The sequence below is a fragment of the Hyperolius riggenbachi genome, chromosome 1, assembly GCF_040937935.1.
Source record: "Hyperolius riggenbachi isolate aHypRig1 chromosome 1, aHypRig1.pri, whole genome shotgun sequence".
Lineage (NCBI taxonomy): Eukaryota > Metazoa > Chordata > Amphibia > Anura > Hyperoliidae > Hyperolius > Hyperolius riggenbachi.
Window position 1 is genome coordinate 469,495,557 of NC_090646.1, and position 273,331 is coordinate 469,768,887.

The following is a 273,331-nucleotide window of genomic DNA, read 5'->3' on the forward strand; positions in this document are numbered from 1 at the left end:
CTGCTGCAAGATTGTTTGATTGCTTGAAATTTGCAGCCCTTGCCAAGTCTTTAGAGGTAATTTGGGTGTCTCTCTAGCCACCCAATCACCCCTATGGACTGCAGCATCTACTGTCCTCTCACCCATGATCACCACTGCTCATGTAACTGAAGTACATAAAGAAAAAAAATAATGATTAGTAAGGATTCATGTGTATTTTTTATTTTTAAAAAATCTGAAACTGACTTGGCCACTTAGCCAACAAGAGCTTGGCAGCTAGAATCTGCACAATCATGTGTCATGGAAGTACCAATGACACAATCATATGTTGTTCAAGAATAAGTCAAACTTTCTTGTTGCTCCTATTCATCCACTGAGCCAGCGCCGATGAAACATGTATGCCATAAATTACTGATAAGTCCTCCCTGCCAAGATGGGCTAACACAACTTGGAATGGGATAGGTTTCATGGAAATGTCACCTGTGAAAGAAAGCTACCGTATCTGCCACTGTTTAATGCTACTGAGTAAGCCTGCCAATTACAAGACGTACTGGGTTTAAGACAGTGGTAAGTTTAAACAAACTATAAAACAGGGGGAAAGGGTTACAATAAGACAATCTGGTGTAGTATATCTGAAAATCTGAATCTAGAAATAAATGTATTAAAGGTGTACTTACAAAACTGTATTACTACATGAATAACCACCAGATGAGCATACAGAGAATTTGATCTTTCTCCTTATGAGCTTCTGAGGGTTCCTGCAGAAGGTCACACAGGGTAACAAAATATTCACTCACAATCTGACATACACCTAAATTTAGATTTATTACAATAACAAGAAAAGTTTTCCCAAAAAATGAAATAATTTAAAATGAAAAGAGAGAGCAAGTCTAACTACTTAAAGAGACTCTGTAACAAATTTTTCAGCCTTAGTTCTTCTATCCTATAAGTTCCTTTGCCTGTTCTTATGTGCTCTGGCTTACTGCAGCCTTTCCTAATTGCACTGTCTCTGTAATAAATCTTATCTCCTTTCCTCTGTCGTGTCTGTCGGGCTAAGGCTTGAATGTGTGGAATGTGCAGGGCTGCTTGTGATTGGATAGAAGCGATACACACCCTCTGCAGGCCCCCTGCACACTCTGTATGACTCACTGTGATGAAACGCGGAAAAGCCGCTGCCTCTCAAGGTGAGGTGGCTGTTTCCGGGTCCAGCATGGCGTCACAACGCGGAAAAAACGCTGCATGCCGCATAGGCAGAGCAATTGGGAACGGCGGAATCCGCATTGGGAACGCCGGAATCCGCATTGGAGGCGGCTCCCGCACTCGGTTCACTGGATACATTGCAAAACAGTACTGGTGTGGCTGGGACTGATAGTCCACCTAGATTCAGAGTGACAAGCGCGCGCGCACAGAGGCAGAGCTTAAATAACAGCCAGAAGGGAGTCAGCTGACGTTTTCCACTACTCTCATTGGTCCAGCAATTAGGGAGGTCCTGGAGAGGTCCTTGTGTATATATACTGCTGGCTGTTCACTTGCTCTTTGTCTGGCGTTGCGAACACATACGTGGGAGCACTCAGACCCGTAGTCAGATCCTTAAGTGAGCCGGGACCAGCTGGAGCTGTAATCCTACACTTAGCTAGATTCTGTTGATAGCTTAAAGTACTAGTCTGATTGTGATTATCTGTTATGACCTTCTGCCTGCCTGACCATCCTCTTGTATTCTGATCTTGTACCTCGATATTTCTGATACTCTGTTGCCGAACCCCAGCTTGTCCTTAGACTCTGCTTCTGCCTCCTGATCTTGTACCTCGATATTTCTGATACCCTGTTGCCGAACCTTGCCTGTACCTAGACTCCGCCTCTGCCTTCTGAATCTGTACTTTATCTGTCCGTGTGTTTACGACCTGGCTTGTCCGACCTCGAGAACCGACCTCACTATTGGAGGCGGTTCCCCGTCCTGTTAGTGACACTTCCTTCTGAGTGTCACTTTCAGACTACCTTCCTATTCGTAGCCTGACTCCTCCCGCCTTGGAGAGTTCAGGTCTTCGGAAGGAAGCCGTGCAGTACTCCTCACTGCACGGAGGCTCAGTCCTCTAAGTGTTACTGTTACACCAAACACTACACTCTACTCAGGTGTACAGAGGTTAGCTGGTATATCGGATTATCGGTGATGCTGCAGATCACTTATAATCTGGTATACATCTGTATTCCCAGTGATACTGCAGATCACCGGTAATCAGATCCTCTCTGTGCTCCACCGTTCGTTACACTCACACACTCTGTTTCTAACAAGCTGGTTAGTTTGTTTGTAAACACTGCCTAAAACTGTTAATTACAAGCCAGGATTGCAGCAGAGAGTGGCAGAAACAGCACAGAGGGGCACAGGAGAAAATAAGGAATAGAATGGTATGCTTTTTAGTGTAAGAATATTAGAGTACAGATTCTCTTTAAAGTGAACCTGGGGCAATATACAATTAAGTTTTTCTCCTGCATTTTCTCCTAGGAGATAATTTTTCATCTTCGATTTAGAATAAGTTTTACGCAATTTGCAATGGAAAAGTACCAAAACATAAGAGAAAAAGTACTATCAAAATTATTTTGAGTATTTTTTTGCTTGCTAGTGGTTTAAAAGGCATTTTATTGACAAGTTTGAAAATATCACCTTAGAGAAAACTCAGGAGAACAAGTGAACTATATGGGCCCTGGACTCTAACACAGAACACAATGAAATGTCTTCATTCCACATAGTTGTTGAAGAAATTCCCTGCTCTGTGTAGCCAGATCAAAGTGACCAATTAGCTCTATCAGCAGCTGTGAATCAGAGATGTGAGCCATGCAGCAGCAGCTCTCTCCTCTACAGTAAACACGGAGGCTTAACCCTTTCAGTGCTTCTAGTAAAGTGAAAAGAAGTTAAAATGTCAGTTTTTTTTTTTTTAGGATTTCCATAAACTGTAATGCAGAATGTTTTTCCCCTAAAGGTTATCATGCTGTTACTAATCTTTTAGAGTAGAGAGGAAGTTTGGAGTTTACTTCCACCTCAATCTCATACAAGGTTCACAATAAACTGATATATAAAAATAAGGTTCTCCTTATTCCTCCTCTTCTTGTAAACACAGATACTGACATTACTGCCATCATAGAAATATGTTGCTTGTTATCAAAGAAGTTTAATCATCAGTGTAAATCAATGCTACTTTAGAAAGACTTTGTTAATTCCAATCAGAGACAGGTATTCTTTCTGACAGATATTCTTGCTGTGACAGAAGCAGAAATTTGCATTATGTTGTCCATTTATCACTATGGTGGAAGACACCTGCTCCTTCCATAAGGTGTTTTTCTTAAAGCGGACCCAAACCAAACATTTTTTTAATTCAAATATTTAGTCGCACCACTCTGACACATACAAAGATAAACAAACACTCCTTCAAGCCTATGAGCATTTCAGTGCATGCTTAGTTTAAACCCTTCTCTTTTCATAACTAGGGTTATACAGGTGGCAGCCATTACTTCGGGGCTTAGTAGGAGGTTTTAGATCATGGGTGTGTTTGTCATCAGCTACCCTCCCTCACAGGGGCATCCTCTATATGAAATCTCACACAAGCTGAGATCACCTCCCCTGTGACATCATCAGTAGCAGCCTGTGTTTTGTATTTGTTTTTTATCTCCTCCACCAGTCTGCCGGTTTCTGTCCCGGCAATATGAAAGGAAGGGAGGGGTTCCTTTAATAAATGTAAAATATCTTATATTTGTCATCATGCAGCTGAAAAAAGGCTGCTATTTATTATTATAAGTTACAAAATAGATTTTATTTCTGAAATCTTGTATTTTTAACCACTTGAGGACCCAGCCTTTACCCCCCCCTTAAGGACCAGCGCTGATTACTGAGATCTGTGCTGGGTGGGCTCTACAGCCCCCAGCACAGATCAAACATTAGGCAGAGCGACAAGATCGCCCCCCTTTTTTCCCCACTAGGGGGATGATGTGCTGCGGGGGTCTGATCGCTCCTGCCTGCGTGTGGCTGGCAGGGGGGGGGGGGCACCTCAAAGCCCCCTGCACCGCAGGATTCCCCCTCTCCCTCTCCTCCCTCCCTGCCCTGGAGATCGGAGGCTGCACAGGAACGGATCTGTCCTGTGCAGCCTCTAACAGGCTCCTGCCTGTCATGTGACAGCGATGCCCGGCCGCTGATTGGCCGGGGATCTCTGATCTAGTACAACGCTGCTACTGTTAGCAGCGTTGTACAAATGTAAACAAAGCGGATTATTTCCGCTTGTGTTTACATTTAGCCTGCGACCCGCAGGCTATTCACGGAGCCCCCCGCCGTGAATTGACAGGAAGCAGCCGCTCGCGCGAGCGGCTGTTTCCTGATTAATTAGCCTGCAGCCGGCGACGCAGATGTGCGTCGCTGGTCCTGAAGCTACCACTTTGCCGACGTGCGTTATGAGTGCGCGGTCGGCAAGTGGTTAATTTGGGTCCACTTTAACTGCTTCCAGACTGAAGCAGTACGAATCTGCGTCCAGCAGGTGGAGCTGCAGCTCTGACTGGATGTTGATTCTACTGCTTCGGTATTCCATGTCCCCGCCAATACGCCGATCTCGACGCTCTTTCCACGCTGCAATTCACTCTCTCTGCCGTCTATAAGATGGCAGAGCTCTGTGAGCAGGTCAGGAGCCACTTTTATTGGCGCCTGAACGCGTGATCACAGAGCACCAATCGCATTGGCTCACATTGATAGACAGCGTCAGGAACCAATGAAAGCATCTCCTGACCAGCTGACAGCACTCTGCCATCATAGAGACGGCGGAGAGAGGAGCCTGCAGTGATGGCCCACAGCATTGTGACCAGCGAGAGTGGCGGGTATGTGCGTGATTCGTCGGGAGGCGGCATTTTACGGTATTAGCAGTCTCTGGTCCTTAAGGGGCCAGAGACTGCTGGTACGGAAATGGTTAATCATAAAGGAAGCATGTCACATTAGGAGATTTCCTGCATTTTATACATTCATTTTATGTAATTTTTTTTCATTAATAACAAATACCAAAACACCAGGTAGACTTTCATTGCAGAATCACTTCATAACAGCACAATTATGACTTGAAAAAAAAAAAAGATTAAATATGATTAATAAAATGAGTAAAGCCTACAGCGATGTATAATAAAATTCTTATTTCAATAAAAATGTTATTGGTAGCACTGACTTGTATTAGGAATTGCAGGTTTACAACCTTTGCCTGTGTGAAACTGAACCAAAGCAAGGCTTGCCATATGGTGCGCAAATTAGCAGCTATGCATTTGCTGGCATACACTGGCATGCGCAGGGCTAGGGTCTGTCTTATTCACTGTTAGTTATTCAGATCTCATGTTTACTAATCTATATTTATTTTTTTCTTTATGTGCTTGAAATTGCTAAGACTTATGGAAATCATTTTTAAATGTTTCTCTCAACCTGTTATATCTTAACTTTTCAGATGAGTTGCTAAGGATACTACCTAACATACCATAAGCCACTAGATGGGGCATCTAAAAATCTGAATTATAAAATCACATCGTAAAATAAGCAACCACATGCTGGCATAGTGTGAAAGCCACAAGAAAGTATGAATCCTCATCAAAACATTATTAAGAAATAGGGACAAACCTTGAACAAGTCAACAGGATTTATTTCCATTGCTGTTGACAGAAAAGATGGTTAAATAGAAGCTTTGTATACCCCAACTATGTTAAAAAAAAGTCAGCATTGGCATATCTAGGGAAAAAAACATTCATACGTAACAAGCAATACTAATATCTAACATTTCTGGTGGCAACTCTTCTTGAGATAGAAAAAGTCTACAGCAAAGCATGTCTTGAATTTGATGTTCTCCTTCTCAAAAGCTTAACGTTTTATTGCACTTATTTTAAGTGTCTCTAAAATATTTTACAAGAGGATCTGTTATTATTAATATTTACATGTACACTCACCTAAAGGATTATTAGGAACACCTGTTCAATTTCTCATTAATGCAATTATGTAATCAACCAATCACATGGCAGTTGCTTCAATGCATTTAGGGGTGTGGTCCTGGTCAAGACTATCTCCTGACCTCCAAACTGAATGTCAGAATGGGAAAGAAAGGCGATTTAAGCAATTTTGAGCATGGCATGGTTGTTGGTGCCAGATGGGCCGGTCTGAGTATTTCACAATCTGCTCAGTTACTGGGATTTTCACGCACAACCATTTCTAGGGTTTACAAAGAATGTTGTGAAAAGGGAAAAACATCCAGTATGCGGCAGTCCTGTGGGCGACAATGCCTTATTGATGCTAGAGGTCAGAGGAGAATGGGCCAACTGATTCAAGCTGATAGAAGAGCAATGTTGACTAAAAAACCACTCGTTACAACAGAGGTATGCAGCAAAGCATTTGTGAAGCCACAACACGCACAACCTTGAGGCAGATGGGCTACAACAGCAGAAGACGCCACCGGGTACCACTCATCTCCACTACAAATAGGAAAAAGAGGCTACAATTTGCACGAGCTCACCAAAATTGCACAGTTGAAGACTGGAAAAATATTGCCTGGTCTGATGAGTCTCAATTTCTGTTGAGACATTCAAATGGTAGAGTCAGAATTTGGCGTAAACAGAATAAGAACCTGGATCCATCATGCCTTGTTACTACTGTGCAGGCTGGTGGTGGTGGTGTAATAGTGTGGGGGATGTTTTCTTGGCACACTTTATGCCCCTTAGTGCCAATTGGGCATCGTTTAAATGCCACGGGCTACCTGAGCATTGTTTCTGACCATGTCCATCCCTTTATGACTACCATGTACCCATCCTCTGATGGCTACTTCCAGCAGGATAATGCACCATGTCACAAAGCTCAAATCATTTCAAATTGGTTTCTTAAACATGACAATGAGTTCACTGCACTAAAATGGCCCCCACAGTCACCAGATCTCAACCCAATAGAGCCTCTTTGGGATGTGGTGGAACGGGAGCTTCATGCCCTGGATGTGCATCCCACAAATCTCCATCAACTGCAAGATGCTATCAATATGGGCCAACATTTCTAAAGAATGCTTTCAGCACCTTGTTGAATGAAAGCCACATAGAGTTAAGGCAGTTCTGAAGGCGAAAGGGGGTCAAACACCATATTAGTATAGTGTTCCTAATAATCCTTTAAGTGCGTGTATATAGTGCTGACATCTTCCATGGTGCTTCATATATAGCATAGAACAATGCATATCATCAACTGGTCCTCAGAGGAGTTCACAATCCATTCCTTATGTTCAGGGTTTTATGTCGTTACCATAATCTAATGCCACTGTTGGGAGAAACCAGTTAACAGACACCAGTATGTTTTAGTACAGCAATTTCTGAGTAGAGAATCTGGGCACCAGACCAGCTCTAAAAGCAATCCCCATGTTATTACATACCCAGCACCAGACGAGCTCCAAAAGCAATTCAGCACCAGACGAGCTCCAAAAGAAGTTCAGCACCAGACGAGCTCCAAAAGAAGTTCAGCACCAGACCAGCTCCAAAAGCAATTCAGCACCAGACCAGCTCCAAATGAAATTCAGCACCAGAGCAGCTCCAAAAATAGTTCAGCACCAGACCAGCTCCAAAAGCAGTTCAGCACCAGACCAGCTCCAAAAGAAGTTCAGCACCAGACGAGCTCCAAAAGAAGTTCAGCACCCACCAGACCAGCTCCAAAAGCAATTGAGCACCAGACCAGCTCCAAATGAAATTCAGCACCAGAGCAGCTCCAAAAATAGTTCAGCACCAGACCAGCTCCAAAAGCAGTTCAGCACCAGACCAGCTCCAAAAGCAGTTCAGCACCAGACCAGCTCCAAAAGCAATCCAACACCAGACCAGCTCCAAAAGCAATCCAGCACCAGACCAGCTCCAAAAGCAATCCAGCACCAGATCAGCCCCAAAAGCAATTCAGCACCAGACCAGCTCCAAAAGCCATTCCCCATTTTATTACATCCCCAGCACCAGACCAGCTTCAAAAGCAATTCCCCACTTTATTACATCCCCGGTACAGACAGGCAAACAGAAAGGTGTGGATGGCTTGACAGCCATTTCATGAGTTACCCCTGCTTTTTCAGAGCCTTCTTTATAACTATAACTTTATAACTTCTTTATAACTATAATTATAACTCATGAAACTGCTGTCAGTCCATCCACACCATTTTGTCTGTCTGTACCGGGGATGTAATAAAGTGGGGAATTGCTTTTGGAGCTGGTCTAGTGCCCAGATTCTCTACTCTGAGATTGCTATACTAATTGGCTTGACTTTCTGGAGGCACAGCCATACACCTGTTTCCTTTGGTTACTGCTCAGTCTTGCATCTAGTGCCACCCAACAGCTTTTCTTGTTTTGGTGATGTTTTTGGCAAGCATGAGGAATCAAGAGTGCCTGGAGGAAACACCTGTGAATCTGAAAAATGTAAGGATGGCAGAATGAGGGCTTTTGGTGCTATATGGTCCCCCTTTTTATAAGGTATGTAAATAACCACCCAGGTGAATAGGTAGAAGGGAGAATTTTATGACCCCTTACCCATGTTCCACAAACCCATTACGTGTAGAAAAAAAATATGATGAGATAATTATTTCAAATAAATAAAACAAGTGTTTTACAAGTGTTTTATTAAAATCCAGTGTTGCAATCCATGCCTATTTTCTTTAAATTCTTCACTTTTTTTTTCTCTTTCTGTGTTCCTATGTTCTTCTTCTGCAATATTCTGTCCTGAATGCAGAACTTGAATTACATTTGAATTTCTCACTGGGGCTAATATGAAAATATGAATTTGATTATATTACATTAGATAGAACCAAAAACGTATCCTCCAATTCCCATTATATCATCCTCATGTTCTATATGGAGAGCATGGATATGGGGGAGGACTCCTTGAGTCTCACCACTGGAAAAAAAAGTGACTTTTCTGCTCTCCTTGTAGGTATGCCCTCAAATATTGAATGGCGGGCAAACTAGCAATGGCTCAAGGGGCAGAGCCACTCACTCATTGGCTTATGCATACAGGCCATGCAAGCTGCATGGTTGATTAAGAGGACAATGCCACCCAGGGGGTCTATGCTGGGGTGATTGGTTATTCATTGTCAGAAATGACATCATAGCAGATTACCCATATACAACTATTTTAGCACACTACAGGTACATTAGGGGCTTGATTCACAAAGCGGTGCAAACACTTTGCACGCCTGTGAAAACCCCTTTATCACGCCTAAACTCAGTTTAGTCATGATAAGAAGAAACTCGCGCGAATTTTCCGCGCGCACGCGCGCGCGCAGCGCCTCCCGCTTCGCGCGAAGCTCCCATTAAGCCCTATGGGACTTTGCGCGCGCACGTCCGCGCGTACGCGCGGAAACTTCGCGCGAGTTAGAGCACTAAGCGGTGATAACTTTGCTGGTGCAAAGGTTATCACGCCTAAAGTCTTTTAGGCGTGATAACTGAGTTATCACCGCTTTGTGAATCAAGCCCTAGGTGTCACTACATCTCCCATATCTGCTGATATCGCTGTTCAAAATGACCATTTCCAACTTAGCTGCACTTATTATATGACTACAAGGGTCACCACAACATGGGGGTCTAAAATAGAAAGGTAACCCCCCCCCCCCTAAAGTTTGAGTGTGGGCCCCTATGATTTGTAGTTTGCCCCATGAACCATACCATCATGCAGCTTTAAAGAGAACCTGAACTGAAAATAAAAAGTCAAAATAACCATACACAGGTCATACTTACCTCCTGTGTAGTCTACTCCTCAATCCTTTTCTTCTCTCCTGTGCCCATTTGTCCACTGTGATCAATGGAATTCTCCATCCTCCATTTTAAAAATTGCCATTACACCATAACAGCTTCCTGGCCAGCACACTGTTAAACTGTAATATCACCCACTTGAGACATAAGGAAACATGGACATTACCTTGCACATTCTGTTGTAACTGACAGCTGCTAATATATAACTGACAGCAACTGGTATATTTCAGTTCTGACAAAATATTGTTGTCCCATCCCCCCTGCATTCTCTGTTTACAAAGCCCTATACAGTACATAGAGTGATTACTGTAAGCAGGCTCTAAAGCTAACTGTACAAAAAACAATTTAAGTTTGATCAATTCTTAGTTTGATAAAGGTTTACAATAAAATAGTGCCCTGCCTGCTTAAGGACTTATTACACTCACAGCTGATGAAGAGTCCAGAGGAAACAAAAAATAACACAGGCAGTTTACTCTAGTGATGCATCCCCCCCCCACACACACACACACCCACACACCCACACACACAGGCCTTTCCTATGGACTATATATCTCATCCCCCCATACCATCCATTACATCCTCCACACTCCTATGGACTGTATACCTATATCCTTCCCTTATTCCCACAATCCCCCCCCCCCCCCCCCCCCCCCCCCATGTTAATGTTTTGTTTTGCTTTGGCAATGCTAAATGTATTTGGTCCTGCCAATAAAGCTTTTTTTGGATTTGGATTTGGCTAAGGAAGTAATCAAGGCTAGGAAGCAGATTTCAAGGTCAGGCAGCAGGGTTCAAGCTTAGGCTAAGGGGAACTCACACTCCTGTAATAATAAAATATTGAGAAACCGAGAGCCCAATATAGTGTAGTATGTTAAAACATAAACGAAGTAAGGCAAATCAGTGAGAAGATATACTCACAAACGGGGGTTACCACACAGGCAACCACTGTATAAGCAGGTGAGGAGATTAGAACTGTCCTCACTCAGGATTAAGAAGTCGCTCTCTGTAGATGAGAAAAAGGGGTAGATCACCCCTCCACCAGGGGTGGACACGATTTTGCAGTAGGAGAACAGAGGCGCCAGCAGAATAAAAGTGGATAAAACCTTTAAAATTTGCTTGGAGGAAGCGGTGGACTTACCTCCATAAAGCAGACACGAAAGACTGTCTGAAAAGTAGCAATCACATTTATTATATGGTACCCCAATATGTAATAATAATATTAGGTCATTAGATCTTAGTCTGATCAGATGGAAAATTATATTGTTGTCCTTGCCAATGTACATTCTTCCATCTATTGTATGAGAGCAGTCATAAAGGGAGGCACAAACAATACTATCAACAAAAACCCTGAATTTTGTATAGAAATACAATTCCCTTTACTTATTGTTTAATTTGTAATTTTAACATTTTGCCCTTACTACAAAGCACATTTTAATGAAGGTGAAAACATTCTTTTCTTGAATCGCAAGGGACATCTTCATATGCAAATGAGTGTGTAATTTGCATAGCATCTCAAACAATGAGTCTAAAAATGAGATTGTTTTATATTCTCTTTGAAGGATTTAAAACAACAGCATCTATCATTTTCTAGTGTTACAAGTTCTATTCATACATGCCTCCTAGCATTGCCTCAAAGGACTACTTCATCCATGATATGATACAAGTCTTGTCTGTGGCGCAAGTCTGGAGTATAATAATTGTACACTATAAGGACAAGATGCATTCTGTGCCAGCAATAGAGCTGCGGGCTCTGCCTGAAAACAAACCCCACTAAGGCATATTTAAAGTGACACTAAATCGGAAAAAACCTTGTAATATAATGAATTGTATGTGTCGTACGGATAATTAATAGAACATTAGTAGCAAAGAAAAGAGTCTCATTTTTATTTTCAGTCACAGTGCTGCCCATAATTATTCATACCCTTGGCAAATTTTGACTTAAAGAGAACCTTTAACAAAAAAAAAGTTCCCCTGGGGGTACTCACCTCGGGAGGGAGAAATCTCAGGGTCCCAATGAGGTTTCCCCCACCCCTGTAGCTGCAGGCAGTCCAGCGCTGGCTCCCTCGAAGTGTCCCGGAATCCTTCCTTGACAAGGCTGTCAAGTGCTGATAAGTGCTGATTCATTTACCTTCCCCGGCTCCAGCAGGGGTGCTGTTGCGGCTCTCCGCACGGAGATAAGCAAAAATAGCCAATCTCCGTTGGGGCCACTCTACTGCGCAGGTGAGGTGCAGGAGACTTGCGTCTGAGCAGTAGAGAGGCCCGATGGAGATCGGCTATTTTCGCCTATCTCCTTGCGGAGAGCTAAGACTGTGCCTGCACTGGAGCCGGGGAGGTAAATATTTACATCGCTGCCGCCGCGGGACCGGGGAGGACGGGGAAGCCTCAATAGGATCCGGAGGCTTCCCCCACCCAAGGTGAGTTCCCCCCAGGGGAGGTTGTTTTCTTTACAGGTTTTGTTTAAAGTTACTTTTATTCAACCAGCAAGTCATTTTTGACATAGGTGCCTCCCAGAAGAAAATTAGATGATGTACAAGAGGCATTATTGTGGGGAAAAACCTTTCTCAGCTTTTATTTACATTTGAGCAAAAAGTGTCCAGTCCAAAAGTATTCATACCCTTCTCAATAATCAATAGAAAAGCCTTAATTGGCTATTACAGCAATCAAACACTTCTTATAATTGCAGACCAGCTTTTGCACGTCTCCACAGGTATTTTTTAGCCCATTTATCTTTAGCATTTGAGCTTCAAATCTTTCAGGTCGGAGGGTCTTCTTGCCATCACCCTGATCTTTAGCTCCCTCCACAGATTCTCAATTGGATTCAAGTCAGGACTCTTACTGGGCCACTCCAAAACGTTAATGTTGTTGTCTGCTAACCATTTCTTCACCACTTTTACTGTGTGTTTTGGGTCGTTGTCATGCTGAAATGTCCACTGGTGCCCAAGGCCAAGTTTCTCTGCAGACTGTCGGATTTTTTTTTCATTGAGAATACTCATGTATTGCTCTTTTTTATGGTGCCATTTACTGTGATTAGGTTCCCTGAGAACCCCCCCCCCCCCCCCAAAGCATTATGTTCCCACCATGTTTGACAGTGGGGGTGGTGTTCTTTGGGATGAAGGCTTCTCCTTTTTTACGCCAAATGAAAGAAACATCATTGTGACCAAACAATTGAATTTTTGTTTCATCTGCTCATAACACAGAAAACCAGCAGTCTTCTTCTTTGTCCAGATGAGCATTTGCAAAGGCCAAGCACGCTTTTGTGTGTCTTATTTGGAGAAGTGGCGTCCTCCTTGGTCTGCAACCATAGAACCCAGCAGTGTGCAGTGTCCGTTGGATTGCCTGCTTTGAGACATTGCCACCAGCAGAGCCAGCAGATTCACCAGGATGGCCTTGGTGGTGATCCTTGGATAATTTTTCACCTCTCTCACTATCCTCCTGGCCAGCACAGGTGTCACCTTGGGCTTCTGACCATGTCCTCTGAGATTTTCCACAGTGCAGAACATCTTGTATTTTTTAATAATACTTTGCACTGTAGCCAGTAGAATGTGAAAACATTTGGAAATGGCCTTGTAGCCCTTTCCTGACTTTTGAGCAGCCACAATGCGCAGCCACAGGTCCTCACTGAGCTCCTTTGTTTAAGCCATGACTGTCCACAAACCAGCTGCAGAGAGCTGCTGTTTTTCACCTGTTGCATTGATTAAAACAGATGTTTCCAATTAATCAGGGTAGTGAGGATGCTTTAGAACAGCTTGGACTATTTGGAATGGTATAAAACTTTGGATTTTCCCACAGACTGTGACAGTTTGTGAAGGATATGAATAATTTGGACTGGACACTTTTTGCTCAAATGTAAATAAAACCTGATTTTTTTCCCCCACAATAATGCCTCTTGTACATTGTCTTGTTATCTTTTGGTAGACACCTATGTTATTTCCTGTCAAGAAATTACTTGCTGGCTGAATAAAAGTAACTTTAAGCCAAAATTTGCCAGGGGTATGAATAATTATGGGCAGCACAGTATATAGCTTTTTTTTTTATAACATTGCAGCATTCTGTCATATTTGCAGTTTACAAACTACACTCTATTTTAAACTATAAAAGAAAGCAGAGCTAATGACCCTTTAAACATCCCTACAGTAAAACCTTATCTTAAAGTGAACCTAAAGTCACTTAAAAAAAACGAGATTAACTCACCTGGGGCTTCCCTCAGCCCCCTGCAGACGATCGGTGCCCTCGCAGCTCCGCTCCGATGTCCCAGGACCAGCCGGCGAGCACTTCCGGTTTGGCCGTCACCGGCCGACAGGGATGGGAACGCGAGTGATTGTTCGCGTTCCCAGCCTGTATATCGCCCCCTATGCTGCTATTGCGGCCAGGAGGTCGCAATAGCAGCATAGGGGGCGATATACAGGCTGGGAACGCGAACAATCACTCGCGTTCCCATCCCTGTCGGCCGGTGACGGCCAAACCGGAAGTGCTCGCCGGCGGGTCCTGGGACATCGGAGCGGAGCTGCGAGGGCACCGATCGTCTGCAGGGGGCTGAGGGAAGCCCCAGGTGAGTTAATCTCGTTTTTTTTTAGTGACTTTAGGTTCACTTTAAGCTGTCTCTCACTGTTTCTTTGATGTATAAGTTGTAGGGGACATCGGGGTTGGGTGCTGGATGGGAGGTATGTTTCCCCATTATTTGGACTGTAGTTCCTTTAAAAACTATATGTGTACCCAGAAAGGAGTCTGGATATTGTTTGGCAGCAAGCCAGTTGCTGTCTAGGTTGGGTTGTTTTTTTCAGGGCTGGACTCCTGAAATGGGAGGGACCGAAGGGTGGGCCTTCCCATTCCACCCAGGTACACACCTGGTTTTCTATGAAGCAGGAGGAAATTTGCATACAAGAAGCAGCTCACATGCAGTCTGAGAGGAGTTTATGTGGAAGGAGCATGTGTGCTGCTGAACTCCTGATAAGTGTGTTTGGAGACATTGTTGGGAACCAAACCATACTTTGGACTGCTGTTTGTATGGCTTTGGCTTAAAGAGAGTCTGAAGCGAGAATAAATCTCGCTTCAGACCTCATAGATAGCAGGGACATGTGTGCCCCTGCTAAACCGCCGCTATCCCGCGGCTTAACGGGGGTCCCTTCACCCCCAAATCCCCTCGGTGCAGCGAGGGAGCGCTTCCTGGTTGGGGCAGGGCTAACCACCGCAGCCTTGCCCCACGCGCGTCTGTCAGCGCGTATCTCCGCCTCTCCCCCGCCCCTCTCAGTCTTCCTTCACTGAGAGGGGCGGGGGAGAGGCGGCGATGCGCCGCTGATAGACACGACTGGAGACAGGGCTGCAGCCGTTAGCCCTGCCTCCAGGAGCAACCAAGTCCACGACCAAGTGTTGCGGGGGTGGGTTTGGGGGTGAAGGGACCCCCGTTTAGCGGCGCGATAGTGGCGGTTTAGCAGGCGCACACATGCCCCTGCTAACTATGAGCTCTGAAGCGAGATTTATTCTCGCTTCAGAGTCTCTTTAACCACTTGCCGACCGCGCACTCATAACGCGCGTCGGCAAAGTGGAAGCTGCAGGACCAGCGACGCAGTATTGCGTCGCCAGCTGCAGGCTAATTAATCAGGAAGCAGCCGCTCGCGCGAGCGGCTGCTTCCTGTCAATTCACGGCGGGGGGCTCCGTGAATAGCCTGCGGGCCGCCGATGGCGGCTCGCAGGCTAAATGTAAACACAAGCGGAAATAATCCGCTTTGTTTACATTGTACGGCGCTGCTGCGCAGCAGCGCCGTAAGGCAGATCGGCGATCCCCGGCCAATCAGCGGCCGGGGATCGCCGCCATGTGACAGGGGACGTCCTGTCACTGGCTGCACAGGACGGATAGCGTCCTGTGCAGCCCCGATCACCGGGGATGACAGGTAGGAGAGGGAGGGGGGGAATTTCGCCGCGGAGGGAGGCTTTGAGGTGCCCCCCCCGCAACATGCCAGCCAAGAGGAGCGATCAGACCCTCCCTGCACACCATCCCCATAGGGGGGAAAAAAGGGGGGCGATCTGATCGCTCTGCATGCTGCCTGATCTGTGCTGGGGGCTGCAGAGCCCACCCAGCACAGATCACAGAATACTGCGCTGGTCCTTAAGGGGGGGTAAAGGGTGGGTCCTCAAGTGGTTAAGGAAATGAACTATATTTGAATAAGCTGGACTTTACTACTGCTATGGACTACAAAGCTAAAGTAAGCTTTCCATTCATTTTCCAATTTATGCTGGAGTAAAGCTGTTTATGTGCTGCTGCAAATAAACAGACTTTTGTTTTATACAACTGTGTACTGCGTGCTGGCTACAACCCCTCTAAACTTCACAAAGTGCTTCAGCAAACAGGACTGTCTTTGATCCAAGTTGGGTCGGAGAGTTCAGAGAAGCTCTCTTGCGTAGATAACAACTGAAGATTGTGAACTCTTCCTGTGCTGGAAAACAATGTAAAACTATTTTCTTTGCTACTAATGTTCTATTTCTTGGCTGTTCCACACATAAAATTTGATATATCATACGTTTTTATGTTTCACTTCAGTGGCTCTGTCTGTAGGTACAACCATGATTACTTAGTGTCCAGAACATTTCTTGGTCTCTTGCTTAACAATGTTTAATCATTGTAAAGTGTTCTGTAAAACAGATGGTACATGTGTACAGGTGACAAAAGAATCACAAATAAAAATCTACTATGTAATGAACGAGCTGGGATGCAGAAAACAATGATATGGCCATTTATTAATTTTTCCATAAAGATGTAAAGCGCACAACACAGCCTACTTCTGGTAAAATATAATAGGGGTTGTCCAGCATACAGGCCCAACCATGCTGAGTGACTAAAAGAGATAAAGTTCTCAGCAGCAAATGAGCATCAAGGGAAATTAGACTGTCAGCATGAGAGTATGAACAACCAGAAAAGCTATCACTACATCACTACTAGAGAGGCAAGGATTAGATGAAATATCATAAAGATAAGTATGTGAAGCAGTAACAGTAGTTCTAGAAGTATTTTAATGCCATCATCCTAGCACAAGGGGACAAAAAATCCTGCTTCTCATTGCAACAGCAGCAGGACAGATGCTGCAAGCATGCCCTTAGCAGGATAAAGCCAGCAATGGCAGTAGCATGGGTAGTTAATGTACATAATCATGAGCACAAGAGTATTTGTAAAGGATGTGCAGGGGCGTATCTGGGTAATATAGCACCTATGGCAAACACTGAAATTGTGAGCCCCCCCCCTCCCCAGGTAGAGCCCCCTTCCCCCCAAAAAATGTTCTTTTGCGCCATAGGTGTGTTATGGTTGCCTGTGTTTTTTGGCTCAAGATATTGCTGAAATTACTTTTTTGGAAATGGCTCTTAATCACTCTCTATACTCTATGCCAGTGGTTCCCAACCTAGGGGCCATCGCCCCCAGGTGGGCGATTTGGGTTCTAAGGGGGGGTGGTAAATTTGTGGGGGGCGACAGGGGGGCGATCAGTATGAAAAGGCAGAAAAAATAAAGTGTCGCAGTGTCACTCGTTTTTAAGAAAATTATGGGCAAAAAAAATGATCTGTATAAAATATGCAAGTGTGCATGATAGAGTTGCGTAATTCCTCAGGGCTCGTTGGTCACGCGCCGGTGTAATGTCAGATATTGCAGCCCGGAAGCAGCCTTCCTCACTGAGTATCGCGCATGCTCAGTGGGAAGTTAGATATTATTTACCTGAAATATCTCCGCTTCCGCACCACGTACACTCCCGAAATTTTCAGGGGAGGGAGGGGACCCCCAGATCTAGCTCTGTGTCAAATTGCAGCCCCCGAGCCCCGCTAGTTCCCGAGATAGGTTTGCTGCAATCAGTCTCGGGAACCAGCGGGGCTCCGGGGCTGCAATTCGGCACAGAGCTAGATCTGGGGGTCCCCTCCCTCCCCTGAAAATTTCGGGAGAGTACGTGGTGCGGAAGCGGAGATATTTAGGACGTTTTACGTGGCTGCACAATTTAATGGGACGCAGGCTCCTACTGCGCATGCGGGGCTACACAACGCGCGGGGCTGCAATAGCTGACATTACACCGGTAAGGTAATTGGCGCAAAGTAGTTGGGTCACCGGCTATTTTTAGCTGGCAAGGTCACAGCGCTACCCCCTCCACTGGCACCACCACCTGGCGTAAGGGTATACCGTACTAAGAGAAGGGGGGCGACAGGGGTGAGTCGTCTTAAGGGGCGATACCTCATAAAAGGTTGGGAACCACTGCTCTATGCCAACACTAAGTCAAGTGCGCCCTACATACATAAGTAGCCATGTTCCCCAGATAACAGCATTAATCTGATCTGAGGTCTGAGTGGCAGGGAGGCACAGGGGAAGGCATGGCGCCCACATGGTGCTGTGGCGCCCATGGCAAAGCCATGCCTGCACCCCTCCAGATACGCCTCTGAGGATGTGAATAGCTATAAAGCTATATGATTATATGAACAATCTCACCCAGCCACTGAGTCCTCATAGAAAGGTCTGACCTTCTCTTCTGTGCATACCAAGGCACTCCCAAATCCAGAGTGTTGGATAGTAACATACTGTAAATCCTGTTGTTAAAGGAGTCATCAATTAAATTATTGCTACCCCCAGTACTACTTCCCCGGGGCTTCCTCCAGCCCCTGGCAGCCGCTATGTTCCATTTCCACAGCTCAGCTGGCCCCCTTTCCCCGACGGTGCACAGGACGACCTCCGGGTCATACTCTACTGCGCCTGCACGAGCGCCGCTGTCAATCATCTCCACGTGGTCCATCGGGGAACGGGGGCCAGTGGAGCTGCAGCGATGGAGACATAGCGGCTGCCAGGGGCTGAAGGAAGCCCCGGGTAAGTAGTACTGGGGGTAGCAATAATTTAATTGATGACTCCTTTAACTTAACGACCGCCTAACGCCGATAGGTGGCGGCAGGTTGTAAGTGGTATTACATGCAAACGGCCGCTCGTACGAGCGGCCTTTCCATTTCAGTTCACAGAGGGTGTCTCTGTGAACAGCCTGCGAGCCTCCGATCACGGCTCGCAGGCTAATTGTAAACATGCAGGGAAGAAATCCCCGGTGTTTACATCATACGGCGCTGCCTTTGATAGGCCGGGGATCACCGGCATCTGATAGGCCGCCCAGGGGAAGGAGGGGAGGGAGGGAGAGAGAGGGAGGCCCCATATTGCTGCGGAGGGGGGCTTTGAGGAGCCCCCCCTGCAACACGCAGGTAGCCGGCGGCGATCAGACCCCCCCAGCAGGACCCTAGTGGGGAAAAAAAGGGGGAAGTCTGGTCACCCTGCTGCAATATGATCTGTGCTGTGGGCTGGAGAGCCCACCCAGCACAGATCGTTCCAAAATAGCCCGGTCCTTAAGTGGTTAACCTTGCAGCACATCCATTATCTGCTCCAGTAATGTTTTTAACAGTAATGTTAAAAATAAGGAATTTTATTAATTGTTATTTTCACTACAGTTCACTACAGTATAAAGAGATGCAGCAGACTAATTCTCAATAACCAAAAAACAGACAATTAATGAAATAAATGTAGTTACATGAACTATCCTGGAGTGATGAGCATTATCCACCAGCTCCATTCAATGTAACATACAGTGGCCCATATGCAATTAACTTTTTCTCCTAGGTGATAATTTCACATCTTGTTAATTAAATTCATTTAAACCCCCAGCAAGCAAGGAGATTTTCAAAATAAATTCTATTTCTATAGTACTTTTTCACCTATTTTTTTTAGTACTTTTTCAGTTGCAAAGTGCTGAAAAAATATTTTAAAGAGAAAATGAAAATTATCTCCTAGGACAGTGGTTCCCAACCCATGTGCCGCGACACATACATGTGTCGCGGCAGCTTTGGGTATGTGTCGCGGCTCTCTCGGAGGGGAGCAGCGCAATGGAGGTAGAGCTGTGGGCAGCGGCGGAGAAGGGGGCCATCTCCCCCCCTTCTCTCACCTTAGGGTGCTCTGCCTCCCTCACTCTCCCCTCCGATACTAAGTGTGGCGGCGCTTGGCAGCGGGCGGGACTTACTTTCCGTGCCACTCCAAGCGCCGGACGTAAGTTCTGGTTCTGCAGCCACTGCTCTGGTCTGGATCAGGCCAGAGTAGTGGCAAATCATCCCGCGCCGGCAGCGAGACCAGACGGAGACACGGAAGGTAGGTTCCGCCCCTCTGCCAGCCACCGCACTTTGTTCCGGAGTAGAGAGCGAGGGAGGGAGAGCACCCTGAGATGCCGCTCTCCTTCCCTCGCTCTCTCCTCCTGGAGGAGGGGGCACCTGGCTACATATACTGGGCACATATATCCCTGGCTACATATGCTGGGCACATATACCTCTGGCTACATATACTGGGGACATATACCAGGGACATATCCACCTGCCTACATATACTGAGGACATATACCCCTGCCTACATATACTGGGGACATATACTCCTGATTACATATACTGGGCACATATACACCCTGGCTACATATACTGGGGACATATACCTCTGCCTACATATACTGGGCACATATACCCCTGCCTACATATACTGGGCACATATACCCCTGGCTACATATACTGGGCACATATATCCCTGGCTACATATACTAGGCACATATACCTCTGGCTACATATACTGGGGACATATACCGGGGACATATACACCTGCCTACATATACTGGGGACATATACCCCTGGCTACATATAGTGGGCACATATATCCCTGGCTACATATACTGGGCACATATACCTCTGGCTACATATACTGGGCACATATACCTCTGGCTACATATACTGGGGACATATACCCCTGGCTACATATACTGGACATATATACCTCTGGCTACATATACTGGGCACATATACCCCTGGCTACATATACTGGGCACATATACCCCTGGCTACATATACTGGGCACATATACCTCTGGCTAAATATACTGGGCACATATACCCCTGGCTACATATACTGGGGACATATACCCCTGGCTACATATACTGGGCACATATACCTCTGGCTACATATACTGGGGACATATACCCCTGCCTTCATATACTGGGGACATATACCTCTGGCTACATATACTGGGCACATATATCCCTGGCTACATATACTGGGCACATATACCCCTGGCTACATATACTGGGCACATATACCTCTGGCTACATATACTGGGAACATATACCTCTGCCTACATATACTGGGCACATATACCCCTGGCTACATATACTGGGCACATACCCCTGGCTACATATACTGGGCACATATATCCCTGGCTACATATACTGGGCACATATATCCCTGGCTACATATACTGGGGACAACTGGCTGTTTGTCATTATGTGCATTTACTCGTGAAAAGTTGTCTCTTATTATGTGCATTTACTGGTGAAAAGAGGTCCTGACTACATATACTGGGCACATATACACCCTGGCTACATATACTGGGGACATATACCTCTGCCTACATATACTGGGCACATATACCCCTGCCTACATATACTGGGCACATATACCCCTGGCTACATATACTGGGGACATATACCCCTGGCTACATATACTGGGCACATATATCCCTGGCTACATATACTGGGCACATATACCTCTGGCTACATATACTGGGGACATATACCGGGGACATATACACTTGTCTACATATACTGGGAACATATACCCCTGGCTACATATACTGGGCACATATATCCCTGGCTACATATACTGGGCACATATACCCCTAGCTACATATACTGGGCACATATACCTCTGGCTACATATACTGGGCACATATACACCTGCCTACATATACTGGGCACATATACCCCTGGCTCCCTGTCCTCCATGCCTGTGTTTTTTATTCACAGCAGCGCGTCTCCTGGCTGCTGTGAACAAGCAGGAAGCAGGGCAGCGGTTCTCCTGGTAACGGTGATATACATCGCCGCTACAGGAAGCCGCTTCCTGCTTGTTCACAGCAGCCGGGAGACGCACTGCTGTGAATAAAAAGACAAGCATGGAGCAACTATACTCATTCTCATTGGCCAGCACTTCCAAGTAGGAGACTGGCTAAGCATGTGTAGGCAGTGTATATTGGTGAGCTTGGTATCACATGGATCATTTCATCACATCAGCTGAACAGCTTGAAGAAGGGTACTTCTTCTGAAACAGCCTGCTGTCGTTAACTTTTCAGCTGTAGTTACCTTGCCTTCATATTTTTAAATAACTATAAATGGCCTATAATTACATAGTGTGCCAACCCATCTTGTGATTATTATGCACAGGGTCAAAGCACACACATTTTCTCTTATCCTAGTGCAGATTTTTGATTATAGAATCGTTTTAACACCTCACAAATTTTAGCAACTTTAGCACTGATTCGACAGTGATATAAAACAAGCATTCCCTTCCATAAGTTTCTTAAATCCATCTCCAGCATTCACATTTAGTGGAATTTTGATATTTTTAGCACGTTAATAGGCTTTTTAAAGGATAAACCTTCATTTATTATCAGTTATCCTTTTTTAAAAATGCCTTTTGCCAATCCAAGCATGTATTTATATTTATGAACGTGGATAGTTGCAAATTGTTTAGGATTTCATTTTTGAAACGCCACTGTTTTATGTTCAAATATTAAGGCTGGATATTATCATCATGCAGAGTGAATTTTTAACACGTTATTGCTTTGCTTCCCTGCGGGTGCTCAGTGTTCTTCGCGATCACATTTCCCAAAAACATCCTGCTGGGTTAATTGGCTTGAAGCAAAAAGTGTCAATTAGAATGAGGTCTGACCCCCTCAGCTGCGATTTTAGCAAAGGTGTATTGAAGGAAGTAAACGCTGTTAAGCTCTATTTAAAGTTCTGTTTTTCTATTTTGTAATGCCAGTACGGAAATATTTAATGTCAATGGAAAACTGTATGAAGTGATTTTTTTTCTCTTTTAACTCCCACAGGCTGTGATCTGGAGGAGATTCAGAAGACTGCTCTACTGAGCTGATAAGCTAGAAGTGGCTGAGTGGCTATGCTACAGCACCAGTTTTTCATACAACATTGCATCCTTCAGATCCAAATTCGAAGGTGCAACCTGAAGAGGTGGAATGGGATTTTGTGATCCTCATAATGGTTTATATTAATTCTGTCTTATGTTTTATATAGACCTTTGACTAATGGAAGTAAAGCTAAAGTTTAAAGTGGGTCAAAACTCTAAACTTTCTTTCTGCTCTAAAAGATTAGGCACAGCATGATAACCCTTAGGGGAAATAAATTATTTGTTACAATTTTATGGAAATCCTAAAAAAAACAAAAAAAACCCTGAAGTTTTAACTAGATTAACTTTCAGTCAGCACAGAAAAGGGTTAAAGCCTCTGTCTTTTCCGGTACAGACAGAGCAGTGGTGCTGTGTGTCATATCTACTGATAAGGCTAATTACCCTCTGATGTAACTAAACAAACACATACAGCTCACAGCAGTGTCATTCTACAGCATTTATACTGTATGTGTAATGAAAACTTTTCATTGTGTGCTGTGTAAGAGTAGAATATTTCTAAATACTCCTTTATAAATCATGAAGATTAGCACTCAGTTCCTTCTTTTGTTAACAACTTGCACATTTCTAGACATAATTTATATTTATCCAATAATTGCTTTCAGGCAGAAACTTTGGGTTTTATTTATGTTTTTTTTCTACCTGCAGCAGAGAGAAGCTAATGTCATCAATGCCAGTTACAATTTACTTCTACTTTGACTTTGGCAAGACAAGACAAGACAAATAACATTTATATCGTGCTTTTCTCCTGGCGGACTCAAAGCACCAGAGCAGCAGCCACTAGGGCGTGCTCTATAGGCAGTAGCAGTGTTAGGGAGACTTGCCAAAGGTCTCCTACTGAATAGGTGCTGGCTTACTGAACAGGCAGATTCGAACCCTGGTCTCCTGTGTCAGAGGCAGAGCCGTTACCCATTACACCATCCAGCCACCACTAATGCCATTACCACCAACTCCTGGGGAGTCTCCTAGTAAATAACATATAATTGCATTATAATAATAACTTATTTTGCTTATTCATCTGTATTCTCTGTTCCAGAAGTAACCTATTATGCCTTGAGTTCATACTTTCAAATTTGTTGTACTGTTTTCAATAGTAAGTATTATCTACCTTTCAAAACCTTGTTTTTTTTCTTCCAGCAAAAGAGCAGCATTGTTTCACTCTATGAAATGAATTATACCAATCAGTATATTTAAATACTTGGCTCATAAGCTCTTTTTTTCATTGAATACCATCGATGAGCTAATGTTGTAGTCATATAAAATGGATCTCAGCCTTACTTGAAAAAAATGAATCAACTATCAGCATAGTCATAAACAATTGAGATTAATGTAGCACTTATAGAGATTTATTTATGTTGTCTTTTAACAAATTATGCAAGTAACTGCTTTATTTTGATTTATTAGATATTTTATAATCAATATGTCAATTGACCTTTAATAGTATATATATATATATATATATATATATATATATATATATAAATACAGGGCCGGATTTGTACTCTTTGCCGCCCAAGGCCACTGTCATTAGCCGCCCCCCTTCAGTATAGGTAGCTAGATGACCCTACCCCTTACCTCTAGTATAAATAGCCTGATGACCCCCCACCCCTCAAGTATAGATAGCCAGGTGACCACTTCCCCCTTTCCCTCCAATATAGGTAGCTAGATGACCCCTACCCTTTCCCTCCAGTATAGGTAGCCAGATGACACCCTTAATCCCTCCTCTCCGTCCCCCCTCTCAGTATAGGTAGTCAGCTCGCCTTCACACTGCAGCAGCCATCAGTATCACTCATTTCTCAGCTCATCTCCAGTGCAGAAGCTTCCCATTCCCTTCTGTCTCCAATGCTGCCCAAGTCCATAACCGCCAGCCACAATGCAAACGTGCACAGAGAGCATGGTGGCTGCTGCACAGGCATGTAGCAGCAGAGTACTGCGGTCAGGTGCTTGCCTCATCTCCCTGCATTGCAGCATTTGCAAGCTTGCAAATGCTGCAAAAGTTTATCCTGCTGCTTTGGTGCCCTTGCTCCTGTGGTGCCCTAGGCCATGGCCTTGGGGGCCTTGGCCTAAATCCGGCCCTATATATATATATATATATATATATAGAGAGAGAGAGAGAGAGAGAGAGAGAGAGAGAGAGAGAGAGAAATAGATATATATATATACAGTATATCACTGTGACTGATTGTACTATGTTACATTTTGTCATTCTTTTTTGTCTTTATCTCTAGGATAGTTCTTAGCTATTATCTACCAGTCCCAGTACCAAAAGGGACAATCCATATTATGTTTTTCTATTATTTGTATATATTTTTTAACATTCATGATAAACATTTAAATAAATATGCTCGTTGAAACAAAACATTAATATGCAACCATGTATTTAACCCTTATAACACATATTTAGTTGCCATGCCACTGTAATAAATTCATCTGTTACAGACTGTGGATATTTTAATTGATAGTAGCGCTAGCAAAAGTTATCATTTTGTGTTGTTTACATTCAACTGCTAATAACTTTTTAACCACTTTGTATATTACCATATGAGTTGTTTGCACTGCTTTATTGGGGGACAGGTAGGGCGTTTGTTTGGTTTTACATTTTTTAAATTACCCTTTTAATTCATGCTTATTATTCAGGAAGCTTGGGTTACTGCTGTGTCCTTCCCATAACCCTCCTCAACCCAACACATAGTCCCGTACTTGGCCCAATCCTTCCTTTTTTCTAGCAGTGTATCCCTCTGTCCCACCATCGAAGTGACACTTCAAAAATGCAAACATAATACATGTCAGGTGATTGGCAGGCAGGGAAATCTCTACACACCACTGTGACCATGTTTCTGTTTACCTAGAATTTGACAAGCTGCAGCAAATGCTAGAAAAAATAATACATAAAAAAAAACACTCATTCAAATGCCAAGAAAACAATGATCACATTTTCATGCATTTAAACGTAACACATACTTGAACATGCCCTTAACTCATGTCTTCAGTTTTTCAGGATCCTAGTAATGTCCTTGAACCAGACCACTCTTCTTCAATGTCCTCCATGATAGAGATAAGCAGACCATATTTTCCAATCACTTAATGTGTTAGTGCCACTCTGTGAATGTTACACTGTATCCCATCAATTTTACTTCTACTTTGACTTTGGCAGTGCCAACAATGCCATTACCACCAACTCCTGGGGAGTCTCCTAGTAAATAATATATAATTTCATTATAATAATAACTTATTTTGCTTATTCATCTGTATTCTCTGTTCCAGAAGTAACCTATTATGCCTTGAATCCATACTTTCAAATTTGTTGTACTGTTTTCAATAGTTAGTATTATCTACCTTTCAAAACCTTTTTTTTTTCTTTCAGCAAAAGAGCAGCATTGTTTCACTCTATGAAATGAATTATACCAATCAGTATATTTAAATACTTGGCTTATAAGCTCTTTTTTTCATTGAATACCATCGATGAGCTAATGATGTAGTCATATAAAATAGATCTCAGCCTTACTTGAAAAAAATGAATCAACTATCAGCATAGTCATAAACAATTGAGATTAATGTAGCACTTATAGAGATATATTTGTGTTGTCTTTTAACAAATGATGCAAGTAACTGCTTTATTTTGATTTATTAATAAATAATCAGTAGGCCTAAAGGATGAAATTTTGTATTTGTGTTTTATCCCCCTATACATTCCTAGTAGTTTGAGTCACCCTGAGCTGCTTGGTTACTCTGTTGTTCTCGTCCAAGCCCTATCAATCCCTGTCATGTACTGATGAGGACCAAAAGTCCGAAACAGGCTGTCTACATGTGGGTTTGATATGGCTGTGTAAAACTTAAAGCTATAGGCTTGCTATAAACCAGCGGTTCTGGATGCTTGCTTGGCTTCACAAGGGCGAAAAGGGATAATTTGCATATTCAGTAGGGCATTGTGGGTAACCACAAATGTTCACTTATAACTGAATTATTGCAAATTTCCTTCTGTTTTAAGAAGGCAAATATACCAAGCTTTGATTTTTTAGTAGGAGGGCTTTTTGGTTCCTTTTATCCCCCTATACATTCCTAGTAGTTTGGGTCACCCTGAGCTGCTTGGTTACTCTATAGTATATAGCAATCTCCTCAGTACCTGCCCTGTAATTGGACCTGAACTCTTGCACAGGATAGAAGGAAAACTGGGAGAAAAATGCACCATGCATTTAGAGAGTTTAGCCTGTCTAATTCTCCCCTCATCTGTGACTAATCCCAAGTGGAACTTTATCTCTCAGCTGTGTCAGCTCAGGAATCTCGGCAGTCTTCGTCGGAGCAGCTAACTTGTAAACACGGGATGTTAACTCTATGTCTGCTTCCATGAAAGCAGGAAATAGACATTCTGCAGAATTATTGCAGGCTGTAACAAAGAATGTTTTTCTTTAAAGGTTATTATGCTGTTGCTTAACTTTTAGAGCAGAGAGGAAGTTATGAGTTCAGGTCCACTTTAAAAGACAACTACTGTGTAAAGGGGCCCATACACTGGTCGATTTCAGCCATCGATCGGAAATTAATTCTATCAAATCTATCGATCGATCGATTTGTGGCCGATTTCGGTCGATTTCGATCAATTTGATCTATCTGATAGAATGGAAAATCTGGAAGATCGATGGCCCATAGAGTTGCATTGGATCTAATGCTCCAATGCATTTAGATAGATTTCCAATAGATTTCATTCTGAAATCTACTGGAAATCTGTTCCTAGAGTGTGGCACACATCAGATAGATTCCTGTCAGATTCTACTTGACAGGCATCTGATAGAAATCTATGTATGGCCACCTTAAGTGAAATGTATGCAGCAAGAGAGGAATACTTTGTTAATCATTACCACTATCTAAAACACATGTAGGCAATCCTTATCACTATAGCATCAGTGAATGAAGAGCTACCATAATTGTTTGGCTAAAGGAGGTCCCTCATGGTCGTCTGCTCCTGGTTCCCAGGTGCAGTCACAACCTCTGCATCCAGTATTGCTACACTGCTGTGTGTTGGGTTAGAAGGGAGTTTATCTTACCTGCAATAAGGACAAGGAAATTGTTCTAATAGTCTGCTCAGTAACTGGAACAGAAAATCTGTGAGATGTATTTAATAAATAGGGCAAGATCTATAAAGCCAAAGTCTTTATGCCTACAGGGTCCAATTATATAAATCTAGGACGGTTTACAACCTATTTACTGCATGCAAGTATTTGTTTTGAAAACCTGATGACAGTTTGTTTTTTAGGAAAAGAAACTAAAACTTGCTCTTTGCTGCTCGTAGCTGTGGACATTTCAGAACTTTTCTCCTACTAATTCAATTAGGATGGGATGTAAACAGACTCAAGCGTGCAGCCCAGTAAGTCAACTTGTCCGATACATTACACAGGGCTCATTAGGCATAAGCAGGAGATGTAGGAAGTAAATATAGAACAATCTGCACTGTGCACTTTGCATTCTGGGGAGGTAAAAAAAATACTTGTTTTGTAAATTACAGTCACTGTATACATTGTAATATATTTTTCATAGCAGAATAGTCCATTGTCACGTCTAAAAAGAGAGCAAAAACAGACATTACTATACGCTAATAATAATGGCATTGTGTTTTTCTTTCCTTTTTCAGCAAATTCTGCAACATTTACAAGTTTAGAAAACATTAAAGTGAACATTTCACTTTCATGCACAAACTCAGAACTTTGAAACAAGATATTTTCATTTTGCTTTGCATTTTGCATAAGCATTCCAGAATTAAAACAAGTGGTAGTCTACAAACAGGGTCATGCTAATAGGCTGGTGCCTCGATAAAATATTAAACGTTTCTCCTTAGTTTTCTGAGATTTTTTGTTATCTTAGTAATAACATATCTTTTCAGTAAACATATAATCAAAAAAAAAATAATAATAATTAAAACAAGCTGTCCCAAATTGACTTAAGTTAGTCATGATATTTCTTATAAAGTCTGACACAACTGTATGCATGTTGGATTGGTGTGGCTCTGTACAATGTATAAGCTATAGGCTCACTATACACCAGCAATTGTGGATGTGTGCCTGGCTTTCAAGGGCATAAAGAGATTATTTGCATATTCAGGAGTGGAGAATCATGGGAAACCATACTTGCTCACTTAAAGGTGAATTCATGCAAATACCTTCTGTTTTAAGAAGACAACATTATTTTTAGTCAGGTATTTTTAGTAAGGGGTCTTTTTGGTCTCTTTTAGCCCCTTAAACTGTCCTAATGGTTCTGGGTCACCATGACCTTTCTTGGTATTCTGTACTAGTGGTTGAAGCCCTACCCCATAGAGCCAGGTTAATTCATGACATGCACTAATCAGGACCATAAAGTCTGAAATAGCTCTATGCATGTTGGGTTGGTGTGGTTCTGTAAAATATATAAGCTATAGGCTCACTATACACCAGTGATTCTGACTGTGTCCCTGCCTTTAAGGAGCATAAAGTGATTATTTGCATATTTGGGAGTTAGGCATCACAGAAGTCTTACCCGCTCAGGAGGTTTTGCCAGTTTGTGTTAAAAATGTAATTATGGCGATCGAATGGCTGTAAACTCTCTAGCTAGCACTAGACTAGCTAGTAGAAGTGCCCAGCACCCCCCGATCCCCGCCGCTCCCCCATTCATACATTACCCAGCCTGGATCCAGCGATCCGCGCAGCCTCCCCGGACAGTCTGTACATGGCTTACAGCATATAAAATGGTCATCTTAGCCACTTTGTTTATTGTATTAAATTGTTCTTTAACATACCACATTAAAGAGACATTTTTAAATGATTGCCTTCCAGCTACAAGACATACAAAAATCACCCTGCACACTCACACACATACTTCCCTCTCTCTAGACTCCTGACTGCATACATAATTACCAGTACTAATGCTGCTAATAGCATGAAAAATCAAATAAACTCTCAGGACATAATCTGGTCATTTCCACTCAATTCCAATCATGAGCTCTAGCTAATCTCAAACTCACAAGCACTAGATCTTCATGTAAACACAGTCTTTTAAAGAAAAGTGGCATCATTTGTTATTATAATGACACTTAGCATCTTTGGTGCTTAACTTTCTTTCCATGTTAATAGAAAAGCTTTTCAAGGAAGAGATCAGAGGAATGTTGAAATTTCTGCGCTCTCATCTTATCCTGAAAACAGGCAGTAAAGGAGGGCAACTTGAGGTTATTTTGGTGCCCGAGGCAAGAAACGCAACAACAATCCTGGCTCCACTACATATAAGGTGAATATGGAGATCATACCTTGCATAAATTAGTTTTACAGGCACAAAAGAGCTGCTTGCTAGGCTATCCACAGAAGTGTAAATGCTCTTTTTCTAAGTTGTGACAATTATCAACTGGCAAATTTTACAGACCTAGACAAGCTCACAACACAACCTCCCACTCTAATGCGGCAAACTATCCATTTATGTTGTCTGGGTCTCTACGACTGACTATTGTCCTCAATACAATTTTCTTGTTATTACTACCTGCCTGCCAAGTCATTGTTGTATTGATCTAATCACCATTGTTATGCTAATTGTGGTTACTTTTCAGTCATCCTGCTTGCTTTGTTTCTAACCAGAAATTCTAGAAAAGAATTTCATAGAACAGTATGCTGTGTATGGATCTGTGGGGCCAACTCCAGCAGGTTGCACCCTAGATGCTTGCCTTGTTTGTCTACAATTAACCACTTCACATCCAGACCTTGTTTACCCATTATGGACCAGAGTAGTTTTGACAGTTTAGCTATGTCCCTATTTAATCAGCAATAACTTTATCCATACTTATGACACCTAAATTAAATATTTATTTATTTATTTATTTATTTTTTACAACAAATTAGACTTTCATTGTATGACATTTTTCCTTCAAACAATTTTGTTTTCTATGCATTTTCAAGTGAAAAAGAGGAAAAATATAAAAAACACAATTATTTCTCAGTTTAGCAATTCCAGGTTAAAAATAAAAAGCACTACCGTAGATAAAAAAAAAACACAAATTTTGTTTCACTGTTTCTACCGTTTATCACCAAACAAGATAATGTTCCTGTCCCAATTTATGGTGAGGATTTTTGATTCTGAAATAATGCTACAGTGTGTATTGTTCACTATGACTTGAGAAAATAAACTCATTTTTAATGGTAAAAATGTATCTTATAGGCTCAGGGAACATATATTCCCTTTTCACCAATTAGCAGATAGTACCAGAGGTGTGCACAGGAGCATTGTTCAACCATGCGCAGCTTTGCTTTAGTTACAAGACGTATATCTATGTCCTTGTGGCTTAGATGAAGTCACAGAGGATGTAGATATACTGTATTGGTGGATAAAGTGGTTAAGAAAAGACCTATAATAGTGTTGTTGCTCCTTGAACAGGGACACCGCCAGCATACAAGTGAGCCATGCCCCCGCTTGGGGCCTCACACTAAGGGGGGCCTCGGTCTGCTGCTGGCGGCTCCCCCCAAGCCCAGTTTTACGGGCGTGCAAGTGGTGCTGCCACACGGGGCGCCAGGCGGAGCGGCAGGAGGGTGGGTGCAGCGGCGGGGGAGCGGGCAGAGCGAAGTTTCAACTCACCTTCCTTGATCCCCACATGCAGCCTTTATCTTCACCCTGTCCAGGCGTCTGTCGCGATGGTAACAGCGCCCCCTGTGATGACGTAGCCGCATGTCATCACAGGGGGAGCTCTTACCGATTCGATGGACGCCAATCTAATCTATACTGGGGGCATCGACCTATCTAACCTATACTGGGGTCATCTACCTATCTAACCTATACTGAGGGGTACCTTCCTATTTAATCTATACTGCATGCACCTACCTATCTAACCTATACTGCTAGTATTTGGCTCCACCCACATCATGTCTTGGCCACGCCAGTTTTTCACTGCGGCGCTTTTGTGGTGTGGCTACACATTTTTTTGGCATGGAGGGGGGCCTCAAGTTATGTACTGCTTGGTGCCACCAAAATCTTAGCTGCACCCCTGTGTGTTCTAAAACACCTTTTATCAAAACATTACTGTGTAAATTAATCTGCAGAGCCACAAAGTTGGCCCCACCCTGCCTGAGGTCTCTGCTGATGATTTTGCTTTTTGTTTCTATACTATTTAGAGTAGTGATGCCATCGTACATTTTAAGTAATGAAGGGCCTGAACTGTAACCAAATCACAATTGTAGAGATTAAAATAATAAGTAAGGCTACTCAGTAGAGTTGAGCCGAAATGTTCGTAATTTCGCATTACTATAATTACGCATGCGAAATTTGCGATTACGATGCGAAATTACGGTAGCGTAATTGCCATTAAAATCGCAATTGAAAATACCGTAAGCGTAATTTTCAACGCGTAATTTCGCGTTTCGTTCATGCCGTAATTTCGCATTAAACGCTACCGTAATTTCGCGTTAAACCGTAACGCTCCGTATAGTATAAAAAAGCCGCCGACTTTAAGGGTTAATAGCAAAGCCCCCTTAAATGCTAAGAGCCTCAAATTTGAAGAATATATTAAGAAGATCAGGAGGAATAAGAGGAAATTTTTTTTTTTCAAAAAGACCTTATAGTTTTTGAGAAAATCGATGTTAAAGTTTCAAAGTAAAAATGTATACATTTAAAAACCCGCCGACTTTAACGGTTAATAGCAAAGCCTGCTTAAAGTTTAGGAACACCAAATTCCTAGGGTATATTAAGGGGATCAGTGGGAATAAGAGGAAAACATTTTTTTTTCAAAAAGACCTTATAGTTTTTGAGAAAATCGATTTTTAAGTTTCAAGGGCAAAAATGTCTTTTAAATGCGGAAAATGTCAGTTTTTTTTGCACAGGTAACAATAGTGTATTATTTTCATAGATTCCCCCAAGTGGGAAGAGTTTTACTTACTTCATTCTGAGTGTGGGAAATATAAAAAAAAAACGACGTGGGGTCCCCCCTCCCAGACCTCTTTAACCCCTTGTCCCCCATGCAGGCTGGGATAGCCAGAATGCGGAGCACCGGCCGCGTGGGGCTCCGCACCCTGACTATACCAGCCCGCATGGTCCATGGATTGGGGGGTCTCAGAAGGGGAGGGGCAGCCAAGCTTTCCCCTCCCCCTCCGAGTCCTTGTCCAATCCAAGGACAAGGGGCTCTTCTCCACCTCGATGGGCGGTGGCGGTGGAGGCCGCGATTTCCTGGGGGGGGGTTCATGGTGGAATCTGGGAGTCCCCTTTAAAAAGGGGTCCCCCAGATGCCCACCCCCCCTCCCAGGAGAAATGAGTATAGAGGTACTTGTACCCCTTACCCATTTCCTTTAAGAGTTAAAAGTAAATAAACACACAAACACTTAGAAAAAGTATTTTAATTGAACAAAACACATAACCACGAAAAAAGTCCTTTAATATTCTTAATTAACCATTAATACTTACCTGTCCCTTTAAATAAATGATCCCACGCAATATCCTCGGAAATGTTCTATCAGTTACAATGTAACAAAATTATTACAATGTAACAACTTTGTTACATTGTAACTACACCGCACCCGACGTCACTCGCCACTCAGCCGCCGCACGGACCCGACAGAGCTCTGAGCTATATAGCTCAGAGCTCTCTAAGCATCTTTGTATTTGGGCTCCAAGGAGCCCCATTGGTCCTTAGCAGACCAATGGGGTTCCTTCTGATTTGAAGGAACCCCATTGGTCTGCTAAGGACCAATGGGGCTCCTTGGAGCCCAAATACAAAGATGCTTAGAGAGCTCTGAGCTATATAGCTCAGAGCTCTGTCGGGTCCGGACTCCGTGCAGGCCTCCCCGCCTCTCCCACATGTCACCCACATGTCACCCACATGTGGGTGACATGTGGGTGACAGATGTGGGCGGGGTGGAAGCGGGAGCTGCGGGGACTTAGCGTCCTGCACGGACGCGTAATTGCTGCGGCGGCTGAGCGGCGAGTGACGTCGGGTGTGGCGTAGTTACAATGTAACAAAGTTGTTACATTGTAATAACTTTGTTACATTGTAACTGATAGAACATTTCCGAGGATATTGCGTGGGATCATTTATTTAAAGGGACAGGTAAATATTATTGGACCCCACGTCGTTTTTTTTTATAATTTCCCACACTCAGAACGAAGTAAGTAAAACTCTTCCCACTTGGGGGAATCTATGAAAATAATACACTATTGTTACCTGTGCAAAAAAAACCTGACATTTTCCGCATTTAAAAGACATTTTTGCCCTTGAAACTTAAAAATCAATTTTCTCAAAAACTATAAGGTCTTTTTGAAAAAAAATTTTTCCTCTTATTCCCACTGATCCCCTTAATATACCCTAGGAATTTGGTGTTCCTAAACTTTAAGCAGGCTTTGCTATTAACCGTTAAAGTCGGCGGGTTTTTAAATGTATACATTTTTACTTTGAAACTTTAACATCGATTTTCTCAAAAACTATAATGTCTTTTTGAAAAAAAAATTTTCCTCTTATTCCTCCTGATCTCCTTAATATATTCTCCAAATTTGAGGCTCTTAGCATTTAAGGGGGCTTTGCTATTAACCCTTAAAGTCGGCGGCTACCTAACATTGATCCATGCGTCAACTTTTCCGCTTGGGAGCATAGCCATAAGCATTAGTTTCGTAATACCCACTGTAATGCGAAAATTCGCGAAAAATTACGCTTACGCGAAATTTCGCGAAATCCTTCTTCATTACGATTATGTACTTACGGCCATAATCGTAATTACACTAATTACGTGAAATTTCGCGAAATCGTAATTACGTCATTACGCTCATCTCTACTACTCAGGAAGTAGCTCTGCTCCATTATTATAGTTCACCATACCTAAGAAGCCTATTACACCCCATTTGTCTATGCACAGTAAAAGCTTATTTTTTATTACTATTGTATTCAGTTAAAACAGTAACTTGTTGGGAGCGAGAGCTGCAATGGACATTTCTGATTTCCTTCTCAGGGTTACACACAATTTTAAAGACAAGAGTGTAAGTCAGTCATTTCAACAGCAGTTTTCATAAAAGAGTAATTGGCATGTCAGACCTTTGCACTGATTTATATTTTGATTAAAAATTTTGAAAAAATGTTTGTGAAATTAATTTTATATGAAATGTCATTTCTTCCCTATGTTAGAAAATAGGTATTTTGCAAAAAAAATAAAATAAAAAAAAATACTGTAGATTTGTGGAATATAGGGTTTCCTGAAAACTTAGCTTAGGAGCAAAGCCACTTGTTTGAATCCAATATTTTAGTATAATCAGATGATCCCAAAAGACATGGAAAAATGTTGCTGTACTCAGTCCACAAAGCATTAGTCACTGGACACATCTTGCAGAGTTTATCAGGGGGTGTAATGCATATAATAGTCATATTTCACCAGTGATAGGCTGTCACCTGTACTGATAATGCCACAGAATACAGCTTCTTCCACCTCTTCTTAAGATTTAACACTAAAGAATTCAGAATGTACAGCGCACTTCCCTAAAGGTGTACTAAACATTGCCACAGGAAGTAGTTATGGCAAATTCTATATCTGCATTTAAATGGGGCTTAGATACTTTCCTTGCGATGATAGGAATCCATGGCTATAATTACTAGGTAATGCCCAGCAGTGTTGATCCAGGGATTTTATCTGATTGCCACCTGGAGTCGGGAACAAACTTTTTCCCTTTTGGGGCTAATTGGACCATGCCATGTAAGGTTTTTTTTTTGCCTTCCTCTGGATCAACAGGGATATGTGAGGGAGCAGGCTGGTGTTGTACTTTATTTTCTGGTTGAACTCGATGGATGGATGTCTTCTTTCAACCCAAATAGCTATGTAACTATATGTAACAATTCTAGAAAGCAGTTCTGTAACTGGGCATCAAGGTTGATGTATTTATTTATTCCTGTACTTATAATAAATACTTTGTGTAAATCTTTAGTACTGTAAGTTTATTTCAGTAACAAAATATGAAGATGTTTATTCAAGAATTTAAAAGTGTTCTTAAAGAGACTCTGAAACGAGAATAAATCTCGCTTCAGAGCTCATAGTTAGCAGGGGCATGTGTGCCCCTGCTAAAACGCAGATATCGCGCGGCTAAACGGGGGTCCCTTCACCCCCAAACCCACCCCCGCAAAACTTGGTCGTAAACTTGGTCGTAAATTTTCTCTTCCTGGAGGCAGGGCTAACGGCTGCAGCACTGCCTCTAGTCGCATCTATCAGACGCGCATCGCCGCCTCTCCCCCGCCCCTCTCAGTGAAGGAAGACTGAGAGGGGCGGGGGAGAGGCGGAGGTACGCGTGTGATAGACGCGCATGAGGCAGGGCTGCGGCGGTTAGCCCTGCCCCAATGCGGAAGCTCTCCCCGGCTGCACGGAGGGGATTTGGGGGTGAAGGGACCCCCGTTAAGCCGCGGGATAGCGGCGTTTTAGCAGGGGCACACATGCCCCTCCTATCTATGAGATCTGAAGCGAGATTTATTCTCGCTTCAGACTCTCTTTAAAGAACACCTTAACAGAGAACTGAGAGGGATAAGAAGGCTTCCATATATATTTATTTTTAAACAATGCCAGTTGCCTGGTTTTCTGCTGCTCTTTGGCTGCAATAGTGTCTGGATCACATACCGGAAAAAAGCATGCAGCTAATCCAGTCAGACTCCAGTCACTGGCAGCACCTGATTGGCATGCTTGTTCAGAGTCCATGGATAAATGTATTAGCGGCAGAGGATCAGCAGGACAGCCAGGCAACTGCTATTGTTTAAGAGGAAATAAATATAGCAGCCTCCATATCCCTTTCAGATGTCCTATAAAAGTATACTTATTTTGCCAGCTGTGCAGAGCACCTGACATCATTTGCCAAAGGCCCACAGTTCCTGCTCTCATTTAACCACACTGCACCTGCGGGTACTATTGGCCTGGTATTCAAATTTAGTTTACTGCTTTGCCCCTCCCCTAGTGTCTCTATGTTTTGCACTGTAGAAGGCAGGCAGCCAATGAAGAAACCATGTGCAACCTACTACACAACACTACCTAGTGGCAGCAGACAACAGCAGGGTATCCAAGTGAGGGATGTTCCGCTCAATGATCCAGCAAAAATAATCTTTATTATGGCAGTAAAATACGGCACAACATGTCTGCTAACACGTTTCGAACACACAATGGTCCTTAGTCATAGCATAAATCCACACTGTGAAAGTGATCCTACCTAAAACCACACCTCCAAACTTGGAATGCCCCCAAAAAGGCAGGAGCGGTTACACGGTATGAGGGAAATAAAGTGCACACTAAAAACATAGACATATGAATACAAATGGCAATCTAAAAGATGTTCATATAAGGATACAGCAACATACTTCTGAAAATAGCCAAAGTTACAAGGACAAATATATATCAAAAGCACAAAAATGCAAATATTACAAAGATTAAAGTTAAAAGAAAATACAAAAAGACGTAAACCTTCCATGTATTATATAAGAATATGGAAACTAAGGTGAGTAGGCGGGAGTATAATAAACACCTGCATATAGCAAAAGCTCTGGAGAGCATTAGAGGACAGCTGAAGTGGAAAAATAATACTAGTAATTGTTAGATAATAATTAGATAATACGGCTCAAATCCCATTTGGAATTTAATCATTACTGCTCTGACCCTGCTGGGTGGCTGGTTGAGCGGACCCCACTTCACGTGTCTTCTAGACCAGTGTTTCTCAACATTTTATTGGTTCGTACCCCTTTTAAAACCCTGTACTCACAAAGTACCCCCTAGCATAGTAAACATTATCACAAGTACCCCTTGACAAATATATATTTAATCTTAGTACATGATGATTAGTTCTAAACAATTTCCAAGCATGTACTGTTGCTTTTAATTAACCAAAATACTAATTTGGTGTTGTTTAAATAAGATTTATAATTTTCTAAAACTCAAAGTTTGTTATTCTTGGTTAAGTATATCAAGTCCGAGTACCCCCTGGAACCATCAGAAGTACCCTCTGGGGTACGCGTACCACACGTTGAGAACCTAGGTTCTAGACAACAGCAGGGTGTAGTATGTTAATATTGAACATGAAAGTTGGTGCCAGCTAGGCAGGAGAGGCTTGTTATGTGCAGATGCTAGTGTCCCTTACTAGGGCAATTGGGAGGGGAGTTTATGACAGAAGATCACATTTTCTATTTCACCCCCTGTTAACTTAAAAACAATACCCGGACCATCTGGTTTATATACACAGAAGATCATATTTTGATGTGAAATGACTATATCAGCTGGAATTCAGGTAGTTTTTCTCCAGATAAAAAGCTATACATTTTTCCAGAAAAGTGTTCACTTTACCCATCAGGATGGACATTTTTGGCAGATAGGGGACCACACACACACACACACACACACACACGCGTGCGGCTGAGCAAACACTAATGGAGCTCTTATTATATGATAATCCTTTCTGTTGATCAGTTTGATGGACCAATAGGAAAGCCTGGCAGGAGATTTAATGATGACTTTACAGGAGTTCCCATAGTGTGCTCTATGGCAGGGGCATGTAGAGAGAAGGGAGCCCCAGCGTGAAGCATCTTTAAATTTGACACAGAGGCTTCTTATTGGTCAACTGATCTAAGCAATTAGAATTCTCATTCCAGATTAATGGACCAAATGGGAGCCCCAGTGGAAAATGTAATGATGTTTTTGCCATGACTCCTTTTTCAGTACTTATGTGGTAGTGCTGCAGAGTGCATGGACACTGGAGTAGAGTTGCTTTTAATCAAGATTACTATTACTGGAAGACTGCTGAGGATCAGAGCATAATGGATGACAATGATTATTGCATACAATTCATTTTTTTTTTCATTTTTTTCTTTGAGAAATGTAATTTCTTTATTGAAATATTTTAAGTGTCAGGTGTTTTACTGTTTGGGTGATGAATAAGTTACTCTGGGGTCCATTGCCACAGTTGTGTCCTGAGCACCAAAGTTGAGGCTTGGCAAGGAAGGGGTGGCAGAGGGGCAGAGACCTAAACTGTCTGGCTCAGGCATTCTTGCAATACCAGCCAGCAAGGTGGGGGGAGAGGGGGTAAAAAGGTTAAAAGAGGACTGAAGGGTATGGTGATTTAAAAATAAATAAATGAATACAAACATTCCAAAACCTAAACAAAACCGGAAATAGAGATAATAAACAGTAAGTGATAAGTAATGGATGGTGCTAAAGTAAGCCTGTCAAAAGCAAAATAAATCACCCACCACTATGCCTAAAAACAGCTTCTAGAGACTTTGCTCGGCTAGCCAAGCATTCATTTGACGATTGAATTAGCCATTAAACTGTGTGTGATGCCAGGGCAATGTTCTACTCACTTAAAACAAGTTCTTTTTAACACCTGTAAAATCCACCACAGAACACCTTGTAACTGGATGCATGGTGCACAAAGCAGAAAGAACAAAAATCTAAATGTATAAAAAAAAGACTTTATTTATCAAATGTCAAACAAAATATCTCTAACCACATTCCTACATACCATTCTTAAAAAAAAAACCCATTCTGAGCCCATCTACCAGCATGTATCCCTGATTATTGCACAAATCCCATACTTTGCATGCAAAAACACCTCCAGCATCTGAACAAATTGGTGGAACAGTTAACACCTGCATTTGAATTAGGGATGGTGTCTGATAAAGATCAAATCCTGCAAGAATGACTATATTGCTGTGCAAACTATGGATTCTGAAGTCTGAGCTAGTTGTCTCTACCTTATCAACCTAAGCCCCCCAAACCTTATCAAATGTTGTGGGATGACCCCACACTTGATGCGTCAGTTTAAACTGTGGTCAATTTCGATTCACTAGAGATTTGATGTATTCTACTGTAGAAACACTGCTTAGTTTCCATTTAAATAATACTTTTCCTGGCATATAATAAAATTATCCTTGAAAGAAGTTTCTTACGAGCCCCACATGTCACATTGTCTATAATTCCCAAAGTTTCAAATTCCATCCAGTCTGACTCATCTAAGTCTGAGTCATTCAAATATTCTTAAGTTGTGATGTGATAAAGAAATATAAATTGGTTTGTGCCAGACCCCCAGCCTCCTTAGACATTTGTAGGAATGTTTGCTTATTTTAGGAGTTTGTTCCTTACAAAGAATACTAGATTCTATCTAATGAACAACAATTTGTTTATAAAACAAATGTTCTTTTGGGACTAACTGAATGTTTAATCGTACCCACGAATGATACAATCTGGATTGTCCAACTTTACCAAATCTTTGTAGCAGAAGGATACATTGAGTGACTATACATTGAATGGATATATTAGGTAGTCTCACATATTACACAGAAATGGTAAGAATGAACAAAAAAGATTGTATCATTAGTAGATGAAAAAAAATGCTATCATTAGTGGGCACATTTAGGCATATCAAGGTAAAAAGAAAGAAAAGGTCTCCCCATATGAACAGCACCACTCCAGCGTATATTCAGAAATCTATAACAAGTTTATTGGTATCAAAAAACACACAACAGCTGTATGGACACACAATTAAAAACATTTAAAACCATCCACACTCCCTTGGGATCATAGGTATTACATATATATTATCAGTATCACCTGGCAGGACTTTAGTAGACACACCCGAGGGTCTCGTCCTTGATGAAGCAGGGTTACGTCCTGAGAAGCAGATATCGTCCGAGCCACCGTTGAGCTTACAGTAAATTCAGGTTTGTGAACATTAGTGAGATCATTACTCACTTCCAGCCCAGTAGGAGAGCACTGTACTACCATCACTTGAAGCAGAAGTTTTAAAAAAGATGATACCGTTTATTGGCCAACTCAACAGAATACAAGATCAAGACTTCAAAATATTATAAAACATTTCATTTTTGTTCTGTATATTTACATATGCCTTCATACTTTTAGCTATATAGCTCTCGCTTTATGATACACAGTAATAGTTGCTCATCGATGTTTGCCAGCCAATTAGTGTACCATACAATACCTCCTCACTCCTATAAACTACAAGATAGAACGGTGCGAGAATTTTATGAAAAATAGTTTCAAGCTGCTGAAGAACCAAGCCCACAAAACTGGCTTGACACTTTACATCTTTCAAAACTTGGCCCCAGACCAATCCTCATTGTTGAATGTCCCTTTCACCACTATGGCAGTCCAAAACGCTATAAATCAGCTGAAAACAGCTAAACCGCCTGGCCCAGATGGGTACTCCAACCTATATCATAAAACGTTCAGTCACATTCTAACTCCTTACTTAGTTAACGCTGTTCTAAATGGTGCTGCATTCCCTAATGAAATGCTTTTGGCCAAACCTCTCTGATCCCCAAACCAGATAAAGATGCTACCCTCCCACAGAATTACAGACTATTCTCCATTATTATCTAAACATTTTTTACAAAAAGCCTTTCCTCTATATTAGCCCAAAATATCCCCACAATTATCTCCCGTGAACAAACAGGATTTAATTTCAGTCACCAGGGCAACTTATAACATAAGATTAGCTACTAACATACTATAGGACAATACCAATCGCCTTATGCTTTTAAGCCTGGACCTTCACAAGGCTTTTGTTTTGGTATTCTGGACCTACTTGAACTCAGTATTCCAACATATGGGCTTTAGTGGCCCCTTTATGGCGGCCATGTCAGCACTATTTAGCCACTTATAAAACAGAATGAGAATACCTGAAGGTAGCTCTGATTTTTTTTTCTGGTTTATAGGGGAACCCAGCAGTGGTGTCCATTATCCCCTTTGTTCTTCGTTATGGTTATGGACCCCCTAGCCCTTGATATAAAGCAGATTCTAATATCAATGGCTAGAAATTAGAGAACTCAACTTATAAAATCACTTTTTTATTTTGCAGCTCTTGACCTTGCTACCCAATCTCCTTCGCATCCTAGAGGAATTCCAAAAAAGCTCTGGCCTCAAAATTAATATGTTGAATCAGTTGCGATGCCAGTAAACATACCAGCAGGCTCTTAGAATCTGATTGAAGCTAACTTCCCAGTCACTTGAAGCATTAATATAAATACCTTGGAGTTATTTTCACCCCATCCTTCTCTTCTATCCTTGAGCACAACCTAAACCCACTTCTTAACAATTCCAAAGCCCTCAAGAAGGAATGATCTTCAATCAGGATTTGCTTTGTTGGGCAGAGTGATTGCTGCAAAAATTATATTACTCCCTAAATTATCATTTATCTTTAGAGCACTCCCCTTATTTATAGTTTAAATGAAACTCCTCAACTTTCAGGTCTTAATAAATTAATTTATATGGAATTATAATGAACCCAGAGTAAGAAACTGCTTCAATGTGTCCTCCTTTGTGGGTGCAGTTTGAACTATCTACCATTTCCCACTACTCGTTTAATGGTCTCCTATGGAATCCAACTATACACTGTATCTTGCAGTTAAATAAAATGGTTTGGCAGCATCTGTGAATGTGGAAAAATGTGCGTTTCACTTTGTTTTAGCCTCCAAAAAGCCACTTATTCTCTCTTACTTAGTTAACCCTAACTTTCAGCCAGCCTTGGGCAATACAGAAGCTTTTAGCCGGTGGGTAGAAAATAAGTTTATCTTAGCCAGAAAGTTCTGGCTAGAAGAAAAATTCATCCCATTTTCTCTTTTTTCTTTTAAAGAGAACCCGAGGTGGATTGTATGTATCCTATTAGCACACAGAGGCTGGGTCTGCATATAATGCCCAGCATCTGTTGCTATACTGTTTCCCGCTAGGCCCCCCCTGCGCTCTGCTGTTCCCCATAAATCAGACAGCCGTGCTAGCGACATCTCTAGAAAGCTGTTTACATCTGCCCTGCCATTCAGCGCCGCTCCCCCGCCTCTTCTCTGTTGCCACTCCCTGCCTGCGTCCCTTCCCTCCCCACTGATTGGAAGGAAGGGACGCAGGCAGGGAGCGGAGATATAGAGGAGGCGGGGGAGCGGCGAGGGTGACTGTGCATATGTAAACAGCTGCGTGTCGCTAGCACGGCTGTGTGATTTATGGGGGACAGCAGACGACGGGGGGGGGGGGGGGGGGGGGCTGGGGGGAAACAGTATAGCAACAGAGGCTGGGCATTATATGCAGACCTAGCCTCTGTGTTCTAATAGGATTATTAAAACCCACCTCTTTAACAGATCTATTCCACAAACCAAACTTTTTAGATACACTCAGATTAGGCACTAGGTAGACATACAGTGGAGAGGCATAGAGCAGTGAGGGGATGAGTAAAAGAACTATGCCTTCAGCTAGTGCTAGTTGATCCGCCAGGCAGCAGCTGCACTGCCTGAAATACACACACTAGATTCCTACCCAAGTCGTTCTTTGACAGCTGCCTTGGACAATTTTAAACTAGCGTGTGTATATAGCTTTAGAGTTTTGACAATTTGTTCAAGAGGACTGGTTCTGATCATTATCAGGCGGTTGTGAAAGATTAATCAACACTGTACACGCTATTAGCAAAATTATCTTCTTGTGTCTTTCTGGTATACAAAATTATTTAAGCTGTGTTTTTCGAAAATTATAGCAGGATACAGGATGAGAGCCTGTAAGAGAAATATATTATACTTTGAAAGCTTGCTCATATAATCCACAGCCCTAGCCTGTAAATGGTATCATTTGTATTCAGAATTTTCAGCTTTCAGTGGTGCATTCAAATATTTAAACTCATTATTTACCTTAAACAGGAATATTATTCAAGGGAGGCAGATGAGTAAAGCCCCTGGGAAAGGCAACTAGTATTTAAATGTAGGATATGGGATACCGGTATTTAAGATGTGTATCTGTCATTAGTAACTAACCTTTCGGACTAACTTATATTCACTTAGTATGCACCTTAGTATGTCTGGAGACCTTCCTGGCACTTCTTGGCATCATTTAATATATTTAAATTGAATTAAGTTTTATAGGGAAGTGAACATTTGGCATGTAACCGATTAAAGTTACATACATTCATAATACTGATGGACAAAATAATAATTTGTGATGATTTTGCCCAACTGTCTGACGTTTGTATAAGCATCTATACCCAACAACGAACAGACCACAAGCAAATAGCCAGGATGCTTATGTTGTCTATAGCATCATATCTATAGCCATGCCTCTGTCAGGTGGCACATCCATCAATGGACAGCTCACACAATTATACGCTACATCCCCAGTACTAAACAGAAGTTTGCCTTCTTAAAACAGAAGGTATTTGTGATTATTCAGGTTGGAGTGAGCTCTGAGGTGTCCCACAATGCATCACTGCCGAATATGCAAATCATCTCTTTGTTGTCGCTGATAGCTAAATACACCTCCAGAACCGCTGAAATGCAACTAGCCAACTAATCCAACATGCATGCAGACTGTTTCTGATTGGTTGATGTGCATGGCATTGATTAATATGGCTCTATGGGGTAGAACTTTAAACACCCAGGGTTACAGATTGCCCAGCGAGGTCATGATGAACCAGAACTCCTAGGAGTGTGTAAGGGGCATCACTGCTGAATATAAAAATTATCTCTGAAACTCTGGGTGTGTCAAGTCCTACCCCATATTACTCCATGCCATGCACTGATGATCATCAACCAATCCAAAACTGTCTGTAGGCATGTTGGATTAGTTTGGCTCTGTAACAAGCTGACACATCATTGAATTACAGCGGTTCTGAAGGTGTGTTTAGCTATCAGGGCCTACAAAACAGTGATTTGCACATTCCGCAGTGATGCACTGTGGGACACCCCAAATGCTCTCTCCAACCTGAATAATCGCAAATACCTTCTGTTCTAAGAAGGCAAAACTCTACTTTACATAGCTTTTTAGTAAGGGGGCTTTTTGGTCTCTTTCAGCCCCTTACACACTTCTAGGAGTACAGATACTCAATACTGTTTATTTAAGCCGCCACTGTAGTTGACAAATATTGACTTCTTTACCCCGACCATGTCAATCTATCATTCCCTATACAGTATTCATTTTTTTATGTGTGAAAAATCTCTACCTTATTTAATAAAAACTGTATGCTTTGTGGTCTGAATGCATTCAAGAATTCTATTTTTAATTTTGAGGCTCGTACACACATGCAATGGTTATTGGCTGGATCCTTGTACACTAGCTTCAGTTGCCTAAATGATTGCTTCAGATGATGGTTTACAGACAATCCCTGTACCTGCACGCTCATTTCCCTGCAGAGCAGCCCGTCCTGTGAGGAAGAGAACACAAAGCAGTTGGTCAAAGATTTTCCAACACAGCCACCCGCAAAAGAGGAAGGGGTCATTGTCAAATGACATGGAGACTGTCACTTGAAATTATCATGAATTGTATGTTGGCCAACAAAAATCTACTGAATGTGTACATAGCCTAAGTACAGCTAATCAGACAACCATTAGGACAAATGAGCAAAAGATCATCACACACATCTTTCTCTCTGTACAATGTGAATAGGAAAATATAGGTCAGGGAAATGAGGAAATACACAGTGATAATCAACCAGCGAAATCTGATTGCTAATCATCCCAGTAAGGCGGCGACCAGAAGAACCAGAAGAAGAGCAGAGGATTAGACAGACAGGACTTGGGGCCCGAACATACCAAATATCATGATCGTTAACAATGATCAATTGTGATTTGCTCTATATGCAAAAGGCACATTTTGAAACAATTTGATGTGATTATGCAGATATTCGCCTTGCAATTACAATGCAAATACAAATTCTGCCAAAAGAATAATAAAATGGGAGATTGCTAAAATAATTGAAGAGCACAGAGTTTGCTATGCAATTCTCTTGCGCACCCATTCATTTAAAGTGTACCTGCAAGTAAAAAGTTTTATACATACCTGGGGCTTCCTCCAGCCCCATAAGCTCAGATCCCTCCTATGCCGCCGCTCCCCGCGCTCTGAAGTTCCAGTACCGGGTCCCGCCACTTCAGCCAGTCGTGCAAGTCTACGCAGGAGAAGTGCGCCCTGTATGTATCTCTCCAGCGGCTGCTGGAGTGATATGCAAAGAGGCACTTCTCTTACATCAGACTCGATACCGGAGCTGCAGACAGCAAAGGATGGCGGCGTGGGAGCGATCCGAGCTTATGGGGTTGGAGGAAGCCCCAGGTATGTATAAATCTTTTTACTTGCAGGACCTCTGGTTTCCTTTAACCCAAAGGCACATTCAGGAAAATGCTGCATGTAATACAACTGCGTTTGGGTGAAGATTGGATCTCAGCAGTGTAAAGAGGCCACTGCAATTACTATATTAAACATGGCACCCCAGCGCTCAACAAAATGCATGTTCTTCCATAATCTGATTGAAGAGCATGCAGTGTGACCTGACCCTTATGCCAGATCAGTCACAGGGCAACAATCACCAAATGTCTTTCCATACATTTATTATCCATTACTTTGTCAGGAAAGGGAGGAATTGTGAATGGGAACTAAATATATGATATTTTTCTCCCCATTTTTCTAAGAGGAAAAAGGTTGAAGAGGAACTCCAGGCTGCCAGAAAATCCCCTGTATGCATTTCAGACTAGGTACACTTTAAAGCTCCTAAAACCCCCCAAACTTGTTCATCCCTTCAGGTAGTTTTGAATATCCTGCAGACATCATCAGTCTAGTCCCTGTCCTAGCAGAAGTACTATTGGAAGGGATGGGTCCTGCTTATTGCACTAGCTGCTTGTTGGACACAAAACTACTCTTCTCTGGATCCAAAAGACTGACAGTTAACTACTAATATTCATCTGGCGGTGTTGAATAAAGATGGCTAATGTAAATTTTTAGTCGCATGAAAACTGAAGGTGTAGATTTACAATAATAACTAATTCTTACTGTCATCTCAGCGCAGGAAATGCAGCCATATTGATTTTTTTTCTGCAAATTCTGAAAGAGAATACAAGAGACAATAGACACACAAAGGTTAAACAAATATCTTCATGTAACATGCATTGTATCCAAAGTGCTTTGTTAGAGCCTCTTTATGTTTGTGAGAGCCCATAGAGGGAAAATTTCTGTTTCAATAATTTTATTGAATGCAAATATAACAAGTAACATCGTAAACATGTCATGAAACATTATACAATCATCATTATACAGGTGGCCATACATGGTACAATTTTAATTTTTTTTTTGATTAGATAACTTAGTTTGATTATTCTGTTAGATCGAATATAAAGATTTTTCCAGCATGTCCGATCAGATTTTTCTCGAAAAAACAGGATAATCGTTCAAATTTCTTGATCGAAATAAAAAATATTTTCAACTTTCATTTGATTCGATCATTTAGATCGAATAAACGGGAAAACCGAACGTTTTTATTGTATCGTGTATAGGCACCATAAGAGTAAACAGTTTATCAGCGCCAAGGAAATAAAACATATGATCGCTGCTGAGAATGAACAACGTCTAAAGTCCACAAAATTAGTATTATGAAGTCAGCGCAGATCAAAGAGTAATAAATACAGTCAATAAAACTTAACCACGGTGAAATTCCAACCTCACATGGTCTCATGGCCAACCATCACCAGAAAAGAGTAAGAGGGCTTACCAGCTGCCAACAACCCACATTATAAGGTTGTATGTCTCGCATTCAGTGGTAACGAACCTCGAGCAGCTATGGATCCAAACTTCCACCACTCCCTCACTCCGATATATGGTATGGTATCCAGGAAGGCCAATATATAAACAGAACAAAAAACGGCAACTCTAAGTGTAAATCATTTATTGTAAAAACAATTGGTATAGACCGTAAAACACAAGATAAAAACAAAGACTTACATACAGGGCCCAGGAACTGGAAACCCCTAATAAAAACTTGCGCACGATCTCACAAAGCATATTTGACACTGATTCACATATACAATATATAATTGATCTCTACACCACCCCAGAGCCCAAGGCCTCAACCATCAAGGATTAAAAACTAGTGAAGTTGTCATCACCCTCCATGTGTCATGTATTAATATGTGATATAAGCCCTCCTTCCCCTTGGGATTTGCCCTGCTTCTTGTGTGGGGTTGGTGGGTTCTCTCAACAATAAATTGGTAGAGGAGTTCCTCTTACATTTTTAAATGTAATTTGGTGGGAGATTACAGGTTAGTTGGTTTAACCCCAGTGCATCCAGAGAGGTACAGAGGACAAGAATACGGATTAGTTACGCTCTTACAAGGTCTTCTAAGTAATAGTCATAATAGTAATAGAGGGGAAAGTTCACCTCTGACAGCACATTATCACAGTGCAGACTGCAGTGTGGGGATGAATGGTCTATAGTATGGATGAAAGAAAACCCAAACTATGACAAAAAATAAAAAGTTGTACTTACCTATGAAGAGGTTTGTCAACAGGCTTCCCACATCCTCCACCATACCGCTCCCCTTTGTGACTGAGTGTGGTCATGCTACACCTGCTTGAGTACAGCCACACGGAGCTCTATTTTGATATGTGCAGAGGATCAGTGCACGGCAACGGTGGGGTTGAGGAAGAGATGGTAAGCCTCTGGATGGTACCCTCAACCTAGGTAAGTATCTAACACCCCCCCCCCCCCCCCAGTTAGGGTTCACTTTAAGCCTCGGCTTTTACATTATGGCTACATATGCAAAGTCTCACCAGATTGTAAGAAGAGCCCTCTTCCCTGTGTGCTCTTCTCCGCCACCATATGGACTCAGTGACTTGTCTGCTATAGTTGTTCCTACATGGCAATCTGTGCACCATTGTTTATTGTTACATCACTATTTTGTGTACCATTGTTTAAAGTAGACCTGAATTCAGAACGTCTTCTCTGCTCTAAAAGATACACAGCAGCATAATAACCTTTAAACAAAAACATTTCTTTGTTACAGCTGATACAAATCCTAAAATAAATCTGCACTGTTTCAACTTCCTGATTCATGGAAGCCGCCTGTGCTTTTGAATGAACTTATCTGCCATCTCTGCCGTGGCAGTCATCTGACATGGGAGAGATCAAATTACAACTTGTGATTAGACACAAATGAGGGGAATTAAACAGCCTAAACTCTCTAAATACATACAGGGTGCATTTATCTGTGTTTTCCTTCTGTTCTGTGCAAGAGGTCAGATCCACTTTAATGCTGTAATGTACCTTTTTCACATTGTTTTTTTTTACAGGGATCCTTCTGGCAATGCCTGTGATTACGGCAGAACCCAATGCACTGCTGAGCTAATGTAAATTAAAGGCTACATTCACGGTGCTGCTATTTGGTGCAACAAATGGTCACAATGGAAAACTTCACCACCTATGCGACGTTCACAGCAAGGCCAGTGCGGTTTAACGGCATGCGGCATAACAACGCACTGCATGCACTGCATTACCATAAAATGTGCGCATTAACAGTGATAGTGAAGCATACTTTTCATTGGCTGTATGCTTCAGTGTATGCTGCATGAGTGGATAATGGATAACATGAGGCGAGAATTTCCCGTTCCGTTGCATTCCTGCTGTTACAGGGAACACAATGCAATTGCTGATTCCTTTTGACTGCAGTACTGTCTAAATCAAACACCTGAAATAAGCATGCAGCTAATATGGCCAGACTTTAATCCCAGCACCTGATGTTCTGGATCATGGCTGAAAATATTGGTTAGACACCAGGGGCGTAACTGCAAATCGTTTTCCCCCCTAGCAAAACTTTGTTCATACCACTTCCCTTGTCTCCCCTTGGTCACCCTCACAGCCAGGGGACCACTTTGCAAGGCTTGTAAAACAAGTGTAGCCATCGCAATCTTTACACTTATAACAAGTGTAGCCACAAAAACACCTGAGGATGGGCCCCTTTATTGGAGGGAGAAAATTAGTAGTTGGGGACCCCTTACAGCTCTGGTCCCCTCTGCGGTGGCAGGGTCTGCTGCCCTGGGACACAGGAACAGGATTAGCAGGTCAGCCAACAACTGGCATAGTTTAAAAGGAAATAAAGACAGCCTTCACATTACGCTCACAACTGGGTGATTCTAGAATGTGTGTTCACCTTTGATTGTGCACTGTAATATAGGAAATGGAATAAGATAATGAGCCTCATACACTATTTCTGGTGGTGAGTACTTGCCTGCATTACAATATAAAATCTTTCATTCGTACATAACAACTATGTGGTGTTCCAGGTACATTTATCTGGGTTTTACCATTAAACCGATGTGTAGTTGTATTTTGGCCACCCATGGAATTTTTTCTGTCTATCGCTTATTTTAGCAGCTCTGTGTCTTAAACAATAGACATTTTCCTATGTAATTTTTTTTTCAAAGCAACACTGGAGATTTTCAATACTTAGGAATACCCATTCCTAAAAATGCTTTATGTATTGCTATGTAAAGGCAGCCATAGTTAAATCTACAGCAGATATGCTTATCAATGATAAGATTACTGAGGGTTTATAATAAGAAAAAAGAAAAAGTGAATTAATATGAATTTGTATCTGACCTGGTAATAATTTCTTTATCATATTTTAACCTATATCCTATAATTGTAAAACATTAGACATTGCAGCAATCAACTCAGGCCAACCCTAACTACAGCCTGATAGGTGGTCACTGAGCTGAGGGCAGCCCCCAGCAACACAGGTGGGGGTGGCCACAGAGTCCGGACTTCATCAGAGAGTCTTCGGGCAAAACTGCCATGATGGTTTTGCCGAGAGGGGGTTGAAAGGGTTTAACAATAATACCAATTTTCTTGCAAATTGGTGAGTTATATACCTGTTCCATCACTGAAGCTACTATCACGTGCAATAAGGATTACATGAATTGTATTTAGAATTTCACTGCAGGTACAATTTAATAGAACTAGCATTTGTGTATAAGATTTCTATTTTGCAGCATACTAAGAATAGTTTTGTGGTGCCCCTTCCTGTAGGTGTCACTCCAGGCAAGTGCCTTGTTTGTCTATACCTTAAAACGGCCCTGATCAGGTAACTCACACAAACACACACTCACATGCCCATAGATCAGAACACCACATTAACAACAAATGACTTGTAATTGCATAAATTTCAAATTGGGCACTAAATATCAAATAAAATGTTTGTGCAGTTTAATTTAAACAATATGTTAAAAGATGTAAAAACTTCACATCACAAATGACAACCTGGCCTGTAGAAGTGAGGTAGGTGGCAGCTGCTTTGCCCTCAAGGGCTTTCTTAAGTCTGGTTACTGTTGACTACCGGTAGTAGCTATGATTCAAGTGTGCTTGGAAGGAGGAAATGGTGCAATGTACTCTCTAAAATGATGCAGGTGTTGGATGATCACACTTACAAAGGGGGGAATCATGACGTACGAGTGTGTGTATTTGTGTGTGTGTGTGTGTGTGTGTGTACACCTAGAAATGATGCAGATTAAATATTTTAAGCACAAAACTGAAATGCACATGTACTGCATTTATAGTGATGCTTTCTGTTGACAGATTTTTTTGAAGGCAATGCAATCAAACTATGTACATACATTCTCAAATGTTTGATGCACATAAACTAAATTGTAAGAAAAATAAATCTTATGTCAAGAAGCAGGGCTGCTTGTGAAGATGTCAAACACTGAAAACAGCATGGCTGCAACTGGCAGGTTTAATGCATGCATTATCTATTACTATGATTTATTTTTTTAATCTGACTGAAGCAGCTCCCGAGGCTAAGTGATGAATACCACTTTTTGCACATGAGAGGCATGATAGGTGTTATTAGTAAAGATTGCCAAATAATGGCCTCTGGTAAAACACAGGTTGGCACTAAACACACTAATCTTTTCCTATTTACATGCAGATTGTGTAGTGATGTGCAAGGAATTACCATGTAGTGTGAGGCTGTGGACAATGTAGTGTGGACTGATGTGCAGGTCCGTGTAGGAAAGCTTCAGGTACAGTAGGTCCTCCTCAGTCATGATGTATCTCTTTATTCAATCTCTTCTTCCCATATCTGCACTTTTGTATCCCTTATTATCCCTCTCTCCTTCTCCAAGCTGCTTTTCCCATTCCTTCCAATTTTCTTTTCCTCCTCTCTCCATCACCCCCCCCCCCCCCTTTTCCCCCTCTCTCTCTCCTATCTCTTTTTCATTCTGCCTTCCTTCTTCCTTTTCTCTGGTTCCCTCTCTCAGCTTTCCCTGCATTTCTCCTTGCCTCCTTCCCATATTCACACTCTCTTTCCTTATCTCCCTGTCACTGTCACACACAGAGTCTGTTTCTCTCTCTCTTTCACCGGCTGAAATTCTCCTTTTCCCCTCTTTCTCTCTCTTCTTTTCTCCATCAGCAGCAGTGAGTGTATAGCGGCATTCTCCCCTTCCCTCTCTACCTGAGTGCTGCTGTCTCTCCTGTCCTGTGCTGTCTCTCCTGTGCCGTCTCTCTGCTGTTCCCGCTCTCTGGCCGTGCCATTCCCTGTCTCTGATTGACATTCCCCCTGTGTGTGTGCAACAAGAGCCGCTCCATGAGTCCGCATGCAGCTCACCTGTAACACTCGCCCAGTGACAGTGAGCGGGCTGCTGCTGCTGCTGTTGCTGCCTGAGGAGCATCTATTGGTGACAGTCTCTCGGTGACAGTCACTCCGTATGCTGCCCCTGCGAGTCTTCTCTGCCCCCGGGTGTCCCTTCGCCCGCAAAGATGCCTTTTCACCCGGTAACGGCGGCTTTGATGTACCGGGGGGTGTACACCATCCCCGAATTACTGAGAGAGCACGCACCGACTCAGCTCCCCGAAGACGAGATAGAGGGTAAGTCAGCCGGTCTGCGGGGGCATGGGGCTGGCATTGGGCTAAGGTGATCTGTTCTGGATGGGAGGTTAGCCTGCCTATATGCCAGGATGGGAGGGGGTAGGCTTCAACAGGTGATGCAGGTGTGCTATCCAGGTACAGGGGCCATCCTACAAGTGAGCAAGGGGCAAATACCTTACATGTACCTTATAGAGTAGACAATGCTCTTTCTCAAGCCAGTACCTGATAAGACTTGTGTAGTACAAGGTAATTAGGTGTGTACATATGTGCATGGAAATAGATGAGTATATATATATATATATATATATATGTATATATATATATATAATACATATATATATATATATAATATATATATAGATATCATTACTTGCTCTTTGGTCTACCTCCCTCCTCATTGAGCACCAGGGTGACCCCATCACAGATATGTCAATAGCACTGTTACAAAGCCCTTGAAAGCGTTTGCCTCAGTCAGTGATGATGATGAAGGTTGCAATGTGGCTGATGGAGTGTTTGGCATGTAAGGAGGCTGTTCCCATGTGTCGTTCCAGTATTTCATTCATAGACTCGTGGAGTGATGGTGGTGTACTGAGTAGCTAGTAATTGGTGTAAAGCAGGTGTCACATTGTGTGATGAGAGCAGGCACTCTCATTCTAGCATGGAAAGATCTGACCACAAATAGAATTCACTTGCCCTGTATAGTCCTTTTTTCTGTGCCAGTGGGGAAACTGTAGATCCTGGGTGTTGTTTAGCTTATGGATGTAGTTTACAGTGCAGCAGTTGAATTTGTTTTACTGGCATCACTATAAGCCATGGCTGGAAGCTTTTTCAATAAACATCCCCTATTTTAAGTAAACTTTGTTTGCTAGTGGCTTTTTTCAGGTCTCTCCTTCTGAGTAAACGACACTTGTTATTACTGTATTCCAGTTATCTAAGCTGATGGTACAGTGCATTCTATAGCGGTGCTTTAGTGTGTATGTGTAGTGTTCTAATTCACTGGTTTGGATGGAAAACAATTAAAGACCAACAACAAACACTGGTAGCAGAATTCTGAATTGACGCTGATAATATTGGCGATGGCATATCCAATAAATATTTTCGTAAACACTTGGCCGCAACACAAAAACAATCATTTCTTTAGGTGGAACATTGTGCACAGCAGTTGTTCTCATTATCATTGCACCATGTATCCCTTTATGAAAGATAGTGCTTATCAGTGACGTAACTTCAGAGCCATGGGCCCCTGTGCAAATTGAACAATGGCCCCCCCAGCACTGCACGTGAAATTATCACATGATAAAGATGACCAAAACTGTCTCTCCAAGGACAACCTCTTTGAAAAAGGAGTAGTTTGTTAGTGATTAGCACTATTTAAAGCACATATTAAGGTGATCATTACCAATAAAGAGCTAATGCAGAGACTACAGGAGGGCCTTGTGTGAGCCCCTCATATCCAGGGGCCCTGGTGCAGTCACAGCATCTGCAACCCCTATCACTACACCACTGGGGCTTGCCAAGTAACTACCTGTGGAAACATATTGCCTCATACTTTATCAAACTAAAACATTCTTATTCAGGTACATTTAAATTAGTTATTGTTTGACCCAAATGTTACTATAATGACTGTGATAAGTCCAAGTACACCCTGAGTCCAACAGAAGTACCCCCTAAAATATGCATACCTGGGGTATATAGTACAAGGAATAAGTCTCAACATCCGTGTGATTGGGCTTTTTTGGAAGCAACCATACCTCAGCTTGTGCTGCATGCATGCTTCGGGGCAGTGTAGTGTGGCCTAAGTCACTGCTCTAGAATATGTATGTGGTACTTCAGTGACACAGTGGTTGCTTCTATAACAGTCTAACTACCACTGGTGTTGTTTTGCATACTGACAGAATCCCTTCTGGTCAACTAAAGAGACATGTTCTTCTTTATAAAGTGCTGTAAAATACAGTCTTGTGACCATTTAGCCACTTCCCTGTCTAGTCCGGAAGTGGATCACTGCATCTCATGCTGAGTACACAATGACTCATTCATCTCCACCTCTCCAGCCTGGCCCTGGCATATACAGCTCATGTGAGGTATGAGATAAAATGGTCATGTGACTGTTCCTTCACCACCTGGTAAACAATTGGCTGTTTATATGGGAAGGTGTAATTCTGCTTGTGGGGGACAGAGGTGAGGGTGCTAGGACTGCATCAGTTTACCTTCATATCATGTGCCTGAGGTTGACCTATAAAGCCTGGCATGCTGGGTGTAGGCTTCCTGCCCTATTTCAGACTTGGTTTCATCCAGTTTGACTTCTAAAGATTCAACTTTTGAGCTCAACTGTCAAATAAACTACCATTCACAAACATGGTCTTACAGTGACCTTGAGTATCAAAATGGGTCTACCTATCAAGGTAGATGGTGGATTTATATACAACTCTTTCACTAGGGAAGAGTAATTCTGCTTCAGTCATTATACGTCTTGTTTATTACAATTGGATAAGACCCCTTTAGATCTCTTTTGAATGATCTGCAGTATATGGACATTGGACTCGCCAAATTCAGCTTATAGTGACCTTGAACAGCCAATAATTACTACGTATACTGGGCTCCAGTTCTTAGCATTGTTTACATAGGCATTCTAAGTCACGGTTCAAATGACTTTTGTAAAGGTCTTTTAAGGACTCCTATCATAGGATTCTCGTGCCACGGTAATGTGCAATGAGTGTCTGAAAACATGCTTTTTACAATCTCAAAAACAAATGCTACTGAAGGCCAAGTTACATCTCTTTAAAGAGCACACTGTGATATACATGCATAGTTTATGACTAGTGTTTGCTTTGGAAGCTAAGGCCCATTCACATTAGTAACCCAGTTCACAGTGCATTGCATTGAGCTGCCACATCTGTGGCTATGTGGTGTCATTCTGACCTTTATTCACCTCATAAAACGGACTCAGTGTCCTGATGCGCTAAAATCCATGAAGCAGTGTAATATCACAGTACACCATAATGCAGTGTACTAAGTTGATTTCTATTTAATGCAGGATGTGCAGTTATTGCGTCATGGACACTATGTGCAGTGTGTTGTACTGTTTCACAATGCTTGTAATGTGACTGTAGAGTGACCATACAAGGTCAGAACTCTCCACACGTCAGTGAATTACGTGCCCACGCTTCTTCCTACTGATACAGTGCTGTGACACATAGTCATCTTGTAATGCTGTGCCATGTCCACATTGGTGCCTTGTCTCTAAATAACAAATCCTTAATCACAATGATTCTCCAACAGGCTGAAATATGGCCCTGGGCTGTAATTCTGGTAATTGCAGATCGCCACTTACTTGCTAGTCCCTGCAGGAAACAGCGGGCAAAAGATGCTTGAAACAGTTGTGCAGCTTCCAAATATAGCAAGCTGTGTATAGTCACCCTTTAATTTGTCATTTCAGTAATTAACCAACTGTCAAACCTCTAGTGGCACTGCCCCTTTTACACTCCTCTACTACATACTAGTCCTGGGGGCAACAAACCATCTGTTCAACTTCCCTGCAACTAACTCGACTACCGTGGGAACTAGTAAAAGGCCAAGGGTCAGACAGGGCCACTGTGAAAGTAATGCCTCCCAGGCAAGATGATAAATTACATTCCATTGAATTAAAAGAATAAAAATAGACTAGCCCTGTTTAACATTAAATAGAATATTTTCTATATTTGTAACTTGATCAGGAATCATTCTATAGTATGAAATTCATCCAAATCCTTATTGAGTGTAATACAGTGCATGCTTGCTTTCAAATGGAAGCTTGTCACTCGTACATCTAGGTAGAATTTGGCAAAACTAACACATACAACAAAGTGATGTGAGCAAGAACTCTTGTAGCATTCCTAACCTGATCACAAGATCATTTGTGTGTCTTATTGATTCTTTTGTGGCATGAGGATTAGTCACCTTATCTTGTGTGGTGACATCTCCCTCATCCATGAAGCAACGTATGAATGACTTTGACCAGAGCAACACCCAGTGCAAAGTGATGCTCCCCATAATAATCAATCAGATTACAGGGTTCTTAAGTTATTAAATAATGAGTTTTGATTGGTTACTGCTCGTTGCACATTTTACGCTTCACGTTAATAAATAATAATTCTTTTGCGGTTGCTATGAATCATTCTGTGACTTTCTGGTCAGAAAAAAAACTGATAGCTTTATTGAGGAGGCTTTGAGGAGACTGGAACAGTGAGTCATGCGAAGAAGAGGAGGTCTTTTCCTTCACAGATAGTGGATGTCACTTTAGTACAACACAGAGTGATGTGAAAATGCATGTGTCCCTTCCTGATTTCCCTTATCATTAGATATTTCTCCATTTGAAAAGTTACTGATCTCTAACAAGCTATAATTAAAGGAAGATTCCACTTTTGCTGAAAAGAGCTTGATGTTTTTAGTTCATCTCTCTATGTTGCAAAGATTAAAGGCAAAACTTATGTCAGCTACTCTATCTCTTCATGTGCCTATAAAACGCAGTCATTCCACAGAGTTTCTAATGGACAATGACAGATTAGAGAGAAACGGGAAAAAAGTATGCTATGGCAAGAAGGGTGCCACCTTAGGCGGCAATGAAAAAAGCTGCAATTAGTGGCATTAAGTGGAAATTTCCGTGCCTGATAAAATAGCAAGTTTCCACCACAGCATTCTGGCGGGGGAGGGGGGGGGGTGTTGGTGCGGGTTATGGGTTAGGCACCACCAGGGAGGGTTAAGGACTTGGCACCACTGGGGGGGGTTAAGGGCCAGGCATTGTTAGAGAGAGGGTTAATGAGTAGGCCTCAGCAGAGGGTAGGGTTAGGCATCGGGAGGGCAAAGGTCCCGTTTGAGAGTAGGGTTAGGTTAGATCATAGTAAAATATTGGTAAGGATGACTCACTTTTTCTCCCCAAAAGTGTGTGGGGGGGGGGGAAATTCACTGCGTCTTATAGTCCAAATGAAGGGAGTTCCTGACTTGTGAATGCCTGCCAATACGAACCGCCAACCCGCCGCAATGTCCAGGACTCCCTGTACTATGGCCCTATGGGGGACACAAAGGGGCCTAGAGAAGGACGCAAGGGAGACACAAAGGTGCATAGAGGAAGAAACAAGGAGGACAGTGGCAGATACCTGGGGACACAGGAGGACACAAGGGGGACAGAGAAGGACACAGGGAGACACAGAGAGACACAAGAGGTACAAGGGGGCATGAGGTACAAAAGGGGCATAATCCACAAGATGTCCCTTTACCATGGCTGCACCAGGTTTAGTATATATTATTTTTTCCCCTGGTTTTTGTCCTCTGAAGCTAGGTGCGTCTTATGGTCAGGAGCATCTTATAGTCCGAAAAATACGGAAAGTAGTAGAATATTTTGGTAATTTTGCCGTTATTCTACTAGCGGCAATATTTGGTGCCCTTTTTTCAGGCGCTTTTATTGCATGTACGCAGAGCCGAATCATCCACAAGGCAGCCCTAGGCAGCTGCCTAGAGCCTGGAAAGAGTCTAAAGGCCAGGTCGATGCTGCTTTCCAGCAAATCTAACTAAAAAAATCAGATGACTATCAATGGTAGGCAAAAAAAATGTGTTTTTCCTAGGGCCCCATTTCATCTTAATAATTTTCTACATGTATGTGATTAAAAAGTCACCGAATGCTGCAAGCCAGTGGTTTAGTGCAGGTGTTGGAAATGAGTAACAAAGGCTTCTGCACTGTGCAGCTATTAACTTATGCAATAAGCTGACAATTTCTGGTCTAGATTGGTGGCTATACTCCAGAGTTGCTAAGAAGAGCAATTTGAGTTTACTGTTAGTGCTAAAAATTGTTAGCTGCCTGAAAACTGAAATGGAAAATCACTTTTAAATAATATTAAATTACGCAAAGACTTGTGCAGCACAGGACTATGTTTATAGCAATTTTATAATGAAATTTGAATTTCCCTTTAATTAGTGAGAGCAAACGTAAGTAAACATTTTTCCTATGTCTCCCATGTGAAAAAATAATTGCTTCCTTAAACTTAATGATTGCTTGCAACACCTTCTGCAACGGTAATTGCAGCTAAATGCTTCCTGTAATTTGTTCAGTTCCGTTTTTTCTTTATCAGTGTGAGGGAATTTTGGACCACTCTTCATAGCAGAGCTTGTTTAATTTACACACTTTGGTGAGGTTTCTTGAGGTAATTACTTGTTTCTGATCCTGCCGCAGTATGTCTGATGAAGTCAAGTCAGGACTTTCAGGGCAGTCCAAAACTTTGTTCCTAAATGTACTCAAACATTCGTAAGTTGTAAGGCAGCAAAGCTTCCTCACAGTAAGGCCTCTTTCACACATGAGGCGAAAGGTGGTAATACTGCTTCTGTGCACCAGCTGGACACTTGCTAGAGCTCACCATGGGGGTAGAGAAGGCCCCCCCTATGGAACCACATCTGACCATGGCCGTGCTCAAATGCGACATGTTGTGTTTTTTTTGCTGACATATAACACCACGGTGATACGCCTGGGGTTACAAACACTGCCATTCTGCTGCATGTAATTGCAGCCAAAAGGTGCTTGTGGCTGGCAGCCGGGAGACTGAACTTCCTGGCAAGTTCAGCCTCCCATGTGAAGGGGGGCTCCCACCACTTCCATCAAGGTTGACTGGTGGTATGATGTTTTTAGAATGGAATGTTTTGTTTGGTGGAAGGCCATGTCTTATTGTGACTTTGTTACAGCACGGTGGCATAGTGGATAGCATTCCCACCTTGCAGTGCTCGGTCCCTGGTTTGAATCCTAACCAGGGCACTATCTGCACTGAGTTTGTATGTTGAACCAGTGTCTGCATGGGTTTTCTCTGGGCATGCTGGTTTCCTTGCACATCTCCAAAAGATAAGTGAATTGGCTTACCCCAAAGTTGGCCCTAGACTGTGAAGAACACATGACTATGGTAGGATTAGATTGTGAGCCCCCCTGAGGGACAGTTAAATGGGAAGACTATACACTCTGTACAGTGCCACGGAAGATGTCGGCGATAAATACTAAATAATAATAATTACGTGATCACATGACAGTGTGGACTGAAACATGTCAGCCAATTCCGCTGCCTATCCATGATCTAATAAAGGAGTGAACCTTTGGTATGCTGCAATGTATCTTCCTGTGTATATTGGTATTGGAGAACTGACCTGCTTTCTAGAGGTGCATGTATGCATCCAATTTAGGATAGTCAGTGGATGGACCGTTTTGTATGAGAACCAACAGTATGAATAGATTATGTAGGTAAGATACTACATGGAAGTGTTAAAATTGGCCAATCAGTGGCCAATCAGTGGCCAATCAGAATTAGATGTGTGTGAATCCACATTCCCATGTTTGTCCCCTCTGGGTTACATAGCCGCATCGCACCGTGGCCGAACTGTAACCAATGCACGGCAATAGAACAGTTTCCATTGCATGCTGGGTATGCAGAGCGGTGCAATCCGAGAATGCGATCCAAGAATCTGCTGCATCTGCGTCCCATCTCGTCCAGTCAATCAGGAGAAGCGGAAGTAACGCGACTGCAAGCGGAAGTTATACAATGCAGCTAGGTAGCCACACTCGCATCACTTCAAAGTGGAAACGGGCCCTAAGTGGAAATAGGCCCTTACAGGCGTACGAGCGGTATCGGCGCAGGAGACTTGGGCGCAGGATACAGCCGGTATTTGGCTGATCCTGCTGCTGCACAAGTTCCCGGCTGTGTTAAATACTATTCCCCCTCCAGGCCGCCATGGATGGTAGGGAATGAATTGATTCGGCTTCCAGTAGTTGCTGGAAGCCGAATTATTGTGTTTTAAAAGTAACTTCAGCTTTGTCTTCTGATGGCGCCGAAGTTACTCCCTGTGCACTGCTATAGCCTTAATTCCTATTATGGCCTATGGTGGCGCCGGCTGCGCCCAAGTCTCCTGGATTAACAGTGTTCGCCTTACAGCTAGTTGCTGTAACTAGTTGCCATCTGTTTGCTATAACTTTCCTACAGTGACTGGACAATGTATAAAACTAGTACTTATTACATGTTTTGCTTGCAGCTGCTGATGATAAATTCTTGGATACACGTTTTTCTTGCATACGTTTTAAAGAAGCATTTGTTAATTAGGGCAGCAGGTGATGCCAATAGTTTGGAATTATCTCTTTACAACCTCACTCCTTTTTATCAAAGTAAACTTATTTCCAGATACCATCCTACACGCAATCTCTGCTCTACTAATAATATTCTCTGGTTTACTCTCTGGTCACCTCTTCTCAATCCCGCCTACAAGACTTCTCTCGATCCTCTTCCCTCCTCTGGAACACCCTCCCTCAACACATCTAACATTCACCTACACTTACCCTTTTTAAGCACAACCTGAAAACTCACCTCTTCAGCCAAGCATACATACCTAAGACTCTTCGACCACCATTTTTACCATCTTATGCACAGCTTCCCTTCACCCACTGTCCTATCCCTTATACTTTTAGACTGTTAGGCCTGGAACCCACTACAAATCACGAATCGCTATCGCAATCGCTAATGTTTTTAATGAGCGTTTTGTAAGCGATTTCTTGAGCGTTTTCTGGCAATTTTGTTAGCAATTTTAAAAAGTGTAAGCTTTTTGCCAGCGATTGTGTAGCGATTTGCTATTAGCGATTTTAATTTTGATTGGTCTTTTCAATGTATCATAATTTTATTTAGTTTGCATTAATTTAAAATCACACTGAAATCGCTATTTGCAGCGATTCATGATTGATTTCACCAGCGTTTATATACTTTACATTGCAGAAACGCAAACGCTAATGCCACCAAAATGTTGCATTTACTATGATAGCGATTTTGCTAATCGCAATCACTCCAGTGGAATTTGGCCCATCTATTAACATTAGCTGAGCGTTTAGGGAAATTACTAGCGCTTTGAATCGCTCCCTAAATGCTCAAAAAAATTGCTCTAGTGGGTTCCATCCCTCAGGCCTGTTGGCCAGGGCTCTCATTCCCTTTTGTCTCACAATGCTGTGTAATGTGTGTACATATCTTCCACCCCTGTGTAAAAAAATCTGTAATTCATTTGTTCACTGCATCAGCTACAATCCACCATTGTCTTGTACTTCATTGGCTCCTAACCCTGTGATCACTGTGAGCCAATCATATTAGCTCACAGGGTGAGAGCGCTTTAGTGGCAGGAGAGGAGAGCAGTGTTAACAGCGAGAACGACGGTTCTGTGCGGTGAGACATTGGTAAGCCGCATTTTCAGGTTATGCACTCAGGGCCGGCCCGCTCATGAGGCGGGGTGAAACTTTTGCCTCAGGCGGCAAATTTCCAGGGGCGGCAGTGCGGCACCCGCCCGTCCGTGGGTGCGGGGAGCCGGCCCGCCGAGCTGGAGGGGTAGCTGGCAGGACGGGGGTATTGGGCCAGCGGCAGGGAGGGGGGTCGGACCCCCCCCTCCCTCGCCTGGGTCCCCGTCCTCCGCTCCCTTCCAGCCTAAATAGACGCAGCCGAAGTGTAAGAGGCATGGGCGGGGAGGACACTCACCTCCTCCTCGCTCCAGCGTGCGCTCCACTGACATCACTTCCTGCAGGACGCTGCAGGAAGTGACGTCAGTGGAGCGCACGCTAGGAAGAGGTGAGTGTCTTCCCCGCCCGTGCCTCTTACACTTCGGCTGCGTCTATTTAGGCTGGAAGGGAGCGGAGGACGGGGACCCAGGCGAGGGAGGGGGGGGTCCGACCCCCCTCCCCGCCGCTGGCCCAATACCCCCGTCCTGCCAGCTACCCCTCCAGTTCGGCGGCCCCCCAGAGCGCGCCCCCCCCTCTCGGGGGGGGGGGGGGGGGGGGAAGGGGCGGCGGTGGCAATTTTTTTAAAATTTGCCTCAGGCGGCAATAAGTCTAGGGCCGGCCCTGTATGCACTGTATTTTGTTGTACAGAGCCATTGAAGAAGCTGACACTATATAAATCAATAATAATAAAATGATTATTAATGTGCGGTTAGCAATATTTTACCAGCAGCTTTATAACTCCCCCTACCCTATCCAGTAATACTAACCTTCCTAAGGCAACACCTAACCCTAATCTCAAACCCTAGCCTTATAGAAAAACTAATAGCTGATTGCCAGTGGCCAAACTAAGGCCCCTGCACCCTTGAAACCAATAACAGATCCTCAACTATACAATAACTAAGTGCTGGCACCTGTGAAACCAGTAGTCAGTGCTTGGCTACTGGCACCCAATGTAAACCTGAAATCAAATCCTAAATTACCTGCTTTGGCCAATAGAGGCTATTGCTCAAGAACATGTTAAAATCTTAGACACTCAGTGATGAAGGGAGAAGCCACTGGAAGTAACTTCTCCCCTGCGGCAATTCCTTTAAACATATTCTGAGTATAGAATGCAGTTGCAGCTTCTAGCTGTGTGACCATCTGCAGCTGAGTTGCCTGTGTGCAATGGCCCTTGTATTCCAGACATAATACAGTCTGTATTGTGCATAACCACACAAGATTATTACAAATTCCAGTGCTCAGAAGAGCACTGATCTGGATCTTGGATATCATTGGTTTGAGTCTTGCTACTTCCCATTGAAATTATTTTTTCGCCAGTTTCTTTATATAATATTAGCAACCATGACCTTAGCTAAAGTTAATCAGGAAAGTAGTACTTTAGGGGCTTGATTTACTAAGAGGTGCTAACCTACTTAGCACGTCTAAAGTCTTAAGGTGCGCTAACCAGGGTGCTAAGTAGGTTAGCACCAGTTTTCTCAATCAGATCGTGCGCTAAGTACCGCACGCAAAGTTTTGCGCGCGCAAAGTCCTATGCGCGCGCTAAGTCCCATAGGCTTTAGTGGGCACTTCGCGCGGAGCGCCCTGTGCTCTGTGCACTGCGCGCGCAAAACTTTGCGCGCGGTACTTTGCGCACGATCACTACTTCTCACATTTCAACTGAGTTTAGACGTGCTAAGGGCCAGTGCTAAAGTTAGTACCGTTTTGTAAATCAAGCCCTAGATGTGTTCCTGAAATGTTTTGCTTCTTGTTACACGAATTAAGCTTCGTACACATGTACAACGGTTCTCAACTGACCGCCCCCCTCGATGCATTGACGGTCAATCTGCCTTAGCAGATTGACTTGGCCGAGTACTGTACTTGCCAAGGACATTGTCCTGGCCCTGCCTGCTCCGTCATGCACCGCTCCATCAGTCCTTCTTCCCTCTCCATAGCAACAGAATGGGTCGCCATCCTGCAGGCTAGTTATAGGTCTGTACATCCTGAACTGTCACCTGAGGAATTAACCCTCTGGGCGATAATCCCGAGCTGAGCTCGGGGTAAGCCGCCACAGAGGATTTCTCAGGCCCCGGTGGGCCGATTTGCATAAATTGTTTTTGTTGCACGCAGCTAGCACTTTGCTAGCTGTGTGTATATACCGATCGCTGCCGCTCCACGCTGATTCGCCGCTACCCGCTGTGCCGCGCTGCCCCTCCCCCAGACCCCGTGCTCAGCCTGGCCAATCAGTGCCAGGCAGCGCTGAGGGGTGGATCGGGTCTCCCTCTGACGTCAGGACGTCGTTGACGTCGATGATCCCGATCGTCGCCATGGCGACGGGGGAAGCCAAACAGGAAATCCCGTTCTGAACGGGATTTCTTGTTTGCTTTGATTGCCGGAGGAGATCGGAGGGGGTGGGGGGATGTAGCTAGCGCTAGGCTAGCTACATGATTAAAAAAATTAATAATAAAAAAAAGAGTCTTACTATGATTCAAGGGAATCCTAGACAAAGCTTTACAAATGGCTGTGCAAACCTATTCGGCAACCTTTTCCCTGTCTTTATGGAATGCCCTTTGGTTGTGGCAATCAGTTCCTGCAGGGTTCTGTGGTTGCTACTTGACTATCATGGTAAGGTTCCCTATAAAGCGAGGTTGAGGCCACATTCACAGTGGTGCATTGCGGTGCAGTGTAATGGCAGCTTTTTTTTTTAGTTCAGTGAGTTAAGCAGTTCTTCTGCTTAACTCACTGAACTCAAAACTCCCCCCCCCCTTTCCCGGCCTACATCACGGGGTCACCACAGCCCCAAGGCATCCCTCCCTCTCAGCTGTAAACTCTGACTGAAACATGGACTCCCACAGTAGCGATCACTCCCCCCCGCCCCCCCCCCCAGGACTCCATTTAATACTGAGATGCTCTAAATGTATGTATGTATGCATGTATGTATGTACGTCCTGCTTGCCTTTGCTATCTCTACCATGCGTTGTTATGTGTTGTTATATGTATATGCCATGTGAACCACAAGCAATTCCAGGCACACCACTCGGTGTGTTTGGCGATAATAAAGATGATTCTGATTCTGATTCTAATGCGGCTTACTGCACTACCATTACCACTAAACGCTCGAGTTAACTGTAAAAGAGAGGCATACTTTTCATTGATTGTGTGCATCTCTGTGCCCAGTGCAATGCGCAGGTAACATGCAGCGCTGCTTTCCCAATCTGTTCTGTTCCTGATGTCACAGGAAATGCAATGGCCACTGTGAATGTGGCCTTAGACTCTCTGCAATCACACCTGGCTGTGTTCAGTCCACTGAATCTAATATGACCAATTTGTTCATTAAATGTGAGAGACGGTTATTTTCTCACATGGAACATATATTTTTGAAATCAAATTTAAAAATCAAATTTTGAAAAATGTGTTTATTCACATTCCCGGTTTTATAATGGATTTTATTTAAAGATTAAAAACCTTTCAGTCTAAAATTATGCAGTAATAAAGGGGAAATTAGGAAGAGGACAAGTACTTTTCAACAAATAATTTTTATTGAGAAACTTAAAGAACAAATTGAAGCTGGTCCAACATCAGTGATACATAACATCAGACGTGTGCATAACAAATGTATTGCCACATTACCAGCATAAAACAGAAGTCTGATCTGTAATTAAGTCCTGAAAGAGTGACCCATTTAACAGCCATGCCAAAGTATTAGAGTATGAGGATGTACATCAGTATTACCATCCCAAAATAGAGAAGAACATGAGGTCCATGGATGTGAGGATCTTAATGGAGAGCACAGTAGTATACCAATCACTTGTGGTGTCACATCCTACATCACAGGCTTCAATGCCACTGATGTATTGGTTACCCTAGCAAGATAGGACTATATGAGAGAGTGAAGATGTGGCTCTGTAAAATGTATAAGCTATAGGCTCACTATACATCACGGGTTCTGGATGTGAGCCTGGCTTCAGGGGCATAAAGAAATAATTTTCATTTTCAGGAGTGATGCATAATGGGAAACCATAGTTGCTCACTAAAAGCTAAATTATTGCAAATACTTTCCATTTTAAAAATGCAAATTACACCCAGTGTTGCTTTTTTTGGTAGAAGGTTTTTTTTAGTCTCTTTTAGCTTCCTATATTTCTTAGTGGATCAGTGTCACCATGAGCTGCCTGGGTATTCTCTAGTACTGGTCCAAGCCCTAGCTCATAGAGCCATAGCAATCCCTGCCATGCTCGGACCAGAAAGTCTGAAACAGGCTGTCTATATATTGGCTTGATGTGGCTCTATTAGACACTTATACTTTCCTAGTGGTTCTGGGTCACCATGAACTGTCTGGGTATTATTCTGAGGAAACAAAGAGAAACACATAATACAACATTTGTACATTTCTGTTCGGCCATTGATGAGTGTGTTCATGGTATAAGCCCTGTCTTCTTAGGTGGCTCAGGTGTAGCTTCTGCCCTTGTATCCATTATTCTTGTGTTGGCATCTGGAGAAGCCATTTTCAGGGTCTGAGAAACCATAAACACCTTCATTTATTATAAATTATGTCATTGTGAAAAATATGGAAACAGATTGCTAGTCCAACTATCCCGGTTTATAGTACAAGCTTCAGTACTGCTGAAGACACATGAGTTGGTACTACAACCTGCATTTGAGCTCTGCAAAAAACAGCAACAGGGTGCCCCCTAGAAAGGATTGGCAGAGCCCATCCAACCATTATGTAGTAATACTATGTCATTATGCTGAATGGTTGTCTTCCAAGGGTGCCACACACAGCTTTATGAGAGCTTACCAGAGAGGAGGCGTACAGACTGATGCAGTAGTAATATATAGTAAACAGTAATATATGCTGCATGTATAGGTAATGGGCTCCTCAAGTGAAAGTGTGAGTTGTAATGGTAGATGCTTAAATATATCTTATAAATTATAATTCATCAGCTTGCAGGAGAAGAGCTGTAGAAGGCAATAGTGATCACGGAAAGCAGAGGGAATAACTTTTACGTGACAAATTAAATTAAGGGCCGAGGCATTACAAACAATACGGGAAGGATTGTATTTCTCCTCATTTCTTCCTCCTAGGCAGGATTTATTATAGCTTATGGTAGTACCTGGTTTAATATTTAGATCATGCACAGTTCAGACAGTCTCTCATTTATTTGTGTCTCTCTGTATATGAGTGTCTGAGAATAATGTATCACTAAGTGTAATACGTTTCCCTTGCAGTACAAATTAGCAGAAGTCTATTTGTAACTGGTGATGAAAATGCATGGGCTATTAATTACAAAAAAATGTGTAAAGCTGCCTGAATTTAGGCACCATTGTTTTCCTAGATCTGAGCAAGTACTTAGCGGCAAGGCTTGTTTATGTGGGGGTATGGATGCTCTGTGATTACTGGAGGTCAAATAAATCACTTTTTCAAAAATTGGTCAGGAGCCACGACACCGGCCACTGCCAAGGTGCTGATTTTGATAGCTGAAGACTGCAATTTTTTAATAGAATTTCAGCCTATGTCCCACCTATTTGTAGTCTTAACAGCCTGATGATGTTAAGACAAACAGCTTCGGAGGCTACACCTAAAGGGCCTGCTATTAAACCATTCGGCTCACTGCCTCAGGTTATGTGATTACATATTTAAAACAAGATTTGTAGCTGCAAAAGGATATACACACACAAAAAAGATAACATACAACTGAGTATTAAAGTTTTTTTTGAAGCAAGACCGGGGCAATGTCCTTGAGCACACAAAGCAGAAATTCTAAAGTGCACCTCCCAACCACCCATCAGATCTTGATTGCTTTCGCAGGCCTTAGGTGTTGCCCCTCCCCACAATCGCTTGCTCAGGCTAAGGTGCTTCCGGAGATGCCCACCCCCTCTTTACAGTGTACCTGTAGTGAAAAAAGTGCCCCAAAAGGGTACATACCTGGTTAGAGGAAAGCCGCTGGATAATCCAGAGGCATTTCCTGTCCATCTCCTTCTCGCTATTGCAGAGCTAAGACCCTCCCGAAGCTCACCAACAAGGGATTGTAAATGGAGCTTGGCCACACTGCACAGGCGCAGAGAGCTTGCGCTGCCATTCTGATGGTACCACTTGTACCACAGAGGGGATAGTGGCGACCCTCTTGTACAGTATTTAGCGTGCTCAGGATAAGTAGATAAAACTTTTTCATATGGTTCATCAGCAAGAGAGGAATATCCAGCACTGCATGTTTCAGTGTTAAAAAAAAAGCTTTATTCTGTCTGGCTTAACATGTAACTGTATTGCACATGATACAAGGTTTTTGTGAAATACCCGATCCCTGGTGAGGCTTTGGGGCAGCTTGAGAGCAGCAGCCTGCTTAAAATCCATTTCACAGTATCAGTATCTTCAAATGCTCCATGGCAAAGTTCACCATGGTCTGGGATTTATGGTAAATAATCAGAGGACATTCCTTTTCTTTTACACTTCACCGTATCAGCATTTCCTCTTGACATCTACTGCCCAACCAGGAAGTTAACTGCCCTGTACTGTTCGCCAGCAGTTGTATCATTGTGTAGTGGACCTTGCATAAACTATATTCATTGCATGCCTGAAGTTGCATTTAAAACTATTCATATATGGGCAACAAATACTTCTCTCATATTATTTTAAAAACAAGGAAAAGGTAATGTATTTTTACACAGTAAAATTACACTATGTGTACAAAAGCATATTGAGCTGGTAACTTACTACATACCAAGAACTACACTGTATGTCATTATTGCATTTACACCTCGAGGACCCAGAAAGCACAACATGTCTACATAATAATTTAGATCTAGTGGTCTCATCGCATTACTTTTAATAATCCATGCTTCTTTTCTTAGTAGCAAGTGCTCCCTATCCCCCCCCCCCCCCCCCAGATGGTAACGGTACCTGTTCCAATCCTGCAAAAGACATTCATCTAGGGTTCCTCCCATGTTCTGTCTTAAAATGTTCCATTAACCTGTGTTTTGAAGTTTGCAGTTTTGTTTGCTGGCCTTGGATGTCTGGACATTCAATGTCAATAGCATTCGAAGGCTGGAAATAATGCAATACGTCATACCTCAGTTAATGTGCCAATGGCCCTGTTTACAAAAGAGCATTACAATGCAAACTATCAGTGTTAGCGCCACATTTTTCAGGTTTTTTGGGTCTCAGAGGAGTTTGTGAGCAAGTCTGTCCATTCAGGTAAATCCACCAAAATATATGTTTCGCGGCACATCGTTATCAAAATAGATTAGGAGAATAGATCACTAAATTCCACCCCATCACCAGACCATTGCTTGAGCTTATTTTTCAATGTACTTACTGTATTTATGCTTTCTCAGCTGAATTAGTTTTCCTGGTGTTAAAAGTAATGAAAAAAATAGATGGGAACTATTGAGACTAAACCTGCGGCATAAAACAAGATTTTTATAGCCCATGTAATCTTGGTGCTTCATATTAATTGCTATGTATGGACTGCTTGAGGGGCCAAATATAAAACCCACACTGTGGCCCATAGTTCCCTAACAATGCCACTGGGGAAAAGGGTTGTATTTTATATTGGTGGCGGGATAGTGTACTGGGTAAGGGCTCTGACTTTGACATGGGAGACCAGGGTTCGAATCCTGGCTAGGTCAAGTACTTATTCAGTAAGGAGTTCAAGGCAAGACTCCCTAACACTGCAGGGTGGCCTCTTGAGCACGTCCCAGAGGCTGCAGCTCTTGAGATTTGTGATTATTCAGGTTGGAGTGAGCATTTGAGGTGTCCCACAGTGCACCACTGCTGAATATGCAAATTGTCCCTTTGTTGTCCCTGAAAGATAAACACACCTCCAGAACCGCTGGAATGCAATGATGTGTCAGCTTGTTACTGTATATACTCGCATATAAGCCGATCCGCTTATAAGCTGAGGTACCCACTTTTCCTTCAGAAACCAGGAAAGAGTGATTGACTCACGTATACGCCCCCTCCCCAGTATAGCCCCCTCCACAGTAGCCAGATGTGCCCCCAGTACAAGTCATCCCCTCTCCCCATAGCCATATGTGCCAGAAGGATGATACAGCTGTGTCTCAAAATGCCACCAGATGGCGTCACAGATATGAGATACAGCGATTTCCGCACAGGAAGAATCCCCGATCATTGCACCGCTGACATGTTGCTTGCACGCTCTGCTCCACTAGCCAGAGGACACAGGTAGTCTTGAGCAGTGCCCTCTGCACACCATATTGCAGGGGATGGGGGCGCAGACACAGCAGGGTGCCAGCTGGCAAGAGCAGGTTCACTAGTGTGCGATCCTTATGATCCTCTGAAAGTAACAAAACCTTCTTCACCATCCATTCTGCTCCACTGACTCGCATATAAGCCGAGCGAGTAACTTTTCAGCACATTTTTTTGGTGAAAAATTAGACTTATATGCGAGTATATAAGGTAATTGTACAGAGCCACACTAATCCAACTTGCATTTTTAGTAAGAGGGCTTTTTTGTAACTTTTTAGCTCCCTACACACTCCTAGGGGTCCTGGTTCACCATGAGCTTGCTGGGTAATTTGTAACTTCCTGTCTAGGTCATTGAGTTTTGGCTTGACTTATAATTTAATAGTTAAAACATCTCAACTCTATATTTGCCACTGTTATTTTAATAAACGTTTTAAACACATTTTACATGGATGATCTGTTGAGAGTCGGCAAGGAAAGTTTGATGTTATTTTCCATATCTCTCCTGCTGAGTACCACGTCACAAAATTCCAGTACTGTACTCCAAACCATATCATTGTAATCATAATGGATGAATCATCCTCAGCCTCTAAAATAAAATTTTTGCTATAAAGGGAAAAGGACGCAAATACAGAATATAAATAATAATAAGCTTTCCATGCAGCTTACCAGCACATAGCGCCGGGCTCTCCAAAGAATACATCTTCTTCTCTCTGTGTAATAGTAGGCTTCCTGCTCTCTGTGAAGCACCGGAAACCTCAGAACAATTACAGGCCATGCCATGAATTCAGTTCCATGCTCACACCTTCATAGAATTGTCTGCAGAGCATTTCTATTTCTGGTGACTTTCAGTGTCTGCCAGTTCTATAACGGCAGAACCAGGGGCCCCAGTACAAATTTTACACTACGCTCTTCCCCAGCACTGTGTATATAATAATCAATTCAACCCAATTGTCAAAACTTGCTTCCCAAGGATAAAGGCTTAAAGAGGCACTGTTGTGACATATAGTAGAATGTAAAAGTAAATTATACAGGATACCCACTCATGAATTTTCATAGTTTCAGCATCAGAAACACTTCCTATATCTATATATTGCTGTGTAGCCTTGGCCTCCCAGTGATGCTTACCCTAAGCTGATTAGATATTCAGAAATCTCCTGAAAAAACATATGGGGAACCATATAAATTTTCAACTGGCTTTAGAACTCTCAGTAAACAAACATTCCGCAGAGATGCACCTGCCAGCCGTTAAGATGGCACCACCTGTAACAATTTGCAGAATGTAGATCGGAGAGAGGAAATATTTTTTACAGTAGGCAAACACTTACTAAATAATTTAAAAATGAATATTGTAAAAAAATAAGTACTTTATTCATTATGTTATTTTCACTACAGTTCCTACCCTAACCCTACAGTTCCTACCCTAACCCTACAGTTCCTACCCTTACCCTAAGCTGATTAGATATTCAGAAATCTCCTGAAAAAACATATGGGGAACCATATAAATTTTCAACTGGCTTTAGAACTCTCAGTAAACAAACATTCCGCAGAGATGCACCTGCCAGCCGTTAAGATGGCACCACCTGTAACAATTTGCAGAATGTAGATCGGAGAGAGGAAATATTTTTTACAGTAGGCAAACACTTACTAAATAATTTAAAAATGAATATTGTAAAAAAATAAGTACTTTATTCATTATGTTATTTTCACTACAGTTCCTCTTTAAGCAGAAGGAGGGTAACAGATTGATAATAATTATAATAATTAGCACTATGCAAAGCACATATAGAGGTAATCATTACTTCTATAGCCCCAGTAAAGAGCTAGAAGGGCCCTCTGGTCCAGGGTACCAGGCTATGGTTGCAAAGTCTGCATCCCCGCTGTCTGCTGCAGCCCATTTACAGATTACCATATAACCAGTGGCGTAGCAGTAGGGGGTGCAGAGGTAGCAACTGTATTGGGACCCTTGTGTCAGAGGGACCCACTGGGGCCATCCTTCATCCATCTTATTAGCTTTTTATTGGTGCTATGCTGATAATGAACACCTCTATATGTGCATTGCATAGTGGTTACGGTATTTTTCGCACCATAAGGCGCTCCGGACCATAAGACGCACCCAGGTTTAGAGGGCAAAAAACGGGGGAAAAAAATATACTAAACCTGGTGAGTCTATGGTGCAGGGGTGTCTTGTGGAGATTTCTCACCAAGCTACCCAAGCTTTGCTGCCCTCCAGCTACAATAACCGCCACTGCCTCCCAGCTATAATGACCCCTGCTCCCTGGGTTAGAAAATAATACACACCCCTGTGGCACCCCCTCCCCAGGCTCCTGTATATCACACAACTGCAAGGCAAAGTCTTTCTGCAGTAGCCCTTTTACCTCCCTGTATCCCCTAGCAACTGCACAAATTAAAAAAAAAAAAAGCTGCTCCCTGGTATATCCCCCCACCCCCTCCTGTCTCACTCTCTTCCAGCACCTGCTGACTGCAGCATAATAAACATTTTCGAAGGCATCCCCTCCCCCGCCAAGCCTTTTGCAAGTACAGAATAAAAAACATTTCCCAGGTGACCGCTACCCCCCTCCAAGCCTCCTGTTTCCCCGGCAAGTGTATAGAGTTATAAACAAACCTTTTCCCACATGGCCGCTCCCCCCTGCTAAGCCGCCTGTATCCCGAAAAGTGTAGGATCAGCAAAGAGTTTCCCCGCAGCAGCTCAATGTCTGTTAAGCCACCACTGTCCCTCCGGGCAATTGCAGAGTTAAGCGCAACAGCGGAAGCCATTCCTGATCCAGCCGGCGCGATCCTCCTCCTGTGTGTTCTCATGGTGACAGCCTCCCGCGATCCTCCTCGTGTTTCTTCTCATGGCGACAGCCTCCCGCGATCCTCCTCGTGTGTCCTCTCATGCCGACAGCCTCGCTGGCGCCCTCTAACAGTGTGACCCCTGCGTTGCGTCACGTCACGTGACCCCTGCATCAGGTCACGCTGTTAGAGGGCGCCAGCGAGGCTGTCAGCATGAGAGGACACACGAGGAGGATCGCGGGAGGCTGGCGGCATGAGAAGACACACGAGGAGGATCGCGGGAGGCTGTCGCCATGAGAACACACAGGAGGAGGATCGCGCCGGCTGGATCAGGTATGGCTTCTGCTGCTGCGCTTAACTCTGCAATTGCCTGGAGGGACAGTGGTGGCTTAACAGACATCGAGCTGCTGCGGGGAAACTCTTTGCTGATCCTACACTTGCCGGGATACAGGCGGCTTAGCAGTGGGGAGCGGCCATGTGGGAAAAGGTTTGTTTATAACTATACACTTGCCGGGGAAACAGGAGGCTTGGTGGAGGGGCTGCTGGCGTGTGTACGGGTCGGGAGAGGGACGTCTGGTACTTCCAAAAATTTACTATTCGGACCATAAGACGCATGCATTTTTTCCGCCTACTTTTGGGGAAGAAAAAGTGCATCTTATGGTCCGAAAAATACAGTATCTTTAATAAGCTAATTACTTTTCTGACACTGCAGCTGTCCTTGGCAAGTTATGGGGCTCCATATTAATAGAGGGCTTGGAGCCCCATATAAAACTCGCATCGAAGGCCCGAGTTTCATAGTTACGCCACTGCGTATAACAGTCGAAAGAAGAATCAAAAGCATCCCAATTCTTCACTTTGCAGAAGGAAAGTCTGACACAAGTCTGCAGTCAGAGAAGTATGGAGGCAATACATGGCAAGGAAAATAAGAAACATTACATCTCTATGTTCAAAATGGCTCGGAGAATGCGCTGCCAACATTTCTGTGCCTAAAACATATTCTAAGGTGAGGATTTTTTAAAGGGACTCTGAGCATCTCTCATGGGCATGCCTTTAACTAGTTCCCCGCCCACGTACAGTATATCTACGCTCCTTTGGACTTCACTTCCCCGCCCGGAGCGTAGATATACGTACCCCCGCCGCTGTCCGCTCTCCCGCTCGCACTCCCGCGATCGTGCATGCCGCTGCCCGCTCGCTCGGAGATCAATGAACGGGAAAATACATTCCCGTTCGTTGATCTCTGCCCCCGCAATGATCTGCTGCTTTCGCTAAGCAGCGCGATCACTGTGAAAAAGAAAAAAAAATCCCAGCCTCTTTGTACTTCCTCCAAGCTTCCGGAAGGACGCTTGGAGGTCGCATTAAACTGTTGCCAACTTGTGGCCAAATAGTAAACTACACCCTAAACTATTTTTCACACACACATACATTACTTATACACAAAAAATTAACTCTTTACCTCCCACACTCCCCATTTTTTTTTTTTTTTTGTAATTAAAAAAAAATTAAAAATTTACAATTAAAAAAAATACATAAATAGTTACCTTAGGGACTGAACTTTTTAAATATTTATATCAGGAGGGTACAACACTGTTACTTTATAAACTATGGGCTTGTAATTAGGGATGGACGCAAAACTGAAAAAAATGCACCTTTATTTCCAAATAAAATATTGGCGCCAAACATTGTGATAGGGACATAATTTAAATGGTTTTATAACCGGGACAAAATGGCAAATACATTTCATGGGTTTTAATTACAGTAGCATGCATTATTTAAAAACTATAATGGCCGAAAACTGAAAAATAATGTTTTCCTATTTTCCCATATGTTTTCCTATTTTCCCATTAAAACACATTTAGAATAAAATTATTCTTGGCATAATGTCCCACCTAAAGAAAGCCTAATTGGTGGCGAAAAAAACAAGATATAGTTCATTTCATTGCGATAAGTAATGATAAAGTTATAGGCGAATGAATGTAAGGAGCGCTGAAAGGAGAAAATTGCTCGGATGCTGAAGGGGTAAAACCCCTCAGTTGGGAAGTGGTTAAGACTCCGACCAGTACTGCAAAGTACTAAACCACTTTGCCGCCCGGGAACAGTATATCTACGCTCCTTTGGACTTCAGTTCCCCGCCCGGAGCGTAGATATACGCACCCCCCCACCGCTACCGCCGATGCCGCCGGTGTCCGCGCTCCCGCTCGCACTCCCACTCGTAATCACGCCGCCGGCCGCTCACCCGGAGATCAATGAACGGGAAATTGCATTCCCATTCGTTGATCTAAGCCCCACAATGATCCGCTGCTTTTCCGCTAAGCAGCGCGATCATTGTGAGAAAAAAAAAACTCTCTCAGCCTCCTAATACTTCCTGCAAGCGTCCGGAAGGACGCTTGCAGGTTGCATTAAACAAAAAGTTACTGTTGCCATCTTGTGGCCAAATAGTAAAACTACACCCTAAAGCATTTTTCACATACAAATACACTACTTTTACACAAAAAATTTACTCATTACCTCCCACACTTCACAATTATTTTTTTTTCTAATTAAAAAAAAAATAAAAAAATTTACAAAAAAAAAAATACATAAATAGTTACCTTAGAGACTGGACTTTTTAAATATTTATGTCAGGAGGGTACAACACTGTTACTTTATAAACTATGGGCTTGTAAATAGTGATGGACGCAAAACTGAAAAAAATGCACCTTTATTTCCAAATAAAATATTGGCGCCAAACATTGTGATAGGGACATAATTTAAACGGTTTTATAACCGGTACAAATGGGCAAATACATTTCATGGATTTTAATTATAGTAGCATGCATTATTTAAAAACTATAATGGCGGAAAACTGAAAAACAATGGTTTTTTTTCCAAATGTTTTCCTATTTTCCCATTAAAACACATTTAGATTAAAATAATTCTTGGTATAGTGTCCCACCTAAAGAAAGCCTAATTGGTGGTGAAAAAAACAAGATATAGTTCATTTTTGTAAAGATCGGTGTAACACAGAGAGGATCTGATTACCGGTGATCTGCAGTATCACCGAGAATACAGATATATACCCGATTATTGATGATCTGCAGTATCACCGATAATCAGATATATTTCTAACCTCTGGACACCTGAGTAATATGAGTGTTTGGTGCAACAGTAATACTTTGAGGAGGGTCCCCGTAAAGGGGATACAAGGCAGTATGGGATACTGCCTGAAGGACAGGCTCCTTCCTCGGCCTGAGGCTCCCAAAGGGGGGGAGTCAGGCTGAGTGAAGGAAGGACCAGAGTGTGAGTGACACCAAGGGTGGAGTGTCACTGACAGATCTGTGAACTATCTCTAAACAAAGGAGATAGTTCTCAAGGTCGGACTAGCCAGGTCGGCAACAGACAGACAGATAAGGTACAAAGACAGAAGGCTGATTCGGTATCCAAGACAGGCAGGGTTTGGCAACGTGATATCAGATATGCGTGGTACCGAATCAGAAAGCAGAGGGATGGTCAGGAAAGCAGAAGGTCATAACAGATAATATACAATGCCTAGTCTCGGTGTGAGCTCCGTGATCATCAACACCCTGGAACTAGTCTGAAGAATAACAGAATGATAATACAAGTCCCTAATCTGGGTGTGAGGTCCGTGATCATCAACACCCTGGAACTAGTCTGACGTATAACAGGTTGGTAACACAAGTCCCTAATCTGGGTGTGAGCTCCTTGACTATCAACACCCTGGAACTAGTCTGAAGTATAACAGAGATATAACACAAGTCCCTAATCTGGGTGTGAGGTCCGTGATCATCAACCCCCTGGGACTAGTCTGAAGTATAACAGAGATATAACACAGAATCTGACAAAAGGTCTGAGTGCTTCCACGTAGTGATCGCAACGGCAGACAACCAGAGAATGACCAGCACCCAGTATATACTGTATAGCAAAGCGCTCTCCAGCGCCTCCCCTAAGTGCTGGACCAATGGGAACTGGTTGAATCGTCAGCTGACCGGCTTGGTCAGCTGACTCCCTTCTGGCTGTCATAAAAGTTCTGCCTCTCTGCGTGCGCGTGCGTCTTTCTGAACCTGTGTGGACTATCAGTCCCAGCCACACCAGACATGTGTTGCAAATCACCTGCCGTGCTGGACGCGGAATCCGCCACACCGCTATCACGGCATGCCGCGGTTCCTCCGCGTTCGGCCATCTTACTTGATGTAGGCCTATGCGTACAAACCGCCGCGTTGGACGCGGAATCAGCCTCCCCGTTCTGAGCACACGCGGCGGCTTTTACCGCGTTTCCTCACAATTTTATTGCGATAAGTAATTATAAAGTTATAGGCGAATGAATGTAAGGAGCGCTGAAAGTTGAAAATTGCTCGGATGCTGAAAGGGTAAAACCCCTCAGTTGGGAAGTGGTTAAAGACACCGTTCTACACCAAATAGTTTTCGTTCAATTTCAATTTGAAAATCACGGCTGCCATTTTGGCTATGTTATAACTTCCGGGTCAGCCCCATCTTCTCTGTTAGAGAAGTGTATCACTGAATGAAGCAGGAAGAGGAAGTGCCATGCATGGCCATTGCAAGAGGCTCCTCCAGAGGGGTCATAGCACGACTTTGTTGGAAGACGTCTGTCTTAAAGGCATGCCCATAAGAGGTGCTCAGAGTCCCTTTAAGAAGGTCTGAAGTCAGCTTTTTTTCCTTGGTGAGGCTACTTTAGGAATATATCTGTTGTGTTGCGCATCCAGAAAAATAGGATCACAACGATGATGGAAAGAAGAATTGCACATTTTCAATGCAGTGCTGCATACAAACCATAGACTTATGCTTGCACCATACCTAGAACCGCATTCATCCCTAGTAGCGCATTGCAGTGCATTATCCCGATGGAATGCGTCACACTGCAAACATGCCAGTGTGAAAGCCCCATTGAAATATAACTACATTGTGTTTCAATGCGATTATATTGTCCCTTGTGTGTGCAACGCAATGGACATTGGCCCTTATCCAATCACATTTTCTCCCAGGAGATAATTTTTCATCGCACATAAAAAAAGTTTTCCGAACCTAGCAATTGTAAATGTACTAAAAAATAAGTAAAAATGTTATCAAACGTATTTTCAGTAATATAATCCTTGTTGGGAGCTTTACCTTACTTTATTTACAAGGTTTGAAAATATTGCCTTGGAGAAAACGCAGGAGAAAATGTAACTGGATATAGGCTATACTGTGAAAGGCTCCTTAAAGGGACTCCGAGGAGTGCCCAAATTTAAAAGAATACACTTACCTGGGGCTTCTTCCAGCTCACCGTAGGCGGTGAGGTCCCGCGGCATCCTCCTGGCTCGTCTCCTTCAGCCTCCCCAGGCCCCCTATTATCGGCGTCACCCGGCGAGGTGTCGAGGTGGCCTGGTGTCGGCAGGGTCTTCCAGGTTAATGACGCGGAAAACCCACGCATGCGCAGACCTGTCACGCCGGCCGCCGTGATGACGCAAAGCAGCCGGCGTGATGACGTATTGCGTCATTAACCAGGAAGACCCGGCCGACACCAGGCCCGAGTGACGCCGATAACGGGGGCCGGCGGAGGCTGAAGGAGACGAGCCAGGAGGACGCTGCCGGACCGCGCCACCTATGGTGAGCTGGAAGAAGCCCCAGGTAAGTGTATTCTTTTAAATTTAGGCACTCCTCTGAGTCCCTTTAAGCATACCAGAACTAACATGTGGCTAGCGTTTGCCTCTGAACTGAAAAGGCTTGGTGTTTCTTTAACAGCTTCGCAGCATCAGAACTTTGTTTTTGTTACCCAAGCCTCATTTTTAGCTGCACAGAAGAAAACTGCCTGGGCATTTTCCCCCTGATGCCGTGCAAAGCATGATGGGATTTCTAAAGTTTTTGTTTTCATTCTGCTGTTTTGGTGCCATTTTTTATTTTACATTTTGAATTTGAGATTTGAAGCCTAATGCATGCAGCTGGGAGGGGTGATTAGGACAGAGGAGAGTTGGAACTGTGTCTCATGCTTCCTGTCACCTCCTTTTAACCAAAAAGATGGCTGCCCCATAACAAAGATGGCTGCCCCCATGAAATCACATACATTTACCTAACAGGGTGGGTAAGAGATTATATTACCGATCTATTTTAATTAACATAACTAATGTAACTTAATGACAGTATGTTTGTTTAGGCTGAAGTGCTCCTTTAACTTTTTTTTCCCATTTGCAAGTGATTCACGTTTGCAAGTGAGACAGTTGAACTGCAGTCAAATTTAGACAGCAGTTTTCCTGACAAGTAAATAAAAACAAAACATTGTAATTTTTCAGCCCACACAGTCTTGATTGCAAAAGAGTGGTGAAAACCATATACGCTAGTGAATCAAGAGACCAAACAAGACAAATAGCATTCATATCGCGATTTTCTCCTGGCAGACTCAACGCCCTTGATCTGCAGCCACTAGGACGTGCTCAGTAGGCAGTAGCCGTGTTAGGGAGTCTAGCCCAAGGACTCCTTGCTGGCTTACTGAACAGGAAGGGCCAAGATTGAAACCCAGGTCTCCTGTGTCAGAGGCAGAGCCCTTATCCATTCCATTATCCAGGCACAATACCACAAAACTAGCTATTATATCACACTGATATGGCTGCTGTGCCCGATTCAGAGACATCATTTAAATCCTTACAATAAAATTAAGAATATGATACCCCAGGAAAGTTCTATATGTCATTGCTAATACATGCACAATTATCTCTTGGGTTTATTTTCAGTTCAGTTTTACTTTAATGCTAATTTATGGATCAAGATGTAATGGGGCCTTAGGCAAGGCAGTATATTTGAGGCCCCCTTGTGGTCTTTTTGGTAAGTGGAGAGAGATCAGAGAAGGTGGCTGGTGGACACCTTCACACCCACTAGGTCCCAGGCACCTGCCTAGGTTGCCTGGTGGATGATCCTGCTCTGCTGTACATGGCCATTGTGTGAAGAAGATAGCAACACAGACATTTTTTACACAGACCTAGAGACAGACATAAGTACTGCAATTAGACTGTGTTTGACATGCGCTTGTTCTTAGCCTACAGCTCAGGCTACATTTGGAATAATGCAACACAAGTCAAATGCAATTCTCAGCACATTTTACACAAAGTTTAACACTGCTCGTTAAGCGTTCATTCAACATTTAAACCCTGTGTTTAATGTGCATTCAGAGGGCTTCAGCTCAAACACTAAAATGAAAATCTCTATGGAAAAGTCCAATGCTGGATAACCAGGGAGGTCCTAAGTGCTGCAGCAACTCTGGTATACATTTATTAAAATGATATGCGGCTCAGTGTCAAAACATTGCTATGCCCACCTGGGTCAAAGATACTATAGCACAGATTGCTGAAAGTAATAAACCCAGGCCATCCCAAATCTCATACAATTATTTCTCATTGCAGATGCATGCACATAACTGCAGACACATGACCACCATTTTACCCACCTCTTATTTGTACAGGATACCCAAATACGTTTTGGTGACACAGAAAGAATAGGATTCTATCTAGTGGGCTAATAGGAACCTGAAAGAGCTCCACTAAAACAGAGAAAAATTGAATATTATAATAAAAACTAGCTGATGGCCCGGCATTGCCCGGGTATGTATTTGGCTTGTGTTGGCTCCGCCCACATTTCCTAACTCTAACACAGAGTTACTCAATTACTCAATGACCTAGTTTGTAAGCTTTGCAGTCTTTGGCATCAATCATTTGCATTGAAATGAAACAAAATCTGATTACCTGTTTGTGGCTCCACCCCCTTTTCTGAATTTAAACCTCAATCACCCAATGACCAACTGTACCAGGTTTGACGCTTGTGCCATTAACAGTGCAAGAAGGGCAGAAATTCAATATTCCTCATGAAAATCAATAAGTTAATTTTAATTGGCTTTTGTAGGCTCCACCCACTTTTCTGAATATTAATCCCAGTCACACAGTGACCAGCTGTGCAAAGTTTGATAACCCTACCATTAACAGTGTAAGAATGGCTGCTGTTTACATTTTCCCAATGAAATTTGTATTTGTCTCCGCCCACTTTTTGGTTATGGGATAAAAAGTGTCCTATATGTTATTGCAGGTAATGTATGGTTAAAATCTGTTTAGCCATTGTTGCGTGATTGAGTAACAAACATCCAAACTTTTGCATTTATAATATTAGTAAGATTATATTCTTATAACACGTTATAAATGCATAAGTTAGCTTCCCCTTCTCGAAAGAGGAACACCCATAATGCATCACTTATGAGGCAGAGCCATGAGAATAATTCCTTTCTGTCTCTGGGAGCAAGGAAATGCATCCAGGGAGGGACCCTGATGTATAGAACACCTGTAGCCCTTAATGAAATCATAGAACCAACTTACATGCAGATATTTCAGGTTATTTGTCATTTCTCAATGCAATGCATGGATTTTAATGTTTCTTTATGGGGAGGCTCAAAGAAGTTACGAGGTTGCCTAAAAATGTTTTTAGTTATTTTGTATGAATCCAGGTCAGGGTTTCTGGATAGCAGTCTTGAGAAACCTTAGCAAATCAAACGTTTCCATTTGCATGCCCAGAGATGTAATTACATGGAGCCTATCTGTGGCAAAGCCCCTATGTAGCATAAACACTAGGCCTCATTTTAGCAACACACCAATAGATTTCCTCAGAAACAGGTTTACTGAAAACACAAATTGTTTTATACCTACATAGCAATAGCGTACTGTATATGCAAATAGATGACATTTAACATGTAAGAACAGAATAATGAAAAAAACAGAAGAAATGCCAAGTGTAGTGTTAACAAAAATCAACTGACACACAATAAATAATAGCTTATTGTTAGAGTAAAGCACAAATCAGTGAGTTCAGTCCTTGTGTACTAAAACAAAAAGAGTGCAATTCAAAACAACAAAAAGCCTTGGTTTTGGAACCAGAATTGTATATATATATATATATATATATATATATATATATATATATATATATATTTTTTTTTTTTTAATTGTTTTTTTTAGACAATGTAACTGAGCTGTGACTATGCAAACCAAGTTAGCTGAGTTCATCATGTGTCACTTAGTTGCTAAATGACTCTTGTAACTTATGTTGCATAAAATGACTGATCACTGCAGACTGTTCCATGCATTTTTTCCAGGTGTGTACAGAATTCCCCCGAATTCTTCTCACAACTTGCTGTCTAGATCAATGCTGGCAAACATTACCACACAGATCCATATTATTATGCACAACTAATGTTTTAAAATCATTTTACTGTAATAATTTTAGAATAACATTAAATAAGAGTCGTTGTTACTGCTTTAGCATGAGTATCCTGTTTATGGTTTACCTTATCTGCCCTTTTTACTGTTATGAAAGCACACAATTTTCAAACCTATATTCTTTATTAACTGAATACAGTCTCATATTTTGTATTTACTGAGGATATAGGAGATTGTGTTCTTTTTGTAAGACCAGTAATGATTCTAGCTTACACTAAATTAAAATATTATTTTGATACACATTGACGCTATGATAATCGGTTCTACTAAGCTGACAGTTATATATTTAAATTCTAGTGTCTCTCTTTTTTCTGAAAATATGTATTTCTGTGGGGCTTTATTGTCATTTTAGACAATAGTGTTTTGTCTTGGCACTGGCGAAAAAAGGAGAAACTGGCTTGGCCATCTGAGTGACACTTTGGGAGCAAAATGGTTAAAGGATACCGAAATAACACTGAAATTCTGAGATCTCCCTACCCCCTCCCCCCCCCCCCCCACCCCCAATGCGATCTCTCACTGCAGTACCTAGAAACCTTTCTGTGTTCACTGTGCTGACAGCTCTGAAAATACTTGTCACTGATCTGAGCACAAAATATGGCTGGACAAGCAACACCTGCTTTGCAGGCAGATAAATTGGAGTAAGTTCTTGGTCATTTTTAAAACCCCATGGCAATAAGCTTTTTTTGCCAGAAATGCAGGGTGGGGGTAATCTTACAGAAAATAGTTATAAAGGACACTGGATATTCTTAGCTGTAGCTTTTCTGTAAAAATCAGTTAAAGGGAAAATAGGCGTCCTGGTATGAATAAAATGGATTATACAGTAGAGTGCCAATTAGACGAATAGCCAATAGCAAAGGGAGGCTCCCTTTACTATTGGCTATTTGTCTAGTTGGCACTGTGATTAGCCTGAGGGGGCAGGCTGAGACTCACGAGCCACATTGCCTGAGCTAAATAAAAATTCTTCGTTCATACAAGAATTTAATTTTGAGGTAAGCCACCTCACTCTTTTCATTTTTAGATTGGTTTTAATCCATTTTATACATACCAGGGCGCTTCTTTTCCCTTTGGCGGTATGGACGACTATATACGTCCATCACCGCCGGAGGTCGCCGCTCAGGCCCTGCTGGGCCGATTTTCGTGAAATAAAAAGCAGCACACGCAGCCGGCACTTTGCCAGCCGTGTGTGCTGCCTGATCGCCGCCGCTCTGCAGCGATCCGCCGCGAGCAGCGGCGAAAGAGGGTCCCCCCCAGCCGCCCGAGCCCTGCGCTAAGGGCTGGATCGGAGGCAGCTGACGTCAGGACGTCGGCAGACGTCCATGACGTCACTCCGCTCGTCGCTATGGCGACGATGTAAGCAAAACAAGGAAGGCTGCTCATTGCGGCCTTCCTTGTTTATTCTGGGCGCCGGAGGCGATCGGAAGAACGCCTCCGGAGCGCCCTCTAGTGGGCTTTCATGCAGCCAACTTTCAGTTGGCTGCATGAAACAGTTTTTTTTTTATTTAAAAAAAACCCTCCCGCAGCCGCCCTGGCGATTTTAATAGAACGCCAGGGAGGTTAATGTACCCCCCAACGTCCCTTGTTATAGGGGTTGTGACAGAACACCGGTGGTCTCTACCACAGAGGGTTACTGTCATGTTTCCCAAGAAAAGCGTCAATACCGAGGTCCAGTCTCCACCTGCTTCCTGCGGTTGGTTGCCCCCTTGCAAACCGCTTTTGTGAGTAGTATTTTGATTTCCATTTTTCATGCCTTTTCATCCTAACTTACTGCACCATTGGGCTCCCGTTTTTTGTCTCCTGTACTTTTTTTTTCCTAGGATGTTGCAACACCCCTCCAACTTTGTGAGCTTTTTGTAAAATACATTTTAGTAATGTGACTGAACATTGAAAATGCATGGCTAACAGGCAGAGCCATATTTAACTTGACATAGAGATACACTGACAGATAACCTTAGAGTTCCACCTAACTCAGACTAGATTTGCAGGAGAAGAGGAAACAGTTATCTTGCTATTGCCAAAGGTTTGTCCTTTTACCAGTGAGCAGAGACCTGGAGTGGAGAACAATGAGTTCCTTAAAGTTCATGGCAGTACCAATGTACATCCTAGCAAACTGGATGATGTCTAAGATTACACTGATTCTTCAATGAAATCTGTCCTGTGATTAGTCTAGGGTCCATAAAATGTATGCAGTTTTACATTGTGATGTCCATATCTTGAATTCCAGGCTAGCCATGTGCAAACATGTTTACACAGGGTGAAAAAACTAGCTGGTGGCCTTTTATTAATAAGGTGTGAAAATGTATCCTACGAGAAAACGTAGGAGAAAAAGTTAATTGCATAAGGGCCTAGGAGTCTTTAAAGAGACTCCGTAACAAAAATGTCATCCTGTTTTCTACCATCCTACAAGTTCCAAAACCTATTCTAAGGTGCTCTGGTTTACTGCAGCACTTTCTACTATCACCATCTCTGTAATAAATCAGCTTATCTTTCCCCTGTCGGACTTGTCGCCCTGTGTCTGGAAGGCTGCCAAGCTCTTCAGTGTTGTGGTTCTGTGATGCCTTCCCCCTACAGGCCCCTCTATGCACACTGCCTGTGTGTTATTTAGATTAGGGCAGCTTCTCTCTGTTCTCTTATCTTTTACACGCTGGATAAATAGTCCTCTGAGCTGGCTGGGCTTTCACAAACTGAGGAATTACAGACAGGCAGAGTTGTCTGCACAATACAGGAAGAAACAGCCTGACACTTCAGTGGATGAGAGCTGCAGGGGGAAAGAAACATACAAATGATCTCTTGAGATTCAAAAGGAAAGCTGTATACAGCCTGCTTGTGTATGGATGTATTTTCTATGTGTGGACATACTGTACATCAACCTACTTCCTGTTTTGGTGCCATTTTGTTTGTTTATAAACAAACTTTTTAAAACTGTTTTTAACCACTTTTATTGTGGCGGGGAGTGGCGAAATGACAGAGGGGAATAGGAGATGTCCTCTGACGCACTGGTATGTTTACTTTTGTGCGATTTTAACAATACAGATTCTCTTTAAAGTGGATCCGTCATCCGAGATAAACTTTACTTATTGGATAATTGTGTTCCTTTCCTATTGTTTATAGGGCATTCCTCAAGCCAAATACTTTTTTGTTTCTGTTTTAATACTCTAATTCCCTATAAACTAAACAAGCCTCGCCCACAGCATTTCAGAGAGCCTTGGCAGTAGCAAGGGCTCATGGGAGCTCAGTCTGGGCAGGAGGAGGGGGGGGGGGGGGTATTACTAGCCAGAGATTTCAGAGGCAGAGGGGAGGAGGTAGGAGGAGGGGGATTAGGTTTTTTTGCTCAAGATGCAGATAAGCCTGCCTCTGTGTAATGTTTACAAACAACATGGCTGCTGTCATTGTATCACAGGAAGAAATATTCATATTCTATTAAAGCTGTTTTCAGTTAGATTTGCTGTGTAAACTATCTAAACTTTAGATAAGATATATAGACAAGTTAATTGTTATAGTAAATTTTTTATCTCGGATCCGCTTTAACATCTCAAAACCAAGTTGTCACAGGAGCCCTCGTGGCTGACCGCACTTAGCCTTCTAAACGGTGCCAGCGCACAGATCGTGCGAACTCTGGTCGCAGTCAATGCGCAGGAACCGTTAAGAATTAGCCGCAGACAACTCAGAAGGGAGCCTGTGAGACACGGGTGATTACAACGTCACCTACTGGTTCAGAGTAAACTGCCACCACCGCGGTTACTATGGGACCGTGGGGCCCACTAACTGACTGACTAATCCTGCGAATAAAACGGTTAAACACACGATATTCTGTCTAGCCAACAACAAACAAACAGTAGCGTATCTTCAGAGACCCGGGATCATTTCTGTGTGTGCTGATAAGCAGGGTAGCGGAAAGTGAATGACTTGGAGAAAGTCGTTTATTCACGCAATATAAATAATTAATATATACAGACAATTATGAAAATCAACAATTATGAAAACAGTAATAGCCAGTATGAAAAATAAAAGAAGGGAGAAAATTACTTAGTTCCTGGAAAGATGTCCTTATTGTGGGAAGAATCATAAAGTCCTTGGTTTCAAAGTCCAGAGTTCAGACCAGGGGGATACCAGCATATCCTCAAGCTGGCATCTGATGAGTGCAAGATGGTTCAGTGTGGAGGACCCTGAGTTTTGGCTCCTCTCCCATTCTTATGCCCCTGATTCAGTAGGAGGAAGTGAGGGCGGGCCCACACACCCCCTTAGAACATGAGATGAGTCCTGCCCTTGTCCTGGAGACCAGAAATCATGCCTTAACCATATATGGGCTCTATCTCACAGAACCGTACAGGTCAGGGCAGATTTACTAATATTTTCAGATCTGCCTCGATGTACCCAGCAGTCTGATACCAAACATGAGGGGTGGGACCCCTGTGGTACCATTAGGGCACTGTTGGACTGCCTAACGGGCAGTCTTCACCTCAGAAGGTTCTGAAATGTTCTCAGACCCAACGCCAGGCAGGGCCCTACCTGCTCTGTTAGTTTGAAGGGTCTGCCAGCCTGGCAACACAGAAAATATGATACATATAGCCATTTATGGAATATGAGAGACCCCTGGGATTTATACCAGGTCATTCCCAGGCAAAGGTTCTTTGAAGTTGGCAGCAGCAAGCCACATGTCGGCTCCCTGCTGGGAAAAGGAGTCGGAGTGTCTGAGTTCCCTCACTCTAAATTTGGTTCTGTCATGGTGTTTGTCACCTTATACCTGATGGATGGGCCATCAGCACAGCTTGAAGCCAGGGACTCTCTGGGCCCAGGCTCATTAGCATATCAAAAGAGCCATCCTGCAGTTAAGGTGATGCTATTCCTCTGCTAAGAAAGGACTGCAGACCTCCTACACAATAAATCCAGATTCTATCGATTTGAAGCGCAATCGACGCAGAGAATCGAGTGCGATCGCTTTTCTTCACGGGCGGTTCCAGGACGCGCCTGCGTCCCCGCAATCGTCCGTGACAGCCCCCCCCCTTGTCCGTGGCTTAGCCACTCATCCGCAAGATGTGTGGCGGCGCCGCTAACCTGGCTGACAGGCCTCGAGTTGCCGGTACGGCGGGAAAACCTATTGGAGCCTGTGGCTTGGTTCCCCTGGACCGGTCGCGGTCTGCTACCCGCAGGGTTGACCCAACATGGACCGTTCTGGACAGGGCGTTTGCGCCACTGCAGTCGGACGTGGTGCCTGCCGGGACTGCTGACAACGGGCAGTGGGTTGGTTAGGTCAACAGCCAGCCCACGCAGGGTTCTCCTGCTGAGTGGCTGTGGACCTAAGGGAACCCCGCGGGAATCCCTGGACCTTCCCAGCTCCTGACAGACGGCACATGCCCTGCAGTAGTTTGCTACATCCCTGTTCATCCGGGGCCAATAAAACTGTTTCCGAATACCGGCGAGTGTCTTGCGGACACCCGAGTGCCCGGTCAGAGGATTACCATGTGCGGATTTCAGCACATGTCCCCTAAACGCACTCGGGACCACAAGCCACTTGGTATCCGCGTGGGATCTACCTGTAGGGGGCTGTACAGACTCACTGTACAGTCTCCCACCTTCCCAGTACACCTTGAAAGCGGCCCCGTCTGCGAGGGGCTCAGCGGCTTGCTGCCTGAGCACCTCCAGGCTTGGGTCACTTTGTAGTGCGGCTGAGAATATGGCGCTGTCAGTTTCAGCCAACTGGCTCATGTCACACGAGGCCAGCGGCTGAAAGGTCTCATCCCTGTGGTCAGAGGAGGGGGAGGAGGCCGGAACCCCCTTCACCTGTCCTGAGCTCGGGTTCTGAGCAGTGCAGCTGCGCGGTACTGCTAGCACCGGTACACTGTCAGAATGGCACAGACGGACATTACTCAAATCATCATTGCATGCAGTAATGACATTGACAGGTATAGACATTTTTTCATTACAGACAGGTTGTACAGTAAACTCAGGTACAGTTACAGCATCATCACAACAGACAGTCTGTACATCAAACTCAGGTGCCTTTGAAGCAGGCACTATTGAACCTGGTACCCTTGAACTGGGCACATTCAACCCACCTCCCCCTGGTGCTCCCCCAAGTGTATAAAGTACCTGGTGGTGGGTGGAGAGTCCGTCTCCTTCCGTGAGCGACAAGGCGGTCGTGGCAGGTTCATAGTAGGACACAAGCTTGCCCAAATCAGTCCCTAGCAACACAGGGACTGGGAGATCCTTCATAACCCCAACAACCCTTTCTTGGACCCCTCCCACTCCCCAATCCAGCTTCACTCTGGCGTGGGCTATGTGAAAAAGGGTGCCTTCTACTCCAGTAAGGGCAAGGGATCGGCTGGAGCTGATGCTCTCCTTTGGCACAAGGTGTGAGTGAACTAACGTGATGTCAGCTCCGGTGTCTCGGAATCCGGTGACAACTTTGCCGTTCACTCTAACAAGTTGCTGCTGGTCGGTTCGGTCGCGGATTTCCTTTCCGCGGGCAAACATGACAAAATCGGATGATCCAGGCTGTGGTTCACTGGCGGGCTGCCTCTGCTGTGGGTGAGGTGCAGGTGATGCAGATGATCCAGGTGCTGGTGGTGTCTGTCTCCGCTCCGGACAGTCGAATTTCATGTGTCCGGGCTGGCGGCAGTAGTGACAGGTGACCTCTCCAGGCGCTGCAGGCCTGGGTGCAGAAGCTGTGCTGGCTGGCCTCTGTGGCGGACGGCTCACAGGGGCAAGAGGGTCTGCCGAGGTATTGGGCTGACCTCCTCTCCAGCTGGATGGGACAGTTCTGCGGGTATCAGCCACCCGGGTAGTTGCAAAAGTCTCAGCAAGGTCTGCAGCGACAGTTGCTGAAGTCGGCTTGCGTTCTAACACAAATTGTCGTACATCAGCAGGGCAAATGTTCAGAAATTGCTCGAGGACTATCAAGTCCTCCAGGACGCCATAAGACCCTTTGGTGAGGCCTAGAGTCCACTGACGGAGTGTGGTGAGCAAGCTGCTGACCACATCTCGGTACGAATCAGAAGACTTTTTCTGCCAGGCCCTGAACTTTTTGCGATAGGCTTCTGGCGTCAGCTGGTACTTAGTAATGATAGCGTCTTTTATAGCAGCATAATCATTATCCTTCTCCGCAGGCAATTCTGCGAAGGCATCAAGCGCTTTGTAGCGCAGCAAAGGTGTCAGATGTCTGGCCCACTGGTCTTGGGACAGACGATACTGACGGCATGCTTTTTCAAAAGACCGCAAAAACAAGTCAATGTCTGTGTCTTTTTCAATATTAGCAAATTTAAACTTTGCACTTACGGGTGCTGCAGCTCCTTCAGCAGGGAGGCTGGGCGGTGAACTCCGGCTGGCCTGTTGCACTTTTGCCATGTTTAGCTCATGCTGTCGTTGGCGTTCCCGCTCAGCGGCATCCCTCTCCGCGTGGCGTTCTGCAGCAGCAGCAGCAGCCTTGCGTTCTGCAGATTGGCGTTCCCGTTCCTCTCGTGCTTCCATGTACTGCATGTACTTTTCCAGGTCAGTCTCCATCAGCTTTTGTAATGCCTGCTGCATTACCGGGTCAGCACCCATGGACAGTCCAGTACTGGCCGGTTCCAGGCGAGTACTTTCAGAAACTCTGGGGTTGGGGTCCACACTGACATTCTCTGGCGTAACTGTTGCAACAGGGCCCGCAGGATGCTCAACCTCTGTACGCCTAAGATCTTCAGCCTCTGGTTCCCCTTGATTGTCAGATGGGCTGGTATCCACCTCAGCGGACACTCCCAGCTCCCGCAGTTGCTGGGCATCCCATCTGGACAAGTCTGCCATCAGGTCCCGTTTTGTCTTGCGGAGGATGCCAATGCCCCTCTCTTCGCAAAGATTTTCCAGGTCTGCTAGGCACATGTTCTGGTAGTTCCCGGACATTTCCATGCCAAATAAAATAAAACTTTTGGGGAGGGGTACTGGCTACACAGTCTCTCTGTATATATAAAAAATATATTGCCTTCCAGCTACACCAACGAATTAGTTTGTTTCTCGATAGCGCTAGCGCTATCGTAGATACTTTCAGCACAACACAGGTCCCAACCGCTGCCTAACACTGTCACAGGAGCCCTCGTGGCTGACCGCACTTAGCCTTCTAAACGGTGCCAGCGCACAGATCGTGCGAACTCTGGTCGCAGTCAATGCGCAGGAACCGTTAAGAATTAGCCGCAGACAACTCAGAAGGGAGCCTGTGAGACACGGGTGATTACAACGTCACCTACTGGTTCAAAGTAAACTGCCACCACCGCGGTTACTATGGGACCGTGGGGCCCACTAACTGACTGACTAATCCTGCGAATAAAACGGTTAAACACACGATATTCTGTCTAGCCAACAACAAACAAACAGTAGCGTATCTTCAGAGACCCGGGATCATTTCTGTGTGTGCTGATAAGCAGGGTAGCGGAAAGTGAATGACTTGGAGAAAGTCGTTTATTCACGCAATATAAATAATTAATATATACAGACAATTATGAAAATCAACAATTATGAAAACAGTAATAGCCAGTATGAAAAATAAAAGAAGGGAGAAAATTACTTAGTTCCTGGAAAGATGTCCTTATTGTGGGAAGAATCATAAAGTCCTTGGTTTCAAAGTCCAGAGTTCAGACCAGGTGGATACCAGCATATCCTCAAGCTGGCATCTGATGAGTGCAAGATGGTTCAGTGTGGAGGACCCTGAGTTTTGGCTCCTCTCCCATTCTTATGCCCCTGATTCAGTAGGAGGAAGTGAGGGCGGGCCCACACACCCCCTTAGAACATGAGATGAGTCCTGCCCTTGTCCTGGAGACCAGAAATCATGCCTTAACCATATATGGGCTCTATCTCACAGAACCGTACAGGTCAGGGCAGATTTACTAATATTTTCAGATCTGCCTCGATGTACCCAGCAGTCTGATACCAAACATGAGGGGTGGGACCCCTGTGGTACCATTAGGGCACTGTTGGACTGCCTAACGGGCAGTCTTCACCTCAGAAGGTTCTGAAATGTTCTCAGACCCAACGCCAGGCAGGGCCCTACCTGCTCTGTTAGTTTGGAGGGTCTGCCAGCCTGGCAACACAGAAAATATGATACATATAGCCATTTATGGAATATGAGAGACCCCTGGGATTTATACCAGGTCATTCCCAGGCAAAGGTTCTTTGAAGTTGGCAGCAGCAAGCCACATGTCGGCTCCCTGCTGGGAAAAGGAGTCGGAGTGTCTGAGTTCCCTCACTCTAAATTTGGTTCTGTCATGGTGTTTGTCACCTTATACCTGATGGATGGGCCATCAGCACAGCTTGAAGCCAGGGACTCTCTGGGCCCAGGCTCATTAGCATATCAAAAGAGCCATCCTGCAGTTAAGGTGATGCTATTCCTCTGCTAAGAAAGGACTGCAGACCTCCTACACAATAAATCCAGATTCTATCGATTTGAAGCGCAATCGACGCAGAGAATCGAGTGCGATCGCTTTTCTTCACGGGCGGTTCCAGGACGCGCCTGCGTCCCCGCAATCGTCCGTGACACAAGTAAATTATATTAAAGGGCTGGAAACCCATACCTCAAGCTGTTTCACAAATCCTACAAGGAAATATGGAGATAAAATAATAATTAACAACTTATTGAGATATTGTATATGTTAAACCATGGATACTCAAGCATATAAACACGTCCCAGACTCACCTCACACATTGCAGTGACTGGAAAATAGGGACCCTCCTTGTTTTCCTGGCTCTCAAAAAGTCATGTCTGAAACCTGACAGACAATTCTACACAGACTATATTGTTGCTAAAGGCTACAATTAGAGTTACCTCAGTAGACTCTATGCATCAAAAATACAGGATAGAGTTTTTACCAGTGCCCCTTCCCCACCACTTTTGTGCTTACAAAGGCCCCCAGATCGAACACTTCTATTACAGCCCAGGAGATTTGGGCACAACCGGCGCCAGCATAGACCGTAATAGGATTTATATATATAAATAGCAGCACACTGAGTAACTTTGGCACCATCAGAAGACGGACCTGAGGTTACTTTTTAAACACTGTAATTCGGCCTCCAGCAATTGCTGGAAGCCGAATTATTTCATTCCCCACTATCCACGTGGACCTAGAGGGGCAATAGTATTTAACGTCGCTGGGAACTTGTGGAACTTGATAAGCCATAGCGGCTGTATCCTGCGCCCAAGTCTCCCGGGGGCGATTTCTCTTGTACGCCCCCAAATGTCCATTCTTATGTATTATATGGGCCAGAACAAAGGTCATAGTAAAGGAGAGGGTGGTGGCTCAGGTTTCCAACAGGGACAAATAGACAGGCTTTTACTTAACAATCTTCCTGTGACAAAACCATCTGGGAAGTTAAAAAAAATCAGTATGGAATCAGTTTTTCTCAAGGAGAGCACTTCTGTTTCAAATGCATGTATGGTTATGCTGGAATAAGGAATGCCTATTGGCATATACCAATCCACTTTCTTTCCCAAAGAGTATTAAGATTTTATGCCAGGCTCAGGGATCACATTCTCATCTTCCATTTTTTCTGTCTGCCTTTTGGGCTAAACTTGGATCCCAGAATTTTTACTTTTACAAAGGTTTTGGGTAGTGCTGGCCCACCTATATACACACTTTAGACAGGTTCCTCACAGGGAACCTGTCCCAGTGTTATCCCTTCAACAAGCGTCTGTTTCCAAAGCTGTTATATCGTGATTTCTTAAATTAAGGCAATCAGTTTCTCACTTACAGTTCCGCAGTATCTATACTGTGTCTCTCTCCTATCGGTCTCACCACTGCAAACCCGGGGTCCGTCTGATAGTGAGCCGTCTCCTCGCTGCTCTCCACGCCGGATAGTTGGAATGCGGCATACGTCACTTCCGCATGTTAAACACACGGGTCCGCTCGTCGCACTTCCTTCCAGCCGTTTGCAGTCTGTAGTTTGGCTGTTATGGGTGACATCACCGCTAAAGATCCATTGAACCTTTGTTTACAGGCAGCCGCTGAGCGCTACCACGGCTCGCCTTTTGTCCACGATCTAAGCCAGTAATTACAATAAAAATTGAAACCTCTACGCGTTTCTGCCAATTAGCGTTGGCCTTCTTCAGGAGGATTTTCTTTAGGTGGAGAGCAGCGAGGAGACGGCTCGCTATCAGACAAACCTCGGATTTGCGGTGGTGAGACCGATAGGAGAGAGAATATCTCTGAGCTATGTAGATTTGTTCTGACACAGTATAGATACTGCGGAACTGTACGTGAGAAACTCCTTGCCTTAATTTGAGAAATCACCATATAACAGCTTTGGAAACAGACGCTTGTTGAAGGGATAACACTGGGACAGGTTCCCTGTGAGGAAACTTTTTATTCATTTTTTATTCATTTTTTAATCTCCTTTTTTATCCACTTTTTATTCATTACCCCCACAGTGTATTTACTAATCCCCTTTGTGTATACACATATGAGCAGGGTTGAGGTAGAAGGGCCCTTCTATCATGAATGTGTGTGAGTAAATGGGTTTGGATGATTTGGTTTTAATATTGTTTTGCCTGACTATTTTATTGGTCTTTTTTATGGAATTTTAAATAAAAGGAATTTGAAATAAAAGGAAATTGAGAGAGAAAAGATACGCTTTTGTAGCGCGTGTTAGATTTAATATATATTTTTGGTCTATCACTTTGAGGGTTTTAGGGATCCCTCAACTAACAACGCAGCTTATTTGACATAAAAACCTCCAGCAATTGGTAGTAATATACACCACTTTAGATTTCCTGCCAAAATTATCATGAATGATGGTTTTGGCTGAGGAAAAGGGCTTAACTACAGTACAAATGGACCATACATAGCTTAACACATACTACTGCAGCAAACAAATAGAAAAAAGTGCAGCTAAAAGCAAAACAGCCATTTCAAATATGAAACATTTCCAAGGACAAAATAAGAAAAACTCCAGCTCGTCTCCAATATAACGTATATACTTATACTTCTTTATGCCATTTATTGGTGGTTCGCTGTAGAAAAATATCAGCACCTGGTTGCAGAAGAAGGAAACAACAGGGCAGAAATTTAGAGAAAAGCTGGTGCAAAACAAGTGCAGAAATGGAGCAACCAATGAGAACCCTTCCTTGGGCCACCTGCTCCAATTTTGTACCTATTTTGTTCCAGTTGTTTTAATAAATCTGCTCCAATGTATCACAAATTTCACATATCAAGTCAAATGTATCAAACTAGTGGTTAAGAGCCATACCTCTGACATTAAGGACCTGGGTTAAAATCCTGGCTGAAGCGAGAACCCTATTCAGTAAGGAGTGCTTAGGCAAGACTCCCTAACATTCCAGGGTGGCCTACTGAGCATCCCCATAGTGACTGCAACTCTCAAACCTTTTTTTAGTCTGACAGAAAAAAAAGCTACACAAATGTTATCATTATTATTATTTTATTAAACCTTAAAACAAAGTTATATTTACCCCAGAAGCCTTGTCTCGCAATGCCGTCCCGAAGTCCCTGCATCACCCAACTTCCTGCACCTGGCCCCGCCTCCTCTCTCTTCTCTGAGAAAAACGCCAAGCTATTTTGTGGCTCCACCTCCTCTCTCTCCTTGGAGAAAAACACCAAGCTATTTACTACAGTAAATTCAGGAGGTCCTCTTTAAGCAATACAGTAGAATTTAGTTATAGTAAACTCTGACATAGTAAACCTCTGGATATACTAAACTCAGTCCTCAGGTCCCAGCAATTGTGTCTGTATAAATATACAATGTATGACCAATTCTGATATGGTAAACTTCTGCTACAATAAACTACTTTTCCTGGTCTTTTGGAGTTCACTATGAATGAATTGTACTGTATTTAACACTTACACAAAGGGACCTACTCACATTCTTTTCTAATACAGACAAGGCAAAGTCCTTCAGTGAATGATCAGATTTTACACTACTCATTGTGATTGGTTGCATCAAAAGCAAAAACTGCGTAATGATTTGGGAATAGCAAAGGCAACATTTCACTTAACTAGGAGGGAGTAGTCATAATCAAGGTGGTTTATCCTTGTGCCTCTGAAGGTGTTAGATAATGCATTTTGTCCCGAATAATCAATCTTCATTTGCGGATGTCACATAATATAAAAGAGCTGTCATTGCTTCTTAATTAAAAGTCTCATAGACCAAGTACAATAGACCACACCGTGTAAAATGGTAGCTAGTAGAGTTAATATGAATGTTATAATATAGGTATCAGTTTGAAATTCCTCACATGAGAAATAGTTTCTTTTCTGGGTCATCACTTGGCTCTTCTAGGCAGAAAAGTATATTTAGGTCTTATACCAGCGAATGTAAAAGTAGGAATGTGAAAATGTATTATAAGCGAACATGCATAATGTATAGTCTGTATGTATGCACATTATTGTATACGTTTAGATTACTAAAACTCAAGCATCCCTCTGCTGCCTACAGAGATGGTCTGCAATCAGGCCTCCAGAAACCTGCTATTTTATATTTTACCTCATCACATCATGAAAAATCATCTCCACATCCATTCCATGGATTTCTTGGGGGTGATTTAATAAAGGTTAAAGGTTTTCCACAAACTCACCGAGCCTGTATGTGCTTCAAAGTCCCAGCCAATTTACTGAATGCCGGGAAAAAATAGAAACCTTCGTTGACGATACCTTTTTCTTATTAGCTTGTACAGGACCAATAATTTGCTGTAAAACTGAACACATACGGCCCATCACAATAAAATTACTATTTGTAAAAGAGGACTAAAAATATTGCCCTGAGGTTAAAGTGACACTGAACCTTATGATATAATGAATTGTATGTGTAGTACGGATAAGGAATAGAACATTAGTAGCAAAGAAATTAGTCTCATTTTTTTTTAGTTATATAGCATTTTTTATAGCATTGCATCATATTGTCATATTTGCAGTTTGCTCCGTCTTATAGTTAAAAATACACAGTGGTGTGCAGAGCTAATGACCCTTTGAACTTCTCTTCTCACTGAACCTTATAGGAAGCTGTCTTTCACTGTTTCTTTGATTATAGTGCTCCAGAAATCAGCGACCAATTTGGTTGTGGAGCTCCGAGAAACTCTTTTGCATAGATAGCAACGTGAGTTTCTTAACTCTTCCTGTACTGGAAACAATATATGACTTGTTTCTTTGCTATTAATGCTGTATTTCTTAGCTGTACTACACATACAATTCATTATATCATAAGTTTATGTTCACTTCAGATTCCTTTTAAAGGACCTCTATTGGGAAAAACTGTAACATTTAAAATACACATTTGTAAGAAGTGCATTTCTCCCTGAGTAAAATGCACTATACTGTACATTACTTTTCTCCTATGTTTCTTTCAATTGCAGTAGGTAGTAATTAACTGACAGATCTGACAGATTTTGGAGTAGTCCATTGCCTTATGGAAGATTGCCAATATTTCCTTTTTTATTTACAAAAACACTCCATGCAAAGGATTTATACAAACACCTGGACCCTAAGATTCCCATATGAGGAGATGGACTAGTCCAAAACCTGTCAGATCTGCCAGATTTTTACTGCCTACTATAAGTGACAGCGACATAGGAAAAAAGTTATATAGTGCATTTTACTCTGGAACAAATGAACATTTTACACATAGGCATAATCATGTATATTGAATTGTACAATTTTTCGTGAAGTGGTCCTTCAATCTAACTCCTCAATTCAGATCAGTACATGACTATGATTTGGAAAATTGTACTTTTAGATTTTTTTTTTTATCTTGGTCTTATATGTAGAGACAAACATAACCATTTCCAGTGTCCTCCCCAGAATTTTTTCTCCAGCCGGGTGGCATGAAAAAGTAGCCGGGTGGGAAGAGATGAAAGAATGCAGGGCCGGTGCTTCTCTGCACATTTCTGCTTACAGCAGAGGTGGAGTTGAGCCGATGACAGCCGGGTGGTCACCAAAACTAGCTGGGTGGAGCACCCGGCTAAAAGAGCCTGGGGAGAACACTGCATTTCATAGAGTTCATAATAGCAAAATTTCTCCTGAGTTGGTCAGAATTTGCTTATTACTCAAGGATTGTAAGAAGAGTTGCAAAGCTTTATCCTCTGTGTAGCTAATTGCCCTACAGTAATATTAGTTACTGAAACATGACTATCCATCCAGTTTCTGAGGCAGTTCTAGACATTCATATTTGGCTGTAAATGGAAATGGAATGGTCATTTTTAATAGCTTTGAATTACAATACTACTTTGGTGGAGTAGGACAGGACAAAGAAAGGAGGAGATGCATTGTTGAGAAGACTGCTGCACATCAGCTACCAAGCATGTGTGATATCTTTCGCTATGGCTCTCAGCCTGAAGGGATCCGGGGTAAGGCGGGGCAGGTACTAGAAATCTCTCCAGCACTCTGGCGCCTGTAGGCACATGCCTACCATGCCTAGTTATAAATCCAGCCCTGCTCATGACACAAAAATAGTAGATTCTGCAGATCTGATCTAAAAGGTGAGATGCAATAATCAATTATTGTTATGTAGAAAATGTAGACTAAGGCAGACATGCTCAGGTGGAATAAGGATTAGTAAAAGCTCCAAGTTCCATTTTTTATTTAGTTTTAAAAACATGGAAAAAATGAACCTTTTGATGATTTTTATTGCCATCTGTGTTCCTAGGAGAAAACTCTTCCCCCCCTCACTTCTTCTTTCTAGGAGCATGGCTTGAATATAAAAGCTATATGGCTTGAATATAAAAGCTGAGATTCTTGGGGGCAGGAAATGAGGGACAGCAATAAACACTAGTATGAGATTCTATCTCTTCCTCACTCTAAAAAAAGTTGGATTGTTTATTGCTGTCTCTGTCACTCTTGAATACATTTCCCCACATCCTACCTGGTCAGAAAGTTAAAACTATTCTCACTTATGGTGCACAGGATAGCAACAAAATATGCTCTAACCCCTTAATATGGAAGCAGGCAATTTGGGCAGATGGAAACCTGAGCCAGAGGCATCAGGGGTTCAGTCCTGGTGCACAGAGTTCGGTGGAGGCAGCGGGGATAAGTAATTGGTCATTTGGGGTTCGGCTGTTATGTTGCCAAACCCCACATCAGCTATAGGTTACTGTTAGGCATAAGTGTGTGTGATAGTGGAATATCAGTAACATTCAGGGGCGTAACAATAGACCCTGCAAGGGATGCTGCCACAGGGGGGCCCCATCCTGAGAGACTGACAACTAGGAGCAAGGAGAGAAAGAACTTTCTGCTCTCTGCACAATTGTTCTAATGACTGCATCTGGTCAGCCACTGATAACGAACTGTACAAAGCGTTGCAGACATAGATTTGTAGATTGTTCCTTATTCAGTGTGCAGCAGGCTCTTCTGTACAGGGCCCGGCCCCCAACCTCTTTACCCCTCCCGAAGTGCTCTGTACTGTAGTGATGCTGGGCAAGTCTGCAGAGCCAGTTCTGCTCCATCAGGGATGGACAGAGTTAGTGTAATAAGCTGGGAGCACACTCGTGTGTCGGTTTCAGTTTTCTGCACACTGTGTGTCTGTATGTGTGAAAACATGCACGTTTTATCACAGAAGCTAATGTAATTGATAGAGAAAATGCTTGCAGTGCTTAACTGCTGTCTGTTTTTATCTGCATAGGGAAAACACATTCAAGCGTGCACTAGCCAGTTGAATAACACTGGTTCTCAGTTTCCCTGTGCAGAAAGCGAGGGGAGCAGGGGTTGGCAGGAGGGGGCCCCATCCAAAGTTTTGTAGGGGGGCCCAGTGATTTCTAGTTACGCCCCTAGTAACATTTATGATATTTTACTATCTGCAATTTAGAACAGTAGAATATAGGTAATATTACCAATATTCCACTATCAATATTACCTGGTGCCCAAATTTCTTGACGCCTTTTTTGTATGTATGTGTTACCACAACATTCAAAACTATAATAATATATTTTTCTTGGAGCAGAGATTTCAGGTTTACTTTAACTTGTTTGTTCTGTCAATTTAGTATGTAAGCGTTCCTGGAGTAGTTTAAAGAAGATTTGTATTAAGAAAAAACGCCCCTGGGGGTACTCACCTCGGTACTCACATGTTCCTCCGGCCCACGGCGGGAACATGTTTTCAGAAACATGTCTTCCCATAGCTCTTATACACAGGGTTTACTTGCAGTTAAGGATATACAGTACTTACCACAGTATGTTTTCACTGTTGCCTATTTCCCATATCTGACTTTTGTTGCCAGTATGGGAGCTGCCATATTGCTGTAAGCACAGAGCAGAGAAAACTCCATTCCGTTTAACAGTGAACCGTTTTAACAGTTATTTATATTATTAATATTTGAAAAACTAATTTTTTAATCATTTTTTTGTACTAGGGAAACTGCCCTTACAGATTTTGGGGAAACAAGAAGTGGCCTTAACATGTAAATAATAACTACTCACAATATTGTAAATATGGACTTGTATAGACTCTTCTCTTATGTGAAAACTTATTTTCGTCATCAACGTATAATTTAAATATTCCTTTTTATTATCCGTTTAACAGCATGGCCAAAAATTAACACTATAGATGATTACTGATTGTGTTAAAATCATAAATTATATTGATTTAAATAGTACTATAAAAGAAAAAAAAATCACAAAATGAATAGTAGTAATATTTTGTTATTTTGCAGTTTGCATGATGAGAGTACCGAGTTATCACCTTTAGGCCTCTTTTCCACGAACTGTTTCTAGGCAGTGAAATGCCTCTCAAACTCTCACAACTGCTCACTGCTGCCTGGTAACTGCTTGTCGCTGCCTGGTAACTGCTCACTGCTGCCTGGCAACTGCTTACTGAGCACTCAGCTCAACAGTTCGTGGAAAAGAGGCCTTAAAGTGAACCTCCAGACTAAAACTCGACTCAGCAGCACTGAAACGCCTTGGTGTTTCTTTAACAGTTTCACAGCATCAGAACTTTGTTTCTCTTATACAAGCCTCATTTTTAGCTGCACAGAAGAAAACTGCCCGGGCAGTTTTCCCCTTATGCTGTGCAAAGCATGATGGGATTTCTGATGTTGTTGTTCTTGTTCTGCTGTATTGGTGCAATTTTTTTTTTTTTTTTTACATTTTGAATTTGACATTTGAAGCCTAGCGCATGCAGCTGGGAGGGGTTATCAGGACACAGGACAGTTGTAACTGTGTCTCATGCTCCCTGTCACCTCCTTTCAAACAAAAATATGGCTGCCCCCATGACAAAGATAACAGCCCCCATGAATCACAAACATTTGCATATTCTTTTAACCACTTTGAAACCCTTGCTACGCTTATCTACTCCCCACAAAACTTCACCTGAAGCTCAGGGGAGTAGATAGGCGTACTTGTGGTTAACAGTGTGCTGTATGCCCAATAAGCTATCTGATTATGTATATAGGGTATCATTTTAACCGTGACAAGTGAGAGAATAGATTTTGTGTTGTTTGACAACTGAGGGCTAAGTCGTGTGATTTTTTTACCGTAAAACTGAATGAAAAGCAATAAAACTGTTATTTTCATATACTCTGTACCCCCAAATAAATACTTGTAAAAAACAAAACAAAAGTGACAGCATTGAAAAGAGAATACATAGTTACCCTAGGGACTTAGCTTTTAAAATATGTATGCCATGAGAGTGTATTACTGTTAATCATGAAGATAAGGGCTTTTAATTACTGATAGAGTACAATGAGAAAACAAAAAGCACAAACCAGAAACTAATATATTATCGCCATACATTGTACTAGGAACATTATTTAAATGTTGAGATAACCAGGACAAATTAGCAAATACAATGTGTGGGTTTTACCTATGGTAACATTGTTTATTTGAAAACTATAGTGGATGGAAATGGAGAAATAGGCCTGGTGCACACCAAAAACCGCTAGCAGATCCGCAAAATGCTAGCAGATTTTGAAACGCTTTTTCTTATTTTTCTGCAGCGTTTCAGCTAGCGTTTTGCGGTTTTGTGTAGCGGTTTTGGTATAGTAGATTTCATGTATTGTTACAGTAAAGCTGTTACTGAACAGCTACTGTAACAAAAAACGCCTGGCAAACCGCTCTGAAGTGCCGTTTTTCAGAGCGGTTTGCGGTTTTCCTATACTTAACATTGAGGCAGAAACGCATCCGCAATCCAAAATCTGCAGCAGCCCGGGAGTATGCGTTTCTGCAAAACGCCTCCCGCTCTGGTGTGCACCAGCCCATTGAAATACATTACCCTAGCGGATCCGCACACGCAAGCAGATCGCAAACAGCAGCGGAAACGCTCCGGTGTGCACTAGGCCATAGTGTATTTTTTCTTTTTTTCCTCATTTTTTCCCTTTAAAATGCACAGATAATAACATAATTACTAAAAGCAAATATCACCCTCACAAAGCATAATTTGTGGCAAAAAAACAAGGTATATATCATTTACATCTGATGAGTAGCAATAAAGTTATTGGTGAATGAATGGGAGGAGTGCTGAAATGTGAAAATTGCTCTGGTTTTTAAGCAAAAAATCCTGTGGTGCTGAAGTGGTTAAAACAGGGTGGGTAAAAGATTATATTACCTATCTATTCTAATTAATATAACTAATGTAACTTAATAACAGTATGTTTCTTTAGGCTGAAGTTCCCTTTAAAGGACAGCTAAACTTAGAAGAATATGGAGGCTGCCATTATTTATTTCCTTTTGAAGAGACACCGAAGCGAAAAAAAAATTATGATATATGTGTAGTACAGCTAAGAAATAAAACATTGGGAGCAGAGACATAAGTCTAATATTGTTTCCAGTACAGGAAGAGATAAGAAACTCTAGTTGTTATCTATGCAAACTAGCCATTCAGCTCCACGACTTTCAAAGTGGCAGAGAGCTCTGTTATCTGAAGTTTATTATCTCAGCTGTCAGGCTTTTTCTTCTGCAGAGAACAGTTCAGGACAGGTCAAAAGTTCACAGCCTGCTCTGTAAAAATCATTTAAAATGCTAAGTAGAGGGAAAAGTGCAAATATTAGAGAATCATGCAATGTTATAAAAAACACTATATAACTGAAAATAAAAATATGAGGATATTTTCTTTGCTTGTAATATTATAGTAATTATCCATACTACACAACCAATTCATTATATCATATTTTTTTTCGCTTCAGTGTCTCTTTAAACAATAACAGTTGGCTCCAGTAGTGTCTGAATAACACCAGAAACAAGCATGCAGCTAATCTTGTCAGATCTGACAATAATGTCAGAAACATCTGATCTGCTGCATGCTTGTTCAGGGTCTATAGCTTAAAACATTAGAGGCAGAGCATCAGCAGGACTGCCAGGCAACTGGTATTGCTTAAAAGGAAATAAGTATGTCAGCCTCCATATCCCTTTTGCTTAAGTTGTCATTCAAATTAAGTGTTGGTCATTAGCCTGATCAACAATAACAAGCTACAACACAATTAAGGCAGGTGCCCTGGTACTACTATTATCTGTTTAATTGACTATTTAATACTTGTAGTCTGCAAAAATCTGCTGGTTACGACTGCTGTACAAAATGTCCCTGTAATGACACTGGTGACATTGGCCCCTGAACTTTGTAAGCTCAAACTGATAGAGGCTGGTATTCTCTTATACATTTTGCATTTACTGTTAGCAAAGTCTTCTTACTGCCATCTCCAAAAAGTCTTTAAATTATAAACCCATTCACACATGATGCTATTAAGGAATTAATCTATTTTTCTTTCTTTCTCTCACTTCCTGCTAATTGGCGTTCCTCTCAGAAGACTCTTGCCCTCAGACTTTATGTGGGAGTGTGCACACTGTAACCAGGCTCAGCCACTGCACAAATCACCAAGGAGCCGCTGCTCTCAGTGACTCTCTTTGTCCTTCAAAATAAAATCTGAGATTCTAACTTTAACCTAATAAATATTTCAGGACTTTGCTCACCCCTGCATCCTGAATTTTATCTGTAATTACTTTTCTAATACCATTATAGATGTCATCTTAGAAAACAGTTTTATTTTTATTTATTTTTTTCCCTTACTTAGCATATACCTTTGTTAGGTTTAGATTTTAGACAGCAGTTGGAAATATTTAATAATATAATCATGGAACAATATTTTATCCTCTCATTGTTTTGGCACCCATGACCCAGCACTTTATAACCTTGACTAGACTATTAGGGTAACAGATTAAGCCCAATACCCTGTTACAGGTATCTCTCAAATCCCCTGCTCGACCACTGAGCCACTAACTAAACTATCCTTGTTACTTGTTGTTCTCTTTAAAAAGTAACACCCATGCTAACATATAAATAAAAATCAGTTCTACTTACATAATAGATGTATTGCACTGCCCATGTTATGATTCCTGTGAATTTTATAAAGGAAAAGCAGAGAATCCTATTCTAGACAGTTTCCATCGTGGTTACCTTTGAATGAAGCCAATCCTGACATAATTTCCTCCCTCACTCTTTTTTCTCCTCTTGCTAATTGTGTATTCGTTACCTGCCTTCCTCCAAGAGTCTCCAGACACTCCCACTGAGGTCTATACTAGGAAATGCATTGTCCTATGTCATTAGAAGGAGGGGGAAATAAAGAGAAGAGGAAGAATATATTATAGATTAAAAAAAAACCCATGTGCAACTGTTGTGCCAACCGATGGCAATGGCAATTAAAGGGCTAGTACTCCTAAGTTTGTGATAACTCCAAACCATAACAGCAGAAAAAGTTTTGAAAGTTTTGAATAAGGGATTAGCATCTTTATAACGTAACCTCCTTAGTGTCGTACTGTGTCGGGCATACAGCCTACTGTCCCCAGGAGTCCCCCATTAGAATTTTAAGCGATCGTGTAGTTGTAATATGTTCAGCTCGCACTAGGCTAGCTCGCAATGGTGGTCGGCATCTCCCTGATTACTTCTGATCCCCCGATCGCCACTAAATACATTACCTTCCCTGGATCCAGCGATGGCGCAGCCACCTTGCAGCCGCCTTCCTCTCTATGGGGAGGATCGGGTCTGCGCATGACGTAATGATGTCGCCGACGTCAAGACGTCATGTTCGATCCTCCCCATAGAGAAAAGCGGAGCTGTCCGGGGAGGCTGCGCCGATCGCTGGATCCAGAAGGGGTAATGCATTTAGCGGCGATCTGGGGGATCAAAAGTAATCAGGGGGATGCTGGCCACCATTGCTAGCTAGCCTAGTGCTAGCTGAACATATTACAACTACACAATCACTTAAAATTCTAATGCGGGACTGTCGGCTGCAAACCCTCCGGCGTGCGTAACGCCCAGGAGGTTAATACACTCAGACCAGTTGCTGTTGAAATTTGAATTTTATGGTGACAATCCCGCTTTAAGCAGTAAATCCCCCCCCCCCCCCCTCCCTTTCTCACCATCAACAACAGCAGCTCCACACATTACAGAGAAACAGCGATCAAGAATTGAACTTCATCCCAGTCAGTAGCTGATACCCCCTTTCCCACGAGAAATCTTTTCCTTTTTAAACAATCATCAGGGTGCTCTGTATGACTGATATTGTGTTGAAACCCCTCCCACAGTGGGATGTTAGGACCATGGTCCTGACAGTTTCCTGTCTGTGAACCTCATTTCATTGTGGGAAATAACAGCTGTTTACAGCTGGGTCCAACTGCTAAAAAAGCAAGCAGCATCTCTTTCCAATGACATCACCTGCCAACAATAAAAAAATGTTGCCATGTGGTAAATGTCAGAATGTAAATCAGGGAGAGGAAAGATTTTACAATGGGAAATCACTGACTAAATCATTTATACATAATTATTATAAAAATGAAGCACTGTTTTTTTATTACATTATTTTCACTGGAGTTCCTCTCTAAATTAAACCTTTCAATAACCTCTAACCCCAAGTAGCCCTAACCCCTCTACTAATGGTCCCCTAGCTCCAACTGCCACCTTTCACCTTTACCAATGAACACTAAGGTCTTGTTTCCACTTGTGCGTCTGATGTCCCTATCCATGCATTGCAATTCACAGCAGAATTGTAATTCATTTGTGCATTTGTGCATGCATTTCTGCCCATTTGCACTGTGATTATGACAAATGACTGGGATCACAATAGCATTAGGGGAAATTACAGAGCAATGCAGTGCCGCTTGTAGCGACCGCCACCCGCGTTGGCCACAGTATGGACATGGAAACAAGGCCTAAGGAGCTGAACACGCTAGCACTTCTGTCCAGTTTTCATCAACTCATCAATGTCACAGACTGATGATACACAGTACAGGTAGTCCCCGGTTAACGAACGAGATAGGGACTGTAGGTTCGTTCTTAACCTGAATCTGTTCTTACGTCGGAACACAGTGCCATCTCTGTCGACTGTACATCCTCTGTGCCCCCCAGGGCCTCCAGTGTCCCCCTCTGTGTCACCTCTGCCCCCTTTACCTGCTTATATAAGTGAACACAGTAAGGAAAACCAACATATAAAATATCCTCACTAAATGGACCTTGTTACATTGTCCTCTGTAAACAGTTACTGGGCTACTCCAGTGTGCACCAATGTGACACTGTGGTTATAGTAAACTGGACAGATGCACACAGTGCCACTCCACCACTACATCCAGCACATAAAAATAAAGAACGCACCACATGTATAACCAGCACTGTAATACATAATTGATAATGGCCAGCAATTCAGCGCATAGTTTTAACCACAACTACTTCCAGTACATAAAAATAAAGCACTACGCATTTAGTCAGCACTGTAATAAATAATTGAAAATAGCCAGCACTCCAGCACATAGTAATGTAATAACCACAACTACATCTAGTACATACAAATTAAGAAATCACCACACATATTGTCAGCACTATAATAACACAATAATGACACTGTATTTTTAGTAAACCGCACAGAAGTACAGAGATGCAACAATAAACCATTCACTACACATATCATTAACACAACAGGCTGCAGTATTCAGTGGTCAATAAAATATAAATAACCCAACTCTCATCCATAAATCACCACATCAGCCTTAACCCCGTGCATGTGTATTAAACACCATGTCACGTTGCAATAACATACAGTATACCCCCCCCCCCCCACACACACACACACACACACACACACACACAGCCCAGTCTTTGTAACTTTATTGATATGGACAAAGAACAGATGAATAATATTAATTCCACACAGTCAGCAATATACTACCAATGATGGATTAAGATCAAATGGGGCCCAGAGGCAAGGTACTAGCTTTGGCTCATCCTAATGGTCATTTTGGCAATCTGAGGTGGGAGATGGGACAGAGAAAGTGACAGTTGGGCCCCTGACACCCACCTTGTGGATGCTCTTGCTCTGCTTAGTACTTATAAACAGGGGCAGCTCCAGCTTTACATTTTTGGGGGGGACACAAAGGGGGCACGATTGCTGGCTGGTGGGGTCCATTTTGGTGATCAAAATCAATGTTTGTTTGGAGAACTTTAGATATTTCTTGCCTAAATCAGGGGATACAACTAAGGCTAACTAGTTCAGCAATGATAGGAACTAGTGTTGGGCGAACAGTGTTCGCCACTGTTCGGGTTCTGCAGAACATCACCCTGTTCGGGTGATGTTCGAGTTCGACCGAACACCTGATGGTGTTCGGCCAAACCGTTCGGCCACATGGCCGAACTAAGAGCGCATGGCCGAACGTTCCCCGAACGTTCGGCTAGCGCTGTGATTGGCCGAACGGGTCACGTGGTTCGGACCCGAACGCGCTCTGATTGGCCGAACTGTCACGTGGTTCGGGTAAATAAATACCCGAACCACGTCATATCTCCGCCATTTGTCTGTGGGTTTAGCTTTGGGTAGGCAGGCAGGGTAGTTCGCGCTCCAGCCACGCTAGCCAGGGTCCCCCCAGTCATTGTGTGTCGCTGCTGGGAACAGTAGTACACCGCTCGCTCAGCCACACTATATAGCATTGTGTTTACTGCCACTCTGTGTACCTCGCTCAGCCACACTATATAGCATTGTGTTTACTGCCACTCTGTGTCTGCTGGGAACAGTAGTACACTGCTCGCTCAGCCACACTATATAGCATTGTGTTTACTGCCACTCTGTGTACCTCGCTCAGCCACACTATATAGCATTGTGTTTACTGCCACTCTGTGTCTGCTGGGAACAGTAGTACACTGCTCGCTCAGCAACACTATATAGCATTGTGTTTACTGCCACTCTGTGTACCTTGCTCAGCCACACTATATAGCATTGTGTTTACTGCCACTCTGTGTACCTCGCTCAGCCACACTATATAACATTGTGTTTACTGCCACTCTGTGTCTGCTGGGAACAGTAGTACACCGCTCGCTCAGCCACACTATATAGCATTGTGTTTACTGCCACTCTGTGTACCTCGCTCAGCCACACTATATAGCATTGTGTTTACTGCCACTCTGCGTCTCCTGGGAACAGTAGTACACCGCTCGCTCAGCCACACTATATAGCATTGTGTTTACTGCCACTCTGTGTACCTCGCTCAGCCACACTATATAACATTGTGTTTACTGCCACTCTGTGTCTGCTGGGAACAGTAGTACACCGCTCGCTCAGCCCCACTATATAGCATTGTGTTTACTGCCACTCTGTGTACCTCGCTCAGCCACACTATATAACATTGTGTTTACTGCCACTCTGTGTCTGCTGGGAACAGTAGTACACCGCTCGCTCAGCCACACTATATAGCATTGTGTTTACTGCCACTCTGTGTACCTCGCTCAGCCTCACTATATAGCATTGTGTTTACTGCCACTCTGTGTCTGCTGGGAACAGTAGTACACTGCTCGCTCAGCCACACTATATAGCATTGTGTTTACTGCCACTCTGTGTACCTCGCTCAGCCACACTATATAGCATTGTGTTTACTGCCACTTTGTGTCTGCTGGGAACAGTAGTACACCGCTCGCTCAGCCACACTATATAGCATTGTGTTTACTGCCACTCTGTGTACCTCGCTCAGCCACACTATATAGCATTGTGTTTACTGCCACTCTGTGTCTGCTGGGAACAGTAGTACACCGCTCGCTCAGCCACACTATATAGCATTGTGTTTACTGCCACTCTGTGTACACCGCTCACCCAGCACTATATAGCATTATTGTTTTTACTGCCACTCTGTGTCTGCTGGGAACAGTAGTACACCGCTCACCCGCCACTGTATAGCGTTGTGCTTTGTGTCGCTGCTGGGAATAGTGGTACACCGATCACCCACCACTGTATAGCATTGTGCTCTGTGTCGCTGCTGGGAATAGTGGTACACCGCTCACCCACCACTGTATAGCATTTCTGTACTGCCACTGTACTGCTGCCAGTCAGCGTGTACTTTAAGGATAAGTGAAATGAGGAAGAAATCCGGTGAAAGAGGGAGGGGCAAGGGAAGAGGTGTTTCCCCTGACGGTTCACGTACAGGCCACAGGGGAGCACCCAAGAAAACCCACTCAATACCGCCCATGTTGTCCAGGACAACAACCCTCACAAATCCAAAAGAACAGGACCAGATAATTACTTGGATGACCTCTCAAGCGTCCAGCAGTGGGTTAAGCAGCACCAGCACATCACGCACGAGGTCCGAGTCCTCAGCCAGTTACAAGGAGCCAGTGGGCACAAAGCTGACACAACCGGCAGCGACACCACGCACACAACTGCCAGATAACCAGTCCGATGAATTACCTCAGGACACAATGGGGTATTCGCAGGAGCTATTCCCAGCCCAACAACTTTCCACCTTTGAAAGGTCAATGGAGGAACAGCCAGAAATGTTGTGCCCGGATTCACAACCATTAACTGTGGGAAATGCACCGCGCACTGAAATACAAGGCGAGTCCGAGGACTTTGAAACCCAAATCCCAGAGCAAGTTGGGCAGGAGGGGTTGCAATTGCAGGAGGTCGGCCGACAAGATCTGGAAGACGACGTTGGAGTGAGCTGCACAGAGGTTGTTCTGGGGAGCTCTACTCCACGGCGGCGGCCCCCCACAATGACATATGACGAGTTTGAGGAGATGGAAGAGGAGGGTATGGACAATGTGGACATAGACCCAGATTTTGTTTGTGAACGAGAACATCGCCGTCGTAGCAGCAGCACAGATGAGTCTGTTGAAGAACCCACTGCTGCACGACTTCGCCTTGTGCCACAAGGTAGGCGGCGCGCAATTTCAGGCACCACAAGCGTGGAAGTTCAAGTGAGAGGCAAAAGAGGCGCAAACAGAAATCGCCAGCAAGGCATGTGCTCCAAAGTCTGGGCTTTCTTTGAAGACTGCACTGAGGATGGTACTATGGCGATTTGCAAGGTGTGCAAGACCCGCCTGAGCAGGGGGAAAAGTATTAACAACCTCTCCACCACCAGCATGAGCCGCCACATGCTATCCAAACATCCCACTCTGTGGGCAAACGCGGCAGGACAGGGTACCAGCAACACTGCCTCCCTTGGGGTCACCAGACTCACCACCAGACCCGCCTCAGCAGCAGCAGTAGCCCAGCCATTGCGTGGTTCACAACATTCACAAACATCAGACGACGCTGACACTGTCACTTTCCGGAGTAGTGCTCTTGAGGTCTCCCAGTGTTCATCAAACACAACAACCAACAGCCCTTCAGTGTGCAGCCCTACGGTTCAGTTGTCTGTCTCGGAGATGTTTGAGCGCAAGAGGAAATTGCCAGCAAATGACCCCCGGGCCGTGGCAGTAACAGCCAGCATAGCCAAGCTTCTGGCCTGCGAAATGCTGCCATATCGAGTGGTGGAGACAAACAGCTTCAAGGGCATGATGTCAGTGGCCATCCCACGTTACGTGGTTCCCAGCCGCTACCACTTTGCGCACTCTGCAGTGCCTGAGTTGCATGAGCACGTGGTCAGCAAAATAACCCGAAGCTTGAAGAATGTCGTTGCCTGCAAGGTTCACCTCACCACTGACACCTGGACGAGTGCGTTCGGCCAGGGTCGATACATCTCCCTTACCGCGCACTGGGTGAACCTTGTGGAGCCTGGCAGCGATTCCTCACCTGCTACGGCGCGGGTGTTGCCCACGCCGCAAACAGCTGCACCGCCGTCCCTCCCACTGGATAACAACAGCAGCACCTACCTCTCTGACTCCTTCTCCTCCAACGCATCTCAAAGCTGTACCTCATCCGGAAACGCTAACCCAGCAGCAGTAGTATCGTGGAAGCAGTGCAGCACAGCTGTTGGCATGCGTCAGCAAGCGTTGCTGAAGCTGATCTGCCTTGGGGATAAGCAGCACACAGGGGAGGAAATTTGGAGGGGAATAAAGGAACAGACGGATTTGTGGCTGGCACCGCTGGACCTGAAACCGGGCATGGTTGTGTGTGATAATGGGAGTAATCTCATTCGCGCTTTAAGGTTGGCTAAGCTGACACACATCCCTTGCCTGGCGCACGTGATGAACCTAGTAGTTCAGCAGTTCCTGAGGACATACCCAGGCGTGGCCGATCTTCTGTTGAAGGTGCGACGAGTGGCCAAACATTGTAGAAATTCCAGTACTGCTTCGGGGGCACTCGCCAAGATGCAGGAGCGCTTCAATCTCCCCCACCATCGCTTGCTGTGTGATGTCCCTACGCGCTGGAATTCTACACTGCACATGCTAGCCCGCTTTTGCGAGCAGAAGAGTGCAGTGGTCCAGTACATGACGGCGCAGTACCGAGGCGCATCCGGACAGCTGCCAAGCTTCTGTGGATCCGATTGGGCCAACATGTTGGACCTCTGCCAAGTCCTCCAAAATTTTGAGCAATCCACGTTGCTTGTGAGCAGTGACAACTCTTCAGTCAGCATTACCATACCACTGCTGTGTTTACTGAAGAGGTCAATGTTGAAAATCAAGGAAACAGCTGTCATGATGCAACTGGGGGAATCTGAAGGAGAAAACGATCAGCGTGATGGTACCAACATCAGGCCATCCGCCTCAGGAAACGCTGGCCCCAGCAGCTATGACGAAGAAGAGGAGGAGGAACAGCTGGAGTTGGATCAGGAATTTCCTGCCACCACTGACGAGGGCCAGAGCGGTGCACGTTGGACTTCCACAATTCAGCGCGAATGGTCAGCAGAAGCAGACCAGGAAGAAGGTGACGACTATGATGCATCACAACAACTATCACAACGCTCACAAGAGGATGATGAGGATTCTGGCAGGACTCTGGCACACATGGCTCAATTCATGCTAGACTGCATTGAACGCGACCCACGCATTGTGCGCATTCTGGACAACACCAATTACTGGGTTTATACCCTTCTGGATCCACGGTACAAACACAATGTTCCAAAACTGCTTGAAGAAAGAGTCAGACAGGTCAAAATGGAAGAATACCAGCAGGCCCTTGTGGAGACTTTAGAGAGGAGATTGACATCCTCCCCCTCCTCTAGCCAGTTGTACGCCGACAGACTGACTTCCGCAAACCCAGGATGACCAGGAGGGCAGCAAACAACACAAGCCGCAGCTAGTGCCCAAAAGGGAATGGTATCGGCAGTGTCCTTGGAGTGGGAACATTTTCTGACACCCATGCAGCAGCAGCCCACAGAACAGCAAGCGTGCAGATCCACCTCCAACACCGATCGCCTGGAGAAGATGGTCAAGGACTACATGTCAGATGGTGTAGCTGTGTTGAACAATCCATCTGCACCCTTCAACTATTGGGTATCGAAGCTAGACACCTGGCACGAACTGGCAATGTACGCAATAGAGGTGCTGGCTTGCCCGGCAGCCAGCGTTATGTCGGAACGCTGTTTCAGTGCTGCCGGAGGCATCGTCACAGATCGGCGTATCCGCCTCTCCACAGAAAATGCAGACCGTCTGACTCAAATTAAAATGAATCAATCCTGGATTGGAAACGACTATGCAACACTCCTGGACCCCAACCAAGTAACATGAACAATGACCATCTGTGATGGGTTAGCGTTGCCGGTCCCTGTTTATTGAACCTCTCATCTTTATTACATTTATGACTGCATGGCGGCAAAAAGCATTGCTATATCCGCACGCTATTTGTCCTCATGCAAGGCCTGGGATGTTGTGTCTCAAAAAGCGTGGCCTTCTCCTCCTGCGCCTCCTCCTGTTCCATCACGTGTGCTGCTGCTGGGTTAGCGTTTCCAGTCCCTGTTTATTGAACCTCTCATCTTTATTACATTTATGACTGCATGGCGGCAAAAGGCATTGCTATATCCGCACGCTTTTTGTCCTCATGCAAGGCCTGGGATGTTGTGTCTCAAAAAGCGTGGCCTTCTCCTCCTGCGCCTCCTCCTGTTCCATCACGTGTGCTGCTGCTGCTGCTGGGTTAGCGTTGCTGGTCCCTGTTTATTGAACCTCTCATCTTTATTACATTTATGACGGCATGGCGGCAAAAAGCATTGCTATATCCGCACGCTATTTGTCCTCATGCAAGGCCTGGGATGTTGTGTCTCAAAAAGCGTGGCCTTCTCCTCCTGCGCCTCCTCCTGTTCCATCACGTGTGCTGCTGCTGCTGCTGGGTTAGCGTTGCCGGTCCCTGTTTATTGAACCTCTCATCTTTATTACATTTATGACTGCATGGCGGCAAAAAGCATTGCTATATCCGCACGCTATTTGTCCTCATGCAAGGCCTGGGATGTTGTGTCTCAAAAAGCGTGGCCTTCTCCTCCTGCGCCTCCTCCTGTTCCATCACGTGTGCTGCTGCTGCTGCTGGCCTGGGTTAGCGTTTCCGGTCCCTGTTTATTGAACCTCTCATCTTTATTACATTTATGACTGCATGGCGGCAAAAAGCATTGCTATATCCGCACGCTTTTTGTCCTCATGCAAGGCCTGGGTTGCGTCTCAAAAAGCGTGGCCTTCTCCTCCTGCGCCTCCTCCTGTTCCATCACGTGTGCTGCTGCTGGGTTAGCGTTGCCGGTCCCTGTTTATTGAACCTCTCATCTTTATTACATTTATGACTGCATGGCGGCAAAAATCATTGCTATATCCGCACGCTATTTGTCCTCATGCAAGGCCTGGGATGTTGTGTCTCAAAAAGCGTGGCCTTCTCCTCCTGCGCCTCCTCCTGTTCCATCACGTGTTCTGCTGCTTGTGCTGGGTTAGCGTTACCGGTCCCTTTTCCTGGAACCTCTTCTCTGTATTACATTTATGACTGCATGGCGACAAAAAGCATGTTACCTGTGCAAAGAAACATGACATTTTCCACATTTAAAAGACAGTTTTTCCTTTGAAACTTTACAATCAATTTTCTCAAAAACTATAAGCTCTTTTTCAAATATTTTTTTTCCTCTTGTACCCACTCCCAAGGTGCACATACCCTGCAAATTTGGGGTCAGCACCCACTGCCACCCAAGCACCTATGGTAGGACTTTATTGTTCTTCATGTTGAATTGCTTGCTGTACGCATTCTAAGATATTTTTGAGCACAAGTCCACAATAAATGTGCAATCTTTTTCTATGCAGTGCCGGATGTTTTTAAATTTTCCTTGTGACTACAAATTTGGGGTATGTAGCATGTAAGGAAACTTTACAAAGCACAAAAGTTCGGGTCCCCATTGACTTCCATTATGTTCGGAGTTCGGCGCGAACACCCGAACATCGCGGCGATGTTCGGCGAACGTTCGCGAACCCGAACATCTAGGTGTTCGTCCAAACATCACAAACAGAACTCATAGGCTTTTAAGCAGAGGAAATAGTCAACATGATGGTGCTATTATTGAAGAATAGTTACCTACAGATGTGCTTGGCTAGTTGGCTGGCATGTTTTAAACCAGCTAACGCCCATAGGCGTCGGCAGTTCTTAAGTGGATTTACATGGAAACGGCCGCTCGTTCGAGCGACCTTTCCATGTCAGTTCACGGAGGGTGTCTCCGTGAACAGTGTGCGAGCCGCCGATCGCGGCTCGCACGCATAATGTAAACACGCGGGGAAGAAATCCCCGTTGTTTACATGAAAACGGCGCTGCTACACAGCAGCGCCGTAGGGCAGATCGGCGATCCCCGGTCTCTGATTGGCCGGGGATCGCCGTCATTTGATAGGATGAAGCCTATCCTATCAGGCGCAGGACGGATATCCGTCCTGCGCACATCAGAGCCAGAGCGAGAGGCGGGAAGAGGTAGGGAGGACGGAAAACGCTGTGGAGGGGGGCTTTGAGGACCCCCCCGCTCGGCCACACAGAGCGGCGGCGATCAGACCCCCCCAGCAGGTCATCCCCCTAGTGGGGAAAAAAGGGGGGAAGTCTGATCGCCCTGCCATTAACACGATCTGTGCTGCGGGCTGCAGAGCCCACGCAGCACAGATCTCCAAAACATAGCCCGGTCCTTAAGTGGTTAATCCTTACTTGATAGCAAGCTGCTCCTGTGTGCACAAATCACAGACAAATCATCCCAGCCCCCAGTCTGTATCTCACTACTCTACAAGGAAGGGCAAGGGGAAGAGGCAGGAGGGAGAGAAACACTGTGTGTGTAATTCCTTATCTTAGTAGCTAAGCTTGTATGTTACAGGCAGGAATTTTTGAATCAGTATAATACCATTTATTGGCTTATTTAAAAGAAAAACAGTAGGTTTTCAGCTAGTAAGCCTTCTTCAGGCTTAGTAGCGGACGCAGCCAGCAGTAGGCCCCTGTGCAAAATTCCAATTGCGGGCCCCATGACTTGCGGCGTGCTTTGCGTGGCAATGGCCGGATGAGGGCAGAGCTAACTGTAATTTAAAGTGAACCCAGGGTGAGAGTGATATGGAGGCTGCCATATTTATTTCCTTTTAAACAATACTAGTTGCCTGACAGCCCTGCTGATCTATTTGGCTCCAGTAATGAACTGAATTACACCAGAAACAAGAATGCAGCTAATCTTCTCAGTTCTGACAATATTGTCAGAAACCCCTGACCTGCTGCATGCTTGTTCAGGTTCTATGGTTGAAAGAATAAGAGGCAGAGGACCAGCACAGCACCCAGGCAACTGGTATTGCTTAAAAGGAGATACATATGGCAGTCTCAATATTATTCTCACCTCAGGTTTCCTTTAACCACCCTGGCGTTCTGATTAAATCGCCAGGGTGGCTGCGGGAGGGTTTTTTTTAAATAAAAAAAAAACTATTTCATGCAGCCAACTGAAAGTTGGCTGCATGAAAGCCCACTAGAGGGCGCTCCGGAGGCGATCTTCCGATCGCCTCCGGCGCCCAGAATAAACAAGGAAGGCCGCAATGAGCGGCCTTCCTTGTTTTGCTTATATCGTCGCCATAGCGACGAGCGGAGTGACGTCATCGACGTCAGCCGACGTCGTGACGTCAGCCGCCTCCGATCCAGCCCTTAGCGCTGGCCGGAACTTTTTGTTCCGGCTACGCTGGGCTCAGGCGGCTGGGGGGACCCTCTTTCGCCGCTGCTCGCGGCGAATCGCCGCAGAGCGGCGGCGATCAGGCAGCACACGCGGCTGGCAAAGTGCCGGCTGCGTGTGCTGCTTTTTATTTCATTAAAATCGGCCCAGCAGGGCCTGAGCGGCAGCCGCTGGCGGTGTTGGACGAGCTGAGCTCGTCCAGACCGCTCAGCTGGTTAAAAGTGCACCCTTTCCCGAGAAAATTCCCATAATTGTGCAGGTTTTCTCAAGAAAATACACATAATGTGAGCAGATTTGCCCAGAAAATACATTCAATCATGTGGCAGATTTGACCAGAAAATACGTTCAATCATGTTGGCAGATTTGACTAGAAAATATGTGCAATCATGTGGCAGATTTGACCAGAAAATACGTGCAATCATGTCTGCAGATTTGCCCAGAAAATACGTGCAATCATGTCGGCAGATTTGCCCAGAAAATACGTGCAATCATGTCGGCAGATTTGCCCAGAAAATACATGCAATCATGTCGGCAGATTTGCCCAGAAAATACATGCTATCATGTGGCAGACCTGCCCAGAAAATACTTCTCAGTTCTGACAATATTGTCAGAAACCCCTGACCTGCTGCATGCTTGTTTAGGGTCTATGGTTGAAAGAATAAGAGACAGAGGACCAGCACGGCACCCAGGCAACTGGTATTGCTTAAAAGGAGATAAATATGGCAGCCTCAATATTATTCTCACCTCAGGTTTCCTTTAAAAGTGCACCCTTTCCCCATAAAATTCACATATTTGTGCAGGTTTTCTCAAGAAAATACACATAATGTGAGCAGATTTGACCAGAAAATACATTCAATCATGTGGCAGATTTGACCAGAAAACACGTTCAATCATGTCGGCAGATTTGACTAGAAAATATGTGCAATCATGTCGGCAGATTTGCCCAGAAAATACATGCAATCATGTCGGCAGATTTGCCCAGAAAATACGTGCAATCATGTCGGCAGATTTGACCAGAAAATACGTGCAATCATGTCGGCAAATTTACCCAGAAAATACATGTAATCATGTAGCAGATTTGACCAGAAAATACATGCAATCATGTCGACAGATTTGACCAGAAAATACATGCAATCATGTTGGCAGATTTGCCCAGAAAATACATGCAATCATGTAGCAGATTTGACCAGAAAATACATGCAATCATGTCGGCAGATTTGCCCAGAAAATACATTCAATCATGTGGCAGACCTGCCCAGAACATACACCTGCTAATATAAATAAAAACAAACAAACATTTACTTACCAGCAGCAGCAGACCTCCTGTCCCACCCTCCGTCTGGCGCGCAGCTCCCATTTAGGTAGCCTGGTGGGTAGGTAGGTAGCCTGGTGGGTGGGTAGGTAGGTAGCCTGGTGGGTAGGTAGGTAGCCTGGTGGGTAGGTAGGTAGCCTGGTGGGTGGGTAGGTAGGTAACCTGGTGGGCAGGTAAGTAGGTAGCCTGGTGGGTAGGTAGGTAGGTAGCCTTGTGGATTTGTAGGTAGGTAGCCTGGTGGGTAGGTAGGTAGCCTGGTGGGTGGTAGGTAGGTAGCCTGGTAGGTAGGTAGGTAGCCTGGTGGGTGGTTGGGTAGGTAGGTAGCCGGGTGGGTAGGTAGGTAGGTAGCCTGGTGGGTAGGTAGGTAGCCTGGTGGGTGGATGGGTAGGTAGGTAGCCTGGTGGGTAGGTAGGTAGCCTGGTGGGTGGGTGTTTAGGTAGCCGAGTGGGTGGGTAGCTGGTGGGGGTGGGGGGCCCAACTCCAATCCTCCCTCCCTCACCTCGGGGGCCCCCCTCCTGGTACGCACGGTGGAAGAGCGAGAGAGCGGCAAATATAGGACGTTTCTGTCGGGTCCAGCAGGTGCTAGAGGTTCAGCCGTCTGGTCTACACTGTCTCCTCTCCTCTGTATGTCACTCGCTACTTCCTGGTTTAGTAGCGAGCGGCATACAGAGGAGAGGAGACAGTGTAGACCAGGCGGCTGAACCTCTAGCACCTGCTGGAACCGCCGGAGCCTCCCTATATCTGCCGCTCTTCCGCCGCACGAGGGGGGCCCTGAGGTGAGGGGGGGATTGGAGTGAAGGAAAAAATAATAATAATAAAAAAAAACAGCAATACTTAATGGGCCCCTGAAGCAACGGAACTTCAGGGGCCCTCATGCGGTGGCACAGCCTGCACGGCCATATGTCCGCCCCTGTTCAGGCTTATTTCCCGTTGACTGACAATGTTAGTACATACACTATCAGGAGGAGTTAGAGAGGGTTTTTTTTTTGGCAAATATAAGTGTCATCCAGATACACTCATTGCAAGGGATGTTGCAAAGATTGTGAGGCATTTATGGCAAATAGAAAAGACCCTTGGTTTACTTTATGCATACATAGGGCTCGATTCACAAAGCGGTGATAACCCAGTTAAAGACTTTAGGCGTGATAACCATTTTTATCATGCCTAAACTCAGTTTAGGCATGATAAGTTTAGGCATGATAAGTTTAGGCATGATAAGTTTAGATAAGTTTATATCGCGCGCAAAGTCCCGCACGCAAAGCCCACCATTAAACTCTATGCAAAGTGCACCAGACTTTGCTAGCGCAAAACTTTTGATCAGCTGTGCACTGCGGTGCTAACCCAGTTGGTGCTTAAACTTATCACGCCTAAAAACTTATCACACCTAAACTTATCATGCCCAAACTTATCACACCTAAACTTATCACACCTAAACTTATCATGCCTAAACATAGTTTAGGCGTGATAAAGGGCTTTTCACTAGCGTGCTAACTGTTAGCACCACTTTGTGAATCAGGCCCATAGACTCAGGCTGACATGGAGAGTTTTTTTTACAGACCCTAGCATATTCGGTGTACACTGCTGGAGCCTGGAAACAGTTAACTGTATGTGTAAGTTATTGAGCGGGGGGGGGGGGGGGGTAAGGGGCGCTCAGGGGGCACAGCAATTCTCATGGGGGAGCAGTGCTCCGATGTACTGCTGCCACTGCTTATACACTTACATGCATACTTATAGGAAAGTAAGTGTGTACTGTACGCATGTATGCTGTATGAGAGCACAGTACACATGCACTCTGCAACTCTCTGCATGTGTGTGCGTACACTGTCCACATGCATGCTCTATGTAGATGTGAAGTATGTACTCACACACACGTTTGTACACTGCATGTACTTACTGAACACACATATTTAGACACACTGTACACATATCATATATAAAGGTGCATGCTTTGCACATACACTGCTTGTAGAAACTCTCTGCAACTGATCCAGAATCATATACAGATCCAGAATCATATACTGTAGATACATATACACATATTAGCCAGTGGTGCTCAAATACCCCTTTTTAAAATTCGAGTTTGGTCGAATTCGAATAGTAAATTATTCGAGGTCAGTCGAATATTCGAGTCGAATAAATTTTACTATTCGATTCGACCTCGGACTTCGAGCTCACTATTCGAGTCGGTATTCGAGCTCATTATTCGAGCTGACTATTCGAATTGGCCTTAAATAGCTTCCCAACACTTGTTTTGAGGGTGAATGATGCAAGAAACATATTTTTTTCCAAGTAACAACAGCAAGTGATTATGTGGGGATGTTCCTTTAAAAAAAAAAAGGTGAAAAGAGAAGTTGTGTCCAGAATTTTGTTCAGTACTGTATATACTTCTTCTTCTTCTTCTTCTTCTTCTTCTTCTTCTTCTTTATCTTCTATATCTTCTTCTTCTTCTTCTATATCTTCTTCTTCTTCTTCTATATTGTCTTCTTCTTCTTCTTCTTCATCTTCTTCTTCTTCATCTTCTTCATCTTCATCTTCTTCATCTTCTTCTTCATCATCTTCATCTTCTTCATCTTCTTCTTCATCTTCTTCATCTTCATCTTCTTCATCTTCTTCTTCTTCATCTTCTTCATCTTCTTCATCTTCTTCTTCATCTTCATCTTCTTCATCTTCTTCTTCTTCTTCTTCTTCTTCTTCTTCTTCTTCTTCTTCTTCTTCATCTTCTTCTTCTTCTTCTTCATCTTCTTCTTCTTCTTCTTCTTCATCTTCTTCTTCTTCATCTTCTTCATCTTCATCTTCTTCATCTTCTTCTTCTTCATCTTCTTCATCTTCTTCATCTTCTTCTTCTTCATCTTCTTCATCTTCTTCATCTTCTTCTTCATCTTCTTCATCTTCTTCATCTTCATCTTCTTCATCTTCTTCATCTTCTTCTTCTTCTTCTTCTTCTTCTTCTTCTTCTTCTTCTTCATCTTCTTCTTCTTCTTCTTCATCTTCTTCTTCTTCATCTTCTTCTTCTTCATCTTCTCCTATATCGTCTTCTTCTTCTTCACTTATTTCTCTTTTCATTTTTTTTTTTAAAGAAATGCAGCTATTTTTGAGCGTAACAACAAATAGCTGGTGGTGCACGCATGTTGGAAGCGCCATTGTATGTGCTCCCTGGCAGTGGAAACACACAGACAGCAGGAGGTAAATTCAGCAGCAGGAGGAGGAGGATGAGTGTGTGGCAGCATGCAGTCAATGAGGCAGGCAGCGTGACATAATAGCCCTGGTACCTAGCGGTGATACCAGGGCTGTAAATAAACACAACAGGAGGTCCCAGACAGCGGTCGTGCAGCCCACATTGTGTCCAATACACAACTGGGACAACACAGTTTTCAACCCGGGCACCTCAGAAAAATTAAACCTTTTTTTGTAATGGTTTTGTAGTTTTGGTTTTACAACCAATTACACAGATATATAGCTATTTTTTGACGTAATAGCTGGTGGCAGAGTGGCAGCAGAAGGTAAATCTGTGTACCCTGGTGGTGGGAAACACAGACAGACAGCAGCAGCAGGAGTAATGGAGGAGTAGTGTGAGTGTGGCAGCAGGTAGACAGCGTGACATAATAGCCCTGGTACCTAGCGGTGATACCAGGCCGTAAATAAACACAACAGGAGGTCCCAGACAGCGGTCGTGCAGCCCACATTGTGTCCAATACACAACTGGGACAACACAGTTTTCAACCCGGGCACCTCAGAAAAATTAAACCTTTTTTTGTAATGGTTTTGTAGTTTTGGTTTTACAACCAATTACACAGATATATAGCTATTTTTTGACGTAATAGCTGGTGGCAGAGTGGCAGCAGAAGGTAAATCTGTGTACCCTGGCGGTGGGAAACACAGACAGACAGCAGCAGCAGCAGGAGGAGGAATGGAGGAGTAATTATGTGAGCAGCTATTGTTTGACGTAATAGCTGGTGGCAGTGTGGCAGCAGAAGGTAATTCTGTGTACCCTGGCAGTGGGAAACACAGACAGACAGCAGCAGCAGGAGTAATGGAGGAGTAGTGTGAGTGTGGCAGCAGGTAGACAGCGTGACATAATAGCCCTGGTACCTAGCGGTGATACCAGGCCGTAAATAAACACAACAGGAGGTCCCAGACAGCGGTCGTGCAGCCCACATTGTGTCCAATACACAACTGGGACAACACAGTTTTCAACCCGGGCACCTCAGAAAAATTAAACCTTTTTTTGTAATGGTTTTGTAGTTTTGGTTTTACAACCAATTACACAGATATATAGCTATTTTTTGACGTAATAGCTGGTGGCAGAGTGGCAGCAGAAGGTAAATCTGTGTACCCTGGCGGTGGGAAACACAGACAGACAGCAGCAGCAGGAGTAATGGAGGAGTAGTGTGAGTGTGGCAGCAGGTAGACAGCGTGACATAATAGCCCTGGTACCTAGCGGTGATACCAGGCCGTAAATAAACACAACAGGAGGTCCCAGACAGCGGTCGTGCAGCCCACATTGTGTCCAATACAGGCACCTGCTGCTGCCTCTGTGCTGGCTGCTGGACAGTGGGGGTGGAAGGCTGGGGGAAGGCTTCCTCCAAGCGCTCAACAAGGGCCTGCTGCAAGCTCCTTATTTGTTGCGCTGGGTCTCCTCCTGCAGGCGGCAGGAACTGGCTCAACTTCCCCTTGAGGCGTGGGTCCAACATCATGCTGATCCAGATGTCCTCCCTCTGCTTCATCTGGATCACCCTGGGGTCCCTGCGCAGGCACGTCAGCATGTGCGCTGCCATTGGGAAGAGGCGGGCCACGTCTGCTGGCACATCGACGGCAGTGCTGCTGTCCTCATCCTCCTCCTCTGCCTCGTCAGCCTCATCCTCTCTCCACCCCCGCATCAACTCAGCTGCACTGTGCTGCTCCCCCTCATCAGCAGCAAGGTCAGGGACCTCCACCAAGTCCTCCTCCTCCTCCCCCTCAGAGGTGGACTGTGCAGCTGCTTGCCGCTCCTGCTGGTCCAAGGCTGCCGCTCCCTGTTCCAGCAAAGCATCGAGGGCCCTGTTCAGCAGACAAACCAGGGGCACCCACTCGCAGACCATAGCATGGTCCCTGCTCACCATGTTAGTGGCCTGCAGAAAGGGAGCCAGCACTAAGCACACCTGCTGCATGTGCCTCCAGTCATCATCGGGGACGATGGACGGGATGTTGCTGGTCTTGTCCCTTCTCTGAGCGGCGGAAACAGTGGCCAGGGCAAGGTACTGGTTGACAGCGTGCTTCTGTTCAACCAGACGCTCCAACATCGCCAGGGTGGAGTTCCAGCGAGTCGGAACGTCAAGGATCTGCCGATGGCGTGGCAGATCCAGCTCCTTTTGCACGTCTTCCAGGCTCGCACAGGCTGCAGCCGAGCGCCGGAAGTGACGCACAACGTTCCTTGCCGTTTCCAGCAGTTCGCCCATCCCCTGGTAGGTGCGCAAGAACTTTTGCACCACCAGGTTCAGCACGTGGGCAAGACAGGGGATGTGGGTCAGGTTTCCCCTGTCTATTGCGGCAACCAAATTGGCCCCATTGTCGGCCACCACCTTTCCGACTCTGAGGCCTCTGGGGGTCAGCCAAATCCTCTCCTGCTCCTGGAGTTTGGCCAACACATGGGTTGCCGTCAGCTTGGTCTTCCCAAGGCTGACCAAGTGCAGCAGCGCTTGGCAGTGGCGGGCCTTCACGCTGCTGCTGAGGCGGGGGGTTTGGCCAGGTGTGCCGGAGGATGGCAGAGGATCGGAGGAACCTGCTGCAGTTCCCCTGACCCTGCGGGGTGGCACCACCCACTGTGTTGCTGCTGCTGCTGTGCCCGCTGCTGCTCTCCTATCCTCACCCCCTTCCACCAAGCTGACCCAGTGGACAGTGAAGGACAGGTAGCGGCCTGTCCCGAAGCGGCTGCTCCAGGAGTCCATGGTGACGTGGACCCTTTCACCAACCGCGTGCTCCAGCCCTCTCTCCACATTGGCCATCACAAAGCGGTGCAGTGCAGGAATGGCCTTGCGGGAGAAAAAGTGTCTGCTGGGGAGCTGCCAGTCTGGGGCTGCGCAAGCAAGCAGCGCACGAATGTCGCTCCCCTCCTGCACGAGCGTGTACGGCAGGAGTTGGGAGCACATGGCCCGTGCCAGCAAGCCGTTCAGCTGCCGCACGCGACGGCTGCTGGGAGGCAGAGCCCTAACCACCCCCTGGAAGGACTCGCTCAAAAGGCTCTGGCGTGGCCTTTTGCTGGCACGGGAATCAGCAGACACAGCGGAGGAGGCCACTGAGGACTGGCTGCCAGAACAGGCCTCAGTGTCGGCGGCAGGAGTTGCAGAGGGGGGAGGAGCAGTGCGTTTCCGCACTCCTGCTGGTGCTGCTGGAGAAGCAGGAGGGCGGGTGGCTGCTGTTGCTGCTGCTGCTGCTGCTGAAGGCTGTGCAGTGATGGGTGTGGTGCCACTGCCAGCACCAGATGCCTTCAGCCTCTGGAACTCCTCATGCTGGTGGAAATGTTTCGCAGCAAGGTGGTTGATGAGCGAGCTGGTGCTGAACTTTAAGGGGTCTGCACCTCTGCTCAACTTCCGCTGACAGTGGTTGCAAGTGGCGTACTTGCTGTACACAGTGGGCATGGTGAAATATCGCCAGATTGGTGACAGAAACATCCCCCTACGGCATGGAAGCGCTGCTGCCTGTCTCCCTGTGGTGGTTGGGGGGGGGCTTGGGTGCGGCTGGTGGTGGTACTGGCAGATGCTGCTGCTGCTGCTGCTGAGCCTGAGACACCAGCTGGCTGTGGGACCTGCCTACTGCTGCCAATGCTTGCAATGATGCGCCTCCTTGCAAGGCCCACAAGCGCATCCTCCTCCTCCTCCTCAGAGCTGCTGAGGACGACATCCCCTGGAGGTGGTGGCACCCAGTCTCTGTCTGTCACCGGGTCATCATCATCCTCCCCCTCCTGAAACATGTCCTGCTGGGATGATGACCCCCCAAACTCCTCTCCTGATGCATGGATGGGCTGCTTGACTGTCGCCACAGTCTTGCTGTCCAATCCCTCATCCCCCAAAGTGCCCATCAGCATCTCCTCCTCAAAATCGCCAACAACAGCAGACAATACCCTGATGGTGCCTGGGGTAAAAATACTGCTGAGTGACAGGTCGCCAACTTGTGACGGTGAACTGGCCTCCTCCCCAGACCCTGCTGGGCGGCTGCTGCGAACAGGGGTGGTGGTGGTGGTGGTGGTGAGGGTGGAGGCCTCGGATGCAGAGCTGATGGCGGGCTGCTCATCCTCCGTCATGAGTTGCACCACAGTGTCTGCATGCTTTTCCTCAATGGGACGTTTCCGACCCGGCTGGAGGAAAATCGGAGCAGGTGCTACACGCTGCTGCTGCTGTGTCTCTGCAGCGTGAGTTGCAGATGCTCCTGCTGGGCGGCGCCCAAGGCGTCCACGGCCAGTGGCTATGGGAGGAATGTTAGCCACTGACGCTGCTGCTGCTGCTGCGGAACTGTGCATGGTGGCGCGGCCGCGGCCTGCCACAATGCTGCTCCCTCTCCTCCTGATTCCCTTGCTGCCCTTCCCCTTGCCCAAACCGCGCTGGCTGCCACTTCCAGACATCTTCGATGTTTTGGGCGTATAGGCAAAAGTTTTTTAAAAGGGCGGGTGAAAAGTGGGGTACTTTAATGGAGTGGGTTGGTGGGTGAGGTGACTGAGTGAGTGTCCCTAGTACAGTAAGTAAGTAGTAACAGTCAGGAAGTACAACTAACTAATTACAATAATCAATCAGTAATCAGAAGGAAATAGAGTGTGTGTAGTGTGTGTACACAGACAGTGAGTGCACACACGCAGGAGCTAGTAGCCTATGAACAGTGACTGAGTGTCCTAGACTCCTAGTACAGTAAGAGTAACAAGTAGTAACAGTAAGTAACTAACTAATTACAATAATCAATCAGTAATCAGAAGGAAATAGAGTGTGTGTAGTGTGTACTCAGACAGTGAGTGCACACACGCAGGAGCTAGTAGCCTATGAACAGTGACTGAGTGTCCTAGACTCCTAGTACAGTAAGAGTAACAAGTAGTAACAGTAAGTAACTAACTAATTACAATAATCAATCAGTAATCAGAAGGAAATAGAGTGTGTGTAGTGTGTACTCAGACAGTGAGTGCACACACGCAGGAGCTAGTAGCCTATGAACAGTGACTGAGTGTCCTAGACTCCTAGTACAGTAAGAGTAACAAGTAGTAACAGTAAGTAACTAACTAATTACAATAATCAATCAGTAATCAGAAGGAAATAGAGTGTGTGTAGTGTGTACTCAGACAGTGAGTGCACACACGCAGGAGCTAGTAGGCTATGAACAGTGACTGAGTGTCCTAGACTCCTAGTACAGTAAGAGTAACAAGTAGTAACAGTAAGTAACTAACTAATTACAATAATCAATCAGTAATCAGAAGGAAATAGAGTGTGTGTAGTGTGTACTCAGACAGTGAGTGCACACACGCAGGAGCTAGTAGCCTATGAACAGTGACTGAGTGTCCTAGACTCCTAGTACAGTAAGAGTAACAAGTAGTAACAGTAAGTAACTAACTAATTACAATAATCAATCAGTAATCAGAAGGAAATAGAGTGTGTGTAGTGTGTACTCAGACAGTGAGTGCACACACGCAGGAGCTAGTAGCCTATGAACAGTGACTGAGTGTCCTAGACTCCTAGTACAGTAAGAGTAACAAGTAGTAACAGTAAGTAACTAACTAATTACAATAATCAATCAGTAATCAGAAGGAAATAGAGTGTGTGTAGTGTGTACTCAGACACTGAGTGCACACACGCAGGAGCTAGTAGCCGATGAACAGTGACTGAGTGTCCTAGACTCCTAGTACAGTAAGAGTAACAAGTAGTAACAGTAAGTAACTAACTAATTACAATAATCAATCAGTAATCAGAAGGAAATAGAGTGTGTGTAGTGTGTACTCAGACACTGAGTGCACACACGCAGGAGCTAGTAGCCGATGAACAGTGACTGAGTGTCCTAGACTCCTAGTACAGTAAGAGTAACAAGTAGTAACAGTAAGTAACTAACTAATTACAATAATCAATCACTAATCAGAAGGAAATAGAGTGTGTGTAGTGTGTACTCAGACAGTGAGTGCACACACGCAGGAGCTAGTAGCCTATGAACAGTGACTGAGTGTCCTAGACTCCTAGTACACTAAGAGTAACAAGTAGTAACAGTAAGTAACTAACTAATTACAATAATCAATCAGTAATCAGAAGGAAATAGAGTGTGTGTAGTGTGTAATCAGACACTGAGTGCACACACGCAGGAGCTAGTAGCCGATGAACAGTGACTGAGTGTCCTAGACTCCTAGTACAGTAAGAGTAACAAGTAGTAACAGTAAGTAACTAACTAATTACAATAATCAATCACTAATCAGAAGGAAATAGAGTGTGTGTGTACAAGACTGTGAGTGCACACACGCAGGAGCTAGTAGCCTTAGCCTTAGCCTATGAACAGTGACAGTGAGTGTCCTAGGCTAGCCTAACTACAATACTAAATACAGAATCAATCAGTAGTAAAGGACAGCAGCAGAAATACTGGTATAGATGAGAGAAATATACTAACAGAGGACAGGAGAGAACAGCTGCCCACACAGGCAGGCCCTGAGGCCTAAAGCTGTGTAAGCCTGCAGCAGCTGTGTCTCTGTCTATGTAACACAAAAGCTACTAACTAAAATACAATGTCTATCTAACTAACAACAATATAGGTGTATATAGGAGGTGTATGTGAGCAAAAACGCTAGGTAAATGACCACAATAGAGCTCTTGCTAAGCCAAAGCACAAAGGAGCAACTCTCTCTCTGTACAAGTCTCAGGCAAGCACGGAGAAACCTAACATGGCGGCCGCTATTTATAGGGTAGGGGCTGGCCAGGGTCCCCCTCTGTGATTGGCTGCCGTCAGAGGGCCTGGGAGCCCTCTGATTGGCTCTAACGGACATCAATCTGGGCTATGACGCTATTCGAGCTCGGTACCGAGCTCGAATAGCGCCGTTTGCTCGAATAGCTCGAATAGTGAATGGGCTATTCGAGTGTACTCGAATACCCCATTCGAATAGCTCTAGCTATTCGGAGCTCGAATACCGAGCTCGAATACCTGAGAAAGAGCTCGAATATTCGAGCTACTCGAATATTCGAGCTCTGCTGAGCACCACTGATATTAGCTAGCTTTGCCCTTTTTTCTATCATTTGCCCACACAACTTTAATAAATAATAACCCAGCAAACAAAGGAGGAAAAAACAATCTCAATTACTCTGCAGTAGTGGAAACAGCTCTGCAGCAGGGAATTTCACCAGTCACTCTAACAGCAAAGCTGCAGCTATTCGCAGATGACTTTTTATTACCCATCATGTTTAACTGCAGAAATCTCCAGTGGTGGTCGGTGGACACAGTGAGCAGAATTCCTTAAAGTTTGCCATACCCCCCCCCCCCCCCCTCATTACCGGTCACACCACATCATATGATTATTATTATTTTCTTAATCCTCACATAATGCATAGTAACTGCTTTTTTCCAAGGACAGCTGAACTGTTTGTTTGTTGAGAAGTTCAGCCGGCCGGCTGCCGACCACAAGCGCCATTGGGCTGCAAGTGCACACCGTACATGTCAGCATTACCCAGCAGCGAAAAAACAATCTCTTGACGCATCTGAGCCTGGCAATGGCTGTGCTCTGCTGCAACTCCAGGGAGGGTGGCGAGCGCTAGTAACAGGAACTGGGTCCTGGTATAAGCTGGTGGCTAAAGGTCTGATGAGCCTTACAATCTTGCCCATAGATGTGATGCTTTTGTGGGCTGAATTGATTGAGACTGACCATTCTGGTTAACCATATTCTTTGGCTAAGCCTGATCTGTTAGGATGTATTCTTTTACAATAAAGATCAGGAATGCATTTTCTATTTCCATTATAATCTACTCTTTGTTGGTGATCGCACAAACTCCATCCACCTCTGCATTGGCGCAGGGTCAGCTGAAGTTTGTCAGTTGAATCGGGATCAATAGATACGGTTTCAGCAGACATTGCTCTGCAGTATCTGGGTTCCCAGTCTGCCGATAGTATCTGACTGAAGCTGTGTGCCAGCCTACCATCTGCAGGCTAAAGTTTGAAATCTATGGATATCTTAAGCCTCCATTCATTTTTTAATAAGTGTAAGTCCATTTGTGCTAAGATAAAAAAAATCCTCTCCAGATTAGCTTCTCTACATTGCAATTATATCACTATATTACAAACACATAGCTGTTTCTTCGCTGTAGCTGATCATATTACACACTGTGATCTCCTTCTGGAAGGGCTGCTTATTGACAGAGATTAGTATAGGAAAACACAGTGCTTATATTTAAAGTTGATCTGTTAGAATATCTGTAATGTTGGCATCCAAACTGTTCAGTCGGCGCCACCACAATCGCAGTCTACATTGTGGTCTATGGCAGTGTCTAATTTACCAATCGGGCTGTGTGGTCAAATTAACTAAGATCTGGAAGCTAATGTTGATCTCTATAGATGGTCACACATTTGTAAATACACCTGGATCACTTGAAATCCCAAATATCAGGACATCCAAATAAAAATGATTAATACATGGTACCTGATGGTACCTGATTCCTGATCACAAAATATTTAACCAAAATGATTCTAATAAGCACCTGTGTTGGAGATGTAAGCAATATGTACACATATGAAAGACATGCGATAAATTAAAAAACATTGTGGACTAATATAGTGCAGTTTCTCCAAATCCTAAGGGCACAGGGTTAAATAACATGATAGCCTTCTTTGGAATTATAAATTAAATAACTATACAACCTATACAGAAAGCTTTGATTATAATAACCACTATGGTAGTTAAAAATGTATTACAGTCAATTGGATGAAACAGAACCGAACACCATTTCAGGATTAGTTAAAAGCAACGTCTGAATTCTTTCGAACTTGAAACTACCAATAAAAAAATGACATGATATCAATCGCCAGAGAGTAGTCTTGGTCCAATAAATGGCTATATACAACAAACGATAGCAAAAGCTGTCTCCCCGTGTTTGATGGCTCTTGTCTGTGGAGGGGTAACAAATAGGATGAAGGTTATAAGGAGAAACAAATGAACAAAGGACCATCACAGAGGAAGTGATTTCAAAATTTTAGAAAATTTGAAATATGCCAGATATGATGATAGATGAGACCTACCACTAATTATATCCTGCCTCCAACCACTCTGTGTAATTTAATTATATATACTGTAGAATTAAGGGAAACTATCTATGCTCAATAATTGCAAAATCTATTAAAAATTAAAAACTTAAGCAGACATGATGCAAAATAAAATTCTCAACACAAGGAATGAGTTGATGAAAAAAACTGATTTGGAATATTGGAACAGAGCATTCTCACAAACGTGCTGTCTCTTTTTTTGCATACATGAAAGAATAAATGCAGTAAACCAAGACAGGGAATGTCTAAAATTGTACTTCCTGTCCTGTGCAGACTTCTGTGTAATTTTAACAAAAGTGTTAACGGTTGCCACGTTGCTATACGCTAAACAGTAATTATCATTAATTTTATGTGGTAAAGCAATGAAATCTATAACACATCACATGTAAATGAAGGTTTCAGCCATTATATGGGGATTGAATCAAACATCGGATGTCATGGAACATTATAATAGATTGTAAGAATTGATAGTACAAAAGCATGGATGAGTTGGAAGAAAGATTGCTTAAATGAGCAGTTTATAAAAGTTTTGACAAAAAATCAATGGAAAATACAACAATAATGAAAACAAGTTTATGGTTAATTGAGTCTTTAAAGAGGAACTCCAGTGAAAATAATGTAATAAAAAAGTGCTTCATTTTTACAATAATTATGTATAAATGATTTAGTCAGTGTTTGCCCATTGTAAAATCTTTTAAATCCCTGATTTACATTCTGACATTTATTACATGGTGACATTTTTACTGTTGGCAGGTGATGTAGCTGCTGCATGTTTTTTTGGCAGTTGTAAACAGCTGTAAACAGCTATTTCCCACAATGCAGCAAGGTTCCCAGACAGGAAACTGCCAGGAGTACCACGGTCCTCAGAGTTTCTCGTGGGAGGGGTTTCACCACAATATTAGTCATACAGCGCCCCCTGATGGTCTGTTTGTGAAAAGGAATAGATTTCTCATGTAAAAAGGAGTATCAGCTACTGATTGGGATAAAGTTCAATTCTTGGTCGGAGTTTCTCTTTAAGGAGCTGGAAAGAGGATGAAATTGGATTGTGATAGGAGGGAACATTGCAGTAAGCCTTCCTCTTCCTGTCTGAAAATCTGACTTTATATGAAAGTTAAGTTTTTAAAAGCGTGGTTACAAGCACCAGGGGGGATAAAGAGAGGAATGGACAACGCACAGAGGTATGTGGACCGCACAAGAACATACCCTGTGCTTACCTTAGGTAGCTTTGCCTCGTGTCAGATATCCATTAAAGGATGGATGCACCTAAGCAAGCTAGAGAAAACAAGTAAAAACAGTGAACTTCTAAATCTGTCTAGCAAACAAGCAATAAAGCTCCTAAACACAATTCTGTTACCTTATGGGCCCAATCACAGTATGAGCAATGCACTTCATTTATCTGCATTGTACAAGACAACCAATATACAGTGACAGCAGGCCAGGCATAGTCTTTAGTGCCCGCTCATGTCAATGTATCGCTGTGTCACTGGGCAGACAGAGCAACATTTTCTTTTCAAATATTTTTTTTATGAAACAGTTTAAGAAATCTAACACAATAATTTATTTGACATAAAATAATATGAAATGTAAAACTGGGTTCCCAATAAACAATATATTTGTTAGACTAACCCACTGCTATCTATGTGCACAGGAGAATGTCAGTCTGAACCAGTGGCATAGCTACAAACCTCTGGGCCCCGATGCGGAATCTGGATGTGGGCCCCCCCCCGGCAACAAAGGCCCCCCCCCAGCAACAACAGACCCCCCTCCCCCGGCAACACCCGACGCACACACATATCCGAATCCCTATAGCCAGCTATAGGTCCCCCCAGTATAGGTAGCCAGGCATAGGTTAGCCAGTATAGTTGCCCCCGGTATAGGTTAGCCAGGTAGGTGCCTCCAGCATAGGTAGCCAGTATAGTTGCCCCCAGTATAGGTTAGATAGGCAGGCGCCGCCGGTATAAGTTAGATAAGTTAGACAGGTGCCCCCAGTACAGGTTAACTAGGTGGGTGCCTCTAATATAGGTAGCCAGAATAGCTGCCCCCAGCATAGGTTAGATAGGTAGGTGCCCCCAGTATAGGTTAGTTAGGTAGGTGCCTCCAATATAGGTAGCCAGTATAGTTGCCACCTGTATAGGCTAGCTAGGTGCCCCAAATACAGGTTAGATAAGTAAGTGCCCCCAGTATAGGTTAGATAGGTAGGTGCCCCCCAGTATAGGTTAGATAGGTAGGTGCCCCCCAGTATAGGTTAGATTAGGTAGCTGTCCCCCAGTATAGGTTAGATGAGGTAGGTGCCCCCCAGTATTGGTTAGATAGGTAGGTGCCCCCCAGTATAGGTTAGATTAGGTAGGTGCCCCCCAGTATAAGGTTAGATTAGGTAGGTGCCCCCCAGTATAGGTTAGATTAGGTAAGTGCCCCCCAGTATAGGTTAGATTAGGTAGCTGCCCCCAGTATAGGTTAGATTAGGTAGCTGCCCCCCAGGATAGATTAGGTAGCTGCCCCCAGGATAGATTAGGTAGCTGCCCCCCAGGATAGATTAGGTAGGTAGATGCCCCCCCCCCCAGGAAAGATTAGGTAGGTAGCTGCCCCCCCAGGATAGATTAGGTAGGTAGCTGCCCCCCCAGGATAGATTAGGTAGGTAGCTGCCCCCCAGGATAGATTAGGTAGCTTCCCCCCAGGATAGATTAGGTAGCTGCCCCCCATGATAGATTAGGTAGGTAGCTGCCTCCCAGGATAGATTAGGTAGGTAGCTGCCCCCCAGGATAGATTAGGTAGCTTCCCCCGCTTTGCCCCCACATAATGGAGGGGGAAGCCGCAGCCGCGGGGAGGGCAGCCCGACCTCTCCCTCCCTTCCTCTCCCCGGCCCCCCCCCCCCCTCAGATGCAGAGTGGCGCGCACGGAAGCGCTGTAGGCAGAACTCACCTCCGTCCCTGGTTCCAATCGCCGCTGGTCTCCTCCCGCTCTGCATAGATGCTGTTACACACTGCTTCCTGTTTAGCCGGAAGCAGTGTGTAACAGCATCTATGCAGAGCGGGAGGAGACCAGCGGCGAGTGGAACGCAGGGAGGTGAGTTCTGCCTACAGCGCTTCCGTGCGCGTCACTCTGCATCTGAGGGAGGGGGGGCCCGGGGAGAGGAAGGGAGGGAGAGGTCGGGCTGCCCTCCCCGCGGCTGCGGCTCCCCCCTACCAGCGCGCACGGGCCGCACGGCCCTCCACAGCCTCCAGCATAGGTAGCCAGTATAGTTGCCCCCAGTATAGGTTAGATAGGCAGGCGCCGCCGGTATAAGTTAGATAAGTTAGACAGGTGCCCCCAGTACAGGTTAACTAGGTGGGTGCCTCTAATATAGGTAGCCAGAATAGTTGCCCCCAGCATAGGTTAGATAGGTAGGTGCCCCCAGTATAGGTTAGTTAGGTAGGTGCCTCCAATATAGGTAGCCAGTATAGATGCCACCTGTATAGGCTAGCTAGGTGCCCCCAATACAGGTTAGATAAGTAAGTGCCCCCAGTATAGGTTAGATAAGTAGGTGCCCCCCAGTATAGGTTAGATAGATAGGTGCCCCCCATTATAGGTTAGATTAGGTAGCTGTCCCCCAGTATAGGTTAGATGAGGTAGGTGCCCCCCAGTATTGGTTAGATAGGTAGGTGCCCCCCAGTATAGGTTAGATTAGGTAGGTGCCCCCCAGTATAAGGTTAGATTAGGTAGGTGCCCCCCAGTATAGGTTAGATTAGGTAAGTGCCCCCCAGTATAGGTTAGATTAGGTAGCTGCCCCCAGTATAGGTTAGATTAGGTAGCTGCCCCCCAGGATAGATTAGGTAGCTGCCCCCCAGGATAGATTAGGTAGCTGCCCCCCAGGATAGATTAGGTAGGTAGCTGCCCCCAGGATAGGGTAGAGTAGGTAGCTGCCCCCCCCCCCAGGATAGATTAGGTAGGTAGCTGCCCCCCCAGGAAAGATTAGGTAGGTAGCTGCCCCCCCCAGGATAGATTAGGTAGGTAGATGCCCCCCCCCCCAGGATAGATTAGGTAGGTAGCTGCCCCCAGGATAGATTAGGTAGGTAGCTGCCCCCCCAGGATAGATTAGGTAGGTAGCTGCCCCCCCAGGAAAGATTAGGTAGGTAGCTGCCCCCCCAGGATAGATTAGGTAGGTAGCTGCCCCCCCAGGATAGATTAGGTAGGTAGCTGCCCCCCAGGATAGATTAGGTAGCTGCCCTCCAGGATAGATTAGGTAGCTGCCCCCCATGATAGATTAGGTAGGCAGCTGCCTCCCAGAATAGATTAGGTAGCTGCCCCCCCAGGATAGATTAGGTAGGTAGCTGCCCCCCAGGATAGATTAGGTAGGTAGCTGCCCCCCAGGATAGATTAGGTAGCTTCCCCCGCTTTGCCCCCACATAATGGAGGGGGGAGCCGCAGCCGTGGGGAGGGCAGCCCGACCTCTCCCTCCCTTCCTCTCCCCGGCCCCCCCCCCCCCTCAGATGCAGAGTGGCGCGCACGGAAGCGCTGTAGGCAGAACTCACCTTCGTCCCTGGTTCCAATCGCCGCAGGTCTCCTCCCGCTCTGCATAGATGCTGTTACACACTGCTTCCTGTTTAGCCGGAAGCAGTGTGTAACAGCATCTATGCAGAGCGGGAGGAGACCAGCGGCGAGTGGAACGCAGGGAGGTGAGTTCTGCCTACAGCACTTCCGTGCGCGTCACTCTGCATCTGAGGGGGGGGGGCCCAGGGAGAGGAAGGGAGGGAGAGGTCGGGCTGCCCTCCCCGCGGCTGCGGCGCCCCCCTACCAGCGCGCACGGGCCGCACGGCCCTCCACACGGAGATGGGCTCCCCGGGCCCCTCCCCCCGCCTCTTTAGGAGCCGGGCCCGGTCGCCGTGGCGACCGTTGCGACCCCGGTCCCTGCGCCACTGGTCTGAACGTTGGGGCCAGAAATATATGAACATACAAGACAAGATAAGGATTAGTTCAACTTAAAGAGACACTGAAGTGGAAAAAAAATATAATATAATGCTTTGTATGTGTAGTATAGCTAAGAAATAAAACATTAGGAGCAGAGACATAAGTCTAATATTGTTTCCAGTACAGGACGAGTTAAGAAACTCCAGTTGTTATCTATGCAAAAGAGCCATTGAGCTCCACAACTTTCAAAGTCAAAGAGAGCTATGTCTTCTGAAGTTTATTATCTCAAGTGTCTGGCACTGTATTGTTTTTATTTCTTCAGAGAACAGTTCAAAAGTTCACTAGCCTGCTCTATAAACTCATTTAGAATGCTGAGTAGTGTGTATGTAAACTGCAAATATTAGAGAATGATGCAATGTAATACAAAACACTGTACAACTGAAAATAGAAATATGAGAATATCTTCTTTGCTACTAATGTTCCAGTAATTAACCGTACTACACAACCAATTCATTATATCATATTTTTTTTCTCGCTTCAGTGTCTCTTTAAGAAGCATATTAAAAAGTGAGCTAAAGCCTAACACCACTGAGATGTTTTGGGTGAGGTCTCATTTTAATATTTTGTTAGACTTCTTTAGAATTGTACCACTTGAATGAGACCACAACACTTGCATGACAATCTTTGTCACAATGCCCGCCAAGGCAGCATGTAGTGGCATCTGTTGTACAGTTAAAACAAGAACATCACTAGCAGGAGAAGCATGACGGGTGTTAGCAAAATGTCCTATTTTCCATTTATATGGGTAGGGAAGCTAGTCCATAATATGTCCTGATCATTCTGTAGCACACTGTTACAGCACGTGGTCCATCTTTTTTTTTAATTTAGGAAGATCTGTCTCAAAAGTTGTATCTACTATTGGCATTGTATAGAAAATACACTGTTCTTCTGCTTTCCTGAATAGCAGCAAATTTGTGACTCTCAATTGTATGAATCTAAAACCGCAAAAGCCGTTGTAGGATCTCTAGTGGTGGTCCAGTGGTCCTGGGGCCCCCTTTCATACTTAGCCCCAGATGGGTTGCTAGCTGCTCTGTGTGTTGGTCGGAACTCGGGCACTAACGTCGTTGCTTACATCCCTGTGCTCAAGCTGAATGCTCACCTTGCCACCCAGTAAGATGGATCCCAGCGACGTCGCACGATGATGACCGCCTCCCGATCTATCTCCCTCGCAGTGGGTATACATGATGTCACGCGACGGGCGTGAATGATAGTTCAAGCGATCGCGGAAGTTTGCGTGTGAATGGTTGGGGATTTTAAAGATTCGATCCGCCATGACATTCATTACTGGCACGTGTTGCTAAGCGTCATCTGTATAATCGCACTCCTGTACCTACATCTCCAGATCGTGGAAACTATCGCTTATTGCTATAAAAATTGCCCTAAAAAATCGCCAGACAGCAGAAAAGTAATCAGAAAAATCACTTCGTGGGTACGAGCCTTTACAGTGACATACGGCCTGCTGCTATTCCTCCTCTCTGGCCATGACTGAAGTTTAATTGTTGGGCCGCAGAGGTATTCATGCACAGGTACAGTGGGCTGGTGGAAAAATATTCCATCTTCACCTGCCTGCTGCAGAGCCACCACAAAACAAAACAGTTTGGGGGTCAGCACACAGGGCTGGGGCAGAGGCATAGCAGGCGAAGAGATACAAAATAAAATACAAATAATAAAAAAGGACCACATAGCAGCTGATATAGCTGCTACGGTGATCCCTACACCACTGCTGCCAGAACATTGGGTTAATTACAGCAAGAAGAAATTAATGTAAACTATCACAAGAGAAAGTCATAGAAGCATTTGTTTACTGACCTCCAAATGTCCTCCAGCTGTAACCTGTTGAGTCACTCATCTGGGACACATATTAGAGTGTGGAAAGCAGAAATCAGGTCTGAATTACAGTAAGGAAACTAGCAGTTTCAACAGGTCAGAAATGTTAGCTCTCATATTTCATGATCCCTGTACAGGTAGGCTATGCCCTTGTTTGCATTGTAAGGCTTGATTTTCCATTATGATTAAAATATAAGTAAAGAAGAAATCTACCAAGTGTAAACAGCAGGGGCATAACTAGAATTCACTGGGCCCCCCTGTGAAACTTTGGATAGGGCCCCCTCCTCCGCTCCCCTGCTTTGTGCACAGGCAAACTGAGAACCAATGTTATTTAATTGGCTAGTGCACACTTGAATGTGTTTTCCCAATGCAGATAAGAACTGACAGCAGTAAAGCACTGTACACATTTTTACTATCAATTACATTAGTGTAAGGATTCCTCCAGTCCCGTAGCATGTTATGTCCGTTGCAGTGGAACTGCAAATGGACAGTTCTGGCTTATCTGCTTGCATTTGGTTGTGCATTTGCAACGGGTCTCATTGCCATTTGCAATTGCTCTGCAGTTCTGGGCAGCTCAGGATGCTGTCATCATTCCACCAATTGCTTGTTGCACAAAAGGTGGATCAGCGCAACACCAGGCCGCCTCCGAATGGCCTCCAATCAGAGGTGCGCTGAGCTCCCCCAGTTTTTAAGTAACACTGTTCATTTCCTTGCTATGTACTAATTGCTTGTTGCAGCTGAGCTGCGGCCAGATAGCCCTGTTTTTTTCTGCATGCATGTTGTTACATAATACTGCATGTATTTCTTATGGGGGTCCTTTGCATTCACAGCCAGCTAGCAAATGGTAATCAAGCCAGCTCAGGATTATTATTATTATTATTGATTTATAAAGCGCCAACATATTCCGTGGCGCTGTACAAAGTAAGAAACAAACATGGGGTACATAATAATACAGACAGTGGTGTACACCAATATACAAGATACATAATTAGTGACAAAATACAAAGAATGATACAAAATACAAAATATAGAATTGGTAATGACAGTGATAAAATTAACATGATGAATAGTGTATAATGGTTACCAAGACACAAAAGGGGGAGAGAGCCCTGCCCTTGCGAGCTTACAATCTAAAGGGAATGGGGGGGGGGGGGGGAACAGGAGGAGGGGTATGCAGCAAATATATAGAGGCTTTGTGTTTTAGGATACCTAGTAGGAGTGCAATTTGGTCTTGGTACAAAGGGAAGTGGCCTAAGGTAGAGCATATGCTTGTCGGAACAAGTGTGTTTTTAGAGAGTGTTTAAAGGTAACAAAGGTTGGCGAGTGACGGATGTGTTGTGGGAGGGCATTCCAGAGGAGGGGTGAAGCGCGTGCGAAGTCTTGTAAACGTGAATGTGAGGAGTTGATTCTAGAGGAGGACAACAGAAGATCATGTGCAGATCTGAGATTGCGGTTGGGTTTGTATCTGGAAACTAGTGAGGATATGTACCGGTTAGAGAGATTATGGAGAGCTTTGTAGGTTAGGGTTAGGAGTTTGAACTGAATCCTCTGGTTAATTTGCAGCCAGTGAAGAGCTTGACAAAGAGGGTCGGCAGAGGAAGATCGAGAAGAAAGATGAATGAGACGAGCAGCTGAGTTCAGTACTGACTGGAGCGGGGCCAGTTTGTTAGACGGTAGTCCACAAAGTAGTACGTTGCAGTAGTCCAGACGAGAAATTATGAGAGCATGTATTAACACTTTAGTTGTGTCTTGAGTGAGAAAGGGACGGATGCAAGATATGTTTTTGAGTTGGAGATGGCAGGAGCTGATTATGGAGTGAACATGAGGAATAAAAGAGAGAGATGAGTCGAATATCACCCCCAAGCACCGAGCTTTGGGAACTGAAGTTATGGGAGTGTTATTAACATTTATTGTTACTTCAGGCAGGGAGGTGAACAGGGACGGTGGAAAAATTATTAGTTCTGTTTTGCTCATATTAAGTTTTAGGAAGCGAGAGGACATAAAGGAGGATATAGCAGACAGGCAGTCAGGAACACGTTTAAGGAGGGAGTTAAGGTCGGGGGCAGAGAGGTACAGTTGTGTATCGTCTGCACAGAGGTGGATTGAGTGATTACCATTCAGCTGTGTGGAGATTTGCATACCTGCATCCATTGGCTGATACCAGCATAAAAGTCTGCCTCCCATGTCGTGCCCCGCCCGTCATAGTGGTCAGTACGCTGATCTGCTGGGCACCTTGTTACTCTGTATAGTTCTGTTATTGTAGTTCTATGCAACCTTATTACTTGTGCTTTAGCTAGTTCTTGATAAATACTATATATATGCAGACTTGCTAATATATATTTATCCGTTAGTTGAGCCGTTTGCTATTTTTCTTATTATTGTGTATTGCCTAGTTCCATGCTTGATGGACGTTCGCTGCATCCGCGGTGGATCAGTGAAGTCCATTATCCAGATAGCTTGGATTCTGCCATCACCACGTTGGTGACTGATAGTATTCCTGCTACTCTAGTTTCTGGGAACGTAACTATAGGCTGCAGTTGCTATTAGTTACATTCTATGCTGTAGTCTTGTCTGGGTGGATGCTTGCTGGTGACTGTTGTTAGCCTGCTTGCTCTGCTTCTGTGGACGTGACTGTGAGCTGCGGTTGCTATTAGTTACGCTCCAATCTATAGTCCTGTCTTGTACCTGTCTGAATGCTTGCTATTGCTAAGGCAGCACAGTGCGAACTAAGGCAGCACAACATCGCACTGCGCTGCCATTGTGTTTTATTTGTAGTGATATCGGAAGCCCAGAGCTGCAGTTGCTCTGGGCAGCCTGTGTAACCTCTTCCATTATCCAGCTCTTAGCCTTAGCCTTGTTGCAGAAAGTATGACCCCCCAGCATTACACTTAGCTTCTGTGATAAAACCTGCATGTTTTCACACATACAGACACACGTGGTGTACATAAAACACATACAGAAAAACACACCACCAGCATCACTACAGTATACAGCACTTGGGGATGGGTAGAGAGGTTGGGGGTTGGGGGCTGTACACAAGAGCCTACTGCACACTGAATAGGGACTGTCTACAAATCTTTGTCTACAAAACTTTGTATGATTCCTTATGTGTGGCTGATCAGATGCAGTCATTAGAACAATTGTGCAGAGAGCAGAAAGCTTTTTCTCTCTGTGCCCTTAGTTTCAGTCACGCAGGACAGGGAAAAGAAACTTCTCTCCCCCTGGGACCCCCCTGCGGATGCATTCCTTGCAGGGGTTATTGCTATGCCCCTGGTAAACAGCTTCTTTGTTATCTAATAATAGTTTTTTTTATCATTCGTACTTTTTCAGTACAATGTCAGAAGACTTTTCCTCAGGTAAACAATGTCAGAAGACACCATTTTCTCAGTATACTGATTACCCACAAAGCACTTCCCATAATGCTGACTAAACAGTATTCCAAGCTACAGGGAAGAATGTTCACAATTATTCAGGTTAAGTTAGGTAAACCGTTTCTTCTTCCTCATCAGCATTGCAATATTTTCTACACCATGTTATAAGTAGTTTCCCCATTCAGCAGATAAGTAGACGTCACTTCAGTGCAGAGCAATGTTTAGCATCTGGCGTAAGCCAGCTGAATGTAATGTGCTCTGGTGGCCCCATAGAGCTTGGCAGCCCCACAGAGCTTGGCAGCAGCTGGCTATGTTAGGCTGAGAAGGCAGCAGACACAGCACTGCACTGAAAGCAACAGACATTCATATTTTATCTCTCATAGACCAGAAGAGATAAGTAGATAAGTAGATCCATCATGAAAATATTACAGAAGCTTTATAATTATCATATGTCAATTTGTGTAATGAGGATCAGTGTTTGCCTGTAAACTAGTGGTGGAGAAAGGCTCAGATAAAATACATGTTGCTACTTACATGCATCACAGGAACAAGGAGTGATCCAAATTACAAAGAGAAAAATCAGAAGTGACAAACCATTAACTCTCAAAGAAAAACACAGGTCCATCAAGTTGCAAATAATAGGCTTACAATTGAATTATTGTTTGTTTTCTGAGACAGCAATGTCTGTAAAAGGCAAAATACATAGACCTACATTACTTTCCATGTCACTTATAATCTGACAGCTGGTGGCTGCTATATGCACTCATTACACTTCAAAGACGCATAGCAATCCTGTAGTGGATCACTATAATCTTAACAGGTGGTATGGATGCATAATGTGTGGTGTTGCGCCTCAGTAGCGCTCCTCGTGTCACTAATAGGGCTCTTCTGAGCTCTGACAAATCCCTGACACCAGCTGAAAATCACACAGCAGACTGGACTGGCTCTGTGGCCCCACCTCAGGGATGTGACAACTTCCTTTGCTTTTGCATTGGTGCAGAGGGATTATCTATGATGCTCAGGGAAGCAGGAGAGGGCATGACTGATGCCTGTCTTACATTACTTCAGATTATGTGTTGCCATCACCTGTTTCAAGGCAATAATTTATTACAGTAATTCCTGCATTTGCTAACAGATGAAAAGTCCTTTACAAACGCCATAGGAAATGATGGAGATGCGACACCAAAGGCTTGTAATCAAAGCTGTGTGTACTGGAGCAAGCTAAGGTCACAACATCATTTGGGCGGAGCCCACTTTCAGGTGTACCTCACCCAGTTCAGTAAACACCTTTATACCCAACAGGAAGTGACATAATACAATTTAGGCAGTTCACAAACCACATCCCAAATAGCATACAATTAGCATACAAATTTAGCTGCAAGGCAAGGTAAGTCAGATGGCTTGTGGTTGTTTCTGTCTCCCCCTGAAGAGCAATGGAAATAGAGATAAGGTGCTTCTGCAGGGAGAAGCTTGGTGGATAAAAGCGTTTAATTATGCTCACCCAGATAGGTTAAATGAGCAGTTGAGCTTTAAAGCAAACCTAGGAGTTTAAAAAAGGGTTAAATTTAGATACTCACCTCAGTAGATGGAAGCCTCTAGATGACCTAGAGGCTTCTCCGATCCGCCTGCTGCAGCCGACCAATCTTGGCCAGCACCCTCTTTTTCTTCACGGCCATGCTCCCTTCCGTGTGTACAAGCGTGGCTGCAGTGTGCAGACGCGGACGGCCATGCTTGTGCAGTAGCTCAGAGCACGTGTCTGTGCTCGTGTATGAGTAGCTTAGGCTTATTACGCAGGCCTGGCAATACTTGCACAGGCACAGAGTGTCTGTTCTTGCAAACGGCGGGGAGCATGGCCACGTGAACCTTGGCCATGCAGTACCCCTGGCCAAGAGGACACTTCCCTCTTTGTAGGTAAGCATCTTTATTTTTACTTGAATCCATGTTGAGTACATAGTTTTCTATGATAGATCCTTTCTTTTGTTACATAGGTAATGAAACACAGCAGTGTAAAAATGACTGAAATGTTCCCTGAGGAATATTGTATGAATATGGTTATTTTATTGTTTCAGGATTTCTACTGTAATTTTGCCTAGTAGACATCAAGTGAAGTGTGTAGCTCCTCATGGATGATAATGGATGATAATGCTATGTCAATTTTGTATGGTGATTTTAAGTTAAATTTGTATGCTTTTTAGGATGTGGTTTGTGCATAAATTGTATTATGTCACTTCCTGGGGTGTTGAACTGGGTGGGGTATAGCTGAGGAAGGACCTGAAACATGTTGTGACCTTACCTTGCTCCAATACACAGCTGTGATTGCAAGCCTTTGGTGTCTAAGCTACATTTCCTATGTGCAATACAGCAGGAAGGATCCCAGCGGTGGTAGTGCCACGTAAGAAATATTTTGCCATTTTTTGAGGCACCTTTCCTTAGAGCAGGGATGTTGAACTCTTGTCCTTGAGGGCCATGCCCATCCCAGGGTTCAGGATGTATTGAGAAATGGAGAAATGTGTTTTTCTTGATGAACCACACCATGCCTGATTCAGTCTCATCAATTAACTTGAACTATCCCAAAAATGTGTGAGGATCTTCACCTTGTCTCTTGAGGGCTGGAGTTGGACATCCTGGCCTTATGCTGGGAATGCACGACTCGATTCTGAGCCATTTAGATGGCTCGATAGATCATTTCCGACATGTCCGATCTCCTGCCCAATGGTTTCCGCGCTCGATTCTGCATGGAGAACAATGGGAAAAGATAAGAGAATCGAGCGGAAGATAAGAGAATCGCCGCCAGAATCGAGCGCGGAAAACGATCAGGCGCGGAATCGAGCGGCAAAATTGAGCCGTGTACGCCCAGCATTAGAGCCAGAGGTGTAACTGCTGACAGGGCCAGTTCTTCCACAGGGTACAAACTAGGTAATGGCCCAAGGACCCAAGCTCCTTAGGGGCCCCACAATTCAGGAACTGTAGAGGTCACTGTCAGTACAGTGTAAAAATAGAAGCAATGTACTGCATATGAGAGAGGGCTAGCTACCATTGCAATGTAGTAACAATTATTGTGTGCAGAGTAGCCAGCTCTTTGTATTTGAGGCATGAGTTTTGTTTCTTTTCCATTGTACTATTCTGCTACTAAATATACAGTACTCATGCCTTTTTTAGAAGCTTCATATTTTTACTGATGGGAGGTTTTGCAAGCAACAATACCAGTGGGTGGAAACAGGCGCACCTTTTTTCTACCAATAATGAATATTCCTGTTTGCCCTTTCCCTTGCTGAACATTTATTGGATTGGAATTGTGCGGTGATCACCACAGGAATAGGCTACCTCCTGATACATTAGTTATTACAAAGTGGGACAGATGGGAAGCTGTCAGATATTGAAAAATTGCATTTCTGAGCATTTTTTAAACACTGTTCGGCTGTTGTTACATGAATGACTAAAGAGCTAGAAGAATGTCAGAATTTTTCACTGTAATAGTACTTTGAAGTGTGCTTAAAATGTCTTATAATGAAGTCCTGGCAATAATGCAGTATACCACCATCGATGATTCTATCTTCATTACTACACTCTGGTATGTCACCCAGTGTATAAGCTTATACTTGCTGTAAATGAGCTGCAGTCAGTAGTGATGAGCCCTGTGTTAAAAATCTGCTGTTGGGGGGTGTTGAAGAAGAGTGAAGGGGGGGGGGGGAAGGGGAGGAGAGATCTTAAGCTATATTAACCATCCTTATGGTGCTTTTATACTATTCACATACTATGCACATTGCATTGCGTATTGAGGCACTGCATTCACATAGGTGTTAACACACTATATGGCCAAGCTCACATCCCTGCATTGTAATGGATTGCGTCATCCTAACGCATTTTCACAGGGCGTCTCTGTATAATGTGTATGAAAGCGCTTGCATCCCTTATCAATTGACCATGCTTATGAATTGATGAACGTCAGACAATATAATTGCAGCGCATCGGAATCTGTTGGAATAACGAGAGGCTTGAGTATATATCAGGATAACACGATCCTTTACAACACAGAGATGTGATCATGCCTGTACAGTTGTAAGGGTAATGCCAATATCATGAGCCAAAATGAGATAAGGATGAATGGATCTGACATGGATGTATGGTCTAAGTACCCTCCAGTTATTCTAATAGACACTTAGGCAACATAATGCATACAGGGCTGGCACTTGAGTGTGCCTGCTTTAAGCTCAGCTCAGGACACACCGATTCAACTGTGTAGTAGAAAAGGGCCCTTGGTGTTGGGACTCCTCCTAATGCTAGGTACACACCATACAATTTTCTGGTAGATCTTCTGGTAGATTTACTTGCCAGGTAGATAATTTCCAACATGTTGGAAATTATCTATTTAACCATCTATCTGCCTAGCAATTAGGCATTGTTCGACTCAGCAGGAGATAACCAGAAGACAATGCACCAGAGATAATGACCAGTCTCTACCAGTACTTTACAGAAAACAACATAAAAATCTAAAGCTGGCCATACACTGGCCCGATTTGCCGCCGTTTCGACAGCAGATTCGATCACTGGGATCGAATCTGCTGCCAATCGTTCGCACTACACGCCGAATTTCGATTCATTTCGTCCGATCCCGTCGATCGCTCCATGCAGAAAATTACCGTTTATCGCCCGCGGGTAGGGAGCAGAGCCGGGACAAGGTCCTCCAGCACCCAAGGCTGAGACACCAAAGTGCGCCCCTCCATCCCTCCCACCCCAGCTGTCACACACTGATTGCTGTTAGACTAAGAGGTGCCACAGGGCCTACAACCTCCCCAACACCTTAATATCTAGTTATCTGGCTTGCAGTCACTGCTATGTATCCCCTTTTCTTATTTCTTTCTGCTTCAAACACAATTAGGAATGACAGCTGAATGAATTGTGCGCCCCCTCCTACACTGCGCCCTGAGGCTGGAGCCTCTCCAGCCTATGCCTCGGCCCGGCCCTGGTAGGGAGCGCGTCGCTAGCGGCGTTCGAGTACCCGACGACCGACGCAATAGAGCCGCATACATTACCTGCTCCTCTGGCATGACTACCCCCGGTCACCGCTGCTCCGTGTCCGCGCTGGTCTCCGGCATGCTTCAGTTCCTCCTGCCCGGCAGGAAGTTTAAACAGTAGAGGGCGCTCTACTGTTTAAACTTCCTGCCGGGCAGGAAGAAGTAAAGCATGCTGGACCTGGAGACTAGAGCAAAGAAGACAGCGGAGACCTGGCGACTGGAGTCGCGCCGGCGGAGCAGGTAATGTATGCGGGCGGGGGGAGCGGCGACAGCACCACCACCACCACAACAGATTGTGAACGGTTTCAGGCTGAAATCGGTTCACAATCTGTTTGCAGTAAAGGTAGCCATACGATCCCTCTCTGATCAGATTCGATCAGAGAGGGATCTATCTGTTGGTCGAATCTGATGGCAAATCGACCAGTGTATGGCTACCTTTATGCTGGGAATACACCATACAACTTTCTGTTAGATTTACCTGCCAGATAGATAAAGTTCAACATGTTGGAAATTAATCTATCTTACCATCTATCTGCCGAGCAATTAGGCATTGCTCTTCTCAGCAGGAGATAAACAGAAGGCAATGCACCAGAGATAATGACCATTCTCTACAGAAAATAATCTAATTATGCATTCTAACAGAAAATCTAACAGAAGAATCTAACAGAAAATTGTATGGTGTATTCCCAGCAAAACAGAAAATCTAACCTAAAAATCTAATGCTCGGCATACACGGACAGTTTCTGTGCCGGTATCTAGCCAGCGCGTCACCGCTTGTCCACGCTTGCGTGCAGATCGATTCCCGCTCGTTCCCGCGGGCATGCCTTATCAGCCGCTCGATTCCCCGCTATTGTCCGCCCTCGGGGATCGAGTGGGGAATCTATCCGGCAGGTCATGTTGGATATTATCAATCGAGCCATCAGCGGCTCGATTGCTAAGGAAACAAACTGTCCGTGTATGCCCAGCATAACAGAAAATTGTATGGTGTGTACTAGGCATAAGAAGGGAAGGAAACAATGATTGAGAAGAGAGATTTTGTAACAGGCTAGAATATGTTTGCATATGTTAAATTACACATCAAATCCTCATTAGCATGGTAGCGGTACAGCCTACACAGCCTACTTGTCCCAAGGTCACCTTGGGTGCAGTGCAGCTGGCCTCAGACTGGCGGACATCTCAGACGATGAAAGGTCAGGAGATATTAGCTGATTCCCGTACTTGGCACAGGCTCCTGTATTACACCTTACAATCTGATGTGATCAGCTAACTGAAGTGTGTTGTAAATGTAATGAGGTCTGAGTTCAGTTTACTCTTTCGGAGCCAAATTTTATACCTGCTTTCTAAATTACTCTTTTAATCAAAACAAGTTGTGCACAGCAATGGCGTAGTCTATAGTGGCCATACGGAAGCCACTCGTTAGTAAAGGGCACATGGCAGCCTGCCTGGAGTTTGGCACCTGAAGGACTCTCAGACCTTGAGAAATAAAATTCTCTGGTCTGATGAGACAAAGGTTGAACACTTTGGTGTGAATGCCACATGTCACCTTTGGAGTAAACCCAGAGCAGGATCAACCACAAGGCAACTTAGGCAGGTGCCTTAGGCCTATTCTGTGTCAAGGGGCCCAGCTACCACCTCCTTTGACCCTTTTATCACTTTAGCTTACCAGAAACACTATTGTGGAGAGCCAAAGCTATGACCTTGACCCATTTCATCTTAATCCTTCTCTGAGGAAACCAGGCACCAGTCATCACATACCATCCCTACAGTGAAGCATGGTGGTGGCAGCATCATGCTGTGGGGATGTTTTTCAGCGGCAGGGGATGGGAGACTAGTAAGGGCAAAAGGGAAAGATGACTGCAGCAATGTACAGAGACATCCAGGATGAAACCATGCTCTGGAGCTCTCTTGAACTCAGACTAGGGAGACGGTTTATCTTTCAGCAGGAAAATGACCCTAAGCACGGGGCCAAAATATCAAAGGAGTGACTTTAGGACAACTCTGTGACCTTGACTGGCCCAGCTAGAGGACAGACTTGAAACCGATTGAACATCACTGGAGAGATCTTAAAATGGCTTTGCACCAACGCTTCCCATTCAACTTATGGAGCTTGACAGGTGCTGCAAAGAGAAATGGGCGAAGAAACTTTCACATTGCTGCAGGCGTAATTAGTTGCAAGGGAAACTCATTTTCAGCACTGGATTATAGTACACATACTAGATGAATTAGACAGGCTCTTCTCTCTAAAAACGCACAGGGTGCATTTCTCTTGGTTTTCTTTGTGCCCTGTGCATGGGTTTAGGTCCACTTTAACCTAGTCAGCAGGGCTACATGGATCACTTGAACATAAAACGAAGATGAATTTTTGGCTGCAGGTGCCTCACTTGATATAGACATAGTAACAATGGGAAAGTCAGATGGTTTCTGAGCTGGGCTTCACAAGTGGGAAGCTGTAAGATCTGACGACTGTGTGTATAGAGAGGCAGAGTGCCAAGTATTTATTCATTGGGTGATGGTGCTGCAAGAGGCTGCTGGGAGATTACTGTGTGAATAGTTTTATTAAATTAATCTTTATGGTGTAAAACAGAGGTAATAAACTGCCCAACAATTGCATTAATGAGCAATTAATGAGGAATTAATCGCTTCTTCTATTCAAGCCTACAAAGTCAATTAATCACGTAAGACCTCCTTGATGCTGTTAAATTGTAGGGGGCGATTTACTGAAGAGATATGCATTGATGAGCATTGAAGGGAAACTGCTGTCATTTCATACATAGAATCATGTTCAGGAAAGTTTCTGTGTCCCCTGCATGTGATTGTCTGATGTACATACTTCACTGTACATGTCTTTCAGTAAAGCATCCCTAAGGCAATGGGGCTGAGAGCAGTGAGGAACACTGAATAACATAAGTGATTCAGCAATCCTGTCATTAGGGGTTAAGAATTGTACCCCGTATGAAACACGTGTGAAACGCACTCAAAACGCTCTTCATTATGACAACACTCAAACACATATGCAGCCAAATGCAACTTTTCACACACCGCCTGGTGTGTTTCCAGCCAAACACATAGATCATACTTACTACTTCAGGCTCATCATTATAGAGAAATTACACATTGGTTGAGAAAAAAAAGTGTGCTATGCTTTCAGTTCAGCTGTATTCAAGGGTAAATGGCAAACATTCAGTCTAAATACTTTATTTTAATGTGCATACAAAACACTGTCATTCCTCTGTATTTGTAGCAGAAGCTGACAGACAGCCAGACAGGAGTTTTTAAAGTGTGGTGTGAAATATATTAAGGGTACGTTTGCATGGTACTTGTTGAGTTATAATAGCAAGGCAACGCGGTGCGATACTCAGGCAACCGGCACATTCATACCTGCACATTGCCGCTGTTTAGGAGAAGCAGAGTGAAGCTGGCACTCAATGTTGGCTAGTTGCAGTGTGACCTGAACTGCTCAGCTGCAATGTGCTCCCAGCTTATAGATTCCAATAGTAAACGTTGAGAAGAAAAGCGCTGTGCACCAGAGCATAAGCTTGCAGATTTATTGAAATATCGCATAAAGACAGCAAAAGCAAGGGGGGTAACAGCCATTTTGCGGGAAAAGCAGGCCGCTTCCTCAGAGACCTCTGAGGAAGCGGGCTGCTTTTCCTGCGAAACGTCTGTTAGGCCATCAGATACCCACCTTGCTTTTGCTGCCTGTATGTGATCTTTGAATAAATCTGCAAGCTTATGCTCTGGCGCACAGCGCTTTTCTTCTCAACATTTAACATTGCCACTGTGGTGCATTGGAATTACAATAGTTCTAATAAGGCAAACCAAGCTGTGCATTACCCACCAGGGGGGGTTTAGGGTTAGGCACCCCCAGGGGACCTAGGTGTTAGGGATAGGTACAGGGGGGGTTCTGTGTGAGAGTAGGGTTAGGTATAGTTCCAGTACAATATTTGTAACATATACAATTTAGTAAACTATGCTTATTAACACCAAGGGGGGGGGGGGGACTAGGGGTGAGGGATAGGTATAGGGAGAGTTCTGTGTGAGAGTACAGTTAGGTATAGTTGCAGTAAAATACCTGTAATATCTACAATTGTATTACTATGCTTAATAAAAGTCTAAATATTGTTTTTTTTGTTATAGATGGTATTTGTAAATATCGTTTTTGTTATAAACAGTATTTTGCCATTTCATTAACGTTAATTAACATATTTAACACTTGATTTTCGTTTATAACATAGAAACAAAAATATTGTTTTAGAAACTTATAATTTCGTCTATATCCAGCGCCCTTGTTTGCAGACGCCTTTTTGCATGGACACTTTTAAATACCTCAAAACCCACTGGAAGCAAAGTCCCCATTATCACTCAGACATAGTTAGTTAGTTAGTTATAGTTAGTTAGCTAGTTAGTTAGTTAGTTAGTTAGTTAGTGTTGATCCAGGGATTTTACCTGATTGCCATCTGGAGTTGTAAAGGAATTTTTTCCGTTTTGGGGCTAATTGGACCATTGTAAGGGGGTTTCTCCTTCCTTTGGATCAACAGGCATATATGAGGGAGCAGGCTAGTGTTGTACCTTATTTTCTGGCTGAACTCAATGTACGCATGTCTTTTTTTAACCCCAATAACTATGCAACTTTAACCATTTATCTGACGTGAGCTTCACGTCCACAGTGGCAGCTGCTAGAGACGCAGGGACGTGCTAGTCACGTCCCTGCAGTTTGGGGGTGTTTGTCCGCGATCGTGCGGCAAATGCCCACGGTCGCGATGTTGCTAGTAGCAGGGGGGATTGGCTGCAGGGAACAATAGTCCCCTGTGCCAATCCGAGCATGTACACAGAGAATAAAAAGAATTGTTCAAAAAAGTGTTTATTCTTAAATAGAGCAGCGGCGCTTCCTCCCACCGATGATTTCCATCACTTTCCACCATCGTTAGATTTATGAATGGGAACTTTGTTCCCATTCTTTAATCTTCCCGCAGCCCACCCGTAATGCAGGCTACCATTGAAACCTGCATCACTTCCCTAGAAACAATGTAGCAACACATTGCTTCCTATGTAGTGTATGCTACATAGTATTTTGCTCAGCGGGGACATCTTGTGGCCAAATAGTAAAATTACATCTACAGACTTTAGGTAATAAAAAAATAATATGTATGTCAAGAGCGCAATATTATTATAAATTTATGTTCTAAAAATTAGCGATGGATGCATAACTGAAAAAATGTACCTTTATTTCTAAATAAAATATTGTCACCATACATTATACTAGGGATATAATTTTCACGTTGCAATAACCGAGACAAATGGGAAAATAAAATGTGTGGGTTTTAATTACGGTAGCATGCGGTATTTTAAAACTATAATGGCCGAAAACTGAGAAATAATTATTTTTTCCATGTTTTTCTTAATTATTCCTGTTAAAATGCATTTAGAATAAAATAAATCTTAACATAATTTACCACCCAAAGAAAGGCTAATTGGTGGCAGAAAAAAGAAGGTATAGATCATTTCTTTGTAATAAGTAGTGATAAAGTTATTGAGAAATAAAAGGGAGGAGCGCCGAAAGGGGAAAATTCCTCTCGTCCATAAGGTGAAAAATACCTGCGGGCTGAAATGGTTAAAGGATACATTCAGGACTTGCTCCAGCCCCTGGCAGCCGTCCTGTGCCCTTGCCGCAGCTCCGCTCCCCGCTGATGACCCGGAGTCCCCTCCGGTACCAGAGGCCTACTTGCCTTCCAGCGTGCGTCTCACATAGTTGCATTGACATCATCCAGACTGTACTGTGCAGGCACATTAGCTCTACGCCTGCGCAGTATGATCCGGATGACGTCAGTGCGACTCAGTGAGCCACATGGTGAAATGCAAGCAGATGCCGACCTGGCGAAGTCGTCATCTGCCACCGGAGCTGTGGCGAGGGCACAGGATGGCTGCCAGGGGCTGGAGGAAGCCCCAGGTAAGTAGATTTTTTTTATTATTTATTTCTTTATCCTGGACCTTCCCTTTAAGGTTCATTGGCTCCTCACTGCTGTGTCCTACAGTCATCCTGTACCCTTACAAGAAAAACAGCTGCAAACCAAAATGTTTCCACTTCCATGCTTGACTCTGGTGTTCTTTGACTTATACTTTGACTTGTACTATACAGGTAGTCCATGGTTAACGAACGAGATAGGGACTATGGGTTCGTTCTTAACCTGCATCTGTTCTTAAGCCGGAATGCTGTTCTACCTTTGTCCCCTGTGCCTTCTTTGTGCCTCCCTTTGTCTCCAGTGCCCACTCTGTGCCCCCTTTACCTTCTCTTTGCCCTCCTTTTCCGCCTCGGTGTCCCTCCTTCTATCTCTACTTGTGCTTTCTTGTGTTCCCTTGTCCCTTCATGCTTTCTGCGCATCACTTGTGCCCTTCTGTGCATCCCTTCATGTCCCCTTTGCCTCCTTCGAGCCCCCTGTGAATCTTTCATGCCCCCTGTGCATCTTTCATGCCCCCCCCCCCCCCCGGGCCTTCTCTGTGTCCCTCCGTGCCTTCTTCATGCCCCTCTGTGCCTTTTCCGTTTCCCACTGTGCTTCCTTTAGGCCCCCTGTGCCTTCTTCATGCCCCCCTTGCCACCTTCGTTTCTCCCTGTGTGCCCCCCGTTTGCCTTCGTGTCCCCATTTGCCTGCGCCTCCCCTGCCTCCTGCATTCCCCATTCTGCACTTCTAGAGCCTTGTGCAATGTAAGCTACTCACCTCCATGCCGGAGTCCATCGCTGGGCGATATTCCTCTCAGCGCCCGGCATTTCCTCCTGCATGACACGTAATTGCACGTGTCATGCAGTAGGTGAAGCTGGACACTAGAGTGAACTTTGAGCAGAGAGGAATGTCGCCCAACAATGGACTCTGGCAGGGAGGTGAATAAATTAACCATTTCTGCCGCCCGATGTGATGCTCACTTCCGGGCCTCTGCTCTGCTGCAGTGCCGCTCTTCGGCGCGCCCCGTGCTGTCCCCCGGTAGCCCTGGCTTCAGTCTTTCTGCAAAAAAAAAAAATCTTTCCCTGTTCTCCTTGTGCTTTCGGCAATCGAGGAGCACAAGGAGAAAAAATAAATAAACTCAAGGTGGCCATCTTGTGGCCAAATAGTAAAACTACATCTACATATTTTTTACATTACAATTTACACATATAATAACATTAAAAATGAACTGTATTTCCCACACCAAAATATTACCCAAATAAAATTTTTACTGGAAAAAAAATATTACAATTAAAAAAAACACAACAAAAAAAACAACAAATAGTTACCTAAGGGTCTGAACTTTTTAAATATACATTTGAAGGGGGTATACTACAAACATTTTTTAAATTATAAGCTTGTACATAGTGATGGACGCAAAACTGAAAAAATGCACCTTTATTTCCAAATAATATATTGGCGCCATACATTGTAATAGGGACAAAATTTAAATAGTGTCATAACCGAGACAAACGGGCAAATAAAATACATAGGTTTTAATTATGGTAGCATGGATTATTTTAAAGCTATAATGGACGAAGACTGAGAAATAATGCATTTTTTCAATTTTTTTATTATTAATCCTGTTAAAATGCATTTATAAAAAAATAATTCTTAGCAAAATGTACCACCCAAAGAAAGCCTAATTAGTGGCGTAAAAAAACAAGATATAGATCAATAAATTGTGTTAAGTAGTGATAAAGTTATTAGCGAATGAATGGGAGGTGAAAATTGCTCTGATGCATAAGGTGAAAAATCCCTGAGGGCTGAAATGGTTAAATTGCACTCCACTCAGGCACGCGGCGCGCAGGACGGGGTGGAACGAAGGCACAATGGTAGTCCCCAACGTCGCGTGACGGGATCAGCAGCTCGTTCTTATTGGCAGGTCATTCGTATGTCAGACGTTCATAAGTTGGAGGACTCCCTGTATTTTAACCTCCAAACGGCTGTTTGAGTTCATGCCAAAGCACTCAATTTTGGTTTCATTTGAACATAGCACTTTCTTTCAAGCCTTCTCTAGATTACTTTTCACTGGCAAACTTAAAGTGAAGGTCCAAGTAAAAAAAAATAGAACAAACTCCACTTACCTGGGGCTTCCTCCAGCCCCTAGCAGTCGTTCTGTGCCCTCGCCGCAGCCCCGGTCTTCCCCGCTGCAGAAGCCGACTTTGCCAGTTTGGGTTCCGGGTCGGCTTCTTCTGTGCTCCACCGCGCGGGTCATGTGATTCGGCTGACCTCATCAGGATTATACTGCACAGGCGCAGAACTACTGCGCCTGCACAGTACAATCCTGATGACTTCGGCTAGACCACATGACCCGTGCCATGGAGTGCACAAGAAGTCAAACCCGACCCGGAAGCCGGCCTGGCGAGGTCGGCTTCTGCAGCGAAGGACACCGGGAGCCGCCGCACCGGAGGGCACAGAACAACTGCCAGGGGCTGGAGGAAGCCCCAGGTAAGTGTAATTTGTTTTTTTATTAGCTTTGATGTTTCCTTTAAAGTGTACCAGAGCTGAGTAATAATAAAAGCGTTATACATACCTGAGGCTTCCTCCAGCCCCATTTGCACGGATCTCTCCCATGCCGCCGTCCTCAGCCTTCTCCTGCGCTGGTCCCGTAACTTCCTCCAGTCTCGGCCAGTCTGACACAAGAGAAGTGCGCTCTTTATGAAACTCTCCACCGCCGGAGAGAAATGTAGAGGGCGCACTTCTCTTGCGTACACTGGCCGCGGCTGGAGGTCGTTATGGGACCTGGCACCAGCGCAGGAGAAGACTGAGGATGGCGGCATGGGAGTGATCCATGAGGATGGGGCTGGAGGAAGCCCCAGGTATGTATTACACTTCTATTTTTACTCAGCTCTCAAATACAAAGACAGGCCTTTGTATTTGCCTTCTTGACTAGAGGGACTTTCTGGGTGCTGCAAGATTTCAATCCATTATGGGGTGTGTTACCAATGGTGTTCTTGGTAACTGTGGTCCCATAACAGCACTGTGCAGGTCTACAATCTTGTCCTGTATGTCCTTCAACAGTTCTTTGTTCTTGTCCATGGTGATGGAGAGGTTGTACTGGAAGGAACTGGTTCTATGGACAGGTGTGCTTCTTGAACATAATGAATTGAGATAAGGAGTATCTGTAATTGATTGATTGTAATCTGTGTGCCACATGGGCATATAACCAATCTTTGGGAGCCAGAATTCTGTCTGGGTTGTAGGGGATCAAATACTTATTTCAATCAATGATGTACAAAACAATTAATCATTTTATTTGTTTTTGTCTGGATTGTTATTGATTTTTTTACTCAAATGAAACTACCATAAACATTACTAAATGGTCATATCTTTGTAAGTGGGCAAACTTACAAATTTAACAGGGGGGTCAAATAATTATTTTCCCCATTGTATATTGTTTAGCTAGTTGTGCAGCAGTTTATAAAAGTATTTGCCTCTAGTGAGTATGAATAAGATACTGCTGTATCTGCACTCTGCAGTGTGAACGCTGTAAATACACACTGGTACAACATATATCAATTCACACATATAGGGTATCATTGTCTCTCACATTAAAATTCTTCTCAGGTTTCAGTGAGGAATTCAATTTGTTGAACACGAGGCACAAAGGAGTGAGCAGGGAAGACCTGAGACTGCGGTGTGTGTTTGAATGCAATGCGTGTGTAACAGTATTGGCATGAAGCTTGTTTCCAAAAGGCGCATTTTACTCAGTTTATCCACAACCGCAGAGACACAAACAGCAAATGCACAAGGAATATAGATACAGCATATTAGCAGATGCTGAGAAGTATGTCAGCCAATAACCTAAAAAAAAAAGAAAAACAAAATCCTTCAGGGGTTTCTGGTGATGTATCTGTGCACACTAAATGATTATAATGTGTATGTGAATTCTACATGTCATGACTGAGTGTGCAGGCAGCATGTGTATATCTTCAGTGGCTGCAGTGTGTATACGTTTATGGTGTGTATGAATTGCTTTGCCTGCAGTGAGGGGACTGTTTACATTCCATGCTTGTATTTTGTGTATAATGGGCAGCGTGTGTGGCAGAGGTACAGCAACACTTTCATCAGATTTAAACAAAATTCTTGTTGGCTGTGTTTGTTTTGTGTGAGGCAGATCAGAGTGTAAGACTGCATGCCTGAGTACAGTAATGAGTGTTCTCCTGTGTGTAGCACGTGACTGCAGCGTATCGCCAGGTGCTGACACTTATTCTTTATACACAGCTTCAGCGGGGTTGCCTTGTGCAACACTGCAGTACATTTCTACATGTTTGAAGCGCAGTGCGAATGCAGAAGGTTATAATCATGACCCTGTGGTCTATCACGTCCCCCACTAGTCTTTCCTCCTTCCCTCTCCTCCCAGACTTTCTTACCTCCCCCTCCAAATATTGTTACATAATTCAGTCTGCGTTTCAGTTGCCTCACTTCACCGTTCTATATTTTTCATTTTAAAGTACAGAGCACACGCTATGAAGTGTGATCAATGCCATCCAAGGACCTTCTGTGGATGTGACCTCTGCAGTGAGACGTCTCACTCTGACTCCAATGCTAGAGATGTGATTTAGTGCTGAATTCGTTAAGCAGCGAAGATCTGCTGGTGCTTCAGGGGTTAAATCCTACAATTCCAGTCACACATGTGAACGTATTAAATAGCCGTCCTTTCTACTAATGTATTTAATCACCCTTTGTGTTGAGTGCTTTTAGAAAGCGTGAATGCACCAAACAGAACCTACAGGAATATGCCCTTGCTCTGTTGCCTTTCTTATCTGTACGCAGTATCAATCTTTGTAGGCTAGTTGGTATCTATCTGTGCATGAATATCTGTCACAAGCGAGAGCGATCCCTGTAGCTATGATGCAGCTGATTTATGAGACATAAGATTGAAGGAATAGGTACGTGCAATCCTAAACAATCCCCGGAGTGCTCACATTGTGAAGTTACAGTTCAGTACGTTTTGCAGCAAAATAAGGCCTAGCCATTGTTCCTGTTAGAATTGTCGGGGGATGTATGTCATGGAGGCTCACTCAGCTGCAAAAGTGGAGCCCGGTTTAAAGGACCACTCTGGCGGAAAAAGTAAGCAGTTAAAATCTGACAGAACCGTCAGGTTTTGGATTAGTCCATGTCCTCATGGGGGATTATGGACCTGAGCGCTTGTGATTTGAAAAGCACTTGCTATTTGCTAATGTAATGCTATGTGTGATTTAAAAAAAAATGACATCCCTCAAGTGGGATCACACACATAGCCAGTGCTGTGGAGTCGGTACAAAAATCATCCAACTCCGACTCTTCAGTTTATGAAACCTCCGACTCCAGGTACCCTTAAGCTGGCCATACACTAGGCCGATTCCCCGCCGATCGACAGCAAATTCGATCACTGGGATCGAATCTGCTGTCACATCGTTTACGATACACACAAAATTTCGATCTATTTCGTCCCGAAATAGATCGATCCCGTCGATTGCTCCGTGCGGGATATTACCGGGTAGGGAGCGCGTCGCTAGCGGCGTTCAAGTGCCCGACGACCGACGCAATACATTACCAGCTCCGCCGGCGCGACTCCCCAGGTCTCCGCTATCTTCTCCGCTCTGGTCTGGTCTCCGGGTCCGGCATGCTTCACTGAACTTCCTGCCGGGACAGGAAGTTGAAACAGTAGACGGCGCTCTACTGTTTAAACTTCCCCCAGACAGGAAGAAGTAAAGCATGCCGGATCCGGAGACCAGAGACCAGAGCGGAGAAGAAGACAGCGGAGACCTGGGGAGTCGCGACGGCCGGAGCAGGTAATGTATGCGGGGGGGGGGGGGAGCGGCGGCAGCACCACCACCACAGATTGTGAACGGCTTCATGCTGAAATCGATTCACAATCTGTTTGCAGTAAAGGCAGCCATACGATTCCTCTCTGATCAGATTCCATCAGAGAGGGATCTATCTGTTGGTCGAATCTGATGGCAAATCGACCAGTGTATGGCTACCTTTAATGTTTCCGACTCCTCGACTCTGACTCCATAGTCAAATACTTACCAGGGCTGTGGATTTGGTACAAAAATCATCTGACTCCCGACTCCGACTCCTCAGTTTATGAAACCAACGACTCCAACTCTGACTCCTGTTACCCAAAATTGCTCAGACTCAGACTCCTTGACTCCGACTCCAACTCCGACTCCACAGCCCTGCACATAGCATTACATGTGCATTAATCACAAGCGCTTAGAAAGGGCTTAGAAAAGTGCTGCTAGTGGGTTCCTGGCCTAAATGTATATTATATCTATATTTAAGAGTGCCATAAAATCCATGTTTCTGTCATTGTAAGTTTTTATCACAAATGTATCCTCTTTAACATTATAACACTGAATATCATTGTGAAATCATTATGTCTAGCATCACCTCTACACAGCTTTCATCCTCTGCACTTGTTCCCGGAATCAGTAAATTATGAGAACAATGGCAGAGCGTGGTATTCAGCTCACATTGGTCCTTATGTATCAAAGTGTTAAGACTCTTAATCATGTCTTGTCATGATAGTCTGTCTGCACTGCTCCAGTGATGTAGACTAAACTGCCATAGTGAGCTCCACTGAGAGGGGTTAGAATATTTGACAACATTGCTTACTACACATGAAGATGAAGGAAGAAATATGGGGAAGTGTAATACTCACCTACACATAATTTTCCTTTCCTGGCACAATAGAATGGCAGCATACCTATGGATGTTGTTCTGCCTCTGAAACCTGATAGGACAGTCTACTAGTCGAATTGCCACCCACACTACGACATTCTTGTAAATATTAATTGAGAATGGACAAGTAGGGTGGAAAAATGCGTGCTGCATGATGATGAGCGTAATGACGTAATTACGATTTCGCGAAATTTCGCGTAATTAGTGTAATTACGATTATGGCCGTACGTACAAAATCGTAATGTAGAAGGATTTCGCGAAATTTCGTGTAAGCGTAATTTTCGCATTACAGCCTCAAATTTGGAGAGTATATTAAGGAGATCAGGAGGAATAAGAGGAAAATTTTTTTTTTCAAAAAGACCTTATAGTTTTTGAGAAAATCGATGTTAAAGTTTCAAAGTAAAAATGTATACATTTAAAAACCCGCCGACTTTAACGGTTAATAGCAAAGCCTGCTTAAAGTTTAGGAACACCAAATTCTCAGGGTATATTAAGGGGATCAGTGGGAATAAGAGGAAAAACATTTTTTCAAAAAGACCTTATAGTTTTTGAGAAAACCGATTTTTAAGTTTCAAGGGCGAAAATGTCTTTTAAATGCGGAAAATGACAGTTTTTTTTGCACAGGTAACAATAGTGTATTATTTTCATAGATTCCCCCAAGTGGGAAGAGTTTTACTTACTTCGTTCTGAGTGTGGGAAATATAAAAAAAAAACGACGTGGGGTCCCCCCTCCCAGACCTCTTTAACCCCTTGTCCCCCATGCAGGCTGGGATAGCCAGAATGCGGAGCACCGGCCGCGTGGGGCTCCGCACCCTGACTATACCAGCCCGCATGGTCCATCGATTGGGGGGTCTCGGAAGGGGAGGGGCAGCCAAGCTTTCCCCTCCCCCTCCGAGCCCTTGTCCAATCCAAGGACAAGGGGCTCTTCTCCACCTCCGATGGGCGGTGGAGGTGGAGGCCGCGATTTTCTGGGGGGGGGGGGGGGGGGTTCATGGTGGAATCTGGGAGTCCCCTTTAAAAAGGGGTCCCCCAGATGCCCACCCCCCCTCCCAGGAGAAATGAGTATAGAGGTACTTGTACCCCTTACCCATTTCCTTTAAGAGTTAAAAGTAAATAAACACACAGGCACTTAGAAAAAGTATTTTAATTGAACAAAAAACATAACCACGAAAAAAGTCCTTTAATATTCTTAATTAACCATTAATACTTACCTGTCCCTTTAAAAGCCAGTTCCCACGCAATATCCTCGGAAATATACTAATCAGTTACAATGTAACAAAGTTATTACAATGTAACAACTTTGTTACATTGTAACTACGCCGCACCCGACGTCACTCGCCGCTCAGCCGCCGCACCCGCACGCACCCGACAGAGCTCTGAGCTATATAGCTCAGAGCTCTGTAAGCATCTTTGTATTTGGGCTCCAAGGAGCCCCATTGGTCCTTAGCAGACCAATGGGGTTCCTTCTGATTTAAAGGAACCCCATTGGTCTGCTAAGGACCAATGGGGCTCCTTGGAGCCCAAATACAAAGATGCTTAGGGAGCTCTGAGCTATATAGCTCAGAGCTGTCGGGTGCGTGCGGGTGCGGCGGCTGAGCGGCGAGTGACGTCGGGTGCGGCGTAGTTACAATGTAACAAAGTTGTTACATTGTAATAACTTTGTTACATTGTAACTGATTAGTATATTTCCGAGGATATTGCGTGGGAACTGGCTTTTAAAGGGACAGGTAAGTATTAATGGTTAATTAAGAATATTAAAGGACTTTTTTCGTGGTTATGTTTTTTGTTCAATTAAAATACTTTTTCTAAGTGTCTGTGTGTTTATTTACTTTTAACTCTTAAAGGAAATGGGTAAGGGGTACAAGTACCTCTATACTCATTTCTCCTGGGAGGGGGGTGGGCATCTGGGGGACCCCTTTTTAAAGGGGACTCCCAGATTCCACCATGAACCCCCCCCCCCCAGAAAATCGCGGCCTCCACCTCCACCGCCCATCGGAGGTGGAGAAGAGCCCCTTGTCCTTGGATTGGACAAGGGCTCGGAGGGGGAGGGGAAAGCTTGGCTGCCCCTCCCCTTCCGAGACCCCCCAATCCATGGACCATGCGGGCTGGTATAGTCAGGGTGCGGAGCCCCACGCGGCCGGTGCTCCGCATTCTGGCTATCCCAGCCTGCATGGGGGACAAGGGGTTAAAGAGGTCTGGGAGGGGGGACCCCACGTCGTTTTTTTTTTATATTTCCCACACTCAGAACGAAGTAAGTAAAACTCTTCCCACTTGGGGGAATCTATGAAAATAATACACTATTGTTACCTGTGCAAAAAAAACTGACATTTTCCGCATTTAAAAGACATTTTCGCCCTTGAAACTTAAAAATCGATTTTCTCAAAAACTATAAGGTCTTTTTGAAAAAAAAAATTTCCCTCTTATTCCCACTGATCCCCTTAATATACCCTGAGAATTTGGTGTTCCTAAACTTCAAGCAGGCTTTGCTATTAACCGTTAAAGTCGGCGGGTTTTTAAATGTATACATTTTTACTTTGAAACTTTAACATCGATTTTCTCAAAAACTATAAGGTCTTTTTGAAAAAAAAAAAATTTCCTCTTATTCCTCCTGATCTCCTTAATATACTCTCCAAATTTGAGGCTCTTAGCATTTAAGGGGGCTTTGCTATTAACCCTTAAAGTCGGCGGCTTTTTTACATTATACGGAGCGTTACGGTTTAACGCGAAATTACGGTAGCGTTTAATGCGAAATTACGGCATGAACGAAACGCGAAATTACGCGTTGAAAATTACGCTTACGGTATTTTCAATTACGATTTTAATGGCAATTACGCTACCGCAATTTCGCATCGTAATCACGAATTTCGCATGCGTAATTATAGTAATGCGAAATTACTAAAATTTCGGCTCAACACTGGTGCTGCAATGTTATTGTGCCACGAAAGGGAAATTAGGTGTAGGTGGTTATTCAATTTTCTAAATTAATGGCAATATGCAGAGAGACAATAATTTATTCCATGAACACATTTGGATCATACTCTAAAGTGAACATACAAGCTGGGTTATCATGATAATGGAACTTAGCCTCCCTGCACACTATATGCAATGCGATCCGTCAGAATGCATAATTATTATTGATTTATAAGGGGCTAACGTCAGCCTCGGACAGGCCCACCGAACCACCGATGGTCCCATCGGTGGGCCCCGGCCGTCCCGCCTCCTGGGGGCCCCAGTGCTAAAAAGGAGGGGGGCTAAGCGCAGGAAGGGGGGACATTGTGCACAGATCGGCGGGGAGGGGCGGAAGCCTCCCCCCCCCTCCCTCACCTAGGGGCCCCCCTTCCGCGCTCCCCCCCTCTCCAGAATTGCAGCCAGCGGGGAAGAATCACTTAACGGCATGAGTTACGGAGATGAGATCCGTAGCTCTGCGTGCCGCTGGCTGGTCTGCTCTGGTTCCTGAACTGACTGTCCAATCACGCTCTCGCAGGAAGTACTGCGAGAGCGTGATTGGACAGTCAGTTCAGGAAGCAGAGAGCAGACCAGCCAGCGGCACGCAGAGCTACGGATCTTATCTCCGTCATGCTGGTAAGTGATTATTTGCCGCTGGCTGCAATTCTGGAGGGGGGGCCCCTAGGTGAGGGAGGGGGGTTTCTGGTCACTGCTGCCCACATTACGATTTTCTGGTGACTGCTGCCCACATTACGATTTTCAGGTGTCTGCTGCCCACATTACGATTTTCAGGTGTCTGCTGCCCACATTACGATTTTCAGGTGTCTGCTGCTCACATTACGATTTTCAGGTGTCTGCTGCCCACATTACGATTTTCAGGTGACTGCTGCCCACATTACGATTTTCAGGTGTCTGCTGCCCACATTACGATTTTCTGGTGTCTGCTGCTCACATTACGATTTTCTGGTCACTGCTGCCTACATTGCGATTTTCTGGTGTCTGCTGCCCACATTACGATTTTCAGGTGTCTGCTGCCCACATTACGCTTTTCTGGTGACTGCTGCCCACATTGCGATTTTCAGGTGTCTGCTGCCCACATTACGATTTTCTGGTGTCTGCTGCCCACATTACGATTTTCAGGTGTCTGCTGCCCACATTATGATTTTCTGGTGACTGCTGCCCACATTGCGATTTTCTGGTCACTGCTGCCTACATTGCGATTTTCAGGTGTCTGCTGCCCACATTACGATTTTCAGGTGTCTGCTGCCCACATTACGCTTTTCTGGTGACTGCTGCCCACATTGCGATTTTCAGGTGTCTGCTGCCCACATTACGATTTTCTGGTGTCTGCTGCCCACATTACGATTTTCAGGTGTCTGCTGCCCACATTACGATTTTCAGGTGTCTGCTGCCCACATTATGATTTTCTGGTGACTGCTGCCCACATTGCGATTTTCTGGTCACTGCTGCCTACATTGCGATTTTCTGGTGTCTGCTGCCCACATTACGATTTTCAGGTGTCTGCTGCCCACATTACGCTTTTCTGGTGACTGCTGCCCACATTGCGATTTTCAGGTGTCTGCTGCCCACATTACGATTTTCTGGTGTCTGCTGCCCACAGTACGATTTTCTGGTCACTGCTGCCCACATTGCGATTTTCAGGTGTCTGCTGCCCACATTACGATTTTCTGGTCACTGCTGCCCACTTTTGGGGGGGGGGGGGTATCTGGCACCAACCTGATTGCATTTTGGGGGGTATCTGCCGCCAATCTGATTGCATTTTGGGGGGTATCTGCCGCCAATCTGATTGCATTTTGTGGGGGTATCAGCCGCTGTTAAATGTTAAAATGAGGGATTTGTAACTTGAACACAAAGTCTTTCAGAGACCAGAGTAACTCATTTAAAAGGATGTGGTTGTTTATTTAACATTATTGATTTTCCATGAATATTCAAAAATATAAATCAATAAAGGTACAAATCTTAGTTACGTTACAAATGATTACAAAAAAATGAACAAATTGATTGTATGTCTGTATGTATGAAAGTATGTGTGTGTCTGTGAAGAGAAAATGGCAGAATGACCCACTCCCGCCTAAAACTCCTTACATAAAGAAATGGGCTGGCCCCACAGTGTGTCCCAATGCTATCTATGATTGGTTTGTTCAAACAATGCTGTAGTCTCTATTTGCTGACTTCCATACCTAGCTATTTCACTTAACTGTTCCTTTATCCCAAAGCACATGGTCAAACTGGTTGAAACCAGTATTCTAACAGCTTCATTGTACTACTATGCCTTGAAGAATGCGTTCCCTGCCCCCAATGATGAGAAACACATGCTCCAATTACCTTTATGGGGGAAGGCTGTCCTATTACCAACCCAGCCTTGTACGCCTATGCTAGATAATAGAAGATTTCTTTTCAATCAGTCTTATCAATATCACATATATAATTTATCTATAGCTTTGATATCTCAATCGCGTCACATCCAATATAGATAATTATTCCCTCTAACATGGCAGGGCCCTTGCCATGCAGAAAGCTCCAATCATCGTATATTTAGATTGTTCAGAGGTTAAAACATCAAAACTACTTATTACATTTCCCCCTTTATAGAAGTAAAATCATATATTAAAATTACTTTCACTTCTATAAATACCTTTTATATATTTTAATCATTATCAAAAATTTAACAATCATATTCTGTCACCTTTCATTAATAATTACCTTCAAATTTTGCTACCTCTAAATTTTTAGACAAATTAATAACTTTTATTTAAACTAATTGCATGTATATGCTCTTCATACATCCCTTGTGTACGAACTCAGAGGAAAAAAAAAAAAAAAACCCTTAACCTCTTCCTTGCTAGACTTAACTTTAACAGCAACTTCTTCTGTACTCTCATGTGTAATTGAAACAGTGTGTGTTAACCCTTTCACATCCTGTTGTATAGGGAATTTTACCTTTGACAAAAACGGTAGATTCTTCTTAAAATTAAACTAATACCCTTAAACTAAACATGCAAGCATGATGACAAATCTAAACTTTGAATTTCATTACTTTTTCTTCCATTTTAAAATGATCATAAAACCCTGTTTATAAAAACAATCATAATAATGTATATAATTAACTGGATTACCTAATAATGTTACATAATAATCAGATGTATTGCCTTACAACTACTAATATCATTAAAATATTATTCATTCATCTTGGTGGAATTCATATCACTTATCCATCCCAAATCAATATGAATTAATGTATACCTGTATTCTTCAATTATGTCATACCTCCTTAAAAAGTTTGTATTACTGTTTGGAAATATCTATAAAATATGTGCAGTTTGAAGTTTCAAACATATCCTAATCAAATATGGTTTCCATTATTAATCAAAATCAAAAATATTAAATCATAAAAATGTGTCATTTAAGGACATAATACTGATGCAATGTGTATAATGATACCTTCTCATCATCTGATTTACATTAACAGTTTATTATGCTATCTAACTAGCCCTTTGCTTTCTGACAAGCCTTTTGCTTTCTGACAAGCCTTATTATCTTTAAATCAGATTTCGAAGTTTCTTAATACAACCCATTAATTATATCAATGATCTTTGCACCATCTAAAATTCCTTTTCTAATATTTTGATCAAACTCTCAAAATAACTTTGCATACCAGATATATTATGGAAACCCCTTTCTATCAAAAATATCAATTTTCAAACATTAATCAAAAATTTACCTTATTTTTTTTTTTAAAACTGAAAGGATCTATAAGCTATTGGATAAAAAAAAAAACTTTCCTTAAAAACCTTTTCTATTCTTACCAATATTTTTCCCTAAACTTTTCATTACTTTATGAAAATATCACATAAAATCTAATTCTGTTCTGTAACAAATAAAACAAACAATTAAACTCAAAACACCAAAAATGTCTTTTTCATGTGTGTCCAATTAAAAATTATATGTGTGTAAAGAGATTAGATTCTCAGTTCAGTTCATGAAAAGTGGGGAGGGAAAAGAAAAAAAAACTCTTCATGTCTTCAAGCACTTCTGTTCATTCCTTTATCAATGGAAGCATGGAATCTCCTCTCAATAGGCTCGTTAGCATGTGAAAGCCTTGTAATTTTCGCCATTTCTGCATATGACCTTTTAGTCAATCAATCTTTAGAGATACATCTATAATTAGAAAAATATGGTATCAATGATCTTATTTCAAGAAAATAACTTTAAACTTTTGTTCCCCCTTTGAACAAACAAACTCATATGACATTGTCTAAATTGCAATCCTTTGATGAGGACACAAACCATGAACTTTAATAAATCTCGTTTATCTAATAAACATAACCTTAGACAAACCTGAGATAAAGCCCAATAAAATAAAAAAAAACACAATGTCATCTAAAAAATACCCTACACAACTTATTGTGAGGACAACAAAGTTATATTCTCTTATGTAAATGTGTAACAGCATGTTAATATGTGTGTGTGCGTTTATATAACATGCTAATCTCATGTGTATATGTCATTATTAGTATACCTGCTGTGTGTGTATGCAAGTTGCAAGTAACTAAATGATACCCTTACATTTCTTTCACAATGATATCTCAAAAATGATCAATACATTATTTATAACAACTTCTGACGTATTTTTACTCATGCAGTTTGAGTGACAGCTAATGGCTTCAGATTACAGGACTCCAGCTGTTCTTAATTAACCCTACTCTCGCTTAACATAGATGCCACTGTTTCTCATACAAACAGAGGAAAGCATTTCCTAAACAGCTTCTGCTGAAACATTTCTATGTCACTAAAACTTAACTAGAAACCTTTCTTTAATTTTTACTTTAAAATGACCTCATCTTACTAAAATACATTGCAACTGATGTAACCAATTGCTAGTATCCAAAATAAACTCAAAGAAACATGAAATCCACTTTTCTATAAACAACTGATACTCGAATTACTTTTAAAACCAATATCCCATTCAATATTGTACCTCAATTTTCATCAATTTACAGAAAGGAAGGAAATCACCACCATCTCTGATTCTCTTCACATACTTCCCAGGAAACAAAATTTAATAATTAAGGAGATAGAATACATGTGTACACCAAATCATAAAAGGGGAATAAAAAAAATATTATCACATAAACACATATAGAATTCACAACCAATAACTTTTATCAGAGTTCTGCTTTAACCTGTTGTCCTTTAAACGTTTAATTTTTAAATTTCCTTGAATTTGAATATATTGTGTACAGTCTAAAATATCAGTGCATACATTACTGTATTAATAATCTACAGCAATGACCAAAATATACAATCTTATTTCAGATATTTGATACACCAACACCAAGTCCCTTGTAAACCAATAATTTGAACTGGCACAACTGATTTCACACCTCTGACCGGAAAAGATATGAAACCACCTGTCACCATTCATCAATTATATTTTTATAAATTCCCATTTCTCCTCCGGTAAAGAAAAACAGATCTTTACAAAAATAATGCATATATAAGTATAAAGATATACTTATTCATGACAAATCACTTATGGGACTGAGCATTCAGCACATATATATCCTGATCATATTTCCAATCATCATTCACATTAGACTGAACACACATATTGTCTTTTAAAATACCTTTACCTTATAAAGTGTCAAAATCATCTAAAAGTAATAACTATAGTCATGACCTACCAAATTTATTTATACCTTACAGATCAAATTCTTATGTAATTGATGCAATCATTATTTGCAACAATTCAGCTTTATTTTAATCAAAATTAATTCAAATCTCTTTATTTCACAATAAACTCACTAAGAATAACCTCCTGACTAAACCTATAACTTAAAAAAACTTATTTTATCAACTTTTGTGTAAATCGATTGTCGAAATATATATCTGTCATCTATGGACACAAGCAATCACATCTTACTTATGAATGCTGACCCTTATCACAATATCCTCATCAATCCACTAATACCGGAACAGATATGTCTATCATCAAACTATGGTGATTAATTCTCCTATGCAACATTATAACAAGCTCATTTTAATTAATTAAATTTTTTTTTTAATATCAATTATTATATTAATGACTATATTTTATACTCTTTCTCAAAACTCAAACCGAAAAAATAGGACAACAACTCTGAAACTTGAATGAAATTTTCATAACATATATAGCTTGCAATACAAATACTTTTATGTGACATCTGCAATGATTTTACACTCCTACTAGACTAGCTGTTATATGATACTACTGCTGCTGCAAAGAAAATGTCATTTTGGTAACCACACTTTTGAATACCCAGAAACATTTTTATTTTTCCTGGCTTTCAGGCACTTATTCATGGTTTACACATTTTCTTTTACACAAGTGGCCAATTAGCATAAATACCAAAACCCTTATCTTACTTATAGAAGCCATTATGGTAAGTTTTGCTTCTATGATCCAATTACACTATCAAAAGCTTCAATTTAAACCATTTCTTCCCAAATTTAGCTTGCAGCTTTGTAGACAAAAATATTTGCCTCTTTAAATAAACATCATTAAGGAAGTCTGCATCCTGTCTGCTACCACTAAGGCATTTTACATAGGAATGAGAAGAACATTCCTTTTGCCTGCTATTCATTTTAGCAACCTTTAAGTAACTATTTCCCTAACTAACTAACAAATATTCTTTATTTCTTTAACAACTTCGGACAACGCAATCTGACTCTTAAAACTTTTAACCAATTCAACAGGAAATAAAACATAGTCACCTTATGCAAACAGACTTCTGGTATCACCCACAGATCTTCTGGAGGTCCATTCGCTTCTGGTCTGGTCTCCTCCCTTGCTTCAGGCTCAATCGCAAAAAATAGTTTCAAAAATACCCAGCTTCCTTTCTCATTCCCCCGTTTTGAAACGAGCTTGTGATCTATGGCTGAGTTAATTCTTCATGAAACATTTACGACTGGTTGGCTCGCCAATTGTTAAATGTTAAAATGAGGGATTTGTAACTTGAACACAAAGTCTTTCAGAGACCAGAGTAACTCATTTAAAAGGATGTGGTTGTTTATTTAACATTATTGATTTTCCATGAATATTCAAAAATATAAATCAATAAAGGTACAAATCTTAGTTACGTTACAAATGATTACAAAAAAATGAACAAATTGATTGTATGTCTGTATGTATGAAAGTATGTGTGTGTCTGTGAAGAGAAAATGGCAGAATGACCCACTCCCGCCTAAAACTCCTTACATAAAGAAATGGGCTGGCCCCACAGTGTGTCCCAATGCTATCTATGATTGGTTTGTTCAAACAATGCTGTAGTCTCTATTTGCTGACTTCCATACCTAGCTATTTCACTTAACTGTTCCTTTATCCCAAAGCACATGGTCAAACTGGTTGAAACCAGTATTCTAACAGCTTCATTGTACTACTATGCCTTGAAGAATGCGTTCCCTGCCCCCAATGATGAGAAACACATGCTCCAATTACCTTTATGGGGGAAGGCTGTCCTATTACCAACCCAGCCTTGTACGCCTATGCTAGATAATAGAAGATTTCTTTTCAATCAGTCTTATCAATATCACATATATAATTTATCTATAGCTTTGATATCTCAATCGCGTCACATCCAATATAGATAATTATTCCCTCTAACATGGCAGGGCCCTTGCCATGCAGAAAGCTCCAATCATCGTATATTTAGATTGTTCAGAGGTTAAAACATCAAAACTACTTATTACAGCCGCCAACCTGATTGCATTTTGTCGGAAAATCTGCTGCGATTTGACTACTTGATGAATTATCATGAGGCATGTAACTACTTGAATATTTTATCTAAAATGTATCTGGTCGGACCTAATCTCTGTGAATAACACCGCTACTTATGTTGTGTTTTTTTTTTTTTTTAAGTCTGCCCATGACTCATCGTGACCACGCCGATGTTCCAGTGCGTGGTGACACCCATTTACTTTCGCTGCGGCGCGCTGCGCGCGCCGCATGTGGCCATATCCCTATTGGAGACTGTCCTCAGAAGTGCTCACAATCTTTTCCCTACCATAAACTCATGCAAAATTTCTAGAGTACATGTGTATGTGAGCCCAAAATGGGGGGGGGGGGGAGGGGGGTGGCGAGGAGGAGGGGATCGGGGGGGGGGGGGGGCCCAGGCTGAAACTTCCTTGGTGGGCCCTTAGTGTCCCAGTCCGACCCTGGCTAACGTATTCCGTGGCACTGTACAACGTAAAAGACAAATGTGGGTACATAATAATACAGACAATGGTATACATCAAATATAGTGTTAAGTACCTTGGTAGCCGAAGACCGATGAGCTGAGGAACAGGTATCTCCAATGAGCTAGGTACAGGAGCACTTGCAGAGCTGGTGGCATGACGACCTAGTTTGGTAACACGGTGCTTCCACGGGTTGAGTTTTTTACTACAATGACTTAACGAACGAACGTGAGTAATCAGGGATTCAGGAACAAGGTTGGTCTTCAGACAGGCTGAGATCAGAAATAGATTGGGTACTTGGAAAGGCAAGGGTTTTGCAGCAAAGCAGGTTCTTAGACAGGAAAAGGTCAGCAACAAATCAAGAACTCGGACTCAGCAGAAGTTGGCAGCGGATCGGGTGGTCAGGCAGGCCAGGGTCAACATCCAGAATATCAAACGGGCAGAAGTCAAGTCACAGAAGCACATACTCACTATCAGGTGCAATACTACAGCATTAGGAAGTTGCACTCTCAAGGCTTATATAGGCCGTTTGGCGTGAACTGTGTATTGCTTAACGTGCTAAGTGTAAAACAGTGTAAAACAGGCAGATGCGTAACACATTATTATGCTCGTAATCAGAAATTATGCGCAAAACAGATACTATGCCTGGGGTGCCGGCTAACTGCACTAGGACATCTTCTGGCGTCAGTGTGTACTAGCTGCCGCATCCGGACAGGTCACTAACTGTGACATATAGACACTGGTACAAAATACAGAATTGGTAGACATAGTAATTACAGTGACAAATGTAACACAATATCATTGCATCACGTTGTGATGCAATGGTGTTCCTCTTGGGCTAGCAAATTGATTGCAGTGCAATGCGGCAGTTCTATCGGGATAACCCACTGCATGCAGTGCGTTTGCAGGGTAACACTTGCATTTACAGTGGCAGCGAAGCATACTTTCATTGAACAGTATGCCTGACTGTATGGTCACATGTTGTCAAAAACATTATTGTCCACTTTCTAATTTTTTCTGTTTTTGCTTAAATTTAGTATACAAAAAAGACAACCTGCGTAAACAAAATATACAGTTTTGTTATGATCTGTTGATTCAATGAAGTTTTTCTTCATCAATGCCCACATCAACCACATAAAGAAAAAGTAATTACCCCTTTAAACATACATTAATCCAAAGACTCAAACTCCAATGATATTGGCCTTGATTCATAAAAGGCTGTGCGATAAAAAAAAATCTGGACTGTAAAATACCACATTTGGTATTTTAGACTTTTGTGTGCTAATTCATAAAAATGTTCACAGGTGCAGTAGTAGTTCGGTAATTTACCAGCTTCAATAGACAAAAACTGGTTTGGTAACAACAGAGCAGTGTGGAGTGTCTCTGTGTTGTTACAAGCTGTTCTGTGCAGTGAAGGCATTACAATAGTAAGAGGCATCACAACATCCCTTTAGAATGTACATGTTTGTTATACTGCCTCTGCTCACTGTGAATCTATTAGTCTTTCTTAACATTTTATCTAACTGTCACAGCTTAGAAGAACTTCCAGAACACATTACACATGGCATGCTTAGGTGATTTCCCCACCTGCTCCTCTGCATCTTCAAACAGCAACCTAAGGGGTTAAAGTGTAGCAGAGATTTAAAAAATTATACATACCTTGGGCTTCCTCCAGCCCTCCAGCCCCATCCGCTCCAGTCGCTCCCACGCCGCCGTCCTCCGCTGCCCGCAGCTATGTTAACCGAGTCCTGTCACTGCTGTCAGTCGGAGCCAGTCTAGCTTAAGAGAAGTGCACTGTTTGAGATCTGTAGAGGGCCGCTTCTCCTGCGTACGCTGGCTCTGATGACATCAGTGACGGGACTCGGTTCTTGTAGCTGCGGGCAGCGGAGGACAGTGGCGTGAAAGCAATCCGTGCATATGGGGCTGGAGGAAGCCCCAGGTATGTATAATTTTTTTTATTTAAACTGACGAATGACCGCAGGCGAAGCCTCTTTTGTTCAGATTTCTCTACTTGCTGCCTGGGGGGGTAGAAAAGCTTGTCCCTCCCGAGTAGCCTTAAGGGGCCCATACACTGGTCGATTTCAGCCATCGATTGATCGATCGATTCTATAGAATTGATTGATCAGAAATCGATTGTTTCAAATCTATTGATCAATCGATTTGTGACCGATTTAGATCGATTTCGATAGATTTGACCTATCTGACAGGATGGAAGATCTAGGTCAATCTGCTGCTGCCAGCAGATCGATGGTCCATAGAGATGCATTCGATCTAATGTTCCAATAATGCATTTAGATAGATTTCCAATAGATTTCATTCTGAAATCTATTGGAAATCTGTTCCTAGTGTGTGGCACACATCAGATAGATTCCTGTCAGATTCAACCTGAAAGGCATCTGACAGAAATCTGATAGTTGAATCTGCTGCAAATCTATAAGTGTATGGCCACCTAGCAACCTATCAAAATCCGATCAGCAGGACTAGCAGGAGACAGGAGCTGTTTCTATTGGCTCTGCTCCTGTCAATCATAGCTCTCTCTTCTTCTGCGAGTCATGGCTGGCTCCCCACAGTCTCGCACTGATTATACAACACCAGAGGTACTGGTAAAATTTGGGGGCTTTACCGCATGTTGTAGTCTTAATGAATTGACATTTACTGACATGCGTTGAGGTATTTACCGCAAGTCAATAATTTACCTCACTGCTCGGTAACTTCAGTTTTTCATGCGGTAACAGCCTTTATGAATTGACATTTTCTTAAAGGGACTCCGAGCACCTCTCATGGGCATGCCTTTAAGACAGATGACTTCCAACAAAGTCGTGCTATGAGCCCTCTGGAGGAGCCTCTTGCAATGGCCATGCGTGTCACTTCCTCTTCCTGCTTCATTCAGTGATGCACTTCTCTAACAGAGAAGACAGGGGTGACCCGGAAGTTATAACATAGCCAAGATGGCAGCTGCGATTTTTGAATTGAAATGGAACGAAAACTATTTGGTGTAGAGTAGCGATCTAGGCATCAAGTGAAAGAGGAGAGTACAAGCTACAAAAAGGTATGCATCTTTAAGTACTTTGCAGTACTGGTCAGAGTCTTAAAGGCATGCCCATGAGAGGTGCTCGGAGTCCCATTAAGTGCTCGGTAAAGTCAGCTGTTTTCTGCATTACCACATGCGATAATGCTTTATGAATCGAGGTCAGTGAGTTCGATTACACACAATTCACCCAGTTTAAATATTGCCAGTCATGTTAAATCTAATTATCACTGAAATACAATATTTCCATCAATACAAAGTTGCCTAAAATACCTCAAAATGTTTTGATCTTAAAAGGTTACAAAAGAATCTCTAAAGCACTGGGACTCCAGAAAACCACTATAAAAACCATCCAAATGGAAAAAAATGTAAAAGTAATAAAGCTGTAATAAAGTGTCTGTTCTTGCGAAATGACTTCTAGAACAGAGAGTAAACTCATTTGGGACATCAAAGAAGAACCTAGTCCTACAGCTATGGAACTGCAGGCTCCTCTGCTCAATCTCATTGTTCATAATTCTACCATTAGGGAGCTCCTCAAAGAGACAGTTTGTGACATGACTATGTACTCTGTGGAAAAGTATTGCCATAGAAAATAATAATACTTAAAGGGGTTCTTTCGCGAAAAAAGTAGGCAGTTAAAAAATGTGACAGATGACAGGTTTTGGGCCAGTCCATCTTTTTAAGGGGGATTCTCAGGGCTTTCTTTGTTTTCAACAGCATTTCCTGAACAACAGTTTAACTGCCAAAATAGCATGATACCAGCCGGCCTCCCTAATCACTTGCACACTATTATGTCAGTTAAATTTTACAACTGTTGTTCAGGAAATGCTGTTGAAAACAAAGAAAGCCCTGGGAATCCCCCTTAAAAAGATGGACTGGCCCAAAACCTGTCATCTGTCACATTTTTTAACTGCCTACTTTTTTCGCGAAAGAACTCCTTTAAATTATTTTCTGCTTCAGGACCTAGGCAGCCTGCCCTATTACAGGGAAGCATGAATTCATTTCTCTTCTACAAAGTTTTGAAGAAGAATGCCGGTCATCAGTCTCTGATCTGAATTTCAAAATCAGTTCTACACAGGGCCAGTTCTAGACTTTTTGCTGCCTGAGGCAAACTTGTGAGGATGCGGTTTGGAATGATCGCACAGCACCCGACAATTTACTCTGCTACATTGAAAGTCCTCACATAACATTCTGCAGCTCAACACAATAACACGCAGGCTGTGATTCTGTGACAAACAAACAACTCACCCTCAGCCACTCCCTTCCTCCTCAGGACAGCAGTGCCACCTCCTCCCTTCTGCAGTGCGAGTCAAATGAAACACTGCTGCTCTCCTGCCTCCCTTCTCCTCACTCACTTTCAGACTCCTCACACAGCACAACAAGCTGCTTATCCCCAATGATGACCTCTTCACCTCACTCTCCTCTCGCTTCTCCTCCTACTCTGATTGCATGCTGTTAGTGTAAACACAGTACAAACATGCTGCCCCTGTAATCTCTGCACCTGATGCAAATGTTTCACCTTGCTTCATGAGAAAAACGGCCCTGTTTCTACAGCATTACATTGATCTGCAGCACAACAGCATGTCCACATCTGAGGCCTGATAAACATGCAAAATGAAAGTTTAGGAGTGGCCTAGAATCCACTTCAGATGTATATGGCCAGTTGTACCCGAGATGACATGTGACATGACAGGACAGACATGTGTATATACAGTGGCAAGAACACAGACACCTATGCTATGCGCCTTTTCTGTTTTCCCTGCCTGAAAGAGTTAATATTCAGCTATGCAACTGACAGTTTTTCCTCCAATCAGGACTCAGTCGGCTCACCGATAACAAATTACAGCTATAAAACACTTTCCTAAGCAGATAACTAGACTTCTGACTGTAAAGGGACACATTAAAAGGCCAATAGCTCTGGGACTCTTGAGACACTGCAATTGAGCAGAGACTATAAAACAATAAGTTTGCTTAGTAAATGTTTATACATACAATAAAACCATGAGATATCTAAGTAATTTTGAGGAGTAGGAGGACAGATCCAATTGTCATCAGTTTATTTTCACCTCAGGTTCAAGACTGTTCATTGTAATGAGCGGGCCAGAATTTCTCCACAGTGATGTCAAAGTCTGATTTTCTGGAAACATTTGGTAGTTGTTGTTGCTGGTAACTGAGTATCAAGTTTAGGTGAGAATTCCTATTTATACTTGGGGGTTACGGATGTTGGCAATCTTCTTCATGCTAATTATCAAAACAATATTCAAAAATGGTAAAGTGTTTTCTAGGTTGTCTCTTGTATTCACAAAATTTGTTTGGAAATCAAAAGCAATTAAGTGATTTATGAATATATATCAAATAAATGAAAATAGGGGAAAAAAATCAGGGTTGGGGTGAGGTCAAATACTTTTTCATACCCCTGTAAAGAGATCTTGCTAGTCCTAAGAGGCAGGCAGCTATGCAGACACTTTAATTAAAATGTTCCTTTTCCAATAAAAGTAAGTATTACCGAACAATAAGTGAATGTGCAGTATAGGCTGGAGAGGAAAAAAAAGATTTTACTTTAAAGAGAATCTGTATTGTTAAAATCGCACAAAAGTAAACATACCAGTGCGTTAGGGGACATCTCCTATTACCCTCTGACACAATTTCACCGCTCCCCGCCGCATTAAAAGTAGTCAAAAACTGTTTTAAAAAGTTTGTTTATAAACAAACAAAATGGCCACCAAAACAGGAAGTAGGTTGATGTACAGCATGTCCACACATAGAAAATACATCCATACACAAGCAGGCTGTATACAGCCTTACTTCTCTCAAGAGATCACTTGTGTGTGTTTACCTTGTGTCCCCAGCTTCTCTCATGCACTGAACATTACAGGCTTCCTGCAGACAGCTCTGCCTATGTCGTTAATTCCTCAGTATGTGACAGACCAGCTCCTTTCACAGCCTCCAGAGGAGGATTTTTATCCAGCTCTCTTCTATCACTGATAAGATAGCAGAGAAGCTGCTGGCTTATGTAAATAAAACACACACTGGAGTGTGCATAGAGGAACAGTTCAACACTGAAGAACTTGGCAGCCTTCCAGAGACAGGCCGACAAGTCTGACAGGGGAAAGATACATTGATTTATTACAGAGATGGTTATAGTAGAAAGAGCTGCAGTAAGCCAGATCACATTAGAATAGGTTTAGGAACTTGTAGGAAGGTAGAAAAAACGTTGTAATTTTTGTTACAGAGTCACTTTAAGGTATCCTAAACAACAAATCAATTGATAAATATTTGTAAGAACGCTAACTAGATGACATATACTGTTCTTGCAAGCAAACTCTTTCACAATTAATACACATTATCATAAGAAATGGTCATGTCTGTATTGCAGGGCAGAATTAAAACGTTAAATTAGTTATAGAATGACATATCCACAAGGATGTTGAACAGATTGCTTCATGCTCATGCATATGAAAATCTGAGATTGGTTTGGGATTGATTTCAAGTAATTAATGCTCTGTATTCCTGGGTATGCAAGTAACCTATGTTTTCAGCTATATTCCAGTTGTAAGGGTCATTTATTTATTTATTCTTCTTGTTATGTATGAGGTTTAATACTAAAAAATAGATTTTTATATTAGTACAAATTTTTTTTATTTATCAGTAAAATGTTAATGATTACAAACGACTAGCACTACTATCTGACTGCAGGTGTGACTGTGAAGCTTTATAGGTAAAATATGTCTCTTGTGTAAGAAACCTGGAAGGGTGTGCGCGGTCCACGCTGCACCCCTCCCTTCCATTTTAATGGCTAGCTGATCCCAGGTTTACACTCATGTTTGCATGTCAGTTTTTTAAATAGCGATTAGGGTCCCTTTACAATAGGATGACCTCATTGTGGTGGAAGGGTCTAGTACGGAATCCTTTGCATGCAAATTATTTTGGAAGCGAACATCCTCCATTAGTGTAGTTGTGTAGCACCTGCCTCAGCTGTAACATGCACAGTTGTGTCTTTAAGAGGCCTTGCTGCTCTATGCAGATGCTGTCAGACAGGTGCAGCTTGGTTTAGATGTGCTGCCATTCCTCTCTCTGTACAAAACTGTAATGCCTGGTACACACAATGCAATTTCCCATCAGATTGACAGTTGAATCGATAATTTCTGACAGGTCTGATTTGATTTCTGATCGATTTTCTGATCAATTTTGTATAGAAGCAATTGTAAAATCGATTAGAAAAAAGATCAGAAATCAGATCTGACCTGTTGGAAATTACTGATTCAACTGTCAATCTGATGTTTTACATTTTTATTGTGTAAAAATACATTTTTTGTATGCATAGTGTAGTATTGCTATGTAGAAAGGTTATAAAAGCACTGTAGAGTAGAGATGGCGCGAACGGTTCCCAAACCGTTCGCCGGCGAACATCTCACCATCTCTGAGCCCTGTACTACTTATGGGTCGCTATGACGCGGAGTAGTACGCCTGCGCTGGCCCAGCAGTGCTCGTCCTAGATCTCGCTCCTGTTGCCGGGCACTTTCTGCGTATGTGCGTGATGTCATGAGTGACGTCACGCTCATGCGCAGAGAGTGTCCGGCAACAGGAGCGCGATCTAGGACGCGCACCGCCGGGCCAGCGCAGGTGTACTACTCCGGGTCATAGCGACCCGGAAGTAGTACATGGGCCCAGAGAGATTCGCCCGCCGAACGGTTCGGGCCATCTCTACTGTAGAGTACAATAGGGCCAGGGCTGTTTCTGTCCATTTTGGCGCCTGAGGCAAGGCAGCGTGTAGCCTATATTATTTGGCTTTGCAGACAGCAATGACTTGATAGGTTGGATACAAAAATATTGTTTCTCAAAACAAGTCTATAAAGGATATACGCATTATTACCAGGCTACACCTCAGTAGCTCAAACTCACTCAACCCACATAACAAATCCGTCCTATATTCCTTAAATGTTGAGAGGGGTGTAGCCACTTTATAAAATAAAACTATACTGTTTTTGTGAAGTCTTTACAGGTTGTAATATTCTCCCAGAAATCCAGAAGAATTGAAACAATCAATACAGACCAAATCAAAACATTTACAGCTTAATTAGCTAAGTAATGATGGCTGCCATTTACTGCTGTGCCAGGGGTTCTCAAACTGGGTGCTGCGGCACCCTGGTGCACCTCGAGCTCCTCCCAGGGGTGCCTTGGCATTCATCCCCATCCTTTGTGCATTGCCATCAGGCAATGCAACCGCACATTGATATACAATGGGTGGGTCAGTGACTACTTGGAAGGGGGTTGCTGCTCAATGAGGGGTCACTGACTACTTGGAGGGGGGATGATGCACAATAAGGATCACTAGCTACTTGAAAGGAGGGAAATGCTGCCTAATGAGCACCACTAGCTATTTGGGGATGGGGGGGGGGGCTATGCTACCTAATTAAGGGGGGGATGACTACCTGGAGGAGGGATGATGCCTAATAAGCATCACTAGCTACTTGGGGGGGACTGCCTAATAAAGCTTATAACAGCATTTTGGTAGTTGTTTTTGCCCAGGGGTGCCTTGAAAAAATGTCAAAGTCACCAAGGCGCCCTCACCCCAAAAAGTTTGGGAACCACTCTGCTATGCTATTCAGGAAACCAGTGTTATGTTAATCAGTAGTGTTCTTTTTGTTGTTAAAATTGCCATCTATCCACGTGTTAAAGGGAACCAGAGAGGAAGGATAGGGAAAAATAGGAAAAGGTTTTATACATTCCTGGGGCTTCCTCCAGCCCCATAAGCAGGGGTTGCTCCCACGCCGCAACCCTCCGCTTCCTTTATCGCCAGGACCGGGCCTCGTCACTTCCGGCGGACGCGACCAATTGTCCGCATGCACAGGGGCTCCCTCCATACCCTTACGCATGCGGCTGCGCAGTATGCAGCCGCACGCGTAGGTATATGGAGGGAGCCCCTGTGATGTGGACAATTGGCCGCGTCCGCCGGCCGACTGGCCGACTCGCCGGAAATGACGGGACCCGGTACCAGTGGATCCAGGCAGCGGAGGACAGCGGCATGGGAGCGATCCAGGCTTATGGGGCTGGAGGAAGCCCCAGGTATGTATAAAACATTTCCCCCAACATCTCTGGTTCCCTTTAATGGACCTAGCAGTTGTGCATAACAATTGTATAAAGCACATTCTGCTAAGAATAGCTCCTTTGTGCCCCCTCAAGCAGCTGTTCTCCCTAGTCACCTGCCTAGCATGTCTATGCTTAGAAACAGCCCTGAATTGGGTTGAAAGGATACCTTGCAAAATTAAAATTAAAAATGGGGGGAGCAGACATGTTTAGTGGACCCTCCTCATGCCCACCGCTCCCCCCTGTTCTTTTCCGCCCCCCTCCAGTACAGCCTAGCGACCCCCCGAACTTCCTTCCTGGTCAGGATGGTCGCGGCTGATTGCCCAGGCACTGCCCTGCTACATGCTTTGTTCCTTTGTTCGTGTGGTCGCGGCCGGGAGCGCTCTGCGCAGGCGCACTACGTAGTGACTTCACAACTAAGTAGTGCTCCTGGCCTGCCCCCCCCCCCCCTTTTTCATTTCAATTTGCATTAAGGTATCCATTAAATGTTTGTCCTCCAGTCTGTAGACTAGGTTTTGATAAAGACAGAAACTTGTTGAATGCAGCACAGTGAAACTTTTCTGTTCCCATAACATTTGTAAAGCGCTTCTCTCCCATATGATAATTATACATTTATTTGTTAAGATCTATTTTTGTGCTAAACACAATGCAAGATTAAAATAAATATGCTAACAAAAATCACTACACATTCCCTTTAAGTTTTGTTCCATTGCATAGGCATTATTTCCTTAGCATGGACAGAAATAGATGATCTTTTCTAGCATGGTGGATTTTTGGATGAACACATATGTAATGGCTTGGGGATGGTTAATCTCCTTTGTCTGTCTCCACACAGAGATTCGAGAAGCCTTCAAGGTGTTTGATCGGGATGGAAATGGATTCATCTCCAAGCAGGAGCTGGGCACAGCAATGAGGTCTCTGGGGTACATGCCCAATGAGGTGGAACTGGAGGTCATTATACAGAGGCTGGATATGGATGGTAAGGCCTGGAGCATTGTGCTGCATCTGGCCACAGTACCGTACTACAAAGCATACACCTGTTCTCTTTATATAACCTGATTACTGTTCATAGCATCGTGTGTACACTTTTCATGCATGCTTCAATGAATTCAGTGTGAATTTTCAGTGTGACCAATGATGACATTAAACCTTTTCTGCTGTAAATAATCTGTAGAGCGCCACAGTTGACTAGGAACAGATAAATATTTATTGAGAATTATGATGTGCAGCTTAATGAACCAGTACGGAAAACAATGATTCGGTGCTTAGTGAACTTGTAGTGACAATGCATATCTTAAAGAGGCACTGTAGGGACATATAGTACATAGCAGTAAAGCAGTAAAGATGTTGTCACCTGAAAATCAGGGAAACATCAGGTTGAGAAAAGATTTTACAATGGACAGACACTGACTAAACTATTTATAAATTAATATCGTAAAAAAATAAGCAATTTTATTCATTATGTTATATTTCGTAAAGTACAGTTGCTGACACGTGTCAGACATCTTTCAGAAGTCTTGCTCATCATATACAGACAGAGTGACATATATATGTACAAATAACTATCTATCTATCTATCTATCTATCTATCTATCTATCTATCTATCTATTTATATGGGACTCCTCCCTCTTGATGTTGGATTACCCGCCCAAAAGGAGCAGTATGCAATTAGACCCCAGTGTGGTACACAAAAACTGTACCAGAGTCAATGATGAGTAGGAAAGACATTACTATTAGAGAAAGAAACATCCTCCCTGCTTCTCTCATGCACATGATAGTAACGACACATGTGGAGAACCTGCAAGCATATAAACCTGTACTGGAAAGCCAATTGGATTGCCCAGAGTGAGCTACATACAGTATAAACTGGGAAAAGAATAGACTCCAGAGACAGCGCCCTCCTAGAAGTATATCTACAACCCTTGTCCAGTAACTCCCGCAACTTACCATCTGCGCACAGCACCAGCAGATCTGAATAATTAACATTTTACTGTATTTGGAGCTATACTCAGCAATAAACGCCAGTAAAGGCACAGCACTTTAATGTCTCCATGTAGATCTCAGCATTAAATTTCTATGCTTGCAAAGAGCTATGTGCATAGCCCACTTAAGGCAGGTTAGCCCCTCTCCTCAAGCCTGGTCTCCAACAGGGTAAACTCGTGTCTCAGAGATTTCTCTGTGGAGCAGCTCCTCTTGGCACAAATTAACTCTACCATAGGAACTGCTTTGATAGTATGTCATGGGTGGCAACTACTAGCCTTCAAAACAGAGTTCCCAGAGCATGGTTTTCTCCCACCAACCCATATAAAGGCTGGCAAGTGAGGATTAAAAAAATTGCCCCCATCAAAGCCCCGCATCTTTGGAGATAGAAACCCCGATCACATAAAATATAATTGTGTGTCAAAATCAATGCTACACACATCTGAACGAAAGCTTGGACAGCAGGTTTCTTCGAAGGTGAAATTCAATAGCTGTCGCTTAACCAAGTGACATTATCAAAACTTGACAAAACATGATTTGTGTCCCGGGTAAATACAGGGCACGGCGTACCAGAGGTTGCAGATGTGCTGCCTAATTACTGGACTTTGCCCACTTCATGGTGTGCTGTTTGTACATAATACTGTAAGTGACAGCTACAGAGGCAAAAAAAATATTTACTGACAGATGCACATCCTATATGGATGTGTACAAATGTATTTTAAATATTTACAGTTTTCAGTCATAGTTGGTTCTTTAAAGGAAACCTGAACTGAGTAAATGTATTTAAAATAGACACATGATGCAGCTGCAATTGAATATTACATACTTACCTCGTCGTCAGTTCATCTCAATTTTCTTCTTACAGAGATTCCTTCCAGTTCTGACAATATTTTGTCAGAACAGAAATATACCAGTTGCTGTCAGTTATATAGCAGCTGCTGTCAGTTACAACTGAATGTGCAAGGTAATGTCCATGTTTCCCTATGGCTAAAGTGGGCGATATTACAGTTTAACAGTATGCTGACCAGGAAGCTGTTATGGGCTAATGGCCATTTTCAAAATGGAGGACAGAGAATTCCATTGATCACAGTGAACAAACAGGGTGCAAGAGAGGAGAAAGAGAATGATGAGTAGATTACACAGGAGGTAAGTATGACCTGCGTATGTTTATTTTGACTTTTAATTTTCCGTTCAGGTTCTCTTTAACCCCAATAAGACATCTATTACTTCACTGCAGTAACCTTCAAAGCAGAAGCTATATACAGGATCTTCTAAAAAAATTAGCATATTGTGATAAAGTTCATTATTTTCTGTAATGTACTGATAAACATTAGACTTTCATATATTTTAGATTCAAATACACACAACTGAAGTAGTTCAAGCCTTTTATTGTTTTAATATTGATGATTTTTGCATACAGCTCATGAAAACCCAAAATTCATATCTCAAAAAATTAGCATATTTCATCCGACCAATAAAAGAAAGGTGTTTTTAAAACAAAACAAAAAAGTCAACCTTCAAATAATTATGTTCAGTTACGCACTCAATACTTGGTCGGGAATCCTTTTGCAGAAATGACTGCTTCAATGCGGCGTGGCATGGAGGCAATCAGCCTGTGGCACTGCTCAGGTGTTATTGAGGCCCAGGATGCTTCGATAGCGGCCATAAGCTCATCCAGAGTGTTGAAGCAGTCATTTCTGCAAAAGGATTCCCGACCAAGTATTGAGTGCATAACTGAACATAATTATTTGAAGGTTGACTTTTTTTGTTTTAACCACTTCCCGACCGCCGTATTGACAATTGGCGGCCGGGAAGTGCACCCCGCAAGGACCGCCGTATTGACAATTGGCGGCGGTCCTTGTAGGGGCATGGGCGGAGCGATCGCGTCATCCGTGACGCGATCCTCCGCCTCCGCCTGGCGCCGCTCACCCGCCGCAACATCCCGCCGGCCATACGGAAGCGCCGGCGGGATGTTAACCCGACGATCGCCGCATACAAAGTGTATAATACACTTTGTAATGTTTACAAAGTGTATTATACAGGCTGCCTCCTGCCCTGGTGGTCCCAGTGTCCGAGGGACCACCAGGGCAGGCTGCAGCCACCCTAGTCTGCACCAAGCACACTGATTTTTTACCCCCCCTGCCCCAGATCGCCCACAGCACCCATCAGACCCCCCCCCCTGCCCACCCCCCAGACCCCTGTTTGCACCCAATCACCCCCCTAATCACCCATCAATCACTTCCTGTCACTATCTGTCAACGCTAATTTTTTTTTATCCCCCCCCCCCTGCCCACTGCTCCCTCCTGATCACCCCCCCACCCCTCAGATTCTCCCCAGACCCCCCCCAGACCCCCCCCCCCCCATGTACTGTATGCATCTATCCCCCCTGATCACCTGTCAATCACCTGTCAATCGCCTGTCAATCACCCATCAATCACCCCCTGTCACTGCCACCCATCAATCAGCCCCTAACCTGCCCCTTGCGGGCAATCTGATCACCCCCCCCACACCAATAGATCGCCCGCAGATCCGACATCAGATCACCTCCCAAATCCATTGTTTACATCTATTCTCTCCTCTAAACACCCACTAATTACCCATCAATCACCCATCAATAACCCCCTATCACCACCTGTCACTTTTACCTATCAGATCAGACCCTAATCTGCCCCTTGCGGGCACCCAATCACCCGCCCACACGCTCAGATTGCCCTCTGACCCCCCCTTATCAATTCACCAGTGCATTAATTACATCTGTTCTTCCCTGTAATAACCCACTGATCACCTGTCAATCACCTGCCAATCACCTATCACCCATCAATCACCCCCTGTCACCCCCTGTCACTGCCACCCATCAATCAGCCCCTAACCTGCCCCTTGCGGGCAATCTGATCACCCACCCACACCATTAGATCGCCCGCAAACCCGCCGTCAGATTACCTCCCAAATGTATCGTTTACATCTGTTATCTTCTCTAAACACCCACTAATTACCCATCAATCACCCATCAATCACCCCCTATCACCACCTGTCACTGTTACCTATCAGATCAGACCCTAATCTGCCCCTTGCGGGCACCCAATCACCCGCCCACACGCTCAGATTGCCCTCAGACCCCCCCCCCCTTATCAATTCGCCAGTGCATTAATTACATCTGTCCTTCCCTGTAATAACCCACTGATCACCTGTCAATCACCTGCCAATCACCTATCACCCATCAATCACCCCCTGTCACTGCCACCCAACAATCAGCCCCTAACCTGCCCCTTGCGGGCAATCTGATCACCCACCCACACAAATAGATCGCCCGCAGATCCGACATCAGATCACCACCCAAGCGCAGCGTTTACATCTATTCTCTCCTCTAAACACCCACTAATTACCCATCAATCACCCCCTATCACCACCTGTCACTGTTACCCATCAGATCAGACCCTAATCTGCCCCTTGCGGGCACCCAATCACCCGCCTACACGCTCAGATTGCCCTCAGACCCCCCCTTATCAATTCGCCAGTGCAATATTTACATCTGTCCTTCCCTGTAATAACCCACTGATCACCTGTCAATCACCTGCCAATCACCTATCACCCATCAATCACCCCCTGTCACTGCCACCCATCAATCACCCCCTGTCACTGCCACCCATCAATCACCCGCTGTCACTGCCACCCATCAATCAGCCCCTAACCTGCCCCTTGCGGGCAAACTGATCACCCACCCACACCAATAGATCGTCCCTAGATCCGACATCAGATCACCACCCAAGCGCAGTGTTTCCATCTATTCTCTACCCTAAACACCCACTAATTACCCATCAATCACCCCCTGTCAATGCTACCTATCAGATTAGACCCCTATCTGCCCCTAGGGCACTCAATCACCCGCCCACACCCTCAGAATGCCCTCAGACCCCAGCCCTGATCACCTCGCCAGTGCATTGCTTGCATCTATTCCCCCCTCTAATCACACCTTGAGACACCCATCAATCACCTCCTGTCACCCCCTAGCACACCTACCCATCAGATCAGGCCCCAATTTGCCCCGTGTGGGCTCCTGATCACTCGGCCAAACCCTCAGATCCCCCTCAGACCCCCTTCCGATCACCTCCCCAGTGCATTGATTGCATCTATTTTCCCCTCTAACCACCCCCTGAGACACCCATCAATCACCTCCTGTCACCCCCCCTAGCACTCCTATCCATCAGATCAGGCCCAATACAACCTGTCATCTAAAAGGCCACCCTGCTTATGACCGGTTCCACAAAATTCGCCCCCTCATAGACCACCTGTCATCAAAATTTGCAGATGCTTATACCCCTGAACAGTCATTTTGAGACATTTGGTTTCCAGACTACTCACGGTTTTGGGCCTGTAAAATGCCAGGGCGGTATAGGAACCCCACAAGTGACCCCATTTTAGAAAAAAAGACACCCCAAGGTATTTTGTTAGGTGTATGACGAGTTCATAGAAGATTTTATTTTTTGTCAAAAGTTAGCGGAAATTAATTTTTATTGGTTTTTTTTCCCAAAGTGTCATTTTTCACTAACTTGTGACAAAAAATAAAATCTTCTATGAACTCGCCATACACCTAACAGAATACCTTGGGGTGTCTTCTTTCTAAAATGGGGTCACTTGTGGGGTTCCTATACTGCCCTGGCATTTTAGGGCCCCTAAACCGCGAGGAGTAGTCTAGAAAACAAATGCTTCAAAATGATCTGTGAATAGGACGTTGGGCCCCTTAGCGCACCTAGGCTGCAAAAAAGTGTCACACGTGGTACCGCCGTACTCAGGAAAAGTAGTATAATGTGTTTTGGGGTGTATTTTTACACATACCCATGCTGGGTGGGAGAAATTTCTATGTAAATGGACAATTGTGTGTAAAAAAATCAAACAATTGTCATTTACAGAGATATTTCTCCCACTTAGCATGGGTATGTGTAAAAATACACCCCAAAACGCATTATACTACTTCTCCTGAGTACGGCGGTACCACATGTGTGGCAGTTTTTTACACCCTAAGTACGCTAAGGGGCCCAAAGTCCAATGAGTACCTTTAGGATTTCACAGGTCATTTTGCGACATTTGGTTTCAAGACTACTCCTCACGGTTTAGGGCCCCTAAAATGCCAGGGCAGTATAGGAACCCCACAAATGACCCCATTCTAGAAAGAAGACACCCAAAGGTATTCCGTACGGAGTATGGTGAGTTCATAGAAGATTTTATTTTTTGTCACAAGTTAGCGGAAAATGACACTTTGTGAAAAAAAACTATTAAAATCAATGTCCGCTAACTTGTGACAAAAAATAAAAACTTCTATGAACTCACCATACTCCTAACGGAATACCTTGGGGTGTCTTCTTTCTAAAATGGGGTCATTAGTGGGGTTCCTATACTGCCCTGGCATTTTAGGGGCCCTAAACCGCGAGGAGTAGTCTTGAAACAAAAATGACCTGTGAAATCCTAAAGTTACTCATTGGACTTTGGGCCCCTTAGTGCAGTTAGGGTGCAAAAAAGTGCCACACATGTGGTATCGCCGTACTCGGGAGAAGTAGTATAATGTGTTTTGGGGTGTATTTGTACACATACCCATGCTGGGTGGGAGAAATACCTCTGTAAATGACAATCTTTTGATTTTTTTACACACAATTGTCCATTTACAGAGGTATTTCTCCCACCCAGCATGGGTATGTGTAAAAATACACCCCAAAACACATTGTACTACTTCTCCCGAGTATGGCGATACCACATGTGTGGCACTTTTTTGCACCCTAACTGCGCTAAAGGGCCCAAAGTCCAATGAGTACCTTTAGGATTTCACAGGTCATTTTGAGAAATTTCGTTTCAAGACTACTCCTCACGGTTTAGGGCCCCTAAAATGCCAGGGCAGTATAGGAACCCCACAAATGACCCCATTTTAGAAAGAAGACACCCCAAGGTATTCCGTTAGTAGTATGGCGAGTTCATAGAAGATTTTATTTTTTGTCACAAGTTAGCGGAAATTGATTTTAATTGTGTTTTTTCACAAAGTGTCATTTTCCGCTAACTTTTGACAAAAAATAAAATCTTGCTGAGTGGGAGAAAGATCTCTGTAAATGGACAATTGTGTGTTATAAAAATTAACAAATTGTCATTTACAGAGGTATTTCTCCCACCCAGCATGGGTATGTGTAAAAATACACCCCAAAACACATTATACTACTTCTCCTGAGTATGGCAATACCACATGTGTGGCACTTTTTTGCAGCCTAACTGCGCTAAGGGGTCCAAAGTCCAATGAGCACCTTTAGGCTTTACAGGGGTGCTTACAATTTAGCACCCACCAAAATGTCAGGACAGTAAACACACCCCACAAATGACCCCATTTTGGAAAGTAGACCCTTCAAGGTATTCAGAGAGGGGCATGGTAAGTCCGTGGCAGATTTCATTTTTTTTTGTCGCAAGTTAGAAGAAATGGAAACTTTTTTTTTTTTTTTTTTTTCTCACAAAGTGTCATTTTCCGCTTACTTGTGACAAAAAATAATATCTTCTATGAACTCACTATGCCTCTCAGTGAATACTTTGGGATGTCTTCTTTCCAAAATGGGGTCATTTGGGGGGTATTTATACTATCCTGGAATTCTAGCCCCTCATGAAACATGACAGGGGGTCAGAAAAGTCAGAGATGCTTGAAAATGGGAAAATTCACTTTTTGCACCATAGTTTGTAAACGCTATAACTTTTACCCAAACCAATAAATATACACTGAATGGGTTTTTTTTATCAAAAACATGTTTGTCCACATTTTTCGCGCTGCATGTATACAGAAATTTTACTTTATTTGAAAAATGTCAGCACAGAAAGTTAAAAAAATCATTTTTTTGCCAAAATTCATGTCTTTTTTGATGAATATAATAAAAAGTAAAAATCGCAGGAGCAATCAAATAGCACCAAAAGAAAGCTTTATTAGTGACAAGAAAAGGAGCCAAAATTCATTTAGGTGGTAGGTTGTATGAGCGAGCAATAAACCGTGAAAGCTGCAGTGGTCTGAATGGCAAAAAAGTGGCCGGTCCTTAACCTCCTTGCCGGTTTTCCCGACCTGAGCTCGGGGTAGAAAAAAGCAGCTGCTATCGGTGATCCCGAGCTCAGGTCGGGGTAGGCATTGCAGAGCTTTACCTGTAGTTGTGGAGTCCCGCGCGCGATCTCGCTGCGCAGCGGGACTCCAGCCTCTCTCCCCGGCAGTGTGGGGTCTTTCCCTGGCCGCCGGGATCCCCCATGTCCCCGCTATTCTTCCGGGGACCCGGCAGCCAGTTGGAGTAGCGCAGCCGTGGTGGTGGCAGCAGAGCGGTGGTGGCAGCGTGACGTCATCGGGGGCGGGGCTAACATTGAAAACGGACTTCTCTATATTAGAGAAATATAGAGAAGTTTGTTTATATGTATATTAGCGCCATCTTGTGGGCAAAGAGAAAACTGCAGCCCAGGAGCCCAGGAAGGTAATTTTTTTTTTATTTTGCTGCAGATCTCCCTGCCAGAATGATTTTTTTCAGGTTTTAGGGTCTGAAAGAGTGAAAAAAAATTGCACCGCTTTTAGACCCTAAAATCTGGAAAGAATCAGACCGCCAAGGAGGTTAAGGGGTAGAAAGCCCTAGGTCCTCAAGTGGTTAAAAACACTTTTCTTTTATTGGTCGGATGAAATATGCTAATTTTTTGAGATAGGAATTTTGGGTTTTCATGAGCTGTATGCAAAAATCATCAATATTAAAACAATAAAAGGCTTGGACTACTTCAGTTGTGTGTATTTGAATCTAAAATATATGAAAGTCTAATGTTTATCAGTACATTACAGAAAATAATGAACTTTATCACAATATGCTAATTTTTTTTAGAAGATCCTGTACAGAGAAATAATGGCAGTTAAAAATCTTGTTAGGAGAAGAGATCAAACGAAAAGAGGAATCCTTTTCTCTAAGGGCCGGTTTCCACTACAAAGTGATGCGAATGCGGCTACCTAGCCGCTTCGCATCACTTCCGCCACCAGCCCGATGCGGAAGCCAATTGAGGAGATGGGACGCAGTTGCGGGCGGATGTGGCCGTGCGAGAATCTGCAGCATGCTGCAGATTCTCGGATCGCACCGCACCGCTCCGCACAACATGCATGCAGTGGAAACTCTTCCATTGCCGTGCATGTTTTTCAGCACACCTGCTGTGCGATGCGGCTATGTAGCCGCATCGTACCGCTCCTAGTGGAAACGGGCCCTAACAGCTCCCATGCTGAAAGATGAAGAGCTGTTAGATATCAAAAAGTACCATTTCTGGCAATTGTTTGTCAACACTAAGAATATTTTATTCTTCTGCTATTAAATGCAGAGAGAGCAAAATGAAAAACTTTTGTCTGTGGTGATATTTTAAAGAATTCAGGCGACATTTATACTCTGAGGAAGGTGTTAGGTTTAGAGTAGTACTAGGACTCAGCTTAAAGTGAAGATGCAAGCTCTAAAAAAAAAAACAGATCTACTTACCTGGGGCTTCCTAAAGCCCCTGGCAGCCTATCTGTCCCTCGCCGCAGCTCCGGTGTCCCGGGATCTATTGCGCATGTGTGGATGCACTGCACGTGGTCTGGAACAATATGTGGTGGCATAGTACTTCTGCACCTGCGCAGAACACTCCAAGCCATGTGAACATGATCGCGAGTGGCGTGCTCGCGCAGGCGCAGCCTTGTGCAGGTGCAGAAGATGCAAAGTCAGCATCTGCAACGGAGGGGATCCCGGGACATCGGAGCTGCGGCGAGGGTTATAGGCTGCCAGGGGCTGGAGGCAGCCCAGGTAAGTAGATCTGTGTTTGTTTGTTTTTTGGGAGCTTGCATCTTCCCTTTAAAGGACCACTGTTGCAAAAATCTTAAAATGTTAACTATATATAAACACATACAAATAAAAAGTACGTTTCTCCCAGAGTAAAATGAGCCATAAATGTATTTTCTCCTATGTTGCCCTATGTTGCTGTCACTTACAGTAGGTAGTAGAAATCTGACAGAACTGACAGGTTTTGGGCTAGTCCATCTCTCCATAAGGAATTCTCAGCATGGCCTTTGTTCTTTATAAAGACACTCCCTGAAAAAAGATTTGTACAAAGATGATAGCCAGCCTCCCTACTCGCTTTTTTGGCAATTGGACGGAGCAAATGCCATTCACTAAGTGCTTTTGAAAATAAAGAAATGCGTGAGAATCCCCCATGAGGAGATGGGCGAGTCCTAAACCTGTCTGTTCTGTCAGATTTATACAATGTTACTTACTGTAAGTAAGGACAGAGGTCCTTTAAGGAGACTGGCTAGGGTTATCCTACTTCAGCCCAGGTACCAATGGGTTAATGTTAGTTAATAGGAATAGAATAATGTAGGAATAGTTTGCTATGCATGGTTCTTATTTGGTACTAGGGGATTGAGGCAGCATGAAGGTTATGTTGCTCACCCGTGTATAACAACAAATGCTGAATAAGCAACCAGTACTGTCCACACAACCCAGAAATAAGCATGAAGGACACTGATTTTCAGGATAGTAGCTGGAAAGGAAACTTATTGGACCACTAAAGAGGAGGGAGAGACTCTATTTGCCACCCCTTAAATTATACATTACATTCCCACATATGTTTCAAAGATAAAATGGGGTAGGATGCCAGTCTAAGAAGTCTAAGCTTAAAGGGACTCCGAGCAGTGCAGAAACTATGGAAAGATGCATATCATTTTAAAGCTCTCTTTCTCCTCTTTCCAATGATATATAAACCACCGCCCTACGCCTTTTAGTTTTCGCTATTTCAATCGCGAAAATAGAGAAAACTTAAAGGCGTAGGGCGACGATTTTGGTGTCGCCAGAAAGAGGAGAAAGAGAGCTTTAAAATGATATCCATCTTTCCATAGTTACTTGTATTACACAGGACGACACTTTCCCCAGTGTCAGCAGCTCCATTCAGCAGAATGGAGCTGCTGACTTTTAGGAAAAAGTCGCCCTGTGTAATACAAGTAACTATGGAAAGATGGATATCATTTTAAAGCTCTCTTTCTCCTCTTTCTGGCGACACCTAAATCGTCGCCCTACGCCTTTTAGTTTTCTCTACTTTCGCGATTGAAATTTCAATGCGGCAATTTCAATCGCGAAAATAGCGAAAACTAAAAGGCGTAGGGCGGCGGTTTATATATCATTGGAAAGAGGAGAAAGAGAGCTTTAAAATGATATGCATCTTTCCATAGTTTCTGCACTGCTCGGAGTCCCTTTAATTATAGCATTGAGACTATTGAGATACTTCTCTATCAACCTTGTACATCTAGGTTGTGCAATACTTGCCCACTCTTTTTACAGAAATCTCAAACTCAAACTCAGTTATTTTGGATGATAAACATTCATGTTTTCTGTACATCATTCCACAGATTTTTAATAAATCTGGGCTCTGACTATGACAAGCAAAGACATACACCCTTTTTCTCCTTCAGCCACTCTGTGGTCAATTTTGCTGTGTGCTTCAGGTCATTGTGATTTTGGAAGGTGAGCCTTCTTCCTATTGACAACTTTCTTGCAGTGGGAGCAGGTTTTCCTCAAAAAATGTGCCCATATCTTGCAACATCTATTTTAATTTTTATCCTGACAAGTACCATAATCTACTACAGAGAAATGCAGGATGCTACCACTTCCATGCTTTACTGTAAAGGTGCCCATACACTCGTCAGATTGGCAGCAGATCGATAAGAAATGCATCTGATGATGATCTATCTGATGTATCTGATGCGTTTTTAGAACATTTTTTACCAGGATAGAATTCCAATAGATTTCAGTTTGAAATCTATTGGAATTCTATCTGATGGCATTTTTTTGCCATCAGATTTCCATTAAGGCCAATGCAAACTGATAAGCAATCTCATCAGATCGACCTAAATTTTCCATCCTGCCAGCTCGATGGAAATCCATCGAAATCGATCGAAATCGGCCATCGATCGGTCGATTGGCCAACCGATTTGCAAACGATCGATCGATCGGGATCGATCGGTCGGCCAGAAAATCGGCTGAGTGTATGGGCCCTTTTAGTTGTTCTTTAGATGGTGGACTGTTTGAGCATGTATTGCTCTATTTTGATTTCATCTGACCCTAACACACTTTCCATTTGGCCTATGAATGCTCAATATGCATCTTGGCAATTCCCATTTGAGATGTAATGTAGCCTTTGATGAAGAGTGGCTTTTTCTTCTAGCCCCTACATCTAAAGCTGGCCACTAACGTTCCAATTTCTAGCGAAAAATCGTTCGAGTGATCAGAAATTCTGATCGGACGAAAAATCGTTCACTACACCATCAACTAACCAATCATTGCTTCCTATCTATCACGACCACCAAGAAAATCCAAATTTTCGTTCGACGAAAATTCATTCGGGCAACATTTTTTTCACTCGTTCATAATCGATTGTGTCCACCAATGGAGATTAATTCCTATAACTGGTCTAAAGTTGCCTTAAGGTGGCCATACATGGTACAATTTTTCAATTAGATAATTTAGTTCGATTATTACGTTAGATCGAATATAAAGATTTTTCCAGCATGTCCAATCATTTTTCCCGAAAAAACGGGATAATCATTCGAATTTCTTGATCGAAAAAACAAATATTTTCAACTTTCATTCAATTCGATCATTTAGATCGAATAAACGGGAAAATCGAATGTTTTTATTGTACCGTGTATGGCCACCCTTAGACCTTTTGGTAGTTTTTCTGACCAGTTTTCACCTCATTCTTCTATCTAGTTTGATGGGACAGCGTGATCCAGAACATGGCCTAGTAGTAGTAGTAAACAGTTAAAAAGGCTTTATTATATACTTTACGATGCTCCAAGGGATTGCAAAACCCTTTCAAATATTTTGCAACTCTTGATTAGCCAGGATGTACTTGTCACCATAAGACCATTTTGGTTAATACTGTGAGTGAAATGCACACACGCCCAAGCTCAAGCGTTCCTGCAAATTATTTTGAAAGATTGGCATTTATACATTTCAGCAATATTTTTACTCTTCTAAAACATGAGTTCAGTGCAGACTTGAAATCAGTTTCTTGCTTGGATGAACTCAGCTTTGAAACAGCTGTATACAAAATAGATTAATGGTTTTGCTTCAGTACACATTTGGTCACAGGTACATAACTCAATGATTGGCATAACCTTAGCCAACTCTCATTTTTTTGTCTCTCCACTTTTTAAAAATCCTCTCACCACCTTTATAATGCCAAATAAGGGTGATCAGATTTATTATGATTAGGATCGTTGCTTTGATCCCCGTAACATCATTTACATGAAGAAATGATCCACAGCTTCAGTCTATGAATGGTGTAATGGATCACCACCAACAATCATTACTTCCTGCTAGAAATAGTAGCAGTATGTGGCCCATAGACCTTCATGGCTACTATGTACAGAAATAGGATATTTGGGCGCCTGCGGTAAATGGACCATTTGGGACCAGTCATTGGCACTTATGTAAATTAGCGGCAAACGGCAACCAAGCAGAAATTTGGGCACCTGGTAAAATGTATGGTTCATATTAAGGTTAGGCTTTTGGAAGGGGAATTGCACCTTGAGGGAGCGGTTAAGGTTAGGCATCAGGAAGGGGATTTGCACCCGGAGGGAGTGGGCATCAGGAAGGGGATTTGCACCCGGAGGGAGTGGGCATCAGGAAGGGGATTTGCACCTGGAGGGAGCAGGCATCAGGAAGGGGATTTGCACCCGGAGGGAATGGTTAATGTTAGGCATAAGGAAGAGGATTTGCTCCCGGAGGGGGCGGTTAAGGTTAGGCATCAAGAAGGGAGTTTGCACCCGGAGGGGGCGGTTAAGGTTAGGCTTCAGGAAGGGGGATTACACCTGGAGGGGACAGTTAAGTCAAAGCGTCAGGGAGGGGGGTTAAGGTTAGGCATCAAGAAAGAGGGGGATGGGCTGTTAGGGGGTTAGGCATTGGTGGGATGAGGGTTATGTGTGAGAGTAGGGTTAGATCTGGCTGTAGTAAAATATCTGTAATATTTACCAATATTTTACTAACGAAAATGAACAAATAGTCGACTATTGGTAAATGTTACTGATATTTTACTGTCGGCTATATCCCACCACCCAAATTTCCTGTTGCCCTTATTTCATGTAGGCACCATGTACTGCTACCATTTAAAGTGCCGGTCTATACATTATAGCCTTTGGCATTCTCCACTTCCAAAGTGGAGAATGATATTTTATATTCAATAAGCTATAAAGTAGAAATCAGCTGGTTGTAGTTTTATAAATATGATGATGACTGATTTTGATTGCAGATTTCTCTGATCAAAAACAAAGGGGCAACCTCACATAAGAATTGCACTTCATTAAGCAGCTTGCTAATTTTTGAAATATGGTCATGAGAAAAGTGCCATAGTGTCAATAGAAATAACACCACTTTTCTCCTGATTAGGCCAATTTCCATCTTTGTGGCACCTGGTGTGCAGTGGGGATGATACTGTATAAATAAGTGCCTCCTGTAATAAGAAGACAGTGCTTTGTTTAAAAAATAAAAATAAAAAATAATCACACTACAAAGTAGGCTGATATAAAACTGCAAGGTTTTACAAAGCAATAATAAAACTAAAACATGACTGAGGAGGAGGGAAAGATAAATGCAATGCCTTAGAGATAGAGAAACAATAGCAGTTTGTATTTTTGAAAAACGTATATTGTTTAGATATAATTAATTAAAGTCAACGCCTTATGAATGTAAATGGGAAATTTCATTTATTACAGATATTATTCTGTCCAGTCAGTAAATTAAAATCATTGGCTGAATTATACACAGAGCTACATCTAGTTACTGCATGATATTAGGTATCATTCCACATGCCTAGGGCATTTGAGGGATTTGGTACAACAATATATGCATAAAGATCTCTGTCTGTTTTTATAATTGATTGTACGCTCTGGGATATGGTTTTATCTAGTGCTCACTAAAAGTAATATTCTATTGATCCATATACCTGGCCCTTTAAACCCCATATTTATGTGACTGTGGTATCTTCATGGTGACCAAAACAGAGGGTGGACCAAATACTGAAGTATGAATTTGTTACTGTATTGAAATAAGCTTTGTTCTGTTGTTACTGAAAGGACACTGGGCACAGACAGGCCAAGCTGTCTTCTTCTCCGCTCTGGTCTGGTCTCCGGGACCGGCATGCTTCACTTCTTCCTGTCTGGGGTAAGTTTAAACAGTAGAGCGCCCTCTACTGTTTAAACTTCCTGCCGGGACAGGAAGTTCAGTGAAACCAGCTGGAGACCAGAGCGGAGAAGAAGACAGCAGAGACCGGGGGAGTCGCGCCGGCGGAGCAGGTAATGTATTGCAGCTGTATTGCGTCGGTCGTCGGGCACTCGAACGCCGCTAGCGACGCGCTCCCTACCCGCGGGCGATCGGCGGTAATTTCCCGCACGGAGCAATCGACGGGATCGAACAAAATAGATCGAAATTTAGCGTGTAGCGTGAACGATGTGACAGCAGATTCGATCCCAGTGATCGGCGGGGAATCGGCCTTGTGTATGGCCAGCTTAACTCTCAGCAGATTACCATGACTAGGAAAACATTGGTTCCTGCTGGGACTGGGCCTTATCATTAGTGTTAAGATTACTGCAAGAGGTTCAATTGTGTGCTATGGGTCATGTGAGTTTCCTAAAGCTGTAGGGGTGGGGGAAGAAGTGGGCGGGGTTGAGCTTTGGAAATTTGTGGTGCCATGAAAATGACTAAGGCAGGGGACACACTTGTCTCTCAGTTTTCTGCGCGTGTTTTCCTGCAGACATTTTCTGCACACCAAGTGTGTTTCTATGCAGACAAAACATGCATTTTTTCACAGCAGCTAGTGTAATTGATAGAGAAAACTGTTAAAATGTGCGGAATCATCCTCCAGAATGTCAGTTTTTCCTGTGCACGAAAAACGCATTATAGAAAACCTGTAACTAAAAACTCCTCTCTGGGGGATACTTGCCTCGGGAGGGGGAAGCCTCTGAATCCCTTCTGAGTATGATCCTTGGCTTTTGAATATGATAATAAGCTTGTCTTGGTCTGATTTTTTATGTATGATTCCTTGCTTTAAACCTGGTGATGAGTGTGATTACTTGGGCAATCTGCTATCCGGTCCCCGGAGTTTAACCTCTAGCTTTCTTTCTAGACTCTTCCTCTGTTTGGACTGTTTAGGAGTTCATTGGTCTCCCTTGCCTCAAGTCCTGCATTTTGCACCAACAAGTCCTGTGGCAAAGTATAGATGGGTAGAAGTGTTTCTCTCATTCATATGAGGGCTTTACTTAAGGTAAAGATTGCATTTGAGAATGGAGTATGGGACTTGAAGGGAGACCGATGAACACTCAGGGATCCTTACACATGGACATATGAAACCGGAAAAGAGACCTTGGTCTTTTGGACAATGTAGGATTATTTCACTTACCATTGCTGTCAATTATTGTAATTGCAGAGTAAGTAGTTCTCAGCATCTGTGCAGCAGGTGCTGCCTCTTAGGATACCACCAATGGCTTCAATAAACTTTGGTAGAATTGGTAGAAAAGCAACAACACGCGAAACATATACAAAAATACTGATCACTGCTTCCATCAGCCAGGGTCATCACCAAATCCAGCACCATGGACTAAAGTATCATTTTTAAACCGCACTCAAAAAGTTTAAGATAATACAGCTTCAATAAAAAAATGTCATTGTGCTATAGTAACTTTTGATCACTCTAAATCACCCAAAAGACATATAGCTATTGTGATTGTGGTATCATTTTTTTCACAACTCTAAATCACCCAAATGACATAGCTTAATGCAGTAATATAGTGTAAAACCCAAATTTCAATGCTGAAACTTCAGTATGGAGCTATAGTTACAACGTGATGATGAAACAACAAACCACTGTTTAGGACAAGTTATTGTCTTTTCTCAAGCCTGAACAAGTGCCCTTAATTTTGTAATTAAAGCTCTATACTGTCGAAGCAGGTCACTTCAGCGCATGCTCTTCCCCGCACTGGGTCTGACCTGGTCATTAGAGTTGGGCCGAACCTCCGATTTTAGGTTCGCGAACCTGGTTCGCGAACTTCCGCGGAAGGTTCGGTTCGCGTTAAAGTTCGCGAACCGCAATAGACTTCAATGGGGATGCGAACTTTGAAAAAAAAAATAATTATGCTGGCCACAAAAGTGATGGAAAAGATGTTTCAAGGGGTCTAACACCTGGAGGGGGGCATGGCGGAGTGGGATACATGCCAAAAGTCCCCGGGAAAAATCTGGATTTGACGCAAAGCAGCGTTTTAAGGGCAGAAATCACATTGAATGCTAAATGACAGGCCTAAAGTGCTTTCAAACATCTTGCATGTGTATACATCAATCAGGTAGTGTAATTAAGGTACTGCTTCACACTGACACACCAAACTCACCGTGTAACGCAGCGCAAACAGCTGTTTGTGTAGTGACGGCCGTGCTGGACTGGTGCGCACCATGGCGAGAGTGCAGGTTTTGGTGGCTTTACAGCCCATATGGTCGCCTGGCTGATGTAGCTGAATGACAGAACAGTGACTGTCCAGCTGATCAAATTTGGTCTGACCACAATGAGGCAACGACCTTATTATCGTGGGTGTGCCCCCCGAGACACTCATCTAGGCGCCGGTCATTGCTTCATTGTGATACGCAAGCCCCTTCACCACGGCAAGGTAATGATCACGAAGGGGAATGGGCGCATGTACATGCCTTTTCTTTTGTTGTTGCAGCTGCCCGCAGTGCAGCCAGAAAAATTAGGCAGTCATGTACACGCACCAGAAAAATTATTACAGCGGCCGCTGCTAGCAGCGGCCTAAAAAATTCAGCAATCCGCCTGGAGTCCCGGACCCTGTTGGTGGTGGCGGAGAAGGTAGTCAAGCGGCCTGCAAGCAGACATGCTGTGTGGAGGGACTGGGAGCGACCTAGTCTTCTTGGGGCAGGCCAGGCAGCCAGTCACACGGCGTGCAGGCAGAGATGCTGTGTGTGCGGGGACTGACTTAGTCTTGGGGCGGGCAGCAGCCCTCCGGGATCCATGCCTCATTCATTTTGATAAAGGTGAGGTACTTAACACTTTTGTGACTTAGGCGACTTCTCTTCTCTGTGACAATGCCTCCAGCTGCGCTGAAGGTCCTTTCTGACAGGACGCTTGCGGCAGGGCAGGAGAGAAGTTGGATGGCAAATTGGGACAGCTCTGGCCACAGGTCAAGCCTGCGCACCCAGTAGTTCAAGGGTTCCTCATCGCTGTTCACAGCAGTGTCTACATCCACACTTAAGGCCAGGTAGTCGGCTACCTGCCGTTCCAGGCGTTGGTGGAGGGTGGATCCGGAAGGGCTACGGCGAGGCGTTGGACTAAAGAACGTCCGCATGCCCGACATCACCATGAGATCGCTGGAGCGTCCTGTCTTTGACTGCGTGGACACGGGAGGAGGATTAGTGGCAGTGGTACCTTGCTGGCGTTGTGCCGTCACATCACCCTTAAAGGCATTGTAAAGCATAGTTGACAGCTGGTTCTGCATGTGCTGCATCCTTTCCACCTTCCGGTGAGTTGGTAACAGGTCCGCCACTTTGTGCCTGTACCGAGGGTCTAGTAGTGTGGCCACCCAGTACAGCTCATTCCCCTTGAGGTTTTTATACGGGGGTCCCTCAACAGGCAGGACAGCATAAAAGACGACATCTGCACAAAGTCGGATCCAGTACCCTCCATCTCCTCTTGCTCTTCCTCAGTGACGTCAGGTAAGTCAACCTCCTCCCCCCAGCCGCGAACAATACCACGGGAAGGTTGAGCAGCACAAGCCCCTTGCGATGCCTGCTGAGGTTGTTCTCCTGCCGCTGTCCCCTCCTCCTCCTCCTCCTCCTCCCCCAAAGAAACACCTTGCTCATCATCCTCTGAGTCTGACTCGTCTTCTGCACACGACTTCTCTTCTTCCTCCTCCTCCCCCCTCTGTGCTGCCGCAGGTGTTGAGGAAACAGCTGGGTCTGATGAAAATTGGTCCCATGCCTGTTCCTGCCGTAACGGTTCCTGGTCGCGCTCATTCACAGCTTCATCCGCCACTCTACGCACAGCACGCTCCAAGAAGTAAGCGTAGGGAATTAAGTCGCTGATGGTGCCCTCACTGCGGCTCACCAGGTTGGTCACCTCCTCAAACGGCCGCATGAGCCTGCATGCATTTTCCATCAGTGTCCAGTTGTCGGGCCAGAGCATCCCCATCTTCCCAGACTGTTTCATTCTACTGTAGTTGTAGAGGTAGTGGGTCACGGCTTTCTTCTGTTCTAGCAGGCGGGAGAACATGAGCAGGGTCGAGTTCCAGCGAGTCGGGCTATCGCAAATGAGGCGTCTCACCGGCATGTTGTTTTTGCGCTGAATTTCCGCAAAGCGTGCCATGGCTGTGTAAGACCGCCTCAAATGCCCACAGAACTTCCTGGCCTGCTTCAGGACATTCGCTAAGCCAGGGTACTTTGCCACAAATCTTTGAACCACTAGATTCATGACATGTGCCATGCAGGGTATGTGTGTCAGCTTCCCCATATGCAAAGCGGCAAGCAGATTGCTGCCGTTGTCGCACACCACGTTGCCTATCTCCAGGTGGTGCGGGGTCAGCCACTCATCCACCTGTTTCTTAAGAGCAGCCAGGAGAGCTGCTCCAGTGTGACTCTCCGCTTTGAGACAAGACATGTCTAAGATGGCGTGACAGCGTCGTACCTGGCATGCAGCATAGGCCCTGCGGAGCTGGGGCTGTGTAGCTGGAGAGGAGAACTGCCACTCAGCCAAGGAGGAGGAGGACAGCGAAGAGCATGTAGCAGGAGGAGAGGAGGTGGCAGGAGGCCTGCCTGCAAGCCGTGGAGGTGTCACAATTTGGTCCGCTGCGCCCTGCTTGCCATCGTTCACCACCAGGTTCACCCAATGGGCTGTGTAGGTAATGTAGCGGCCCTGCCCGTGCTTGGCAGACCAGGCATCCGTGGTCAGGTGTACCCTTGACCCAACGCTCTTCGCAAGAGATGACACCACTTGCCTCTCAACTTCACGGTGCAGTTGGGATATGGCCTTTCTCGAAAAATAAGTGCGGCCTGGCATCTTCCACTGCGGTGTTCCGATGGCCACAAATTTACGGAAGGCCTCAGAGTCCACCAGCCGGTATGGTAACAGCTGCCGAGCTAACAGTTCCGCCACGCCAGCTGTCAGACGCCGGGCAAGGGCGTGACTGGCCGAAATTGGCTTCTTCCGCTCAAACATTTCCTTCACGGACACCTGACTGCTGCTGTGGGCAGAGGAGCAGGAACCGCTCAAGGGCAGAGGCGGAGTGGAGGAGGGTGCCTGTGAAGGTGGAAGGGAGAAAGCGGCAGAAGCAGATAATGCACCTGATGGAGGAGGAAGAGGAGAAGGAGGGTGGCTTTGCTTTTGTGTGCTGCTGCTGCTTTTGCTCAGGTGGCCATCCCATTGCTGTTTGTGCCTTTTCTCCAGGTGCCTTCGTAAGGCACTTGTCCCTACGTGAGTGTTGGCCTTTCCACGGCTCAATTTTTGTTGGCAGAGCGAACAGATGGCTTTGGTCCGATCTGAGGCACACACATTAAAAAATTTCCACACCGCTGAGCCACCCTGGGATGTGGGCACTATGGGGACCTCAGCAGCTGATGCTGAAGGGCAAGTTGGCTGGCTGTACATAGGTGGCGATACATGGTGCCGGACTCTGCCACCAGCTGTTTCTGACGAAGAACTGCCCCAGCTTCTTTCAGCAACTTCTCTCCTCCTACTACTCTCTGACTCCCCCTCTGAACTGTCCCCCTCTTCATCTCCTCTATTGGGAACATACAGAGGATCCCTATTACCGTCATCATCGTAGTCATCCTGCCCAGCTTCGCTTGCCTCAGACAAATCCAAACTTGCACCATCAGTAGGTCCTTCATCCTCCTGACACGTTACATCCATAGTGTTGCCGCGTAACTCAGACATATTAGCTGGTGAAAATTCATCTGGCTGTAACAACAATGGCTGTGCATCAGTGATTTCAACACTAAATAATTCTTGCGAAGTGTCAAATGCAGCGGAAGTGGTGCTAGTAGTAGCGCTGGTGGCTGAGCAAGATGAGGTGTTCTGTGTCGCTAAATACTCAACCACGTCCTGACAATCTTGGGAGGTGATGGGACGTGCCTTCTTCCGAGCACTGTACTGTGGGCCAGGTCCACACGAAATTACATTTACACGACCTCGCGCAGACCTGCCGGGTGGCCTTCCTCTGGCTCTGGCACTACCTCTTCCTCTACCTGTTTTGTCCATATCGGGTATGTACGGAGTGGTATATCACACTGCGTGCACTCACGTAGGTAGGTGGGTTCACTTAACTGCACAGGTATGCGCACTGATGCGGTGGGTTCACTAAACAGAACAGGTATACAGTGGCGGGTTCACAGAACAGGTATGCAGTGGCAGGTTCACTGAACACAACAGGTATGCAGTGGCGGGTTCACTGAACAGGTATACAGTGGCGGGTCCACTGAACAGAACAGGTATGCAGTGGCAGGTTCACTAAACAGAACAGGTATACAGTGGCGGGTTCACTAAACAGAACAGGTATACAGTGGCGGGTTCACAGAACAGGTATGCAGTGGCAGGTTCACTGAACACAACAGGTATGCAGTGGCGGGTTCACTGAACAGGTATACAGTGGCGGGTCCACTGAACAGAACAGGTATGCAGTGGCGGGTTCACTAAACAGAACAGGTATACAGTGGCGGGTTCACTAAACAGAACAGGTATACAGTGGCGGGTTCACAGAACAGGTATGCAGTGGCAGGTTCACTGAACACAACAGGTATGCAGTGGCGGGTTCACTGAACAGGTATACAGTGGCGGGTCCACTGAACAGAACAGGTATGCAGTGGCGGGTTCACTAAACAGAACAGGTATACAGTGGCGGGTTCACTAAACAGAACAGGTATACAGTGGCGGGTTCACAGAACAGGTATGCAGTGGCAGGTTCACTGAACACAACAGGTATGCAGTGGCGGGTTCACTAAACAGAACAGGTATACAGTGGCGGGTTCACTGAACAGGTATACAGTGGCGGGTCCACTGAACAGAACAGGTATGCAGTGGCGGGTTCACTAAACAGAACAGGTATACAGTGGCGGGTTCACTAAACAGAACAGGTATGCAGTGGCGGGTCCACTGAACAGGTATACAGTGGCGGGTCCACTGAACAGAACAGGTATGCAGTGGTGGGTTCACTAAACAGAACAGGTATACAGTGGCGTGTTCACTAAACAGAACAGGTATACAGTGGCGGGTTCACAGAACAGGTATGCAGTGGCAGGTTCACTGAACACAACAGGTATGCAGTGGCGGGTTCACTGAACAGGTATACAGTGGCGGGTCCACTGAACAGAACAGGTATGCAGTGGCGGGTTCACTAAACAGAACAGGTATACAGTGGCGGGTTCACTAAACAGAACAGGTATACAGTGGCGGGTTCACAGAACAGGTATGCAGTGGCAGGTTCACTGAACACAACAGGTATGCAGTGGCGGGTTCACTGAACAGGTATACAGTGGCGGGTCCACTGAACAGAACAGGTATGCAGTGGCGGGTTCACTAAACAGAACAGGTATACAGTGGCGGGTTCACTAAACAGAACAGGTATACAGTGGCGGGTTCACTAAACAGAACAGGTATACAGTGGCGGGTTCACAGAACAGGTATGCAGTGGCAGGTTCACTGAACACAACAGGTATGCAGTGGCGGGTTCACTGAACAGGTATACAGTGGCGGGTCCACTGAACAGAACAGGTATGCAGTGGCGGGTTCACTAAACAGAACAGGTATACAGTGGCGGGTTCACTAAACAGAACAGGTATACAGTGGCAGGTTCACTAAACAGAACAGGTATACAGTGGCGGGTTCACAGAACAGGTATGCAGTGGCAGGTTCACTGAACACAACAGGTATGCAGTGGCGGGTTCACTGAACAGGTATACAGTGGCGGGTCCACTGAACAGAACAGGTATGCAGTGGCGGGTTCACTAAACAGAACAGGTATACAGTGGCGGGTTCACTAAACAGAACAGGTATACAGTGGCGGGTTCACAGAACAGGTATGCAGTGGCAGGTTCACTGAACACAACAGGTATGCAGTGGCGGGTTCACTGAACAGGTATACAGTGGCGGGTCCACTGAACAGAACAGGTATGCAGTGGCGGGTTCACTGAACAGGTATACAGTGGCGGGTCCACTGAACAGAACAGGTATGCAGTGGCGGGTTCACTGAACAGGTATGCAGTGGTGGGTTCACAGAACAGGTATGCAGTGGTGGGTTCACAGCACAAGTATGCAGTGGTGGGTTCAATGAACAGGTATACAGTGGCGGGTCCACTGAACAGAACAGGTATGCAGTGGCAGGTTCACTGAACAGGTATGCAGTGGTGGGTTCACAGCACAGGTATGCAGTGGTGGGTTCACAGCACAGGTATGCAGTGGTGGGTTTACAGCACAGGTATGCAGTGGTGGGTTCACAGCACAGGTATGCAGTGGTGGGTTCACAGCACAGGTATGCAGTGGTGGGTTCACAGAACAGGTATGCAGCCAGACAGGAACAAGTTAAGCCTAACTAATCTTTCCCTGAGAGACAGTCTGCAGCAGCTCGCCCTACTCTCACTAACGCAGGCAGCACACGAGTGACCGTAATGGCCGCCGCTGCCTGCCTTATATAAGGGGGGGTGGGGCTCCAGGGGCTAGTGTAGCCTAATTGGCTACACTGGGCCTGCTGACTGTGATGTAGAGGGTCAAAGTTGACCCTCCATGTGCATTATGGGGCGAACCGAACTTCCGCAAAGGTTCGCCTGCGGGACGCGAACGCGAACCACTGAAGTTCGCATGGAACCGTTCGCAGGCGAACCGTTCGGCCCAACTCTACTGGTCATAGCCAGAATGTTATTATGTCTATGGAGGAGCAAGCGGTATAAACAGTGTAGTTGGGGTGCCGTCAATAGCCGGAACCCGAATGACTTCTCCCTTCGAGTTACTATGACTCTAGGGGAAATAGTAATTTACGCTACCCATTATTTCAGTGGCTAACTAATCCAATGTATGCCATACTGAGTCTTTTTCATTTAAACCTTATGGTTTGTGCCTACTTGACTAATGGAAGCTGTGAAAGACATTGTCCCAAGAATTTTCAAACCTAGTTAGGTTGTTGGGAAACAACAAAAGAGAGCTTGTTGGACCTGTTGGATTATAAGGAATATATTTTGAACTGGTAACAAAACTGTATTGTCTACCACACTAAACATCTCACTCCAATAGAGCAGGATGTGAGAGGATTTCATATGGCTCTTGGTTAGATCAACCAAGAGGAAATCGTAATATGCAGAGGAATGCTTCTCCTTATACAGTTCTTGGCTAGTAGCAAGACATCAGGCCTTATTTACTAAATCATTTCCAGAGATCTCTAAGTATCTCCAGCTGGTGTATATAAAGAATCCAGCAAATCTCAAAAAAAAGGTTTGCTGCTATGTGTTAAAAGATGGTTTGTGGTGAACTTGAAATGCTTCTATGAATAAAGCAAGGTGAGGAAGGATTTCATTTTTGAAGGCCTGGGTATGCTCCTGGTAGATCAGTGATAGGACCAGTGGGTCATTGATATTTTCCTCCAATATCTGTGGGAAATGTCTAGTCTGATTGACAACTCTCAAAGGGCCTGAAGGATGAGAGATGGAGTGGTTAATTTTGTCTGATACTTTTTTAGGAAGGCAACTTCAACTTTGCCTCCATTAGCTTCCTTTTTTGTTGGTGTTTGTATTGAATCCCTTTTGTTTAATCTGTCTACGATGAGCGATAAGTCAGAGGAGACTCAAAGATGGCCACCAGATACAACCACCAGATAGATCCTATTTTGATTAAAAATCTGATCATGGAGAAATATATTACAGCCACACTTTGCAAATTGATTTTTAATAGATTTCTCCTTGAAATGTTGTAGCATCGATCTCCGTCAGATTCAAATATAATGATCGAATCTGCTGGGAAAATTGACAAGTGTATGGGCACCTTTAGAGATAAGTTCGATGAGAGATTGAGTGTCAGTTCTTGAAATAATATAATTTTCTTTTTGTAAATGATGACAAACGTACTGTTCCTAAGTTATCAGTCCATACCTCAACAGCTTTTATTACACAAAGCCATTGTGTAGGAATTATAAAAAGCATGGTCCTCCATCCCCTACCTTTAACAAAGAAAATACTAGTTCCTTTTTAAACCCAGCATTCACATAACTGTTAACTGTCATCTGAAGGCCTCCTTCTACCACACCATCTGTGAGGAGGTGTGTCCCATGCTGCCACTTCTTACTGCGACCCTCTGAGTGAAGGAGGCATGGCTTTGGCTATCACACATTTTCCAATCTGTGGTGTATTGTGGGCAGGGGCGTAGCAATAGGGGTGGCAGAGGTTGCGACCGCATCAGGGCCCTTGGGCCAGAGAAGCCCCGAAGGGCCCTCCCTCAACTACAGTATTAGCTCTCTATTGGTCCTGTGCTCATAATAATCACTTCTATAGATACTTTGAATAGTGGTAATCATTAACAAACTGTTCCCTATCCCCTTCTTGCACCTCTGACACTGTAGTTGCCATTGGCAGGTTTTGGTAATTGTTATGTATAGAGTGCTTGGGGGGGCCCCATTGTAAAACTTGCATCGGGGCCCACAGCTCCTTAGCTACACCACTGATTGTGGGAGGGTTTGTGGTCCGACTTCCATCTTCTTACTGTGTCCGCTTATAAAGAGGGTATGGTCCATAGTTGGATTGCTAGAGTAAGAATTGTCGTCTCTTCTGGGTTACATGATAACACTTGTCATCAGGCTTTGATTCTTTTTGTTTCAAAGCTACATCACTTGGTAGGTATAAGAATGGAACACCAACTTAGCTGAGCACTTCCTTTTACAAAAAGTAGTGTGAAATAAATGTCTTAAATGTATTACCGTGTGTTATGTAATACATTTTTGATACATCTTTTGCTAGAGCTGCAAAAATTAAAGACATCTTAATTCGTCTTCCTCTAGTCACCACAAATGTCTCATCTACTGCAGCCAGAAGAAATAGCACAGGCGGTATAATGGATTCAATCTCCGTGAGCTGTGTCTTGAGGAATAGAAATGCACTGCTTTCTTAGTCCCTAGAGTTTTGAAGTTGGCTTGCTTACGGCACATTCAGGCAGCTCCAGCACGGGCTAATGTGTGATTGGCCTGTCAAGCTGGTCACCAGGTTAGGAAGCATTCATTGTTAAACTGCTGTTTGAGCTTTATGGATTAGCCTGGCAGGCACTCTTGACATTACAGCTACCAGCAATGGATCCCGAAGGGAGAAATATTTCCAGTTATTCACTGCAACTGTTGCGCACTACAGCACTTGTTCAAAGGATCCCACAGGTAATTGTGTGAGAAAACATAAGCATGTCCTACCGGTAGGTCAAAGCCCAAGCATCTCCCTTTTGAGGACTTGACCCAATCTTAGCAAATAAGGCTTAATCCGAGTTTTCTTTTTTAGAAACAACATATCTTGTTCTCTGAAAGAAGATGTTTACTTGTGTGTAAATCCATGGTCAAGGGATATCAATGACATCAGCTAAGCAATAAATGCACCAGTGCAGTGCATAGCATAGCAGAAACTGCAGAAGATATGAGACTTGGTTCACACATAAATCTGCACATTTTCGGTCCAGTCCAGTACTGTCCTGTCAGTTTTCTATTAGTTTTACCAGACTGGACCGAAAATGTACACCTTTTATGTGTGAACACGGCCATAGAAATACATACAAAACTGATACAAAACTGAAAGGACTGGACTGGACCAGAAATGTACAGATTTATTTGTGAATACGTCCACAGAAACACATGCAGAACTGATGCCAACTGTCAAAAGCAGACAGGACAGGGCTGGACACCTTTTTATGTTTTAAGCAAGCCTGGCACAGTTATTTGAGGCTTTGTGATATTATTATTTCATTTGTGACCACTGTGCGATGATAGCAGCTGAATGCTTTGAAAATGGACTGTGACATTTTACATAAACTACAAATTCTGTTGTTATATCCTTTACAAAGTCACACTTCCTAGATCCATTTTTTTGGTTTGATTATACAAAATCTCTTCTCAATTGTGGATTGAAGCAGATTTGAACATCTGCAATCAATATTATGATCAATATTAAGGACTAAAATGGAAAGATTGATCTGCAATGCTGGTTTAGTCAGTTGTAAAATAATTGTTGTATTGAAAAATTTAGTGATAATTGAATAGTCTATGGTCTAGCTCAACATCGAGATGTAGCAATGGAAGTCTTGGACTCTCCAGTATTGTTTTATCTGGGAAAAATCCTGTGTTATAGCTTTTTTACATGCATATATTTTACATGTATTTATGTAAGCAAGCTGTGCCATTAATGCCTAACCTAAATAGAGCTAAATGAAAGGCATTGCGATTTTCTCAGCAATGGTGGTCTTTCACTTTGAAGATGGGTTTCCTATGAAGTTGCCTGTGCTGCTCACATGTTCATGGGGCACTCCCTCAGTGCTATCATTTTCTATCTCATAAACTTTATTCCCATATGGCTATTGCATCCCTTTGAGTTTCTGCTAAAGTAACGCTGGTTAATTCATTATTTTTAGTTGGGGATTTACCTTTTATGTTTGTGAAACTGTTGCCTGTTAGGTTCTGTGAACTTCATGGTTACTAGGACATTGGCTTTGGGCCTAATGACTTTGTTACTGGAACGTTGGCTTTAGTCCTAATAACACAAGTTGCAAAGCAGTAATGTGCCTCTGGGCCATGTGCCCAGAAAAAGTGTTTAACTGTGCACGTGTGTTATGTTGTTGTATTGTAAGTGCTACAGCCTGCAAGCAGAAACTGTCCTTTCATCTTTTGGGGGGATTCAGGAGTGACACAGAAAAGTGACAAAATATTAAAATGGGCACACAAGCTCTTCAATGTGGCTGCACGTGACATGTCTATTTCCAGCTTTGGGGGATGAGTCTACAAACCTAAGAATCTCCTCCATATCATTTGGATGGTTGCCATCTATTAGAGTTTCATTGTTAAACTGGCAGACCACACAGATATACATAAGGACCATTTGATGACATGTCTTTTAATTATTATCATTACACCCTTATATAGTGTGGAAATTTGTTCCATGGTGCTTCACAGAGAGTATTAAACCAATTATGTCATTTACTCAAAAGTGTTATCATTATAATGTCCCTTAAATGTCCCTAATGTCCCTAAAACACTCAAGGGCCAATTTGTGTAAAAGTCAGTACATTTAGTGGAATGTGTTTGGGTTGTGTGAGGAAAGTGAGGAACCCAAGAGGAATCCAATGCAAACATGAGGGAATGCAGAAACCCCTTGTTCACATTCTTTCTGAAGTCTTATTTAACTGGGAAAAACTTGACTTAGGTGGGCCCTGGCCCACCCCCAGGGCCCTTGCACCATTTTTGTCGGCATAGCAACTCCACTGTCCCAGTGCGCTGCTCCAGTCCCTGCGCTCTCATCTTCATCCTCGTAGGGGCGCCTTCTTTCAGTGACCCGGCAGATGTTATTGCATAAAGACATGCGATGGGTCATGGAGAAGAGGCAGCCAGCAGAGATGAAAATGGGCAGCAGAGGAGTTACTATGCTTGTAAAACTTTGCAGGCACCCTGGGGAGTACATATGTGGGAGAGTCATGGGGGGCCTGGCACTGCTCTGGGGCCCTGGGGCAATTGCCACCTTGCTTCTATGGTAGCACTGGCCCTGGGCAAAAGATGGAGTAGTAGGTATAAGAGCTGGAATACAGGATAATCTCAAATACAGACATACAAACCCTTCATCTTTCTCTCCACTTATCACAGATCATATGAAATGTAGGGAGTGCGTTCCTGTGGGCATACATCAATTTTTGAAGGGTAGGCTGCTACCTACATGCTTCTTCCAGTTAGCAAAACAAGGATTAGTTGCCATTATTTAAACAAATATCAGACATGCTTTTACAGTTAAACTACTGTAACCTATTAACCAAATGCAATGTTAAAAGTGGATCCAAGATAAACTTTTACTCATTGCATAATTAGTTCCTTTCATATAGTTTATAGTTACATAGTTACATAGTTATTTGGGTTGAAAAAAAACATACGTCCATCGAGTTCAACTAGAGAACCAAGTACAACACCAACCTGCTCCCTCACATATCCCTGTTGATCCAGAGGAAGGCGAAAAACCCTTACAAGGCATGGTCCAATTAGCCCCAAAAGGGAAAAAAATCCTTCCCGACTCCAGATGGCAATCAGATAAAATCCCTGGATCAACATCACTGGGCATTACCTAGTAATTGTAGCCATGGATGTCTTTCAACGCAAGGAAAGCATCTAAGCCCCCTTTAAATGCAGGTATAGAATTTGCCATAACTACTTCCTGTGGCAATGCATTCCACATTTTAATCACTCTTACTGTAAGGAATCCTTTCCTAAATAAATGGCTACCGGTAAAATGTTTTTCCTCCATGTGCAGATCATGTCCTCTAGTCCTTTAAAAAGGCTTAGGGACAAAAAGCGCATCCGCCAAGCTTTAATATTGCTCTCTGATGTATTTATACATGTTAGTTAGATCCCCTCTAAGGCATCTTTTCTCTAGACTAAATAAACCCAGTTTATCTAACCTTTCTTGGTAAGTGAGACCTTCCATCCCACGTATCAATTTTGTTTTTCGTCTGCACCTGCTCTAAAACTGCAATATCTTTCCTGTAATGTGGTGCCCAGAACTGAATTCCATATTCCAGATGTAGCCTTACTAGAGAGTTAAACAGGGGCAATATTATGCTAGCATCTCGAGTTTTTATTTCCCTTTGAATGCATCCCAAAATTTTATTAGCTTTAGCTGCAGCGGCTTGGCATTGAGTACGATTATTTAACTTGTTGTCGATGAGTACTCCTAAGTCCTTCTCCAAGTTTGATGTCCCCAACTGTATCCCATTTATTTTATATGGTGCTAGACCATTGGTACGACCAAAATGCATGACTTTACATTTTTCAACATTGAATTTCATCTGCCATTTATGTGCCCATATAGCCATCCTATCCAGATCCTGTTGCAATATGACACTATCTTCCTGAGAGTTGATGATTCTGCACAATTTTGTATCATCTGCAAAAATAGCAACATTGCTTTCTACTGCATCTACTAGGTCATTAATAAATACATTGAAGCCAAATTCAAGCCAAATACTTTTTTGTTTTTGTTTTAATACTCTAATTCCCTATAAACTAAACAAGCCTCCTCCACAGCTTTTCAGAGTGCCTTGGCATTTTAAGACAGTAGCAAGGGCTTATGGGAGGCTCAGTCTGGGCAGGAGGAGGGGGAGGTTTTACTAGCCAGAGATTTCAGAGGCAGAGGGGAGGAGGGAGGAGGAGAGGGGACTGAATTTACACGCAGGTAAGCTGATAGCATCTCCAGCCCTTAGCCTGTGACAACGTGACAAACAGAACATGGCTGCCCTCATTGTATCACAGGACTAAATAATCATAAACTTTTGAAACTTTTGCAGCTAGATATGCTGTGAAACTATCTAAACTTTAGATAAGATATATAGACAAGTTACTTGTTATAGTTAGTTTTTCATCTCGGATCCGCTTTAAAGGACAACTGTAGCAAAAGAGCTATGGAGGCTGCCATATTTTTTTCTATTTAAAGGACAACTGTAGTGGGAAGAATAAGGAGGCTGCCATATTTATTTCCTTTTAAACAATACCACTTGCCTGGCAGCCCCGCTGATCTGTTTGGCTGCAGTAGTGTCTAAATAACACCAGAAACAAGCATGCAGCCAATCTTGTCAAATCTGACAATAATTTCAGAAACACCTGATATGCTGCATGCTTATTCAGGGTCTATGGCTAAAAGTATTAGCAACTAGTATTGCTTAAAAAGAACTAAAAACGTCAGCCACCATATATCTCTCACTTCAGTTGTCCTTTAAGCAATAACAGTATCCTGGCTATCGTGCTGATCCTCTGCCTCTAATACTTTTAGCCATAGACCTTGAACAAGCATATGCAGATCAGGTGTTTTTGACATTATTGTCAGAACTGACAAGATTGGCCACATCCTTTATTCTGTTGTTATTGAGACACTACTGCAGCCAAATAGTTCAGCAGGATGTTAGGCAACTGGTATTGTTTAAAAGGAAATAAATATGTCAGCCTCCATATCCCTCACACTTTAGTTGTCCTTTAAACATGTAAAGAAACCAGCTCTGTTGTGCTCAAACCTTACTTAGATTATTTCCTAACGGTGAACGATAGAGCACTCAAACATAGGCCTGCAGAACAAACTGTAAGTGAGAGGCAGTGGAATTTTCCCAGTTATTATACCACTTATGCCTGAGGACAGAGCTCAGCGTAACTCATCCCTTGCCTGTGTCATGAAGCAGCTGGCTTACCCCACTTATAGCTGACACTGAAGAGCACTTCTATTAGGGCACTAAATAAGGCCTGAGTCACATGAGTTACAAAACTCCAGCAATAAATCGCTGCTACAAATAGCCATTTTCCAGTGGTGTGCAGATGCTCTTCTACAGCAACAGTCAAAATGTGAATTTAACCGTAATTTGTAGCTGCTACTCCTTTTATTAAATCATTCTCAACAGTAAGTTGCTGAAAATAGGTGATCTGAAGCAGTAATTTATTGTTGCCATTCTGTCTTCAAATCATATAGGCCTAGATGTGGGTCCACATTCACACAAAGAAGGTACTACAGGGAAAGCAGAATGGATTTTGAAGCTCTCACTTGTGTATTAACGGTGTTTCCCATATTGTTTGCTTTACCGTATGTATTATGTACGCTACAGCTTTACAGAAGATGTTAGTGCTATATAAATAATACAAAACGTCCAAAGCTGTCCATGAAATATTATATTCTGCTATGGTTAATAATGTTGACGTGTTCGGCTTCTTTCATTTCGGAACCTTGTTCTGAATTCTTCTGAAGCTGAATGCGGACAGCAGCAGGGGTCGTTAGCTCACCCTTATCACTGCCTCTGGCCGCGGCACTTCATGTCGCGTCCCAGCTCTCTGATATTTTGTATTTAGGGGGATGTGGAAGGCGACGTGGAGCTCAATGTCCAGAGTGGGCGACAAAGGTGAGTCAATACGCAGTGCAGATGTCCGCATGCAGGTTCTGATCGGAATAGTTCAAAGAAGGCAAACATGTCAACACTCTCAAGTAATAGGTCATGAAGTTGTAGATGACAACTTTCCAGCTACCATATAAGACAAACAATATATGTACTGGACCCATAACACCGTAAATAGTGCCAATTATTCCATAGAGACAAACTGGGAAATTGCCCTGTACAGAGCTCCTTAAAGGGAAGCAAGGTAATTTCATATTTTGATTTGTTAGACCACAGGATGACTTTCTACGTCACCTCAGTTCAACTTAAAGGAGCTCAGACACAGAAAAGGTAGCTGTGTTCCTAGTTTATTTGTGTTTTGTTTTGTTTTTTGCCCAGTAGAGTTCTAAAGGGAATTGAAGGTGAGTGTGATATGGAGGCTGCCATATTTATTTCATTTTAAACAATGCAAGTTGCCTGGCTGTCCCCCTGATCCTGTGTCTAATACTTTTAGCCATAGACCCTGAACTAGAATGTAGATCAGGTGCACTGATTCGAACCTGACTAGATTAGCCACATTATTGTTTTAGGGTTGTGACTACACTACTGATACCAGAAGATCAACAGGACTGCCAGGCGACTGGTATTGTTTAAGGGAAAATAAATATGGTAGCCAACATATTACTCTCACCTTGGGTTTACTTTATGTGCCTCAAGTCTTGGAGGCCCCAGCTATAGCCCTCCTTCACCCACTGATACCAACCCGATCCAGACAGGCTCCCTCAGGTCTTCTTCTCTTTCACATCCATATCTTTTAGGGCTGCGCTGCCTTTAAATACTGCTGGGTGCTTTGCTGGGGGGGCTCTGCATTGCTGGAGGGGGGGGGTCTTTGATGTGTGCTTTGCATGGCGGTGGGGGGGGGGCGGCTTTGCATGGCTGGGGGTGGGCTTTGCAGGGTGCCTTTTAGGCTGGGGGTGCTTTGCTGGGCTGGGGGGGCTTTTCTGGAGGCTGCTTGCACTACTGAGACCTCCGATCAGGGCGAGCAGAGAGACAGAGGGAGGCAGCGCGCACGCTACCCACCCGGACCCATACACTTCATATGCGGAAGCGTTCAATTATGTCACTTCTGCATTGAAGTGTTTGCATCCTGCGGGTCACGTGTGAGCTGCCTCCCTCCGTCTCTCTGGTCGCCCTGATCGGAGGTCTGAGTAGCGGTAGCGGGGAAGGAGCGATGAGCAGTGCTTCCTGGCGGCATGGAGCGGTGAGCAAACTTGGCCGGCCATGTTAAGTCACAACGCGCTCTGGCCAGCCAAAGTCCGAAATTCATGCCCGGTTTGTACACTGGCCGGATCAGCCAGTCACTTTGCATTCTGACCGGCCAGAACCCGAAGTGGCCAGACTTCGAGTTCAGGCCGTAACATATATAACATACGTAGAAAAATATAGTCTATTGAGCATAGATGCTGTAGATAATCTATGAAAGTTACTCACAGGATGGAGAGAGGGCGGCACAAAAAGGCTGAAAGTCTTGAAAGTCTCAGGTCAATTCCAAGGAAGGTGTGCAGTGTACAGCAGTGGGTGATTCCAAGGAAGATCCGATCCAGCTTAAATCTCTGCCATCCCAATTAATCCAAGGGTTCTGAAAGGTTGTAGGTGTTGCTGGAGAAGAGATGCATTAGAGTCCTCTAAAATTTGGATCCATTCTTTTCATTAAGAGGCTTAAAGTAGCGGAAATGAGATGTAATGTCTGGAGCAGCCTTAGAGAGCAGCAGCACCAGTCTGGGCGCGCTCAGTGGTAGAGCACTTTACTGTCAGTACAGTATTAAAGTATAAGGGAACCTGTTGCTTTTTCCTGAGAACCCAATTTTACATAAACCCAGCCCTGGTTCATATGATCTCACTGTCCTGTCATATATTTTAAAATACTGAGTTTCTAAACCATTTTTATATTGTTTTGTTACTTTGTTTCCAGGTGATGGTCAGGTGGATTTCGAAGAGTTTGTAACGTTATTGGGACCAAAGATCACAACTTCTGGAATCCCAGACAAGTTTCGTGGTGCTGATTTTGACACTGTGTTTTGGAAGGTAATGCACACATTTTATGTATATTTCACAATCATGAAAAGCACTCATTTAACTTACTTGTACACGTTGCAGATATGGCACAAAACACTTTTTAGGCCTAAAAATGAACAAAAGCCTAAGAGTGCATAAATGTGATATTTATTGCATATGTATATGTTTCCTGATCAATGGACCTTAGACTTTCTTAATGCAATGCACACAGTTATAAAGGCCCTGGCCTAGTTTTCAGCTTATCTTGATGTGTTTGTGGCATGCCCTTGTTAGATATTTATGAATTTGATGTCCTCTGAGCAGTGAACCCCATATCCCTGGTGTATCCCTGCAGTGTGACATGCAGTCACTGTCAGTGGAGGAACTGAAGAGGCTGCTATACGACACGTTCTGTGAGCACCTGTCCATGCGTGACATTGAGAACATCATTTTGACTGAAGAGGCTGGGAACCTGGGTACAAAAGGGGACTGTCCTGTTGACATGGAGAGTAAGTGTTATTTCTTTGTTGTCATAGATCTAAGTTGTTCCTTTGATAAATGATTGCTACCATTTTAGAAACCACATCCGACTTACAGAAGTATGTGTGCTGAATAGGATTACAGATATTCATTCTGCTTTTCTCTAGCCTTCAAAAACAGATGCCAAACTTCAGTAGTGACCATACCTCCATTTAATAGCACCCCATTACCATAATTTACAGTATGGTGCCCAAATACACTGCAGTGTAACTGTTCAATGCACCAATTCAGCAGATTTATGACGTAACTAAGGTGTAGAGTCCTGTTTAATTGCTTCTAACCATTTTTCATTAGTGTAGAAAAGAATGGTCAGTTTTGAAAGAAAAACTTCTGGAAAATTTCGTATCGTTTACTGTAGGATTTATTTTGGTATATCATACAAATGTTTTGATTCAATCCCCGTAATACAACATTTTCAATCGAAAATAAAGTAGAGTGAATTTAAAAAGAGATATCAGAAACATTTGAATTTTGAAATGCATAATTGTAGCTGATTAAATACAATTGAATATAAAGATGGGATTATAAGATTTCATAGGCATGTAAGTAGCATTAGACTGCTCTTCTAACGATTTCTTATTGCATACAGGGGTGTACCTATAGCAGTGACCACAGGGGGTGCCAACTTCTAACCTTCCTTTACTCCAATTTAGGGTTCATTGTCTAGATCAGATGTTTTTGTGACTACATTGGTTATGAATGTGAAGATCCTGATGACCACACTTGTTTTATGACCCTTGTATGATGGACCCCCAGGCTGTGAGGGTCACCAAGGCTAGGCAAGGGAAGGGGTCTGAACATTTGGGAGCCACATCAAAAAATGTCTGGGGTGCTACCACACATAATTATGCCTCTGGTCATATCATTATTCAGATGGTCTAGACCTCTTTATTATTTTGGGGAGGGAGTTTGGGGTACGGCACTTGGCACTGGATGGGTTTCAGGGGGAGAAGAGTTCCCATTTTCCCTCTTCCTCTTTCTCTCTCCTGTTCCAGCATGTTATAATGACGTTGATGTACAGTGTACAGATTATGGTGGTGTTTTACTTTATGCTTCTTTTTTCCAGCTTCGCCAAATCAACAGATCCGCCAGACCTGTGTGCGTAAGAGTCTAATCTGCGCTTTTGCCATTGCTTTCATCATCAGTGTGATGCTAATAGCAGCAAATCAGGTCTTGCGCAGCGGCATGAAGTGACGACCTGGGGATACAAAGCCATGAACTTATACAAACTTTATCCTGCCTCTTCACACTTCTAAAAGGACTGCAGCATATAGAGGGGGAAGCCCTAAGACCTTGAAGACTATGGGTCTCCTCCTCCGGTGTCTGAATGTGCATGGGAGGATTTGCATGGAAAATGCATGGGCATTTAACTCGTCAGGTGACCATCTGTGCTTTCAAAATCTGTGACACGAAGGAACTCTCTCTCTCTATATATAATAGGTGTATATATGTATACGGATGTATTTCTCTATATTTATGAGCAATAACACTTTTGGTCGATAAAGGATTAACTCTTTGGTAATTGGGCACAGGGTCAATAAGGTTACAGAACTCCTATGGCATTCTCTTTTGTACACTGCAAGAAGACAGGGAGCTTCAAGGTTAAACTGTCTTCCCTTCCCGCGATACTCATTCGCCTTAACCCCCCCGAAATGGGTTAATGTTCTTTGTAGTTCTCCCTGTTTTTTCTTCCATGTGTCTTTGTGTTGAAATATACCTGCTTGAAGTATAATTGGCCTGGATCCTTGTTAAACACCATGGCTTGCGATGCAGAAGATTGCGTTGAGAGGGAAAAGAGTTAATCGTTTTATTCTTCAAATCAGGAATGTCTCTTATTAAAATGATCTATCTAAGTATGCAGAACATTCATAATATATTTTACTCTGGTTGTCCTCTTTTTTTTCTCATATTCCCACCTTCCGTTGCCCGCTTTTTCTTCTGCATCTTATCATTTTCCAACATGTGTTCCATCTCACCTTATAACTTAGCTCCACCTTTCTAGCAAAATCGGTACTGCATGGCAGAACAGCAAAACAATACACTTTGCAGACTGTAACTACTACCTTTGTTCTTCACGCATGCTTTTATAAGCTATTGAAATATTCATTCTTCCTGATGGGAAGTGTTGTGATTTTACTTGAGGTCATGTAGGAACACAGCAGACAGCCAGAGGGAGATGGAAGAGGCTGTAAAGGATTTCCCCAGGCAAGCGGTAAAATCTGAAAAGTGGATACAATAGATATTTCAGAGGCATTTAGAGGAATATCTGGAGATACAATAAGTAATATGTGCTCCCTGCCAAGTTGGTTATTTAATATTCCTGCTCTGTATTTGAATTTCTCAGGAAGGTGGAGTTATACATTATGTTCTTGGACTGATCAGCTTATAGCAATACATCTTCCTTCATGCATGTTTCACCTCCAGTTTGTGTCAGAATGAATAACTGCTGCCCTCCATGCCACATATGAAGCTGCAATCCCATCCATTTGATTGGCTGATATGTAATAATATGCCATTCTGTGGAAAAGATGGGGGCGGGCAAAGCCACAGCTGCTAGGTGCGCATTGGCATTCAGCACGTGTGTATGAGCTCTTACTTGTCTTCTGTGGGCACTTTTTAACTTTTTTTTTTGCATTTAGGATGCAAACTGTGTCTGTTTTTAATACATTCTCATGTCAGTATGTTACTATTGCCATTATGCTGAATGATATAGAACACTGAGACATGTACAAATGATAATAAATTGTTGGTTGTTATATTTTGCATGTAGTGGATCATTTGGACCCCAATAAATACACAAGAATAGCCCATAGGCCCCACAGTATAGGATCAGAACCGTGTAGTCCATGCCATCTTTCTGTACATGGTGTTAGCTTCCTCTAGCTAATGTGTGCCATCTCCTGCTGACATCCAACTTTACCTGCTACTTTCTCGTGATGAAGAAATTCTGTCCTTTCTACATTCTAACCTGTTTTTTCTCCTATGATTTCTATAGCATGCAACAGTTGTCATAGCTTCATTAATTAAGTAGATACTGCCATACAAGTTTACAGGATTGGTTATATGTATCTCATTACCAGATTAAGTCATTTCACCTCCTTGCTCCTCTAGGATTTGGAGTGTTCTGTATGGAAGAGTGCACAGCACAGAGACTGCTCATAGCACTACCTGCAGTTTATATTATATAGAAGTCAGAAGAATAAGAATCAGGCAGTTCCAGTACTCTCCGCCTGACCAGATGATTGGGTTCATGAATATAATGCTGTTCTCTTACGCTCATGTCATTCCTTTATTTTATTATACCTTATGGTCCACTTTCCACACCTACTTTGCCTTTGAATGGCTAATCTCCAGGCTTGGACTGGGCCACAGTAGTACAGTTTTTTCTCTCGGTGGGCCCCACCCAGTAGGAGCCGCCCCCTTCACCTAGGCCCCCCCCCCCCTCCAGAATTGCAGCCAGCCAGCAGCAGCAGGAAACGGCTTACCGAGAGCGATAGCTCTGTGTGCCGCTGGTCTGGTCTTCTTCACTGACACTGTCCAATCATGCTCTCACTGTACTTCCTGTAACAGCGTGATTAGACAGTGCAGTGCAGAAGACCAGCAGCGGCACGCAGAGCTCTCTGACTCTTGGTAAGTGAGTGATGCCCCCTCGCTCCCGCACTGGCTGCAATTTTGGAGGGGGGAGCATGGAGGGGGGGGCTTCAGGTGAGGGGGGGAAAGCTTCCAACCCTCCCCACCGTTCTGTGCCTACTGCCCCCCTTTCTAGGCTGGGGACACCATTACTGGGACACTTATAGACCTGCCTACCTAAACTGGGGACACAACTATAGACCTGACTACCTATACTGGGGACACCTATGTACCTGCCTGCCTAAACTGGGGACACCTATATACCTACCTATATAAATTGGGGACACCTATTGACCTGCCCGCCAGGCCCTCTCTTTTTTCTGCTGCTGCCAATCTGATTGCATTTTGTGGGGAAATCTGCTGACAATCTGGTTGCATTTTGTGGGGAAATATGCTGCCAATCTGGTTGCATTTTGTGGGGATATATGCTGCCAATCTGGTTGCATTTTGTGGGGAAATATGCTGCCAATCTGATTGCATTTTGTGGGGAAATTCAAATATGCTGCCAATCCTATTGCATTTTGTGGGGAAATCTGCTGCTAGATTTTTTTTTTAAGTGTCCCTTTTTCTAAACTCAAAAAGTTTGGAGGTATGTATATATATTGCAAAATTTCTAGAGTACATGCGCATGTGAGCCCAAAATGAGGGGGAGGGGGGGGAATTGGGGGGGGGGGGACGGCAGGCTAAAGCTTTCCTGGTGGGCCCTTAGTGTCCCAGTCTGACCCTGCTAATCTTTTCGCCTGCATTGTTTTGTTACTTCCATGGGCCATATGCAATTAACTTTTCCTCCTGAGTTTTCTCCTAGGAGATCATTTTTCAGCACTTTGCAACTGAGAAAGTATCAAAAAGTAGTTGAAAGAGTACTATAAAAAATGTTTGCAGTATTTTCTTGCTTCCTGGTGGCTTAAAAGGCATTTTATATATTGAGAAGTTGTGAACATATCACCTAGGGAAAAAAAACTCAGGTGAAGAAACTATTTGCATATGGGCCCATGTCTGTAAGAGACACCCTCATTCTCCTTTCCTCATGAATTATATCCCTCCCTACCTGTGTTCCACCTTATCTATGTGAAACCTTTTCAGCACTCAAAAAGTACAAAATCACTAAAAAATAAGATGTGAAAATAATAATTACAGTTATTATTTTGTAAGATTATTTAGTGTTTTTTTTATAGATCATGTGAAAAATAAGTAAGAAGAGATAATGGGCCCAATCCAATTCACTTTTTCTCCTAACATTCTTCTAGGAGATCATTTTCTTATCTTCTGTTTAAAATAAGTTTTTAGCTGTCTGCAATTGAAAAACTACCAAAAAGCACATGAAAAAGTACTGTCAAAATTATGTTTTGCTGGCTGGTGGCTTGAAAGGCATTTTACGGATACATGTGAAATTATCACCTAGGAGAAAACTCTGAGAAAAAGTGAATAGGAGTGGCTCCAGTTTGTGAAATAATATATAATAAGCTTTGTGAATCAACCCAAGTGTTCTGAACTTTGCAGACTTTATTATGTCTTCTTCTTTGTGTCAAGCCTCATCTACACGGTACAATTTTCCATCAGATCGGATCTATTAGACAAATCTATTAGATGATTTCCAACTGGTCCAATCGAATTGGGGTACTTATCAAAGCAAAATCTATTGCAAAACAATTTGTACGTCTACACACGATGCAATTTCTTATTAGATATATCTAATGAATCCGTCTATCTGATGGAAAATTGTACTGTGTAGAAGCTAAAGGGAGCATTAGCTTTTAAAGTTGAATGGGCAGAGACCTTCATTCATTAAAACACAGTCATTATTTGCAAGCAGTCAGATCAGATCATTGGATGCAGTTTTCACCACATATCTTAATAGTAGCTGGAAATGTATAATGGTGTTCCAAGCAGTAAAACATATGGACCCATATTCAATTCCCCTTTTCACCTAAGTTTTCTCCTAGGAGATCATTTTTCATCTTGTTTAAAATGACTTTTCAGCATTCTACAGTTCAAAAACAAAAGTAGGTGAACACATCTTGTCAAAATGATTCTGAGTATTTCTATGCTTGCTGATGGCTTAAAGAGTATTTTATTTCCAAGGTATAAAAATATAATCTAGGAGAAAACACACAAGAGAAGGTGAATTGCGTATGGGCCAAGGTTCCTGAAAGTGCTGTACTGTCAAATATGAGTATAAAGCTTACCAGTGTCCTGTTCACTGACAACGGCCTCAGACTCCCATTACATGAGTGATACCAACCATGAGCACCGTGTCAAGCAAGCTAAAATGATTGAAGGAGTCTTAGGAGATAAACAAGCCTGCTTACACTCTCAGCACTCAGACAGTATCTCTCTTTTAACGTATTACTCCTATGACAGTGCATGATGCTAACTGCATCCAAAAATCTGATATTTGACAATAGGAACATGTTACAAATAATCCTATAGAGCAGTGGCCTAGTAAGCCGCAAAACATGTATCAGACAAAGAATACTGTTCATAATTTATTTGTATTGTTCTGTCTGCATAAATGTAATTCCATTTTTTTGTAGACAAACCTGATGTTTAGGTAAGGATGAATGCACAATTAACAGTTATATCTTTTTATTTGTGAGGGGTCAGCTACAGGTAGGTATTTAAACTTGCACTTTACGACATTTATCGCAAAGTCATGTCAATGGAATACCCACCATAATTCTGGGAACTTACGCTAGGCGGACAATTCATCAAGATTAATTAGCCATTTATGTAGATGCTTCATTTCTATCGACACATATACACTATGGGCTTGATTCACAAAGCCGTGATAACTGTTATCATGGTCACGGTAGCGTTTTGTGCGCGCTATAATGCGTGTAACTTTTTCTCGAGCAAACGCAAATTTGCGTGCGAAATCGTACCCGTTTCCAGGCAAAAATTAGCATTTTTGTGCGAAAACGACCGCAATTTCGCACGCAAACTCAAATTTGTGTGCGAAATTGCGGTCGCTTTTGTGCGAAAGCGCTAATTTCAGTTTGCGCTCGAAAAACATTACGCGCGCGCGCGACCGTGATAAGGGTTATCACGGCTTTGTGAATCAAGCCCCATATATTTATGTTTTGCTGTGGTTTACATTTTGTGCCTGATACACTGATTTCCTTTAGGACTGACAGCATTGGATAATATGATCTTGAAAATGTGACCTGGAAGTATTTAAAGGACCTCTGTCACAAAAATCTTATGCTGGATACACACGGTGCGATTTACCCGTCGATTCCCGTTGATTGGTTTATTTCCAACATGTCCGATTTGGATTTCGATGGATCGTTAGGTCGATTCGCATGCAAAGTATGCTGAATCGACCTAACGATCCATCAAATTCAAATCGGACATGTTGGAAATAAACGAATCGACGGGAATCGACGGGAAAATCGAGTGCGCGAACGCACCGTGTGTATCCAACATTAAAATGTAAAATATATGTAAACATATACAGTTAAGAAGTGCGTTTCTTCCAGAGTAAAATGAGCCATAAATTACTTTTCTCCTATGTTGCTGTCGCTTACAGTAGATAGTAGAAATCTGACAGAACCGACAGGTTTTGGACTAGCCCATCACCTCATGGGGGGTTCACAGGCATTTCTTTATTTTCAAAATGCACTTAATGAATGGCAGTTGCTCTGTCCAACTGCAAAAAAGTGTGTAGTGAGCAGGGAGGCTGGTCAGCATCTTTGTATAAATCTTTTTCAGCGAGTGTCTTTATAAAGAATAAAGACCATGCAGGGAATCCCCTATGGAGAGATGGACTAGCCCAAAACCTGTCGGTAATGTCAGATTTCTAGTACTTACTGTAAGTGACAGCAACATAGGAGAGAAGTAATTTATGGCTCATTTTACTCAGGAAGAAACATACTTCTTATTTGTATGCGTTTTAAATTTTAAGATTTTCACGACAGTTCCTCTTCAACCTCCTTAGTGGTATGCCCGACACTGTGTCGGGCATACCGCCGGCTGTCCCCAGGAGTTCCCAACAATTAAATAAATGTGCCAAATGGCTGTAAATCCTTTAGCTAGCACTAGGCTAGCTAGTTCTAGTGTCAGGCACCCCCCTGTCCTCTGCGATCCCCCGCTCCCTCAGTTTATACATTACCCCCCCCCCCCCCCCCGGATCCAGCGATTGCGCAGCCTCCCGGCACAGCTCCGGTCTCTCTATGGTGAGGATCGGGTTTGCGCATGAAGTTGGCAACGTCATGACGTCATCTGCGATCCTCCCCATAGTAAAGACCGGAGCTATCCGGGGAGGCTGCGCCGATCGATGGATCCAGGCTAGGTAATGTATAAACGGGGGAGCGGCGGGGAGCGGGGGGTGCCGGAGACTTCTTCTAGCTAGCCTAGTGCTAGCTAGAGGGTTTACAGCCATTTGGCACATTTATTTAAAAATCGGGCGAAAAGTAACAAAACCTCCTGAGCGGCGTAATGCTCAGGAAGTTAAAGGTCTGTTTGGAGTAAAAAAAATGCAAATTGTATTTTATAAAAATACAGTTAAAAAGAATTTGTGTTTAAAATATATTATACACAAAATATTTTAATTTTTGATATATAAAGGTCTTAACCACTTAACGACCGCCCCCAGCCGATGGGCGGCGGCAAAGTCCGGGCCCAAACGACCGCAATACGCCCATCGGGGGGGGGGCGGCTGCGGGAGTGGCTATGCGGCGATCGCGTCATTTGTGACGCGATCAGCCGCCGGGGACTGGCTCCGCCCACCGCTCGCTGTAACCCGCCGGCCGTTCGGAAGCGCCTGCGGGTTACTAGCTGCCCGATCGCCGCACGGAAAGTGTATAATAGGCTTTGTAATGTATACAAAGCCTATTATACTGGCTGCCTCCTGCCCTGGTGGTCCCAGTGTCCGAGGGACCACCAGGGCAGGCTGCAGCCACCCTAGTCTGCACCCAAGCACACTGATTCCCCCCCCCCCTGTCCCCTGATCGCCCACAGCACCCCTCAGACCCCCCCCCCTGCCCACCCCCCAGACCACTGTTTGCACCCAATCACCCCCCTAATCACCCATCAATCACTCCCTGTCACTATCTGTCAACGCTATTTTTTTTTTTTGTCCCTAATCTGCCCCCTACTCCCTCCTGATCACCCCCCCACCCCTCAGATTCTCCCCAGACCCCCCTCCCAGATCCCCCCCCCCCCCCCCGTGTACTGTATGCATCTATCCCCCCTGATCACCTGTCAATCACCTGTCAATCACCTGTCAATCACCCGTCAATCACCTGTCAATCACCCCCTGTCACTGCCACCCATCAATCAGCCCCTAACCTGCCCCTTGCGGGCAATCTGATCACCCACCCACACCAATAGATCGCCCGCAGATCCGACATCAGATCACCTCCCAAATGCAGTGTTTACATCTCTTCTCTCCTCTAAACACCCACTAATTACCCATCAATCACCCATCAATCACCCCCTATCACCACCTGTCACTGTTACCCATCAGATTAGACCCTAATCTGCCCCTTGCGGGCACCCAATCACCCGCCCACACGCTCAGATTGCCCTCAGACCCCCCCTTATCAATTCGCCAGTGCAATATTTACATCTGTTATTCCCTGTAATAACCCACTGATCACCTGTCAATCACCCATCAATCACCCCCTGTCACTGCCACCCATCAATCACCCCCTGTCACTGCCACCCATCAATCAGCCCCTAACCTGCCCCTTGCGGGCAATCTGATCACCCACTCACACCAATAGATCGCCCGCAGATCCGACATCAGATCACCTCCCAAATGCAGTGTTTACATCTCTTCTCTCCTCTAAACACCCACTAATTACCCATCAATCACCCATCAATCACCCCCTATCACCACCTGTCACTGTTACCCATCAGATTAGACCCTAATCTGCCCCTTGCGGGCACCCAATCACCCGCCCACACGCTCAGATTGCCCTCAGACCCCCCCTTATCAATTCGCCAGTGCAATATTTACATCTGTTATTCCCTGTAATAACCCACTGATCACCTGTCAATCACCCATCAATCACCCCCTGTCACTGCCACCCATCAATCACCCCCTGGCACTGCCACCCATCAATCAGCCCCTAACCTGCCCCTTGCGGGCAATCTGATCACCCACCCACACCAATAGATCGCCCGCAGGTCCGACATCAGATCACCTCCCAAGTGCAGTGTTTACATCTCTTCTCTCCTCTAAACACCCACTAATCACCCATCAATCACCCCCTATCACCACCTGTCACTGTTACCCATCAGATTAGACCCTAATCTGCCCCTAGGGCACCCAATCACCCGCCCACACCTCAGAACGCCCTCAGACCCCAGCCCTGATCACCTCGGCAGTTCATTGCTTGCATCTATTTCCCCCCTCTAATCACACCTTGAGACACCCATCAATCACCTCCTGTCACCCCCTAGCACACCTACCCATCAGATCAGGCCCTAATTTCCCCCTTGTGGGCTCCTGATCACTCGGCCAAACCCTCAGATCCCCCTCAGACCCCCTTCCGATCACCTCCCCAGTGCATTGATTGCATCTATTTTCCCCTCTAACCGCCCCCTGAGACACCCATCAATCACCTCCTGTCACCCCCCTAGCACTCCTATCCATCAGAACAGGCCCAATACATCCTGTCATCTAAGAGGCCACCCTGCTTATGACCGGTTCCACAAAATTTGCCCCCTCATAGACCACCTGTCATCAAAATTTGCAGATGCTTATACCCCTGAACAGTCATTTTGAGGCATTTGTTTTCTAGACTACTCCTCGCGGTTTAGGGCCCCTAAAATGCCAGGGCAGTATAGGAACCCCACAGGTGACCCCATTTTAGAAAGAAGACACCCCAAGGTATTCTGTTAGGTGTATGATGAGTTCATAGAAGATTTTATTTTTTGTCAAAAGTTAGCGGAAATTGGATTTTTATTGTTTTTTTCACAAAGTGTCATTTTTCACTAACTTGTGACAAAAAATAAAATCTTCTACGAACTCACCATACCCCTAACGGAATACCTTGGGGTGTCTTCTTTCTAAAATGGGGTCACTTGTGGGGTTCCTATACTGCCCTGGCATTTTAGGGGCCCTAAACCGTGAGAAGTAGTCTAGAAAACAAATGCCTCAAAATGACCTGTGAATAGGACGTTGGGCCCCTTAGCGCACCTAGGCTGCAAAAAAGTGTCACACATGTGGTATCGCCGTACTCAGAAGAAGTAGTATAATGTGTTTTGGGGTGTATTTTTATACATACCCATGCTGGGTGGGAGAAATCTCTCTGTAAATGGACAATTGTGTGTAAAAAAAATCAAATAATTGTAATAATAGGAATCCCACAAATGACCCCATTTTAGAAAGAAGACACCCCAAGGTATTCCGTTAGGAGTACGGTGAGTTCATAGAAGATTTTATTTTTTTGTCACAAGTTAGCGGAAAATGACACTTTGTGAAAAAAAAAATTAAAATCAATTTCTGCTAACTTGTGACAAAAAAAAAAAATCTTCTATGAACTCACCATACTCCTAACGGAATACCTTGGGGTGTCTTCTTTCTAAAATGGGGTAATTTGTGGGGTTCCTATACTGTCCTGGCATTTTAGGGGCCCTAAACCGTGAGGAGTAGTCTTGAAACCAAATTCCTCAAAATGACCTGTGAAATCCTAAAGGTACTCATTGGACTTTGGGCCCCTTAGCGCAGTTAGGGTGCAAAAAAGTGCCACACATGTGGTATCGCCGTACTCAGGAGAAGTAGTATAATGTGTTTTGGGGTGTATTTTTCCACATACCCATGCTGAGTGGGAGAAATATCTCTATAAATAGACAATTGTGTGTAAAAAAAAATAAAAAAAAATTGTCATTTACGGAGATATTTCTCCCACCCAGCATGGGTATGTGTAAAAATACACCCCAAAACACATTATACTACTTCTCCTGAGTACGGCAATACCACATGTGTGGCACTTTTTTGAAGCCTAACTGCGCTAAGGGGCCCAAAGTCCAATGAGCATCTTTAGGCTTTACAGGGGTGCTTACAATTAGGCACCCCCCAAAATGCCAGGACAGTGAACACACCCCACAAATGACCCCATTTTGGAAAGTAGACACTTCAAGGTATTCAGAGAGGAGCATAGTGAGTCCGTGGCAGATTTCATTTTTTTTTTTTGTCGCAAGTTAGAAGAAATGGAAACTTTTTTTTTTTTCTTTTTTGTCAGAAAGTGTCATTTTCCGCTAACTTGTGACAAAAAATAAAATCTTCTATGAACGCACCATGCCTCTCACTGAATACTTTGGGATGTCTTCTTTCCAAAATGGGGTCATTTGGGGGGTATTTGTACTTTCCTGGAATTTTAGCCCCTCATGAAACCTGACAGGTGCGCAGAAAAGTCAGAGATGCTTGAAAATGGGAAAATTCACTTTTGGCACCATAGTTTGTAAACGCTATAACTTTTACCCAATCCAATAAATATACACTGAATGTTTTTTTTTTTTTATCAAAGACATGTAGCAGAATAACTTTTGCGCTCAAATGTATAGGAAATTTTACTTTATTTGAAAAATGTCAGCACAGAAAGTTAAAAAAAAATCATTTTTTTGCCAAAATTCATGTCTTTTTTGCTGAATATAATAAAAAGTAAAAATCGCAGGAGCAATCAAATAGCACCAAAAGAAAGCTGTATTAGTGACAAGAAAAGGAGATAAAATTCATTTAGGTGGTAGGTTGTATGAGCGAGCAATAAACCGTGAAAGCTGCAGTGGTCTGAATGGAGAAAAAGGCTCTGGTCCTTAAGGGGCGAAAAGACTGTGGTCCTGAAGTGGTTAATATATGATTGATGTTGAGTGAAATTTTATTTAATACATTTAGGTTTCTTGGGACTTATTATTAAAAACTCTTGCTCGGGGTGCTTGTGTGTGATTGTCATCACACAGCCACACAACATTTACCACTCACCATTGCTATGGCTTGCTATGACCCAGGAAGAGTTTGCCATTGTATAGCAGACAATTTTAAATATTTCATATTCACTGGGTCGCTTCTTTTTACCTCTGTTCCACAGCCCTGGAGAACCTTAGTAAATCAGGCCCTATGCGTTGTTATTAATAGTATAGTATATTAATAGTGAGACCATAAATACATACATACTGTATTTCATGAACTATACATTCAGCATTGCATGTTCACTTGATAGAATATGTACAGCAGAAATGAGAGTCATTAGGAGGAGAACCCTACCACTGCAAGCTTACTATCTAGAGGGGAGTGTGGTGAGGACACTAGGTCAAGTGATAAAGGATTAGTCAGGGACTCTTGTCATTTGGTCCAGAAGTCAATATGTATCTGAAGGAAGACTATGACAGATTATTTCCCTTATTCAATTCACTTTTTCTCCTAGGAGATAATTTTCCCTCTTCTATTTAAAATAACTTTTCAGCACTATGCAATTGCAGGTATCAAAAGTAGGTGAAAAAGAACTGTGAATTTGATAGTATTTTCTTGCTTGTTGGTGGGTTAAAATTTAAATTCATAAGGTGTAAAAATGTCATGTATTAGAACACGTAGGAGAAAAGGTGAATTGTATAGGGCAGGGCTCTCATATGCTTGTATGAATAGGGGGAGATTTTAAGAATGCATTTAGAAGCAAAGCTTCAAGACTTGGAGCATGACAGACAAGCTGTAGAAGAGCGTTCCAAATGAGAAGTAATGGATGCAAGAATGAGAACAGGTGACCAGAATGAAGGATGGGAGGATTTTATGTGAGAATTAAGGTTGCAGAAGGAATGACATCTGAAACTTAGTGATGAAATGTATAGACGGGACAACTTATCGATAACTTTATATTGGATCCTACGAGTAATTACTAGCAGCCAACGGAGGGTCCAGCAGAGAGGGGCAGCATCAGAGGAGCAGGAGGAGAGGTAGATGACATGAGAAGTGGAGTACAGTAGGTATTGGAGGGGGTACCAGTCTCTTCCCCAGATAGCTGTAGAGTAGGATGTTGCAATAGTCAAAATGTGATATGGTTAGGGAACGCACAAGAATTTTATTAGTCTATCAGCATGTGGGATGTATTTTTGAAATGGAAGTAGGAGGAGGTCGTAAATATTACCCCCAGACAGCAGGCATTAAAAGTTTGGGTTATTGGGCTTTTCTTGACATGTATATTGGCTACAGGTATTGCAGTAACTCCCTACATGTATGAGAACTTCTCTGCCACCTGTGTAGTGAAACAGAGTGGAGGGAAGGAGTGCAATGTTTGAAAACGTGTACGCATACTGCAGAATCCTACTGCTCTGCAGGACATGACAGCTTGACAAGCAGTTGGTTATGTGAAAGAACTGCAGTTTGATGTTGTTCTTTGTGAAGGCACTTTGGTAGTTGTGTCTCACTTCAGGGGTTATATAGCCCATATTTCATTGCATGCCATGTGACGTTGCGGATTGGCCAGCCTCTCCAGCAGCTATGTGCCATTCTGATTCCCCACACATAAAACTAATCTGCTCCCTTCACGCTTTCTTCCTGGCGGAAGTTATTGTATCATCACAATGAGAGACGGGATAATGAGCTCTCAGAGTGACAGCCTGCAATAATCAGCTAATGTTGCATTCATCCCACAGCCCTGGCTCACCTCTGCTCTCGCCACCTGTCTCTTTCATTACCACACCTCCTGTCCTCTTCGTTCTTGCTACCCACATTTGTCCTTCTCACACTCATTTTTTTTCTTAAGCATCCACAGCAAAGTCATTGGATGATGCAAATCTCATTTTCATATCTGTCATAAGAAACATCAAGAATAGAGAAGATATTAAAGTGAAACACCTGTTCTGCATATCTCAAACACCTTCTCTCCTGATAGAGCAAGATTTGCTTATGCTTTGGTGATTCGCCAGTCTAGCCATTGTTTTCCTTCAATTTAATATTCCCTCCTCACGACTCTACATTTCACAGTTTTTGTTCAGGCATCTAAATTAGTGTGATGTCGCTATAGTCAGACCTGTTGATTTTTTTTATGCTAAAAAGGAAAATATCTGTTATTCTAGAAGAGATAGCAAAACAAGGAATATATTTTACTACTAGTTTAACAGGTCCCTGGTTCTGTGCTTTGTTACGACAAGGAAAAATCATTATACAAAGTTCAGTATCCTTTAGCAACATAATAGACTGACTACACTGTGCTGACTTACAATTAAATCTGATTGGCTATTGTGGGAAAGTGCACTGCACTCATTTTTGTTATAAAAAGTAGTCTGAGAACAGGTTAAGGGAATTCACTTATTGACTTATTGTACATAGAAGCCCAATCCAATTAACTTTTTCTCCCAGGTGATATTTTTAAACCTTATCAATAAAATGCCCTTTAAGCCACCAGAAAGCAAGAAAATATTCAGAGTACTTTTTGGTACTTTTTCAATTGCAGTGTGCTAAAAAAAAAAAAAAAAAAAGAAGATGAAAAATTATCCCCTAAGACAAAAAAACTTGTGAGAAAAAGTAAATAAGTGTCCACATACATTCAACACTACCCCAAACAGCGATGGAGAGGTTTGCAGCTCAATAAAGAAACAAAACTCCAAGCTACAGGATAGTAACAGATGTTCACATTATCCACAATTTTGCATAAAATAATTCCTAATGTGCTGTAGTACCAGAATATGGGTTTTCAGGACAACACACACAAATGGATCACTGTATTGGTATTGTTAAAGGAAAATTAACTTACACATGGGACATTCTCCATTAAGTGCCAAAAACGTAGAAATCTTTATTCACTTGGCCAAGGACTTTCTAACAGCCAGCATGTAGAGTCTGCAACTAACACAGGCCCTGCAAAGCAGTAGAAATGGCTTTCTCCTGGTGTGCAAAGTCCTTTTAAACCCTAATTAATATGATAAAATATTCCTCCTTTTAGGCAGCTCTTTCTGGTAAGTGTCCAATTAGCATCATATCGAGGTGTCTCAGTCCTCCTTTCTTGGGCGGGGTTACTTGACTTCTCTCTGTCCTCCATGAAAGTGAAAGTCAACTTTGGAGGAAGTCTTCTGAAATCAGTTCCTTATTTTGTTTTTCAAAGTCAGACCTGCCCTCAGAATCTGGTTCAAACTGCTTCTCAAAGAGTTGTTTCTTTCATGCCTAGTACACCATGACACTGAGGGGGAAGGGAGGTGTTCTGGAATTTCACTGCAAAGGACATAGGAAACTGTGCACAGTAAATGGTTCACAAACATATATAACATATATTCAGTGATATTGTGATAACTCTTAGGGTAATAATAATCACTCTAACACACTGGTCTGATTCTGTGCATGTGGTCCTTATAGCCACATGAGAATATAAAGGATATATATATATATATATATATATATATATATATATATATATATATATATAAAGATCAATAGATTAATTATAAATTTCCATAATTCTTTCCACAGTATCCATAAATATGATACTTTAGATCTCTCTAAACAGCTTTCAGTCAACCACATGTTACAGGACAGGTACAATGAACTTATTATTTAAGCCCACAAAAGTGCTCTGTGGGAGATGAGCTTTGTAAATCTATAGAGTAGAGTATACAGTATCTATGGAGAGATTAATTTTCTTCCTTATTCACACTTATCTATCTTATCCACACCACACTACCAAACCTTTGGCCAAGATGAGACTGCCGAAATAGGACCGGTAATCATGCAGGAAATTTTGCCCCCTCTGCAGATGGTTCACCAGTCATTGGCGCTTACTGGCCTAACATCTGCAGAGGAGCATGTTTATGAGTACCTGAATTCTTCTCCCAGTTTGAGTGAGCAGACATCGCCTTGTCAACATTCTACACAAACTCTTTAGTCCAAACAGTTATTGCTGTTTCATAGAGTTCTTTCCTCCATAGCTCCTGTCAGCTTCTTCACAAAGACAACTGGAACAGCTTCTGCCACTCCTACTACACTGCAAAGAAGGTTTCACATCATGAAAAAAATCATTCAACCACATTTTGGCTAGTGATGAAGCAATATTGTATGGTTTTTAATGGCTTTGTTCAGTATGCAGATTAATGTACGCTGGCAATTCTGTGATTGCAATGTGTCACAAGCTCTAGAACTGACTGTTTGCCATAGCTCTCATAGTTTCCTCTTAATAAAAAAAGCAAACAGTCTGCCAGAAAAGTAATATTGCTTTTAAGGCTTCTAAAACTCTTTAACACTAGTTGCATTTGTGCACACATATTCAGTGTGTGATGTTGTGGGTAGCCCTGAGACCATAGCTAGCAAGCAGGAGACCATTAAAGTGGATCCGAGATGAACTTTTACACATTGCATAATTGTGTTCCTTTCCTATTGTTTATATGGCATTCCTCAAGCCAAATACTTTTTTGTTTTAATACTTTAATTCCCTAGAAACTAAACCAGCCACACCCACAGGTTTTCAGAGAGCCAAGGCACTTTCAGACAGTAGCAAGGGCTCATGGGAGCTCAGTCTGGGCAGAAGGAGGGGGAGGTATTACCAGCCAGAGATTTCAGAGGCAGAAGGGAGGAGGAGGGGGGATTAGGTTTTTTTGCTCAAGATGCAGATAAGCCTGCCTCTGTGTAATGTTTACAAACAACATGGCTGCTGTCATTCTATCACAGGAATAAATAATCATATTCTATTAAAGCTGTTTGTTTGCAGCTACATTTGCTGTGTAAACTATCTAAACTTTAGATAAGATATATAGACGAGTTACTTGTTATAGTTAGTTTTTCATCTCAGATCCGCTTTAAGTATATGAAAGTCCAATTTATTTGGGACTCGGTAACAAACAAAAAATGCATTCTCTTCAAAATAAAAACAGAACATGCAAATTACTTACTTCAGCCTACTGGAAAACAAAGTCCTTAGTCCATGAAAACTCCACTGTTCCAAAACAATCCAGCTTTGTAAAAAGACTCTTTAGGCAAAACAAAACACCATTAGTCCTTGTGTTCAGAGGGCTCACACCCTGCTAGCATACTGTAGCCCCCTGTACAGAGCACTTTTATCTCCTGGTCTGTCTGCTTCCAAAATCAGGAATGGACTGGGGGTGGAAAAGAAAGGCCCTCCCAATTTTTTCTTCCTCCCGTTCCAGCGCACCATGTGCCAGATTTATCAAAGCAATTATGTTTTTTTGTTTTCCTATTTCCTACCTATTTCATCACAAATGTAATCTGCATGTGTTCTGAGGGTACATTTTCTTCTTACAAAACTAAGAAGACTTTTGCACTAGTTTTGCATGACTCTCTTGAAATGTCATACTGGTAGAACAGTGCAAAACCAGTATTAATCTGTCCTAGAAATACGAAGTGGTTGATACCACTTCTAAAACTTGTGCAAAGCTGCCTCAATGGGGATGCACTGACAGCTTGTACTGTATGTGTTGTTTTATTCCCCACATAACTTACCGTAATTAAAATTCTCTTTCACAGCTTCTCACAGCTATCAGTCAAATTTCTTCCTCGTAAAGCCCAGACAGCAGCTATACTGTGAGATATTTTTTTATGAAAGCACTGCAGAGGCGTAGCTAGGGCTTTCAGCGCCCGGGGACAAAGATTATCAATGCGCCCCCTAAGGTGAAGGCTGCGCCGCACCAAAAAAGGGGCGTGGCCACATAATAAACGTGGGCGTGGTTATTGGTGGAGCCAAATGTACATGGAGGTTAGCAGGCTCACGCTCATGTTCTCTCAGTATATGTAGTCAGGGGTATATGTCCCCAGTATATGTAGTCAGGGGTATATGTCCCCAGTATATGTAGTCAGGGGTATATGTCCCCAGTATATATAGTCAGGGGTATATGTGCTCAGTATATGTAGCCAGGTGTATATGTGCCCAGTATATGTAGCCAGGGGTATATGTGCCCAGTATATGTAGTCAGGGTTATATGTGCCCAGTATATGTAGCCAGGTGTATATGTGTCCAGTATATGTAGTCAGGGTTATATGTGACCAGTATATGTAGCCAGGGGTATAATATGCATCCAGTATATGTAGCCAGGGGTATAATATGCGTCCAGTATATGTAGCCAAGGGTATATGTGCCCAGTATATGTAGCCAGGGGTATAATATGCGTCCAGTATATGTAGCCAGGGGTATAATATGCGTCCAGTATATGTAGCCAAGGGTATATGTGCCCAGTATATGTAGCCAGGGGTATATATGCCCAGTATATGTAGCCAGAGGTATAGATGACCCCAGTATATGTAGTCAGGGTTATATGTGCCCAGTATATGTAGCCAGGTGTATATGTGCCCAGTATATGTAGTCAGGGTTATATGTGCCCAGTATATGTAGCCAGGGGTATAATATGCGTCCAGTATATGTAGCCAGGGGTATAATATGCGTCCAGTATATGTAGCCAGGGGTATAATATGCGTCCAGTATATGTAGCCAGGGGTATATGTGCCCAGTATATGTAGCCAGGGGTATATATGCCCAGTATATGTAGCCAAGGGTATATGTGCCCAGTATATGTAGCCAGGGGTATAATATGTGCCCAGTATATAGTCAGGGGTATATGTGCCCAGTATATGTAGCCAGGTGTATATGTGCCCACTATATGTAGCCAGGGGTATATGTGCCCAGTATATGTAGTCAGGGTTATATGTCCCCAGAATAGGTAGCCAGGTCCCCCCCCCCCCAGCAGGAGGGAAGCAGCGCAGAGAAGAGGGAGAGCTGTGCGGACGGTGGAGACGGGGGCCATCTACCCCCCCCCCCCTTTCCTCACTTTAGGGTGCTCTCCCTCCCTCGCTGTCCCCTCCATTAATGTCCGGGTGGCTGGCAGTGGCGGGCGGAACTTACCTCCGTCTCGTCGCAGCGCCGGATGGATTTGCCGCTACTCGGTCTGGTCCAGACCAGAGCAGCGGCTGCGGCACCCGAACTTCCGGCGCTGGAGCGAGACGGAGGTGAGTTCCGCCCGCCGCTGTCAGCCACCCAGACAATAATGGAGGGGACAGCGAGGGAGGGAGAGCACCCTAAGGTGAGGGAAGGGGGGGAGATGGCCCCCTTCTCCACCGTCCGCACAGCTCTCCCTCTTCTCTGCGCTGCTCCCCTCCCCAAAAGAAACAAAAAAGAAAATAAAAACGCAGCTCAGCTGGGCGCCCTTGGGGACCCGGCGCCCGGGGGCACTTGTCCTACCCCGACCCCCCCTAGCTACGCCCCTGGAAAGCAGGAGTACCTGGACTGATTGATAACATTCAGTCCATACTACCCTAAGAAGGGCTCTGACTGATGCTGTTTTCCTATTAAAATACTATTGTGAGTTATCTTTTTCTGTGTTAAAGCTGCCACAGTACATCATACCTCACTCAGAGGATTCTTTCACAGACTGCACCAATTCTGAGAATCCTTCCTATCGGCTCCTGTTTTAGAACAGTTTTAGAAGGGAATTGAACCTTCTTAAAATGTCTGAGACAGTTCTGCATGATTTATAGAAACTTTCTAAGACTTTTCTCTTGGACACTATTGATAAATCTGACCCCGTGACCCTGCAACTGGAAACAAAAAGACTACCCCGGGCTCCTTCCCCAGTCCACATGTGCTTCTAAAAGGACCCTAACAGAAAATAAGGGGAAACATACCTTCCATCCAGGACCCATCCCCTGAGTCCTGTGCAAGTTTTAGAAATGAATTGCCATAGGAAAACCACATAATCTTTCAGGCTTTTCATGTCTAAACATGCAGCATGCTGTATCTTTGGGAAAATGCATGCAGTTTAATATTAATGATAGTGGCAGGATTATGTGCAAATATGTGCAGACAGTATGCACTGAAGTGTGCACTGAAGGCCGATTCACATTAGGTCCATTGCTTGTCCATGTGCCAGAGCACAACTATAAAGATACATCTGTTATAGAAGCAGTAGAAAAATCCTAAAAAAAAAAGAAAAACTTTATTCAAAAATAGTATAAATGCTGTATTCCACCACCTACCTGCATTACATCAAACTCACAAAATTATAAACATGCACCACATTTGCAGGAGAAGACTGCAGAGGACCAACAGATATGTAGAAATGGGTCCATGCATTGTAATACATCCACTTTCATCCATTGGGTCGGCAATGGACAATTGTGAATAGTGATGGTTATGTCTAGGAGAACTTATGGAGAAGCATGTGATTAGTTTTGCTAGGTGATAGATATGTAAGATATAGCAAGAAGTTTTAAATCAGGATGATACCATTTATTGGCTAACTACAAATGAATAAGAATAAACAAGCTTTCGGCCTTGCAGCCTTCGTCAGGTTTACATCCTGTTAGTTTGCAAGCTGGTGGTACAGACTGCTTATATACATGCAACATCAAAAGGAAAAACAGATATTTTTTTCAAGCATAAATACATCATTAAGATGCCTTAATACAAACAGACCATCTAAATGGGGTAAGATAAGGATCCTTGTTTACTTTATTGCTCACAGACCTGGTATTAGGATTGACCCAGAGGTATCGTAAATTCTTAGTTCACAAGTTCAGCTAGGGTGGCTGAGACAGTTCATATATCATCAATCTCATACCAATATAGAAAGTTGTTGTCCTTATTCAGACCCTTCTGCACAGCTTTGAAACAATTTATAAATTTTGTTTCTGCTATCAATCGGTCATTTGACGTTTTGAAGCCGCCCTTCAGGGCAGTGACACGAAGATCATCCATGCTGTGTCCGTTGGACCGAAAGTGTGTAGCAACTGGGAGTCCAGATTTGGTATCATTAATAGTGTGCCTGTGTCCATTCATACGTTTGCGCAGAGTTTGTCCAGTTTCTCCCACGTACATAACATTGGGGCATTAAGCACACATGATCAGATATACCAGATTGGTGGACCCACAAGAAAATTTACCTTGTATTCTGTACTCCTGTTGTGAACCTGGTATCGTTACCCTGTCAGTGGAGTAAATGTGTCTGCAGGTCCCACATATTTTTTGTCGGCAGGGTGATGTTCCGTTTTGTTGAGGCCTATTCAAAGAGCTCCTGACAATCATCTGTTTTAGATTGTGTGGTTGCCGATATGACAAGAGTGGAGGTTTAGGGAATATCGTTCTCAGTCTGTGATCCTTGTGTAAAATGGGATGAAGTTCCTTAGCAATCCTCCTTAAGATTTCCAGGTGTGGGTTGTAGGTGACAACCAAGGGGACACGTTCCTCTTTCTGGTTTTGCTTATATTTCAGGAGTTCAGTCCTGGGGATGTTGCTGGCTTTCCTGATTTGGGCCTCAGCCATGGGAGGACTGTAACCTTGTTTAATGACAATACCCTACTGCTACTAATATGTAAGATATGTAAGTCTCTAGTCATGATCATGTGTTAAAGCAGGATGTGATCGCAGCAAATCAGAGCTTTGCAAATCTATCAGCTGGTCAAACAAATCGCATGCTTCTCTATGAGTTCTCCTAGACAGGACCATCACTAATCCTGAAGTTACGGTTTTACTACGACAGCGAATGTGTTGACATTTAGCTAAAGCATGCTAAAAAGGGCACTATGATGAAAACTGTTATGTTTTAACCACTTGCCGACCGCGCACTCATAACGCGCGTCGGCAAAGTGGCAGCTGCAGGACCAGCGACGCAGTTCTGCGTCGCCGGCTGCAGGCTAATTAATCAGGAAGCAGCCGCTCACGCGAGCGGCTGCTTCCTGTCAATTCACGGCGGGGGGCTCCGTGAATAGCCTGCGGGCCGCCGATCGCGGCTCGCAGGCTAAATGTAAACACAAGCGGAAATAATCCGCTTTGTTTACATTTTTACAACGCTGCTACAGTAGCAGCATTGTAGTAGATCAGCGATCCCCGGCCAATCAGCGGCCGGGGATCGATGTCACATGACAGCGGGGAGCCTATTAGAGGCTGCACAGGACAGATCCGTTCCTGTGCAGCCTCCGATCTCTCGGGCAGGGAGGGAGAAGAGGGAGGGGGAGAATGTCGCCGCGGAGGGGGGCTTTGAGGTGCCCCCCCGCCACCCACAGCATGCAGAAGCGATCAGACCCCCCAGCACATCATCCCCCTAGGGGGGAAAAAAGGGGGGCGATCTGATCGCTCTGCATGCCAGCTGATCTGTGCTGGGGGCTGTAGAGCCCACCCAGCATAGATCTGAAAATACAGCGCTGGTCCTTAAGGGGGGGTAAAGGCTAGGTCCTCAAGTGGTTAAGAACATATGGATACATAAATATATATTTGTAGTATTTACATCTGTTCCAGTGTAAATTGCACTGTAAATAGCTTTACAGTAAGACTCCCAATATCCAGCACAAGCGGTGATTGCCTGATGCCGGATATGTGTGTGTGTCGGTTACTTGAGAAGTCAAGCAGCCCTAAAATTACACTAATCCTCCCTTGCAGAGCGGTGTGCAGCAGAAGCGACTTAAAAAACCTCCGGGTGCCACCTTCTACACTTCCTGCAGTTCCCAGCGGCTTTGTTGACTCCTCTACATTGGTTTCTGAAGTGTGCGTGTGACTCGATGTGGGTCAGGTGAGATGCCGGTATCCGTACACGGACACAACACAGCAGCTGGGAGCTGCAGGAACTGTAAAAGATGGCGCCTGGAGGTTTTATAAATCGGTTCCGCTGTGCACTGCTCTGCGAAGCAGTAAAATTCTGCCCCCATTCTCCCCCTCGAGCATGCCAGTTGATTGAGACTGCCAGATGCCTGAGTTCCATATAGAGGGGGGGGGGGGTTACTGTAATTCTATGTAGCTGTCACTTACAATAAGTGTTTTTTAATCTGCATTGCCATGCACCCAGTGAGAAAAGCATTGTGGGCTATCTGAGCAAGGACATGTCACTGTGCATTGCAAGATGCTGGCATTCTGGATAATGATCCAGAATGTGTACAGTATTGGAGTTTTTTTTAGTAGGAATAGAAAATTGCAATGCTCACACACTTGCGGTGACTTACTGTACACCATGCCTAATAACATTACTAACTTCCGATCACAATAACGTCTACATGGAGCTTTGTTAGATTTGAGGGGGTATGAGGGTACCAGCTTTGGCTGATCTCAGAAATGAGATTATAAAAAGAAAAAGTATACTGGATTAGTTTTTATGTAGTTATTTAAAATACACAGCCATTAATTTGTGTATAAACTTTTTTTTTTATTCCCTGTGAATGGACGTGTACTGAAAGCCAGATTTAAGCATTTGCAACCTAATGGCAAAGAAATCCCAGTTCCTTATTCTCTACTCATCAAAATGTGCCACCCTTTAAATCACACCTTGCATGTGACCAAATCACACCCACTCCATATGACAAACACAGTTAAGGCTCCTAACACAGCCGCAGAACCACAAACAGAAACAACCACAGGGCAAGAACTGAAGCAACTTTCAGTTCTTGCCATGTTCTTCTAACTACAGATGCTGGAGTTAGTGTGGGAAGTGGTGAGAAGTGGAACTAGCCACCTCTGTAGCACTAGCTCCTCAAGGCACTGCCTTCAGCTTCCCTATGACACCCTTAACCTCCTGGGCATTACGGAGGAGCTCAGCTCATCCAGTAACGCCGCGCTGGATTGCTCAGGCCCTGGTGAGCCGATTTGCATAATTGTTTTTTAAAACACACAGCTAGCACTTTGCTAGCTGTGTGTCTCACCCGATCGCCGCCGATCCGCCGCTACCCGCCGCGAAAGAGGGCCCCCCCCGCAGACCCCTTGCGCAATCTGCCCAATCACCACCAGGCTGCGCTATGGGGTGGATCGGGACTCCCTCTGACGTCACGACGTCGATGACGTCATTCTGTTCGTCGCCATGGCGACGGGGGAAGCCCCACAGGAAATCCCGTTCAGAACGGGATTTCCTGATGGGTTTGATCACCGGCGGCGATCGGACAGGTGGGAGGGAGCATGGAGGGGGGAATCATGTAGCACTAGGCTAGCTACATGATGAAAAAAAAAATTAGCTGAAAAAAACCACCCGCGGCCATGCGGCCGCAGGGATTTAAAACGCCAGGGAGATTAACAGACTAGTTCTGTATCTACTCCCCCCATCTCCACCTACAGGTACTAAAAGTCTAGATACTTAATAGTACATAGTTTGCTTGCTTGGCTTGCTTCTGCTGTTCCTTTCTGCTTCTCTGTGGTTCCGCACTGTACGATGGCAGACAACATATTTACTGAAATTAATGGAGAAGTTGTCTACAATGCAGGACTACAGAGAAACTGGAAGAATCAGCAGAAGCAAAGTTAGAAAAAGAATTCCCCACTGTGTGCTGTGAAGTGTGAACAAGCAGGCCTTGGGCAATAATAAAGGGAAGAAAGCTAGTGTATTTGTTAAAACTGCTTATACTTTAAGCCGTTTCTGCCTCATATGATTTAGCAAGGACATTAATATGATTAACCATTTATATAATTTCCACAATGCATATATATATATATATATATATATATACATATATATATACATATATATATATATATATATATATATATATATATACACACACATATATATATATATATATATATATACACACACATATATATATATATATATATATATATATATATATATATATATACTGTAATGTCCACAGCACTTTACAGAGTAAACTTAAGGCTTCATGTTAAAACTAAAAATGTTCACAATCATATGTCTCTACCATTAGTCATAGTCCAATATCTCTTCCATGGTATAGGGCCAATTTGAGGGCTGAAATTTTACCAACCAATGTTTTTGGCATGTGGTTTGAAACTTCAAAAAACCTGAGGAGAACACTCCATGTGGATATGTATGTCATAGCAAGACACAAATCTGTGATTCTGGTGCTGCAAGGTGAGAGAGCTGACTATTTAGCCACCGTTCTGTCCATGAATTTTGTTTCAGAGTGATTCTCTTTCAAAAGTATATTCAATGTAACGCATTACTGCCATTCAGTCAGAGACTTACCTTTCCAGTGTATGATGTCTCTCATATCACATATATTTTATAGCATTCTGGCAGTGCCAGTTCTTCCATAGGGGTAATCAGGGCATTACTAATGAACCTGAGTTTATCAGGGGCTCCAAAATCAAAAACTGCAGAGTTCATAACACTTTACAGTTTATTCACTACTAATCTATAAGGGGTCCATGTTCATTTTTACCAAGGCTCACATTTTGCCTAAAACTGTCCTTGCTGGAGAATGCCCATGAAATAATTGTGCAGTACCTTTATGCAGTTCTGCACACCTTTTTATTCCAGGTTTTGATCCCTTCCTCTGAGTCAACATGCCTATCCAGGGGCGTAACTACAAATCATGGGGGCCCCCAAAAAACTTTATTGTAGCCCCCAATGTTCACACCCTTTCCATTGTTTACTCCTGGTGACCCTCACAGCCTGGGGGCCCATATAGCAAGGGTCATAAAACAAGTGTGAAGGTCATAATCTTCACACCCATAACAAGTGTAGCCACAAAATCACCTTGGTTCATATGCAATTCACTTTTTCACCTGAGTTATCACCTAGGAGATAAGTTTCATCTTCTCTTTAAAGTATCTTTTCAGCATTTTACAATTGAAAATGTGCCCTAAGGTGGTGAAAAAAAGTACTATCAAATTTATTTTGAATATTTTCTTGTTTGCTGGTGGCATTTTATGACAAGTTGTGAAAATATCACCTAGGAGAAAACCCAGGAGAAAAAGTGAATTGCTTATGGGCCCTGATCAAAATACGGATCCCTTTATTAGAGGCAGTAAAGTAATATTTGGAGCTCCCTTACATGTCTGGGCCCCCCCTGGGATCGCAGGGGCTGCTCCCTTCTAGTTCCGCCCCTGTTGACCCCTGTCAGAAGGTACCCCACAAACTTCAGCCTTTCCATAGCAACCCCATATCTTTACCATAGCCTTACTTTACTTTTTTCATATGTTCATTTGGAAAGTCCACTAAGGGGCTAAAGAAATTGTGGTGTTATCTTCACCCCATCTTGTTGCCTTTTATACAGGAACATCTGGACAATGTGGAGCAACAAAGCTCCCATGAGGGTTTAAAACCTAATTTATAGCGATGTAAAGTTTTTACTTCTAATTTACTTTTAATTAGATCTTCTTGCATCACTAGAAATTAGACTGCTTCACTTTATTGTGCCCATGCACTGCCTGATTTTCACCTTGGAGAAGGGAATTGTAGAGCTTAGCTGTGATTATAAGCCTATGAATTTCTGAGAGCAATATCTGCTGCTGATCTGGTTAGTAATGATTGTATACTGAGCAGATGGAATAATATATGTTTTCATATGATAACCCTATCTTCCATTGTATATACTGTTCACAGGACAGGGAGTCTTGTTTGTTTTCTGCATGGCTCATCTTGAATGCCAAATACTTACATTGTTTGAATTGGCTGCAAAGTTCCACAACAAAATCTGATGAAGAATAAGCCATTCTACAGCATATCAGCCCTTATTGTTTTGGAACCAGCAGAAGTCGACAAAAATTGTATCAATCTTACAAATCTGTTAGAAATCCCAGTCATGAAAGCTGGTCTTTGTTGGCCACGAGGACATTATTAGATTTTCCCTTCAGCTATGGGGAATTGAACAGTAGAGTCTGGTTGCTACGAGGATGGGGAACGAGAAATCATGCTTCGTGAGGCTCAAGTTTTGATGCTGTGATAACATTGCTGCAGCAGCCATCCTTTAAGGTATTTTGTTCTAACAGCGGAATGCGGCTTGGGTCTTCCAAAGAAAATCATACAATTCTATGTCCTGGCCCCTGAATGTTAATCAATAGTAAATCAATGTTCTGCTGGTACTTCTTTCCATTACTGTTGCTGAATTATTTATTTGTGTTGAAATATAATTTTTCTGCCTTTTGCTCATGACTATGGATGCATTGTATTCGCCACAATACTGTGTGAGTGATTGTACTACAAAATAATGTATTATCTATGCAAACTGGAAAGGTCACGATTCTTTTTTTGTCCATTGTGGATGTTTTTGAATGGTTATTTCACATTGGTATTAAAAGTCACCAAACTCCAGGATGCTTAAAGAAAACCTGTAACTAAAAAAAGTACTCACCTCGGGTGGGGGAAGCCTCCGGATCTTATCGAGGCTTCCCCCGTCGTCCTGTGTCCCATGGCGGTCTCGCTGTGCTCTGCTGAACAGCGGGGATGTAAATATTTTCCTTCCTGGTTCCAGCGCAGGCACAGTATCGTCTCTCCGCTCTGAGATAGGTGGAAATAGCTGATCGCTGTCGGTCCACTTTACTGCACAGGAGCAAGTCTCCTGCGCCTGCATAGTAGAGCGGACCCGACAGAGATCGGCTATTTCCGCCTATCTCCATGCTGAGAGCCACAAGAGTGCTCCCGCTGGAGCCAGGGAAGGTAAATATATCAAGCCTTGTCAGGCTTGTCGAGCCAGGATAGTGGGACACTTCGCAGGAGCCAGCACTGGGTTGCCTGCAGCTACAGGGATGGGGGAAGCCTCATTGGGACCCTGAGGCTTTCCACCTCTCGAGGTGAGTACCCCCAGGGGACTTTTTTTTTTATTACAGAGTCTTTAAAGTGTACCTGCCAATATGAGCATTGTCACTGATGCCTGGATGTCTTACTCATCCAGGGGCTTTACTATTCTGAAAGTCTTTGGCCTGGAAATCCATTTGTCTTTGTTGGTTGCCTGTATGCATTAGGTCAGCCAGTGTGTACTAATGGCTAGTACACACAATGCAATTTTCCAATTGACTGTCGAATCGATTGTTTACAACTGGTCCGAGCTAATTTCCGATCTTTTTTTTTTTTAAACTGAGATTTTTACTGAAAATTTTCAAACATTACAATGGTCAAATAAACGGCATTGCTGCCGAATCAGAGTTGAACAAAACAAAGAAAACAGATAACATGTAACATTAGGAGAATAGATCTGATCTAATGCTTAAGCAAAGAGTGATAATTAAGAGAATGACGATAACTCCAATAAACTATGATATCAACATACATAAGCCAGAATGTAATATGAGAGATTGGACAGAATTCCAATTAGTTGGAGTTACTGGTGTAACAGTGGTGGGATCAATATCTGTGGGGGCATAGGCCATCTACCTACAGATTACATTTGGGGAAGAGTAAAGCAGATTCTGCTCTGGGGAGGTCCACCTAAATTAGAAAGAGTAGAAGTGATCCTATCAAGGTAACTGAGATAATAAAAATCACAAATCATAATGGTGATCATAACAGATAGGGAAGGAATCCTTATATTAAAGAGCATGAGCCATGGATGGGAATACTCCTAGGCCTAAGAGACGAGGACAGAGAATAGGTTAGAAATTGCCTGGAGGGTATCGGTTAGGTCACGCTTCTTCTTGGTAATTGCTTCCATTTTGAAATTTTTGAGAACGAAGTTAATAATAAAATGAGAATCGGAAGTGTCAGGTGTACCCCATTTTTGGAGGATAGTTTGGCGAGTAGCGCATAATATATGAGAGAGGGCCATTTGCAAAGAAATCAGAGCTTGATTTTCTCCTATGTGAAGCAAAGAAAACTCAGGGGGGAGAGAAAAGGATGGATCTAAAATGAATCTAAGTAATTTATTGATAATATCCCAGGTGGATCTAATTTGCAGGCAATGCCACATAATATGCATTAGTGTGCTGCGACGATTGCAACTCCTCCAACACAAAGGACTGAGGGAGGTGGAGAATTAAGAAATTTTATCTGGAGTAATATACCAGTTCAAGAGAAGTTTTTGTAGGGATTCCCAGTGGTATATATCAGAGGAGGTTTTAGATACGCAAGTAAGGGCTCGGATTATTTGAGGATGGGTGATCTGAGTTTTGAGCGTGGCTGACCAGGACTGTAGGTGTTTTGAAAAAAGTGAGGCTTTATCATGAGTAAGGAAGTCATACCAAAGTGAAATACCTTTTTTAAGAGGTAAGGGGGAGTTGATTAGGGCATATAGAGTTCTTGGTAAGGAGGGGATTGTGATAAGTTTCTAGGGGAAGAGGTGAGGTGACATATTTGGGCATATTTAAAGAAATCTGAGTTGGGGAGGATGAATTGCGATTGAAAGAGACTAAAGGGTTTGAAGATTACATCATCAATATATGTGATTCCTTTATCTTTCCAAGTATTGAGTGAAAGGTTGGGTAGAGCTAGTTGAAGGGTCTGGATAGGAAGCTTAAGTTGTATGTAGTCTTTGTAGTCAGTAACCTTTCCTTGGAGGCTCTTCCATGAATTAAGGGTCGCTTGAGTTATTTCTGATCAACTTTGTATAGAAGTAATCGGAAAATTGACTTGAAAAATGATTGGAAATCAGATCGGACCTGTCAGAAATAATCAATTTGACTGTCAATCTGACGGGGAGTAAATGTCATCAGGAAAAGGTCAACAATTCCTGTAACCCTACTTCAGTCATGGTAAGTTCACTTTATAGTGTTTACTAGTCATTCCTCAACTAAAAGGTTAAATATTGCACTCTGGTAGTGCTTCATGCCTGGCTGAATACAAATACAAGGTGGAGAAAATAATTGAAAAAAATATGATATCAAATAATCAGTAAAGAACATGGTCACCCTCTTCCTCAATAACAACTGTAGACTATCTTTAAATATTCTGTTGTGAGCACCGGCCCCAGGAATTGAGTTATACCACGCTAACCCCATCCCAGCTCTCTTATATTTCCTTCTTATGTGTGCAACATCTTCCTTCTTCCATGCGCAGAAGCCATACTCTTCTGTGTTTAACCCCTTTTGCCAATGGCCAACTCTCTTCCTCATACAGGAACTCTTTTGTGCAGAAACCCTTCTTTCCTTGTATACCCCCATCCCTTTAGCAGAAGCCACATGTGAACCTTCCTATTCCACTTCCAGAACCCCATCCATCTGCAGTTGGTCCCCTTCCATGAAAATGATACCACATTTCCCCAAGGCAATGACATGTGTGGCCTTTTCAGAACTCTGCCTGACCAGTGCAGTGAGTTTCTGCTCTATTTTTGAAAACGGAAAGTCTCCATTGAGGTAGATTTCAGCTTTACACTCTGCACTTCCCATAAATGTTCAATGATGATTAGATCTGATGAGGGTGTGAGTTTTCGTTCATTACCACTCTTAAAACTGTTTAGCAGTGGTTATGGAGAATTACTATTCTGGAATACAGAAATATCATGATGGAACATTGTTTGCAATGTAAACTACACCTGGTTCTGTAAACAGTTTCCTATTTGCTGGTCAGAATACACACATGTAGATCAATCACACCTAATTATTCAAATGAGATGCTTCAAATACATTTTATCATTTGCATCATTGCATGAGATATTTTACATTTTAGTCATCCTGTTTCTCTTTCAGGTATAGGATGAAGGGTGACTATATTGCTACAGCCACAGTGGTTGATCTAACAAAGATACAGTAGAGTGCAACTGAAGCAGTTGTTCAGAGCAACTCATCACTTTTTAACTGTTACATTTTCTCCAGATTTCCTTGCACATCTTGATAAATCAGTCCCACAGTCTAGTAAAACACCTCTTAATACGGCGACTTGTGATAAGTTACATGCCATATTTTTGCAGTTTTGAAGAGATTGTGCTGCATGTAATCAAACTCATACTGAATCTGCATAATGAGGTTTAAAAGTGTTTTGCATCCAATCAGCCAGTTTGAAATGATCTGTTCAATGAGCAGGTAAACAGGTCCTTTGGAATTTTTTAGGCTGGGTTCACACATAACTTGTGCAATGCTGTAGATGGTGACAGCGCATATGCAATCACCATCTGCGGAATGGGACACTCATTCAGACTTGCCAGTTAGATCAGATATGTAATAATTGGAATGGTTATTACGAAATGTCCATCTTCTGTCCAGTGTCCTTGGAAATTGTGCAAGTTGGGACTATTTGTTTTTCAGAATGGAGCCAATGGATACATTTCAGACTTTGGGAATAGGTATAAATGATTAATAACATTAAATCCGTCCATTTGTCTGCTGACCTCTTGTCCAAAAAAGTGTAAATCAAGCCTTACTAGTGCACTAGTAGGGATTGCCCTGCCTAGAACTCACAGGGTAGCATTTGATCATTTTGATCAGCTGATAGATTTGTAATCTGATTTTTACATCTGATTTGCTGTGATGACTTCCAGGTTTAACACATAATCACGACCAGCAAATCAGAGCATTACAAATCTATCAGCTGATCAAACACTGATCACATGTTTCTCAGTGAGTTCTCTTAGGCAGAGCCATCCCTATTCACTAGAAGTTGCTCTCCTTCCTGGATTCACAAATGAAGTCTTCTGTAGTGTAAGCTCTGCCTACCACCCTTTCCACTACCTATTCAACACCTATGCATGTTTGAATTTTTAATCTCTACATGTGTTTGCTTAGGTTATATTATCTTCAGTGACAAAGATCAGGGAATCAGCTGTAACCCATTTAAAAGCAGCACTGATAGGAAGACACCAGGTCATTGGAGGGGACCCTATAACAAGAGGGGTCTTCAAGGGCAAACTTGTCTTAAAAGTGAACTTATACTAAAATGCACCAAGAACCGTTTCACCAGTTGGTGGGTCTACATTTTCCCCACGTGGCAATCTGAACGTGGCAATCAGAATGTTTGTTTTCTAGCTGATTTACTCATTTTGTCACATTAATCAAAAATTGGAAGTTTTAATTATGATTGTTTCTAGCCAGTTTAATGCACATTCTGATCTACTGTCAAAAGAGAAACAGTTGGAAAGGAAGGGCATGTTTTCATCACATTGCCACATTTGTGAGTGGGTTTCTTTTAGAACAGTTTGAATCACTAAACATTATTACATTTGCCTGAAAAGAAAAAACTATGTGTTGAAACCAAAAGAGCAGGGCTGGCCCGCCCATGAGGCGGGGTGAAACTTTTGCCTCAGGCGGCACTTCTGGGGGGGCGGGCACCCGCCCGTCCGTGGGTGTGGGGGGCAGCCCGAGCTGGAGGGGATAGCGGGCAGGAAGGGGGTATTGGGCCTAGCGGCGGGGAGGGGGGGTCGGACACCCCCTCCCTCGCCTGGGTCCCCAGCTCCCCTCCAGCTTTAAAAAGTTAGGTCGCTGGCTGCAGCTATAAGAGGCAATGGGCGGGGATCACTCACCTGTTCCTCGTTCCAGCGTGCGCTCCACTGACGTTACTTCCTGCGGCGTAGCAGGAAGTGACGTCAGTGGAGTGCAGGCTAGACTGGAACGAGGAAGAGGTGAGTGATCCCCGCTCGTTGCCTCTTATAGCTGCAGCCAGCGACCTAACTTTTTAAAGCTGGAGGGGAGAGGAGGACGGGGGACCCAGGCGAGGGAGGAGGGGGATCCGACCTCCCTCCCCGCCGCTAGGCCCAATACCCCCTTCCTGCCCGCTCTCCCCTCCAGCTCGGGCGGCCCCAACAGGGGGGCGGCGTGCGGCGATTTTTTTAAAACTTGCCTCGGGCGGCAAAAAGTCTAGGGCCGGGCCTGCACAAGAGTTGAAGAAAAAGACCTCAAGAGTTGAAGAAAAAGATTCTTCTTCTTCTCAGAACAGTTTTAAAGCTCTTGTTAATTACACATCAGTTCCCACTTGTTGCCTATTAGCCAAAATGAATGTACCATAATATTGTACACCCAATGTCATAGTTACCTTATCTTATCTGAAATGGGAAGTTACTGTTATTTGCATTTTGAGATAAGCTTGTTACTATAGCTAAAAAAAAAAAAGACTTCCCACAATCCTGTTGCCCATGCACAGTTCGGCACAGTTCATCAAAAGCACACAGGCCAGGTAAAAAATTAAATTAAAATTAGGGGACATATAGGGGCCTATTTTAGAAAAACAAGGGGGTTTACATACATATTTGGGGCACTGACTTGTTTTAGGCAATTTTTTGTTTACTTTTGGATGTTATGACCCCCTTTAACCACACAAAAAAGGTCACATGTTCTATCAGGAAGCGGAGAAATATATTCAAAAGTAACAGAGACAGCAACAAATTAGATTTTTGTTTTAAACCAGGAAGGATTGTACTTCCTGACTTATTTTTATTGCTGTCCCTCATTTCCTGTCCTTGTGGAATTTTTAATAATAAAGCCACAGAGCTCAATGGAGGTTACAGGGAAAGAAAGTAATGGAAAAGCTCTTCAGTGAGAGCGCAGACAGTAAATATAAAAATAACCCCTGTAGGCACATTTTTTTCGCCTGGCATGATGCTTTGAATTGATCTTGTAGTGAGAGGAATATGCTGGCTGCCATGTTTATTTCTATTCAAATAATACTAGATCTGTGGATTCAGTAGCGTCACACTCCTCAAACAAGCACATGGCTAGTGTTGTCAAACTTTACCCACAGATATGGCGACCCTCAGATCCCTCTCACAATAGGGTCAGCCAGGGGTGCTGCTAGGATCCTAAGAGATACGGGGCACTTTTGGGCAATCCAGACAGAAAAGGGGTGTGGTCATGGGTGGAGTCAAATTTACATGAACTTAACAGCAGTCTAAGTAGGCCTGCCCAAATGTTGGATGAAGCCCTCCTCTCCATTAGTACAAAAAAAATGCAGCATATCATATAAATAGGGAGTGTCACTTAACCTATTTTGGTTCCTGGACGTAGTTTCTACGTCCAGGAACCATGCGCGCTACCGCGCGCTCCCGCGGCCGATCGCGCGCGTGCACGCGCACTCCCGGCCGTGGATTTGGTAGCCAGGGAATCAATGTATCGGGCTACGGTGCCCGATCATTGATTCCTCTCCCCCGCTGAAAAAGCGACAGCTTCTCTCAGAAGCTGCGCCCTTTCTGGCCGTACCCTTCCCGATGCGTCACTGTAAGCGTATGTTACGCTTAGAGTGACGTCATGTAAACAAACTCAAAAAGTAATACTACACCTGTAAAAAAAAATAATTTAGAATTAACACACATTTACATTATAAATCTATTGTTTACCTCCCACCCTCCCAAAACTACCCAAATAAAATGTTTACAATAAAAAAAAAAAAACCATTACAATAAAAAAAAAAAAAACATGTAAATATTTACCTAAGGGTCTAAACTTTTTAAATATCAATGTAAAGATGAAATATTTCTATATTTTTTTTATTTTTAACTTGTAAATAGTGATAGATGCAAAACGGAAAAAATGCACCTTTATTTCCAAATAAAATATTGTCGCCATACATTGTGATAGGGACATAATTTTAACGGTGTAATAACCGGGACATATGGGCATATACAATACGTGAGTTTTAATTATGGAGGCATGTATTATTTTAAAACTATAATGGCTGAAAGCTGAGAAATAATGAATTTTTTCCGTTTTTTCTTATTCTTCCTGTTAAAATGCATTTACAGTAAAGTGGCTCTTAGCAAAATGTACCCCCCAAAGAAAGCCTAATTGGTGGCGGAAAAAACAAGATATAGATCAGTGCATTGTGATAAGTAGTGATAAAGTTATAGGCTAATGAATGGGAGGTGAACATTTCTCACGTGAAAACGACGGAACCTGAATGGGTTAAACATAAGTAGGCAGAGTTACTTGGCTTCTGTTCTGGCTTTCTGCTGCCAGGTTATCTGGAAGTTCCCCCATATCATCCCCTGACCTTCTAGTGAACCCCTTCCCATGCTACCACGCAGGGCCGGGCCGAGGCAGAGGCTGGCGAGGCGCCAGCCTCTGAGCGCAGTGTCTCCAGGGCGCATTCCTCTCCACTCTCCCCGCGGACCTGTTCCTGTCTCTGAAGTATTTGCGGTGGCGCACAGTCTGCCCGCTGCCAATCGCCACCTGATTCCCCGAGCGGTGCCCACTCTCCCTATGTAGCTGGTGTTTGGGTGCTTTTGAGGGAGGGACGGCTGTCTCGGGTTGTTGCACAGCTGATTGGCCCGCGGCTTCTGTCCACCCCCAACTTCCGGCTCGCCTCCTCTCACGGAAGTGAAGGAGAAAGCTGCTGCCTAGCAACTTGAAGGAGAAAGCTGCCGCTGGCTGGAGGTAAGGCGCGCTAGCTTTGAAAAGATGTGTGTGTTCAGCACAGAGCACACAAGAGTAGCTGTCTGCACCAGGAGATCGTGCAGCAGATAGAAACAGTCCCAGATCAGAAAGCCAAAACCTTCATTCTGCCCAGCTTGTCGGAACAGCTGCTGACATCGGAATGTATTTACTTTTGAAGTTCAGTGTTTATTTTACTTGAAGGGGGAGGTCTGTCAGTGTAAGGAATACCGATTTGCTTACTATCTCTAGCTGATAGCAAAAGCATTATTTTCTCCCAGATGTAGTCATCCTCCTGCTGCTGAGATTTTGTTGTGATTAAGCTCTACTTTGCATAGGAGCTCAACTATGGTCATGGAAATTAGGAAGAAATGTGATCACAGTGGGAATGTGATCACGTTTCTAAGTGGAAAAGAGCCCTGAGGGCTCATTCACACTATGTGCATTGCTTCAGTAACGACTTACTGCACAGTGTGAGATGCTTCACAGCACCTTGCTTACCAGAGCTGGGCCAAAGCAGTGGCTAGAGGGGGTGACCGGGGGGGAGGGGGGGGGTTTGGGGGGGGGGGGGGTTTGGGGGGGGGCGCACTTTTGAGTCTCAGCCTCTGTTGCTGGAAAACCTTGTCCCGGCACTGCTACCACGGGCCTACCATTGAGACACCACAACTCTCAGCATGCCCCCATAGAAGCACCACAGCTCCCTGCTTGCTCCCAATTGATGCACTACAGCTCCCTGCATGCCGGCCATCGAGGCACCACAGCTGACTCTGCCTGGGGGACATCCGGGGAACCCCAGAACAGATCCGGGGCATGTGCCACTGATCTTTATGGCTAGCAACTCCCCTGGGGTCAGCTTAAATAAAAAAAAAATGGCATTGTTTATGTTCTGGTTTGTACAAGGACATGTTACTGATGCCTTGTTATTTTTGTTTAAAGGTAACATTCTGCTCATAATGAAATGTCTACCATAGTCATACTCTAATGGCCCAATCGTAATCTAAGGGAGTCTGGCAGGCTTAGGTCCTTTTATATACAACCTGAGGAGTTTGAACTTGCCAACTTGGGCTTCTTGTTCCTGAGAAATGCATTAGTCAGGCATCTATTGCTTTTCCTACTTTGTGTGTCATGTGATCACACCTAACTGATATGTCTTTCAGCTGCACCCAGAGGGTAAAGAGAGCATGTTGTACTGCAATTCCTAGCACACGTGGCCAATGAAACAGGTATTCGGTCCACTACTTTGCCTCTATACACTGTTTATACCTTGGGTGACAGAGCTCTGCCGACGCTGCACAGATGCATCATCAGCCTCCTGGCTAGTGACGTGTCTGTCACTATGCGTGGAGGGGTGGGGGGGGGGAGGGAAGGCAGAGGACGAGAAATGGTGTGAGATGGAGCTGATTCCTGCAGGCAGGGGGGAGAACCATGTGATCAGGTGGAGTCGGGGACCATGAAAGATAACAACAACAATAACAATAACAATAATATTTATATAGCGCTTTTCTCCCTGGGGACTCAAAGCGCTGTGACCCTGCATTATGCAGTCTCAAAGGCTCGGGAAAAGAGGTGAGTTTTAAGCCTTTTTTTTTAAAGCTGTCCAGAGAAGGAGCCTCTCGTACTGATTGTGGAAGTGAGTTCCATAGAGTAGGGGCTGCGTAGGAAAAGGCCCGAGCACCAAATGTTAAGTGTATCCTGACATCATTTGGGCACTGTACACACACCTCACCATTCTAGGCCGAGGCAATCTTTATCATCCACCAGGGCCAAAGTCAAACCAGCGTATGTACGTAACTACTAATATTACAAAGTATTTTCCAGATTGCTCTTCTGTGAAGCATCCACATCCATATCTTTCTGTACATCAAAAAAAAATCTACATAATGGGAGATGCAGAAACTTATTTGGTGCCTTTAACGCCTGTTTTTCTTTTTAAGTTTTTTTTATTTTGCTTTATATTATGACTCAAAATCAATTACTAGCCATGAATAAAGTTTTTCATTAATCTTGCACCTGATTAAACAGAAGACAGGACAGGAGCCAAACTGCAGTCTATCAGCAGATGTAAATAGGTGTCTTGGAGAAGAGAGCCAAAGTCTTCTAGCAAGTTACTGATAATAAACCTTTACATCTTCCTATGTTGATACTAACTGTCATATGTTGGTCAAATGAATAAGGTGTCTGCGGAGACTCGTTTGCATGTTAGCAAAAGTGTGTGTGTGTGGGGGGGGAATGTTTGATCACTCTGAATTCAGGGCAACAGGATAGCCCCATGAGCCCTTGCCCCCCATTTCCAGGCATCCCTGCAGGCAGGAGGTTTCCAAAGAGCTTGAGTGCCCTCCAGCAGTGTGTGAGGTGCTTTGTGAAGAGCAGAAAGTTCTATCATACCTCTCTATAATGTACTCACAGCCATAGAAAGCTGATAAACAGAGTTGGGGGAACCCCCAATCTCATAAGGTTAATCTGCAATTATTGCTACATTGTACAGGTGAAGGGCGTGGCTGGTATAGTTCCAGGAGGAGGAGGACATATTATTTTTTACTTGCATTTCACAGAGATAAGCATATTCAGCACCTTGGAAAGTTCCCAGGACTGCAGTAGCGGAGCAAGCCAGCACAGGCAACTTCAGCACATAATTTACAGTGCTTAGTTTTAACATACCTGCTCCAGGTGAGCAAAACGCATTCATGAAAAACAGGCGCCTGGGAAAAAGTGCATAGGTGATTGCTGCTAATAGAATAACCTGAAAATTAACAATATTCTACTACTGAATTCCAATAGTAAAATATCAGTAATCTTTACCAATATTTTACTATGACTAAACTTTACTCTCACACAGGGCCCTTTCTCTACCGGTGCCTAACACAGAACCCTCCCTCTACCGATGCTTAACACAGAACCCTCCCTCTAACGATGCTTAAAGAGACTCCGTAACAAAAATTGCATCCTGTTTTTTATCATCCTACAAGTTCCAAAAGCTATTCTAATGTGTTCTGGCTTACTGCAGCACTTTCTGCTATCACAGTCTCTGTAATAAATTAATGTATCTTTCCCCTGTCAGACTTGTCAGCCTGTGTCTGGAAGGCTGCCAAGTTCTTCAGTGTTGTGGTTCTGCTATGAACTCCCCCTTTCAGGCCCCTCTCTGCACACTGCCTGTGTGATATTTAGATTAGTGCAGCTTCTCTCTGCTCTCTTATCTTTTACAAGCTGGATAAATCGTCCTCTGAGCTGGCTGGGCTTTCACATACTGAGGAAATTCAGTCAAGGGCAAAGCTGTTTGCAGGAAGAAAAGAGCAGCCTGAAACTTCAGTGCATGAGAACAGGGGGAAAGAAACACACAAATGATCTCTTGAGATTCAAAAGGAAGGCTGTATACAGCCTGCTTGTGTATGGATGTATTTTGTATGTGTGGACATACTGTACATCAACCTACTTCCTGTTTTGGTGGCCATTTTGTTTGTTTATAAACAAACTTTTTAAAACTGTTTTTAACCACTTTTAATGCGGCGGGGAGCGTCGAAATTGTGCCAGAGGGTAATAGGAGATGTCCCCTAACGCACTGGTATGTTTACTTTTGTGCAATTTTAACAATACAGATTCTCTTTAATGCAGAACCCTCCTTCTACCGATGCTTAACGCAGAACCCTCCTTCTACCGGTACCTAACACAGAACCCTCCCTCTAACGATGCTTAACACAGAACCCTCCTTCTAGCGATGCTTAACGCAGAACCCTCCTTCTACCCATGCTTAATGCAGAGCCCTCCTTCTACCGATGCTTAACACAGAACCCTCCTTCTACTGGTGCCTAACACAGAACCCTCCCTCTACCGATGCTTAAAGTGAACCTTAAGTGTCAAAAATAAATTGAGTTTTACTCACCTGGGGCTTACCTCAGCCCCCTGCAGCTGATCGGTGCCCACGACGAGTCGCTCTGATGCTCCGGGTCCCGCTGGCGGCCACTTCCGGTTTCGCCGTCAGGACCCGTCAGGCTGGGGAACGCGGCTGATACTACGCGTTCCCAGCCACAATAGCACCCCTTTGCGGCCATATGGCCAGCTGGGAACGCGTAGTATCAGCTGCGTTCCCCAGCCTGACGGGTCCTGACGGCGAAACCGGAAGTGGCCGCCAGCAGGACCCGGAGCATCAGAGCGACTCGTCGTGGGCACCGATCAGCTGCAGGGGGCTGAGGTAAGCCCCAGGTGAGTAAAACTCAATTTATTTTTGACACTTAAGGTTCACTTTAACACAGAACCCTCCTTCTAGTGATGCCGAACCCTTAAACACTTCCCTCCCCCCTCAGGGGTCATTTATTTTTATATGTTAAATAAAGGCAACTTTTTTAAAAATTATGGGACATGTACCTAAAAGCTGCACTTTCAAAAAATTAAGAAATATGCTTCTGCTTCAAAAGCAGCATGTCTTGACTAGAACAATACATGTTGTTGATGTTCAGTCGCTATTCAATCAAGCCCAATTATTTGGGACCCCATGGACCACAACACGCCAAGGCCCCTCTATCTTTTACTGCATCTTGAAGCTTGTCCAAGCTCATGTTTGTTGCTTCCATGATACTATCTAGCCATCTCATTCTCTGTCGTCCCCTGCTCCTTTTGTCCTCCATCTTACCCAGCATCAAGGTCTTCTCCTCTCCAATGAATCCTGCTTTCCCGTTATGTTTCCAAAGTATTTCAGCTTTAGCATTGCCCCTCCCAATTCAAAGTCAGGGTTAATTTAAGGATTGACTGATTAAATCTTCTTACTGAGCAAGAGACTAAACAGAACAAAGTCAAAGAACAATATTACTGCCTTATAATTAGAGATGGCCCGAACCTCCGATTTTCGGTTAGCGAACCGGGTTCGCGAACTTCCGCAAAAGTTCAGTTCGTGCGAACTTCCGCGAACTGCAATAGACTTCAATGGGGAGGAGAACTTTGAAAACTAGAAACATTTATGCTGGCCACAAAAGTGATGGAAAAGATGTTTCAAGGGGTCTAACACCTGGAGGGGGGCATGAATGAGTGGGATAGACGCCAAAAGTCCCGGGGAAAATTTTGGATTTGACGCAAAGCAATGTTTTAAGGGCAGAAATCACATTGCATGCTAAATTGCAGGCCTAAAGTGCTTTAAAACATCTTGCATGTGTATACATCAATCAGGGAGTGTAATTAGAGTACTGCTTCACACTGACACACCAAACTCACTGTGTAACGCACCACAAACAGCTGTTTGTGTAAGGACGGCCGTGCTGGACTGGTGCGCACCATGGCCTGCGTGCACTCACGTAGGTGGGTGGGTGCACAGTGAACAACAGGTAGGCATATGCAGTGGGTATTACAATGTGCACCTGTCACACACAGGTAGTAGTCACTAAATGTGCTGGGCCTGGCAGTGGCACACACAGTAGGAATTAGCAAGGCTGTCTATGCAACACAAGTGTCAGTGGGACACACAGAAAAAAAATAGATCATAAGAACAAGATTAGCTCTCAAAAGAGCTGTTGTGGTTGCTTTTTTTTAGCAATAAGAATCAGCAAGAAGCAAGTTAACAAGCCTACAAGAGCCTAACTAAGCTTTCCCTATGAGAGTCTGTAGCAGCTATACCTTCACTAATTACTGCAGGCACACGAGTGAGTGAAAAGCCTGACGTTGCCTGCCTTTTATAAGGGGGGGGGGGGGGGGGCTCCAGGAGGGAGTGTAGCCTAATTGGCTACAATGTGCCTGCTGACTGTGATGTAGAGGGTCAAAGTTGACCCTTATGATGCACTACGGGGGCGAACCGAACTTCCGGAAAAGTTTGTGGTTCTCTGCGATCACGAACCACGGAAGTTCGCTGGGAACCGTTCGCCGGCGAACCATTCGGGCCATCTCTACTTATAATATGTTTTAATTTCAAATGTAAAATGTATTGAATATATAAAACATTTATTAGAGCTGAAAGATGTGTGAGATCAATGTTGGGACCATATGCCAAGTCTTTGTTATATGGATTTTCATGTTACAAGTGTATAAACAATTGAACTGGCTTATTTTTCTACCTCATTTCTCTCATGTTAAAAAGCTAAAACAATAAGATAAAATAAAGCTGGCTATAGGCATTATATTTTAGTCTTCATATAGTAGCTCAACAAGCATCTACAGCCAGCCTACCACTTGCACAGCATCCCATGGACATTACAAAGCAACATCTACTCACTGTTTCAGTCAAGAATCTTCAGCTGATTGTGGCAAGAAAGCAGTAAAGGAAATTTGAGAGCCACAATGGCCACATTGAGCCACCATAGAGCAATGTTGCCATATATACACAATGCTAAACAGGCAATTGACATTTTGGTGGATTGGATTTTTGACCAACCAAAAAATTTGGCTGTGGAAATGGGAGGTCTTTCATGCAGCAGATGGTTTGTTGGTGGACAGAAAGGGGGGGGGGGGGGTGGAATCATTTGTGTGCAACGTAGTATGGCTCTGCAGCAAGCTTTTGAAGCTAAAGAGCCCTAATTTGTTAAAAATAGCCTGGTCACTGGGGGGGTGTAAGCCTATGGTCCTGAAGTGGTTAAAGTGACACTGAGGCATTAAAAAAAGAAGTATGATATAATGAATTGTATGTGTAGTACAGATAATTTATAGATTAGTAGCAAAGAAAAGAGTCTCATATTTTTATTTTCAGTTATATAGCTTTTATTTATAACATTGCATCATTCTCTATTTGCAGTTTACAGACTACCCCCTGCATTTTAAACTATGAAACAGAGCAGAACAAATGACCCTTTGAACTTCTCTGCAGTAAACTCTTATCTGACGTTGACTTGCATTGTTTCTTTGATAAATAGGTGCTTCAGAAAATAGCACCGCTCTCTGACTAAATTAGTCAGAGAGCTCTGAGAAGCTCTTCTGCATAGAAAACAAATGATGTTTCTTAATTCTTCCTGTACTGGAAACAATATGAGACTCATATCTGTGCTAATAATGTTTTATTTCTTAGCAGTACTACACATAAAAATCATTATAGCATAAGTTTATTTTCACTTCCAATTTCCTTTAAGAAAAATTGATGAATTGAGATTATTTCTTCATTCAAATGTGATCAAATTACTGAGCAGGAAAGCCACTAAATTTGTATTCCATTAAATGAAATCTGTAGGAAAGGTACAGTTTTTAAAGCTCATGAACAAATCCTTTAGATTCTTTTCCAGTGGCTTTGGCAGAGTTCAGGTACATTGTAATTTTTTCATTCATTCTGTAGATCTCTTCTATTAAAACCCTTTTAAGAAGTATTAGACTTGTATTAACAGCGTTTAACACTTCATCTGTCTGGAGTGCGCCATGAATTCTAAGCCTGAATGAAAGCTGCTTTTTTTGTATTTCACGAGATCCTTTGCAGAATGGCAGCTATGCCCTCATTCCACCGAGGCACAAGTGGCCAACGTCCACTGCATCTGCACATCAAGACTTCATTTATTGTCCATCTGCTGAACTGTATATTGGACATGTCCTTCATCAGCATCCCTTATGCTGAACGTCTTGCATGGCATGGTGACCTAGATGACTTTGCTCCATCGGACAAAGCAACTGCAAGCCATCATTTACAATAATAACAGTGACTGCCTAGATTGATTTTCTTAACAGAAGTAAGCTGAAAAATCTCCATACAAAGCAAGCACAACGGCATCCTTGGCCCATTTCATTATGACAGATGAATGTAAGCTTTCCCTAATGCATTTGTATTGCGTATTGTCATTCGGTATATACACATGTAGAACATCTGTATTACCAGAATGTATTCCAGTGATACGCTTAGAGAGTGTCGCTAAACAAATAAAAAGTAATCATTGTGGGGCAAATTAGACAAGCAGTTACTTAGCTCTCAGACAGGATATTCAAAAGATATGTCACTCATGTTATGTTTTTAGCATCGATTACATTTAACAATATGCATTAAAAAGCACAAACCTTAACTAGTGACTTCAAAAAATAACGTTATTTGTAACGATACATGCTACCTTTGTGGTGGCTGCAATATAAAGTATGTCACTTGAACTTTGGAAGGGACGATTAAACATTAAGTTATGACACAGGAGTCCATTATATGATCACTTCAATAACTGAATCTGGGTCAGGGTAGTGGTCAAATGGTAATTTAATAATTTAATACATTGCTTAAAACATTCTTAGAAACGCACCTATAAACACCTACAGTAGATCTGGTCATTCACTGTCAGAGGTAGCTGACAGTACATGCTGTGCAGTGGCCATGGGGAAAGATAGCGGTAGGAGGAGGCAATGTAAACATGAAAATCCCTGCGCATTTATCCAACTTCATCCACCTTTACCCAACCTCACTTATTATGGGATACCTAGCCCCAGATTTTTTATTATTTTATGTTTTGCTTGGAAGCATTATATGCTACATAAAATGTTGCTTTGTGCGTGTGATGTCTCATGCCTAAGATATTTCCACTTTCTGCCTGTAGATTTGCTGCCAGTCTGCAGCCCTGAAGTATATATGAATATATGTATGTGTGAATAGCTAAACAATGGGAGGTCACAGGAAGTAAAGGTGTTTGTTCTCCTATGAAGTCTGATTAGCTACATACCTAAATGTTGTCTCTGAGAAGTCCAATTAATGTGGCCTGATGACCTTCCAGCTTAATGTAACCAAGTGGAGCTCTGCCACAGTTGTTCACTAATGAGCTACAAAAGGTCTAGTCCTTACAGTGATGTCACACTGCCCATGGAGATAGCCCCAGGGCTTTGGCCACTGAACATTTTAGACATCTACAGATGATCAATTAGTGCACACATGCTTTAAAATAACAACACACAGTGTACTCAATACCACACTATCAGTAGAAATGTCTGGTGATGGGATTCTCGAGTAATGTCAATCTCAAAAGTTGTAAAATTTGCACACTATTAGTAAACCAGAACTAGATTTACTTCAACAGAAATGAAGCTGTGATAGAGCTAATCCTACAAAGTTCCATTTGTGTTGATTACAATTCCAGTTCTGGTTTCTCCAGAACTAGCATTTCAGTAAATTTTGAGCTCCTGACCAGGAACTTATTACAGATTTGTAATTTTATAGAGGCCTTTAACACTGCTTGAATAGCAAATGAATGAATGAGGGCCCCATTTCTCATCACTGCCACTGCACTTCACTGTAAGTGGCACTATTCACACCAATGATAGTGCAGAGCAGATGCATAAAGCCATTTGTGGTGGACATGGCACCCTCAGTCATTTATTTTGAATAATGCTGTGCCACACCATGTGCCACCAAGGGCAGCAGCAGTGCCAAGAAGTGTTTATGCTGGGCACCACTGCTAATGGAACAAGCCCTAGAATTAAAGAAAAATCTTTAATGAGAGTGTGTTGAGTGATTTATTTAGGATGGTAGCGAGTATAGTGACGTGAAACATGTTTACCATCGTAAGCACATCATTTTTCCACTTGTGATTTCAGACCCTTCGCATCAACCCTAATGCAGTTCCGGGTTCAGAAGGTCACAATCATGAAGTCACAATCATCAAGTGGTTCCAAAACAAAAATGCTTGTGAGCAAGGTTGTGCCTTTAAAGCAAATGTGAAGTGACCTAAAAAAAAGTTACAGTAGATCCCATAGAGCCTCCTCTCTCTGTGCCTGTGGTCCACCACTGTCTCCCGTGGAAATTTTGCACCTACTGGACTATTGGAAACACTCGCATTCCCAAGTGCTATTTGAATATGGACACATCTGTGCATCATATTGCATATGCGTGAGCCCGGACTTGCACATGTGCAGTACGGACCTGCTTGTCCTCGGAAGTACTCAGGGACGTGACTACTTCCGAAGTGTTCATGAGGACTCCCTATGGCATATTCGACTAGTTAATTAACTTCAATGAGCTGGACAGCGGTGGACCGAGGGCATGGAGAGAGGTCCTTGAAAGCTTTATGGGGTCCTGAGCCTTCGCTCTAAATAGGTGAGCAACTTTTATTACTTTAAAATAAATAATCTCCCCTCCATATGCCTTGGGTGAGTTTTTGCTTTCGGTTTGTGTTTTTTAGGATGGCTATGCACAATTTCGATAAAAATGATTGATTGTGCAAGAAATCCATTTTTTTTTCGATTGAGAAAAAAGATTTTTCCATTTATTTTGATAAAAATCTGGTCGGATATGTTGGAAAAATCAGACAGAAAAATAAAGTATATGCTTTATGACCGGTAGATCTTTTCTAAAATTTTACAGAAAAATCTATCGTAAGTGTATAGTGTATAGGTTCAATTTTTCAAACTATTCGATCAAGTTTAAAAAATCATCATATTTTTCTGGTCAAAAAACAAAATTGAATTGTGTATGGCCACCTTCATGGTAGCAGAAACATTCCTAGAATGTAAGAAACTGCAGGTATTTCTAGCAGCAATAAAGAGGTATTTCTCTTTATAAAGGCCTCGATTCATAAAAGTGTCTGCGAGCGGGGAAAGTCGAGCCAGGAAACACCGCTGTCGGTATTTCCGCCTTCAGGGTGGTAATTCATAAAAATGTTGCTAGTTGTGACAGGCGTGCGGAGATACTCCGCTGTAGGCAGGCGTTAGGCTGTGCTACGCATGCGGAAACAGGAGAAGCAGGCGTAATCCCTCCGTGCGGTGTTCTCTCTGCAGCTGCTTGGGAGGTCTGTCCCATTCACTGCACTGTATTCCGCACGCTTCTCGCCACATCAGAGGTAGCGGTAATACCCGTCCGCATACCGCTACCTCTAATTTTTATGAATTGACTACTTGTTACTTTTGCTGTGATAATCACCGCGCAAGGCGGTGATTTATCACTCTGCTTGTGAATGTCGGCTTTTCATGCGGAAAAAGCCTTTATGAATACAGATTTGGCTGTGTGGTCGGTAAAGTGAGCCGTTTTCAGCATTTCCTCATGCGGAAATGCTTTATGAATCGAGGCCTTAGTGATGGAAATGACAGCTAGAATCAGATTACAGGAAACACCTCCGTATTCTGCATGCTTGTCGTCTAGCAAATAAAGCACTTTAATAAAAAAGCATTTAATAAAAAGTAAATGTAAAAAGTAAACAATTTTCGTAAAGAATGTGTTAATCCACTGACAGAACATTTGTTTCTGCACCTGCAGCAATTAGGTGGCTATTTGATGGGTGTCAACATCTTGTTGTTTGCCACACATTATGTTGTGTCAGAATGGTTTCATTGAAAACTGTGCTTTATCATTTGTGTGCATGGCTGAGAATGTAGGCAGTTGGCTTGCAGGCCTGGCCAGTTGCCATCGGCATTCACAGGACCTTGTGTTCTCCAGAAAATCGGGTCTAACACCAAATCTTGGATCTGACCAAACACACGAGGATGCTCATTTGACAGTTGGCAGGGCTGGTCCAAGGCTGGCTGGTGTCCCTACCTATTCATCGCTCTCTGAAACATACTCTGACAGCTTAATGAATATACAACACAAAAAACTCTAGTCTAAACCAAACCCCTTCTATAGATTCTAATGCTACATCAATTTACATCTCTAAGTGTAACTCATTAATAATTTTATCAATTTCTAAAGCTGAGAGGATTGCTAAATTTGCATTAGATGATCACCCAGATTCCTTCACCTGCTCTGCTTCTGCTTTGAAGAATATGGACAGTTTCCCAGATTTTTCTTTTTATCTCTGCATGTCAGTTGAGTTCAGAAACATCCAGGCAGTGGTGTACTCTTCTCTCTCTCTCTAAATCCCAGATGACAGCACTTGTTTCACATTTCATTAAACTCAAAGAACTTATAGCAAGCAGAGCAGATAAGAAGCTGAGAAAGTGGTTTAGACTACTAAGAACACCGACAGGCAAAGTTTTGATCTTTTTTTTTTAAGTATGTATACCTGACCATAGGCAAAGCTACCTAAGGTTAGCACAGAGATACAGTAGCAAGGAAAATTATGTGAACCCTTTGGAATTATAAGGATTTCTGCACAAATTGGTCATAAAATGCAATCTGATATTCAGCTCAGTCACACCAATAGACAATCACAGTCTGCTTAAATTTATGCCACACAAATAATTAAATGTTTCCATGTTTTCATTGAACACACCATGTAAACATTCCCAGTGCAGATGGAAAAAGTATGTGAACCCTTGGCTTTAATAACTGGTTGAACCTCCTTTGGCTGCAATAACTTCAACCAACCGTTTCCTGTAGTTGCAGATCAGACGTGCACAATGGTCAGGAATAATTCTTGACCATTGTGTGTAGGGTGCTCAGTCCCGTCTGGGTTGGACCCAGTGGTCGGTTGGCTCGCGAGGATGGAGGTTGCCTGTGTGTAGGGTGCTCAGTGCCGTCTGGGTTGGACCCAGTGGTCGGTTGGCTCGCGAGGATGGAGGTTGCCTGTGTGTAGGGTGCTCAGTCCCGTCTGGGTTGAACCCAGTGGTCGGTTGGCTCGCGAGGATGGAGGTTGCCTGTGTGTAGGGTGCTCAGTCCCGTCTGGGTTGGACCCAGTGGTCGGTTGGCTCGCGAGGATGGAGGTTGCCTGTGTGTAGGGTGCTCAGTCCCGTCTGGGTTGGACCCAGTGGTCGGTTGGCTCGCGAGGATGTAGGTTGCCTGTGTGTAGGGTGCTCAGTCCCGTCTGGGTTGGACCCAGTGGTCGGTTGGCTTGCGAGGATGTTCAGCAATATTCTTGGGATGTCTGGTGTAAATCACGTTCTTGAGGTCATGCCACAGCATCTCAATCAGATTAAGGTCAGGACTGACTGGGCCATTCCAGAAGGCATATTTTCTGTTGTTGATTTACTTATATGCTTTGGGTCGTTGTCCTGTTGCAACACCCATCTTCTGCTGAGGTTCAGGTGGGGACAGGTGGCCTTAAGTTCTCCTGCAATCCGTCCAGGCCCTGATGCAGCACAGCAGCCTCAAACCATGTTATCCCCACCACCATACTTCACAGTTGGGATGAGCTTCTGATGTTGGTGTGCTGTGCCTCTTTTTCTCCACACATAGTGTTGTGTGTTTTTTTTCCAAACAACTGAACTTTGGTTTCATCTGTCCACAGAATATTTTGCCAGTACTGCTGTGGAATATACAGGTGCTCTTTTGCAAACTTTAAACATGCAGCAATGTTGTTTTTTGGGACAGCAGTGGCTTCCTCTGTGGTATCCTCCCAAGAACTCCATTCTTTTTTAGTATCTTATGTATCATAGATTCGCTAGCATGGATGTTAGCATATGCCAGAGACTTTTGTAAGTCATTAACTGACACTCTAGGATTCTTCTTCACCTCATTGAGCATTCTGCACTGTGCTCTTGCAGTCATGCAGGACGGCCACTCCTAGGGAGAGTAGCAGCAGTGCTGAACTTTCTCCATTCATAGACAATTTGTCTTACCGTGGACTCATGAACTGCAAGGCTTTTGGAGATGTTTTTATAACCCTTTCCAGCTTTATGCAAGTCAACAATTCTTCTAAGAACCCTTTTGTGCGAGGCATCATTCACATTAGCCAATGCTTCTTGGGAAAAGCAAACTGAAAATTGGTGTGTGTTTTTTATAGGGCAGGGTAGCTGTAACCAACACCTCCAATCTCATCTCATTGATTGGACTCCAGCTGGCAGACACCTCAGTTCAATTAGCTCTTGGATATGTCATTAGTCTAAGGGTTCACATACTTTCTCCACTTGCACTGTGACTGTTTACATGGTGTGTTCAGTAAAAACATGGAAACATTTAATTATTTGTGTAGTATTAGTTTAAGCAGACTGTGACTCTATTGTTGTGACTTAAATGAAGATCACATTTTATGACCAATTTGTGCAGAAATCCTTATAATTCCATGCTGGATCCACATAACTCTGTGCATTCCTTTAGGGCACAGGTGTCGAACTCCAGGCCAGGAGGACCAGATCCATGCCAGTGTTTAGGATAGACTGAGAAAGAGAAGAATGTGTTCTACCTGATGGTCCACACCTTTCCTGATTCAGACCCATCAATTAATTAGAGCTGTGTCAAAAATGTGTGAGGACTTCGGCCCTCAAAGGACCGGTTTGACATCCCTGCTTTGGGGAAACAAAAACTGTCCTGGGGGGTCTTCACCTCGCGAGGGGAAAGCCTCTGGATCCTTATAAGGCTTCCCCTGTCCTTTTCAGCAGTCACGATCCAGCACTGGCTCCCCCAGAGAAACGGCCTCCACAATATTGACTTCTGTGAGCGAGCTTGCTGCTCAGGCTCAGCTATTTCCACTGGAGCCTGAGTGGCAAGAAGCTATTGCGACTCTGCGCAAGTATTAGTAATTAACATTTCATTTCCAGTTATTGAATTTGTCCAATTACTTTTAAGCTCCTGAAATGGTGTTACAAATGCTTTAGTTGCCTCACATTTATGTGCAACTGCTTTTTATTCACCCTACTGAATTAATGCTGAAAGTTGGCACTTCAACTGCATCTGACACATTTCTGAGCTTGTCCACAGATATATATCTGCCTGTCCCCTCCGGTCCTCCAATGAACTCTGCCCAAACACTCCCACGCATTTCTCACTCCCATGCACACCTACAGGACTTCTCAAGAGCCGCCCCCACCCTATGGAACTCCCTCCCAGACTCCCACCCCCCTCACCATCTACCCACCATCTACCACACTGTAAATTGTCCTACCTTATGTGTCCCTCCCCTCCCCCTTTAGATTGTAAGCCTTGGCAGCATCCCCCTCCCTTTAGTGTTTTCTTCTTGATCTTGCAATCCCAGCTATGACACCCCTCCCCCCCCCCATGTACTAACTCGGACTTGAATTGCTGGTTGTAACGATCGGTGTCAGCACACAGAGAGAATCTGATCATTGGTGATCTGCAGTATCACCAAGAATACAGATATATACCTGATTATTGATGATCTGCAGAATCACCAATAATACAGATATAGTACTAACCTCTGGACACCTGTATATAACGTGAGTGTTTGGTGCAACTGTATTTACTTTGAGTAATCCACTTGATGAGCAGGTGCTCCTTGACAGTATGGACAATACTGCTCTTTAGAGAAGCACGAGAGCCCTCCAGCAGCCTGAGATCTTCCAAGGGGTGGAGTCTCAGGCTGAAGTAGGAAGGACCAGAGAGTGAGTGACACCTGAAGGTGGATGTCACTAACTGATCTGGAGACTATCTCCTAAAGAGGAGAGATAGCTCTCGAGGTCGGGCAAGCCGGGTCGGCAACACACGGACAAATAAAGTACAAAGACAGAAGGCTGGTTCGGTATCCAAGAGAGGCAGGGTTGGCAACTGATAATCAGATATGCGTGGTACCGAATCAGCGAGCGGAGGGATAGTCAGGAAAGCAATAGGTCATAACAGATATCAAACAATGCCTAGTCTTAGGTGTGAGGTTCGTGGTCTCTACACCCTGGAACTAGTCTGATGTATAACAGAATGATAACCCAAGTTCCCTAATCTTTGGTGTGAGGTCCGTGGTCTCTACACCCTGGAACTAGTCTGAAGTATAACAGAATGATAACACATGTTCCCTAGTCTTGGGTGTGAGGTCCGGGGTCTCTACACCCTGGAACTAGTCTGAAGTATAACACAATAATAATACAGTAGTAATCTGGCTCAGTGTGAATTCGCAGGTCCTCCTGGTTCAAACACACTGTTGGATCTGACTAAGGTCTGAGTGCTTCCACGTAGTGTTCGCAACGGCAGACAACTTGTAAGTGTCCAGTTGTAACTATATATAGAGTAGCGCTCTCTGGCGCCACCCCTAAGTGATAGACCAATAGCCACTAGCTCTGAGGTCAGCTGACCAGCCTGGTCAGCTGATCCCCCCTTGGCCATGCTAAAAGTTCTGCCTCTCAGTGCGCACGCGCGTATTCCTGAATCTGTGTGAACTAACAGACCCAGCCACACCAGCCGCATGCTGCTGCGTGCAAACCGCCGCACCGGACGCGGAACCAGCCGCCCCGCTATCAGTACATGCGGCGGCTTTTCCGCGTTCACTCCCAGTACCAGACGCATGTCTCTGTGTGCAAACCGCCGCGCTGGACGCGGAATTAGCCACCTTGCTGTCAGCACACGCGGCGGCTTTTCCGCGTTTTCTCACACTGGGTCTCTGTAAAATTACATGATCATGCATCTTATCTTATATCTTTTGCATGGACAACCCTGTGCTATATTGTATAACCATTTGCTACCTCACTGTCATCCCTTGTTTACATTGTATGTATCCCTATTTATTGTTTGTGCTGCGAAATATGTTTTATAAATACAATAAATAATAATCTGAGTTGTTTAATTTAAAATTCATTGTGGTAACGTACAGAACCAAAGCTAGAAAATAGTTGTCTCTGACCAAATATTTATGGACTTAACTGTAGATGTGCATGCAGGAGATGGATGTCACTGCACTGCCTTGCCATGCTTTTGCTCAGGCCTGGCAGGTCCACCAGAACAGCTGACGAGCAGTGCATCCACCACCTGTCAGTGCCTGCTTGAAGAAGTTCTAACAAAACTTGGGCTAAGGCAATCCACTAGATGGCATGCTTCCCTCACAGGACTACATTCCCCTGTCCTGCACTCTGCTTGGAATCAGTATGTTTTTGCATGGGTCTGCTCTGAGCACTCTGGTTTCCTCCCATATTTTTATAGGTTAACTGGCCTCCCCATAAGATACTGATTCTAGATTTTGGTGGGGATAGCAGCTTAGGACTCAGAAACAGTCACATAGCATGCACACACCACAAGGGTCGCTTGCTGAGCACGCTCTATAAGAGGATGCTGCTCTCTGTAGCGGCCCATGCTCTTTGAGTCCTGCAGGGGAGAGGACTTTACAAGCAGCAATTCATCATCATCATTAAACAGAATACATTGGCAGAAAATGACAGTTTAATCACTTTATAACAGCATAATTAATGCTTAATTGTCTTCACGTCTCATTATTAGAGCCTGCAGCATTATGTAAAGAGATATCGTCAATATAAAATATATAGTTGTAAAGCAGCATTGCCTGCTATTAGCTTGCAATCAATGTGTCGGTCATCACCTATATCATGTGAGGATACAGCTGTGTCTGGTAAATGCATAATGTGCAGTCACCAGAACACATGCTGGAACATTCATCATTAACACTTTTTTTATGTAATGCAAATGAGTTTTTTTTTCTGCATTGCAGCAAATCGCTGCTCCTTGTAGCTTTTGCAAATCACAAAAACTGCAAATAGTGGAGACGGGGGCCAGCACTCTTGCTCAGGTGAAGAAGTTTGACTATTATGTAGAAGAACAGAGGAGAGTCACACACCATGCAAGAGGTGCTGGACCGGTACAGTCTATACAATATAACCCAGAAGGTCCGCACACTCAGTAGGTTGTTTTTTATTTACGTAACGTGCCAGGTCCAATCAACCAACCAGCGTTTCGGGGGCCACAGCGGGTCCCCTTTGTCAAGGTAGTCAACAGAATGGTACCATTCTGTTGAATACCTTGAAAAAGGGGACTCTCTATAAGTCAGCCCAATATCACCCTGTGAGTCGGCCCAGTGTCACTCACCATTATTAATGCAAGGCGGTGTCAATCACTTTGGGGGCTAATCATTACCAAAATTCCAAGGTAATGCAAGGTCATTGTTCACATTAAATGTGAGTATTGTCATATTTCTATTTTAATGTGAATTATAGTTTTTGGTCAGGATATAAAATTATTACTATGATATCTGGTTTTATGTAATGTCAGTAGCTTGTTTAAACAGACTCCTTAAAACCTGGCACTTGAAATTTGGCTCTCAAAAGAAATCTGAATCATTGTATTGCTGATCTTTGGCTCTTTTGACGAATGAGTTTGCAGACCACAACCTTGGCCTCTCCAGATGGTGTATGCATTTCCTCCAATTCCACAAATCATCCAATCGACCAATGCTTCTCTTTTTTTGGCAGTAATTGCGCACCAGCCAAGGATGCCCTGGTTTCCTCTGCTATTTCAGAGCCACAGAGGCAGCCAAGGCATCCTCCTAGGAGCCGCTCTTCAGTGTATATACTCGTCTTCCTATTTACAGTCAGGGGATGGCCCTTCTGACATCAAATGCAGGGACATAGAGCTTCGGCTTTAATAAAAAAATAAGTGAAAATCAAATATCATAGATGAAAAGAAGAGCAGTGTAGCTTCTATACCACTCTAAATGCACTAGGCTCAGTCCCTCACAAGTCTTTATCATAGCTGATCTGACAGACTCTAATTAAAAAGCTCTCTGTTAGCTTATTTATTATAATTAGTGTTCCTGATTTCTACATGATAAATTAAATAATCACACTGACTAGGTTGCTCAAAATGTCCAAATCTGTATTGCTCATTTCAGATGAAAACCCTGTAAAGCATGGGCAATATTCAAGGCTTCACTTAATTAAGCTGTCCTAATGATGCAGGATGAGCAGGGAAATTCAGCCGGCTGGAACAGGCAACTTTTGAAGACATTCAGAGCGATACCGGCAAGCAAAGTGTCAGCCGGTCTCTGTTTAAAAAGTAATTGAAAGCTGTGGAAAGTGAAGCCCTTGTTACCAAACAATAGCACAGCGGCAGGAGATCACAGGCAAGTGAAATATAGGTACACATAGCAGGATCAGATTTAAAAAGCTAAATCTCCCAGCAGCATTATTATTATCAAGCCAGAAAATGGAACCATACGTTCTGTTCTGCGTATGATCGCTTATTTTATTCAGGTGCATTAAGACATATGATTAAATACTTTACATTCTAATATTAGGGACATAAGAAGTCCAAAGACTCACTTATAGATTAGAAATATTCACAGCGATGCGAGAAGGAAAAATGGCTAAAAACCTGTCCAAGGTCCCTTTTATTTTTTAACATTGCAAGAGTGCTTTTATCTATGCACACAAAGCAGTGAGCACCAGTTGAATTCAGCTTTGGCTCTCTTGAATGATAAACAGGTGGCAAAACACTTTTTGGCACACGCATTAACAGTGCCAGTGAAGCATACTTTTCATTGACGGTGTGCTTCACAATGGTCACATATAGTGCAATGTGACTGTTCCGTTGCGTGCTTGTTTTAAAGAAATGTAGTGAGAGATATATGGAGGCTGCCATATTTATTTACTTATAAGTAATACCGGTTGCCTGGTAGCCCTGCTGATTTATTCGGTTGAAGTAGTGCCTGAATCACACCAGAAACAAGCATGCAGCTAATCTTGTCAGATCTGACAATAATGTCAGAAACATCTGATCTGCATGCTTGTTCAGGGTCTATGGCTAAAAGTATTATGGCCCATACTCACGGGCTACAATTGTCGCCGCAACTTGCGGCGCGTGCGTGTTGCGGCGACAGGTCGCCCGTGAGTATGCGGCGTTGCCCGGGCGCGCACCCCGAACTGTCGCCCGTCGCTGATGTCGCCAGGCGATTGGCGCGGTCAATCGCCTGGCGACAGTCGCCGCCGCAACTGTCGCTAGTCCGCCTGAGTACGCGGACTAGCGACAGCAACATAATTGTAAATAGACGGCGCTTCCGGCGGGGGGAGGGACAACAGCGACAGCTTCAGCCGCATCAGTTGCCAGATCCCTCCGCCGTGTGTATGCGGAGGGACCTGGCGACGAGCTGTCGCCGGCATGTCGCGCACACGCTTCCGTGTGCTAGCGACATGCCAAATTGTAGCCCGTGAGTACAAGCCATAAGAGGCAGAGGATCAGCAGGATAGCCAGGTAACTGGTATTACCTAAATGGAAATAAATATGGCAGCCTCCATATACATCTCACTATAGTTCTCCTTTAACAGGAAATACAATGCAGCTCCTGGTTCTTTGAGGACACTGAATATAAATACGTATCGCTGGGGATACTCCCCAAAGCCTTAGTCTTACATGCAGTATGGATGGTGAATGGAGGAGCAGCAGTGGTGTACATCATGCACTATAGAGACACATAGCTAAAAAAAACATTGCACCATTTATGGTAGGCTATCCTATAATGTACTTGGGCCTCTGCAGCAGCCAATCAGTTACAGGCTACTTGAGCTACAGACGGAGGATCACTATTTGCAACAAAACTTGACAGCAGATAATTTTGAAAATATTGTTTATTGAGAAATGGTGCACTAAATACAAAATGAAACAACTGCAACCATTAGTGAATAACGAATCCCACATACTAAACTAAACGAACATACTTAATACTGTATTTTTTGGACTATAAGACTTACTTTTCTCCCCAAAAGTGGGGAAAAACGTCACGTTTTAAAGTCCAAATGCAGGGAGTTCCTGACTTGTAAACGCCTGCCAATACGAACCTCCAACACGCTGCAATGTTGAGGGACTCCCTGTACTGTGCCCATGCAGAGGAGGACACACAGAGGACACAGGGGGACACAAAGGGACATAGAGGAGGACAGGGAGGACAGAGGCGGACACGTGGGGGACAAAGGAGGACAGAGGGAGACACAAGAGGTACAAGGAGGCATGAGGTACAAGGGGAGCATAATCCACAAGATGCCCCTTCACCATGGATGCACCAGGTTTAGTATATCCCCCCCCACCCCCGTTTTTTTGTCCTCTAAAACTAGGTGTGTTTTATGGTCAAGAGTGTCTTATACTCCGAAAAATATGGTACATACAAATACACAGCAGTACATGGTACAAATCAGCAGACAGGAGCAAAGTTAAAGAAAAGCACAAATCAATATATCAAAGCAACAGGCAGATAAAGGAGCAAGAACAGGAATCCCACCTAGACCAGAACTCGGCGACTTACAGGGCCTAACAACCAAATACTCCAGCAAGGAATTTTGTGGGGAAGAGCCCCATCAGGTGTTGAACAATTATTCCCAGGTTAATGGGGAACACCTGAAGGAGGAGAAATGCAAGTTCTCACTGATCCAGGCTCCAGATACCATCTGCCAATAAAATGGTGAATTACCATTTGAATTGAATGTTCTAAAGGTGCGTACACACATGCGACTATAGTCGTTTGTAACGATCGTTCCCCGATCTTTACCAACGACGATCGTTACAAAAAACGAACCACCGACTATTAAGGCAAACGACGAACGAGCCAAATCGCTACAAAAGAAAGTTCTGTCTCGGCGGATTTTAACCAACGACGATCGTTTGCAAAAGTAGTACATCGTTGGAAACGATCGTTCGTACTAGGCTTGACATGCGCATTTCACTATTTCTCCATGGAACTTCTCATTTTTATGCGCAGGCGCAATAGTTGCTTTCTGTGATGTAACGTTCGTTCTAACGATCAGATCGTTACACACATTTTAAAACTACCTTTACTTAGGTCGTTCTTTCAGCAATTAAAAGTTCGTTCGTCGTTCTTAACGAACGATCGTTGTCGCATGTGTGTACGTAGCATTAGTCTGCATAAAGCTAGCTACTGGTGGAGAATTGCAAAACAGCAGTACTTCAAGTCCATGATACCACCTGCAGCTGAAACAAGGAACTGCAAGTCATCACAAAATCTACAGAGGACCACCTGCTGGCAGACAGTGGCAGTTTAATATAGCCCAGGCATTAACTGCCCTCGGCAGGAGAAACCGAGCACTGCATAATTCCTGACAAAACTAATGGGTAGAGATAAGCAGGACATGTAATCCTATGTGAGAATAAACGGGTCTCCTAATGAATGCCTCCAATTATCTAAAATATGGCGCCAGCCCAGTCATTTAAGATCACTCTGTGTGAAACCTTATGCTGGGAATACATGGCTCGATTCTGAACCATTAAAATGGCTCGATAGATCATTTCCAACATGTTCGATCACCCTGCGACTGTTTTGCCAATCGATTCACCATTGAAGTTAATTGAAAAAAAGATAAGAAAAACGAGTGAAAGATAAGAGAATCCAGCGGAAAAAACGATCGGGCGCAGAATCGACCCGTGTATTCCCAGCGTAACACAGCCTTTGCTAAATGGAAGTCTGTATTGTAAACATCCTTATCATTCTCCTTGTATGGCTTATGCCCTCCCTTCCCTAGTGTACTCTACATGATCGTGAGCTCCTTTCCTATGACAGCTTGTACTTGTATTACTGGGCCTACCTAAGCAGGCCATAATCGCATGATCATGTATTCGTACAGTTTGCCTTGTATTATTATTATTATTATTGATTTATAAAGCGCCAACATATTCCGTGGTGCTGTACAAAGTAAGAAACAAACATGGGGTACATAATAATACAGACAATGGTGTACACCAATATACAAGATACATAATTAGTGACAAAATACAAAATATGATACAAAATACAGAATACAAAATATAGAATTGGTAATGACAGAGATAAAAGTAACATGATTTGTATAAAACTTTGTTCTATGTTGCATAACCTTGTTACTTCGGTCATTCTTGTATCATTGTAGAGTATATATTTATTGTCCAGCATTGCGTAATATGTTGGCGCTTTATAAATATCATAAATAATAATAATAAATGTTCAAAAACCAAACTCTATAGAGTTAGCAGTCAACACTTCCTGATACTGAAATCTGAACAAAGAACTGACTATGTTTCAGAAAGACCCAACTTGGTTGCCTAACCAACTACATTTCCTTTGAAAGGAGTCATGGGTTTCTGCAACAGCAGACACAGGAACTGCCACTCAAGCTGTCTAACCAAATGGTCTTATTGATGGGAGTGTTCTATTCCCTCTGCATTGTACAAATATTCGCATTCACCTCCTCTTTATTTTCAAATATCTTTAAAATTTTAAAGGTACTATATAATAGATAATGTAGTAGCTTTCCACTTCTAAAACTAGGCTGTTAGGATAGGAGTAAGCTTCACATCTTCTGCAATTAGTCCCATCCCCTCACAATTCCTAAACCTCTTGATTAAAGGATACCAGAAGTGATATGTGACATGATGAGATAGACATGTGTATTTACAGTGCCTAGCAAACAAATAACTATGCTGTGTTCCTTTTTTTCTGTCTAAAGGAGTTAAATATCAGGTATGTAAGTGGCTGACTCAGTTCTGACTCAGACAGGAAGTGACTACAGTGTGACCCTCACTGATAAGAAATTCCAACTATAAAACACTTGCCTAGCAGAAAATGGCTTCTGAGAGCAAGAAAGAGATAAAAAGGGGAATTTCTTATCAGTGAGGGTCACACTGTAGTCACTTCCTGTCTGAGTCAGCCACTTACATACCTGATATTTAACTCTCTCAGGCAGAAAAAAAAGGAACACAGCATAGTTATTTGTGTCCTAGGCACTGTACATACACGTCTATCTCATCATGTCACATCTGGTATCCTTTAAATAAGGATTAAACTTTATACATTGTAGGGGTCATCAGGGCTGGGTGCTAGAAGGGAGGTATACTTCCCTCGTTATTTGGGCTGTGGTCTTGGTAAAAACTAGGTGTGCCTAGGAGTTCTTGGCAGCTTGCTGCCTTTATTTTTATTTTTTTAGGGCCAGACTACTGGAATGGGAGGGAACGAAGGGTGGGCCTTCCCATTAAACCCAGGTACACACCTGGTTTTCTGTGAAGCAGGGGGAAGCTCTGTGTGAGAATTTGCATACAAGAGGCAGCACACATGCAGTCTGAGTGGAGTTGATGTGGAAGGAGCATGTGTGCTGCTGACCTCCTGACAAGTGGGTTTGGAGGCATTGCTGAGAGCCAAACCATACTGTGGACTACTGATTTGTATGGCTTTGGCCTAAGGAAATGAACTGTATTGAATAAGCTATATAGCTACTGCTATGGACTGCAAAGCTGAAGTAAGCCTTTCATTTATTTTCCAATTTCTGCAAATAAACAGACTTTTGTCTGCAACCCCTCTAAACTTCACTACATGATGAATCATAAAAAAACAACATTATTTGGCACCCTCTCAATGAATGTACTGAACTGGCAACACCTTCCCCTGTGTCCGAAGCCAGACACCATGGTAAATACTTTTCAAGTGTATTCATCCTGGGTGAGCATCCATTTTGAGCTCACTTCCGCATAAAAAACCCCGCAATCATTACATAAAACTGCAATTGCTTTTAAAATTGCTTGCAAAATCGCAATAGCTTAAAAAACGACTTCCTCTTTCTTGGCTTTGGAAATGAGGGACTGCAGTTTCAAACAAGTACATTGGGCAATGATTTGCATATATTTTAATGAATGTAGAATTTTATTATTTGAAAAAACAGAGTTTAAGAAGGCTGCCCATCACAGTGGTGGTTCCATGCCAGAGCACTGGAGGCAGGACTAATTACAGGGAAAAGTGGTGCTTACTTTCACAGAGATAATGGTTTTGTGGCAAGCCATCTGTTCATAGCACCAGGGCCACTAAGTCCCCTTCCTCCTTGGCGGAAATAAAAATATACCTGTAATTTTTTATCAGCTGGTGTTATTTGGCTTTTATATGTTAGTCTTTGAAGGTTTTCATTAATCCAGGTCTTGGTATATCCACATGGCAGTTTAATTGGCCTTTTTTATGTATCAACCATTTATGTATCCACCATGTATTTCACCATTAACTAAATGGCATCACCAGTTCCAATGAGGTGAAAGAATATCCAGCAATGAGTGTGTGTATAAAGTGTTCATCTCAGACCCCAGAAAGTTGGACTTGAAGATTATCTCCATAGTCAGTAACCGTAATCACTTGAACACCATTTTTATTGATGAGGAAATCATTCTCCTAACATACCAATTTCCAGCGACTCTGTGAGGGGATTCAACTTTAAAGTCTCTAGATACTGGTTAATTAACCAGCTGCTAGCTAATTGATCAGCAGCTGTTGCCTCCATTTATTTTCCTTCCCAGATCTGTGTAAAATATACAACCTGGAATGCATTGCTCTTTGCTCATGACTACTCATTATACAGATGTGAACTGTTTAGCTGAAGGTGTGCAATGTTAAAATGTCTGGCTCTGAAAAGGACGATGAATGTTGCTGAAAAGTGATATTGAAGACCCCAAACCATTTAGCAATTGTTATTCTAATTTTACATAAATTGCTCTTTTAACTTCTGCAAAATATTTGTATTACCTGTCCAAAAAGTGCTCCATATGATCCTCAAAGGGGCATTGTTTCTCCTCAAGTTGTGGAAGACTGTGGAGTGCTTATCATGCACAGTTAGCAACCCTATGTTGGATTTACTTGTAATCCATAGGAGTTATTCATTCATAATGCACAATAAAAAACAAAACAAAAAACAGATTTAGGAGCCAAAACTGACCCCTTCCTCATGGTTATATGTTCTTCTCATAATGTGGAATGGGTCTGAAAAGTAGTTTTTTCCTCAGTTATAGAAAAATAATAATCTGAATAATAATTCAAACATTTGTATAGTGCTTTTCTCCTGTCTCAAAGCGCTCTAGAGCTGCAGCCACTGGGACGCGCTCAAGAGGCCACCCTGCAGTGTTAGGGAGTCTTGAACTCCTTGCTGAATAGGTACTGACCTTAGCCAGGATTCGAACCCTGGTCTCCCATGTCAAATGTAGCGCCTTTGGCTGACACAGTTTATATTAGATTTTATGTTGTTATCTCAGACAAATTTTGTTTTGCACTGATATGTAACACTGAACAGTCCAGCTGGAAGCAGGAGATTTGGGCACCCGCTAGCGGCTG

At 43.6% G+C, this 273,331-nt stretch overlaps 1 protein-coding gene across 1 annotated transcript; it reads left to right on the top strand.

Annotated features, from left to right (window-relative positions):
* The first annotated feature begins 51,690 nt into the window (after positions 1–51,690).
* Positions 51,691–215,114, top strand: CABP7 (calcium binding protein 7). Its single transcript, XM_068271494.1, has 5 exons — positions 51,691–52,321; positions 177,472–177,615; positions 211,736–211,848; positions 212,174–212,327; positions 213,425–215,114. The coding sequence occupies exons 1-5, from the start codon at positions 52,213–52,215 to the stop codon at positions 213,550–213,552; spliced, it is 648 nt and encodes a 215-aa protein (XP_068127595.1). The 5' UTR covers positions 51,691–52,212; the 3' UTR covers positions 213,553–215,114.
* Positions 215,115–273,331: the final 58,217 nt, after the last annotated feature.

Bases quoted from the DNA above. Each gene is read 5' to 3' on its own strand.
- CABP7 (XM_068271494.1), top strand. From the start codon at position 52,213: ATGCCTTTTCACCCGGTAACGGCGGCTTTGATGTACCGGGGGGTGTAC. The intron at 211,849-212,173 runs GTAATGCACACA...GTATCCCTGCAG, and splicing joins TTGACACTGTGTTTTGGAAG to TGTGACATGCAGTCACTGTC. The intron at 212,328-213,424 runs GTAAGTGTTATT...TCTTTTTTCCAG, and splicing joins CTGTCCTGTTGACATGGAGA to CTTCGCCAAATCAACAGATC.